This window comes from Podarcis melisellensis (assembly GCF_964234715.1).
Source record: "Podarcis melisellensis genome assembly, chromosome: 8".
Taxonomy (NCBI): Eukaryota; Metazoa; Chordata; class Lepidosauria; order Squamata; family Lacertidae; genus Podarcis; species Podarcis melisellensis.
Window position 1 is genome coordinate 7,070,491 of NC_138540.1, and position 285,997 is coordinate 7,356,487.

The following is a 285,997-nucleotide window of genomic DNA, read 5'->3' on the forward strand; positions in this document are numbered from 1 at the left end:
AGATGTTGCTTCTTTGATGCATGTAGTCAAAGAGAGAGAGATGGCTGCCCTGCCCTGTACTTTTGTCATTACCTGCACAGGTGAGGCCACGCCCACCTCTAGTCACATGCACAGGAAGTCTGTCCCAGCCCAGAAGAAAACAGGAAGTTTACCTACTGGCTGGACAAACATTCCTCCCCATGTGTAAACATGTTCACTCTAGGAATGTTGTACTTGACTGCTCTTGTGTTTCACATCCCACAGATGCAAGCTGCTCAAAAAAGCAGCGCGGAACTTGCAAGAATTCCGCCCACCGCCAGTGTGGCTCAGGCACACTGCAGGCCCTGCGCTGTGGCACCCAGTGCCCCCCGCCTCACCTAGCTACCAGTGGAGTAGGAAGGGGGTGCGGTGGGTACAGGAGTTCTTTCCCCCCAAAAAAGTGTCGTGAAGAATAAGAATAAGAGTAAGAAGAGTTTGGATTTGATATCCCGCCTTTCACTCCCCTTCAGGAGTCTCAAAGCGGCTAACATTCTCCTTTCCCTTCCTCCCCCACAACAAACACTCTGTGAGGTGAGTGAGGCTGAGAGACTTCAAAGAAGTGTGACCGACCCAAGGTCACCCAGCAGCTGCATGTGGAGGAGCGGAGACGCGAACCCGGTTCCCCAGATTATGAGACTACTGCTCTTAACCACTACACCACACTGGCTCTCTGAGCCCAATTGTTTGTTTGTTTGTTTGTTTGTTTTAAAAACACATATTTTTGGCATTTTGTCACCACCCTCAGCTATGACACCCAGGGCAGCCTGCACCCACCACACCCCTCTTCCTGCGCCACTGCCTTAAGGTCCTAGGTCGGCAGAGTCGCTGTTGAGTATGCAGGCTGATGGCCCAACAGGTACAGTTGCCTCAGACAGTCTCTTACCCACATTGTGATCCCGACAGTTGCTTTCTGTTTTCCTGGTTCTGCTTTCCCAACCTTACAACCCCTCGATGTGGTTCTATTTCCTGCAGCGGTTATTTTTAAACCCATACTGGATTTGCTTCTGTGTTAGTTTTCATGCTTTTGTGATCTTGTTTCTTGTTTGAATTTTTATCGGAAGCCGTCCAGACAATTTCAGTTATTGAGCAGCCTATGAATATAGCAAATAAAATACAGTGGTACCTCGGGTTACATACGCTTCAGGTTACAGACGCTTCAGGTTACAGAATCCGCTAACCCAGAAATATTACCTCTGGTTAATAACTTTGCTTCAGGATAAAAACAGAAATCGTGCTCCAGCGGTGTGGCAGCAGCGGGAGGCCCCATTAGCTAAAGTGGTGCTTCAGGTTAAGAACAGTTTCAGGTTAAGAACAGACCTCCCGAACGAATAAGTACTGAACCCAAGGTACCACTGTACCCGAGGTACCACTGGGAATATTTGAGTTGCAATTTGCGAGACTCGCAAGAGGGTTTGGTATTTTCTTTGGGTGCTCCTGCGTGCTCTCACATTTTGCAAAACTGAGCTAATATTATTGCCCGCGGGGTGGGAGGGAGTGCTTGTGAAAGGGCCCTCCGGAGAGAGCAGGAATTTTGTTCTTAAGCGGATTTGATTAAATTAGGATTACGATTAGACAAGCTTGACATCGCGTGGGCGTAAACCTGCCCCTGCATCTCTCTCCGCGGCATGTGCCAAGTCCAGGCCCCACTTTGAGAGGGAGGTTTTACGTTGCCACTGCTGCTGTGCTGTGTGCCACCTTGTTTATCAGCTGGGGGCATCGGCGTGCCCAGGTGCCAGGACCATGTGCCTGTGCCACCCTGATTAAGCAGCTAAGCCCCAGCCGCAGCAGCTGCTAATCCTGACTATTAATTAGAAGATTTGGGGTAAGTCCTCCAGCATGTGAGCTCAGTCACCAGAACATTTCCTGCATTTTTCAGAATCGACTACAAATCTTCTACTGCAAAGGGGAGGGACAATGCTGATCAAGGGGCTGTGTGTGTGTGTGTGTGTGTGTGTGTGTGTGTGTTGGGGGTGGGGTACCCTACAGGATAGCAAGGAAAACACAAAGTCCCCAATGCCCTGAGGCCCTCCATTCAGTCACACAACTTGCGGCTTTGGTGTTGCCTCTCACCACCACAACCCCACACTCACACAGGCTGAAATATACTCGGAGTCGAGTGTGAATTTCATGCTCTTTATTCAGCTCATAGTAGCAATGAATGAAACTTTCCCCAAAACGTCTAGCTATATATACATTATTTACACAATGGGCCCCGCGTGATTGGCTAATTCCGGGCTGCTCTTGTAGGCCAATCAGATTGCAGTTTCACCTCCTGCAGAAGCCTGATTGGCTGCTCCTGCAGACCAATCAGGTTGCTGATTCACTTTATCCAGGAGCCTGATTGGTTGCTCCTGCAAGCCAATCAGGTTGCTGATTCACTTCCCCTTGGGGCTGGATTGGGCGGCTCCTGTGGACCAGCCAGACTGCAGCATTCTGGATCCTATTGTTCTAGGATTCAGCTCAGTACATAACACCAGCCATATTCACTGTTAGCATTGGTAGGGATGCAATAATGAAGGCCAGGGAGTGGTTGATGGCCAAGGAGAGCTACCTTTGCAGTGCCAACTTCTGGGATCATGCTTGTTTTTTTCAATGGTTATATCCTTGAACAGTAAGGGACGCGGGTAGCGCTGTGGGTAAAAGCCTCAGCGCCTAGGACTTCCTGATCAAAAGGTCGGCGGTTCGAATCCCCGCGGCGGGGTGCGCTCCCGTCGCTTGGTCCCAGTGCCTGCCAACCTAGCAGTTCAAAAGCACCCCCGGGTGCAAGTAGATAAATAGGGACCGCTTACCAGCGGGAAGGTAAAACAGCGTTCCGTGTGCTGCGCTGGCTCGCCAGATGCAGCTTGTCACGCTGGCCACGTGACCCGGAAGTGTCTGCGAACAGCGCTGGCTTCCGGCCTCTAGAGTGAGATGAGCGCACAACCCTAGAGTCTGTCAAGACTGGCCCGTACGGGCAGGGGTACCTTTACCTTATCCTTGAACAGTATGGGACGTGGGTGGCGCTGTGGGTAAAACCTCAGTGCCTAGGACTTGCCGATCGTATACTTGGCGGTTCGAATCCCCGCGGCGGGGTGAGCTCCCGTCTTTCGGTCCCAGCTCCTGCCCACCTAGCAGTTCGAAAGCACACCTAAGTGCAAATAGATAAATAGGTACCGCTTTATAGCGGGAAGGTAAACGGCGTTTCCGTGTACTGCGCTGGTGCTGGCTCGCCAGAGCAGCTTTGTCACGCTGGCCACATGACCCGGAAGTGTCTTTTGACAGCGCTGGCTCCTGGCCTCTTAAGCGAGATGAGCACGCAACCCCAGAGTCGGTCACGACTGGCCCGTACGGGCAGGGGTACCTTTACCTTTACCCTTGAACAGGATATAGAATCGTAACTTCTAAGGGCCAATGATCATCCTGGTCACATATTCCAGCTCATCATCCTACCTCCTTCCCAAACCCCTAAGATTTGAGCTTCCAACATGGCTACATCTACTTTGGCAACACAAAGGAGAAGATGGGCCTGCCTTTCATGCTATGAATAACAGCACGAGGCAGAAAAGGAAGAGATGCCTTGTACCAGTTTTGTATTTGAAACTGGGTGTGTATTTCTGCTTTAATAAATCAACATGAAATCAGTCCAATGTGTTAGTGAGACCATGTTTTAAAATATTCTAAGTAGATCATCTGTGCGTCATCTACTCCTCCCCTCTAAATGATATTTAAGCCAGTCTCTTCAGAGTGCAGCAAGACCAGTGCCAGAAGCATTATTGTTGGTTGACTCTTGTTTTGCTTTCTATTTATGTACTTAAACATGGATTTGGCAGGGTTTGGGGGGAGGTTTTTTATTGGCAATACTGATGTATTCTGAAATTGTTGAATTGTTCATTTTTGTCATTTGAATTTACTCACATGTTCTGTATTTCATATGTTTGCATTTTCAATGTTTTGGTGTTTGTGAATGGCTGCTGTGAGCTGCGTTGGGAAAGCGGCATATAAGTAAACTCTATCATCAATCAATCATCTTCCATTGAACCCATTTAAGATCTCGCAAGGGCTGTAGGAATGGGGTCTTGTGAACTTGATTGGCACAGCTAAGGCACTGGGCAGCTTGATAGCAGTGTGCGTGTGCGTGTAATGAAGACAAAAAGGGACGCGGGTGGCGCTGTGGGTTAAACCACAGAGCCTAGGACTTGCCAATCAGAAGGTCAGCGATTTGAATCCCCGCAATGGGGTGAGATCCCATTGCTTGGTACCTGCTCCTGCCAACCTAGCAGTTCGAAGTGCAAGTCAAAGTGCAAGTAGATAAATAGGTACCGCTCTGGCGGGAAGGTAAATGGCATTTCCATATGCTGCTCTGGTTTGTCAGAAGCGGCTTAGTCATGCTGGCCACATGACCCGGAAGCTGTACACCGGCTCCCTCGGTCAATAAAGCGAGATGAGCGCCGCAACCCCAGAGTTGGCCATGACTGGACCTAATGGTCAAGGGTCCCTTTACCTTTAATGAAGACAAAAGATGTGCACTCCTTACACACACACACACCAGCTGTTGGCCTAGGCTACTCTTCCCCTGTTTGCCACCTGCCCACCTTCAGCCACCCACCAACCAATAGAAAACTTTTAATTGCAAAAGCATCCTCTTGTTGGAACCCCACAGCCAGGCCAGGTGGGTGCAGCGTAGTGCTTGCTAGAACGGAGGAAATCTCTCCGGAAGGAGCTCTTGGCAAATTAGGAACATCCTCACAATTACTCGACAATTAGGAAATGCAAGCAATTAGGCTAGTGCAAGTGAAGTGGAAAATTGCTGGGCCCCGGGCGAAGGATGCTAGCATCAGAGGCTCCAGCGGGCAGCTTTTGCCGTGCGTCCTGCGTGCTGCAAAGAGGCTGCAGTCTGTGCCAGGGGTTATAATTGAGGCCTGATTGCTGCTGCTTCATTGTCATCCGTCTGGCGGCGGCTAAAAGAGCAATGAGAATCTTTCTCCTCTGCAGAAGACTCACCGGGAATAAGAGCGACAAGCAGCCATGTGGGTCACCTAGAGGAAGTGAAGCTGGTGGGGGAGAAGAGGGCCCCCTTCTTGCACAACTTGCAAGGTGCTTCCACCTGAAACTCAGCCCAATTCTTCCTGCTCCCCTCCATCCCTTATCGTTTGGATTGTTGCACCATAACACAGCTGAGCTGATTGCTTGCAGGTGACAGGGAGGTAGGTTTGGAAACACATTTTTGCCCGGGCTGTTAAAAAAAGAAAAACTACCCCCTAGAGGCCCTTGCAGGCTGATGATGGAGGGAAATAAGTGGGGGAGAAGGGCAGAGGGTGGATGCAGAAGGTCCCAGGTTCCATCCTTGATGGCATCTCTAGGTGGAGTTGGAAAGGTCCCCTGCCAAGAGGCATTGCTGCCAGCCAGTGGTGTGGGAATGTTCAGGGTGGCAGGAGAGGATATATTGTTTATTAATATCCTTCCTAACTAACGGGACATGGGTGGCGCTGTGGGTTAAACCACAGAGCCTAGGACTTGCCGATCAGAAGGTCGGCGATTCGAATCCCCGCGACGGGGTGAGCTCCCGTTGCTCGGTCCCTGCTCCTGCCAACCTAGCAGTTTGAAAGCACGTCAAAGTGCAAGTAGCTAAATAGGTACCGCTCTGGCGGGAAGGTAAACGGCGTTTCCGTGCACTGCTCTGGTTCGCCAGAAGCGACTTAGTCCTGCTGGCCGCATGACCTGGAAGCTGTACGCCGGCTCCCTCGGCCAATAAAGTGAGATGAGCGCCGCAACACCAGAGTCGTCCGCGACTGGACCTAATGGTCATGGGTCACTTTACCTTTACCTTTAACTTGCACTAGGAAGTTCCTTTACTTAGCAGACTACATTCCCCTTTACACAGCAGAAAACTACAGTGGTACCTCTGGATCCTAATGGGATCCGTTCCGGAGCCCCATTCGCATCCTGAAGCAAACACAACCCACGTCCACACATCTGTGCGGGTCACGATTTGCCACTTCCGCGCATGTGCATGACATCATTTTGAGCACCTGCGCATGCGTGAGTGGCAAAACCTGGAAGTAACGCACTCCGTTACTTCCAGGTTGCCGCAGAGCACAACCCAAAAATGCTTAACCCGAAGCTACTTCAACCCAAGGTATGACTGTATGACAAGGTATGACTTGTGTGAGTTTCTTAAGACAATAAGCAATTCAATCTGGCTTGTCCAGATTGAAATGTGTTCTAATATTTTCCTGGTAAGACTCGACTCCCTCCTAAAAGAATAAAGACACCACAGTCTTATTCATAAGCAATAAAAAGACAGTTTACTCACGGTCAGGCAGAGCACAGTGTGATCCCTGAAGGCAGGCTCGAGGCTTAAAGTTACGAATGTATAAAAACAGGTTTACTCCATAAGGGAGATGACCTGGGGGACTGCTTGGCTGGCAGCCAGCAGTTCAGTCCAGGACATTCGCAGGATAAAAGAGGGAGAGTGACAGCATGCCTTGGCCTTTTACCAGGTCTGGAAAGGTCACGCCCCCCTCTAGTCACATACAAGGAAGGATGCTCCAGGCCAGGAGGAACAGGAAGTTTGACTGGCTGGACCAACATCGCTTTGCACGTCCACTCTAGGAAAACAAGGAATGTTGTACTTGACTGCTCCCAGTGGATTACATCCCACAAGTGGTTGAGGGTGAACAATACTAAGGGGGCAGCTAAGACTGAACAGTTTAGGATTTTTCAAGGAGAAAACTCGCTACATGGCGAGCGCCCCCTCTCCCTTTAGAAGCAGCTGATCCACCTGGTTCCCTTGCAGACACAGAGGAACTTTTGCTCCAGCATATTAACCTTTGCAACCTATGGAGGTAGCTACGTTCAGGGTGTTTCTCCAGTGCTGCAAAAGATGGGCAGGTTGTTGCATGTAAGAAACATAAGAAGAGCCTGCTGGATCAGGCCAATGGCCCATCTAAGCCAGCCTCCTGTTGCGTGTCGAGACCCTGCAGCCACCCCCTCATTGGAAATAACTCACACAACGACACGGATATTAGGTTTATGTTACTGGGCAAATTTTGGCCACAACTTTATTGCAATTACAGAATGTGAGCGGTATTGGCTTAGGCATTGATTGGACCCTCCTATATCTGACTCCTGCCCATTATGCAGGAAGTCCCAGTAAGGGTAAGCCACTGGTAGGGGGAGCCCTGTCGATGCGAACCAACTCAAGCTCCCTCTGGTGCTCCCATCGGGGTTGTGTCAAGGCCTTAGCCCCCCGGCCGGGCTTCAGACTAGATCAACACCCCCGGATTCTTTAACAGAATACCCTTAAGCATGGAGGGGCAGGTGGTGGCACACCTCTCCTCCCCCACACAAGGTATGGCCAGTGCCAGTTTGCCAGGTTGAAAAATTCCTACCAGGCCCCTCGGACAACCAAGGCGACCAACCGAAGTCCATAGCAAGGCCATTGCCTAACCTGCAAAATAGGGAGGGGGCACGGGTGATTGAGGAAGTGAGCCAAAGAGGAAGTCCTCTGGCTCGCTCCTCCGTTTAAACAGCCCTGGCCGCGCACCCCCAGCCAGCGGGTTGGTTGGCCAGGGTCTGACGTGGCCGGGATCCCACAGGCAACGGGGGACAAAGTCCCCAGCCCTCGGTGGGGAGTGGGTGGCCACGCAGTCCACTGCAACTCCTCCCCACTGGGAAGTGGAGCAGATTTCTCACAGAAGCCAACCAGCCTGTGGAAAACCCACAAGCAGGACGTGAGCACCAGAACACTCTGCCCTCCTGCAGTTTCCAGCAACTGATATTCAGAGGCATAGCTTCTTCCAGCTATGGGGGCAGAGCCAAATAGTTGTGGCTAGTAGGGAATAGCTAGCAGAGTTATCTGGTGGTACACGACTTTATTTTCTCATCTGCAAATAGTCGGAGTATATATCTCCATAAATTGCTTTCCCATACGTAACCACCAGTACTGAGAAGACCAAATGCAGACTCATGTATTTGCATAATATTATTGGAGAGATTAGTCTGGAGTCAGGAATGTCCCCGTCTGATCCCCCCAGAAAATTAAAGTACCAGCATGCACATAAAACTGTTTTCTCTTCCTTGTAATTTACTCTCTGAGCAGGAGCCGGCAGTTTTGTATTCTGGCAGCCAGACCCACCTTGCTTGTATTGAATTCCTGAGCGCTGAGCCTCATAGATTTATCAATGCATGAATAGCAGCAAAGTTGACCAACAGAAAATGCTCCCCTGCCTCTTTTTCCTCCTGGCTCACTTTAAACCTAAAACCTATTTGGTGCTCAATTAGAGGGAACTCATAGCTCACTGCCAGAGCACATGCTCTGGATACAGAATGCCTCACATCCAGCTGCTGAAAACTCCAGCTCAAAGAACTAGCAAGGCTAAGGAAGACCTTCTGGGACAGAAGCCCAACTGACCTAGGTGGGCCAATGGACCAGAATGCAGTGAGGGTTTCTTCTGCATCTTGCAACTGTTCTTATGCTGTTATACTTAACCAATTACTGCAAAATTATGTGCTATGAAATTAAATGCTATAAAATTAGTCAAGGCATAGAGCAGAGCTTTCCAAACCGTGTGTCACGACACATTAAGTGTGTTGGCTGCAGTGTGTAGGTCAGGCTTCCTCAACCTCAGCTGTCCAGATGTTTTTGGCCTACAACTCCCATGATCCCTAGCTAGCAGGACCAGTGGTCAGGGATGCTGGGAATTGTAGTATCAAAACACCTGGAGGTTGAGGTAGCCTGGTGTAGGTGTGTCACACAAACACTCCCTATGCTCCTCCTGGGGCTGAAAAGGGGTTGGTTTGGCAAGAGTATTGTTAGCCCAGAAATGGAAGCAAGAAGAAATTCCAATGAAAGAAGAATGGCAGACAAAATTAATGGACTATGCAGAATTGGACAAAATGACAGGAAGGATTTGAAAGCTGCAGGACCAGAGATTTACAGAAGATTGGAAGTATATGAACTATTTGAAAAGCAATTGTAACCAACAAATTACGCTAGTAGGACTATAAGAAGTTTTGTAAGGAGAAATATACGAAGTGTTACAAAGTAGAAAAAGATAGAGATATTGGTTATGAGTTTCAAATGTAATAGGGAAAGTAAGAAATGCATACTAAGAGATTAGATTGGAAAATTTTCAGACAGGACTAATGGAAGTCAAAAAATTTAATAAGATGTCAAAGCATGTTTAATTACTGTTGAAAATTGTATGTTAAAAAACATATATATATATATATATATATATATATATATATATATATATATATGCAGGTTTTGGTGTCCTCGGGTGTCTTCCCGTGTAAAAGTTGGGGTGTCTAGGCGACGTTTCGACGAGGTCTCACTCGTCATCTTCAGGCTGGTGCTTTCGGCTTCTTGTTACTGGAACAGAGCAGGATCTCAGTGTTTGAGTTCCTATAAATACTGTTGAGGGGGTGTGGTGTATAGCCTCCAATGTTCTGGGCAGAGGGGAAGTTCCCAGGCTAGTGTGCCTTTTCTTCTTTTGTTCCTTAATTACTTGAGGGATATCTTGAGTGATTTCTTGAGTGATATCCTGAGTACCACTTAGGTGGGTCATTAGGTGTGGATTAGTTGCTAAAGTCTTTGTGTCTTGACCTCTTGAACTTTGTGAAGAGTTTTTCTGAGAAGATGGCTGTACTGCACTTAGTTGTGCTCTGGCTTGGCTTCGTGTATAGGGGCGAGCTGTGGTTTTGTGGCCTGTGTCAGCCAGATCTGTGTAGGGATTGCAGGGGGGTGCAGCATCCGGAGGTGCCACCATGGTTTGGCTACTGGATGGTGTCTGTAATTTATCTGTGGAGAGGGTCTGGGTTTGGGTCTGGTGTGGTTGATTGGTGATGGCGTTCTGTGTGCCTCTGGATCTGGTGTCAGTTTTTGTGGGGAGGGCTAATTTCCAGATGTCTGGCAAGCGGGATGTGTCGTCACGCTTGTTCATGTTGTGAGGGTGTTTCTCTATCTCGATGGCTTCCATGATTATTCTCTTGTGGTGATGTTCCATGTTAAAGAGCAATTTGGAATCTGCAAAATTAATTTCGTGTCCTGTTTCTTTCATGTGTTGGAAAAGAGAGGAAGTTTTTTCTTCTTTTTTGACGGCATTCTTGTGTTCTGCGATACGTGCATTTATTCGTCTGTTTGTTTGTCCAATGTACGTGGCTGGGCAGACTTTGCAGGGTATTTCATAGACCCCTTGGTTTTCCAACTGGATTTTATCCTTGGGGTTTCTGAGGATATTGGCTATTTTTTGGTTGGTGCAAAAGGCTGTTTTGATATTGTGTTTATGGAGGATTTTGCTAATTTTATCTGTAGTGCCCTTGATATAAGGAAGGAGGGCCATGCCATTGTTTTCTTCTGTGTCTTGGTTTTTGGGGGGTGTTTCTTTTTGGATTAGCTTCGTAACCCTGTTTTGCTGGTATCCATTGGCAATTAACACATTTGAGAGATTCTGTAACTCAGTTGTCAAGTGGTCTTTGTCAGCCAGGCGTTTGGTTCTGGAGATGAGAGTCTTGGCTACGGAGTTTATTTGTGCAGGGTGGTGGTGTGATTGTGCATGTAAGTAGCGGTTGGTGTGTGTTTTTTTCCGGTAGATAGTGTGTCCTAGGGAGCCATCAGGTTTTTTGTAGATTAGGACGTCAAGGAAGGGAAGTTGGTTGTTGGCTTCTATTTCCATAGTGAATTGTATTTTGGGGTGTAGGCTGTTGAGATGTGTGAGGAAGCTATCCAGTTTTTCCTTCCCGTGTGGCCAAATTACAAAGGTGTCGTCAACATATCTGAGCCAAAGTTTGGGTTTGTGTTCTGACTTGTCTAAAGCATTGGTTTCAAAGTGTTCCATGTACAGGTTTGCGATGACCGGTGAGAGGGGTGATCCCATAGGTGCTCCTTCTATCTGTTTGTATCTTTGTCCATTGTGGATGAAGTACGTGTTGGTTAGGCAGTGGTTGGTCAGGTCCAAGATGTATTCGGGGGGATTGTATTTGTTTTGAATGGCTGTCAAGGCTTCATTAATGGGCACTTGTGTGAAGAGAGATACAACATCGAAGCTCACAAGTAGGTCATTAGGATGTAGGTTTTGCTTCTTTATTGTTTCTATGAACTGGAAGGAGTTTGGAACGTGTGAAGAGATGGATTCTGCATAGGGCTGAAGTTGCTTGGCGAGAAATTTAGCGAGATTTTGTAGAGGTGAGCCTATGGAGCTGACTATTGGTCTGAGTGGTGTTCCTTCTTTGTGTATCTTGGGGAGGCCGTAGAGTTTGGGGCATCTGGATGATTTTTCTCTGGGGATGATTCTTAGCTGGATTTCTTCACTGATAGGAGAGGCTTTTATTTTGGATTTGGTGGTTTTTTCCAGATAGGTGGTGGGATCTGTTTTTATAGGTTGGTAGGTAGGATCTTGGAGTAGATTTGATAGTTTTGCTTGGTAGTCCGATGTGTTCATCACAACAGTGGCATTACCTTTGTCTGCTGGGAGAATGATTATGTTGTTGTCTTTCCTCAGGTTGGTGAGTGCTTTCTGTTCTTCTTTGTGTAAATTGCTTCTGGGTGGTTTGCTGGAGCAGAGGATGTTGGTGACTTCAAGTCTGATTTTATTGGCTTCATCTGGGTTGATTTTGGTTAGGCTAGCTTCAACTCCGCATATGATGTTTTCCGTGGGGATGCGTCTCGGGGCGACTGCAAAGTTGAAACCTTTGGAGAGTACTTTGGTTTCAGTTGTGGTGAGGATCCTGTCTGATATGTTATGTACTGTTTGTTTCATGGGTTGTTGTGGAGGGTGGCTGGGCTTCTGGCGTTTCTCTAGTTTGTGGAGTTTGTTGGTGTGTGTGTCTGTCTTATGTGAGGTCTCCGTTTCAGCTCTCCAGACGGCTAGTTGTTTGCATTTGTCCCAGAGTGCAGGGTGGATTTTGTTACAGAGTTTGAGGTGAAGAGTGAGCAGATCTTTGTTGGTTTGGTTTAGTAGGTATCTTTTCTTGTGTAGTTCGTTTCTGATTAGGGATAGTTCAGTTCGTTTCAGGATCCTCAAGTAATTAAGGAACAAAAGAAGAAAAGGCACACTAGCCTGGGAACTTCCCCTCTGCCCAGAACATTGGAGGCTATACACCACACCCCCTCAACAGTATTTATAGGAACTCAAACACTGAGATCCTGCTCTGTTCCAGTAACAAGAAGCCGAAAGCACCAGCCTGAAGATGACGAGTGAGACCTCGTCGAAACGTCGCCTAGACACCCCAACTTTTACACGGGAAGACACCCGAGGACACCAAAACCTGCATTCCTGTACCCGTGAAAATCTACGAAAGCAAATATATATATATATATATATATATATATATATATATATATATATGGGGGTTAGTTTAACCTCTGGTTAAAACTGAATTACTGTGTCACGAAATGGTGCAAAACTGAATTAGTGTCACGAAATGGTGCATGTCCCAAAAAGTTTGGAAAGCTCTGGCATGGAGAAAGTGGGCAGATGACAGTTTTCCTCCCTCTCTCTTAACACTAGAACTTGGGGGCATCCTGTGAATCTGAGCGTGGGGAGATGCATGACAGATGAAAGAAAGCCCCTCTTCACGCAGCCACCAGCCCATATGTGTGGGAATGTTCAGGGATGCAGGAGAGAATATATTGTTTGATTATATCCTTTCCAACTTGTGTTAACAAGTTCTACAATTTAGCAGAGTAACATTCCCCTTTTTAAACTTGCACAGCAGATGGGTTTGCTCAGGCTCGCTAAAGCCTCTAAAATAAGTTTCTTTGGTAATTTCCCCCTTTAGTCCCTCATAAAAGAAATAAACACGACACAGTCTTCTATAAAGGTATAAAAGAGTTTACTCACTCACATTCTGTTCACAAATGCATCCCAGAAGGCAGACTTAAGTTACAAAAGTAATATACCCCTGGAAACTATCCCATAAGGAGATAGCTGCTTTGTCCTATTAGGCTAAGCAGATATTGCTTCTTCGACGAATGTAGTCAGAGAAAGAGATGGTGGCCTCTGCTTAGGTATTTTGTTACCTACACAGGTGAGGCCACGCCCACCTCTGGCTACATTTAGAGGAAGTCTATCCCAGCCTAGGAGGAAACAGGAAGTTCCGACTGGCTGGTCCCGACATCCCCTTTTTATGTCCACTCTAGGGATGTTGTACTTGACTGCTCTGTGTTCCACATCCCACACTATGGCATTAAAAAAGGATGAGACCAATTCATGGAGGAGGCTAGGGCTCTTGGAGGCTGTTAGCCATGCTGCCTCTTCTCTTCCTCTAGTGTCAAGTGGCAGCAATGCTTCTGAATACCAGTCGCTGGGAATTGCAGGAGGGGAGACGGCTGCTCTTGTGCTCAAATCCTGCTCATATAGGACCTGGCTGGCCTCTATGAGAATAGGATGCTGGACCAGATGGTCCCCATTTGGCTGATCCAGCAGAGCTCTCTTCTGTTGCTATGTTCTTAACCTGCATCTCAACAAAATAACGCTTCACTGTGAAAACTTCAGTCCCACAGAGCAATAATAGAGCAGCTTCAATAACTTCTTTCCACCTCCCTCTCATGTATACAGCATGAGAAATTTGCCAGAAACACCATCCAGTGAGATTTTCCAGGGAGGATTTTGGTAACCTCAGAGGCCCAAGCACAGGAGGCCCTTTATTAATAAATTCACAGAACTGAAAATGTGTCTCCAGGAAGTCATCAGTTCATGTAATCGCTGTGTGTGTGTTGTGTGTGTTAACCTCTCAGGTTATAAACTTCTATCATGCCACCTGTTGATAGCCTTTCCCTCAGCAGCACAGGGAAGAACAAGGTGGGGAACATCCCTCCAATATCTGGCCAGATGTGGCCGTGAGTTCACTGCCATTTTGCAGTCCTACGTTTTGCCTGACTTTGAGAAATCAGCTATTGATGATGCTAAATGAATCACTGTTATGGAATATATTTTGGAAGATCATGTTTAAAGATCCAGTGCAAATGTCCCAAGCAAGGTTTCAGAGTTATTGCATTTTGTTTTTTTAATTATGTATGTCTTCTGCTTCCACCCTCCTGCCCCCTGACATTGATCTGAAGCTTTCAGAAGAACATTAATCTCCCTGACTCCATCAAAACCCTTAATTATTAATGTTTCACCATACATCCTACTTCGCAGAAATCCCCAGCGGACTCGAGATCACTCAGAGATGCACCTGAAACGGGGTTCACCTTTTGACTCCTTTCTCATCTTTACACTGACTGGTAAATAACACAGCTGTGACTTGCAGGGAAATTGGTCTCCTCATGCTGATGCCTCATGCTGCAAGGTTGACAGCCCCCCACCCCCCCACCCCCTTCTCCTCAGCAGCCTGTTTTGCATCAGGGAAAAGCTCCCATTCACACTGCTAGACTCAGCTTCGCAGCAGGAGTAGCGATTCTTTTTGCAGTTGGCAGTGGAGTGGGGCAAGGGAAGAGAGAGAGAGGAAGTGACAGGATAGATCAGGGGTAGGCAACCTAAGGCCCGGGGGCCTGATCCGGCCCAATCACCTTCTCAATCCAGCCCACAGATGGTCTGGGAATCAGCATGTTTTTACGTGAGTAGAATGTGTCCTTTTATTTAAAATGCATCTCTGGGTTATTTGTGAGGCATAGGAATTTGTTCATTCTCCCCCCCCCCACCCAAATATATATATATAGTCCGGCCCACCACATGGTCTGAGGGACAGTGGACCGGCCCTCTGCTGAAAAAGTTTGCTCACCCCTGGCTTAGGGCATGGGTAGGCAAACTAAGGGACTGGGGCTGGACCTGGCCCAATCGCCTTCTAAATCCGGCCCGCGGACAGTCTGGGAATCAGCGTGTTTTTACATGAGGAGAATGTGTGTTTTTATTTAAAAAATGCATCTCTGGGTTATTTGTGGGGAATTCATTCATTTTCCATATATATATATATATAGTCCAGCCCACCACATGGTCTGAGGGACGGTGGACCGGCCCACGGCTGAAAAAGGTTGCTGGCCCCTGTGATAGATGTTGATAAAATAACGTATGTATGACATGGAGGAAGTGAACAAAGAAAAGTCCCCACCCCCCACCCTCGTGCACATCCACTGAAGCTGAAAGTAGGAAGATTCAAAACAGATAAAAGAAAGTCATTCTTTATGCAGCTCATAGTTAAACTATGGAACTCCCTCCCACAGGAGGCAGCGATGACCACCAGCCTGGATGGCTTTAAAAGAAGATTAGACAAATTCATGAAGGAGAGGGCTATTGGTGGCTCCTAGCCATGATGACTCTGCTCTGCCTTCATGGCTGGATACATCAATGCTACTGAATACCAGTTGTTGGATGCGCCGTTTACCTTCCCACTGGAGTGGTACCTATTTATCTACTTGCACTTTCACGTGCTTTCGAACTGCTAGGTTGGCAGGAGCAGAGACTGAGCAATGGGAACTCACCCCATCACAGGGATTGGTCTCACAATCAGTGGCGTAGCGTGGGGGGGTGCAGGGGGGGCCGGCCGCACCGGGCGCGACATCTGGGGGTTAGGGTTAGGGGGCGCAAATCCACGGGTTAGGGGGCGCGAATTACTTGCCTTGCCCCGGGTGCTGACAACCCACGCTACGCCACTCCTCACAATAGCAAATGTGAGTCCACTGCACCAGGACCTGTCCCAGAGGAATGCTGTGCTCTGCTATTCCTGCATTCCTGTGATCAGAGGGTCAGTGAAGGTGCTCCTGACACCCAGCCCATGCAGGCGCTGAAGACGTGGGCTTTAAACAGGTGTACGGACACAGAGCACTTCTGGTTTTCTTAACTTCATGCACTGATCACTCACACCTGGCTTGTAGGCTACTGTCTACACACAGAGCAGCAGAAGTCAATCCAAACATGCATTTGATTGTTCCACTTGGAGAAGACCCTTCAGATTCATCCATTCTGCTCCTCCTGCTGTTGTTCATTTGTTGTGGGCTCCCGCAAGTCCAGCCACCGGATCTGCTCAGATGCCTTGTCCACCTCCTCTCCATGGAGGCTGCACATCTTATCGATGGCTATTTCTGGACTGGCTGAAGCTCGCGGAGGACGCAGCCTTGATGATGATTGCACACGATGGCTGCTCCTCCAGCTCGTCCTCTCTGTGGATCACGGGACTGAAATGGCTCCACCGCCCGCCGCAAGGGCTGCTCTGGCAAGACACAACGGGCTTCACTCTTCTGAAGGCAGGGGCACTTGGGCCCACAGAACAGTCATTGGTATGCTGCCCCACCTTTGCAGCAGGAGAGAGGAGACAGGCTGCCGTCTCCTGTGGGGCTGCCTGGCAAAAAATGTGACCAATGCAGTTGACAGCATGGATTAAGCAGCCTAGCCAAATCCCAGCTGAGGCTGTGTCCTGCTGTGCCAACAGCTGCATGGGCAATCTGCTCAAGGTGGCTGCCACCCTGTCAGGTCTACCCTGGAAACAGGCACATCAAAATCCTGCAGATGTGTCTAGGGAGGAGGAAACAGAAGCTTCTTTGCCTTCGAAATTGTGATCAATTTATTAGAGGCTGGTTAGGGAAAGCAAGGCATGCTTCCATTGGGCTTTTCCCACACAGAATGGCAAATGGGTTTTGAACCCAGTTCTTGGATTTCAGAGCTGTTGAAAAGGGGTGCATGAGTAAGGAAAGTCCCAAGTTCAGTCCCCACTGGCACCTCCAGGTTAGGGCTGGATGAGCCTGCCTGCCTGAAACCCCAGAGAGCAGCTGCCAGTCAGAGTAGACAGTATTGAGCTATCTGGACCAATGGGCCTAACTCAGCATAAGAGAGCTTCTTATGAGCATGTTCTCCCAAATAGAGCAGGACCAAATATCCTCCAGTTTGGGTTTAGGAGCAGTGGGGCAGAGATCCCCATTCAGAAAACACTTGGATTGTGTAGAGCTTCACTCTCTGTTTCTGTGTCTTTTAAAAAGCTCTATGCTTAAAAAGCCCTAGGAACGCGGGTGGCGCTGTGGGTTCCCGTTGCTCGGTCCCTGCTCCTGCCAACCTAACAGTTTGAAAGCACGTCAAAGTGCAAGTAGATCAATAGGTACCGCTCCAGCGGGAAGGTAAACGGTGTTTCCGTGCGCTGCTCTGGTTCGCCAGAAGCGGCTTAGTCATGCTGACCACATGACCCGGAAGCTGTACGCCGGCTCCCTAAAAAGAGATGAATGAGATGAGTGCCGCAACCCCAGAGTTGGCCAAGACTGGACCTAGTGGTCAGGGGTCCCTTTACCTTTAGCTTTATGCATCTCCCTACTCCCTGCCCCAATGCTGCTTCTCTGGAACGATCTCCCCTGCCCCCATGCAGAGGTGGGGCTGGCTGGGTACATTTGCCATGGGTCTCGGAGGGCTAAGCCAGCTAGGGGGCCCTGCTAGGGACTAGCTGCTTTTTTGAGTTTGTAACTTTATTCTAACAGGACTCCCACCCGAGGGGCCTCAGACAAGCTCTGCATGGGCCTGACTCCCTTGATTGTTTCTTCTTCTTCCTGGCTTTACTCACATAGAGGACCACCTACAAGGAGGCAAGTGGGAAGATGTCATCTCATAGAATTTCAGAAGTGTAGAGTTGGAAGGGACCTGTAGGTCATCTAGTGCAACTCCCTGCAAGGCAGGAACCACAGCTAAAGAATCCCGGACACATGGCCACCGAACCTCTGTTTAAAATGAAGGAGAGTCCACCACCTTCCGAGGGAGTCTGCTCTACTATTGAACAACCTACTGTGCCACAGAACCAATCAGAGTTGGGTGCATGAGGACATCACTGGTGCCAAGTGAGGGAAATTGAGAAGGACAATCATTGGCCACCTCATGAGAAGAGAAGACTCCCTGGAAAAGACCCTGATGCTGGGAAAGATGGAGGGCACAAGGAGAAGGGGACGACAGAGGACGAGATGGCTGGACAGTGTTCTCAAAGCTACCAGCATGAGTTTGACTGAACTGCGGGAGGCAGTGGAAGACAGGAGTGCCTGGCATGCTCTGGTCCAGGGGGTCACGAAGAGGCGGACACGACTAAACGACTAAACAACAACAACATGTATAAGCAATTTCTGCAAGGAGGATGAGATACTGGCCAAAAGGGGAGACGATAAAAACAATGTTTACAAGTTTTGTCCTGAAAACAAAGTTCTGTGGAACAAAACATCCTAAGAATGTAAGAAGAGCCTGCTGGGTGAGGTCAGTGGTCCATCTACTTCAGCATCTACTGCAGGGATAGCTCAGTCAGTAGAGCATGAGAGTCTTAATATCAGGGGTTCAAGCCCCACATTGGGCAAAACATTCCTGCATTGGAGGGGGTTGCACTCGATGGCCCTTGTGGTCCCCTCCAGATCTACAGTTCTATGATTCAACGGTCCTCTTCTTACAGTGTCCAGCCAGATGCCCCAACAGGAAGTCTCCAAACAGGACCTGAGAAAAGGGTACTCTCACCTTCTGTGGCTACAGCAACTGGTGTTTGGAAGTATTGTTGCTTCCCACTGTGGCAGAAGAGCAGAGCCATCGTGGCTACGAGCCATTGAGAGCCCTTTCATTTGTGAATTGGGCTCATCCTCTTTCAAAGCCATCTAGGTGGGTGGCCATCACTGCCTCCTGTGAAAGTGAGTTCCATAGTTGAACTGTGCGCTGCAAGTGGACCTCATGGGAACCCTATGGGTGATGCTTGCTGCCAGTCTGCAGTTCCATGAAGCTTCCTCCTGGGTGTGTTTTCAGGAGGGAGAGGATGGACTGAAGGGGAAGAGGCCACAATTGGAAGGGGTTCCAATTATGGGAGGAGGAAGGTGTGGTGCCAAACAGGGCCCCACCTAAGGCCTGAGATCTTCCAGGAACCAGCCCTTCTTCACAGGGCAGATAGAGGCATCATGTGCTGTAGCAAATGGCCCAGCTGGGATTGTGTCCTCTTCTGACCACCAGAAGACCCAGAACGGAGGGAGTCTACTGCTGTGCTTCATCCACAGCACAGCTCCTGGCCTGGAGGCTGTTAGCCCTGGGTGAACGTCCTCATGGCTCGCTGGGCCTGCAGGAAGCTTCAGAGATACATCTCAGGATGTTTACTGGAAGCTGGGCGGTGGGGCCTCGGCCTCCAGAAAATCACAGGCTGTTGGTGCTGAATCTCTGACAGTCTCAGCCTCCGAAATCCAGAAGATGACTCTTTCCCTCAGTATGAAATTCTGTATTAGCAGTGCCAGAGATCGCAGCAGATTGAAGTGTGAGAGGTTTGCCCCCCTGTGGAAAAAGGAGACATCTCATGGGGAGGCCTGCAGAGAAGCAGAGAACAGTAGAGTTGGAAGGGAGCTCAAATGTCATCTGGTTCAACCCCCTGCAATGCAAGAATCAAGAGGCAGTAGCTGGTTTGATTTGGGCCTGGCACTGATGGTGATGATGATGAGCCCAAGGCTGCTCTCTGCTTGGCTTATATTCTTGTCCTTCCAATCTTGGTGAGCAGACACCAAGCTGGGCAGCTGGGAAGGCAATGTCCCTTTCACAGAAGAAGGGAATTTCACACCACAACATCTCAACCTGGGGAGAACCCTGGTAATATGGCGCCCTGTATGAGGCCAAATTTTGATGCCCATGCCCATAGCTGGGTAAGGGAGCCTTCCCAAAGCTGGGTAAGGGAGCCACCAGGCTTTGGGAAGGAGGAGCGAGGCTCTGGCAGGGTCCTAGAGCTCTCCTACCTCCTTCCCAAAGCTGGGAAAGCATTAACTAGACTTTGGGAAGGAGATAGGAGGACTCTAGGACCCTAATCAGAGCCTTCACGCCTCCTACCCAAAGCCCAGCGCTAACTAGTGATGAGCTGTTCTTGGCATATACAGGGTCTGTTCAGAACCTTGAAGGAGCTGTCAGTGGGATCATCTGTTCCTCAGAATGGAGGCCAGTCACACAAAAAGGAGGAGGACTCAGGGTGTGTTTTCATTCTGTCTTCTCCTGACCTTCATCTCTCTGACTATAGATTTTTGGTCTCTGCAGGATTAGCACATTTCTCAGAATCAGTGACACAGGCCTTGCAGTGTACCCGTCCACTGGAGAAAGGTGATGGAGGAGGACACTCTCTTGATGGATAACCCTTCTTTCCTGGAACAGCGGCTTGGAAACTTTGAGCAGGAAATACCAGCAGATGCTGGAGATGCCCATTTACAACAATGAATGCCAGGAAGGTTTAATAGTGGTCACACACCACCCCAGTGTCTGAGCAGTGAGAGAATCCAGGGGTCCAGGCACTTGCTAGGGTTCACTTTCCTTGGAATGAAGGTCAGTGGAGACCCTGGTTTCTTTAGGATACATGGTTTTATTTACACATTTATACAACCTGCGCATAAGATGGAGGGGCTCATAGCACCAACACACCGAAAGATCTTGCTTCCCCATTGGTCGCAGCCTTGAATCCAGCACAGAGCAAGCTGGTCTCTGTGTCTCCAGCTTCCTTTTTAAAAATAAAATAAAAAATATTAACAATTTCAACATAACAAATCATGAATACAAATCATCTTCATTATCCCCCCCCTTTTTCCCCCTCCCACCTCCCCAACAAACCCTCCCCCCTCACTCCCTCCTTCCCCCCGGACTTCCCTCAGCTTCTCTCTCTGATTTCTCAACTCCTATTGTTCTCTGCATATTGTAAAATTGTATACATCCTTATATTATCTATCCACTATATTAACCCAATAAATTTGTGTTTGTTTCTTCAACTGTGTCTCCAGCTTCCAGTATGCTTCCATCTTGGCTCATACAAAATTATTGGAGATAATGAAAACTTATTGTTAATTGTAATAATTGTATTTATTTTGATGATTCTGGAGTACCGCTTGCATGTACTTTATGCCTCGTAATAACGGGTGCATTGTGACAAATACATTAGCTTGCCATGTATTGTGTCTTTGTATGCTGGCCTGAACCCCTGGTTTTTCCCCCCTATTTGTGTATGTTCCTATACAGCAGGTTCCATCTTGGCTCACACACGCGACACTGGCCATTGTTCTCCTAAATAGCAGCCAGGTGAGGGTGGAAAGGAAAGGCCCACCCATTTGTTCTATGGCAGTGTTTCCCAACCGGTGTTCCGCGGCACACTAGTGTGCCGCGAGACGTTGCCTGGTGTGCCGCGGGGAAAATTCGAAAGATTTTTTTTTTTTTTGGTAAAAGTCAAATTAGGTCCTAATCTATCCCTCGAGCGCCTCTTGTCCGTTATTGTGACGCATGAAGCGTGTTCCCGCCCACTCCCCACCCTCCCTTGCTTCTCTCTCTCTGTGGCGTTCTCCGCCGCTTCCTGCTGGGCATGCGCAGCTCGCCTTGCGCTTCCATTCCGGCCCCTCCTTCCCCCGACTACCCTGCCGCTCCGTTCCTTTCTCTTTCTCACGTGTCAGAGAGCGGCGGCGCGAGCGCGGCGGTTCCCTCGGGGCTGACGGAGGGCTCGAGGAGGAGGAGGCAGGACGTGGAGGCGGAGAAAGCGGTGGCGGCCACCCCCCACCTCCGGCTCGAGGCCCGCGTAGAAAGCTGAGGGGGAGAGATAGATAGAGGTGGGCGGCGGCGGCAGCGGCGACGACCACGACCAACCGCCACAGTAGTTGTAGCGGTGGCGACGGCGAGCAGGGACTCCCGCTCTCTCTCCGTCGTGTGTCTCTCTCTGTCTCTCTCTCTCTCCCGGGCCCGTCCGTTGAGTCTCCCACGCGCCTCGGCTACAAGATGAGCATCGAGATCCCGCCAGGTCTGACTGAGCTGCTGCAGGACTACACGGTGGAGGTGCTGCGGCACCGGCCACCGGACCTGCTGGCCTTCGCCGCCGAGTACTTCGCCAAGCCGCGCTCTCCTTCCTGCCTCGCTTTGCTACCTCCTCCCCCCCACCCCCAAAGCTTGGAGGTTCCCCGGCGCCGACCCGCAGGTTTGACCCCCTTCTCACACCTGTTCGCGCTCCTTGCACGGAATGGGGCGGATGGGGAGGAACGGGGCTCGCCGCTGCCTCCGCTCGCCCTCCCCCCCTCCGCCGGCGGTCCCGCGATTCTTGGCTTTTTGGCGGTTGGCACAGAAGGAAGGCAAGGGGGAGGGGGAAAAATTGAATCTTACACTTTCCTGCGTCCCTCCCGGTGTGACGCTGCGCGCTGACGTCACGGGGCTGTAATGGTGGTGTGCCTCGAGATTTTTTTCATGAAACAAGTGTGCCTTTGCCCAAAAAAGGTTGGGAAACACTGTTCTATGGCACAGAGCAACTTCTTTGGTCATGCTAATTTTGGTGCTTGATTGCCGAACAATGGATGCTTTTGAATTCTGGTGCTAGAGGAGACTCTTTGAGAGTCCCATGGACTGCAAGAAGATCAAACCTCTCCATTCTGAAGGAAATCAGCCCTGAGTGCTCACTAGAAGGACAGATCGTGAAGCTGAGGCTCCAATACTTTGGCCACCTCATGAAAAGAGAAGACTCCCTGGAAAAGACCCTGGTGTTGGGAAAGATGGAGGGCACAGGGAGAAGGGGACAACAGAGGATGAGATGGTTGGACGGTGTTCTCAAGGCTACCAGCATGAGTTTGACCAAACTGCGGGAGGCAGTGGAAGACAGAAGTGCCTGGTGTGCTCTGGTCCATGGGGTCACAAAGAGGCGGACATGACTAAACGACTAAACAACAACAACAATTGTGGTGCTGAACTAGTCAGCCAAAGCCATCATCTGGAGAAAGTGCCTGGTATGGCCAAACATGCTGTCATATCTTCCCACAGATAAAAGATCCCAAGAAATGAAAAGGACTCAAGAACCCATTTGTGAGGGTACTGGAGTTTCCTGGGTGTCACCTAAAGAGCAAAGCTGGGGAAGGAGCTGAATGCAAACTTAGCAGGAAGTTCACAGACACACACCACAGCGAGCTCAGAAGAAGGCAAATTCCTCCCTCCCCTCTATTTGTTGCATGGTGTGCTGTTGTCATGTGGGTTGGACAGCCTTGGTGCTGCCAACAGATGTTTTCTCTCTGCTCAAGCCTCCTCAAAAGAGATGGGAAAGCTGAAAGGAGCTCAAGATAGGAAGGTTGAAAGGTGGAGGAGCCCCATTCAAGTGAAGAGAGGTGTTGTAGCAGCAGCTGTGTGCCTAGGAGGACTTTTAGGCTTTGTGTGAGATGAAGAAAAGAGAGAAAGTGAAACAGGAGATGGGAGGGGGCTCCAAAACACAATGACTGAGGACCCAAATGGCAAATTCAGAAACAAGTGCTTGTCAGGAGGTAAAGCAGATGGATAAACAGCCCTCCTGCTTTCTAAAATTCCTCCTCCTGCAGAGAACAGAAAATGAGTAGAATTATCCAAGGAATGGAAATAAAAATATTGTACCAACCCTAACTATACAAACAGGGGGAAAGCCCGGCCATTCTTTTGGGATGGTGAATACTTTAATTCTTGAATCCAGGTCACAGGCTCACCCTATTCATAAACAAAGATGCCCTAAAGACAGGTAACCAAAAGACAATGGAGAGGCTTTCCATTTCCTTCCTCCTTGCAGAGAAACATGTGAGGTCAAATTGGGAGAGTCAAAATGGTTTCAGGATTGCTCTCCTGTACAGTGGTACCTCTGGATGCGAACGGGATCCGTTCTGGAGCCCCGTTCACATCATGAGCAGAACGCAACCCGCGTCTGTGGGTCGCGATTCGCCGCGTCTGTGCATGCGTGTGACATCATTCTGAGCATCTGCGCTTGCACGAGCAGCGGAACCCAAAAGTAACCCGTTTCATTACTTCCAGGTCGCCGCGGGACGCAACCTGAAAAGATTTAACCTGAAGCATCTTTAACCCAAGGTATGACTATGGGACGCAGGTGGCGCTGTGGGTTAAAGCCTCAGCGCCTAGGGCTTGCCGATCGAAAGGTCGGCGGTTCGAATCCCTGCGGCGGAGTGCGCTCCCGCTGCTCGGTCCCAGCGCCTGCCAACCTAGCAGTTCGAAAGCACCTCCGGGTGCAAGTAGATAAATAGGGACCGCTTACCAGCGGGAAGGTAAACGGCGTTTCCGTGTGCAGCTCTGGCTCGCCAGAGCAGCGATGTCACACTGGCCATGTGACCCGGAAGTGTCTCCGGACAGCGCTGGCCCCTGGCCTCTTAAGTGAGATGGGCGCACAACCCCAGAGTCTGTCAAGACTGGCCCGTACGGGCAGGGGTACCTTTACCTTTACCTTTATGACTGTACTATTTCAGACAGGTGGTTTATATACTTATATATGTGTTTGCCTTGTAAATTTATGAACATTTAATTTATATATTTGAGACCTTAAATTCTTATAACACTTATGAACATTTATTTTATATTTGAGACCTTAGAATTCTTATAACATGCTGATCTGAGCTGTATCCATTCTCAAGTCACAGCAGGCAAGGCAGAGAGAGGCGGGTCCCCTGCAGTCTCACGACTGCATAAAAGACCCTCGCTGTCTCACACCAAAGCAAACTGTGACAAAATCTTGGTGGGTGGTGGTGGGGAGAGAACCGTGATAATCAGGCAGGGATCTGGGTCTGTTTCTCCCCACCCCATCCTCCTGTTTCTTCTGCGTATTCTACTCAGCAGACCTGGAAAAAACTATTGAAGAAACATTTTTCCTGAATATACTCCAAGTCTAAATCATTAAACCTGGCTCCCCTAAAAATCAGAAAAAGGACAGGAGTCCTGAAGGAAGGGGGAGAGAGCAAGGCTTGGAATCATAGAATCATAGAGTTGGAAGAGACCACAAGGGCCATCGAGTCCAACCGCCTGCCAAGCAGGAAACACCATCAGAGCACTCCTTACATGGTTGTCAAGCCTCTGCTTAAAGACCTCCAAAGAAGGAGACTCCACCACACTCCTTGGCAGCAAATTCCACTGTCGAACAGCTCTTACTGTCAGGAAGTTCTTCCTAATGTTTAGGTGGAATCTTCTTTCTTGTAGTTTGGATCCATTGCTCCATGTCCGCTTCTCTGGAGCAGCAGAAAACAATCTTTCTCCCTCCTCTATGTGACATCCTTTTATATATTTGAACATGGCTATCATATCACCCCTTAACCTCCTCTTCTCCAGGCTAAACATGCCCAGCTCCCTTAGCCGTTCCTCATAAGGCATCGTTTCCAGGCCTTTGACCATTTTGGTTGCCCTCCTCTGGACATGTTCCAGTTTGTCAGTGTCCTCCTTGAACTGTGGTGCCCAGAACTGGACACAGTACTCCAGGTGAGGTCTGACCAGAGCAGAATACAGTGGCACTATTACTTCCCTTGATGTAGATGCTATACTCCGATTGATGCAGCCCAGAATTGCTGCATCAAGGCTTAGGAACTGAGGACTGGGGGGATTGGAGGTGCCTCTTCCAGTCTTTGCCATCCTGGTGCCCTCCAGATGTTAGGGCTACAGAAATTGCATCTGGAAATTTAAAAAGGCAAGAGAGAAATTTGGTGAAATTTCCATGGGTAAGATGCTTGCTTTACTTCTGAGGTGGTGTGATAGGAATTTTGAGGTCTTAGATATATGTTAAATGTTCATAAGTGTACCAACCAAGCACGTACATAGATCAGCACAGGAAGACCGACCTGAAACCATTTTTGATTCCCAAACTGACCAAATGTTTTCTCTGCAAGGGCAAAGGAAAATGGAAAAGCCTCCCCATTGTCTTTTCCTTCACAAATCCCATCTTAAGGGCACATTTAATATATGAATAGGGTGTGAGCCTGTGACCTGGTTCAGGAACTAAGTATTTATCATTAAAAAGACTGGCCAGGCTTCCCCGGCAATCCAATCAAGTGACCATTAAACAGGTAACCTGGCAGACAGGAGGTAAACAAAGCACTCAGATTTCTGCTGTAGACCGCCCTTTCTGTGATGTAGGTATGATGTATCTGGGGGTGGTCTTGGACTCCAGGGAGGGAATTTTAAATGTCTATATAAGGGCAGGCACACTTTTGTTCTGGGTTCCTCCTCCCTCCTATGTGTGGTGAGTGAGGACCCTGTTGCAACAGATCAATAAAGATCAAGCTTACTAGCTGCTTTGCTTCTCAATATTCTCTGGTTGGCCTCTGTTATTTTCTCCTACCAATAGGGAACCAACATAAGGACTATATGGGCTCTTGGATACCCCATAAAGGAAAAAAGGGCAGATTTTTGTTTATAACAGAGGCCAGGGGGTATTTATATAATAAGTGAATGGGGGGAAATATGTCACAGCAGCAATTCCCGCTACCCCCATACAACTTCCCAGGAAGAAATGACATATTATGACCATACGGTCACTTCCTAGAAGCATTTTAAACAGATGTTGTTGTTGTTGTGGCTTACTGCGCAGCCCCAGAGCTGCTCCGAGCAACTGGAAAATGTCCAAGGCAGTACCTACAAGGAAGTACAGTTCAATCACATCTCATGCAGGGCTTCCGTTCCACGGCTTCTGTGCTTACAAGAAAATCATGTCTACACAAACCTTTGGAGACGCACCTGTGGCTAGCAGGTGAGTGGGGGGAGAGAAAATCCCCCTGTTATGTACTGAGTTGAATAGGATCCAAAATGCAGCAGTCTGGTTGGTCCTAGAACAATAGGATTCAGAATGCAGCAGTCTGATTGGTCCTAGAACAATAGGATTCAGAATGCAGCAGTCTGATTGGTCCTAGAACAATAGGATTCAGAATGCAGCAGTCTGATTGGTCCTAGAACAATAGGATTCAGAATGCAGCAGTCTGATTGGTCCTGGAACAATGCAGCAGTGTGATTGGTCCGCAGGAGCCACCCAATCCAGCTTCAGGTGGAAGTGAATCCACAACCTGATTGGCCTTCAGGAGAAACCCGGAATTAGCCAATCACATGCAGCCCATTATGTAAATAATGCATATAAAGCAGTGGGGAAATTTCATTCCTCCTCACCACTATGAGTTGAATAAAGAGCAAGAAATCCACTCTTGACTCCGAGTATATTTCACCCCCATACTTCCAGAGCCCACAAGCTGAGCAGCTCTTGCCTGCTAAGCAAGGCACAGAGCTTAAAAGCTCTTTTGTGCTGGATAACGCAAGCCATGAAGAGAGCTTTTAAGCCCTCTGCCTTGCTTAGCAGGCAAGGCCCACTGAGTGGGTGGGTTCTGGGCGGCTAGGGATGTTCACTGCAAGATCTTGCCGGGCCACCTGACTTCCCTGATTTTGTCCCAGGACCAGAGCACTAAGTGAGCCTTGCACTCCAAGCAAGACGGAGAGCTTAAAAGCTTTCTTCTCTTTCCAAGCACAGTCAGCACAGAAAGAGCTCCTCAGCTCTCCTCCTTACTTGGATTCAACTCACGCAAGTTCAGCCCACACAGAGGCACATGATAGGAGCTGAAGTTCACAGAGTTTGCATGTAAATTTGGTAGAGAGAACACCGAGAGACACTTCCACTGTGCCCTGACAGGGGGAGAGCATTGCAATATATATATTCCCCTAACCTGTGTGAGCACATCATCTTTTTTGCCTCTCTTCACTCTTCACTCTATCTCATCAGCAATCTGCGTGTCTGAGCTCCATTGCTCAGACACCGTCTTAAGCCAGACTTTGTAATTGAATTACCATTTTAAGCCTGCCTGAACAGAACTGCCATATCTGTTATTCTGCAACAGAACCCCTGAGTAAATTTTTTTTTACCTTTTACAAGACTGTTTGTGTTAAGTTGTGGGTGAACATATCAGATGACACAGCGATTCTTCAAACAGCTCTTGTTCACAGGCTAGAACAGAGCTGAACTGAAGGGTTCAGCCAGCCTGCTTATATAGAGCTCGAGTACAACATAACTGTAACAACTTTCTGAAACTATCCAATCACTGAACATCACTTTCAATCCCTTATTTGCATATGTGGACCTGAGTGAAAACTATCTACAGTATCCCCCTGCTGCAGGGCGAGAACTTCAGTACATAACAGTTTGTGTGATTATTGTTTCAATGAGGAGAAAAGGGGGAAATATACCAGGAGAACCCACTCTGCTGTAAAGCATCCTGGATTACTTAAACTAAAAGCTTAAAACTAGCCTATCTAAACTTTCCTTTTAAGCTGCAAAGGGATGCACTCTGATGAACTCACAAACATGAAGAAAGAAGGATAATATCTAATAAATATATCCTCTCCTAGCATCTATTCATTGTGGGATGTAATCCACTGGAGCAGTCAAGTACAACACTTCCTGTTTGCCTAGAGTGGACATGCAGGGGAATGTTGGTCCAGCCAGTTGAACTTCCTGTTATACCTGGTCTGGAGCATCCTTCCTTTGCATGTGACCCTTGCAGACCTGGTAAAAGGCCAAGTCACGTAGCCACCTCCTTTTTCCCCCGTCCCGCCTGCTTCCTGCTTCACCTGGACTGCACTGCAATCCGTAGGTCAGGGGTAGGCAACCTAGGGCCAGATCAGGCCCAATCGCCTTCTCAATCCAGCCCATGGATGGTCCAGAAATCAGCGTGTTTTTACATGAGTAGAATGTGTCCTTTTATTTAAAATGCATCTCTGGGTTATTTGTGGAGCATAGGAATCCGTTCATATTTTTTTCCCCAAAATATAGTCCGGCCCCCCACAGGGTCTGAAGGATGGTGGACCGGCCCATGGCTGAAAAAGGTTGCTGACTCCTGCCCTACCCCCCACAGGGGGTAAACCTGTTTGTACATATTTGTAACTTTAAGCCTAAAACCTGCCTTCAGGGATCACACTGTTCTCTGCCTGAACGTGAGTAAAACTTCTTTTTGTTACTTATGAATAAGACTGTTGGGTCCCCAGGACACTCTGAGGAGGGCATTTCACAAGGGAAGGCACCACCTATCTTTGGCCACCACCTGCCTCACCTCACTAGGTAGGTGTACAGGTGAGAAGGATGGAAAGAGAGGGCAATATCCATTCCTCTCCATTTCTCATCCCCTCCCTCCACTTTTTCCAATCTGAAGATCAGTTCCCCGAATGACCACACCTGTTTGAGAACACAAACACAAATATAAGTCCTCATGAAGATTCATCAGCCTTTCTCCTAACATACCCATTTCTAATGCGCTGCTCCCTAATAGAATGCATTTTATACACCATTTTCACTAATATATGAATACTGTATTTTCGTGCACACTCTACACGAATATATGCATTTCTGTATCCATTCATTAGCTGGAGAACGGCACTGCGAAATTGGGAAAACAGTGACTCTTTCAGTTTTTTTGTGCTTCCAGGAGGAAGCCGGAAAGAGGCAGTCGTGGGGAGTGCAGAGAGATACTGGTTAACATCAGCCCCCCTGCCCTCAGTCCTTGTAAAAGCAGCTGCCTCTAAGAGGATGTCGTCTCTGGGAAGTTATTTTCATCAGGACTAGGCCCTGCTGAGACCATCAGCCTGAGTGGCTGCAGCTGTTCAGGGCAGTCTCCAAGGCAGCCCACCTGCGTTGGGGCTGGAGAAGGGAGGATCAAAGCCATATTTCCCATAGGGCTTAGTGGTGCATCACGCCAGGGCGCCGGCCTCTCAGGGATGCCCCAGCAAGTGAGGGAGCTTTGCCAGCGGCCTCCCCTTTCCCTGCATGTCTGCCAGCTGTGCCCCACCAACCATAAGGCTGGCAGGCACGCAGCTTCCCTTCCAAGCCTCTGCGGGGATCACAGCAACATGGGGGAGAGTTGCCCCCCCCCCCGCACATGGCTGGCAGTGCACAGCTTTGCCCACCCCCCACTATCCGTAGTAATTTGGGGGCGCTGGGCGGATATTTGCACCCCAGCGCCACATCTGCTAAAGATGGCCCTGGGGAGGACATCAGGATGATAACACCAGAACTCATGGACCTCCAATGAAAATGAATATTGAAAGATTCAGGACCAGAAAAATGAAGATCTTCTTCATGCAGCACATAGTTAAACTTTGGAACTCACTCCTGCAGGAGGTATTGATGATGGCCACCAGCTTGTTGTTGTTTAGTCGTTTAGTCGTGTCCAACTCTTCGTGACCCCATGGACCAGAGCACGACAGGCACTCCTGTCTTCCACTGCCTCCCGCAGTTTGGACAGACTCATGCTGGTAGCTTCGAGAACACTGTCCAACCATCTGGTCTTCTGTCGTCCCCTTCTCCTTGTGCCCTCCATCTTTCCCAACATCAGGGTCTTTTCCAGGAAGTCTTCTCTTCTCATGAGGTGGCCAAAGTATTGGAGCCTCAGCCTCAGGATCTGTCCTTCCAGTGAGCACTCGGGGCTGATTTCCTTCAGAATGGAGAGGTTTGATCTTCTTGCAGTCCATGGGACTCTCAAGAGTCTCCTCCAGCACCAGAATTCAAAAGCATCACCTTCATGGATCACTGCCTTGCCGTGGAGAAGGGGCTTGAATAACTCAGAGAACCTATGAACTATGCCGAGCAGGGCCACCAGCTTAGAGGGCTTTAAAAGTGGGTTGGGCAAATTCATGGAGGAGAGGGCTATCAATGGCTACTAGCCAGGATGGCTGGGCTCTGCCTCCACAGCTGGAGGCAACAGAGCTTCTGAATACCAGTTTCTGGAAACTGCAGCTGCTAGGTTTTCCTGGAAATCTGAAACAATTTTCAAAAATTGAGCCGGGGCAGTTTTCGGAGGACGAATCCAGGCTATGTCCGGGAAATTCCAGACACAGGGCAGCTCTAGCAGGTGCTTCAGGTATTCCCATTGGAGCATCTGATTGGCCACGATGCCGGACAGGATGCACCACTGACCTGATCCAGCAGGCTATTCTCACATTTTTATCTTCAATTGCCTCTAGACCATATTCCATCTTCCTCAGCTTCTGACTTCTTCCCTCATTGCGTACTTCTCAGTCTCCGCACATCTATGGTGGCAGAGCTGGCCTCCATGTTCCAGCCAGCCTATTCCTCAACCAATCAGATGTGGGTGGCATGGAATTTCCTGCCCCACATCAGACCACTTCTTCTATCCAATGAGGGACCCAGCTAGCCAATCAGAAGTGAATTTCACAATCCGCTAGTACAGGATGTAAGGAAACTTTCTTCTCCCCCAAAACAGTCTCACTGAATACTGCTGGCCACCAACTGGAGACTTGTAATTTCAAACGCAACCCAACATTTACATAATGCATTCTTACAGGTTGTGTCTAAAAAAAGCGAATGGAAAGGGTAACTTCTCCCCATCAGGAGTTCAGATTTGCCATCCATGAGGACTTTTCAATCATTGCTTAAAAGTGAGAGTCATGCAGTAGTGGGTCATGGGAAAGGGTAAAGGTAAAGGGGCCCCTGACCATTAGGTCCAGTCGTGGCCGACTCTGGGGTTGTGGCACTCATCTCGCTTTATTGGCCGAGGGAGCCGGCGTACAGCTTCCGGATCATGTGGCCAGCAGGACTAAGCCACTTCTGGCAAACCAGAGCAGCGCACGGAAACACCGTTTACCTTCCCGCTGGAGTGGTACCTATTGTATCTACTTGCACTCCATGCTTTCGAACTGCTAGGCTGGCAGGAGCAGGGACCGAGCAACGGGAGCTCACCCCGTCGCAGGGATTCAAACTGCTGACTTTCTGATCGGCAAGTCCTAGGCTCTGTGATTTAACCCACAGCGCCACCTGCGTCCCTAATGGGAAAGGGACACCCATGCAAAAGGTTGTGTGTTGTATAGTGAGATGATTTTGGGGTCCCTTTCCAACTCTACAATTCTGTGACTCCAAGGGTCATCTAGTCCAACTTCCTACATTGCAGGAATTGCAACTAAAGAATCCCTGACAGGTGGCCATACAAGCTCCTCCATCATCTTCAAAGGTTGTCTCTTCCACTGTCTAATGGACCTCTTCCCGTCAGAAAATTCTTCCTCATGTTTAGTTGGAATCTCCTTCCTTGTCATTTGAATACGTTGGTTTGAGTCCTCCCCCCTGAAGAAGCAGAAAACAAATTTGCTCTGTCTTCCATGAGACAGCCCTTCTGATATTTGAAGATGGGTATCAAATCACCTCTTCTCTTCTCCAGACTGAACAATTCCCATCCACAACCCATCCTCAACCATTTGTCATAAGGCTCAGATTCCAGGCCCTTGATCCTCTTGGTTGCCCTCCTCTTCACACCTTCCAACTTGACAATATCCTTCTTTAACTGTGGTGCCCAATACCGGATATAGAATTCCAGGTGGGGTCTGGCCCAATCTTAATAGAACGGTGCTATGTCTGGAAGTGAGAGCTGGACCATAAAGAAGGCTGATTGCTGAAGAATTGATGCTTTTGAATTATGGTGCTGGAGGAGACTCCTGAGAGTCCCATGGACTGCAAGAAGAACAAACCTATCCATTCTTAAGGAAATCAGCCCTGAGTGCTCACTGGAAGGACAGATCCTGAAGCTGAGGCTCCAATACTTTGGCCACCTCATGAGAAGAGAAGACTCCCTGGAAAAGACCCTGATGTTGGGAAAGATGGAGGGCACAAGGAGAAGGGGACGACAGAGGACGAGATGGTTGGATAGTGTTCGCGAAGCCACCAGCATGAGTTTGACCAAACTGCGGGAGGCAGTGGAAGACAGGAGGGCCTGGCGTGCTCTGGTCCATGGGGTCACGAAGAGTCGGACACGACTAAACGACTAAACAACAACAACAAATGTCTTCCCTTGATCTGGACACTAGATGTTCATTGATGCAGCCTAGAATTGCATGAGCTTTGTTTTGCTGCTGCATCACACTGTTGATTCATGTTAACCTCACTTATCTTCATGCCTGCTGGGGCGACCCCTCTCCTCTCCCTGTTCCCTGATACCAAGAGGTTGCCTTGTGCAGGATGTCAGGTTTACAAGAGAAATTGCTCAGGCGGATACAGAGCCCTCCACCTCGCTGATTCGTGTCAAGAGATGCAACAAAATGATTCCCTGCTACTCAGGCAGTTTCCTAATCCTCTCAATTATGCATCTGGGGGTCTTATCAGGACCACGTCCTTCTTTGCTGCCCCATGAAGTAGACCAGGCTCATTTGTCTACGCACATCCCAATCAGTCAAAGATGAATGCGTTCCCCTCCCTAGGAGAAATTGCTCGCCGGCTTTTATGCTGAGAGGAGAGGCTCCAGGGATTCTGAAATAAATATTTGATCTTGAAAGATCATTTTGCTGCTTGTAGCCATCAGCACAGACAGATTTTTTAGTGTTTGTTTATCATTTACACCACATGAAGCCTAGTTGAAAAATACATGCATAATTAACCTTAAAAGCCAGACCCTTCTAGTCCCAACCTAGAGTTAGAAGCATAGAACTGTAGAGCTGGAAGGGACCCAAGGGTCATCTAGTCCAACCCCCTGCAATGCAGGAATCACAGCTAAGAAATCCCTGACTGATGGTCTTCCAACCTCTGTTTAAAAACCTCCAATGGAAGTGGGGTCCCCCAAGGACTGGTATTGAGACCGGTGCTTTTCAGCTTGTTTGTAAGTGACCTGGTAGAAAGGACATGACTGTCATGGTCCGGTTCACGGGCGATCGAAGTCCCAGCTGGGGATGTTGGGCCCGGGGGCAAAATGGTGGGGTGGGAGCAGGAACGGGAGTCCAGAAGCCAGGAGTCGGGAAGCCAAGAGTCCGAGGGTCAGAGAGCTGGGAGTCAAGAAGCCAAGGGTCCGAGGGTCAGGAAGCAAGGAGTCACGAAGTCAAGGGTCCGAGGATCAAGAAGCAAGAAGTCACGAAGGGAGCAAGGAGTCAAGGAACCAAGCGCAGCAAGGCAGGGAACGTGTTGCTGTGGCAAAGAGTCTAAGGGAAATGCTGACTTTATATCCCTTCCAGCTCTTGCCACCAGGTGCTGTGAGTTACCAATCGGCCTCACCTGTGAGGCCATGCCTTGCCTCTTCAGAACAAACTTAGGAAGGCCCCAGTCCTTCAAAGTCCTATTGGTCACAGGGCCTGGATCCTGCACGCACACCTGACAATGACAGATGAATATATAATTTTGCATGGTGTAGCAAAAGTGGATAGAGAGAAGAGTTCCTCCTCTTTTCTTTCCAGGACCCAAAGCCACCCACCGAAGCTGTGGGAATGTTGCAGATACTAGGACAGGATATATTGATTTAACAGTATCCTTCCTTACTCATGTTTGTGAGTCAGCAGCAGAGTGCATTCCCAAATATACCGTATTTTTTGCATATAGCACTCACTTTTTTTATTCCTAAAAAGTAAGGGGAAATGTCTGTGCGTGTTATGGAGGGAATGCCTGCGGGTGGCATGCCTACGGATTTTCCTCCTCTAAAAACTACGTGTGTGTTATGGTCGGGTGCGTGTTATAGAGCGAAAAATACGGTATAGCAGGAAACTATTTGGTAAATTCGTTTGAATCTCTTTACTTAAGCAATCCAATCTGGCTTTGTTCAGATTGGGTTCAGTTCCTGGAGAGACCCCTTTTATCCCTCCTAAAAAGAATAAAGACACAAGAAGCTTCTTTTAAAAGTATAACAAGAAGTTTACTCACATTCAGTTCACAGTTGGATCCCTGAAGGCAGACTTTAGCTTAGAGTTACAGAAGAGGGTTTGAGTTCATTCCATATGGGAATGAGCCCGTGTGCTGGTGGCTGAGAGCCAGCAGACAGCAAAATACATCAGTATCGGGAGAGCATGGCATGAAGAGGAAGGGGGGATGGCTGTGTGACCAGCCCCTTTTATGGGGTCTCCCAGGGTCACGCCCATTTACCTGGTCACATGCAGGGGGAGAATGCTCCAGACCAGGTGTGACAGGGAGTTCAACTGGCTGGAGTAACACCCCACTCTGGGGAAAACAGGAAGAACTATGGCAAGAGAAAGTGATGGACTACGCAGAATTGGCAAAATTGACACATAAACTACAGGACAAGGATAACAGTGACTTTAAAGATGAATGGGAACCTTTTACAAAGTACTTAAAGAAACAGCAAAGTGAACTGGACTCCTTGGCAGGCTTTGAATAAACACTCACAAACTTTCTATGGACAATAGCTATACAGACAAATTAAGGATCTACACAATTTTGTAACAGAGAATAACATTTGTTGATAAACCAGAGAGAGCAGTTGAGGGAAGTCGGTGGGGAGGGGAGGGTGGGTTACTTCATGGGGAGGGGGAAATAGGGGGGGTAATTAAGGATTCCCGGACAATGCCCGGACACTGAGGTCCAGCGCCGAGAGCCTTCTGGCGGTTCCCTCGCTACGAGAAGCCAAGTTACAGGAAACCAGGCAGAGGGCCTTCTCGGTAGTGGCACCTGACCTGTGGAACGCCCTCTCATCAGATGTCAAAGAGAAAAATAACTACCAAACCTTTAGAAGACATCTGAAGGCAGCCCTGTTTAGGGAAGCTTTTAATGTTTAATAGGTTATTGTATTTTAGTGTTTTGTTGGAAGCCGCCCAAAATGGCTGGGGAAACCCAGCCAGGTGGGCGGGGTATAAATAATAAATTATTATTATTATTATAAGGATGATGTGTTTTTTGATAAAACGTCTTGATGAAATTCCTAATAAAAAATATTTTAAAAACAAACAAACAGGAAGTGTTGTACTTGACTGCTTATGTTACATCCTACAAGGACTGGCCAAAGGGCGTCCTTCTTCCCACAGAGCTGATGGAATTGGATGGCTTTAAAGGGGTCTGAAGACAAATTCATGTAGGATTCATGTGTTCTCTCCCCCATTCCAAGTCAGAGGCAAACTATACCTCTGAACATCAGTTACTAGAGACCATGAGTTGGGGGGAGTTGCTGTGGCACCCAGATCCTGTTTGTGGGCTTCACCCTGGGGCATGTGATTAGCCATTGTGAGAACAGGATGCTGGACTAGGTGGGCCACAGGCCTAATCCTGCAGAGTTTTCTTATGTTCTTACGCAGCCACTAGTAAAGGTAAAGGGACCCCTGACCATTAGGTCCAGTCGTGGCCGACTCTGGGGTTGCGACGCTCATCTCGCTTTATTGGCCGAGGGAGCCGGCGTACAGTTTCTGGGTCATGTGGCCAGCATGACTAAGCCGCTTCTGGCGAACCAGAGCAGCGCACGAAAACGCCGTTTACCTTCCCACCAGGGCAGTACCTATTTATCCACTTGCACTTTGACGTGCTTTCGAACTGCTAGGTTGGCAGGAGCACGGACCAAGCAACAGGAGCTCACCCCGTCCCGGGGATTCGAACTGCTGACCTTCTGATCGGCAAGTCCTAGGCTCTGTGGTTTAACCCACAGCGCCACCCGCGTCCCTACGTAGCCACTAGGGCAGGGCAAAATATAGCTGGGAAGACAGCATTGTATCGCTGATTTTTTCCCCTCCTGCCTCGTTTCAGCCGAGGCTGCTGAGAATATTTCTGCCTGCTCTTGCCTAGGAATGCGTTGAACCGTGCTTATGATTAAAAATGACTTATTTCATTTCATAGTTTAACTAGTATGACTCAATCTAACCTGTGACATTGATGGTAGGAAATGATTTTTGTGTACGGTAATTTTCACGGATTGAATTTCTAACTCCCTCATAAACGTCTATGGGATCATTTCGTGACTCCGAGCATTCATTTCCAACTGCCTTGAGCAATTGGGTGCCAAGGAATGACTTTCGGTGGGGGGATTCTCTCTCTCCCCCCCCCTGCTCCCGTGTCAAGGTTGGCTTGAAGTCTGGCTATCCCTCTAGCAGGCAGGGACAAGCAAGTGACCAAGTTTGCTGATGGCACAAAATTGTTCAGAATCATTAAAAGAAAAAGTGCCTCTCCAAACCGAGTAAAGGGGTCGTAAAATGGCAAAGGCAGTTCCATGGAAACAAGTGTAAAGTGATGCTTGTTAGGGCAAAAATAAATAAATCTTAATTTCACATATATGGAGTATGAATTGGCAGAGACAGAGATCAGAAATGAAGAGTCGTTCCATTGTCTTGAGAAGAGTTTGGATTTGATATCCTGCTTTATCACTACCCTAAGGAGTCTCAAAGCGGCTAACATTCTCCTTTCCCTTCCTCCCCCACAACAAGACTCTGTGAGGTGAGTGGGGCTGAGAGACTTCAGAGAAGTGTGACTAGCCCAAGGTCACCCAGCAGCTGCATGTGGAGGAGCGGGGAATCGAACCCGGTTCACCAGATTACGAGTCCACTGCTCTTAACCACTACACCATGCCGGCTCTCTTGAGAGGTCTCGTCCTGGTTCACCATTTTCAACGGAGCCCAGCAACGGAAGCATACAGCTGTATTGAGGCAGCACCAGGTGTTGAAATTTTGCACCTGGGGAAACCGCCCCTGTGTCCTGTCCCGTCTCCCCCATGCCCATGCTACCAATCACTGGGTTCAAAATCCTCTTCCCCTGCATCTTCCCTGAGGGGTCCTTGGTTGGGTAGATTCTGCTACTCTTCCTCATCCAGCCAGTCGTGGCACCATCCATGATTTTGCAAACTCTGATCCTGTCACCTCTTACTCAACCCTTTTCTAAATTAAAAAGTCTCAAACGCTGCAACCGTTCTTCATAGGGGAGTTGCTCCATTCGGGTGAGCGTTTGGGTTGCCCTTGTCTGAACCTTTTTCAACTCTACAATACTGACGTTTTTTGGCTATGATGGCAGTGGATATTAACGTTTGGATCAGGCTTCCTCAACCTCAGCCCTCCAGATGTTTTTGGCCTACAACTCCCATGATCCCTAGCTAGCAGGACCAATGGTCATGGATGATGGGAATTGTAGTCTCAAAACATCTGGAGGGCTGAGGTTGAGGAAGCCTGGTTTGGAGGCTTGTTTTGTTCCAGATATTGCTGGCTTTAATTTTGTTCTTGCTGTTTGGACAGTTTAAGCCCCCTTCCTAAAAAAGAGCCTTAATATATTTTGAATTCCTGTTGTGGAGAAATAAACACACTATATAGAATCATAGAATCATAGAGTTGGAAGAGACCACAAGGGCCATCGTGTCCAACCCCCTGCCAAGCAGGAAACACCATCAGAGCACTCCTGACATATGGTTGTCAAGCCTCTGCTTAAAGACCTCCAAAGAAGGAGACTCCACCACACTCCTTGGCAGCAAATTCCACTGTCAAACAGCTCTTACTGTCAGGAAGTTCTTCCTAATGTTTAGGTGGAATCTTCTTTCTTGTAGTTTGGATCCATTGCTCCGTGTCCGCTTCTCTGGAGCAGCAGAAAACAACATTTCTCCCTCCTCTATGTGACTTCCTTTTATATATTTGAACATGGCTATCATATCACCTCTTAACCTCCTCTTCTCCAGGCTAAACATGCCCAGCTCCCTTAGCCGTTCCTCATAAGGCAACGTTTCCAGGCCTTTGACCATTTTGGTTGCCCTCCTCTGGACACGTTCCAGTTTGTCAGTGTCCTTCTTGAACTGTGGTGCCCAGAACTGGACACAGTACTCCAGGTGAGGTCTGACCAGAGCAGAATACAGTGGCACTATTACTTCCCTTGATCTAGATGCTATACTCCTATTGACGCAGCCCAGAATTGCACTGGCTTTTTTAGCTGCCGCATCACACTGTTGGCTCATGTCAAGTTTGTGGTCCACCAAGACTCCTAGATCCTTTTCACATGTACTGCTCTCAAGCCAGGTGTCACCCATCTTGTATTTGTGCCTCTCATTTTTTTTGCCCAAGTGCAATACTTTACATTTCTCCCTGTTAAAATTCATCTTGTTTGTTTTGGCCCAGTTCTCTAATCTGTCAAGGTCGTTTTGAAGTGTGATCCTGTCCTCTGGGGTGTTAGCCACCCCTCCCAGTTTGGTGTCATCTGCAAATTTGATCAGGATGCCCTTGAGTCCATCATCCAAGTCGTTGATAAAGATGTTGAATAAGACCGCGCCCAAGACAGAACCCTGTGGCACCCCACTAGTCATTCTTCTCTAGGATGAAGAGGAACCATTGATGAGCACCCTTTGGGTTCGGTCAGGCAGCCAGTTACAAATCCACTGAGTGGTAGTATAGTCAAGACCGCATTTTACCAGCTTCTTTACAAGAATATCATGGGGCACCTTGTCAAATGCCTTGCTGAAATCAAGGTAGGCTACATCCACTGCGTTCCCTTCATCTACCAGGCTTGTAATTCTGTCAAAAAATGAGATCAGGTTCGTCTGACATGACTTATTTTTCAGAAATCCATGCTGACTGTTGGTAATCACAGCATTCCTTTCTAGGTGCTCACAGACTGTTTGCTTAATGATCTGCTCCAGAATCTTCCCTAAGATATAAGCTGAGAAGGCAAGCAGGCTAGGAATGGGCTCAATCACAGGGGCAAGCTCCACTCAAGAGAAAGATCAACCACCTGTGCCCCTGCCTGTTGCTTCCCTACAAGGTGCCATCTCTACACACCACATTGCAGACAAAAAAAAATACCCGAACAGCCAGGACTTGCAGGGGGTTGGTTTGGATGACCCTTGGGCTCCCTTCCAGCTCAACAGATCTATGATTCTTTGACTTCCCAGGTTAACCACACATGCCTTGCAATTGAGACTAGGAGGGAGAGGAGAGGCCTCTCTAGGTGAGACTGTATGCCAGGGTCTCTCTTCCATGTGGAGCGATAAACTGCCCAAAATCTGGCCTTGTCCCCCTTGGCTTTCAACATAAATGATCACCCAGGAGGAGAGCAAGATTAGATGCAATTTTTATGGGGGAAACAAAGCCTGTCAGAGTATATGAATTATTCAGTCCCCAAGCTGCCAAATGAACATTATCAGGTAATGATCTATAATTATTAATAAATAATGTAGGCTTTAATAGCTAGGAAATTAAATGCTTAATTGTACCCTAACATAATTAATGCAAAATTAGCTGCTTTGCATATAATGGAGATTCAAATTATTCACTTCTTTCCCCTTAAATCTGTTCTCTGGTGGTGATGACAGTGAAAGAATGAGAATTCCCCGTCCCCATTGCATCCTCAGAATGCCATGCGGCAGAGCGGAGCTGTGTAGATCGGGGCCTGTTTCAGTTTGGCCCAGAAACAGACTGAGAATGTTTGTTAAACACTTCGAGGATGAAAATGCTCACATTCCCCATGCCTTAGACACTGCTGTTATTCGTGAATCAAAGAATTTTATTTTTATTTTTTTAATGATATTTTATTAAGTTTTAAGAATACCAACAAACGGAAAAGGGAAAAAACACATACACAAAAATATAAAGTTATAAAATACAAAAAATACAAAAGTTTAACTTAGAAAAAAAGAAAAAAGAAAAAGAAAAAAGAAAAGAAAAAGCACATTAAAGAAAACACAAAAAATCCCTCTTTTTAATTTCTCATCTTTGATTCACTTGTTTTCCTGACTTTCTCACATCTCCCTTTTTTGTATCCCTTTTGAAAATTAGTTCAGCAAATTCATATCCAATTAATTTATCTATTATCAATCCAATCTTATTTTTTACCTTGTTGCTAGAACCCCTTCAGTTCATTTCAATGTCATTAACATTCAAAAAATTTTACAATGTTTCTGTAGATAAATTTTAAATTTCCTTCAATCTTCTTTCACCAACTTTTCTCCCTGGTCTCGGATTCTGCCAGTCATTTCCGCCATTTCCATGTAGTCCATTACTTGCATCTGCCATTCTTCCCTGGTGGGTAGATCTTGTGTCTTCCAATACTTCGCAATCAGTATTCTTGCTGCTGTTGTAGCATGCATAAAAAAAGTTCTATCCTTCTTTAGTACCAATTGACCGACCATGGTCAGGAGAAAGGCCTCTTATTTCTTCATGAAGGTATATTTAAATGCATTTTTCATTTCATTATAGATCATCTCCCAGAAAGCCTTGATCCTTGGGCACGTCCACCAAAGGTGAAAGAATTTACCTTCAGTTTCTTTACATTTCCAACATTTATTGTCGGGCAAATGGTTTTGGAAAGTACCTCACAAGGGTTGTCTAGTCCAACCCTCGGCAATGCAGGAACCACCGCCAAAGAATCTTGGACAGCTGGCCATCGAACCACTGTTTAAACATGTCCAATGAAGTCCACCACCTTCTGAGGAGTTAGATCCACAGTCAAACTTGTAATCTGGTGAACCGGGTTCGATTCCCTGCTCCTCCACATGCAGCTGCTGGGTGACCTTGGGCCAGTCACACTTCTCTGAAGTCTCTCAGCCCCACTCACCTCACAGAGTGTTTGTTGTGGAGGAGGAAGGGAAAGGAGAATGTTAGCCGCTTTGAGACTCCTTCGGGTAGTGATAAAGCGGGATATCAAATCCAAACTCTTCTTCAAACAGCTCTTACCTTCAGAGAGTTCTTCCTAATGTTTGTTTAGAATTTCCTTTCTTGTGATCAGAAGCCATTGGTTCAGCTCCTTCCCTTTGGAGCAGCAGAAAGCAAGCTTGCTCCATCTTTCATATCCTTCAGATATTTGAAGATGGATTTCACATCTCTCTGTCTCACCAGGCCAAACATCCCCAACTCCCTCAACCGTTCCTCACAAGGCTTGATTTCCAAACCCTTGGTCCACAATCTCACCTGGGTGAAACTCAGCTGCAGTAGACATTTACATGAAATTCCCAATCCTTCTAGTCAATTGGGCCAAAGCACGGACCTTTAATACAAGGGTCAGGCTGCAAATTACATCCCAATCAAAATTTGGGTCCTTCACACATAACCGACCTGGTCAAAAGTCTGGCTGCTGAATTTTGAGCTGGCTGTTTTTCCTGAGCACTCTTCAAAGCAGACACATACGGAGCAGGTTATAATAGTCCAACCGCAATGTAATTAAGCTTTCCACTTGAAGGGAGATATTTATGCAAGGGGATGTTAGACAGGTCACCCTTCACTGACAGCTCAGCAGCAGCTACACAGCCCAGGCAGCCACCTCTGAACTATGTGGCTTTGGGGTAAGGAACCAAAACACTTTAGCCTGGTATGCAGAACAGCCAGAGATGCCTTTTTGAGGTCTAAGGCTGCAAGTGCTGGGATATGGCATATATGTCAGCATCGCCCTTGAGCCAGTGCACCAACTGGACTCATGCACCTCAACCCCGACTGGGCTAGGCGAGCTGGGTAGCACTGCCAGAGACCACCTTTCTCACAGGAACAGGTCACAGTGCTGTGGACTCACAGCTTAGAGCTGAGAGCACCGGATTCACTGTCTCAATAATACAGTCGTTGCGCAGCAGAGTTTTGCAGAGTCTTGCAGAGTATAAACCACTCGGAGAGCAGCTCTGTAGAATATCTTCCTTTTATTCTGTAACTACAACTATGATACAAAACTATATACAGAGCTGAATATTCTAAGCATAAATCAATGCTACACTGAGAGTCTGCAGCTGCTCTTAGCAGCAACCTTATCTCTAGACACGATCTCTAACTCACTCCGATACACGATCTCTCTCTCTCTCTCTCCGATACACTGACTGACTGACTCTCACACTCACACAAACAGATGTGGTGCTGGGGCAGAATAAGTAGACAGCAGGACACGCCTCCTCCTCTCTGGAGAGTCAGCAGAGATCATCAGGAGATTCTTGGGTATGGGAGGGGTGAAATCTCCTCAATATATTCTAGACATGCCCAACGGGAAGATATAGCAATGAGCATTGAAGTAATAACTGAGTACGTTCTACTCCTGGATCCTCTAATTTTACTATTCCAATTGATTAAAGAAACTGGACTAATAGAGTCAATATATATATTATTATTTTTTTTAAAAAAAAATGTGCAGTAGCACCTTAGAGACCAACTAAGTTTGTTCTTGGTATAAGCTTTCGTGTGCATGCACACTTCTTCAGATACACTGAAACAGAAGTCACCAGACCCTTATATATAGTGGGAGGGTGGGGTGGGGTTTTTCTCAGGAGGGTAGTAGGAGATGGGTGATTGACTCAATGGGTATGGTAAACCTGTTGACAACTGTTAACGACTGCAATTAGTCCTACAGAAAAAAGCAAAGGATACTATGCAGATGATTAGCATATGTAATGAGAACAGAACATAATATCTCTATTAAGACCAGGTCTCTCCATAGTTGCTGAAAGAGAAGTTGCTGAATTACTTATCATTAAACTTAATTACTGAATTACTTATCATTAAACCACAGAGCCTTGGGCTTGCCGATCAGAAGGTCGGCGGTTCGAATCCCCGCGATGGGGTGAGCTCCCGCTGCTTGGTCCCTGCTCCTGTCAAGCTGTCTGCAGAAAAATGCCAGCTCCCTTGGCCTATAGAGCAAGATAGCAAGATGAACGCCGCATACCCAGAGTTGTCTGCGACTGGACCTAATGGTCAGGAGTACCTTTACCTTTAAGGTGCTACTGGACATTATATATATATATATTGACTGCGTCAGACCAGCACAGCTACCCACCTGAACCTGGACTAATAGAGGACAGGGAATTAATGCAACATCTCCTAACTGCTGCCAGAATTATTATTTGTGAAAACTGGATGGAGGTATTGAGGGGGTTCTTATACAATCTGCACATGACACCAAACTGGGAGGGGTAGCTGATGCTGCTGAAGACTTGAATCGGGATTCAAGATTGGAGAACTGGAGATTCCTGTATTGCAGGAGGTTGGAATAGATGAATGCATGGATGTAATACTGATGTGATTGGTATGGGATATATTATATGTGGGTGGTCTATAAATATTGTTTATACATAATAAATAACTCACTGGTACACTTATGCTCATTTGAACCTAGCATATCTTTCAAGAGAACTATAATTGCTGAATTGATAATGCTGCATTATAATGCATTATATATACAGTACTGGGTTGAACATGCTGTACAGTGGTACCTCTGGTTACGTACTTAATTCATTCGGGAGGTCCGTTCTTAACCTGAAACTGTTCTTAACCTGAAGCACCACTTTAGCTAATGGGGCCTCCCACTGCTGCTGCTGTGCCGCCGGAGCACAATTCCTGTTCTCATCCTGAAGCAAAGTTCTTAACCTGAGGTACTATTTCTGGGTTAGTGGAGTCTGTAACCTGAAGCATATGTAACCCGAGGTACCACTGTATCTGTAAAAAATAAATAACTGCAATGTGCAAATAAACAGACTCAATGACTGTGGTTTCCCTGGGTTTCAAATTCTTCTTGGTGTGACAAATGTCAGTTTTAAGTTATCCTCAGCATAGTAACCATTTTCACCTGAAAACCGAGGTTCCTGAGTTTCATTCCAACCGCCTGGCCTTGTTTACTTGTTTACTCTGAACAAGGCAAACCTTCTCTCCAAAGCTATCCCAGGTGTGATGAAGGGTTGTCTCCCCACCTTCGCCTGCCAAAGGAGCTGTTGAATTTATATTCTTTGCAACAGGAGGAAGGGTAGCTTGCGAAAGAGGGAGGAGGCTCAACTTACGGGGCGGTGGGGGGGGCTTGGAAAGGAAGCGAGCATCTGCCTGCTGGTTTGGAAGTGATAAAGACATGCGAGGGGTGCTTCTGTCATGTTGGTTTCATGGTCCAGAAGCCACAAGGATTTGCAAGTCGTTTCGCTGCCAGGTGTCACAGCCGCCAAAGACCCCCTAATACCCTTCGCCATGCTTGCTTCTCTCATCTGTGAATATCCTGTGGTTTCGTTTGGGGACGTGGTTTCCAAATATGTCCGCTAGCCTTGGCTGACTGGCATGCCAGCCAGAGAACATAACCTAACTACAGAAGGTGAGCCTGTCCATTCCTCCAGAATCCTGTTCTCACAGTGGCCAGCCGGAGGCTCCATGGGAGAGCCCGAAAGCAGGACATGAGCCCATGAGCCTCCTCACCTCCTGTGGCTTCCAGCAACTGGTATTCATAGAATTATAGAAGATGTGGAAGGGGACCCTGAGGACCTTCTCGGTAGTGGTGCCCGCCCTGTGGAACGCCCTCCCATCAGATGTCAAAGAAATAAACAACTATCTGACTTTTAGAAGACATCTGAAGGCAGCCCTGTTTAGGGAAGTTTTTCATATAATCATAGAATCATAGAGTTGGAAGAGACCACAAGGGCCACCGAGTCCAACCCCCTGCCAAGCAGGAAACACCATGTTTCCTTTTAATGTTTGGTGTTTTATTGTGGTTTTAATATTCTGCTGGGAGCTGCCCAGAGTGGCAGGGGAAACCCAGCCAGATGGGCAGGGTATAAATAATAAAAAATTATTTATCCATGAATATATATAATATACAGTGGTACCTCGGGTTGCATACGCTTCAGGTTAAATGCGCTTCAGGTTACACACTCTGCTAACCCAGAAATAGTACCTCGGGTTAAGAACTTTGCTTCAGGATGAGAACAGAAATCGTGTGGCGGCAGCAGGAGGCCCCATTAGCTAAAGTGGTGCTTCAGGTTAAGAACAGTTTCAGGTTAAGAACGGCCCTCCCGAACGAATTAAGTACTTAACCTGAGGTACCATTGTAAAATCCATCTCTCTCTCTCTCTCTTAAATTTTATCCACACAGCCCAAATAGCAGAACAGAACTTCCTGAAACTAACACATAAAAACAAAGCCAAGGCTGGCACTGAATGTTACATTCACAAGAAAAAAAATGACTGACTGGTTATCTGTATGTGTGCAATAAGATACAGACAGGTAAGTAGAGAGTACCATCATAAGAAATGAGAGAACAAGAAGTACTCCCTGTTGTGTGTTCTGAAGCGCTACCAGCTAGGCAAAGCTCAGGGGGAAATTTGGGAGGAACTCCTTGTTTTCAAGACCACAGATGTGATGGAGGCTTGCTCCACTGCATTCATTGCAAGCTAAGGCAGGTGTGGAGGACTCCCTGGTCCTGAATGGGGTAACTGTGCCCCTGAAGGACCAGGTGCGCAGCCTGGGAGTCATTTTGGACTTACAGCTGTCCATGGAGGCACAGGTCAAATCTGTGTCCAGGGCAGCTGTTTACCAGCTCCATCTGGTACGCAGGCTGAGACCCTATCTGCCTGCGGACTGCCTCGCTAGAGTGGTGCATGCTCTGGTTATCTCTCGCTTGGACTACTGCAATGCGCTCTACTTGGGGCTACCTTTGAAGGTGACCCAGAAACTACAACTAATCCAGAACGCAGCAGCTAGACTGGTGACTGGGAGCGGCCGCCAAGACCACATAACACCAGTCTTGAAATACCTACATTGAATCTCAGTACGTTTCCGAGCACAATTCAAAGTGTTGGTGCTGACCTTTAAAGCCCTAAACAGCCTTGGTGCAGTATATCTGAAGGAGCATCTCCACCCCCATCGTTCTACCCAGACACTGAGGTCCAGCTCCGAGGGCCTTCTGGCGGTTCCCTCACTGCGAGAAGCCAAGTTACAGGGAACCAGGCAGAGGGCCTTCTCGGTAGTGGCGCCCGCCCCGTGGAACGCCCTCCCACCAGATGTCAAAGAGAACAACTACTACCAGACTTTCAGAAGACATCTGAAGGCAGCCCTGGTTAGGGAAGCTTTTAATGTTTGATGTATTACAGTATTTTATTGTTTTTTGGAAGCCGCCCAGAGTGGCTGGGGAAGCCCAGCCAGATGGGTGGGGTATAAATAAATTATTATTATTATTATTATTATTATTATTATTATTATTATTATTATGCACTTTGGCCTGCAAACCTTTAGCACGGAGCCACTCTGGGTTGTCTCTTAGCATCTGTCTGAGAAGTCTTGCACTTCCACCCACCCAACCTGGTTCAGGGCATCAGGGCACAGTGTGCCATAATAAACTGCTGGCTCCAAGGGCAGTTGATGGGTGGAGGCTGGGGGCCCCATAGGCACCTCCTGGACCTGCCCATCTGTTTACTGACACATCCTCTGACCACACAAAATGCATGGGGAACCCGGGAGGCAGGGAGGCGTTGGGGGTCTTGAATCTGACGTGCATGTGATGTGTGCATGCATCATCACCACACTCACTTTTGGGGCCCACCCACAGCTGTCATGCAGCCCCTGGGTTGGTTGTAAGGAGGCAATGCACCCCACAGGCTTTTAAAAGGGGTTTTTCCACCCCTTTGTTAAATTGACTGCTCTGCAATTTCCCTAATCTTTTTTAAAAAACGGGTGTCATGTTGGTCCCTTTCCAGATCTCTGGTACAGGGCCACGTTACCTATTTTTGTTAGAAGGTCAGCAACTTCCCATTTGACTTCTTTAATAACTCTTGGAAAGATACCATTTGAACCCGGGTCAATTAGCTCTGGCTTGGCCTCACGTCGCTCTTCATTTACGAAGGTGCTCCACCTTCTCTGAGCCTTAACGGAACTCCCTCTATCCTCAGCCGATTTACCATATATTTCGCTTTATAAGACGCATTTTTCCCCTCCTAAAAAGTAAGGGGGAATGTGTGTGCGTCTTATGGAGTGAAAGCAGGCTGCGCGGCTAAGCCAGAAGCCAGAACAGCGAGAGGGAGCACTCCCTCTCGCTGTTCTAGCTTCTGGCTTAGCCGCACGAAGGCCCGTCAGCCCCTTCTCCCTCCTCAGGGAAAAGCCCCCAAGAGCAACAAACACACTCCCCGCGCTCTTTAAAGGGAGCACAGCTCTTGCAGGCTTTTCCCCGAGGAAAGGACAGGCTGTCCTTCTCCCACTTCGTAGAAAAGCCCATAAGAGCCACGCTCCCTTTAAAGAGTGCGTGGCTCTTGGCTGGCTTTTGCAGGAGGTGGTGGAAGGGACAGAGGGCAGCTTAGCCGTGCACAGCCTCTTCCGGGCAGGGGGAGCCTTCATCCCGCTGCCTGGGAGCAGCTTCGCGTGGCTATTCCAGAAGGCAGAACAGCAAGAGGCTATCCCAGAAGCCAGATCCCTCTTGCTGTTCTGGCTTCTGGGGTTCAGAATATTTTTTTTCTTGTTTACCTCCTCCAAAAACTAGGTGCGTCTTATAGAGCGAAAAATACGGTGCTTGCTCCTTGCCCTTTTTGAGGCTAGAAATAATGTCCAGCAGTTTCCTTTCGACTGTATATGGCTGTGTTTCATAGAATCATAGAATTGCAGAGCTGGAAGGAACCACACTGCATTCCTGCAATGCAGGAATCACAACTAAAGAATCCCTGACAGGTGACCATCCAACGTCTACTAAAAACCTCCGAGGAAAGAGAATCTGCCACCCTCCAAATGAGTTCATTCCACTGTCAAACAGCTCTTGCTGCCAGGCAGTTATCCCTACTGCTTACTCGTAATCTACTTTCTTGCCACCTGAATCCATTGGTTTGGGTCCTGCCTTCAGAAGCAACAGAAAACAAGCTTGCTCCAGCTTCTGTGCGATCTTTCCTTTCTTCCTTGACATTTATCTCCCACCTTTCCAGGAGAAAATCAACCCCAAGGTGACTTACAAATAAAAATGTAAATTGCAGCCACATTTTTTAAGCGTTGCAGAGGCCTGACAGATGCGGCTGCGGTTGGGTTTGGCAGGGAGAAGCTGGCCAGAGGAAGTGAGACCTACCGAAAGAGTAATGGACCAGCTGGGGAAGATGGCTGCTCACCTCCCTTCCTTGTTTCCGAAATGGCATTAGCCAGCACACTGCATTCGAACTTCATATATGTATATTCCCTGATATATCACTTAATAAAACTTTATGGACCTGAGATAAGGAATCTACATTGAACAGATATACTCGGGTTGAAATATGGCCCAATTAAGTCTGTAACAGGGCTGCCTTTACTTTGAACCTCCTCCAAGTGAAATGAAACCTTTGCCTGGGAGATAAATCAGGCAGGCAGGCAGGAAGGGAACCCAATGTGCAAGGAGCAGGGCTGCAGAATGAGTGAAGACGTCTGCCTGCAGGTAAGTGGGAAGGGAAGAGCCTTCAGGAAAAGGCAAATGAACTGGGAGAGAATCTGCCCTCTTTCTAAAACAGGACAAATGAGCATGTATTATTTAGCCATTTCCATTAAGGGAGCCTTAATCAATCAATAAGGGGCACGGGTGGCGGTGTGGGTTAAACCACAGAGCCTAGGGCTTGCCGATCAGAAGGTCGGTGGTTCGAATCCCCGCAACGGGGTGAGCTCCCGTTGCTCGGTCCCTGCTCCTGCCAACCTAGCAGTTGGAAACCACATCAAAGTGCAAGTAGATAAATAGGGACCACTCCAGCGGGAAGGTAAACGGCGTTTCCGTACGCTGCTCTGGTTCGCCAGAAGCGGCTTAGTCATGCTGGCCACATGACCCGGAAGCTGTACGCTGGCTCCCTCGGCCAATAAAGCGAGATGAGCGCCACAACCCCTGAGTCGGCCACGACTGGACCTAATGGTCAGGGGTACCTTTACCTTTACCTTTACCTTTAATCAATCAATGTTCCTGAGTGTGTGCTAAACCTGCAGGGGTTTTGGGTCACAGGCAGTCATGTGTACAAAAACGGCCCTCATGGCACCTATGTTAGAAGGAAGGGTCCTACAGTAAGCCCACCCCCCAACACCCACCCCTCAATTATCTCACTTCATGGGGTCGGGTGCTATCAAAAATGGATTACAATCAAAGGAAACATGGCATAACTGGCTATGTTCTTCCAACACACAGCTGGAGGCAGTGATGCTGTTGGAAACCACAAGAGGGTAGAGGGCTCTTGTCTGCGAATACTGCTCATGGCTTTTCCACTGGGGCATCTGTGAGGACAGCATGCTGGATTAAAAGGGCCATTGGTTTATGGTTACCAGACGTCCCCGTTTCCCAGGGCCAGTCTCCAGATTTACACATCTGTCCCCGGACAAAATCCGTCCCCGGATTTCATTTAATGTCCCCGGATGTATATTTTAAGTGTATTTATTAGTAGGGAATGAATGTTGCGTGATTGGTTCAACAGCACAAGACACATCATATGGGGACTAATGGTGAGGCAAAATGGCGGATGCCCTGGCAGCGAGCAGCTCCTGAAGCCAGCCAGAGCCAACTGCACTACCAGGCTGGCTCCAGGCTGCTGAGACTGCTGCTGCCACCGCCACTGCCAAGGGGGAATTGGGGACATCTGCCACGTCAACTGGGGGAACAGCTCCCCCCCCCCCCCCGTGACCCAAATTGAGCCAGGAGCGAGAGCACCCGGCCACCCAGCCGACTGCCCAGCGGCACTCTGGGGCCGACGTAGTGAGAAGGAGGATAGGAGAGGGGGGAGAGAGAGAGAGAGAGAGAGAGAGAGAGAGAGAGAGAGAGAGAGAGAGAGAGAGAGGAAGGAGGAAAAAGAGGGGAGCCCCGACCTTGCCACGCCACTGAGGACGAGAGGTAGGAGAGCACCGGGAGAGCAAGGACGCATGCCTGAGCCCAGGCCCAACCCGAGTCTACTCCATGGTGGCTAGCGCGCCAAGAGAGCAGGCCAAGGCCCAGAGGAAGGCCGTGCGACAGAGAAGACCACAAAAGAGAATATATTACTTCTTAATTTTTAAAAAAATAACAGGTTTTTTTTTCTCTTTTCGAAAACAAAAAAAAGTGTCCCCGGATTCTTTGGGAAAAAATCTGGTAACCATACATGATTGGCTAGATCCAGCAGGTTGTTCTTATTACCCTATGGCTCTTATTAAAGGTAAAGGTAAAGGAACCCCTGACCATTAGGTCCAGTCGTGGCCGACTCCGGGGTTGCGGCACTCATCTCGCTTTACTGGCCGAGGGAGCCGGCGTACAGCTTCCAGGTCATGTGGTCAGCATGACTAAGCCACTTCTGGTGAACCAGAGCAACGTGCAGAAACGCCATTTACCTTCCCGCTGGAATGATACCTATTTATCTACTTGCACTTTGATGTGCTTTCGAACTGCTAGGTTGGCAGGAGCAGGGACCGAGCAATGGGTGCTCACCCCATCGCGGGGATTCAAACCGCCAACCTACTGATCGGCAAGTCCTAGGCTCTGTGGTTTAACCCACAGCGCCACCCACTGCTCTTATTAGGGACAATCTAATTGCGTTCCAGAAAGATCTAGGTCTCTTCCACGGGAGGCTTCTCAGGCTCTGCGATGCAAGGCAAGAGTCCCAAGCAGCCTTCTCGCTGGCTGGCGGCTGCACTGCTATCCAGAGGCCTGCTGATCTGATCTCGCCTGGCTGCCAGATGGAGCCTTTCCCTGCTTCTCCTGCAGTGGAGAGGGGCTGGCATCAGGTGGCTTCTGGCTCCCTGCTCTTCCTTTGAAAAGACAAGCAATTACTGGCTCTGCATCCGTTCCTTCGCATGTTGAAAGCAGGCTGATGTGGAGTGCGGTAGCAGGTGACTGGATAATGGGACACATTTAAGCTGATTGCCTCTGGAGATAAATGCTGTCACTGCTTAGACTGCTCCTTAGTTAAGCCCCTAATGGAAGAAGTGGGAAGAGGCAGCATCTACCCCCTTCCACCTCCAAGCATCCTTTTGAAAAGGATCTACTTCCCTCAAGATTCTCATTTCAGATTAGCGGTGCGGTTGTTCAGCAAGGAAGCTCTAATTCCCGGCCTTTCAGAACCACCGTTTGATATTCAAACCTCACTTTTGATTGTGCCTCAATAGCTGCTGCTGCCTCCGTGTCCTTGAGGACGGCTCTATTAAACGGAGGAGCTGTTTCTCCTGATCCCGCGATGAGTCCTCGGCACCCAAGCGACAGTGACTCACGGGTGTCAGGCACCCGAGGAAGCTGCAAAGGTGCCTCTTCCTCTGAGCCCATGGGAGAAGGACTGGGTCAAAAAGATGGAATGTAGGCCAGTCTAATACAGTTATACCTCTTGTTACGTTAGCTTCAGGTTACATCTTTTCAGGTTGCGTCCTGCGGCGACCCGGAAGTGCCAGAAAGGATTACTTCCGGGTTTCGTCGCTTGCGCGTGTGCAGATGCGCAAAATGACGTCACGCGCATGCACAGAAACGGTGATGTGCAACCTGCACGTGCGCAGACATGCAGATGCAGGTTGCGTTCTTTTCAGGTTGCGAATGGGGCTCCGGAACGCAACCAGAGGTACAACTGAACTGAATACCAACACTGACAGCAGTCTGAGGCTGCTGGGCTGTCATTGTGGAGGAAAGTTGGGGACAAAGCACAGAAGCAGAAAGGGAGCCTCTAAAATGGAACCAAACTAACAAAATATACTTCAATAGGGACAACACGTAGGCAGCAATAAGCAGCTGCACCAATATAAGATGGGAGGCACCTGGCTTGCCAGCAGTGTATGTGAGAAGGACAGGGCTGAATTTAGGTTTGATGAGGCCCTAAGCTACTGAAGGTAATGGGGCCCTTTATATGTCCAGCTGTCCTTTGTCAACAACAAATTGTTGCTGGTTTTTTGTGTTGAATATATGCTATATGGTAATTTATGGACCTAATAGGTATCTAAAGCCATTTGCACATGTTGCCATGCAGAATATAGGCACCCTATATATAGAAAGGAGCAAACCAGTGATATTTTAGGGAGCAGGCTAGCAGGTGGGGCCCATAACTTACATCATAGGAGCCTACACAACACAAAGTTGCTGTATGTAGGTTTTATTTTATTTGTTTTTAATCTTATATTTTGGAAATGTACATCCAGTTATTTTCCCTTTAATTTTGTTGGGGGTCCCACAAAAGAGTGGGCCCTAAGCTATAGCTTGTTTAGCTTATACATAAATCCAGCACTGGAGAAGGATCTAGCGATCTTAGCCGACCACAAGCTTAACTTGAGTCAACAGGGTGATGCAGCAGTGAAGAAAGCTAAAGCAATTCTAGGTTGCATCAAAAGAAATCTGGTGTCCAGATCCATGGAAGTTATCGCACTGTTTTATTCTGCCTTGGTCAGATGCCACCTTTGTGTCCAGTTCTGGGCGCCACAATTTAAGAAGCGTGTTGACAAGCTGGAGGGAGCCAGCTTGTTTTCTGCTGTTCCAGAAAGAAACAAGTTATGGACAATTAGAGGGGGGGGTGTTACACCCAGGCCTCCTCCTGACAATCTCATAAACTGAGCATTCATCTGTTCTGCTTGCACAGAGCTGACAAGGAGGTGAGGCAATAATAAAATCATAGAATTGTAGAGTTGGAAGGGACCTTTAGCATGGTGTAGTGGTTAAGAGCAGTAGGCCCACAATCTGGTGAGCCGGGTTCGCTTCTCCGCTCCTCCACATGCAACTGGTGGGTGACCTTGGTCCAGTCACACTTCTCTGAAGTCTCTCAGCCCCACTCACCTCACAGAGTGTTTGTTGTGGGGGAGGAAGGGAAAGGAGAATGTTAGCCGCTTTAAGACTCCTTAGGGCAGTGATAAAGTGGGATATCTAATCCAAACTCTCCTTCTTCTTCATCATCTAGTCCAACACTGTGCAATAGGAATCACAGCTTAAGAAAACAAGCTTGCTCCATCTGTCAAGGGTGCAGCCCTTCAGATATTTGAAAATGGCGATCCTTTCACCTCTCAATCTTTTCCTCTCCAGACTAAACATACTCAGCTCATTCAACCATTCATCAGAATTCTTAGTTTCCAGACCCTTGATCATCTTGGCTGCCCTCCTTTGCACACCTTCCAGCTTGTCAATATCCTTCTTAAACTGTGGTGCCCAGAACTGGACACGGGATTCCAGGGACTCAGTTACATTGGCACAGAAAAACCGCTTTACAGTATATGTGTTGTATATGCATTATAACACTGTGACACCAGATGGCACTGTAGAGTTTGGTTTTGCCAACCCGGTTTCTCATACAAAGTTTGCAAGGCATTTAACTGAAACACTTCTTTGATGTAGCTAGATCCGGCCCAGGTGTGGTGTGACCAAGGCAGAATAGGGTGGTGCTGATCAGAAGGTCGGTGGTTCGAATACCTGCGACGGGGTGAGCTCCCGTTGCTCGGTCCCTGCTCCTGCCAACCTAGCAGTTCAAAAGCACGTCAAAGTGCAAGTAGATAAATAGGTTCCACTCCGGCGGGAAGGTAAACGGTGTTTCTGTGCACTGCTCTGGTTTGCCAGAAGTGGCTTAGTCATGCTGGCCACATGACCCAGAAGCTGTACACCGGCTCCCTTGGCCAATAAAGCAAGATGAGCGCCGCAACCCCAGAGTCGGTCACTACTGGACCTAATGGTCAGGGGTCCCTTTACCTTTATGACTTCCCTTAATCTAGACACTGTTGTTGTTGTTTAGCCGTTTAGTCATGTCCAACTCTTCATGACCCCATGGACCAGAACATGCCGGGCACTCCTGTCTTCCACTGTCTAGACACCAGGTAAAGGTAAAGGGACCCCTGACCATTAGGTCCAGTCGTGGCCGACTCTGGGGTTGTGGCGCTCATCTCGCTTTACTGGCAGCGTTCAGCTTCTGGGTCATGTGGCCAGCTTGACTACGCCGCTTCTGGGAAACCAGAGCAGCCCACGGAAACGCTGTTTACCTTCCCACCAGAGGTACCTATTTATCTACTTGCATTTTGACGTGCTTTTGAACTGCTACGCACTAGACTTCTGTTAATGCTGTCCAGAATTGTATTTGCCTTTTTTTCATTTTGATTTGTTTGCGGGGAAGTTATACAGCAATGAGCCTCCGTCCTGCATTCATCCTGATTTCCTCGTCTCTTACCGTTCATCAGTTGTTTATCCCACATTTATGAGTGCATTGCAATGCATTTTCCCAGCAGCAAAAAGTCTCTTTTTTTAAAGTGGATTTGCCGTGCCAGAGTGCCGTGATCTGCTTTCATTGTGCAAGCCTAAATGTTGGGATGGGATTGAATCCCTCCTGCCAAACCTGGAGACTCTGAAGGCAGCCCCATAACAGCCCAGAGGCATCCCTCTCTCTTTGGCCATTTGCTGCTGCAGCAGCTGATAGTTTCCTTCTCTTGGGACTCCTCACATCTCTCTGCCAGGACATCGGAGGGCTGGCCAGGCTTCCCCTGCTATGAGGCTCTTGGGTTGGAAAGCTGCAGGCAGGCATTCTCCACTCAGACTCCCATGGAAGGAAGAGATGCTCATCCTGGTTGTCTCTTCTAGCTGAGCTGCAGCTACCAGGAGTGTTAAGAACATAAGAACCTAAGGTTGGTGGTCATCACTGCCTCCTATGGGAGGGTAAGGTCAAGGTAAAGGGACCCCTGACCATTAGGTCCAATTGCAGACAACTCTAGGATTGCGGCGCTCATCTTGCTTTACTGGCCGAGGGAGCCGGCGTTAGTCTGCTTCTGCAGACAGTTTTTCCAAGTCATGTGGCCAGACTAAGCCACATCTGGCGAACCAGAGCAGCGCACGGAAATGCCGTTTACCTTCCCGCCAGAGTGTTACCTATTTATCTACTTGCACTTTTTGATGTGCTTTCGAACTGCTAGGTTGGCAGGAGCAGGGACCGAGCAACGGGAGCTCACCCCATTGCAGGGATTCGAACCGCCGACCTTCCGATCAGCAAGTCCTAGGCTCTGTGGTTTAACCCACAGCGCCACCCTATGGGAGGGTAGTTCCACAGTTTAAGCTACACAAAGTGTGTGTTTTGGCTGCAGTAAACCCTCCAACATTCAGCTTCCTTCCATGAGTGTTGTAAGAGAGAGAGAAAACATTTTCTTTCTCTGCACCAGGCATAATTCTATCAACTTCTATCGTGCCGCCTCCTCCTCACCTTTTCTCGCAACTAAAAAGTCTCAAACACCACAGCCTTTCATCCTAGGGGAGTCGCTGCATTCCCTCGATCATTTTGGGCACTGCCACCAACATCCTGATTGGCTATTCCAGCCCAGCAACATCTATCAGGAGTCTTGCTTCAAAAGTCACCTTAATGGCTCCCACATTGCTTAAACAATTACCTTATCGTAACATTTCCCCCTACTGCTTCGCGGCATATTAATGATGACGACAATGGTGTGGCTTTCACAATTGAATTCAGAGCCTTTAATGGGTCCGTTCCCTCCACAGGCAGATGGGAGTTGGTGCCATTTACGGCTGCACTTTTGTTGGAAATGCTTCATTTTTGCAGAAAGAAAAAAAGAGGGGGGGATTGAAAGAAAATGGCCCATGTCATCTAGAAATGTTAGTGGAGTAATCACAAAGCACAGCAAAATGAAACACTAAACCACCCCATAAAATGTTAGGGCTTCATCACCATAACTAATGAAAATATATGATTGACTCATAAAAAGCTCTTGGAAAGGGCCTTGTGCAATGACCGTTGTTTTATTAACGCTTATTAAATGGCTGTAATTGTTGGAAATGGCAGTTTTCCTGCTTTCCTCCTGGCTCCCTCTGAGCGGCTGTGCTCCTGTTGGGAATTTGTGCAGAAGGTGATTCTGGCAGATGCCAAACAGCTGAGGATGCTCTGCTCACATGCAGTTATTGATTGGTGCCTGCCTCTGTTTCCCCAACGCACCAAATTACATGGACAAAAGGCAGGATGAGGCAGCAGAATTATTATTTTATAACAACAACAACTACAACATACATTTATTTCCAACATAACAAGTATAATAAAAGATGCCAAATAAAATAAAAGTTGAAAGGGATATCTAGAACTAAACAGATAGGAACAAATTTCCATACCAAAACCAAACAAATTAATTACTCTCACAAGGTTCCAAATAACACCTTGGTTCCTGTGATGGGTTAAGGGGCTGCTTGTGCGTAAATGGCTGAGTTCTTAACTCCTGCAATCAGTTTCTAAACTCTCCCCGTCCGCGGAGCCATGGGCGCATGGCTACCTCAATCGCTGGCAGAATCCGTCAGTGGGCACTTCCGGAATTTGCGCCAACATAGGAGTTCCTTAACGGAAACTCTCCTTTTGGAATCTCTGCGTGACAGTTTCCTGCGCGGAGTGGGCGTCCCCAGCGGAGGTCCTGAAACCTCTCCGCTGTTCTCACTGGAAGTATCTTGGAGCCATCCCTCCGACTGAGTTTCTGCGGGAACTCTCTCTCTCCCCCTGCTGGTTCCTTCCTCGGCATCCGAGGGTCTCCTAACCTCCTTGAGCCCTTCCACCACCTGACTCTCCGATGGCAGTTCCCTGACAGTTCCCAAATAGGTTAGTTGTCAAACAAATCGACTCCTGAATGCCACAAACTGGAAGTAAGTGTTCTGGTTTGCGAATGTTTTTTGGAAGCCAAACGTCCAATGCGACTTACGCAGCTTCCGATTGAGTGCAGGAAGCTCCTGCAGCCAATCGGAAGCCGTGCCTTGGTTTTCAAACGGTTTCGGGAGTCGAAGGGACTTCTGGAATGGATTAAGTTTGAGAACCAAGGTACATTATACCGTATTTTTCGCTCTATAAGACGCACCTAGTTTTTGGAGGAGGAAAACAAGAAAAAAAATATTCTGAATCGCAGAAGCCAGAACAGCAAGAGGGATCGCTGCACAACGAAATCAGCAATCCCTCTTGCTGTTCTGGCTTCTGGGATAGCTGCGCAGCCTGCATTCGCTCCATAAGGCGCGCACACATTTTCCCTTACTTTTTAGGAGAGAAAAGGTGAGTCTTATAAAGCAAAAAATACGGTAATATTGATGGAGATATTATTCTGTTGTTTGCTTTCTCTGGTTCTCACCACATATGTAAGCTCAACCATGCAGAAGGTGTCCCAGATGTTAATTATCCCTTTTCTCATGGATTGTGCTCTCATTCCCCCGCCCACATAGAATCTTAGAGTTGGAAGGGACCCCAAGGATCATCTAGTCAACCCCCTTGCAATGCAGGATTCACAGCTAAAGAATCCCAGGCAGGTGGCTGCCTGACCTCTGTTTGAAAACCTCCAAGGAAAGAGAGTCCACCACCTCTTGCGGGAGTCAAACAGCTCTTACTTCTTTTCCTGATGTTTAGTCGGAATCTCGAACCAATGGCTTCAAGTTACAAGGAAGGAGATTCCGACTAAACATCAGGGAGAACTTTCTGAGGGTTGGAGCTGCCTGACAGTGGGATGTACTCCTTCGGTTAATGGTGGACTCTCCTTCCTTGGAGCTTTTTAAGCTATGGTTACCAGACGTCCCCGTTTCCCGGGGACAGTCCCCGGATTTACAAATCTGTCCCCGGAATGTCCCCGGATTTCATTTAATATCCCCGGATTTATATTTTAAGTGTTGTAGATTTATTAGTAGGGAATGAATGTTGTGTGACTGGTTCAACGGCACAAGATGGGGACTTCCGGTGAGGCAAAATGGCGGGCGCCATGGCAGCGAGCAGCTCCTGAAGCCAGCCAGAGCCAACTGCGCTACCAGGCTGGCTCTGGGCCGCTGAGACTGCCGCTGCCACCACCACTGCCGAGGGGGAACCGGGGACGCCTGCCACGTCAACTGGGGGAACCGCTGACCCCCCCTCCCACAACCCATATCGAGCTGGGAGCAAGAGCGCCTGGCTACCCAGCCAACTGCCCAGTGGTGCTCTGGGGCCAGTAAAACCCCTGGAGCTGCCGCAGTGAGAAGGAGGAGAGGAGAAGGAGAAGGAAGAGAGAGGAAGAGGAAGGAGAAAAAAGAGGGGAGCCCTGATCTTGCTGTGCCGCTGCCGCTGAGGAGGAGAGGTAGGAGAGCACCGGGAGGGCAAGGACATGTGGCCGTGCCCAGGACCGACCCAAGCCTACTCCACGGCAGCTAGTACTGCAAAAGAGCAGGCTGAGGCCCAGAGGAAGGCCGTGCGACAGAGAAGACCACAAAAGAGAAGATATTACATCTTTATTTTTTAAAAAAATTAAAAATTCTCTTTTTAAAAAAAAAAGTGTCCCCAGATTCTTTGAAAAAAAATCTTATTTTAAGCAAAGGTCAGATTCTTTACCTGTGAATCCTGCAATGCAGGGGGCTGGGCCTGATGACTCTTGGACTCCCTTCCAACTCTACAATTCTATGATTCTATGTATGCTGCTGTTGTACCGAGTCAGGGGATTAAACTAGATGACTTTCAAGTCCTGCGCAGCTCCATGTTCCTATCATTCTCATAGAATCATAGAGTTGGAAGAGACCACAAGGGCCATCGAGTCCAACCCCCTGCCAAGCAGGAAACACCATCAGAGCACTCCTGACATATGGTTGTCCAGCCTCTGCTTAAAGACCTCCAAAGAAGGAGACTCCACCACACTCCTTGGCAGCAAATTCCACTGTCGAACAGCTCTTACTGTCAGGAAGTTCTTCCTAATGTTTAGGTGGAATCTTCTTTCTTGTAGTTTGGATCCATTGCTCTGTGTCTGCTTCTCTGGAGCAGCAGAAAACAACCTTTCTCCCTCCTCTATGTGACATCCTTTTATATATTTGAACATGGCTATCATATCACCCCTTAAACTCCTCTTCTCCAGGCTAAACATGCCCAGCTCCCTTAGCCATTCCTCATAAGGCATCGTTTCCAGGCCTTTGACTATTTGGTTGCCCTCCTCTGGACACGTTCCAGTTTGTCAGTGTCCTTCTTGAACTGTGGTGCCCAGAACTGGACACAGTACTCCAGGTGAGGTCTGACCAGAGCAGAATTCAGTGGCACTATTACTTCCCTTGATCTAGATGCTATACTCCTATTGACGCAGCCCAGAATTGACTGGCTTTTTTAGCTGCCGCATCACACTGTTGGCTCATGTCAAGTTTGTGGTCCACCAAGACTCCTAGATCCTTTTCACATGTACTGCTCTCAAGCCAGGTGTCACCCATCTTGTATTTGTGCCTCTCATTTTTTTTTTTTTTGCCCAAGTGCAATACTTTAATTCTAAAGCAGAGCATCTCAAGGCTCAAAGCTGGTTCTTCTGGTAGAGTATTTGATGGACTTAGGAGGAGGCGGAGGAGAACCACAGCAGCGTCCACCTGGTGCTGCTGTGATGGCAGCCTCCCACCAGTCTCTTTGTCCTACTTGCACGTTCGTGGGCATCTGAGCCCCGTATTTTCATGCTGCTTTGTGGCTTGTTTCCCTTCCATCTGTGGCGCACCAAAAATAATAGGGCTCCCACAATGCACCAGGACACGGAGGCAGGTGACAGGCTGCATGTCATTTGACGTTCACTTTCATTATTTTAATTGCTGCTGTACAAATTTTTCCATTCAGCCGGGCCTGATTACACAGGGGGAGCAATCATCAACTTCGAAATTCGGTGTTATTGAACATGTTGTTTCGGTGACACACAAAGGCATGGCAGAGATGTGATTAAGACAAGCATTAGTTACTTCTGAAAAGCGAGCAGTAGATTTAGGAGCAATGAGGATTAATTTGGGATAATTTGCAACTTCTGAGTCATGGCAGAAGCAACGACCGATTTGTCTTGGGGCTTTTAAAATTAGCCTTTCAGACCAAGTAAGAAACCTCTTCTGTGGCAGGCAGGAGGGCGGGCGGGCACGTGTTTGTGTGTGTGTGTGTGTGTGTGTGTGTGTGTGTGTGTGTGTGTCCTTCACAAATGGCAGAGTTCGCTTGGGAATATTTTGAGAAGCAACAACTGAAAGGAAAAAACGAGGGGGAGAGCAATGGTTCTCTAGACTTCTGTTGCAGTCACTGAGTTCTCCCTCCCCTCCACCCCCTCTCAGGCTCCCAGGGAGACTTTTTCAACACATTGTCCCATAACGGCATTTTGGCTTGCAATATCCTTTCTGGCGGGGACATGAGTGGCGCTGTGGGTTAAACCCACAGAGCCTAGGACTTGCCAATCAGAAGGTTGGTGGTTCGAATCCCTGCGACAGGGTGAGCTCCCATTGCTCGGTCCCTGCTCCTGCCAACCTAGCAGTTCGAGAGCATATCAAAGTAGATAGATAGGTACCATTCTGGCGGGAAGGTAAACGGCGTTTCCATGCGCTGCTCTGGTTCGCCAGAAGCGGCTTAGTCATGCTGGCCACATGACCCGGAAGCTGTACGCCAGCTCCCTCAGCCAATAAAGCGAGATGAGCACTACAACCCCAGAGTCAGTCACAACTGGACATAACGGTCAGGGGTCCCTTTACCTTTTTATCCAGTGTGTTGTAGTGGTTAAGAGCAGCATACTCACAATCTGGTGAACCAGGTTCGCGTCTCCGCTCCTCCACATGCAGCTGCTGGGTGACCTTGGGCCAGTCACACTTCTCTGAAGTCTCTCAGCCCCACTCACCTCACAGAGTGTTTGTTGTGGGGGAGGAAGGGAAAGGAGAATGTTAGCCGCTTTGAGACTCCTTCCGGTAGTGATAAAGCGGGATATCAAATCCAAACTACTACTACTCTTCTTCTTCTCCTTCTTCTTCTTCTCCTTCTTCTTCTTCTTCTTCTTCTTCTTCTTCTTCTTCTTCTTCTTCTTCTTCTTCTTCTTCTTCTTCTTCTTCTTCTTCTTTCTGGCAGGCTTTGGTCAGCTGCATGTTTGAGCTGATTTAATGGCCTTTGCCTGGATCCTTCCTCTCTTGCTGTTCCTTGACTGTATTATCTGCTGCTTTCTGTCTGCATTTGCCTGTGGGATTTCAATCTCAGCCAACACCTCAGATTCTACCCAGGCGCAGTACAGACTTCATCCTGTTGGACAGCTCCCTGCATTGGCCCAGTGCCTGAAGAGCTGTCCAGAATTTGAGGATCTCCACTCAAGGCTGGTGCTGCTGTCCTCTGAGATCTCTCCCCGCCCCCTTGCTCCCCACTGAACCCCATAAAAAGAACCTGTTAGATCAGACCGATGACCCATCAAGTCTAGCATCCTCTCAGCGGCCAACCACATGCCCAACTGGGAAACTTCTCTCTAAACTAAGGACACCCCAAATGCTGCAACTGTTTTTTGACTTTTCCCATCTCTCCCAGCAACTTTATGCTGTTCCAGAGGGTAGGACTGAACCAATGGATTCAAATGACAAGGAAGGAGATTCGGACTAAACATTACAAGGAACTTTCTGAGGGTTGGACCTGCTCAACCGTGGAAGCGACTCCCTTGGAAAGGAGTGGCCTCTCCTTCATAGCAGGTTTTAAACAGAGGCTGAATGGCCATCTGCCAGGAATTCTTTAGCTGTGATTCCCATATTGCAGTGGTTGGGCGAGATGACCCTCTGATTCTGTGCTGGTCCGGTGGGTTACCTGAGAGGCGAGGTCCAAGTCCGGTCTGTGGTCAAAGGTGCAACCTGGAGGCAGTCCGTAGTAGCTGAAGCTGGGTGCAGGGCAGGGAGTCGGGTGAAGTCAGGAACAGGCTTGCAAGCAGGGAGCCAGGGCGGATCAGGAGCTCAGGCAGGAAAGCAGGACAGGGTTCAGGCAGGAACTAGCAACCAACAATGCTGCTCCTGCAACTTGGGACTGGGGCTGGCCGGCTTTTATCTGCCCTGAGGCATAGGGCGGCCCCTGGCCTGGAGGCGAGCCCTCCTCCTGCGGGAACTTAGTTCCCTCCGCCTCTCCGCCCTGAGCCTCTGCAGCTCAGGAGAGGCTGAAGGGTCACCGGACCCAGAGGCAACCTCAGCTTCCTCTGATGGGGCTGAGAGTGGAGCACCTGCAGGCAATGGGTCCTCCATCACATCAGGAGCCAGAGCAGACTCAGCTGATGCCTGCACTTGAGGACCCAGCACAGGTGAGGACCCTTCAGGCTCATGCCCCAGCCCCAGCTCAGCTGGTTCTGGAGGCAGGGAATCCTGTGCAGGCTGGGATCTCTTAGGTTCAGCATCTGAGTCCAAATCCCAGGCCATCACAGAGTCCCTCCCAACTCAGCAACACCATAATTCAACAGCCCTGCTGTTGGCAACTCAAGCCTTTTCTTGCTGGTGCTCCACTCTTCGACTACTTTCCTAGACAGTTGGGGGATGAGTCCTTGAGGGAACAGAGCAGTTTCTCTTGGCAAACTGCCCAGACCTACCCAAACAGCAGGCTGCTGGCTGGAGGCAGCTCAACACATTGATGTATGGCTGTGTCTTCTTAAACAGAGGATCCATATTCTTAAACTTAAGTTGCCATGACGCTGGGACATTATGAACGCTCCAAACCAATTAAATCTTACAAACAAACCAATCTTTGGTGGTGCAGCACATCAGGCTTGGTGTGCCTGTGAAATTAGACACCCATTGTTGTCCGCCTGGATTCTGCAGGCTGCTTTGCATGCATTGTAATTCACCCTGTCTCGTTACCCGCCGGGCCCTTTTCCTCCTGGATGCTCAAGGACAAAGCACACATGCAGTGCTGTACCCTAAGCAGACCCCTGGCTTGCCCAGGGAACTCCAGCTGGAGACGTGCTGTTTTCATAATAGGCTGTTGTCATGAATAGTATGAATGTTAGGCCCAAAAGAAGATGGAGAATTCGCAAGGCATGATATGCTGGCAAGCAAAGCGAGAAACTGGTTTTATCAAAGAGGCATGTATGACTGTGGTGTTGTCTTAGGCTGTTGTTTTGTTGTTTAGTCGTGTCCAACTCTTCGTGACCCCCTGGACCAGAGCACGCCAGGCACTCCTGTTTTCTACTGCCTCCCGCAGTTTGGTCAAACTCATGCTGGTAGCTTCGAGAATACTGTCCAACCATCTCATCCTCTGTCGTCCCCTTCTTCTTGTACCCTCCATCTTTCCCAACATCAGGGTCTTTTCCAGGGAGTCTTCTCTTCTCATGAGGTGGCCAAAGTATTGGAGCCTCAGCTTCAGGATCTGTCCTTCCAGTGAGCACTCAGGGCTGATTTCCTTCAGAATGGAGAGGTTTGATCTTCTTGCAGTCCATGGGACTCTCAAGAGTCTCCTCCAGCACCAGAATTCAAAAGCATCAATTCTTCAGCAATCAGCCTTCTCTGTGGTCCAGCTCTCACTTCCATATATCACTACTGGGAAAACCATAGCTTTAACTATACAAACCATTTTGGCAATGTGATGTCTCTGCTTTCTAAGATGCTGTCTAGGTTTGTCATTGCTTTTCTCCCAAGAAGCAAGTGTCCTTTAATTTTTACGGAAAACAAAAAAACCCCGGACGAAAACAGGAAGGAACTGGCAATGGGCCACGGACATGAGATAAAGGTCTGGAACATACTGTCCGCCTGCTCTGAGGTACGACTGGAAAGGGTTTTCTTGATGATGGTCCAAGAGGAGGTCAGGAGAAGAGCGGTGGAGACAGCCGTTCTGCAGACAGCCCATGGATGGCAATGGGAAAAAGTAAAGGTAAAGGTACCCCTGCCCGTAGGGGCCAGTCGTGTCCGACTCTAGGGTTGTGTGCCCATCTCACTTAAGGGGCCGGGGGCCAGTGCTGTCCACAGACACGGGTCACGTGGCCAGCGTGACGAAGCTGCTCTGGCGAGCCAGCACCAGTGCAGCGCATGGAAACGCCGTTTACCTTCCCGCCGGAGTGGTACCTATTTATCTACTTGCACTTTGACGTGCTTTCGAACTGCTAGGTGGGCAGGAGCAGGGACTGAGCAATGGGAGCTCACCCCGTCGTGGGGATTCGAACTGCCGACCTTCTGATTGGCAAGTCCTAGGCTCTGTGGTTAACCCACAGCACCACCCACGTCCCAAACCTCTTGGTGCCAATGTATTAATGTATACTTGGCTATATGAAATAAATGTTACATGAAAGGTGTAAACCCAGATATGGTCTCCAATGTGTCTTATTGAAAGTCCTACAGGATACGGGATATAACTTGTCTCTCCAGAACCAGGTTACCATGGTTTGGTGACATAAATGGCCATGGGGGGGGTCTGTCTCTTGAGAGCAATTAGGCACAGTCGATAGAACAGCACATGGCCATGTCTGAGTGCTGGCTGTAAGGTCCCAAGGTCTGTATTCCCTTGTGGGTAATCTTTTGGTGAACATATGTGCCCAGCTATGGGCAAATCAGTTTAAGAAGGATATTTGCCACCTGGCAGGTGTGCAGAGGAGGGCGAGCAAGAAGATCAAGGGTCCGGGAACCAACAGTTGAGGACACTGGGAATGTTTAGCCTGGGAAAGAAGAGACCAGAAGGAGATATGGCCATCTGGCATGAATGCTTTAGGGACGTTTTTAAGGTTTGCAGTTTTATTCTGCTTTTAGTGTTCTGTTGGGAGCTGCCCAGAGTGGCTGGGGAAACCCAGCCAGATGGACGGTGTATAAATAATAAAATTATTATTATTATTATTATTATTATTATTATTATTATTACAGTGGTACATCAGGTTACATACGCTTCAGGTTACATGCGCTTCAGGTTACAGACTCCGCTAACCCAGAAATAGTGCTTCAGGATGAGAACAGAATTTGTGCAGCAGCAGCAGTGGGAGGCCCCATTAGCTAAAGTGGTACTTCAGGTTAAGAACCGTTTCAGGTTAAGAACAGACCTCCAGAACGAATTAAGTTCTTAACCCGAGGTACAGTAAAGGTAAAGGGATCCCTGACCATTAGGTCGAGTCGTAACCGACTCTGAGGTTGCAGCTCTCATCTCACTTTACTGGCCAAGGGAGCCGGCGTACAGCTTCCGGGTCATGTGGCCAGCAGGACTAAGCCGCTTCCGGCGAACCAGAACAGTGCACGGAAACGGCGTTTACCTTCCTGCTGGAGCAGTACCTATTTATCTACTTGCACTTTGGCATGCTTTCGAACTGCTAGGTTGACAGGAGCAGGGACCGAGCAATGGGAGCTCACCCCGTCGCGGGGATTCGAACCGCCGACCTTCTGATCCGCAAGTCCTAGGCTCTGTGGTTTAACCCACAGAACCACCCGCGTCTCTAACCCGAGGTAGCACTGTATTATTATGCTTTAGTTGTGGTTCCTGCATTGCAAGGGGTTGGACTAGATGGCTCTTGCGGTCCCCTCAAACTCTACAGTGCTGTAATCCTATGAAGCACAACACAGCTGCTCTCAAAGTGAATTTGCTGAGTTCTCTCTCTCTCTCTCTTCAGAAGGAGATGGTTCTGTTTTCAGAGCCTGAGGTTGCTATTAGGGCCCCAAACACTCGACCCCCTCATGATATAGAGCTGGAATAATTGTTCAGCAAAGTGGCTCCCTCTGGGTGGTGGCAGGAGGGACTGTGGGGAAAACGAGGCCTCCCTAGTATTTGGCTGCAATTTATTTGTAGCTGGGAACCAGAGAGTGATATGAGCAACAAGGCAATTAGATTAAATTAAACCTGACAAGATTACAACTGCATTCTCAGGTAAACTCTCCCCTGTGAAGCCAGAAGTGGAAGATCAAAGCCGCCGCCCCCCAACAAAATGGAAATTCAAGGAACACATTTATAGAAATGGAAAAGACGGTGAAAGGGATGGGGCCAAACGCAGGTAGGAACCTGGAGAGAGACTCACGGGCTTGGAAGAGCCATCCAAGGGCGTAATTGCAGCTTGTATATTGATTTTACATAGATAAGAAAGCAAATTTTTTCTCGCAGCAAAGCTGGGTTTATTGCATTTATTTCCCCACAGAGCCAATGTTTCTCATTAGAAAAAGAAGAAAAGAAAGCGTGTTCGTAACTGCATTGTTTTTTGGAAAGCGTTATTAACTGGAATGCTGGTCCCCACTGATTTCTGTCATCTTGTAAATTGGCTTGTTAGGGAGGTTTCTTTGAATCAGAGAATCGTAGAGGTGGAAGGGAATCCCAGTGGTCATCTAGTCTAACCTCTAGCTGCTAAAAAAAAATCCCTGGTAGCTGGCCATCCAACCTCTGTTTAAAAACCTCCAATGAAAGAGAGTCCACCACCTTCTGATGGAGTCCATTCCACTGTTGCCATCAGAAAGTCCTTCTGAATGTTTAGTTGGAACCACCTGTCTTGTTATCTGAATCCATTGATTCAGGTCCCACCCCTCTGGAGCATCAGAAAGTTTGCTCCATCTTCCATGGGACAGCCCTGTAGCGAGGTGACTATCCTGTCACCTCTCAGTCTCCTCTTCTCCAGGCGAAAACCCACTCTTTAAAGGTGAATCAGAGCAAACGGCAATCAGTATAAAACTCCAATTGCCGTTTGCTCCGATTCAGCAGTAAAGATCAGGTTTTCCTGGTGAAAGTGGGGGGGTGTGGCACACAAACACAGATTGGGAAAGCTCAGACATGTGCTTAGAAAGGACAGGGCAAAAGGTAAGCAAAGATGAGCCCTACCTTGGTAAAGGTAAAGGGACCCCTGACCGTTTGGTCCAGACGCGGATGACTCTGGGGTTGCGGCACTCATCTCGCTTTATTGGCCAAGGGAGCCGGCGTACAGCTTACAGGTCATGTGGCCAGCATGACTAAGCCGCTTCTGGCGAACCAGAGCAGCGCACGGAAACGCCATTTACCTTCCCGCCGGAGCGGTACCTATTTATCTACTTGCACTTTGACGTGCTTTCAAACTGCTAGGTTGGCAGAAGCAGAGACCGAGCAATGGGAGCTCACCCCGTCGCGGGGTTTCAAACCGCCAGCCTTCTGATTGGTAAGCCCTAGGCTCTGTGGTTTAGACCACAGCGCCACCCACAGACCCTCATAAAAAGATACACACAACACAGTCTTCTATAAAAATATAAAAAGAGTTTACTCACTCACATTCTGTTCACAAATGGATCCCAGAAGGCAGACTTAAGTTACAAAAGTAATATACACATGGAAACTATCCCATAAGGAGACAGCTCCTTTGTCCTCTCTTGGCTGCAAGCTAAAAGTGCATTTTAGGCTAAGCAAATGTTGTTTCTCCGACAAATGTAGTCACAGAGAGAGAGAGAGAGATGGCGGCCAGTCCTATGCTTTTGTTACCTGCACAGGTGAGGCCATGCCCACCTCTGGTCACATGCAGAGGAAGTCTATCCCAGCCTAGGAGGAAACAGGAAGTTCCAACTGGCTGGTCCAGACATCCCCTTTTATGTCCACTCTAGGAATGTTGTCCTTGACTGCTCTTGTGTTTCACATTCCATACAAGCTGGTGCCAAATATATTGATCTGCATTCCTTTGGACCACAATAGCGAGGCCGAGAGGGGGGTCTTGTCATCTGGTCAGCCCAAGACCTCCATTCACACTGTCCAGACTTGTGCTGCGGAGAGGTCACTTCGGTTCTGCTAATGCAGCAAAAACAACACAGGAAGCAGCAGATACGAGTTCCGCTTCCTGCAGCTACAGCAGGCGCTGTGATTCTCCAGAGGTCTGACTTCACCCTTGGAGGTGCACTCCATTGTTCCATCAGGTGGAAGCCAACAACAACAAAGGCAGTCTATATATATACAGGGTTAATGGTTCCCCGGTCATTGCGACACAGGAACCTTTCCTCCTGCCCATGCTGGAAACTTGAAACGCAACACTCAGAGGCTTCTGATCTCCCCCGTTTTATGCATCCCTGCCCACTGTGAGGTCCTCTGAGGCTTGACCCAGTTCCACTTGAATTGGCATTGCTGACAAAATGTGGGTTTGTGGCCTCTGTGAGGCTTCTATTGAAGTTTCCAGAGAAGCAGAACCACAGCAGACCGCCAAAGCTGAAGCCTCCCAGATTAAAAAGCACAAAACTTACTCTTTTTCTGACTTTATGCTACCCTATAAAATTTTGTAAGTTATTTGGAGACTGGCTAAGAAATCAAAATAATAATAATAATTTATTTTCTTTCCACTTTTAATTTGTATACAACCTTTCTGTATTACTATAGACAACAAATGTAAAACTAAGATCACACACCTTGTAATAATCTGATCCAGTAAAAAAAAAAAGCTATAATAAAAACATTATTTTAAAGTAACTTTATTTGATATAAGTTGTTTTGATATGTTATATTCAATAACCCATTAGAATATAAGTGTGTGCAATAAAACTGACTCTGAAAATTAACTCTTATCTAACCGCAAATAATAATTAAACAGAAATTCACTCTTAACAATTGCAACAAATAATTACTAAACAATAATCAATAAAAAAACAACAGCAAGTGACAATTCATGCATTTGTTTCTGGATGGGTTTTTTGCCACTTTGTTTCAGCGCTATTCTTTTTTTCCCCCTAAATTGATTTTTGTTGAGACTTTCTCAGACAAATAAGAAATAGATCATAGCAAACACAACATACATAACAAATCTTGACTGCGAACTTAGTCCTGGTGCTGTTTTCCTGATACACCGAAGAGAGGAGGGAATTGAAGCAACCAGAGGACACAGAAGGAGGTGAGATGTAGAATCAGCAATCTGGAAGACCAAAGGAGGTGACTTATAATTTTTTAAGTTAAGGCCAAAAGTGTTTAGGTATAATAAAGGTAAAGGTTCCCCCTCCCTAGATCCAGTCATGGCCGACTCTGGGGTTGCGGCGCTCATCTCACTTTACTGGCCGAGGGAGCCGGCGTACAGCTTCTGGGTCATGTGGCCAGCATGACTAAGCCGCTTCTGGCGAACCAGAGCAGTGCACAGAAACGCCATTTACCTTCCCGCCGGAGCGGTACCTATTTATCTACTTGCACTTTGATGTGCTTTTGAACTGCTAGGTGGGCAGGAGCTGGGACCGAGCAACGGGAGCTCACGCCGTCGCCGGGATTCGAACCACCGACCTTCTGATCGGCAAGCCGTAGGCTCTGTGGTTTAGACCACAGCGCCACTCGTGTCACTTTAGGTATAATACCAGCCCCTAATAGATGGTGGAGATCTGAATGGGGGCGAGGGAGGACTGTTCCCTGTGGTTGCAAAAGAAAATTTGACAAATTCAGCTCTTCTGATATTTCCTCATCATCCCACATCTATAGATGCAGGGGGCGCTCCCTGCCAGGACACCCACCAAATATGTTGGGTGGACAAAGAGGTGCAGCTGCCAGAAATTGAAAAGGGAGCCATTCAAAAGGCAACCTGAACGAAACAAGGTATAGAATCCTAGAACTGTACAGTTGGAAGGGACCCCATGAGGTCCTCTAGTCCAACCCCCTGCAGCTCAGGGAATCGCAGCTAAAGAATCCTGATAGGCTGCTGCAGCTGGGCTGAGGGACTCTTCCCCCTTCTCTGTTCCCAGAGGCAAGGATGCACGCCGCTGACCCCTTGGATCCCTCCTCTTTTCTGTTCCCCCTCTCCATCCTTTCATACCCAGTCATCACCAGCCTAAGCTGGAGCCTCCTGAAGTCTTCCACTCTGTGCAAGGATGTGGTGAAGGGAGCAAGAGGAAGGAGTTTGAAAGGGAGTTTGGATTTGATATCCCGCCTTTCACTCCCTTTAAGGAGTCTCAAAGCGGCTAACATTCTCCTTTCCCTTCCTCCCCCACAACAAACACTCTGTGAGGTGAGTGGGGCTGAGAGACTTCAGAGAAGTGTGACTGGCCCAAGGTCACCCAGCAGCTGCATGTGGAGGAGCGGAGACGCGAACCCGGTTCCCCAGATTACAAGACTACTGCTCTTAACCACTACACCACACTGGCTCTCAGATGGGGGCAGATGGGGAGCCAGTGGGGTGGAGTGGTTAGAGTGCCAGACTCAGACCTGGAGACACCACTCAGCAATGAAGATTCTCAGTAGGTGAGCTTGGGCCAGTCACCACTTCTCAGCCTAACCTAGCTCACAGGGCTGTTGTGGGGTTAAAATGAGGAGTAGGAAGAACTTCTTCTTTGGCACTCACTCGTAAGCCGAATAAGATTGTCTTCAATAAACACGGTTTTAACAATGAGTCCGTAAGTGACTGTGGAGGCCAATTCTGGACCCACACGTCCTTCCACAGTGGGGACATTGGTTTCCAGGTAGGAGTTGAGCACAGTAAGGGTTTGCCAAACATGCCTTCCTCTTAGCACGTATCTCCCTTGCGTCCTGAGTTCGAGTGTCTTCAAAGCCCACGACACCTTTGGTAAAGGCTGTTCTCCAACTGGAGCACTCGCAGGCCAGTGTTCCCCAGTTGTCGGTGTTTATACTACATTTTTTGAGATTTGCCTTGAGAGAGTCTTTCACCCTCTTTTGTTGACCACCAGTATTACGCTTTCCATTTTTAAGTTCGGAATAGAGTACAGTGATACCTTGGGTTAAGAACTTAATTTGATCTGGAGGTCCATTCTTAACCTGAAACTGTTCTTAACCTGAGGTACCACTTTAGCTAATGGGGCCTCCCGCTGCTGCCATGCCACCACCGTGCAATTTCTGTTCTCATCCTGAAGCAAAGTTCTTAACCCGAGGTACTCTGGGTTAGCAGAGTCTGTAACCTGAAGCGTCTGTAACCTAAGGTACCACTGTAGTTGCTTTGGAAGACGATAATCAGGCACCCACACAACATGACCAGTCCAACAAAGTTGATGTTGAAGCATCATTGCTTCAACACTGGTGATCTTTGCTTCATCCAGTACACTGATATTAGTTATTACAGTGGTACCTCGGGTTAAGTACGTAATTTGTTCTGGAGGTCCGTACTTAACCTGAAACTGTTCTTAACCTGAAGCACCAGTTTAGCTAATGGGGCCTCCTGCTGCTGCCGCGCCACCGGAGCACAATTTCTGTTCTCATCCTGAAGCAAAGTTCTTAACCTGAAACACTATTTCTGGGTTATTTCTGGGTCTGTAACCTGAAGCATATGTAACCCGAGGTACCACTGTATTGTGAAACAGTAGGAAGAACACCACATCGAGCATCTTGGGGAAAAGTGGGAGAGAGATACATTAAACAAATACTCAGTAAGAAGGAAGACTCCCAAACTCATAGCTCTCCCTTTTCTCCCTTCCACCAACCCCATCATTTACTTGCAGCCCATATCTCCCTGCATCTCCCTCTCTCCCCCCTCCCTATTTCCTTAATCACAGCAGGCCCCATAGATAAGCTTCTTAGCGCCTTGAGTCGCCATGACAACCCTGTTAACCAGCCTGTCCAAGGCGGTTTTGCTGCTGGAGACCAGCTTTCTCTGGCATGGAGCTGTTTTTCCTGCTCCTCTCTTTCCAAAGGGGGACCTCCAGGGGGCGTAACTGGTCCCAGGTCTGAACCTTCACAGGTGGCGGGACTGATGGAAATTTGCTATATAACTTTGTTGTTTAGTCGTTTAGTCATGTCCAACTCTTTGTGACCCCCTGGACCAGAGAACGCCAGGCACCTCTGTCCTCCACTGCCTCCTGCAGTTTGGTCAAACTCATGCTGGTAGCTTTGAGAACACTGTCCCACCACCTCGTCCTCTGTCGCCCCCTTCTCCTTGTGCCCTCCATCTTTCCCAACATCAGGGTCTTTTCCAGGGAGTCTTCTCTTCTCATGAGGTGGCCAAAGTATTGGAGCCTCAGCTTCACAATCTGTCCTTCCAGTGAGCACTCAGGGCTGATTTCCTTCAGAATGGATAGGTTTGATCTTCTTGCAGTCCATGGGCCTCTCAAGAGTCTCCTCCAGCACCATAACTCAAAACCATCAATTCTTCGGCGATCAGCCTTCTTTATGGTCCAGCTCTCACTTATATACCTATATACCTAGCAGCATTTTAAGCATGCAATAATACCTTTCTTTTTCCTCAGGCAGTTTTAATGAAGTCTTACAAGGAGCATGGGGGTGTTGCTTCACTAGTTATGACTACCCCATGGTGGTGATGCCTCACAGTGATTTTAGGAGGAGGAATCTCTTTGGGGTGGCGCTGTGGTGTAAACCACAGAGCCTAGGGCTTGCAGATCTGAAGGTCGGCGGTTCAAATCCCCGCGGCGGGGTGAGCTCCCGTTGCTCGGTCTCTGCTCCTGCCCACCTAGCAGTTCGAAAGCCCGTCAAAGTGCAAGTAGATAAATAGGTACCACTCCAGCAGGAAGGTAAACGGCGTTTCCGTGCACTGCTCTGGTTCGCCAGAAGCGGCTTAGTCATGCTGGCCACATGACCCGGAAGCTATACGTTGGCTCCCTCGGCCACTAAAGCGAGATGAGCGCCGCAACCCCAGAATTGGCCACAACTGGACCTAATGGTCAGGGGTCCCTTTACCTTTATATAAGATCATAGGAAAAGCCTGCTGGACCCATGAATTTGTCTTGTCCCTTTTAAAAGCCATCTATGCTGGTGTCGATCACTTCCTCCTGTGATAAGTTCCGTGGTTTAACTCCGTTCTGCATACAGAAGGACTTCCTTTTATGTGTCCTGAATCTCCATTGGGTGCCCATTAGTTCTAGTGTTCTGGGAGAGGGAGGAAAACTTTATCCACAAAGGTCGGATGGCCATCTGTCAGATACTCTTTAGCTGTGATTCCTGCGTTCCTGTGATTCCCATCCTCCTGATGGGAGTTAGAGTAGATGATTTTTGAGGTCCCTTTCCAACACTTCAATTCTAATACAGTGGTACCTCGGGTTACAGGCGCTTCAGGTTACAGATGCTTCAGGTTACAGACTCTGCTAACCCAGAAATAGTACCTCGGGTTAAGAACTTTGCTTCAGGATGAGAACAGAAATCGTGCCCTGGTGGCGCGGCGGCAGCAGGAGGCCCCATAAGAACAGACCTCCGGAATGAATTAAGTTCTTAACCCGAGGTACCACTGTATTATGTTATCTCCTCCAGCAGGGGTGCAAAATATTGGTGTGGGCGGGGGAGGGATAAGCCCTGCCCCACATAACCAGTTGCATGATGCAGCGCACACATTTGAATGGCAATGCCCATCAACTTTGGGGTGGCTGGCCCCCTTTAATATTGTATTGGGGGTTGAAGGGACCTCAGCCCCAAGGAGTTGGCTCCTATGTCCTTGAGTGAAAATCACCCAAATTTCATGGTTGCCGAAGGGTGATGCTGTCAGATTCCTGACAGAGATGAGAAGGGCACATTGATGCTTTTAATGACAGCATGGTGAGGTGGGGGTGGGGTGTTAAGAGCTTGGCGCTCGTTGTTAACCAGGAGCATCTTGCACCCAGGTGTGCATAATTATTATTATTGCACACATTACAGTGTGACATTCAACTACAGGAGGAAGATGTGGCTTACTGCCTTTCCTATTCCCACACTGAGCATGCACCTGTCGGAACCAGGCAGCTAGCAGCAAATAACACCCCTCACCTTCCCGCAAGCTGATTTTTTAATTTTCTCTATTTAAATAACTAAAGCGCTGCAAGCTGGTTCCCTTTGAAGCAAGGCGCCCTTACAGCCTGCTTGGCGTTGTTTAGCCTCCCCGGATTCTCACGAGACGGAGATTCAAGACGCGTCTCCTAATGGAGGTCAGCCACCGTTTAACATTCTTCACGCCTGTTTTCATCGCTGCCACAAAAGGATCTGTCGGTGAGTGGCAATGCTGATCCTAGCAGGCGTCCCCATGTCCCTGTGTTTACGCATGGAAATGGACTCACAGGTTGCGCGTGGGAAGCTGCAGAGAAAGACCGAAGCCGCTCAGTGGTGGAAGCCGAGGGTGCGCCCCGGATCGTCAGAAACCCGTTACAGACGCCCCTACGTGGCCACCTGCTCTTCGGAATAGCGTTCCGCTGCCCCCACCAGTTTGGCTGGAGGAATTTCCACGCGCTCAAACTGGTTGCTGCCACCTGCTGGAAAGTTTGGGTTGAAAGGCTCTCAAGTCGTTTGCATCTCCGTGGAACACACCGAAGATCGACCTCACTGGCTTCACTGCTCATTTTGTTATATTTGTATACCGCGTGTCGTTTAAAAAATAAAAATCAAAGCCGTTTACAACAATAAAAACATAAAGCCATCCCATAAAAAATCATTAGAAAGTTCAAAAAGCAGACATCAGTTGTGGAAGAAGGTGGAATAGATGATGGTTCAGGTCCCTTCCAATTCTATGATTTTATGTATTTTTTTTCCCAATGCAAAATTACAACATAAATTATACATATAAAACCAAAAAAACAAAACAAAGCAAAAGCAAAGCATTCACAGTACAGTGGTACCTCGGGTTAAGCACTTAATTCGTTCTGGAGGTCCGCTCTTAACCTGAAACTGTTCTTAACCTGAAGCACCACTTTAGCTAATGGGGCCTCCGGCTGCCGCTGCACAATTTCTGTTCTCATCCTGAAGCAAAGTTCTTTTTTTAAAAAATAATAATATTTTATTAAATTTTAGGAATAGGAGATTAGAAAAATACAAAAAATACAAAAATACAAAAATACAAAATCACAAAATACAGAAATACAAACATTAAAGCATGAAAAAGAAGAAATAAAAACTTAAAAAGAAGAAAGGAAAAGAAAAAACAAAAATCCCTCTTCCCCCCCCCCCACATTTTTGGTTAACTTATTTTCCTGACTTCCTCACATCTCCCTTTTTTGCATCCCTTTTAAAATTTATTTCAGCAAATTAATTAGATTTAATTATTTAGTTTATCTATTTATCTGTTATAAGTCTGTTACTTGTTACTAGAACCCCTTCAATTCAAATCAATACCATCAACATTCAAAACTTTTACAGTGCTTCTGTAAATAAATTTTAAATTTCCTCCAATCTTCTTCCACCAACTCTTCTCCCTGGTCTCGGATTCTGCCAGTCATCTCCGCCAGTTCCATATAGTCCATCAATTGCATCTGCCATTCTTCCAGTGTGGGTAGATCTTGTGTCTTCCAATGCTTCACAATGAGAATTCTTGCTGCTGCTGTGGCATACATAAAAAAAGTTCTATCCTTCTTTGACACCGTTTGGTCGACTATGCCCAGGAGGAAGGCCTCTGGTTTCTTCAGAAAGGTGTATTTAAACACCTTTTTTATTTCATTATAGATCATCTCCCAGAAAGCCTTAATCCTTGGGCACGTCCACCAAAGGTGAAAGAATGTACCTTCAGTTTCTTTGCATTTCCTGAAACTGTTCTTAACCTGAAGCACCACTTTAGCTAATGGGGCCTCCGGCTGCCGCTGCACAATTTCTGTTCTCATCCTGAAGCAAAGTTCTTAACCCGAGGTACTATTTCTGGGTTAGCGGAGTCTGTAACCTGAAGCGTCTGTAACCCGAGGTACCACTGTAATAGTGAAAAGCCCTGAAGAATGTGGGATGACATTTGCTGAACACCCCCACCCCTTTCTTCTTCCTCTTCTGAATACACGTATTGGGGATTGGGCCATGTTAGCTCAGCTCATTTCCTTGGCATGCAGGATGTCCCACATTCATTCCCCAATGCAGAGCCATAACTATGGTGGGGCTTGTGGGATGTAAGAATCAGGTGCAGTCAAACACAACATGGCTAGAGTAGACGTGAAGGTTGTCTCAGTCCTCCAGAGGGAACTTCCTGCTTTCCAGCTCTGAGACGAAACTTCCTATGTGTAACTTGAGAGGGCCGTGGCCTCTCCTGAAGTGAAAAAGAACCACAGGCTGGCGACCTTGTCTCTTGTCTCTATCAATGCCATCTTAACAACAGCACTACTAAGATGTGCCCTTGTCTCCAGGCCAAGAGAAGAAAAGGGGTGCTTTCTCCCATAAGGAGATGTTGTTGTTTAGTCGTGTCTGACTCGTCGTGACCCCCTGGACCAGAGCACGCCAGGCACTCCTGTCTTCCACTGCCTCCCGCAGTTTGGTCAAACTCATGCTGGTAGCTTCGAGAACACTATCCAACCATCTCGTCCTCTGTCGTCCCCTTCTCCTTGTGCCCTCCATCTTTCCCAACATCAGGGTCTTTTCCAGGGAGTCTTCTCTTCTCATGAGGTGGCCAAAGTATTGGAGCCTCAGCTTCAGGATCTGTCCTTCCAGTGAGCACTCAGGTCTGATTTCCTTCAGAATGGATAGGTTTGATCTTCTTGCAGTCCATGGGACTCTCAAGAGTCTCCTCCAGCACCAGAATTCAAAAGCATCAATTCTTCGGCGATCAGACTTCTTGATGGTCCAGCTCTCACTTCCATACATCACTAGTGGGAAAACTATAGCTTTTACTATATGGACCTTTGTTGGCAAGGTGATGTCTCTACTTTTTAAGATGCTGTCTAGCATAAGGAGATAGTCACCACATTTAAACCATGTTCTAACCTTTTAAGACTGCCTTCTGGGAACCTTTGTGTGAACAGATGATTACTTGTGAGCAAACGTTTTATACTTTACAGAAGACTGCGTAGCATCTTATTTTAGGAGGGATTAAACGGGGAAAGTACCAGGAAATATTTACAGAGACTCTAACGAGTCTGAGCAAGCTATCTGCTGTGCGTGTGTTTAAAGGGGCGGGGGAATGTTAACTCTGCTGATTTTGTTGAACTTGTAAAGACAAGTTGGGATAGGATATCTTAGACAATATATCCTGCCCCGCAGCCCTAAACATTCCCACAGGGCTAGCCAGGATTTTGGCCCTGGGTGAATCTTCCAGACAGAGCCGTCTTTCCCATTGGGTTTACTGGTGCATTGCGCCAGGGTGCCAGCCTCTCAGGGGCACCCCAGCGAGTGGGGGAGCTGCGTGGCTTTGCCGGCAGCCTCCCCTTTCCAGCCAGCACACCTGCCAGCTGCACCCCATCAACCATATGACTGGTGGGCACGCAGCTTCATTCCCAAGCTCCCGCAGGAGGAGAGCAATCCCCGCAGAGGCTTGGGAAAAGGTCGACAACTCTGGGAAATGGGGAGTGGGGCGCTGGAGGGATCTTTGCACCATGGCACCAGATATGCTTAAGACGGCCCTGCTTCCAGAATAATAATAATAATAATAATAATAATAATAATAATAATAATAATAATTTATTTATACCCCACCCATCTGGCTGGGCTTCCCCAGCCACTCTGGGTGGCTTCCAAAAAAATATTAAAATACTATAATACCTCAAACATTAAAAGCTTCCCTAAACAGGGCTGCCTTCAGATGTCTTCTAAAAGTCTGGTAGTTGTTGTTCTCTTTGACATCTTTTGGGAGGGTGTTCCACAGGGCGGGCGCCACTACCAAGGAGGCCCTCTGCCTGGTTCCCTGTAACTTGGCTTCTCGCAGTGAGGGAATTGCCAGAAGGCCCTCGGAGCTGGACCTCAGTGTCCGGGTAGAATGATGGAGGTGGAGATGCTCCATTGAGACTTTGTGCTTGGGAGAAGTGGCAAATAGGGTCTTTGACCCGGGGAAAATAAAGCCTGGTTTTGCCCCCTGGCCAATGGCATCTCCTGAGATGGCTGGGAGAGACTTCTGGCTGAAACCCTGGAGGGCAGCTGCCAGTCAGTGTAGACAACACTAAGCTAGAATGGCCAGTGGTCTGACTCTATAACCCTATAACCTGTACAGGCTGAACCTCTAAATAAACAGAGAGAGAAGTTGCAGGGTGCAGGGTTATGCATGCACCCCCATTGCACAGCTTCTTATATTAGGGCAAGGGCTGTAGCTCAGTGGTAGAGCACCTGCTTGGCATGCAGAAGGATCCCAGGTTCAGTCCCCAATGGACTCCCCTCCAGGGAGGGCTGGCAAAGAACCCTGTCCAAAATCCTGGAGAGCTGCTGCCAGTCAGTGTAGACATTACTGACCTAGATGAACCCAACGGTCTGGTTCAGGATAAGGCAGCTGCCTGTGTTCCTGGTGTCATCACAACCATTGGCACCGACTGGGATGCAAGTTTTTATTAAAGACTGCAGAGTGAACAATCCCACATGAACTGAGTCCCATGTGCTGTGGCTTCTGCTCCTATTATACCCCTGAAAGCATCTGTGCTGGTCCCGTGGGTTACCAGAGAGGCGAAGTCCAAGTCCGGTCCGTGGTCAAAGGTGCAACATGGAGGCAGTCCGTAATAGCTGAAGCTGGGTGCAGGGCAGGGAGTCGGGTGAAGTCAGGAACAGGCTTGCAAGCAGGGAGCCAGGGCGGGTCAGGAGCTCTGGCAGAAAGCAGGACAGGGTTCAGGCAGGAACTAGCAACCAACAATGTTGCTCCCGCAACTTGGGACTGGGGCTGGCCGGCTTTTATCTGCCCCGAGGCATAGGGCGGCCCTGATCCTCTGGTGACTTGCCTCTCCTGGCCTGGAGGCGAGCCCTCCTCCTGCAGGAACTTAGTTCCCTCCGCCTCTCTGCCCTGAGCCTCTGCAGCTCAGGAGAGGCTGGAGGGTTACCGGACCCAGAGGCAACCTCACCTTCCCCTGACGGGGCTGAGAGTGGAGCACCTGCAGGCAATGGGTCCTCCATCACTTCAGGAGCCAGAGCAGGCTCAGCTGATGCCTGCACCTGAGGACTCAGCACAGGTGAGGACCCTTCAGGCTCAGGCCCCAGCCCCGGCTCAGCTAGTTCTGGAGGCTGTGAATCCTGTGCAGGCTGGGATCCCTCAGGTTCAGTATCCGAGTCCGAATCCCAGGCCATCACACCATCCTAGACAATGAAGGCTGCTGGGGGGGGGAGCAGAGGGGGTGGCAACGGAAGGAGTGGGACTTGCTGTTCCTCCACCTAATTCCTCATCCTCTTGTTTCCAATCTCACGGTGAGCCCCACCGCAACTTAAAAAGCTGCTGTCACTTTCCATGGAAAAGCCTCGAGAGAATCGCACTTTGTGTCAAGATAAGTCTGCTTATATAACACATTCCTGGCTTTATTTTCAACGGGATTTTGGCATGAAGATAAATTTGCATGAGAAGAGGCCCTTTTGTTGCAGAGGGAATGTATCTCTTCCCTCTCTGCATTACTGCTGCTGCTGCCGACACCGGCGATGGTGACCCCATTCTGCAGCAGCCTCATGGAACTGGCAAATGGGCTCTGAACCAGTGGGCAACTCTTGTTACCTGTGGGGCATCTGCATGACCTAATACCAGCCTCATGGAATTCTGGGCATTAGCGGTGCAGTAATAAAAATTTGAAGTGATGGAGCTCATCCTGATAGCTCCCACTGCCAGGCCCCCAAGGAGAATCCAAAACTGCAGGCAGCTGAGTTGACCCATTATATATAAAATCATAGAATTGTAGATTTGTAAAACTAAATTAAAAGACGCCTGCTTCTTGGGAGAAAAGCAATGACAAACCTAGACATCATCTTAAAAAGCAGAGACATCACCTTGCCAACAAAGGTCCGTATAGTTAAAGCTATCGTTTTCCCAGTAGTGATGTATGGAAGTGAGAGCTGGACCATAAAGAAGGCTGACCGCCAAAGAATTGGTGCTGGAGGAAACCCTTGAGAGTCCCATGGACTGCAAGAAGATCAAACCTCTCCATTCTGAAGGAAATCAGCCCTGAGTGCTCACAGGAAGGACAGATCCTGGAGCTGAAGCTCCAATACTTTGGCCACCTCATGAGAAAAGAAGACTCCCTGGAAAAGACCCAGGTTTTGAGAAAGATGGAGGGCACAAGGAGAAGGGGATGACAGAGGACAAGATAGTTGGGTAGTGTTCTCGAAGCTACCAGCATGAGTTTGACCAAACTGCGGGAGGCAGTGGAAGACAGGAGTGCCTGGCGTGCTCTGGTCCATGGGGTCACGAAGAGTTGGACACGACTAAACGACTAAACAACAACAACAACAACAGAACTATATCATTGAAAGAGATCGATCATCCAGTCCTACAGGTGAAGAATCACAGCTAAGGAATCCCTGGCAAATGAGCATCCCTCATCTGTTTAAAAACCTCCAAGGAAGAAGAGTCCACAAGCTCCTAAGGGAGTCCGTTGTACTGTTGAACAGCTCTTACACTCAGAAAGTTCTTTCTAACGTTGAATTGGAATCTTATTTCCATTACAGTGGTACCTCGGGTTAAGAACTTAATTCGTTCTGGAGGTCCGTTCTTAACCTGAAACTGTTCTTAACCTAAGGTAACCTAATGGGGCCTCCCGCTGTCGCCGCACGATTTTTGTTCTCATCCTGAAGGAAAGTTCTTAACCTGAGGTACTATTTCTAGATTAGCAGAGTCTGTAACCTGAAGCGTCTGTAACCCGAGATACCACTGTACGTTGAATCCATTGGTTTGGGGTCGTCCTGTTACCGCCCCCCCCCCCCAGCAGGAGAAAGCAAGCTTGTTCTGTCTTCCACATGACAGCAATTAAGATATTTGAAGATAAGATATTTAAAGAAGTCTCCTGTTTTCCAGGCTCAACATACCCAGCTCCCTCAACTGTTCCTCATAAGGCTTGGTTTGCAGGCCCTTGATCCTCTTGGTCACCCTCCAGCCAGTGTGGTGTAATGGTTCAGAGCGGTGGACTCATAATCTGGTGAACCGGGTTCGATTCCCCGCTCCTCCAGATGCAGCTGCTGGGTGACCTTGGGCTAGTCACATGTCTTTGAAGTCTCTCAGCCTCACTCACCTCACAGAGTGTTTGTTGTGGGGGAGGAAGGGAAAGGAGAATGTTAGCCGCTTTGAGACTCCTTCGAGTAGTGATAAAGTGGGATATCAAATCCAAACTACTACTACTACTACTACTACTACTCTTCTTCTTCTTCTTCTTCTTCTTCTTCTTCTTCTTCTTCTTCTTCTTCTTCTTCTTCTTCTTCTTCTTCTTCTTCTTCTTCTTCTTCTTCTTCTTCTCTGCACGCTTTCCAGCTTGTCTGTGGAGTTATGGGTGATGGCTGAGCTCTGTATTCAGGAGAGGATGGTGTTGCGTATTCTACGCGAAGCTTTCAGCAGAGACGCTAAGAGTTCCAGGGTTTTCCAGTGCAGTCTTTTTTAATGTGAGCTATTTACACAGGCATATACAAAAGAAACAGTCCATACAGAGTACTTACAAACAAATACTCTCCTCCACCACAGCTCTACAGCACAACCACCATACAGGACAACCACCACACCAACCACACCCACTGTTACACAGGCTTCCCTTTTAAAGCAGGTGATAGCCAATTACACTCCTGCTGAGTCACTCTGACCCAGCAGAGTATTGCATCATCCTGAAGCCTGCAGGCTTATCCAGTATCCTGCAAATCCCAACACTCCTCCTTAAGTCAAAGGCTTGAGACCTAATAATTCTCTTAAGTCTCAAAATTTAGGAGCATCCAAACATTTTGTATACAAATCTGCCACATTACATTTTGTGTTACAGTGCTGTACCTTTAACACATTTCTTTCCAAAGCATTTTTCACATTTCCGTATCTTATAGCTATATGTTTGCTCTTGCTTTTAAAGTTCTGTTGGTTAGCAAGCTGTTGTGCAGCCATGTTGTCACTTAGCACAGTGATTGGCATTTCAGAAGGTATTCCAAGCTCTTTTGTTAGGCAAGCAAACCATTCTATTTGTGATACACATTCGCTTATGGCTGAGTACTCTGCTTCACAAGTACTTGTGGCAACAAATGTTTGTTTCTGGGATTTCCACTGAACCAGGGCATTTCCAATATAGATGGCATAGCCAGTGGTAGACTTTCCATTTTCTCTGTCCCCCCAGCTGGCATCAGCGTATGCATACACTTGCTGATCATATCCTGTATCCAGCACCAGTTTGTAATCTTTTGTGCCTTTCAGATACCTTAGGATTCTTTTAAGTGCTAGCCAATCTCTCTGAGCCGGGTCTGCACTTCTTTGGCTTAACATGTGCACTGCCAATGTTATGTCAGGTCTTGTCCAACAACTTAAATATAACAGAGAACCCAACAGAGAATGAAACGCTGTTGCATTCTCACATTTTTGCCCTTCTGGTTCATTTTTGTACTGGGTAGTTATGGGAGTATCAACCTCATTTGCCCTCTCCATTCCATATGTCTTTAGTAATTTTTCGATTTTTTCCTTCTGACTCAGAGAGTAGATGCCCTTTTCATTTCTCTGAACTTCTACTCCTAAGTAATTCTGAATCTCTCCCAAATACTTCAGTTTGTATTTGTTACCTAGGCTGTTTATAAACCAAGACACTTGCTTTTGTGCAGTTGTTATCAGACAGATATCGTCAACATACAAAAGTAAATAACAAACACTTCCTTGCACCACTGCTGAATATAAACAGGAATCAGCCAGGCTTTGTTTGAATCCCATCTTTTTCAAAGTTGTGTCTATGCATTCATGCCATAGACGTGCACTTTGGTGCAACCCGTATAGTGCCCTTTGCAGCTTTAACACCATGCTGTCTTTTTCCAGCTCATAACCTGGTATTTGCTGTAAATACACCTCGGCGTCTATAGGAGCATTTAAATATGCTGAGGCAACATCAAAATGATTAACTTTTAACCCTCTTAGACTTGCCATTGCTAAAACTGATTTTACTGTTTCAGCCTTTGCTGTTGGGGCAAACACTTCATCATAATGTATCATTTTCCTTTGTGTAAAGCCCCTTGCCACCAACCTGGCTTTCCTCTGACAACTACCATCAGCCAGCTTTTTCACTTTGAAAACCCACTTACAGCTTATGGGCTTTTTACCTTCAGGCAATTCTGTAGGGACAAACACATTGTTGTTTAGCAGAGAGTTATACTCTGCCTGCATTGCCTTTAACCACGCCTCTTTCTCTAGAGTAGGTAACTCTTGCACTTCTTCAAAGTTTTCTGGCTCAGTTACACAAACCTGGTTTATGGTGGCTGGGAACCCATAACGGTCTGGAGGCTGACCTTTATTACTTCTTGCAGACCTCCCTTGGTTCATTAATCTCATCCCTTGGGCTACCTTCAGGACTGCTTTTGGGGTGGATTGACTCTGTAGATCTACCTCCTCCTGTCCCTGTTGCACTTTCTTTTCTCCCCTGCTCCATACTAGCAGCTGGAGAAAAATGCTCAACCTTTACCTCCTCCCTTTCAGTTTCTCTGGGAGAGTTGCCAATTCTCAGCTTTGTTTCAACTGCCTTATCAGGTATGCTCGGCAGTAAAACTTTTTCTGGCAGCAGGTTTGCATGTATCTTGGGCCAATTTCTTTGCTCATTAAAGCTGGCTGATCGACTATAACTCAAAAGATTTTTATCATCTTCAAACCTGTAAGCTTTCGTACCACTTTCATACCCAAGAAATAGCAACTGCTGTGCCCTTTTCCCACCTTTTCTTCGGTTCTTTACAGGTATGTCAACCCATGCCTTTGTCCCAAAGATTCTCAAATGATGCAAACTGGGACTTTTGTTATAGAGAATTTTATAGGGTATGTCATCTAGTACCCTTGACCACAAGCGATTCCCAATATAATTTGCGGTCTTAATACTCTCAGCCCAGTACCTAATTGGGAGATTTGCATCTGCTAGCAATGCTTTCATTTGTGTCTGCAAGACACCTCCCCTACGTTCTGCTACCCCGTTCTCCTGAGGCGTCGCCACATTGGTAAGCCTATGTTTGATCCCTTGGGAACGCAACCAGTTTCTTAGGGAGCTTGCCATAAACTCTCCTCCCCTGTCTGACTGAATAGAGCACACCTTTTCGCCAAGTTGCCGTTCTACCCTTCTTACCCAGAACTTCAAAGTTTGGGCAACGTCAGACTTTTGCTTCAATGGATAGACCCAGCCAAATCTAGAATAGTCATCCACTAGGATCAAACAGTACTTGTTATGGGAGACACTTGGTGGAAAAGGACCAGTTACATCAGCATGAATCAACTCCAGTGGTTTTTTGGTTTCTCTCTGGCTTGCTCTTGCTACTGGGCAAGCCCTGCTTTTAACCTCCTTGCAGATATTACAGTCTAAGTAATTATCACAACTTTTTATGTTTTTCATCCCCCCACACAACTCCAATGTTTTGTTTAGCACCTTATAGCTAGCATGAGCCAGACGCCTGTGCAGGAGATGAATACACATATCATGGGTTGGGACATTTTGCACATTAGCAACCTTAGACTCACACTGCAGTACATACATATTAGCTCTAAGGTTAGCATTTGCCAACACTGCCCCATTTTGCTTTATCTGGCACTGGTCTCCCACAAAGTTTACTTCAAAGCCTGCTTTTGCCAAGTCAGGAATGCTTAGGAGATTGCTTTGCAAACTAGGCACACACAACACATTCCTGAATGTGTGTCCCAGTTGTGGGAACACAACCTCCCCCTCACAAACCACATTAGCTTTCTGGCCCGTAGCAAGACTTACATGTTTTTTGTTTGAAGCCCTAGCATCAGTTAGCAGTCCTTTTCTTTTACAAAAGGTTTGAGAAGCTCCACTGTCCAGAACCCACAGCTCTTCATTTTCTTGACCATCTGCAGACACCCAAGCGGTAGACTCTCTCTGCTGCCTCTTGTGCTTCTGCTGTTTTTGTTGTTTTCTCGGGCAGTCCCGCAGCAGATGTCCACTGGAGTTGCAGCAAAAACACCTTTTTACTTTGTTGACCACCGGCTGGTCTGCAGCAGCTCCTCCTGGCTGTTTCTCCGGCTCCCGACACCTCTGCTCTTCCCGGCTGTTGTTCCCTCTGGGATGCTCCAACAGCTGGGCTGAGGTCATCTTTCGCTCTGCACGCCTGTCCTCCTCTGCATACAACCGTCCGGTAACGTATTCCAGAGTCAGCTTATCAGTCTCTACAGACTCGAGGGAGTTGACTAGCATATCATAGCTGTCATCAAGGGAACTCAGGACTATAAAGACTTTGTCCTCTTCCCCCACAGGCCTCCCTCTTAAGGCTAGCTCCTGGAAACAGCCTGTTAGGAATTTTAGGTGGTTTACCAGGGAGTCCCCCGGTTTCTTCCGACACCGGTACAGTCTCCTGGTCAGTGTTATCAGTGAGCCAGCTGTCTCTCGCACATGGACAGCCTTGAGCGCATTCCATGCCTCACTTGCCGTCACCTTATCAGCTACGTAGACTAGCTGGCTGTCGTCCACTCCAAGGATGATTGTAGCCAAAGCTTTCTCATCCTTTTCTAGCTGGGCCTCTGCTAGTGCCAGCTTTTCGTCGTCGTCCTCATCTTCCTCAGGGGGCTGCGGTGGAGTTTCCACCACCTTCCACAGTCCCTCACGCTTGAGGAAGTGTTGCATGCGGACCGACCAGATGCTGTAGTTAGTGGCCGTCAGCTTCTCCAGCAACACGCCAGTTCTGGACTGCTCCATCCCTGCAGCTCACCTCCAGCACCCACGGCTAGATACCTGCCACCTGTACTCTTGCGCAGCGGAAGCGTGCTGGGCCCATAATCCTGTTGCGTATTCTACGCGAAGCTTTCAGCAGAGACGCTAAGAGTTCCAGGGTTTTCCAGTGCAGTCTTTTTTAATGTGAGCTATTTACACAGGCATATACAAAAGAAACAGTCCATACAGAGTACTTACAAACAAATACTCTCCTCCACCACAGCTCTACAGCACAACCACCATACAGGACAACCACCACACCAACCACACCCACTGTTACACAGGCTTCCCTTTTAAAGCAGGTGATAGCCAATTACACTCCTGCTGAGTCACTCTGACCCAGCAGAGTATTGCATCATCCTGAAGCCTGCAGGCTTATCCAGTATCCTGCAAATCCCAACAGATGGAGCAAATGGGGGGAGACAAAAGGAAGGGAAAACAAAGAAAGGATAGAGGAAAGAGGTGGGGAGGGAGAGGGGAGAGGACCCCAGCCAGCCCCCCAAAACAGCAAGAGGCCTCCCGTCACTGTGGTTGGCCCGTGATGCCCACAGCTGCTGCCTGGCATTACATGATGCACGTCAGTCAGAGGCGGGGGCACGGAAAGGAGGCGAATCTTCCAGCCAGGTCTCTTTCCACTGAGATGAAAGAGCATCGCCAAGCCACCTTTGATGAAAAATGCAAGGCTCTAGGCATGCTTCATTCACCTCTCTCCATTTTGTTGCCAAAGAAGTTCATCTCCTCTCAGACTTGAACTCTGGAGTCTCTCACCGCTTGGAGACGGGGGTGGCATGGCACAATATAAAGGCAAGCATATTGTGGGTGGGGATACTACCAGAGGAAGGCAGTCTCCTTCACCTGGGACTGGTTTCAGATGAAGATTCTTCCATGCTAGCAGTGTAGATGCAAGAGAGGTGTACTATTCCACCTAGTCGTTGGTGTGAATGTTAACAGAAATACCTGAAGGGAGAGCCAGTGGCAGTGTAGGGGCTAGAGTGTCAGACTAGGACATGGGAGCGACCAGGGTTCAAATCCTCCCCCTACATGGCCATGAAGTTCACTGACTGGTGACCTTGGGCCAGTTAGCCTATTAGCCTAAACAGCCTCACAGGGTTGTTGTTATAGGTATTAAATGAGGAAGTGGAGAACTATGTGCTCCACCTTCAGCTCCTTGAGGAAAAGGTGGGTGTTATGTACTGAGTTGAACAGGATCCAAAAGGCAGCAGTCTGATTGGTCCTAGAACAATAGGGTCCAGAATGCAGCAGTCTGATTGGTCCTAGAACAATAGGACCCAGAATGCAGCAGTCTGATTGGTCCACTGGAGCCACCCAATCCAGCTCCAGGTGGAAGTGAATCCGCAACCTGATTGGCCTACAGGAGAATCCCGGAATTAGCCAATCACGTGGGGCCCATTGTGTAAATAATGTATATAAAGCAGACATTCTGGGGGAAACTTCCATTCTTCCTCACTACTATGAGCTGAATAAAGAGCATGAAATCCACACTCGACTCCGAGTATATTTCAGTGGGGCAATCAGCCAAACTGTGCTGGGCCTGGGGGTAACCCGGGCAACGCGGTCCAGGACCAGTCCAGTATCCAAAGGTTCCGCTAGGAGTCAGTCTGACAGGGCCAAGGCAGGACATGAGGCAGGAAACCAGGCAAGGACAGGTACAGAATCTCAGGCAGGTTCTGGCAAACAGCAACATTGCTCCTGCAACCTGGGGCGGGGTCCAGCAGCCTTATATCTCTGTCGGGGTAACAGCCGGTCCTGATCCCCCAGTGACTCAACTCCCTGTTTTGCCTGAAGGCGAGCACTCCTCCTGCAAGTACTCAGGTCTCTCCTTCTCTCAGACCTTAGTCTCTGCAGCTCGGGAGACATTGGTGGGTTACTAGACCCAGAGGCCGCCTCAGCCTCCCTCTGACCCAACCGGTAGTGGAGCAGCTGTAAGTGATGGCCCAGCTGAAGGCAATGAGGTAATCCCCACATCTGGAGCCAGGGCAGGCTCAGGCCCCTGACTCGGCCCAGCTGGTGCTTGTTGCAGGGGAACCTGTACAGACTGGGACTCTTCAGGATCAGGCCCCAGCCTTGGTTCAGGTGATGCCTGAGGCAAATGATCCGGTGCAGACTGTGTCTCCTCTGGTTCCGAGACTGAGCCCAAGTCCCGGGCCATCACACAATCAACCAATCAATAAAATGTGTTGAGCCATATTTCCCATTCTGTTGCCATGTGATTGCTCCTCATCTTCTTTGCTGCATCATTCTTAGGTGCTGGGTTGGGTGACCACCTTCCAAGGGTGAGAAGCACCCTCTTCTCACCCTGGTGCTCCCTTCCTTTCAATCCCCCAGCCAGCCAAGGCTTCAGGGTGACAGAGCGGTCTTTGGTCAACTGCCAAGGATTCCCCAAGATTGATTTAGCCTGGTGGGCCTCTAAGAGCTTGTCCCACAATTAATCTTGAGTCTCCCTGACACGTTTGATCTGTCTCCTTTACAGCCTCTCCTGTACCCTCTAATCAGCCATCCATTACTTTTACGGGGAACAAAGATGCCATCCATCTCTCATGGAGCATACCTTTCAAGGTAACAGAGTTTCTCTGCTGGGGCAGAGCTGAGAGGTGCCAACTTGACAAGTCCCATCCAGCTGACATCAGTATTTTAGCCAGAGGTGGAGTGGATTAGGTGGGATGACTTTCAGGGCGTTCCGATCCCTAGGAACCTCACTCCAGAAATCTCCAGGTTGTCCAGGAAAGTGTGCAGAGCCGATACAGGGTTGAAGGAGCCAGCTGAAGGAGGAGCCAGAGGATAGAGATCACCTTCACTGGACTGATTCCTTTTCCAGACATGGAACGAATTAGCAAACTCTGGCAAATTCCCCTCCCTCTTCTGTTTTCACTTCCCTAATGGGAAGACCCTTCCCTGAATGCTAGCAGGTTCTAGGCAGAGAAAACCAAGTTGGTGCCCTCCAGATATAAAGGTAAAGGTAAAGGGACCCCTGACCATTAGGTCCAGTTGTGACCGACTCTGGGGTTGTGCGCTCATCTCGCTCTATAGGCCGAGGGAGCCAGCGTACAGCATGATTAAGCCACTTCTGGCAAACCAGAGCAGCACACGGAAACGCCGTTTACCTTCCTGCCGGAGCAGTACCTACTTATCTACATGCACTTTGACGTGCTTTTGAACTGCTAGGTTGGCAGGAACTGGGACTGAACAATGGGAGCTCACCCCGTCGCAGGGATTCAAACCGCCGACCTTCTGATCGGCAAGTCCTAGGCTCTGTGGTTTAACCCACAGCGCAACCCGCGTCCCCTCCAGATAGGGTGGACTACAAATCCCATCAGCCACAGCAAACACAGCCAACAATGGGGGGGGGGTCGAAGGTGTACTCCATGACTACATTGGTTACTCCTGTTCTAGGTTGTAAGACCATAAGAACATGGACGCTTTAGTTGAGATTCCTGCATTGCAGGGAGTTGGACAAGATGACCCTCTAAATCCCTTCCAACTCTACAGTGCTATGATTAGCAAAAGAAGAGCCTTCTGGATCAGGTGAATGGCCCATCCTGTTCTCACAGTGGCCACCCAGTTGTCCTAAAGGGTAGCTCACAAGCAGATCCTGAGCACAAGAGCCAGTGATCTCCTGCAACTAATAATATTATTTATTTATATCCCGCCCTCCCCAGCCAAAGCCGGGCTCAGAGCGGCTAACAACAATAAAAGTAACACAGCATTCTAAAATCAATTCATTCTAAAATCAATTCAAAATCAAATTAATGGCAACCATTGGGCTAGAGTTCTATGAGGATTACCAAAGGAGCGGGTCAGGCTGTGCCTTAGCCAAAGGCCTGGTGGAACAGCTCTGTCTTGCAGGGCCTGCAGAAAGATGTCAGATCCTGCAGGGCCCTAGTCTCTTGTGACAGAGCATTCCACCAGATCGGGGCCACAGCCGAAAAAGCCCTGGCTCTGGTTGAGGCCAGCCTAACCTCCCTGTGGCCCGGGACCTCCAAGATGTTTTTGTTTGAAGACCATATGGTCCTCCATGGGACATACCAGGAGACGCAGTCCTGTAGGTCCAAGGGTCCAAGGCTGTATAGAGCTTTAAAGGTTAAAACTAGCACCTTAAACCTAATCCTGTACTCCACCGGGAGCCAGTGCAGCTGGTATAGCACTGGGTGAATGTGATCCCGCGGCGAGGACCCCGTAAGGAGTCTCGCCGCAGCATTCTGCACCCGCTGGAGTTTCTGGGTCAATCTCAAGGGCAGCCCCATGTAGAGCGAGTTACAATAATCATAGAAGAAGGAGAAGGAGAAGGAGAAGGAGAAGGAGAAGGAGAAGGAGAAGGAGAAGGAGAAGGAGAAGGAGAAGGAGAAGGAGAAGGAGGAGAAGAAGAAGAAGAAGAAGAAGAAGAAGAAGAAGAAGAAGAAGAAGAAGAAGAAGAAGAAGAAGAAGAAGAAGAAGAAGAAGAAGAAGAAGAAGAAGAAGAGTAGTAGTAGTAGTAGTAGTAGTAGTAGTAGTTTGGATTTGATATCCCGCCTTTCACTCCCCTTCAGGAGTCTCAAAGCGGCTAACATTCTCCTTTCCCTTCCTCCCCCACAACAAACACTCTGTGAGGTGAGTGGGGCTGAGAGACTTCAGAGAAGTGTGACTGGCCCAAGGTCACCCAGCAGCTGCATGTGGAGGAGCGGAGACGCGAACCCGGTTCCCCAGATTACGAGACTACGAGACTAACCACTACACCACACTGGCTCTCATAGAATCATAGCTGCCTCCAACAGTGGAAGAAGAGCATAGCCATTGTGGCTAGTTAGCCACTGATAATCCTCTCCTCCATGAGCTCCAAGGGAAGGCTAGTTTTCTCCTCCCTCCAAGGACTGCGGCCACCTCGTGGGAGATGGTTGTGCCAACCGGAGATGGGCATTTCTGAATCTGCTCCACTCCTGATGCCGGGATTCAGTCTTCACGATGGCCCCTCCTTCCAGTCATGGCTCCATGCCTGAATTCAGAGCGATGGCCACCGTGGGGATCGGTCCTTGATGCCTCCCTCCAGTGCCTCCTCATGCCTTTTCTACATCTTTCAGGACATTACGCTAATTGTGATGGATGTTTCCTTTGTGCTTGTGCAGCGAGATGATGAATCCCAAATGGAAGGTAATGTGTCTGTTAAAGATTTAAAATAGCCCAGGCGCCTGGCAATCCTCTCGTTAATGACAACTCGGTTTATTGTGTGTCTACAATGGCGGGGGGGTGCAGAGAATACCCTTTGGGGAGGCGTTAGAGCTGCAGCTGACTCGGTGCGAGAACCAGCCATCCGTGTGATGGATTTGTGCTTATTATAACAACAGACCCAAGACCCCCAGGCGGATCCCCCATAAGGTAAAGGGACCCCTGACCGTTAGGTCCAGTTGTGACCGACTCTGGGGTTGTGGCGTTCATCTCGCTTTATTGGCCGAGGGAGCCGGCGTACAGCTTCCGGGTCATGTGGCTAGCATAACTAAGCTGCTTCTGGCGAACCAGAGCAGTGCCCGGAAATGCCGTTTACTTTCCCGCCAGAGTGGTACCTATTTATCTACTTGCACTTTGACGTGCTTTCAAACTGCTAGGTTGGAAGGAGCAGGGACTGAGCGACGGGAGCTCACCCCGTCGCGGGGATTCGAACCACCGACCTTCTGATTGGCAAGTCCTAGGCTCTGTGGTTTAACCCACAGTGCCACCCCATATACCCACCTTAACCCCTTCCCAGTTGAGCCACCCTAACTGGCTCCAACCCCAGCGCAGCTTAAGAAGGGGGCTGAACCCTTTTTTTTAACCACCCTGAAACTTACAGGAAAATCATGGCAGCTCTCCTTCTACAGTTTAGAACAGTTCATCTCCTTGGGAGGGGCTCCTGTGCCTGCAAATTCCACACAATTCTGCAAAAAAATGAAAGTTGTTACCTTTCTCTTTTTGAAATAAATTAAACTTTAAACATGCCTAGCGCTGAAAAGCCTGCTTTGTATCTTGCTGGGTTTCATCCAATCAGGAGGGGCTACTGTGCCTGTAAATTTCACCCAATTCTGTCAAAAAGGGAACAGGGGAGTTAAGACTAATTTTTGATTTTCATGAGTAGAAGGCCTGCTGCTTGCTTTTTCCAAATCAATGAACTGCTTTGGACCCTGTGCTGGACCAGATAACCTCCCAAATGGATTGGATGTCTTCCAAAATACTGGAGGTGGGGTCTGAACAAATATTGTGGTTAGTGCACACCTCCAATGGCTCATCATGTTGCTAATGTAATTAAGTGAATCTCAAAGTAGGAGGGTGGCAGTGGGATTCCCTGGGGGGGGGAGAGTACTAGGAGGCAAGCGGGTGGGAGGAATATTGGAGGTGTAAATCAGGGCTCAGCAAACTTTTTCGGCCTCGGTCCAGTATATCTGAAGGAGCGTCTCCTCCCCCATCGTTCTGCCCGGACACTGAGGTCCAGCGCCGAGGGCCTTCTGGCGGTTCCCTCACTGCGAGAGGCCAAGTTACAGGGAACCAGGCAGAGGGCCTTCTCGGTAGTGGCGCCCGCCCTGTGGAACGCCCTCCCATCAGATGTCAAAGCGATAAACATCTACCTGACATTCAGAAGACATCTGAAGGCAGCCCTGTTCGGGGAAGTTTTTAATATGTGACATTTTAGTGTATCTTTCATCTTTGTTGGAAGCCGCCCAGAGTGGCTGGGGAAACCCAGCCAGATGGGCGGGGTACAAATAAATTATTATTATTATTATTATTATTATTATTATTATTATTATTATTATTATTATTATTTTCAGCAGGGGGCTGGTCCACTGTTCCTCAGACCTTGTGGAGGGCCGGACTATATATTTGGGGGGGGGGCAAATTCCTATGCCCCACAAATACCAGAGATGCATTTTAAATAAAAGGACACATTCTACTCTTTTCAAAACACGCTGATTCCCGGACAGTCCACGGGCTGGATTTAGAAGGTGATTGGGCTGGATCCGGCCCCTGGGCCTTAGTTTGCGTACCTATGGTGTAAATGACTATCAGACTTTGAAAAGCTGGTATCACTGGACCAAGTTCATCACTTTTGCTGAATTAATTAAACTAAATAGTTTTTATTATATTTTGAAAAATGTGCAATTAATTGTTACTTTTTAGATTTTTACTGTGTTGTTATCTTCCTCTGTGGGTCATGCAAACCACTGTTCTGAATAATACTTTCTATAGGGTCGGGTAGGGTGCACTGGGGGTGAATTTATGGAACCAGCGGGGCAGTGGCTCAAAAAAGTTTGGGACCCACTGGTGTAATGTGTTAGGCCCTTATTATGTATTTTGTCTTTTTTGAACCACCCTGTGATCTTTGGATGAATGGCAGTACAGTGGTACCTCGGGTTACAGACCCTTCAGGTTACAGACGCTTCAGGTTACAGACTCCACTAACCCAGAAATAGTACCTCGGATTAAGAAATTTCCTTCAGGATGAGAACAGAAATCACGAGGCCGCCACCGCGGCAGCAAGAAGCCCCATTAGCTAAAGTGGCGCTTCAGGTTAAGAGCAGTTTCAGGTTAAGAATGGACCTCCAGAACGAATTAAGTTCTTAACCCGAGGTACCACTGGATACAAATTTAAACAACAACAACAGAGCCCAGAATCACCCACCTTTCCAGAGCCCAGAATCATCCTCTCCCTCTCTAGGTCTGAGGGAACTCAAGATGCAGAATAAGGGTTTGTCCACAATTCTGCTTATCTCGTAGAAAGCATGAGCCCAAGCAGTTTGCCACTTTCCCCCAGAAAACCCACTTTTTTAATGCTAGATCAGAGCGAACATCAATCCAGAGAAAACCCGATGGACGTTTGCTCCAATTCAGTGGTAAAGATTGGATTTTCCTGAGGGCTAGTGGAAAGGCAAGAAAAGTGTGGATTACCTCACTTCTCCAACACTTTTCTCAGGCTGTCCATTGGGGGGGGGTGCCCTCAGCCCATGGAGTTGTACCCCCAGTGGGAATAATCCGGTGTCAATATATCTCAGAGTACCCCTGACATTCCATCACTTGGGGGGGGGGGTTTTCCCCTGGCAAGGCTACATATCCAAAAAGTTTCCTGAACATCCAAACAGAGTCATGAGGATAGAGATAGAATTCTTCAAGGTGGATTCATGAGGATCAATATGGTGGTTCCAAATATATTAGATCCCTGTAGAACTTTAATCCTGTCCCTACGAACATTCATATTGTTCTCCCTTCTTGTCATTTAAAATGTATATAGCAGACACATGACTGAGAGATGTACCCATACAAGTTTGGGTTTTGCTTGCTTGCTTCTGTACTTCTGTCAAATCATTAATAAAAAAGAATTAGGGTTGCCTTCTTGAAAGACCAGCCTCCTGGGCAAAACGTCCCATTGTGAAAGGACAGGCAGCTCTTTGTGAAGGGAGATTGAGGCAGTACAGAGGGTGGGATAATGAAAATGCAGGCAGTTTCCGTTCCTTACTTCTCGATGCTCTTGTGTCCTTAATTATTAATTTATTCATCTAAAATTATTCTATTTATTCCATTTATAAATGGAAACCCCGGGCGGCTTGCCAGCAAACAGCGACAAAAAATGCCATTTATAATAATTAAAAACAAAAAAAGGACAATAAAAAGGCAGCAAGGAAGGTTTGTTACAACAGAAAACAGCCCATACTTAAAACTCAGCAAAAAAAAAACAAAAAGAAAAACTCAGCTCGGGTGAGTCACTGATGCTGGTCTCCCCCCACTCATTATAGCTTAGTCAGGCTCTCTCAGGGGATGAAGTCGGTTCCTTGATAGGTCTAAACCTGACCTGCCTTCAAATTCCCTGTGATTAATAGCTCATTCTATTGACCAATGTTTATTTAGTGCCTCTTTCTATTTAAATCCTTCCTCCCCCCCAATTTCTTCTTAATGCAGCCCTGACTCTTTGAAATCGGCACCTGCCTCTTGCACGATTTCCTAAATAGCACCACTCACTTTGCTGCCATGCTATAAATATCCAGCAGGAGGAGCAACGAGGCAGGGGCTGATCTGCAAAACAGGAAACAATAAAGAGCCAAGGGTTCTTCAAAGATCATCTAGACCACCAGACCTTCCACCATGGCAGGGAATCTGCAGGCAACAGCATCCCTGATCAATGGGTTAACCAGCCTCGAATGAAGACTCCTGGGGTGGGGTCTTGTTTAGGGTTTTTTTTGCAGGGGGTCAAGATTTAATTTTGGAAATGCTAAATTTCGCTGTGATCAATATTAATTTCTGTCTCTTTAATTTTAGATGTTTTATGACATATGCAAGGATTGTTTAATTTTGTTGTGCTTGTATTGATATGTTTTTATTTATTGCTTGCTACTACTTTTGTTATATGGGACGCAGGTGGCGCTGTGGGTTAAAGCCTCAGCGCCTAGGACTTGCCGATCGAAAGGTCAGCGGTTCGAATCCCTGTGGCGGGGTGCGCTCCCGCTGCTCGGTCCCAGCGCCTGCCAACCTAGCAGTTCGAAAGCACCTCCGGGTGCAAGTAGATAAATAGGGACCGCTTACCAGCGGGAAGGTAAACGGCATTTCTGTGTGCGGCTCTGGCTCGCCAGAGCAGCGATGTCACGCTGGCCACGTGACCCGGAAGTGTCTCCGGACAGCGCTGGCCCCTGGCCTCTTAAGTGAGATGGGCGCACAACCCCAGAGTCTGTCAAGACTGGCCCGTACGGGCAGGGGGACCTTTACCTTTACCTTTACCTACTACTTTTGTTAGAGGACACGGGTGGCACTGTGGGTTAAACCACAGAGCCTAGGACTTGCTGATCAGAAGGTTGGTGGTTTGAATCCCCGTGACGGGGTGAGCTCCCATTGCTCGGTCCCTGCTCCTGCCAACCTAGCAGTTCGAAAGCACGTCAAAGTGCAAGTAGATAAATAGGTACTGCTCTGGCTGGAAGGTAAACGGCGTTTCCGTGCGCTGCTCTGGTTCGCCAGAAGCAGCTTAGTCATGCTGGCCACATGACCCAGAAACTGTACGCCGGCTCCCTTGGCCAATAAAGCGAGATGAGCGCCGCAACCCCAGAGTCGGCCATGACTGGACCTAATGGTCAGGGGTCCCCTTACCTTTAACTTTACCTTTACTTTTGTTATGGGACGCGAGTGGCGGTGTGGTCTAAACCACAGAGCCTAGGGCTTGCCGATCAGAAGGTCGGCGGTTCGAATCCCCATGATGGGGTGAGCGCCTGTTGCTCTGTCCCAGCTCCTGCCCACCTAGCTGTTCGAAAGCATGTCAAAGTGCAAGTAGATAAATAGGTACCGCTCTGGTGGGAAGGTAAACAGCGTTTCCATGTGCTGTTCTGGTTCGCTAGAAGTGGCTTAGTCATGCTGGCCACAAGACACAGAAAAACTGTCTGCGGACAAACGCCGGCTCCCTCAGCCAGTAAAGCGAGATGAGTGCCACAACCCCAGTCGGCCACGACTGGACCTAAAGGTCAGGGGTCCCTTTACCCTTTACCTTTACTTTTGTTATATCTTTGTCATTGTGTAAATATTTTCATGCTGTGAGTTGCCTTAAGCAAGGTTTGGACTATGGAAAGATAGCGTACAAATAAACCATGAGGGTGATAATGAACACTTGGGGCCACACGGGGCTTGTAGAGGGGGCTGCTCTGGGTGCTATAACATGAAGCTTTTTGCCGGCTTCCTAAAGCACAGAGAATAAAAGTAGAGAAGCATCTTCTTCTGCAATCAGACAGATGGCTTTGAAATTGCTGCACAAGAGATTTGGACAAGTGGGTTGGACAACCCATAATATGCCACAATGATGGCATGTAATGGGTTGGCCCTTCCACCTGTTAGAGTTGGTCCACGCAGGTGGAGCTAGCTAAAAATCCCCACCCATAGATTAAAACCAAAATGTCAAATAAACTGCAGCAGATGCGGCCTGAGAAGAAGAAAGACATAGAACAAAGTTACATGGTGGAACTCGCTCCCACAGAAGGCAGTGATGGCCAGAATCCTGGATGGCTTTAAAAGAGGATCAGGAAAAATTAGCGGAGGAGGATTAGGCTATTGGTGGCTACTAGCCAGGAGGACTATACTCTGTTTTTTTGTTTGTTTTTTTAAAAAAGATTTTTATTAAAGTTTCAAAAATTATATAAAAACAAAACAAAACAATAATACAAACAGACAAAAGTAAAAACAAGTATAATTTCAATCCCTTATTTTCTTATAACTTACTTCCCCGACTTCCTCATCCCTTCCCTTTCTGTATTCCAGTTTCTAATTTATTAATTCAGCAAATCCTTTCCCTTAATTTTCATTTAATTTTTGGCTTTTTTTTCTTTTTACTTATCCATTACAGCTGGAAACCACGTAATTTCTAAACCAACGTCATACTAACATTCATTAATTTTGCAATGTTTCTTAAGATAGTCCTTAAATTTCTTCCAATCTTCTTCCACTGTCTCTCTCCCCTGGTCTCGGATTCTGTCAGTCATTTCGGCCAGTCCCATATAGTCTATCATCTTCATTTGCCATTCTTCCAAGGTGGGTAGATCTTGTGTCTTCCAATACTTTGCGATGAGTATTCTTGCTGCTGTTGTAGCGTACATAAAGAATGTTCTATACTCTGCCTCCAGTTGGGAAAAGGTCTCTTGCGCTCAAATCCTGTCTGCAGGTCTCCCAACAAAGACATCTGGCTGTCCACTGTGAAAACAGGATGCTGGAGTAGTCAGGCCCTTGGCCTGATCCAGCAGGCCCTTATTGCATTGCTATTATCTTCCGCTTGGATCCTGCTCTTATGTTAAGGGCCTCCCCACTCCATCATAATCATCAGGCAGGCTGGCCACCTGGCCCCGACCCAGTTGGATTGTTAAAACAGAAGAGCTTGTTTGAGCCAAGGAGCGCAGAAGGGGGGAAGCAGAGAGATGGTCCTTGCATGCTTCATATCTGAGTAGGGATTTGAAGCCAGCTGTCCGCCGTCAAAGCCAAGGCGCCTTCACCACCCCATGGCTCTCCTTCCCCGCTCTTGTTTCTACAGAGCAGACCTGGGCTGTGCCTTGTGCAAAAGTGAAATAAGGATTGCGTTGGCCGCAAGAGTTCTAATAGCACAAGGATGGAAGACTGAAGAAACCCCAACTAAAGAATCATGGCAAGAAAAATGGATGGACTATGCAGAACTAGCAAAACTGACATACAAGCTACGGGACAAGGATAACTGTGACTTTAAAGATTACAGTGGTACCTCGGGTTAAGTACTTAATTCGTTCCGGAGGTCTGTACTTAACCTGAAACTGTTCTTAACCTGAAGCACTATTTCTGGGTTAGCGGAGTATGTAACCTGAAGCATATGTAACCCGAGGTACCACTTTAATGGGAACCCTTTACAAAGTATTTGAAGACACAACAAAGCGAACTGGACTCCTTGGCTGGCTTTGAATAAACATTCACAAACTTCTTATTGATAATAATCAGCTAAATAGTTTGAGGATCTATACAACTGTGTAACATAGAAAACAGCATTCTCAGAGAAACCAAAGACTGAAACTGAGGGAAGCTGGGGGGTGGGTGGGTTTTGTGTGGGAGGGGTGGGGGAGGGAGGAAAAAGGGGGGAAATAAGGATGATATGTTTTTGGATAATATGTTCTGTTTTAATTTTGAATTAAAAAATTTTTTTTAAAAAAGAAATAAGGATTGTGTTAGGTCACCTGGTCATGTGGTATAGTGGTTAAGAGCAGTAGACTCGTAATCTGGTGAACCGGGTTCGCGTCTCCACTCCTCCACATGCAGCTGCTGGGTGACCTTGGGCCAGTCACACTTCTCTGAAGTCTCTCAGCCCCACTCACCTCACAGAGTGTTTGTTATGGAGGAGGAAGGGAAAGGAGATTGTTAGCCGCTTTGAGACTCCTTCGGGTAGTGATAAAGTGGGATATCAAATCCAAACTCTTCTTCTTCGTGGCAATAGTAGGGAAAGTGTGTGGTGAAGCAACCTATAGCAAATACAGCTATTAATTCAGGACCCTGGACAGAGCACAAAGTAGGAGGGCAGACGGAAACTCAGGCCCACTCTCTCTCTCCTTCCAGGAGCTGAGTGTGTCCACCGTAAGAACATCAAAAGAGGCTACTGGATCAGGCCAGGGGCCGTTCTAGTCCAGCATCCTTTTCTCGCAGTGGCCAACAGATGCCCCAAAGGGAAGTGCGCAAGCCCAAAGGTTTCCTCCTGTGGTTCCCAGCTACAGTGGTACCTCGAGTTAAGTACTTAATTTGTTCCGGAGGTCCGTTCTTAACCTGAGACTGTTCTTAACCTGAAGCACCACTTTAGCTAATGGGGCCTCCTGCTGCCGCCGCGCCGCTGGAACACGATTTCTGTTCTCATCCTGAAGCAAAGTTCTTAACCTGAGGTAATATTTCTGAGTTAGCGGAGTCTGTAACCTGAAGTGTATGTAACCTGAGGTACCACTGCACTGGTATTCAGAAGGATTACAGCCTCCATAGGCATCCTGGCTAGTAGGTCCTCCAAGAATTTGTCTAATCCTCTGCTAATGGCTGGTGGCCATTAAATCCTCCTGTGGGAACAAATTCCATAAATGACATCTTCCCTGCTGGTTCTTTCTCCAAATATGCAACCATTTATTTATGCATTTGTTAAATGTCCTTACCGCCCTCCATCTGAAGATCACGGAGCAGTTTACAATATAGAAACACAAAACTGCATATTAACAAACAATAACAATAACCCCCGTGGTTTAAAAGGCCTTTTTAATCAGCCAAAGGCCTTGAAGATGAGGAATATTTTTACCTGGCACCTGATGATAAGTAGGGACACGGGTGGCACTGTGGGTTAAACCACAGTGCCTAGGACTTGTTGATCAGAAGGTCGGTGGTTCAAATCCCCGCGATGGGGTGAGCACCCATTGCTCGGTTCCTGCTCCTGCCCACCTAGCAGTTCAAAGTGCAAGTAAATAAACAGGTACCGCTCCGGTGGGAGGGTAAGCGGCGTTTCCGTGCACTGCTCTGGTTCTCCAGAAGCGGCTTAGTCATGCTGGCCACATGACCCGGAAGCTGTAGGCCGGCTCCCTCGGCCAATAAAGCAAGATGAGTGCCGCAACCCCAGAGTCAGCCACGACTGGTCCTAATGGTCAGGGGTCCCTTTACCTTTTTCTTTAATGATAAGTAACACAGGTGCCAGGCGAACCTCCCTGGGCAAAGGACTCTGCAAGTGAGGATCCACTGCAGAAAAGGCCTGTTCTTGTGTTGCCACCCTCTGGACCTCTCACAGAGGAGGCACACAAAGAAGGGCCCCAGAGGAGGATCACAGGGTCTGGGGATCTTCATATGGGGAGAGGTGGTCCTTGAGGTATTGAGGTCCTGGTGCAGAAAAAGAAAGCTCAGCCAATGCTGTTTGCACGGTGAAATCGTATGAGCAAAATTTGTCCCTGCTGAAGAGCAATGACACCTGTCCAGCAGCATATCAAAACACCAGTTGACTAGGTGGAGCCAAACTTGTTGTGTTAAATAGGTGTATGTTGTGTTAAATAGGTGTAGACCAGAGCGCTCCAAACTTTCCATGTTGGTGACACACTTTTGAGAAATGCATCGTTTCATGACACAGTAATTCAGTTTGACTAGCAAACCAATTTGACTAGCAAACCAGCCCAAGGAGGAGCACAGGGAGCGTTCTCGCAACACACCTGCACACTGCAGCCGGCACACTAATGTGTCGTGACACAGTTTGGGAAGCTCTCCTGTAGACCATGGAAGAGGACAAGACTCGCTTTGCTTCTTGTAGGCCCCACTGTCTGAAAGGTTCAGAGGACAAACTTTCCACCATCAAAGCTCAGAAAGTGGGGGTTATTACACACACACACACACACACACACACACACACACACCAAGGATCAAAGCATTCCTCTGAACTGGGACACCATCTGGCTCCACAGGATTGACATTGATTGATGGCTCCAGGCTGCCTTCTGATGCCACACTCAGCCCATGCCCACCTGTGGCTTGCAATCAATAAGACAAGAGTTGTCCGCTAAAGCAAACAGTGGAAAATGGTTCGGAGGCAAAGGCTGTGTTTGATGTTGCAACAAGTCAGGATTGTCAACAAAGCTGAGCGCAGGCAGGGCTGCCGCCCCCACTCTTGCTCTTGAGCCCTCAAGCGTCCATTAAACTCATCTCTCCTCATCTGCAAAAAGAACAGCATTTAACCCTGGCTTTATTTTGGGCCAAGTTAATGCCCAGTGCCCTTTTTCCTTCACCTCTTCTCAGCCTGAGTTTCATGGGTGGTGGTTGTTGCTGCTGCTGCTATTATAATAATAGTTTGCCTTTCACCCTAAGTTCCCAGGGTGGGCTACAGCCTTAAAATACAAAATATCGAAAACACCTTACAATTCCACAGATAAGGTGGGTCCCAAGAACATACACCAGAAGTGTGTCTTCAGCATCCTTCATCAGCTGTGTCATGAAGGTGCCAGACATATTTCTTGCGGGATGTGAAACACAAGAGCAGTCAAGTACAACATTCCTAGAGTGAACATGGGGAGGAATGTTTGTCCAGCCAGCAGGTAAACTTCCTTTTTCCTTCTGGGCTGGGACAGACTTCCTCTGCATGTGACTAGAGGTGGGCATGGCCTCACCTGCGCAGGTAATGACAAAAGCACAGGGTAGGGCAGCCATCTCCCTCTTTTTGACTACATGCATTGAAGAAGCAACATCTGCTTAGCCAAAGATACTCTCTTAGCCTCCAGCCAAGAGAGGACAAAGGGACTGTCTTCTTATGAGATAGTTTCCGGGTATATGTTACTTTTCTAAGCCAAGTCCGCCTTCTGGGATCCTATTGTGAACAGAATGATATGTGAGTAAACTCTTTTTATACTTTTATAGAAGACTGTGTCATGTCTTATCTTTTATGAGGGAATTAGGGGGAAATACCAGAGCAGTTGAGGGACGCGAGGGGTGCTGTGGGTTAAACCACAGAGCCTAGGACTTGCCGATCAGAAGGTCGGCGGTTCGAATCCCCGCGACGGGGTGAGCTCCCGTTGCTCGGTCCCTGCTCCTGCCAACCTAGCAGTTCGAAAGCACATCAAAAGTGCAAGTAGATAAATAGGTGGGACTCCGGTGGAAAGGGAAATGGCATTTCCATGCGCTGCTCTGCATCGCAACTCCAGAGTCGGTCATGACTGGACCTAACGGTCAGGGTTCCCTTTACCCTTTACCTTTTTACCAGAGCAGTTATTATAGAGGCTTTAGCGAGCCTGAGCAAACACATCTGCTGCAAGTTTAAAAAGGGGAATGTTACTCTGCTAAATTGAGGAACTTGTTAACACAAGTTGGAAAAGGATATAATCAAAAAAAAATATCCCCTCCTGCATCCCTGAACATCCCAACATTTCTGTGGGGAGGGAGCTCCACCGCTCAGGGGCGACCACAGAGAAGACCATCTCCTGGGTCATGCCACCCCCTGAACCTAGTGGGCACAGTTGGGGGGAAATGGTCCTGCAGGCCAACTCTGACCCCCTGGCAGACCAAGCTTGCCCCAAGGGCTGGAGACAGCTAACCACTCTGCTTGCTGGCCAAAGGCAAAGGTGGATTCGTGGACCCATGGCAGCTGCCATTGTTTCAGGTGCCTGTGAGCAACCCTGACCCTTTTGACTTCATCTCCAGAGTGTTTTCAGTAGGTATCACAGGAGAAACACCAGGCAAGGCAAGAGGATTAGACAAACTCGTGGAAGAGAGGGCTATCGATGGCTCCTAGCCAGGATGTCTTCCACAGTTGGAAACAGCAATCCTTCTAGATACTGGTTTCTGGAAACCACAAGAGGGGAGATGCTCTGATGCTCAAATCCTGCTTGCAGCTTTCCCTTTGAGGCATGTGGTTGGCTGCTGTGAGAACAGGATGCCGGATTGGACAAGGCACTGGTCTGATCCAACAGAGCTCTTCTTAGGTTTTATGAAAGGCAGCAAAGCAACAAAGCTCTGGGAGACGGTGTGCTGCTGAGCTTTACAGCTCCCAACTTCCCTGGAAGAGGCAAACACATTATTTTGACATGCTTTGGCCCTGCCCATAAGTGAAGGACCGGCCAAAGCAGCGTGTGTGCACTCAGCCTACAAATTGGCTTCATAAACCACCCACTCCTGCCACGACGCAGACCCTGAGATATTGTTCTCCAGTTGCTGGAGCAACTTGAACCAATTCTCAGGTGGGAAATGGAAGCAATTTTCTAAATGGAAAGTTGCGCACACCAACATTTCTCTGCAAGGATGCAAGGTGGGGGGAAGAATCTGCAGTTTGGTTAAAGGTAAAAGAGAAGAGAGACCCCAAGAAAAGAAATAAAGGTGTCAGTAATTAGCTGTTTGGGTAATGTGATACATGGACATATCGGCATACAGTGGTACCTTGGTTCTCAAACTTAATCCATTCTGGAAGTCTGTTCCAAAACCAAAGCGTTCCAAAACCAAGGCACACTTTCCCATACAAAGTAATGCAAAATGGATTCATCCGTTCCAGACTTTTAAAAAGAACCTCTAAAACAGCAATTTAACATGAACTTTACTATCTAACGAGACAATTGATCCATAAAATGACAGCAATAAACAATGTACTGCAATCATACAATCAATCCATCAGTAGCTGAACTGGGTTCCACTAAGTCACAAAAACCAAACAAAAAAGCTGCAAAAACAAAAACGCAAAATAAATCACCTTCCCGCCGGAGTGGTACCTATTTATCTACTTGCACTTTGACATGCTTTCGAACTGCTAGGTTGGCAGGAGCAGGGACCGAGCAACGGGAGCTCACCCCGTTGCAGGGATTCAAACCGCCGATCAGGTAGGGGGAAATGAATCCATGACTGTAGAGGAACAGTTGGAAGGGCTATTCCTTGGCCAGTGGGGCTCCCTGTCAGTGGATCAGTGAAATTCCACTTGGATCGGCTCCATCTGGAACGCCTTACATCGTTCCAGCTACTGTGTGATTGGCGCTGGCGGCTGACCTTCCATGGGACTCAGACTGAAAGCCTCTATCAAGTCATCAAATATATCATAAGCTCATAGTTGACCCTCGGGGGCCACCACTGGTCAGGTCTCACCCACAAAAGCCAACTGGCCATTGAGAAGGTCACATTGGGTTTTTATTTATATTTTGCCATATTGTGGTTTTATGTTTGCAGCTGGTTGTTGTTGTTTTTTAACACCTGGACTTTTACACAGGAAAACGTGGGAGAGTGGGAGAGAGCAATTAGCAGCAAAATTGTATAAAATAGCAATTCCCACCTTTATTAATGGCATCACCTTGTAGTAAAGAAATGAAGGGATCCACCTTGTACGGCTGGTATCTAGGGGCTGTTGTTTACGCAACACCTTGGCAATGCAGATTTATGCAAATTGGATCCCAGCTGCTTTGCACTTCATTAAATAGCATCTCGTTCCAAACATGTGAGCCAAGCCCTGAAAAGCTCTCTAATTTGATCAACAGCCTGTTTGATCCCCCCACCCACCCACCCACCCGCTCCCTGGAAGGAATGCAGCTCACAAGCCTTTAGCAAAGTCTCTGGATGGAATATAAACAAGGAGACTTGGGTGGGTGGGATCCTGCATGACAGGAAGGGGGGTGCTGGGCACACCACACTTGGATCCAAGTCAACAGAAGGGAAGGTGTGTTTTCATTAGGAATGGAATTGAAAATAATAATACTGCCACTATCATAATATAAATCGCCGATGCAATGGCATTTGGGAATACTGTGGCCAGCCTGGTCACCTCTCCGCAAAGGTTCAGAAAAGGGCAACCAAAATCAGAAAGAAAGGTAGGTTGCAGCATTTTATTTTATTTTTAGTTTAGAGGAAGGAAAGGAGAAGAAGAGGCAACACAACAGAAGTTTATTAAATCAAGCATAGCATGGAGAAATTGGAAAGCAAAAAGCATTGCCCCCCCCCCCAACATCAGAACTGCTGGGCATCGAACAAAGCTGAAGGTAGGAATAATAATAATAATAATAATAATAATAATAATAATAATAATAATATATTTATACCCCGCCCATCTGGCTGCGTTTCCCCAGCCACTCTGGGCAGCTTCCAACAAAACACTAAAATACAATAACCTATTAAACATTGAGAGGTATGCGGGTGGTGCTGTGGGTTAAACCACAGAGCCTAGGGCTTGCTGATCGGAAGGTCGGCGGTTCGAATCCCCGTGATGGGGTGAGCTCCCGTTGCTCAGTCCCTGCTCCTGCCAAACTAGCAGTTCAAAAGCACGTCAAAGTGCAAGTAGATAAATAGGTACCGCTCTGGCGGGAAGGTAAACGGCATTTCTGTGCGCTGCTCTGGTTTGCCAGGAGCGGCTTAGTCATGCTGGCCACATGACCCAGAAGCTGTATGCCGGCTCCCTCGGCCAGTAAAGCGAGATGAGTGCCGCAACCCCAGAGTCGGCCATGACTGGACCTAATGGTCAGGGGTCCCTTTACCTTTCTATTAAACATTAAAAGCTTCCCTAAACGAGGCTGCCTTCAGATGTCTTCTAAAAGTTTGGTAGTTATTTTTCTCTTTGACATCTGGTGGGAGGGGGTTCCACAGGGCGGGTGCCACTACCGAGAAGGCCCTCTGCCTGCTTCCCTGTAACTTGGCTTCTTGCAGCGAGGGAACTGCCAGAAGGGCCTCAGCGCTGGATCTCCGTGTCCGGGCAGAATGATGGGGGTGGAGACGCTCCTTCAGGTATACTGGGCCGAGGTTGTTTAGAGCTTTAAAGGTCCGCACCAACACTCAGGACAGATGAAAGAATGGATTTCTTCAAGCACTGCTTAGTTAATCTGTGGAACTCGCTCCTGCAGGAAGCAGTGAGGGCCTCAAACTTAGATGGCTTTGAAAGAGGATTAGACAAAGTCTCTTATTCGCCTTTTCTCTAAACTAAAAAGCCCCAAATGCAGCAATCTTTCTTTGTGGCGGAGTCGCTCCATCCTCTTGATCATCGGGGTTGCCCCTTTTCTGAACCCTTTGTGAGGTTAACATGGGATTGACGTTCTTCAAGCCAATGGAGAGAGAGAGAGAGAGACAGCAGAGAGGGAGAATTGCATCTGCCTTTCTGATTCCTTAAGAGGCCATTTCTCTCTCTCTCTCTCTCTCTCTCTCTCTCTCTCTCTCTCTCTCTCTCTCTCTCTCTCCCCCCCCCCCTCAATTTGGACGTTTGTATACAAATGCCATAATGATCAGGGAGCCAGAGGAAACAGCAGCCAGTTCCTGAGACTGGCCTCTTCTCCCTCTATGATTTTGGTGCGCGATAATGACAAATGGGTTTAAGCACAGCAATTTTCCAACCATTTCCTTCAAATTGACAGCAATTTCCACCTGGCCTCAGCACAAAATTGTGAGGGAAAACTTAGGTTGTAATGTGGTTCGGTTGGGCAGGCAGGAGACGGTGAGAAGGGAGCAGACCAGGCAAAGCTCTGGGTGTCTGTGTTCGATACGATAATCTTTATTGTCATCGTCCCATACAGAACAACGAAATTGAAAAGTCTACATAAAACATTCAGTACCCAACAAGCCCGCTATCCCAGCTATCCCAACCTGGTTAGCCCCCTAAAAACTCTGATACCCCATTTTAAAATACAATATACTCCCTTTTGTTGTTGTTGTTTAGTCGTTTAGTCGTGTCCGACTCTTCGTGAGCCCATGGACCAGAGCACGCCAGGCACTTCTGTCTTCCACTGCCTCCCGCAGTTTGGTCAGATTCATGCTGGTAGCTTCAAGAACACTATCCAACCATCTCGTCCTCTGTCGTCCCCTTCTCCTTGTGCCCTCCATCTTTCCCAACATCAGGGTCTTTTCCAGGGAGTCTTTTCTTCTCATGATGTGGCCAAAGTATTGGAGCCTCAGCTTCAGGATCTGTCCTTCCAGTGAGCACTCAAGGCTGATTTCCTTACAGACTCCTTAAAGGTAAAGGTATAGGTACCCCTGACCGTTAGGTCCAGTCGTGGCTGACTCTGGGGTTGCAGCGCTCATCTCGCTTTACTGGCCGAGGGAGCCAGCGTTTGTCCGCAAACAGCTTCTGGGCCATGTGGCCAGCATGTCTAAGCCGCTTCTGGCGAACCAGAGAAGTGCACAGAAATGTCGTTTACCTTCCCACCGGAGCGGTACCTATTTATCTACTTGCACTTGACATACTTTCGAATTGCTAGGTTGGCAGGAGCAGGGACCGAACAACGGGAGCTCACCCCATCACGGGGATTCGAACCGCCCACCTTCTGATCAGCAAGCCCTAGGCTCTGTGGTTTAGACCACAGCACCACCAATGTCCCAACTCCTTACACTGTGTTTAAAACCAAAATCGCATTTGGGAAGAAACTGTTTCTCAGGCAGCTAGTCCTAGTTTTTATAACCCTGTACCTTCTTCCAGTGTTCATGTGTGAGTTACAGTCCACTCCCTTCCCAGAAGGAAAGATAAGGGCTGGGAGGGATCTGAATTTCAGATCTCAAATTCTTCAACCTCCAGCAGCCTGGAGAGGGCAAACACCCTCCTGGAGATCACAGGAATGGGGAGGGAAGTTCAGGTGGGAGGGGAAGGAAGCGGAGATGCAGTTTCTCTTTGGTGTGGTGGACAGGTGACTCCCTTGTGAAAAAGACTTGCCATGTGCAGGGCTTTTCAGTCCCAAGATGACTAAGAGGAGACACAATAGGAGTTTATAAAATTATTCATGACGTGGAGATAGGCTTCAGAGATCCAGACCGTGGGGAGCTCCAAGAAATTAATAAATATAATTTGGACTATAATTTGATCTTTTTTATTTTGTTTTTTTATTTTAATTGAAGTATTATGATTGGGTATTTAATTGGATGTTTTTTATTGGAAAATCAATAAAAATGATTTAAAAAGAAATTATTCATGACGTAGAGAAAGTGGACTACAGAGGGAAGTATTTCTCCTTCTCTAACACCAAAACTTGCAGACAGCCGATGAAGATGACTGCTGGAGGATTCAAGGCAGATGAAAGAAAGGATTTCTGCATGCAGTGCAGAGAATAATAATAATAATAATTGTCAGGGTTTCAGGGAGAGAAGAGCAGATGGGGGAGGAGACAGAGAGCGAGGGGGAAGAATCCCAGAGAGATGAGGAGGAGGATGACGATGACCAAAGGTCGTCCATGAGTCTGTCCAGTGAGTCAGAGGACTCCCAAAAGGGGGCCCCCCTGGTCAGACCAAAGGGAGGCCAAGGGGGAAGCAGTGAGGAGCAGGGGAGCGAAGGGAGAAGCCCCAGTGGGAGTTGGACACCGGAGCCGGCTTCTCAGCCGGAACGGAGTGAAGGGGGTGGAGTTACCAGTGTGTCAGAGGGAGCAGAGCAAGAAGGAGACAGGGGAAGGAGATCGGAGCAGGACGCTCAGCCGGAGGGGGTGGAGAGCAGCACCGGGAGCAGTGTAGCGGTCGAGAGAAAGGTCAGAAGCAACGTACGCGCGCCAAGTTCAAATGTAGAGGCGCGCGGAAGTGAGGAGAGCCCTGGGGAGGAGCCCGGCCCCAAAGCGAGAAGGAGGGGGGCAGAGGCGTCAGAGGATTCAGCCTCGGGCGAGTCCCGGCAAGGGGGAACCCAGGGGGGCAGAAAGACCCTGCGGAAAAGGAAGGAGAGGAAGAGGTGGTCCAGCACAAGCCTCTTAAATTGGTGTAGAGGCGGTACGGATTCAGAGGGTACTTCAGCGGTCTAACGTTACAGACGTAGAGTCACAGAGATGGAATGTAAATGGAGCAATGATCTTCAATAAAGACTTTTTGTAAATAAACTGGATCGGATTTGGGTCTCTTGTGAGCTGGGACCAGACGGGTGGCTCTGACAATAATAATAATAATAATAATAATAATAATAATATATTACTTTTACCCCCACCCATCTGGCCGTCCCTTCTCAGCCACTTTGGGCAGCTTCCAACAGAATATTAAAAACACAAAACATCAAACATTAAAAACTTCCCTAAACAGGGCTACCTTCAGATGTCTTCTAAACGTCAGATTGTTGTTTGTTTCCTTGACATCTGATGGTAGGGCGTTCCACAGGGCGGGTGCCACTACCGAGAAGGCCCTCTGCCTGGTTTCCTCACTTCTCGCAGGGAGGAAACTGCCAGAAGGCTCTCTGCGCTGGACCTCAATGTCCGGGCTGAACAATGGGGGGTGGAGACGCTCCTTCAGGTATATTGGGCCAAGGCCATTTAGGGCTTTAAAGGTCCGCACAACACTTTGGGTGGTTTTGACCTTTAAAGCCCTATGTGGCCTAGGACCCACGTACCTACGGGACCACCTCTCCTGGTATGCCCCACGCAGGACCTTAAGGTCCACAAATGGACAACACTTTGGAGGTCCCGAGCCTCAAGGAGGTTAGATTGGTCTCAACTAGGGCCAGGGCCTTTTCAGTACTGGCCCCAACTTGGTGGAACGCTCTGTCACAAGAGACTAGGGCCCTGCGGGACTTGAGATCTTTTTGCAGGGCCTGCAAGACAGAGCTGTTCCGCCTGGCCTTTGGTTTGGACTCAGTCTGACCTTTATGTTTCCTTCCCCTTATGGTCTTGATTTATCAGCTACTTTAAAACGAGGCTGCATTTTAAACTGCATTTTAACCTGTATTTTAAATTGGGCTTCCCCCCCCTCTCTTTTCCCCCTATTATGTTTTTACTGTGATTTTATTGGTGTTCGCTGCCCTCAGCCCGGCTCTGGCTGGGGAGGGCGGGGTATAAATAAAAATTATTATTATTATTATTATTATTATTATTATTATTATTATTATTATTATTATTATATTATTATTATTATATTATTATTATTATTATTTTAAAAGAGGATTACAGATTCATGGGCTATTGGTGGCTACTAGCCAGGACGACTCTGCTCTGTCTCCACAGTGATGCTTCTGAGAATCAGTTGCTGGAAGCCAAAAGAAGGGGAGAGGGCTGCTCTCACACTCGGCTCCTGCCAGTGGGTTTCCCCACTGGAGCACCTTGTTGGACACTGTGGGAACAGGATGCTGGACCAGATGGGTCAATGGCCTTATCCAGCAGGCTCATTCTTATTCTCTCATGAGAAGCACAGACAGGGTTTGTGGGTCTGCTTTTCCTCCCAGCCCATCCAACTTGCATTATTCCCTAATAAATTTCCCCGTTGACGCAGCCATCATGTAGCTCATTACGGCTGCTCCAGCACATGAATTATGTGGCTCAGTTTCCTACAACTACAGGGATATTTATGGCAAGTCCATACTGTTTCTTAGGGAGATATTGATTTGTTAACAACTGAATGGCTATAGGGCCATTAAATCAGAGCAGTTGATCATAAACTCCTTGCATTAACCAAAGAATAGGTTTACTTTTATGTTTTTATGATGCTTATTTATTGATGAATTCGGGGAGAGTGGAGCCCAGACAGAGAGGGAAGGGGAGGGAAGGAGGGAGGGAGGGAGAACTGACTGATCTATGGGGGGAAAGGGGTCCCCACTGCTGCACATCTGCTCCTTGGCTGTGCCTTTGGGCTTTTCTGTGCTTTTGTCTCTGCTCTGCTTTGTGCTTTTCAAGACTTTTCTTGCCCACCTCCTGGGAGGGGCATAAACAGACCAGGGCACCATTTGCTCTTGAAACATCATAGAAGCTACATTTTCAAGTCAGAGAACAGAGATGATCAGATGCTGAGAGGCAGAAGAGATAGGAATCTCCGGGCACACAGCAGGGTTCCAAGTTATCCCCTGAAAAGGTGTTAGGACAGGGGTCAGCAAACTTTTTCAGCAGGGGGCCGGTCCACTGCCCCTCAGACCTTGGGGGGGCAGACTGTATTTTGGAGGAAAAATGAACGAATTCCTATGCCCCACAAATAACCCAGAGATGCATTTTAAATAAAAGCAGAAACATCACCTTGCCAACAAAGGTCCATATAGTTAAAGCTATGGTTTACCTATTAGTGATGTATTAAAGTGAGAGCTGGACCATAAAGAAGGCTGATCGCCAAAGAATTGATGCTTTTGAATTCTGGTGCTGGAAGAGACTCTTGAGAGTCCCACGGACTGCAAGAAGATCAAACCTATTCAATTGCCTTCTCAATCCAACCCACGGACGGTCCAGGAATCAGTGTCTTTTTACATGAATAGAATGTGTTCTTTTATTTAAAATGCATCTCTGGGTTATTTGTGGGGCCTGCTTGGTGTCTTTTACATGAGTAGATTGTGTCCTTTTATTTAAAATGCATCTCTGGGTTATTTGTGGGGCATAGGAATTCGTCCTTTTTTTTTCTTTTCAAAATATAGTCCGGCCCTTCACAAGGTCTGAGGGACAGTGGACCGGCCCCGGCTGAAAACATTTGCTGACCCCTGGCCTACACCGTCAGAGGTAGCAATGCTTCTGAATGCCACAGGAGGGGAGAGGGCTCTTGGGTTGGGTCTTAAAGAACTAAAGGAGCATGGGAAATTCTAAAAATGCACCTAAAAATGGCCGTTTCATTCTGTGGAAAAGAGTGCTCGTGTCTGTGTGTTTGCAGCAATTAATCAATTATGTTACTGAGGCATAAATCCTGCCAGGCCACACTCAATTCAGTTACGAGCATAGATGAATCCATCATCTTGACAGTTTATGTTCTCCAACATATAAAAAAAATGGGAGAGGCAGACTGAGCCACACACCAGCAGCGTCCAGAGTCTCCACTCTTTATTCCTCCAATCAGCGCAAGCGAAAGCAAGGAAATTGGATAGCCAAATATCAATATTATAATTCATTCTATTACCATTGTTCACTCTTCGCAAAGACTTGGGCTTAACCTAAGCCTTCTTCCTCAAGCCAAAAGAAAATATTATTACATGCCAGCCCGATCTCTAGTTAGTGAGAGAATCCAGGCGTTCTAGGCAGTTATTCGGGTTTGTTTTCCTTGGAATGAGGGTGAGTGGAGACTGCGGCATCTTTAGGATATATGGTTTTATTTACAACCTGGAGGGGCTCACAGGATCAACACCCCAACAGATCTTGCTTCTCCATTAGTCACAGCCTTGGATCCAGCACAGAGCAAGCAGGTCTCTGTGTCTCCAGCTCAGCCCCCACACTCTGCACACTATATTGTTCTCCTAGCTAGCAGCTAGGTGATGGGCGTGGAAGAAAAGCCCACCATTAGCTTAGAGGGCCCCATGCCTTAGCTGTAGCCTTTGCAACCTGGCTTATATTTTGGGATGCCAATAAGGACACGGTTACGTAAGCTGTTCTGTACTAAGTAGCTGTTATGTGTTAAGTAGCTGTTATGTACTAAGCTGTTCTGTACTAGCAGTTTGAAAGCACGTCAAAATGCAAGTAGATAATTAGGTACCACTCCAGCAGGAAGGTAAACGGTGTTTCCGTGCGCTGCTCTGGTTTGCCAGAAGTGCCTTAGTCATGCTGGCCACATCACCCGGAAGCTGTACGCCGGCTCCCTCGGCCAATAAAGTGAGATGAGCGCCGCAACGCCAGAGTTGGCCACGACTGGACCTAATGGTCAGGGCTCCCTTTACCTTTATGTACTAAGCTTGGATCCTAGAACAATAGGCAAGTAGGATCCTAGAATGCAACAACTGATTGGCTTGAAGGAAAAGAGCAATCAGGCTCCAGGAGGAAGTTAATCAGCCTATTAGGGTGGTAGGATCGTAGAATGCAACACCTGATTGGCCTGCAGGAAAAGACCAATCAGGCTCCAGAAGGGAAGCAGAATCAGCCAATCAGATGGGACTTGTTGTGTAAATAATGTATATTAAAGCCTGAGGTTTGGGGGGCAATTCAATCACTGTTTTACAAGCTGCAATAAAGAGCATGAAATGACTACAGTATATTTCAGTAGCCAACAAAGGTCACTGTTTTACAAAGAAACTTGTCAGCAACAGACTCCTCTGTTAGATTCTAACCCTCATTGACTACAGGACCCCAGGAATTGGAAGGGACTCGGGGTATCACCCAGACTGACCCCCCCCCAAACCCACATCATTTATTCCTTCTGCTATCATCTCCTTATGATGGTTACAGAATCAAAGGGGTCTCTACAATATTTCTTTTCTTCATTTATTTGGGACATTTCTTATCCTGACGGTTGTTAGTGACTGGGAGCGGCCGCTGAGACCACATAGCCCTGGTCCTGAAAGACCTACATCGGCTCCTCATATGTTTCCGAGCACAATTCAAAGTGTTGGTGTTGACCTTCAAAGCCCTAAACGGCCTCGGCCCAGTATACCTGAAGGAGAGTCTCCACCTCCATCGTTCTGCCCGGACACTGAGGTCTAGCGCCGAGGGCTTTCTGGCGGTTCCCTCATTGAGAGAAGCAAGGTTATGGGGAACCAGGCAGAGGGCCTTCTCGGTGGTGACACCCGCCCTGTGGAATGCCCTCCCAGCAGATGTCAAGGAAATAAACAACTATCTGACTTTTAGGAGACATCTGAAGGCAGCCCAGTTTAGGGAAGTTTTTAATGTTTGATGTTTTATTGCGTTTTTAATATTCTGTTGGGAACCGCCCAGAGTGGCTGGGGAAACCCAGCCAGATGGGCGGAGTATAAATAATAAATTATTATTTTTATTATTAGAATTGTTAACAAATATTTAAAATGGCTTCGGCCCGGACTATCAGAAGGGCAGTATTCTCCCATACAGACATGCCCTGGCTCCAAAATCTTTGGGGATTAGCTTTTCGGATTTTATCTGTGCTTTGTACTTTTATCCGCAATCCACCTTGAGTCCCAGCCTGGAAAAATGTTAGGATCGACATCACCATTTCAAAGTACAATTAAAAATTGAGCAGCCAGAATATGTAAGTGTTTCAGTCTATGTACGTGTCAATGAAAAGACAGCCCTTCTTTCCCCTCTTCGCAGATGAACTTGGAGTTTATGTAAACCCCTTCATGGCTGCTGCCACCACACACAAACCCTGCCCCATTGAGGGTTATTAATTGATCTATTATTATCTGTGCGGTTTGGTTTTCCCTTATTATTACCGTTTTGGCATCATGTCAGGAGCGGCTTCGTTCCTTTCAGGGGAGGAGAGAGATCGTAGCTGATTGTTGTTTGCTGTCTAAAGGTGGGGGGGGGGATTCTCCCAGGAAGCCAGCTGATAATTGATTTGTAGTTATTAAGGAGACAATTTACTTCACTCCAATAACAGGCCCCTGCTGAGCCCAGCGCCAGCTAATGCTGTTTCTTAGATTAACAGAAACAAACAAACAAGATGGATTAGGACCCACCAAGCCCTCCAGTGCCCTCCTTCACAACTGGTGGCCGGCAGAAGGGGCTGGGAATGTGGGGAGAGGGGACCAGTCACCCTGGAGGGTTCTTATCTCCCGCTTGGACTACTGCAATGCGCTCCACGTGGGGCTACCATTGAAGGTGACCCAGAAACTACAACTAATCCAGAATGCGGCAGCTAGACTGGTTACTGGGAGCGGCCGCTGAGACCACATAACACCAGTCTTGAAAGACCTACGTTGGCTCCCAGTCAGTTTCTGAGCACAATTCAAAGTGTTGGTGCTGACCTTTAAAGCCCTAAACGGCCTCGGTCCAGTATATCTGAAGGAGCGTCTCCACTCCATTGTTCTGCCCAGACACTGAGGTCCAGCACCGAGGGCCTTCTGGCGGTTCCCTCACTGCGAGAAGCAAAGCTACAGGGAACCAGGCAGAGGGCCTTCTCGGTGGTGGCGCCTGCCTTGTGGAATGCCCTCCCATCAGATGTCAAAGAGATAAACAACTACCTAACATTTAGAAAACATCTGTGTGACATTTTGATGTATTTTTAATCTTTGTTGGAAGCCGCACAGAGTGGCTCGGTGGGACCCGGGGAGCCAGATGGGTGGGGTACAAATAATAAATTATTATTATATTATATTATTATTCTTGCAGAGGCAGATTTAAGGGAGCGTTGCCATATCGGTTGCAGTGGCTATAGAGCCTGGGGCACCTAGGACACTGCAACTATGATCTAGAACAGGGGCCAGCAAACCTTTTCAGCAGGGGGCCGGTCCACTGTCCCTCAGACCTTGTGGGGGTCCGGACTATATTTTGGAGAGAAGAAAATGAACGAATTCCTATGCCCCACAAATAACCCAGAGATGCATTTTAAATAAAAGCATGCATTCTACTCATGTAAAAACACGCTGATTCCCAGACCATCCACAGGCCGGATTGAGAAGGCCATTGGGCCGGATCTGGCCCCCAGGCCTTAGTTTGCCTACTCATTATCTAGAATGGAGCGTGAGAAGCAGAGAGGCACTGAATTTTGACTTCGCATAGGGTGGCTGCTGAAATTTGAGACTGGGAAGCCAACACACACACACCCCTTGGTTTTGGTTATCCAGGAAACAGTTGCAAGGCAGAGAAAGCCAATCTAAGTTTCTCTCCCTCTCTCCTAACACGATAGCTATCAAGCGTCCCTTATTTGGAGGGACAGTCCCTTATCCCAGCGCCATGTCCCGCTGCTGTCCCTTATTGATGATGCCCCTTAAATAAGCTACTGAAGGTAACGGGGCCCTTTCTATGTCCAGCTGTCCTTTGTCAATAACAAATGGTTGCTGTTTTTTTGTGTTGAATATGTGCTACATGGTAATTTATGGACCTAATAGGTATCTAAAGCCATTTGCACGCAACAAAATATGTATTTTATCAAAGTAATTGTTGATCCCTTATTTTGGCTGCTGATCCCTTATTGTCGAGGCTGCTGGTCCCTTATTTTCAAATCTGTAAGTTGACAGCTATGCCTAACACTAGAGCTTGGGAGCATCCAATGAAATTGAGTGTTGGGAGATTCAGGACAAATAAAAGGAAGTCCTCCTTCATGCAACACAGAGTTAAACTGTGGAACTCCCTCCCACAGGAGGCAGTTATGGGCACCAACTTGGATGGCTTTCAAAGAGGATTAGACAGATTCCTGGAGGAGAGGGTCATCAATGGCTCCTAGCCAGGACGGCTGTGCTCTGCCTCCACAGTTTGAGGCAGCAATGTTTCTGAATACCAGTTGCTATAAACCGCAGGAGGGGAGAGACTCCATCAAGCAAGGCCTCTTTCCACCTGCCTTGCCCCACCCTCTTGTCTCTGCTTCTCAGTTTGTATTGTATCTCCCTGAAGCCTGGAGAGCGAGAGGGGTTGGTGCGCCCCAATCCCTCTCGCTCTCCAGGCTTCAGTGAAGGCAACCCGAAGCCTCCGGACTGTGGCGGGAGCGCTCCCTCTGCGCTTCGGAGGCTTTGCGTTGCTATCGCTGAAGCCAAGGAGCCTGCATTCGCTCCATACGACGCACCAACATTTCCCCTTAATTTTTGGAGGGGAAAAAGTGTGTCCTATAGACCGAAAAATAGGGTATTTATTGTAACTCTTGAGTGGATTTCTGTTTAACTTTTATATGTTGTTCTTATTATTTAATACTATTCTAATGATTATTTTTTTGATGCAGGTTGCCTATTTTAAAGTTATGTTTTATTATCACATTTTTGCATTGCATTAGATTGTTATAAGATGTGCATTGTTTGTTTCTTCAGCTTGTAAACCGCCTTGAGTATTGTAAGATAGCAGGCGGTATGCAAATTAAAACTGATGATGATGATGATGCTCAAATCTTGCTTGCAGGTTTCCACAGGTATCTGGTTGGCCACAATGAGAACAGATGCTGGACTAGATGGGTCCACTGATTTGAGGAATAAACCAGCAGCAGCAGTAGCTTCATAGAAAATCCCACATGCACTGAGTGTATCCCTAGGCAACCCTCAAGAGGGACATTCAAGAGGCTTATTAAGAACATAAGAATAGCAACAACAACAACAAAAACCCTCAAGAATCTGCAAACAACCTCAAGTCCTTCCACCATATTTATGGGAGATTACAGAGAAGGATCTAAACAGGTGGAGTAAACTGAATTTAACACTTTTAATCCTGTTAAATCAAAATAGCACTTATACCCAAATCTACTCATCTTTTTTTTTATTTTCTACCCACTGAAAGCCCAACAAAGGGGCTGAAATTTGTCAACACAAGACGGGAAAGTTTGTTTTTGATAGCAGGAGACCAAGAACACTTAAAAAACACTGAGGTGCTGGCAGCTCTGGGAATGTGGGTGGGGAGGAAGGGTCCAGCAACCGGAATTGTATTATGAACTTGTTTTTATTTTTAGTAATATCCTGCCTTTTCCCCAGGCAGGGACTCAAGGCGGTATACAGATAAAATAGGTAAAGGTACCCCTGCCCGTAGGGGCCAGTCTTGCCAGACTCTAGGGTTGTGCGCTCATCTCACTCTAGAGGCCGGGAGCCAGCGCTGTCCGCAGACACTTCCGGGTCACGTGGCCAGCGTGACGAAGCTGCATCTGGCGAGCCAGCACAGCGCACGGAAACGCCGTTTACCTTCCCACTATAAAGCGGTCTCTATTTATCTACTTGCACCCGAAGGTGCTTTTGAACTGCTAGGTGGGCAGGAGCTGGGACCGAACGAGGGGAGCGCACCCCACCGCGGGGATTCGAACCGCCGACCTTTCGATCGGCAAGTCCTAGGCACTGAGGTTTTACCCACAGCGCCACCCGCATCCCACAGATAAAATAGAAACAGCTAAAAAGCATTGCAAAAAAATTATTAAAAAGCAATGAAACATTAACTCTCTCTGTGTGTGTGTGTGTGATCAATTAAACTTAGAAACTTGCCCTCTGTATCACCTGACCCGATATATTCCCCCACACAATGGCTTTGATCTGCAGAACCTTCATTGTTGAAGCTGCCCCATAATACCTGTTCTGCATTTCCAGCTCTGCAATTCTATGATTCTATGGTTATCATCCTCATGGGGAGGCCGAGAGCAGAAAAGGGCCCGATCCAAGCAGCGGGAGCTCCTCCTTTGAGGAAAAGCTGCTCAGGACGGACTTGAAGGTCCAGGCGCATCTCACAAAGGCGGTCCTGTCCTCCCTTGCGCAGCTGGCTGCTGCCATCTGGTGGCTGAGTTCGGGAAAGTGCCCTCCTCCCCTCCCGGTCGAGACTGATGCGGGTCAGCCTGAGACAGCATCTCTTCCTCATCTTTCGTGGTCCTGTTTCTACACCTCGGGAAGATCTGCACAAAGCGCAGCAAAGAAAGAGTGTGTGGCCCCCTGAGAGGCGGCAGACCCTGTCAGCAAGCGACGCTCCTGCTCAGAGATCTGCACTGGCTGCCGATCTGGTATCAAGCCGAATTCAAGGTGTTGCGATTAGTATAAAAAGGTAAAGGGACCCCTGACCGTTAGGTCCAGTCGTGGCCGACTCTGGAGTTGCGGCACTCATCTCGCTTTATTGGCCAAGGGAGCCGGCGTACAGCTTCCGGGTCATGTGGCCAGCATGACTAAGCCACTTCTGGTGAACCAGAGCAGCGCACGGAAACGCCGTTTACCTTCCCGCTGGAGGGGTACCTATTTATCTACTTGCACTGGTGTGCTTTCAAACTGCTAGGTTGGCAGGAGCAGGGACTGAGCAACAGGAGCTCACCCCGTCGCAGGGATTCGAACCACCGACCTTCCAATCAGCAAGCCCTAGGCTCTGTGGTTTAGACCACAGTGCATATTGAGGTTTTATTACAATTTAACCGGAATACTGAGGTTTTCTTTTAGAAAAAGAAAACTTGGACATTAACATATTTTGCCTGAAAAGAAAAGCACAATGACAGATCTTTTCATGATGCAAACCACTTTTTATTGAAAGATAAAAGTTTGCATTTGGCACGCTTTGGAACAATTAATGTGATTTTTGCTGCTGATAATTTGTCTAAGCTTGGCTCATACTTGGTAAGCTCTTCTAGAAAGAGAGTTGTAAAAGCGATCATACTGGGAATGATAGTTCCTCAATTTCTATTCGAGAAACTCTTTTCTTTCCGTTTCACCAAGTTGGGCAACGCTTTTGTGGTTGGTGTCAAAGTGCCGCCTGACACTTGATGTGCGACACACAACACTTTCGTTACACAGAAGACATAACGCTTTCCCATTGCGTTCAATGATCTTCCACTCTCTGTTCTTGAACTTTTTTTTGTCCTATATTCCTTTTTGTCCTGTATTTCCTCTACAAAAACACAAAATTTATAAAATAATAATGAAGCACCCAGTACAAAACTATCCCTGTGTCTGCCATAGGTTCACCACCACTGCTCTAAGCTAAAGCCTGCCTTCAGGGATCCAAATGTGAACTGAATGTGAGTAAACTTCTTGTTATACTTTTAAAAGAAGCTTCTTCTTTTTAGTATATCTTTATTGATTTAAAATAAATACATTTATGGGAGACGGACAAACAAACATACAATCAAACAAACAAATAATAGAAAAGTCAAACAAACAACCACAAAATAAGAAACAACAAAATTAATATAACTAACATCATTTATACTCCCGATACCGAATGCAATTATAAAACTTATAGAGAAAGAAATTAAAAATGACTTCCAATTAATCTCACTGTACTTTATCTATCAATTATCTTATACCGCACAGTTGCCTATTTCTTATATAATTTCTTTTTACCTCCCTATGAATTTATATTTATACAATACAAGGATCAGCCTAATTCTGCCAAGATGTTTCCTTTTATACATAGTTTTTTAAGTATTCTTTAAAGGTTCTCCAAGCCTTATAGACTTTCTGTTTTGGTTGGCCTCTTATCCCTCCTGTCGCCTTCACTAGCTGCAGATATTCTGCCATTAGGATTTGCCAATCTGCCGTGTTGGGTATTGTTGTGTTTTTCCAATTTCTTGCTACTAAAATTCTAGCCACCATTATCCCGTACATGCACAATGTTCTTTTCGATTTCCCTATTTCTTTTGGCAGGATGCTTAATAAGAATATTTCTTGCCTTTTTTAATGTAAATTTAAATAATTTTTAAAGTTCTTCATATATATTACAGTGGTACCTCGGGTTAAGTACTTAATTCGTTCCGGAGGTCCGTTCTTAACCTGAAACTGTTCTTAACCTGAAGCACCACTTTAGCTAATGGGGCCTCCCACTGCCGCCGCACGATTTCTGTTCTCATCCTGAAGCAAAGTTCTTAACCCGAGGTACTATTTCTGGGTTAGTGGAGTCTGTAACCTGAAGCGTATGTAACCCGATGTACCACTGTATTACAAAATACACAAATATCTGTACACTTCCACCACATATGCAAACAAGACCCAATTTCTCTGTTACATTTCCAACATGTAGCTGATCTGTCCTTATCCATTTTAGCAATTTTTTCTGGAGTTTGGTGCAATGTACATCATCTTCATTGCATTTTCCCTGAGGTTATGACAGGCCGTGAATTTTATATCTTCCCTCCACAATTTTTCCCATTGTTCCATGTAAATATTATAACCCAGATCTTGCGCCCATCTCACCATTACGGCTTTCACATTAAAAGAAGCTTCTTGTGTCTTTATTCTTTTTTAGGAGGGATAAAGGGGGACTTGCCAGGAACCGAACCCAATCTGAACAAAGCCAGATTGGATTGTTTAAGTAAAGAGATTAAAACAAATCTACCAACTAGCTTCCTGCTATACCTATATTGGGGAATGCACTCTGCTGCTGACTCACAAGTGTGAGTAAGAAGGATACTGTTAAATCAATATTATCCTCTCCTAGTATCTGCAACATGGGTAGGCAAACTAAGGCCCGGGGGCCGAATCTGGCCCAATCACCTTCTAAATCCGGCCCCCGGACAGTCCGGGAATCAGTGTGTTTTTCCATGAGTAGAATGTGTCCTTTTATTTAAAATGCATCTCTGGGTTATTTGTGGGGCATTGGAATTCATTCATATATATTTTTCCAAAATACAGTCCGGCCCCCCACTCGGTCTGGGGGACAGTGGACCGGCCCCCTGCTGAAAAAGTTTGCTGACCCCTGATCTATAACATTCCCACAGTCAGGTGTATCTCAGTCATTGTGAATGAGGGGCAGTCCAACATTACAGCAGCCCCCAAACACACAGCTTCCAGGTACAGCTTTTATTTTTTTAAAAAAAACCATGTGTGTTAGTTGTGATTCCTGCATTTGCAGGGGGTGGACTAGATGACCCCTGGGGGTACCTTCCAACTCTACAGCCATATGATTCTCTGCGGGGTGGTTGAGCTGCTGCGTTTGACGCCAACACAAATGTCGCAGGAACCGCTCCATCAGTCTCGTTAAACTGACAGCCACGTTCCACACGCTGCTTGAATCCACAAGGAGTGGGATAACTGGCAGAAGGCAACATTTTAAAGAACAAAATGTTGCTGTTGGAAAAGTGGGAAGTGGCAAGGACCTTGGCTACAACCGTGACAGAAGTTTGGGAGGGTTTTTCTTACGTTCCACCACTTTCCCTGGGAAAACCCGCCGTTCACTGCCGAATTAGAACAAACGTCAATCAGGTTTTCTGCAGATTGACGTTCGTTCCGAATCAGCGGCAAACAGCGAGTTTTCCTGAGCCATGCCTAGACATCATGGGACAAACAGAACAAATCCAGGGACAGACAGAAGTGCAGATCATTGAGCCCTTCCATAGCTGTCAACCGTCCCTTATTTGGCGGGAAAGTCCCTTATCCCAGCGCCGTGTCCCGCTGCTGTCCCGAATTGATGATGTCCCTTAAATTTCCCAGGTTTCATGCTCGCCCGGCTCGGGAGGGAAGCAGTGGCTCAGGGTCCTCTGCCTCAAGAGAGCGAGAGAGAGCGCACGCACGAGCTGCCGCGTCTCTGTCTCTCCCTTTTCCCCCTCAGGGGTGCGTTGTGAAAGACGGGTAGTGGTGGATGGGCAGGCAGCCCCTCTCTTGCGAGACTTCCACCACGCTGCCGGGGGAAGCCAGAGACAGCGGCGGCAGCGGCGGCTGAGGAGGCGGCCTGAGGGAGGAGGAAGAGGAGGGGACGGGGAGGGACGCAGAAGGGTGGCGCTTCAGCGGCCGCGGCGCAACCACCACATGCCGGGTTCACGGGCAGCGTGGGCGAGAATCTCTTTCCCTCTTGGGTGGGGAAGGGCCGATGGAACTCATAAACTAAGCAAAATCCCTTATTTTGGCTGCTGATCCCTTATTTTCGAGGCTGCTGGTCCCTTATTTTCAAATCTGGAAGTTGACAGCTATGAGCCCTTCACAGGTTATGCTGTCAGCAAAACTTGCTTTCAAAGGAGCCGGCAGACATTGTTCAGCTGGGAGGTGACACTGAGGGTGGGCTGCTGCCTTAGAGACCCTCTGCTTGGGTGAGAAATTGCAGTCAAATATAATGGGCCAGCTTAGTGCTAGGTAATGCACGAAGGGGTTAAGGCCACAGAACTGTATTCCTAGGCTGTTAGGTGACACCCCCTCACCTCCAGTGAAGAAGGAAGTGAAAGTGTCAAGGAGCCATCAAGAAGCCAGGTTATCCACAGGGCAGGCACACACACAGCGGCAGAGGAAGCCGCCCGGGCGCCTGGGGTGGTGCGCCCAGGGGCAGGGCGAGCCGCCCATAGGGGCAGGGCAAGGGCGGGGCATCCAGAGTCTGCCTGCCTCCTCCCACTCAGCTGCCCTATAGCTGGGGGGGGGGAGGCAGTGGGCGGACTGTTTGGGCAGTGTGGAGCCTGTGTGCGCCCATGCCCACACGTCTCTCCCAGCGCTCGGGCATACTGCAGGCCCCACGGTGAGTGCCGCCCGGCATTTTGTCACCCACCCGAGGCAGACCGCACCCACTGCACCCCCCTTCCTCCACCCCTGGGCACACACAAACACACACACGGAAGGCACAGAAGACAATTAGCTTTTTAATAGCAGAAAGCAACAACCCAGCAATGTCCCTGGTTTGTCTTAACTCAAGAGAGGCCTTGCTGAAACTAAGCCCTTCTGCCTCTAGCCATAGCTGTCAACTTACAGATTTGAAAATAAGGGACCAGCAGCCTTGAAAATAAGGGATCAGCAGCCAAAATAAAGGATTTTGCTTAGCTTATGCACGTCGGGGCTGCCGTCGTCCTGGCGCGAGGAGTTCCATCGGCCCTTCCCCGCCCGAGGGAGAGGGAGGGAGGAAGAGAGACTCTCATCCGCGAGCCCGGCATGAGGCGGTTGTGGCGCCAATGCAGCCGCTGAAGCGCTGCCCTTCTGCGTCCCTCCCCACCCCCTCCTCTTCCTCCTCCCTCAGGCCGCCTCCGGCTTCCCCTGGCAGCGCAGCAGAAGTCTCGCAAGAGAGGGGCTGCCTGCCTGCCCACCCGCCGCAACCCATCTCCTCACGATGCGCCCCTGAGGAGGAAAAGGGAGAGACAAAGGCGCGGCAGCTCATGCGCGTGCTCTCTCTCGCAGCGGAGGACCCCGAGCCACCGCTTCCCTCCCAAGCCGGGCATGCATGAAACCCGGGAAATTTAAGGGACATCATCAATCCAGAACAGCAGCGAGAAACAGCGCTGGGATAAGGGAGTTTCCCGCCAAATAAGGGACGGTTGGCAGCTATGCCTCTAGCTTTTCAGTCTGAATCCCTCCCAAGGTGTCATCTCCAGAGCTCTTGGGAGGCTGGTTCCCACGATAATTCTTCATCCAGCCAGTCCAAGCCCTCCCTGCAGGGCTCTTGGGCTGGTGGCCCCCAGCTCTCCAACCAGGCCCTGACAGAAAGCTTCTTTCTTCAATCTCCTCCACCCTGTGAAGCCAACCAGGCAACACGTCTGGCCTCGACCACCTCAAGCCCAGATTATGTATTCAGAAGTATTTTCCCGCCTGTATTTTGTAGCTCAATAATATTCTATTTGTGTTCTTCCTGCTGCTACATGGAATAACACATGAATCTGACCTTTGGCATTTGTAAGTAAAGCATTTAAATTTACTGATAGTGTGGTCTGTTCATTGTGATTAGGGGTAGAGAGGGGAAGCACTGCAAGCCAACAAAATGGGATATTTAAAGCATCTACCGTATCTTTCGCTCTATAAGATGCATCAGACCACAAGACGCACCTAATTTTTGGAGGAGGAAAGCAAGAAAAAAAATATTCTGAGTCTCAGAAGGCAGAACAGCAAGAGGAATTGGTGTGCAGTGAAAGCAGCAATCCCTCTTGCTGTTCTGGCTTCTGTGATAGCTGCACAGCCTGCATTCGCTCCACAAGGCGCACATACATTTCCCCTTACTTTTTAGGAGGGGAAAAATGAGTCTTATAGAGCAAAAAATACAGTAACATATTCCTCACTCTTTACTGTGAATCACATGAGTCTATGATTTTAATATTCTGCTGTGGGCTCTCTCTTGCCGGAGAGCGTGTTTTACCTCTGTGCTTTGGATTTAGGGATCTAGCCTAATTCTTTTATTAACTAACCTGACACTGGTTATACACTACCCCACACTTTGAAAGCAACTGTTTCTCTATTGTGGGGGAAAGGATGTTCGTCTCTTCTCCTCAAACTTGAACCTGAGCCATACAGTGAAATTTCCCTTATTGGCCACTAGGTGGGGGTCATCAGCCAAGGCCAGAAGCACAAAAACAGATGCACATGAAAATGCTGGGTGCTTTGAAAGGAGCCAAGTTTGGGGCAGGCAGGGAGCATTACAATCCAGCAGGGAGCATTAAGACCCAGCATGAAGAACTGGGGACTTTCCTCCACTCCCATGAGGCCCACCCCAGGAAGCTTGATTGTTATTTCTTTAATTGTAGCCCTCCTTTTTCCCAGACCAGGACTCAAGGGGGCTTACACAAACTGAAACAACACAGACAAATTGCAGAAAGCTAAAAAAAAGATAATAGTCTAAAAGCAATTAAACTCTGATAGAATTAAAACAGTACAGTGGTATCTCTGGTTGCAAACGTAATCTGTTCTGGAGGCCCATTTGCAACATGGAAAGAGCGCAACCCTCAATGGCACATCTACACATGCATGGGTTGCGATTCGCCACTTCTGTGCATGCGCATGATGTCATTTTGCACTTTTGCCCATGTGTGAGTGACAAAACCTGGAAGTAACCCTTTCCGGTACTTCTGGGTCGCCGCAGGATGTAACCTGAAAGAACATAACATGAAGCGGACGTAACATGAGGTATGACTGTATGGAGGAAAAACCCCAAATCTATTAAAAAGACAGATAACAAAAACAGCACAGCACTATTGAAAAGCCCTACTAGTTCTCAAAGAGATGAGGGTGGCACTGTGGGTTAAACCGCAGAGCCTAGGGCTTGCTGATCGGAAGGTCAGTGGTTCGAATCCCCGTGACGGGGTGAGCTCCCGTTGCTCGGTCCCTGCTCCTGCCAACGTAGCAGTTCGAAAGCACATCAAAGTGCAAGTAGATAAATAGGTACCGCTCTGGCGGAAAGGTAAACAGTGTTTCCGTGCGCTGCTCTGGTTACTCATGCTGGCCACATGACCTGGAAGCTGTCCGCAGACAAACGTTGGCTCCCTCGGCCAGTAAAGTGAGATGAGCGCCACAACCCCAGAGTTGTTTGTTACTAGACTTAATGGTCAGGAGTCCTTTACTAGTTCCCAAAGACTTGCTGGAAATGAAATGTACTCACCTTCTGGCAGAAAGGCAGCAAAGAGGGAGCCCATCTAGGTTCTCTAGGAGAAGAAAGGAAAAGGGTTGTGCCTGTGCCCTGAGGTCACTTTCTCTTGCACCACACCTGCAGTCAGTCATCTGTGGGGGGGGAACCAGTCTTGGGAAAGAGCTGCCTTAACCTCCTATCCAACACAGCCTGCTGGCGGCGCTAGTCCTCAGTGTGCCTGTATGCCATGCAGTGGGAAGCCCTGAAGAGCAAGGGGCTCTCACCATGGCAGCCTCCTTTGCCGTGCCCGCTTCTAAAGCCACACAAAGAAAAATGAATTCTTGGCCTGTGTGGACACACGGCAGCTTCAACACCAGGCAGATTCTTTCTTCCACTCCCCTTTGCTTAACAAGTTCTGATGACTCAGAATTAACAGGGCATAATTCAGGGACATTGGGCATTTTCAAAATAAAAGTGGCAGCTGAACACTTATGCTAACTGAACTCTTCTGGTCCCTTCCAGCCAAGGTTTTTATGGCTGTGAAATGTTTTGATATATATTTCAACGACACAGTGGTATACAAATTTTAGAGACAGATATAACGGGGGCAGAAGGCTGATCGCCGAAGAATTGATGCTTTTGAATTATGGTGCTGAAGGAGACTCTTGAGAGTCCCACGGACTGCAAGAAGATCAAACCTCTCCATTCTGAAGGAAATCAGCCCTGAGTGCTCACTGGAAGGACAGATCCTGAAGCTGAGGCTCCAATACTTTGGCCACCTCATGAGAAGAGAAGACTCCCTGGAAAAGACCCTGATGTTGGGAAAAATGGAGGGCACAAGGAGAAGGGGACGACAGAGGATGAGATGGTGGGGCAGTGTTCTCGAAGGTACCAGCATGAGTTTGACCAAACTGCGCGAGGCAGTGGAAGACAGGAGTGCCTGGCGTACTCTGGTCCATGGGGTCACGAAGAGTCAGACACGACTAAACGACTAAACAACAACAAATAACAGGGGGCACTCAGAGCTCCTCCAGCCTCCATCTTCCCTGGCATCTGCTTGACCTCCTCGTGCAAACGGCAGCGCAAGGGCAACCTTTTACGCTACCGAATCCATGTTTCTCCAATCAGCAGAGAAGAGGGGGAGCAGGGGGAGCTCTCTAGTCAATAGTGCCCTGGGCAAGGAGGAGAGCCTTTGGTCACACACACCCAGGGTCAGTTTTTCAGGGGGGCCCAGAAGGTTTATGCGCCCTGGCGCAGGTGTGATGCTAAAGAAGAAGAAGAGTTTGGATTTGATATCCCGCTTTATCACTACCCTAAGGAGTCTCAAAGCGGCTAACATTCTCCTTTCCCTTCCTCCCCCACAACAAACACTCTGTGAGGTGAGTGAGGCTGAGAGACTTCAGAGAAGTGTGACTGGCCCAAGGTCACCCAGCAGCTGCAGGTGGAGGAGAGGGGAATCGAACCCGGTTCACCAGATTACGAGTCCACAGCTCTTAACCACTACACCACACTGGCTCTCCCTACCAAGACCCATGCAAGTGTGTGGCTTATTCGCAAGCGACCAGAGCCTCGAGCGAAACGCCCTCCTTCACTTCCTATTTAAGAGTTTTCCTCCTCTTATCGGTTTCATATATATATATATATATATATATATATATATATATATATATATATATAATATTTTTTATTAATTTTAATGTATAAATTATAAAATGCCCCACAAAACTTATCACTTATACAATCTTCTTGAACTTCCATCAGCCCCTCTGATGATCCACCATTTTAACCACTTCTTATGCATTTCTTAACTTTATATTGCCTTTACATCTCTTAACAAATCATCCTCCCCCTTGTCCATTTTTACAATACTTCTAATAATACTCCTCACAGAACTTCTTGCAACCCTACAAACGTCGTCTGTTCTTCAGAATTACTTTTCTAATAGTCCATAAATTTACTCCAGTCTTCCGTCAATTTCTGGTCTCGCTGGTTTTGAATCCTTCCTGTTAGTTTATCTAATTCTGCATAGTCCATTAACTTCATCCTCCATTCTTCAATCGTCGGTAACTCTTCTTGCTTCCATTTCTGGGCCAATAATATTCTTGCTGCTGTTATTGCATATAAAAAGAGCTTACATTCCTTTCTATTTATATCACTCCCCACAATGCCCAATAGAAATGCTTCTGGTTTCTTTATAAATGTATATTTCAACATTTTTTTCAACTCATTATATATCATCTCCCAGAAGCATTTCACCTTTTTACATTCCCACCACATGTGATAAAATGTTCCCTCTTTTTCTTTACATTTCCAACATTTATTACTAACGTTATACATTTTCGCTAACTTAACAGGTGTAATATACCATCTATACATCATTTTCATCACATTTTCTTTTAGGGCATTGCATGCAGTAAATTTTAAACCTTCCTTTCACAATTTCTCCCAATCACTCAGCTGTATATTATACCCAAAATCTTTGGCCCAGTGTCTCCTCTTATCGGTTTCAAAGCCATTTCTTGGGGACACGTTTGTCTGTATTTATGATGCTGAGTTCCCACAAGTCACAAGATAGGCAATTATTGGAAATAGCTATTGATTTCCTTAGAAATTAGTTACCGTACATCTACGGCAGCTGAAGGTTTGTGCATATTTGGTAAGTGGTTGCATATAAATATTTTATGCTATAAATTTCCTTCGCCCTTAACTTTTCGTTAGTAAGTTTGCATAAGAATACCTCTCAGGCAATATTTCGTTCTTCTTTTTTTAGCCGAAAGATTAGTTTGGAGCATATATGTATTTTATGTATTTATTTTGAATAGATGCACAATTCATCATTACTGTCTTGAATTTTACTGTGTCATTATCTTCCTTAGTGGGCCATGCAAACTGCTATTCTGCAAAACACCTTTTACAGAGTAGGGAGCACATTCTCTCCAACATTCCTCAGATGGAAATAGGGACATTTCGCACTCCCCACAACTGACCCTCCTCAACACCCCATTTTGCCCCCCACCCCACAGAGCAAGTGCCACTACCACGACACCAACTGCACCTCCAACGTCCAGAAAAAAAAACCATTAATCCCTATTTTATTTTATTCTTAGGTAGATTTACAAAAAGAAAACCACACACCAGTAAATAAATTTTAGGAAAGGGAAAAGTGAATTAATGTGTGAATGATTGTAACCATCGGGTTAGTTTTTTACTGCTCCCCCCCCCAAAAAAACCCTCAATAACTTTTGTCAACCCCGCCCCCCAAAAAGTTCAAGAACTCTCAGAAACCCTCCGTAAAAAAGCTGAACAACTTCATGCCATTCTTCCTCAACAACTTTGGGCCGTCCTCTCCCCCAAAAAGCGCAACAATTCTGGGCCATTTTCTTAAATTGGAGTCCTCCAAAATAGGGGGCATCTTATACAAGGGGGTGCCTTATACACAGAAAAGTAAGGTAAAGGTAAAGGGGACCCTGACCATTAGGTCCAGTCGTGGCTGACTCTGGGGTTGCGGCGCTCATCTCGCTTTATTGGCTGACCTAATGGTCAGGGGTCCCTTTGCCTTTATTTATACCTAAAGGGACGTGGTTGGTGTCGTGGTCTAAACCACAGAGCCTAGGGCTTGCTGATTGGAAGGTGGGCAGTCCGAATCTGGGGTGAGCTCCTGTTGCTGAGTCCCAGCTCCTGCCCACCTAGCAGTTCCAAAGCACGTCAAAGTGCAAGTAGATAAATAGGTACTGCTCTGGCGGGAAGGTAAATGGTGTTTCCGTGCGCAGCTCTGGTTTCGCCAAAAGCAGCTTACTCATGCTGGCCACATGACCCGGAAGCTGTACACTGGCTCCCTCAGCCAATAAAGCGAGATGAGCGCCGCAACCCCAGAGTCATTCACAACTGGCCTTAACTGTCAGGGGTCCTTTACCTTTCTTTATTCAGCAGATGCACAAAACGGCTCTCGCTGCAAATTCTGCTCCCTGAGCTCCAACACACAGCTACGATAAGGAGACCCCCAAGTGCCCCCAAACCTTCCCTTCCATTACACCCCGTCCGCTGGGCATGGGGATCGGGTTTTCCCAACGCAGGAGCCAGCCTGGAAACCCACCTGAGTCACCATTCCTGCTCTCCTACTGGGTCAGCAGGGGAAAGAGGGGGACTTGTCACAATTTCACAAATCCCCACATATGTAAATTAAGAGGCTTGCCAGCCCTAGTCAAACCCCACGTAGGGCAATGCAGCCCAGCCAATGAGAGAAACAGGAAGCGGGTTGCGGTGATGCAAAGGAGGAAGTTTGGTTCCGGTCGTGACCACAGCCGCGCAGCGACCGCGCACCCAGGAGTGCCCAGCAATGCGCTCAGACAGAGCATCTGTGACGTCCGACTTTTGCTCAAGGGGTACTTGGAATCCTGACCAGGCTGTGGCTTTTGGGATTCAGGCCAGGCCGTCGCCAGCGGGACTGTGGGGTGAGATGGGTGAATCTCTGAGTCACCCTAATTGCTGGAGCACAATAGAACATAAGAAGCTGCCTAATGTTGAGTCAGACCCTTGGGGTCCCTCTAGCTCAGTATTGTCTACACGGATTGGCAGCAGCCACTCTCTAGGACAGGGTTAGGCAACCTAAGGCCCAGGGGCCGGATCTGGACCAATCACCTTCTAAATCCGACACACGGACGGTCCGGGAATCAGTGTGTTTTTACTTGAGTAGAATGTGTCCTTTTATTTAAAATGCATCTCTGGGTTATTCGTGGGGCATAGGAATCCGTTCATTTCCCCCCAAAAAAATACTGGCCACATGACCCAGGAGCTGTACGCCGGCTCCCTCGGCCCAGTGGCGTAGCGTGGGGAGTGCAGGAGGGGCCGGCCGCACCAGGCGCAACATCTGGGGGTTAGGGTTAGGGGGCGCAAATCCACGGGTTAGGGGGCGCAAATCCACGGGTTAGGGGGCGCAAATCCACGGGTTAGGGGGCGCAAATCCACGGGTTAGGGGGTGCAAATTACTTGCCTTGCCCCGGGTGCTGACAACCCACGCTACGCCACTGCCTTGGCCAGTAAAGCGAGACGAGCGCCGCAACCCCAGAGTCGGCCACAACTAGACCTAATGGTCAGGGGTCTCTTTACCTTTACTCTCTCTGCCCTACATGGAGCTGCTGGGGATTGAACTTGGGAACTTCCGCATGCAAGGCGGCTGCTGTACCACTGAGCTACCACGGAAACCCATGGGCAGGAATGCTCATACAGTGCTGTTGTTCATTGTGTCTCGTTTGGACACACATCCCCCTTGAGAATGCACGAGCCACGCTGGCATTTCAGCAAGCAGCGCATGCCCATCCACTGAGCCGCCAGTCATAGCAAACCTAGGTGTGCTGCATTAACAAGGCCGTGGGTTGGGGGCTCAGTCTGGGTGATGCCCTGAGACCCTCCCCATTCTCAGGAGCCTGTATCGGTGGGGGTAGAAGGTATGAGACCAAGCTTGCCAAACCAGCCCCTTTGTCTAGGACGGTAATGGTTTTTAGCTGACTGGTTAAGCACCACAATGAGCATAATCAAAGGAGCTGCTCTGCGCCATCAAACAAATGGGTGGGCCAGCTAATGGCGCCTTCCCATTTGGGGGATGCTCCCATGCTCTTGAATTCTGATGCTGGAGGAGACTCTTGAGAGTCCCATGGACTGCAAGAAGATCAAACCTCTCCATTCTTAGGGAAATCAGCCCTGAGTGCTCACTGACAATTAAACCACTTCGAAACCAGTTTGTTATATTATAGAGGTTTAATGTGGGGTGCCTCTTGCTCACAGCAAGGAATTCTGGAGGGATAAGACCTGAGAAACCTCTGAGGCCCCCTCAGCTTACATATTGTTAGTTCTGAGTAGACATTTTTTGAAAGAAAATATCAGAGTAGATCTGTGCATGGTTTGAAGCTCAACATAAAAAAAACGAAGATCGTGGCCACTGGTCCCATCACCTCCTGGCAAATAGAAGGGGGAGAAATGGAGGCAGTGAGAGATTTTACTTTCTTGGGCTCCATGATCACTGCAAATGGTGACAGCAGTCACGAAATTAAAAGACGCCTGCTTCTTGGGAGAAAAGCAATGACAAACCTAGACAGCATCTTAAAAAGCAGAGACATCACCTTGCCAACAAAGGTCCGTCTAGTTAAAGCTCTGGTTTTCCCAGTAGTGATGTTTGGAAGTGAGAGCTGGACCATAAAGAAGGCTGATTGCAGAAGAATTGATGCTTTTGAATTATGGTGCTGGAGGAGACTCTTGAGAGTCCCACGGACTGCAAGATCAAACCTCTCCAATCTGAAGGAAATCAGCCCTGAGTGCTCACTGGAAGGACAGATCCTGAAGCTGAGGCTCCAAGACTTTGGCCACCTCATGAGAAGAGAAGACTCCCTGATGTTGGGAAAGATGGAGGGCACAAGGAGAAGGGGACGACAGAGGACAAGATGGTTGGACAGTGTTCTTGAAGCTACCAGCATGAGTCTGACCAAACTGTGGGAGGCAATGGAAGGCAGGAGTGCCTGGCATGCTCTGGTCCATGGGGTCACGAAGAGGCGGACACGACTAAACGACTAAGCAACAACTCCCAATGCTCTCCTTCATTTTAGAAGACATCTGAAGGCCGCCCTGTTTAGGGAAGCTTTTAGTGTTTGATGTATTGCAGTATTTTAGTATTTTTTTGGAAGCCGCCCAGAGTGACTGGGGAAGTCCAGCCAGATGGGTGGGGTATAAATAAATTATTATTATTATTATTATTTAGATTACTGGGTGGGAAGCCACATGAAAGAAGTGGGGGTGCAGGAATACTACTTGACCTAACCCCCCAACCTAGCCATTGGTTCCTCACCAGCTAGGCCCCCTGGGATGCCGGAAAAATCCCAAAACAGCCTGATTACATCACACAGCAGAACCAAAGTTCTTAAAAGCCTCCAGGATGTCACTTCTTGTGGTATTCTTGTTATTTGCCTCTACTGAGCACAGCAAATCCCCACAAAATTCTGCGCTTTCACAATTTGTGTTGTTGTGCTCATTTTGCAACGCAACCGCTTCCTGTTCATGGAAGCAGGAAGGAAAGGACTTCCTTTTCGCCGCTTTCGAAACGCCCAGGTACGAGAGGGAAGTTTGTTTGCATGAGCACGTCTTCTTCCGTTGCCGAGAAACAGATAAGAGGAGCATCCCTGCTGTAGCAGAGACCACTTCACAGCAAGAGGAGCAGCTTAGAAGGCCAGAAATCCTCTGTTCTGGAAAAAGACCGGCGTGGCCTCCTTGGACAGGTAAAACGTCTACATTGCTTTGCAGGGAGGTCGTCTTGAGGAATATGTCTGCCTCATTAAATGTCAGCCAAGAGGTTCTGCATGGATTAAACGGACCCCCAGGCAGACATCTGGCTTAGGGGTCCATGTGAAAATGGGATGGTTTAGGAGTCAGAACTCTAAGAAGCTGTAGTTAAGTGGTAGAGGATTTTGCCTTGCCAGCAAGCATCTTCTTGCAAGTGTGGGAGAGACTCCTACCTCAAACTCCACAGAGCCACTGCCAGTCAGATATTATGGAGCCAGGTAGACCCAGTTCTCTGACTCTGTGAAAGGCAGGTTCCTATGAAGCAGAGAAGGAGGAACCGGTTTGCAGTGGCGTAGCGTGGGTTGCCAGCACCCGGGGCAAGGCAAGTAATTTGCGCCCCCTAACCCATGGATTTGCGCCCCCTAACCCTACCCCCCAGATGTTGTGCCCGGTGCGGCCGGCCCCCCCTGCACCCCCCACGCTACGCCACTGCCGGTTTGAGGGGGGAAGCTGGCCCAGCCTGAGCCAGATCATCTCATGAATGGCAGGGCAGAGAGGACCCTGCCAACCCTGACTTTGGGAAAAGATACCCCACAGCAACTGCCTTGAGAAGACTGGAGGGGTCTAATGATGATGATGATGATGATGATGATGATGATGATGATGATGATGATTATTCTTATTATTATTATTATTATTATTATTATTATTATTTTATACCCCACCCATCTGGTTGGGTTTCCCCAGCCACTCTGGACTGCTTCCGACCTAATATTAAAAACAATACAGCATCAAACATTAAAAACTTCCCTAAACAGGGCCACCTTCAGTTGTCTTTTAAAAATAAAATAGAAGAAGAAGAGTTTGGATTTGATATCCCGCCTTTCACTCCCTTTAAGGAGTCTCAAAGCGGCTAACATTCTCCTTTCCCTTCCTCCCCCACAACAAACACTCTTGCCTTGACATCTGGTGGGAGGGAGTTCCACAGGGCAGGCGCCACTACCGAGAAGGCCCTCTGCCTGGTTCCCTGTAACCTCACTTCTCGCAGCGAGGGAACTGCCAGAAGGCCTTCGGAGCTGGACCTCAGTGTCCGGGCTGAACGATGGGAGTGGAGACTCTCCTTCAGGTATACAGGGCTGAGGCTGTTTAGGGCTTTAAAGGTCAGCACTTTGAATTGTGCTCGGAGCCAATGTAGGTCTTTCAGGACCGGTGTTATGTGGTCTCGGCGGCCGCTCCCAGTCACCTGTCTAGCTGCCACATTCTGGATTAATTGCAGTTTCCAAGTCACCTTCAAAGGCAGCCCCACGTAGAGCGCATTGCAGTAGTCCAAGCGGGAGGTAACCAGAGCATGCCCCACTCTGGCAAGACAGTCTGCGGTCAAAGGGGAGACTTGCAGGTTTCATGAAGAGACCTCAACCTTCTTTAGCTGTGATTCCTGCATGGGGTTGGGCTCGATGACCCACTGGATCCCTTCCCAGTCTACAGTTCTTGATTCATCCCCAAATGGTCAGCCCTGCTTTGCCTGACCCTTCAGAATGCAAGGCTGCCTTCAACCACTCGGCTAGTACTATGGCTTGCAGTATATCTCAGGCCCACGGAGATATGGTAATTTATTTGCATGGTCATTGGTTGGGTGTTATTGGAGAAGAGAGAGCAACATGCCCATGGCCACCTGACAGTCTGCCTTGATGCTCCAGCCCAAAGGAATGTAAGAAACTGGGCCATTGACTGGCAGCTGCCCTCCAAGATTTCAGGCAGGGGTCTCTTCCAACCCTACCTGGAGATGCTAGCAGGGAGTGAATCTGGGACCTTCTGCTTGCCTGGCAAGTGCTCTAACCACTAGGTTATCTTCCCGGGTCTGTCCTTCTCTGCAGAAGCTCTGCAGCTCCTCGCAGAAGACTCTGGGAAGTCTGCAAGCTGAAATTCCTCGTGCAAACTAAAGTTATTTGAAGGCACTTCTGCTCTTGACCTGCCTGCTTTCCTTTTTCTTGCATGCTCAAGAGTTCTCTTCACTCCCCAAAATTCTCTCTTTCCCTCTGCAGGCTGGAGATGAACGTTTGTGGGAATTAGAGGAGGGTGCTAAGTAAGAGTCAGGAGACTGGGCAACTGTCCTCAGCAAAGGCTCTGACTTAAATCACATCGAAATTCTCTTGAGTTTCTCCGTGGTTAAGGGAATTGCTTGTTTTCAGACAACAAAGATCATAAACTCCACCTTTGTTTAAGTAATTTGCTTGAGCTGCTCATGTTTGCTGCCCTGCTTTGTATTCTGTGGGACCACAACAGCCGTACGAACACCTTTCCTGCGGCTCCTCGTCATCTGTCCACACAGTGTGCCCATAGTTTCAATCGCAATCTTGTTCGTCTGGTTACAAAACAGCGGCTTCGCTTCTCCTTCCTCTGAAGGTGCTCCAGTGTGAGACTCTTTTGCTAACTTCCGTAAATTTCTTTCTTCTCCCTAGATCAAAAGCCCCCATGTCTAGAGTGCCTGAGTGCGAAGAGGAGGCGATGGACTTCTGCAGGTAACCACCACTGATGGCCGCAGGCTGTGAAGCTGTGCTGGGTGCTCAGGAACAGACAGACAGACAGACAGACAGACAGACAGACAGACAGACAGACAGACAGACAGACGCATACATACACACGATATAGTATTATTGACTTATAGGCCAAAAATGACACCCCAAGGCAGCTCACAAACAATGCAAATGCAAACATGCCAGTGCAAACAAAATAATTCAATAAAAATCAGACTAAATCTGAATATTCCAAACAGCAAATACAACATCCAGAAAGGCAACAAATTATTCCCTGTGAAATTAGCAATTAGAAATTAGCACTTAAGCAGCAGCTCCCCCTTATCTAGGTCCAAGGCAGGTGGAACAACTGGTGCCCCCGATGTTTCCCGCAGAGATTAATCACGCCACTATGACTGCCACCTGCTTCTCAGGTCCAGATATTGATTGATTGTGTGGATTCCTTAGCCCAATGGTTCCCAACATAAACTCACCCCCAGTGCTCCCCCCCCCTATAAAAAGCGTTGTTCATAATAGTGGTTTGCATGACCCAGAAAGGAAGATAATAGCACAATTAGCATTCAAAACAGTAAGAAATTGTTTACACGTTTGTTCAGCATCCAATTCAAACTATTCTGTTTAATTGATTCGACAAAACTGGTGAACGATCCAGTGACGCCAGCTTGCATAGACGGATTGTCATTTATACCTCAGGTGCCTCCCTGCCCCTCTTGACTCTTAGTGTGCACACACACACACACACACACACACCACCACCACCCGCTTTGAGAACCACTGAGCTAGACCCATTTTAATCCAGCTTTTGGTCTGGACATGGGCCAGAAGTTGTCAGTGTTGTTTTTTGCTGGATATAGACACATAAAAAAAAAACATTTCAGGAAAATGTGTTGTAAAGCTCATAATGTGAAATCATATTGCGAAAAGATCGAACTCTATAGCGCCATCTGGTGTCACAGCATTATAACGCATTTAAAACGCTTTAAAAAAACAAAAACTAATGTAGCTGAGTCCCTGGTAGAAGATCTACTATAGGAACTGGACAGGGGGATTCTGTGTGTGTGTGTATCTCTATTGATCCCGCTGGACATGATATTCTTCTGGACAACCAGGGTGGGCGAGATCTGGTGCGAAAATGGCCTTTGCCTTTCCTAAAGAGGCTGTTCCAGAAGGTGTCGCCCGGGGTTTGTTTGCCCAACACCTTGGCTCCCCTTACAATGCCAGCAAATACCCCAAGAAATGTGCCGTGCGTGATGCTCGTATCCAGACTAGTTCCAGTGATGATGCCTGGGAGTCTCTGACCTCCTTCTCTTCCTTTCTGCTTGCAGTGTGGACGAGATGCAGTTCTACGAAGAGGACCGGCCTTCGCTGGCCAAGGTAAGGAATTTCTCCAGGCTACTTCTGTTCAAGAAAACTACTCTGTCCCTTCCTGATCATGAGCAGAAATGAACATCTGAAAAGGGCTTAGTCAGCCAGATGGCTGGATCTGCAGAACAACCTCCAAGCAAGAAGGCCATTTGCCTTTCAAGGAGGCTGGACACCCCATGGTGGTTATCACCATTAGAAGAATTACCAGTGGAAAAAATAAGTATGGAAAAAGAATGGCCAACATATAGGGAACTGTTAATCGAGGAGGGAAATCAATTGAGAGTAAAAAAATAAACTAAAATGAGGATATGGCATTTCTTAACTAATTGGCTCCAATATTATCAATTAAATGGCATTTTTAGATTGAACAAAGGAGTCAGCTTTTTCAACTGAACATAGTGCAGAAAGAACTGTTAGATAATAATGGATAAGTTCTGCCAAAAATGTATAAATTGTTTCTGGAACGGGAAGCAAAAGATTAGAAAGTCTGTGTAATAATACACTGGGCAAAAGATGTGGGATAGAATATACAATTTGCTTCATGGGGGAAGTTACGGAATAAGGACTTAAAATTTACAGCTCGCTGTACGTTAAAAGAGAATTATATAAAGATGATGTGTAGTTGGTATTTGACTCCTATAAGACTAGCGAAAATGTATAAGAACACAACATGTTGGAGGTGTTGGACTTGCAAAATAGCTAGACAACTCCTCCCTGAAGAGCAATGAGTGTTGCCTGGTGCCCTCAGCACTTTGCCTTATTTATTTAATATCATAAAATTTCAGGCACCGGAAAGAGTACTGCCTGGTGTCAATAAGCAGGGAGTTCCAGAGTTCAGGGGCCACCACAGGGAAATAATCAAGTCCTTACAATTGCGGTATGAGACTTCTTGTCCCCAGGTGGACAGGAGGGCACTTTGCTGCTGATGGTTTGACTTCAGCTGAGGTCTGCTTTGCTCCCCCACCCCAGGAGGCCTTCCCAGGGCTGAACCATCCTGCCTGCAAAGTGGGCATTCAGGTGAAGATCGCCAATAGCCCTTCATCTCTGGGCTTCCAGAAGGCAGCGATCATTATGGTGGCGATTGAGAGGATGAAGAAGAAGAAGACCTCCAAAGCCAGGGCGCTTTTCACAGATGACGACCTGATGGACATCATCAATTCCGTCTTAGGTACAGTATGGAACACCAGCTGGCTGCCATATTGGGTGTGATCCTGATGGGAATCCCCAGCAAGGAGCCTACCTAGAGCCACTTACTGTAGCAGGAGGTGGTTGAAGGACAAAGCACTTTATTCCATTTGTTGGCCAAGCAGACCCAACTGGAAGCTGCTGTCGTGTCGCTGTTCTTTTCCGCCATCCCTCTGGCTTTAGAGGGAAGCAACAGCCTTTGGACTGCAGGACCCTTCAAAATAATAATAATAATTTATTATTCATACCCCGCCCATCTGGCTGGGTTTCCCCAGCCACGCTAGGCGGCTTCCAACTGAATATTAAAAACAAGAGAGCATCAGACATTAAAAACTTCCCTAAACAGTTTACTTTGAGGCGGATCAGGGACACACAGAGGCCATGATCTCTTCCTGCTTGCCTAAACACTTTTGGGAGTTAGCACTGAATAAGATGTGGGCAAGGGACACAGGCAACGCTGTGGGTTAAACCACAGAGCCTAGGGCTTGCCGAGCAAAAGGCCAGTGGTTCGAATCCCTGCCACGGGGTGAGCTCCCATTGCTTATTCCCTGCTCCTTCCAACCTAGCAGTTCAAAAGCACGTCAGAGTGCAAGTAGATAAATAGGTACCACTATGGTGGGAAGGTAAACGGCGTTTTCGTGCACTGCTCTGGTACGCCAGAAGCGGCTTAGTCATGCTGGCCACATGACCCGGAAGCTGTACGCCGGCTCCCTCAGCCAGTAAAGCACCGCAACCCCAGAGTTGGCCATGACTGGACCTAATGGTCAGGGGTCCCTTTAAGATGTGGGCAGAGGTAGAGGAAGGGGGCGGGGGGCGGGCCACCCCGGGTGTCACCATTGAGGAGGTGACAAAATGCCGGGTGGCACTCACCACGGGCCTGCAGTGTGCCCGAGCCACGCGTCTCTCCTGGGTGTGACACAGTGGCTTGGGTGTCCGCAGGCTCTGCGCTGCCCCAAATGGTCCACCCACCGCCTCCCCCTCAGCTATAGGGCAACTGAGTGGGACTCCTCAGAGGCCCCATGGAGCGTCCTGCCCTGGCTTGCCCAGCCCCACAGGTGGTTGGCCGCACTCCTGGGCGCAGGGCACGCACGCCACCCCAGGCGCCCAATCGGCTTGTTCCACCGCTGGATGTGGGGGCAAAAAAAGAGAACAGCTCTGGCTTGGTAAGGGTGGGGGCAGCGGCAGGTGGGGTGTCACTGCTAAAGAATCATTGCAACCCAGCTTTTGTTTAAAAGCCTTTGATGGAGAGAGCTGACCACCTTCTGAGATCATACGTTCCACCGAAGAACAGCTCTTACTGTTGCGTTGCAAGTCTTGACCCAGAGTGTCTTTTCCTCTTCAGAACCAGTTGACTTTGACACCTGCGAATGCACCTATGCCACAGATCCCATCTACCACCTCAGCAGGAGCATCTCCTGCAACATCCGAGACGTCAACCAGAAGTCCCTTGTCCTGAACGGGACAACCCAGCTGTTGGCCTTGGAGCTCCAACAGGCGGACATCAGCAAAGAAGGTAGGAACCCCCATCCTTGATGTTCCTCACCAGCCATCTCCTACGGGTGGCCAGTCCTAGCCGGGCTGAAACGTTTCTTGCTATTAATCCTGTGTCTTCACATTTTCCAGCGAGGGTGAAAATGTACGTCTATCGGCCGAAAATCGAGGAAGGCGTAGCGAAGATCCCCATCGCCCTGAAAATCAAAGGGAAGGAGCTGTACCTGTCTTGCGTGCAGAGCGGAGACCAACCAGCGCTTCAGCTGGAGGTGAGAGGTTCCTTCACAGCTTATGTTTCCGGTTACTGAAAATCCCAAAAGGAGGAAGGGCTCTTGTGCTTGGATCCTGCTAGCTGGTTGCCCACAGTGAGAACAGGATACTGAACCATTGGCCTGATCCAGCAGGTTCTTCTTTCGTTGTTGCAATGGTCAGAGTAAACAGCTCAGGACCGCAGTACCTAAAGGACCACCTCTCTCCATATGAACCCACCCAGACCCTGAGTTCATCTTCCGAGGCCCTTCTACACATGCTTCCTCCTTGAGAAGTCCAGGGGGAAGCAATGCAAGAACAGGGCCTTTTCCGCAGTGGCTCCCCATTTGTGGAATGCTCTCCCCAGGGAGGTTCACCAGGCACTTTCATTATCCACCTTTAGGCACCAGGCAAAAACATTCCTATTTAACTAGGACTTTGGCCAATTGACATCCCTTTAAAAATGTGTTGAGGAGGGGGCGGTTATTGGGTTTTCTTGTTTTTACTATGTATTTTGTGGGGTTTTTTGTTGTGGTTTTATGTTGTTAACCACCCTGAAACCTAGTGGTGATGTGGAGCTAGTGTAGGCGCCTTGGAAAGTGGATTTCCTTAGATGTAATCTCATCTTTTCCACCCGCAGGAGGCCAGCATCGAAGGGGACCTCGACAAATCCGACAAAGGGCGCTTCCTCTTCTACAGAGTTGCAGTTGGGGACTACACCAGATTCGAGTCAGCTGCCTTTCCTCAGTGGTACATCTGCACATCTGCCCAGGTCAACAAAGCTGTCAGCGTGACAAACCGGATCGGGGAGGTCTCCATCGTGGATTATATTGTCACATAAAACGCGCAAGACGCGCAGAACCCTTACATGCGCCTTTGGACAAATTTCAGCCTCCTGACTCTGTGACAAGGAAAGTCCCGTCACTGAGACAACACAACACCTGCCTCCTTTCTCTGGAAGGACTTGGCAGTTGCCAAGAAAGCAGTGGATAATGAGGACCACAGTGGGCTGGACTAAATGGCCCTTCCAGGTCTCTTTCGACTCTGCCGTTCTCTGTTGTATATTTATTGAAAGTATTTAATAATAATTTAATAAATCTTAATAAATTATCTGGTATGTAAGGTTGGCTTCTAACTGCTGTTTGTAAATTGTACCTCCGACACCCAACTGAAGGAGCCAGACGGGAAGAGAAGGGCCTTCTGAAAGAGGGTGGGGGTGTCCCTTTAGCCAGACCCCCCAAGAGGGAGAGGCTGGCCTGGAGCCAAGGCAGCCCAAGAGTGCTGGGATTCACAGGAATGCTGTGTAAGTAAGTCTGCAGGCTTCAGTTTTCAACAGGCTGATGCAATACTCTCTGTGGAATGTGATTGGCTGTCACCGGTTTAAAAGAAAAGCCTGTTCAACAGTAAGAGTGGTGCTGTGGTGCTGTGGTGTAGATGAGTGTGGAGTCTACTTTTGCCTCAAGGTGCAGGTACTCTGTCTGAACTGCTTCTGTAGACATTTGTATATATATTTGTTGTTGTTTAGTCATTCAGTCATGTCCGACTCTTCGTGACCCCCTGGACCAGAGCACGCCAGGCACTCCTGTCTTCCACTGCCTCCCGCAGTTTGGTCAAACTCATGTTCGTAGCTTTGAGAACACTGTCCAACCGTCTCGTCCTCCATCGTCCCCTTCTCCTTGTGCCCTCCATCTTTCCCAACATCAGGGTCTTTTCCAGGGAGTCTTCTCTTCTCATGAGGTGGCCAAAGTATTGGAGCCTCAGCTTCACGATCTGTCCTTCCAGGGAGCCCTCAGGGCTGATTTCCTTCAGAATGGAGAGGTTTGATCTTCTTGCAGTCCATCGGCCTCTCAAGAGTCTCCTCCAGCACCAGAATTCAAAAGCATCCATTCTTCGGCGATCAGCTTTCTTTATGGTCCAGCTCTCACTTCCATATATATATATATCACATTACTAAATACTGCACTAAAGAACCTGGGACTCTGAGCATTCTGCTAAAAGCGCCACAAGGAATTCGCAACAGGGTTATGGGCCCAGCACGCTTCCGCTGCGCAAGAGTCCAGGTAGCAGTTATCTAGCCGTGGGTGCTGGAGGTGAGCTGCAGGGATGGAGCAGTCCAGAGCTGGCGTGTTGCTGGAGAAGCTGACAGCCACAAACTACAGCATCTGGTCGGTCCGCATGCAACACTTCCTCAAGCGTGAGGGCCTGTGGAAAGTGGTGGAAGATCCACCGCAGCCGCCTGAGGAGGAGGAGGAGGAGGAGGAGGAGGAGGAGGACGATGATGAAAAGCTGGCACTAGTGGAGGCCCAGCTAGAAAAGTATGAGAAAGCTTTGGCTATGGTCATCCTTGGAGTGGACGACAGCCAGCTAGTTTACGTAGCTGACAAGGTGGCGGCAAGTGAGGCGTGGAATGCGCCCAAGGCTGTCCATGTGTGAGAGACAGCTGGCTCACTGATAACACTGAAACCAGGAGAATGTACCGGTGTCAGAAGAAACCGGGGGACTCCCTGGTGAACCACCTAAAATTCCTAACAGGCTGTTTCCAGGAGCTAGCCTTAAGAGGGGGAAGAGGACAAAGTCTTTATAGTCCTGAGTTCCCTTGATGACAGCTATGATATGCTGGTCAATTCCCTCGAGTCGGTAGAAACTGATAAGCTGACTCTGGAATACGTTACCAGACAGTTGTATGCCGAGGAGGACAGGCACGCAGAGCGAAAGATGACCTCAGCCCAGCTGTTGGAGCATCCCAGAGGGAACAACAGCCAGGAAAAGCAGAGGAGTCGGGAGCTGGGAAACAGTCAGGAGGAACTGCTGCAGAGTCCTTGTTTGCCCCCCTGATTCACTCCTATGTGCCCGGATTTGAGGCTGCCTGTTAACCCAGTGTCTGGTCTGGAGGTGATGGTGCTAGGTACCATATCTGCCCACAATTAAACATCTGCCTCACACAATTTGCTCTCAGGTGCCAGGGCCCAGCCTGCCGTGTATAGCAAAGGCCTGGTTGGGTAAGCTGGGTGGCCCAATGTACCCTGTGCATGTACTATGGAACTCTCTGCCACAGGAGGCTTTCCTCTTCTCTCCTCCTGCCCCCCCCCCATAGCAATATACCACAGCTTCTATAGCCTACATAAAGGTAAAGGGACCCCTGACCATTAGGTCCAGTCATGGCCGATTCTGGGGTTGCGGCGCTCATCTCGCTTTACTGGCCGAGGGAGCCGGCGTACAGCTTCCGGGTCATGTGGCCAGCATGACTAAGCCACTTCTGGCGAACCAGAGCACGGAAACGCCGTTTACCTTCCCACCGGAGTGGTACCTATTTATCTACTTACACTTTGATGTGCTTTTGAACTGCTAGGTTGGCAGGAGCAGGGACCAAGCAACGGGAGCTCACCCTGTCGCAGGGATCTGAACTGCCGACCTTCTGATCGGCAAGTCCTAGGCTCTGTGAGTTTAACCCACAGCGCCACCCGCGTCCCTTGGACACCAAGCTAAACGGCTTTAACAGATGATCAGGAAAATTCATGGAGGAGGAGAGGACTCTTGATGGCTACAAGCCACAATGCCTATGCTGTGCCTCCGCAATCAGAGGTACCAATGCTTCTGAACAGCAGTTGCTGGAAACCACAGGAGGGGAGAGTGTTGGCCACTGTGAGAACAGGATGCTGGACTGATCCAGCAAGCTCTTCTCGGGGTCGTAGGGTCTTAACACCTTTGCAGGTCAGAGGAGCAGTGTCTCATGGTGAAAGGCAGGTTAAAAAAACAAACCCATCCATTTATCTCCCCTGCTAGGAAGCCAACCTGCACTGGGTCTGGGTTAAAGGGGATGGGGATGTTGTTAGTGAACCATCCCAGCAGGCCGCCTCAGAACTTCCTGGTGTCCTGGTCAACCCTGGGCTGTCTCCGTACATCACCCACCTGGCCATAGCTGTCAACTTACAGATTTGAAAATAAGAGACCAGCAGCCTCGAAAATAAGGGATCAGCAGCCAAAATAAGGGATTTTGCTATTGTAAAGAGTTACATACACTGGTAGGATTGACAGATGCTGTCAATCAGGCATGAGGCGGTTGCGGCGCCGCGTCAGCCGCTGAAGCACCGCCCTTCTGCATCCCTCCCCATCCCATCCTCTTCCTCCTCCCTCAGGCCGCCTCCTCAGCTGCCACCACCGCTGCCGCCTCCAGCCTCGTGGGCGGCGTGGGCAAGAGTCTCTCTCCCTCCCCCCTCTCTCAGGCGGGGAAGGGCCGATGGAAATCCTCGCGCCAGGATGACGGTGCCAGTGCGCGCTCTCTCGCGCGCGGCGAAGGACACCATGCCGCTGCCTCCCTCCTGAGCCAGGCAAGCATTAAACCCAGGAAATTTAAGGGGCATCATCAATAAGGGACAGCAGCGGGACACGGAGCTGGGATAAGGGAGTTTCCTGCCAAATAAGGGACGCTTGACAGCTATGCACCTGGCCCTTGTGGAGAGACATCACCTCAACCTGGTCTTTGCCACAGAGTGGATCAGTGGCACGATGCTGACTGGAGGGGGAGTTCATGGTCAGTTCTTTTTTTTGTCCAAATTTTTTTTATTCATTTTATCACACAGATAAAAAAACACAAACAGAAAAGACAAACAATACAAACAAATTCTTGTCATATTCTTATTTTTCTAAACATTAAATGGGCTTCCCCAAATCCCACCTATCTGATTTTCATTTTACTTCATCTTTAGCAGTTTACATATATTATAATTTCTAACCATCTTTTTTTCTCTCCACACTTACTTTAACCACAAAGAAACTTCACATTTTATCACTTATAAAATACACTATCTTCTACTTCTAACCCTACCGCCTATATCCACTTCCAAAGCTATTCTAAGATTTAAATATTAACATATTTTTTCAAATATTCCTTAAACTTCTTCCAATCTTCTTCCACCGCCTCATCTCTCTGGTCTCCCAGTCAGTTCGGCAAGTTCCATATAGTCCATCATCTTCATCTGCCATTCTTCAATAGTTGTTAAATCTTGTTTCTTCCAATTCTTCGCTAGCAATATTCTCGCAGCTGTTGTGGCATACAGAAAAAAGTAACATCCTTTTTGAAGATTTCACCCCCCCATTATACTAAGTAAAAAGGCTTCTGGTTTTTAAATAAATGTGTTTTTCAACACTTTTTTCAATTCATTACACGGTTAGTTCTTTTCATGGACGGGTCACAACCTGGTAAGGTTTGGACTGTGCATGGCTCCTCCGCTCTGCCAGGGGTAGGGGATCCACTGAGATGATCTGCCCCTGGAGACTTATGGGGCCTGGTAGGTTCCTGAGTGATCCCAGGAGTTCCTGGTCCACATGACCAGAACACCCTTTCAAGGCTCTTGTCTCTGCAATGGAGAGGGGGGGGCATTGGCAGTGCCCTCGCCATGCTTTGGGATGAAGTCAGGGCTGAGCCAGGAAGTTTGCTGCTTGCCTGACAAAAACCAGAAAATGCAACACACACACCACTGCTGCCTCCTCCACAGCCCCCCCCCCCAATTACTGCCTCCTCTGCAACCCCCCCGGCACTACTTCCATCTCTGCAATCCCCGTGGGCACAGCACACAAACACAGAAGCAAAGCCTCCTCCACTGGGCTGAGATGCTGGAGTGTATTGCTACCACACCAACAGTATGGCATAGTGGTTAGAGTGTTGGACTAGGACCTGAGAGACTTGGGCTCGAATCCCCACTCAGCCACGAAGCTCGGTGGGGGCCAGTCGCTGCCTCTCGGACTAGCCTACCTCACAGGGTTGTTGTTGTGGGTGTTAAATAAGGAGAGGGGGAACCACATATGCCACCGTTTGTTTGTTTGTTTGTTTGATTGATTGATTGATTGATTGGTTGGTTGGTTATTGTTTAAAGCATTTGTACCCCAATCTTCAGCTGAAAAGGGTCCAAGAGCAGCTCCTGGGAGAAAAGGATGGGATAGAAATGCAATAAAGTTAATTAATTAAATCAGAATGCATGTAATCCTGTCTCAATTTAGCGTGCGTTCTCTCTCTCTCTCTCTCTCTCTCTATATATATATATATATATTAGCATGGGTAAGTTTCAGGCTAATCTGTATGTGCCTACTCAGCAATCCTGCCAGACTTTCGCCCCAGACTTCCTTATTTGCAGAGCTTCTATGTTTAAATAGTTGTATTTCTGAGTCTCACAGACTTGGGTTTTTCCTTCCGCTCCACTCGGTCTTCATTTCTCATGGGGGGGGGGAGTATGTGTGTGTGTGTGTGTGCATGCACGCAACAGCACGTCAGGGGGGAGTCCGTGCAGCCGTGTATCCGTGAAAGATAGATGGAAGGCATCTGGAGTGCATCTTTGCACGCACTCAGTTCACCACTGGCAAGGGACACGCTGGGATTACGTGCCTGACTGTTTAGCACAACAAATTTCCCAGTTGTGTCATCAATGAAACATTGGGGCTTAAATTTAAAAAAAATCCCTGTTCTTTTCCTTTCCCTGAATCAAAGCCTGTCCCTGCCTCCCTCATGCTAATCCAGGGTTTTTCCTGGAGAACCTGCCTGCAGCTGAAGATCCAGCTTCCATTGACCATCTCTCTGGTGAAAGCATCACACTCTAATGAAAGCATCACTCCTTCAGCTCTTCTGATCCCTGCCTGGTGTGCATGGCCATCTGGGCACTTCGACAAGCCTTAAATCCCATCAGCTTCTTGGTGCATGGAATGGGCATAGGGGTGCAGGTACCGTGTTGGCCTCGGGCAGCAAAATGTCTTGGACTGGCCCTGCTGGTTTCACAGCCCTGGTACCTTTCCAGGCCTTGCCTTGTCCCCTGGGAGCAACAGGGAGGGAAAGGTATCAGAGTTCTGCTCCTAGAATCATAGGAGAGTTGGAAGGAAATCCCAAGAGTCTACTCCAGGGGTTGTCAACCTGGTCCCTACTGGCCACTAGTGGACGTTTCGGGATTCTAAGTGGGCTGCAGGGGGTTCTACGGTGCAAGCTGAATCCTCCATCCATTGAGCACTGGTGGGCATTAAGGAAATTTTACCATCAAGAAAGATGCATTAGTGGGAGGTAGGTATAAAAAGGTTGACTACCCCTGGTCTAGTCCAGGGGTCAGCAAACTTTTTCAGCAGGGGGCCGGTCCACTGTCCCTCAGACCTTGTTGGGGGCCGGACTATATTTTGGGGAAAAACATGTACAAATTCCTATGCCCCACAAATAACCCAGAGATGCATTTTAAATAAAAGGACACATTCGACTAATGTAAAAACAAGCTGATTCCTGGACCGTCCACGGGCCGGATTCAGAAGGCGATTGGGCCGGATCCAGCCCCCAGGCCTTAGTTTGCCTACCCATGGTCTAGTCCAACCCTCTGCAATCACAGCTAATTGATGCTAGGGATGTGGTGAAAAAGGAAGCTTTTTGCTCTTTTAAGTTATTTATTTCATAAAATTTGCTTGTGGGGGACGGGACCCTCCAAGCGGTTTGCAAAGAAGATAAAATAGAATTATCACCAAAAAAAAATTACATATCAGAGCCAGCCACTGTCTGAAAATAACTCCGGCCTCCAGGATTGCGATGATCTGGCAAGGTTTACTGGCCCTCCAAATTGATGAATAACCTTCACTGAATGGATTGGCCATTAAATCGTACTCACTGCTTGCTCTAAATCACTGCTCTCTAGCAGCCCTGAGGCCATCTGCTTAAAAAGGAGCCGCATTAAGCCGCTGTCACATTTCGAATTACCGGAAATTTTGCGGTTTGGAAATATCACTTCCTGGCTGATCATCGTGCTTTTGTCAGCAGGCAATGACATAATCTTCGCTCAACAATAGCACTGAGAATCATTTATACTTCCTAGTAAAGAGCCTGGAGAATGTCTGCTCTGTGTATGTGTAGGTGGGGTGTGTGTGGACGTTTCCCCCCTTGCAATTTGCATAGAAGGAAAAGATTATTAGTAAGCATGCTTCTGGCTTTGCGGAGGAGTCTGCCCTTTGTGGGATTTCTAGCTTGTTGGAAAATGCCCTTCTTGACACACAGAGAGCAAAACTACCTCATAGAAAGAATTAGAAGGATCCCTAGGGACCACCTTGTCCAACCCCCTGCAAAGCAGAAATCACAGCTATGAATCCCAGTCCAACAGCCCAGTGGCGTAGCGTGGGGGGTGCAGGGGGGGCCGGCCGCACCAGGTGCAACAGCTGGGGGTTAGGGTTAGGGGGCGCAAATCCACGGGTTAGGGGGCGCAAATCCACGGGTTAGGGGGTGCAAATTACTTGCCTTGCCCCGGGTGCTGACAACCCATGCTACACCACTGCAACAGCCACCCAACCTCTGCTTAAAAACCTCCAGAGAAGGAGAATTCACCTCTTTCTGAGACAGTCCGTTCCGCTGTCAAACATGACTTTGTACTGTCAGAAAGGAACTTTTTATCACATGTGGTGGGAACGTAAAAAAGTGAAAAGCTTCTGGGAAAAGATATATAATGAGATGAAAAAGATGTTGAAATATACATTTATTAAGAAACCACAAGCATTTTTACTTGGCATTGTAGGAGATGATATTAACAGACAGGATTGTAGGTTGTTTCTATATGCAATGACAGCAGCAAGAATATTATTGGCACAAAAATGGAAGCAAGAAGAATTACCGACGAAAGAAGAATGGCTGATGAAGTTGATGGACTATGCAGAATTAGACAAATTAACAGGAAGGATTCAAAACCTGCAGGATCAGAGATTCTTAGAGGACTGGAGTAAATATATGAACTATTTGAAAAGTAATTGTGATGAACAGAGTACGCTAGTAGGATTGCAAGAAGTTTAGTAAGGTGGGTTATCTGAAATATTACAAGAAAGACTATGATAAGAGTTATTAGTTAAGGATAATTAAATGCAATATAGAAATTAAGAAATGCAGAATAAGTGATAAAGAACGGAAAATCATCAGAGGTGTTGACGGAAGTCTAAAATATTGTATAAAAAGAGAAGAAGAAGAAGAAGAGTTTGGATTTGATATCCCGCCTTTCACTCCCTTTAAGGAGTCTCAAAGCGGCTAACATTCTCCTTTCCCTTCCTCCCCCATAACAAACACTCTGTGAGGTGAGTGGGGCTGAGAGACTTCAGAGAAGTGTGACTGGCCCAAGGTCACCCAGCAGCTGCATGTGGAGGAGCAGGGAAGCGAACCCGGTTCACCAGATTACGAGGCCACCGCTCTTAACCACTGCACCACACTGGCTCATAAGATGAGAAGATATGTTGTATGACTGTTGGAACTGATATGTTTAAAAGAAAGGTATAAAAAGAAAGTTCTTCCTTAAAGTCAAACAGCTCTTCCCATAAGGAAGTTCTTCCTGATGTTTAGTCAGAATCTTTTTTCTTGCCATTTGAGTCCTCCCCTCTGGAGCAGCAGAAAACCAGCTTGCTCTGTCTTCCACCTGACAGCTCTTGAGGTCTGAATCACCTCTCCGGTTTCGCATATCCAAGGCAGTGAGTCTTGCAAGACCTACTCCCTGTCTTGCTAACCTCATTCCACCTGACTGGGCAGGGAAGGGCCTTGATTGATTGACTTCAGCTATTGAACAGTGAGTGCCAGAACAGAGAGTCCTTCAAGACCTGCTTCTCAAGATGTCTGCAGTCTCTTGGGGTGGGGTATGGTTTAAAGCTTTCTGTTGGGGTCAAGATTTAAATCTGGAGATGTGAATTTGGCTGATCATTGATTTGAATTCTTTGTATCTGTATTTTGAGACCTTATTGTGACTTAGATGGGAATTGCAATAACCCTATCGTGTACATTTTGGGGTTGTTGTTTTTTAATCTGTTGCTTGGGACTTTGTTGTTTAGTCGTTTAGTCGTGTCCGACTCTTCGTGACCCATGTACCAGAGCACGCCAGGCACTCCTGTCTTCCACTGTCTCCCGCAGTTTGGTCAGACTCATGTTTGTAGCTTTGAAGACACTATCCAACCATCTCGTCCTCTGTCGTCCCCTTCTCCTTGTGCCCTCCATCTTTCCCAACACCAGGGTCTTTTCCAGGGAGTCTTCTCTTCTCATGAGGTGGCCAAAGTAGTGGAGCCTCAGCTTCAGGATCTGTCCTTCCAGTGAGCACTCAGGGCTGATTTCCTTCAGAATGGATCGGTTTGATCTTCTTGCAGTCCATGGGACTCTCAAGAGTCTCCTCCAGCACCATAATTCAAAAGCATCAATTCTTCGGCGATCAGCCTTCTTTATGGTCCAGCTCTCACTTCCATACATCACTACTGGGAAAACCATAGCTTTTACTATACGGACCTTTGTTGGCAAGGTGATGTCTCTACTTTTTAAGATGCTGTGCTTGGGACTACTTTTGTTATATATTTCTAATTGTGCAAATCTTGTATATTGTAAACTGCCTTTAGCATGGTTTTAACTATGGAAAGGCAGCATACAAATAAATGAGACTGATTTTTCTCCAAATGTCTGTGGTGTGTTTACTTTGCCCTCTTCGAATGGTTGTCATGCTCCTTTGCATTCCAATTTCCTTCTCCTCTGCCCTCATTTGGACTATTAAGAGATGATTTTGCCCTAATTCCTTGGGGTGAATCATCCCAAGCCTGGTGTACCCAGCTCCTCTCGGAATTCCCCTAGAGGTCAGTTTAAAAGCTGCTCTGCAACAGTTTTTATATTAAGTGCCAGCCATCTAGTTCCATTTGGGTTTAAGTAAAAAGGTAAAGGGACCCCTGACCATTAGGTCCAGTCGCGGATGACTCTGGGGTTGCAGCACTCATCTCGCTTTACTGGCCGAGGGAGCTGGCATACGGCTTCCGGGTCATGTGGCCAGCATGACTAAGCCGCTTCTGGCGAACCAGAGCAGCGCACGGAAACGCTGTTTACCTTCCTGCCGGAGTGGTACCTATTTATCTACTTCCACTTTGAGGTGCTTTCAAACTGCTAGGTGGGCAGGAGCTGGGACTGAACAACGGGAACTCACCCCATCGTGGGGTTTCAAACCACCGACCTTCTGATCGGCAAGTCCTAGGCTCTGTGGTTTAACCCACAGCACCACCCGCGTCCCTCTGGGATTAAGTTGTTGTTGTTGTTGCTTAGTCGTTTAGTCGTGTCTGACTCTTCGTGACCCCATGGACCAGAACACGCCAGGCACTTTTGTCTTCCACTGCCTCCCACAGTTTGGTCAAACTCATGCTGGTAGCTTCGAGAACACTGTCCAACCATCTCGTCCTCTGTCGTCCCCTTCTCCTTGTGCCCTCCAGTCTTCTCTTCTCATGAGGTGGCCAAAGTATTGGAGCCTCAGCTTCAGGATCTGTCCTTCCAGTGAGCACTCAGGGCTGATTTCCTTCAGAATGGAGAGGTCTGATCTTCTTGCAGTCCATGGGACTCTCAAGAGTCTCCTCCAGCACCAGAATTCAAAAGCATCAATTCTTCAGCGAACAGCCTTCTTGATGGTCCAGCTCTCACTTCCATACATCACTACTGGGAAAACCATAGCTTTAACTATACGGACCTTAAGTAGCTCCCATTAATTTTGCTGGTTTGTCCCAAAACCTTCTCCAGTTGTATTGTATACAGTACCTGATTTCCAAAGTGTCAGCTGTTCTTCCCCGCTTTGTGTTGTCTGAAAATCTGAAAATCTGATAGGGATTCTCTGTACCCATTCAGGGTTGGTTGGTCAATTGGGCAGGTGGCTGGGACCAATCACCTGTCAGTCATAATGATGTCAGGTGATTGACTCCAGTCAAAGTTCAAAGAAGGTTGCTGCAACTGTCAATCAGCTGATCAGTGATTGCAGTAACCTCCTTTGAAGAAACATGGTCGGCAGCGATCAGCTGATTGCTGCAGGGAGCGCAACTGAGCCTTTGGCCTGATCCAGTAGGCGTACACTCTGGCTAAAATAAAATAATCATTGTTTGTCTGTAGGTTGGAATCCTTTTAATTTCAAGGGAAAGGTTAAATTAATTTTTGGAGGGAAGAAAACTGCATGCAAATGGAATTAAGTGTCCTGCACATTAGAAAAGCTTTGGTGTTTTAGGGGTTTTTTTGGCAATGGATGTGTAGATGTAATAAATACATAAATTCATAAACTTATGCAGTATGGCTTAATTTCTAAATAAGAGATATAGAGTTATTTTTATCTCAAAATCATATTTTGACGCTCTCACATGGAAGCTCTTTCCCTGTCAAAAGAAGTGCAGATAATTTTAGTAGCAAAAAACTAAAAATTCCTACAAAGACTCAATTCCTACAAAGCTTGACTGGCAGATGAAGATGATGGAATACTTGGAACTTGTGAAAATGACTGGGAGAATAAGAGGAAACTCAAACCAGAAGGTGTGTAAAGAATGGATAACATTTAAAGAATATCTAAAACAATATTGTGAAAATGCAAATCTCCTGACAGGTCTAGACTGAATCTTGAATATTAAGGGAAACTATAAATGTAGAAAATTTTCTGGATATGTAACAGATAGAACAGGAAATGCATAAAGGTTAAGAATATGTAGAAAGCAGAATGAGGTGAATCGGAAGTCAAACGTGTGTGTGATGTTAGACAATGTGCTGTTAGTTAATGTTTAGTTGTCATTAAGGTATTGTCTTTGTGTTGTTATATGTAAATTGTTTTGCAATAAAGTTTTTTTAAAAATCCACAAAGTGGCAGAGCTATGAGCCTAATTGGGGTGATATACAGAAGCACCCAGGATGTCTAATAAATCTAGACGGTTATAACTAGTTTGGTTATTCCTCGCAGTGGAAATTGTGGTTTTCAGTTTCCTGATGATGACATAAGATATGGAAGTTCCCCAGAGGGAAGGCCTGCGCAGGGAGCCACATGCCATTGGGCGGAGCCTTGGGGATTTATTTGCAATTCAAATGAAGGAACCACGGAGTTGCAGAGTTGAAAGGGAACCCAAGGGATCATCTAGTCCAACCCCCTTCAATGCAGGAATCGCAGCTGAAGAATCCCTGACCACCGAGGTCCCGAAAACCTCCGATTACAAACCTGCAATGAAGGAGAGTCCACCACATTTTGAGGTTGTTGAACATCTCTTGCCGCCAGAATGTTCTTTCTAATGGTTTGGTTGCAATCTCATTTCTTGTCATTTGAATCCATTGGGTTTGGGTTCTAACCTCTGGAGCAGCAGAAAACAATACAGTGATACCTCAGGTTAAGAACTTAATTCATTCTGGAGGTCCGTTCTTAACCTGAAACCGTTCTTAACCTGAAGCACCACTTTAGCTAATGAGGCCTCCCGCTGCCGCTGTGCCACCGGAGCACGATTTCTGTTCTCATCCTGAAGCAAAGTTCTTAACCCGAAGTACTATTTCTGGGTTAGCGGAGTCTGTAACCTGAAGCGTATGTAACCCGAAGTACCACTGTATTGCCCCATCTTCCATGTGACAGCCCTTCAGTTATTGAAGATGGCTAACGTGTCACCTCTGTCTTCTCATCTCCAGGCTAAAAGTACCCAACTGCCTCTAGGGTTTCCAGACCCTTGACCATCCTGGTTGTCGTCCTCTGCACAGTTTATCAAGATCCTTGTGGGTGTGAGTTGGCCGTCACAGCAGACTGAAAACATCCTCTGGAAAACTAAGATATTGTTACATGCCACCACCCCACTTTCTGAGCGGTGCAAGTTTCCAGGAATCCAGGGTCTAGGTTTCCTTTGGAAATGAGGCACAGCTGGGGATTGTGGTGTCTTTATGATAGATGGTTTATTTACACATATATGCAACCTGAGCCTGCCGTGGAGGGGGTTCAAGGCATTGTGGTCTAGTGGTTAAGAGCGGTAGATTCGTAATCTGGGGAACCGGGTTCGCGTCTCCGCTCCTCCACATGCAGCTGCTGGGTGACCTTGGGCCAGTCACACTTCTCTGAAGTCTCTCAGCCTCACTCACCTCACAGAGTGTTTGTTGTGGGGGAGGAAGGGAAAGGAGAATGTTAGCCGCTTTGAGACTCCTTCGGGTAGTGATAAAGCGGGATATCAAATCCAAACTCCTCTTCTTCTTCTACACTCCAAGAGGGTCCCATTTTTCCCATTGGATTCAAACTGTCAGCCCACACTGACCTTTCACCACCACTCCTCCAGTTTGCTGCATTTGACAGACTGACACCTCTTTTCCTTGATCAGGCCACAGCCAACCGAAATCCTAAAACTTCCTCCTAACAAAAACTCTGAGCTCAGGGAGGGGCTCTCTCCCCCCACCCACACTGTTTGCAGTTTGGCAGACAGAGTCTTTGATTTGCTGATAGCCCAACTTTCAGTCTTTCCCCCCTAATGGCCCATCTTTCAAGCGATCTTCTGAACACAGGGAGATGAAAGTCTGACTTCCAGTTTAACTCTCCAAGCACTGATTAAATTCTAACAAGTCCAGGAATGATGGGTGTCTTGCACCCACAAACGCTGGCACCCAGTGGCGTAGCGTGGGGGTGCAGGGGGGCCCGGCCACACCGGGTCCAACATCTGGGGATTAGGGTTAGGGGGCGCAAATTACTTGCCTTGCCCCGGGTGCTGACAACCCACGCTACGCCACTGCTGGCACCCACAAACTCATAACAATATTAAACCTGGACACAAGAATTTTGATCATTTAGAATCAAAACTTACTAAGAATCCCTGAGTTTCTTTCATAATGAAAAATATTTTTGTAGGCTTTCAATTCTAACCTTGGAGCAATATGTTCTCTTTCTTGCTTTTTAAATAATTGCTTTTTCCATGAGTTCCCCCCGCCTTTTTCCAAACAAGGAACTAAACTACTGTTTTCTTAGATAGATCTAAAAGATAGAAAAACCCAATGGGGTGTCCAAGGGAGCTTCTGACAACACAAAATAACAAGGAAGTGAGTCACAGGAAGTGCTAGATGCTTATGCTGGAATTTTGCTTCGTAGGACCAAAATAAGAACATAAAAAAAGGCTTGGCGCATCTAGTCCAGGTTCCTGTATCCACAGTGGCCAATCAGATGGCCCTGAAGAAGGAAGCATGGCAGCCGTTGGGATGTCGTCATCTGCTCAGTCCTGCAGCTCTTCCCTTGCCCTTGAACCTTGGAAGGATCCTGACCTCAGACTCTGTGCTTGCATCTAGCACTTCCTGCTATTAGCCCAAATACAGAGCTTATTCATTTCTTCATTGCACTTATATCCCACTTTTGTTCTCCTCCTCACGCAGAAACCCTGTGAGGTAGGCTAGGCTGAGAGACTGTGGCTGGTCCAAGGTCACCCAGTGGCTGAGTGGGGACTCGAATCCTGGTCTCCCAGGTCCTAATCTGACACTTTAACCCAGGAGTCAGCAACCTTTTTCAGCAGGGGGCCGGTCCACCGTCCCTCAGACCATGTGGTGGGCCGGTCTATATTGGGGGGGGGGATGAATGACTTCCTGTGTCCTGCAAATAACCCAGAGATGCATTTTAAATAAAAGGACACATTCCACTCATGTAAAAACACGCTGATTCCTGGACTGTCCACAAGCCGGATTGAGAAGGAGATTGGGCCGTATCTGGCCCCCGGGCCTTAGGTTGCCTACCCCTGCTTTTAACCACTGCACTGGCTTTCCCTTGTGCCCAAATATGTAAGAGCTGTTGAGCTGTGTCATCCTGTGACTATTCACTCAGAAGTGAACTATGTTCCGTGATAAATAGTAAGGAAAGCCCCCGGCCTCAGTTCTCCAAGCTGTGAAATGGGAGGCATGAAGGAGATGCCCTTTCAATGACGCAAAAGTAGAAGGGGATATCTAGAACCAAAAAATTTCCACACCAATGTCAAACTTAATTAATTAATTCATATCACAAGGCTGAAAGTATCACAAATGTGTTTACATTATCCTATACCTTATCATTTCAGTAAATTATTAAAAGACCTATTTCTCAATAAGGGCATTATCTCGTTGCCTGCCCTCTGATTCTCACCATATATGCAAGCTTAACCGTGCATACAGAGTCCCACATTTTTGTTCTCCATTCTTTCGTGGACAGTGTCCTCATTACCGCTCCCCAGTTTTGACAAATAATAACTCTGGCAGCAGTTAAGAGTTCATAGAATAATGGGGTCAAAGATGTTGCATTAATTCCCTGTCCTCTATTAGCACAGTTTCTTTAACATATCCAAACTGTAAAATTAGAAGATACACAGGTATAGCCAGTTATTCCTTCAATTTCCACTGCAATATCTTCCCAGAATTTTCTGATTTGGGGACATCTCCAGAATATCTGCTCTGTCCCAGCATTTGCAGCCTTGATACCTATGGAGCTAAAAACTGAAAGCATACATTTGGCATAAAGTGTTTGCGGGGGGGGAAACAGAATAATAATTCTGGGCTTGTGCTCTTGAGAAGCAGAGAAAAGCTTGGCTTGGGGGACAGATTCTGCATCTTGGATCAAACGTTCAGCCAGATGGTTTGTATTTTAGAGAAACCAGGCCAGAGGCCACGAACTCTCCAAGATCTGATCCCTGGAAGGAGCTGGTCTTTCTCATGGGTGGAGCTAAGATAGTTCTCCACCCCACGCAAAAGACTTTCCGGCCTTGCAGGCAAGCAAAAGTAGATTGCACAATCCGAGCTTGACAGCAGGTTCGTAGAAAAGGCAGTGGTGGAAATTCCAGGCTCAGGCCCCACCTTCTCCATGCTATAAATTTGGACAGAGGCTTCTGGAGTGAGAACCAAAGCAGAGGAGCATCAAGCAGCCTTGGATCGAGAACCACAGGTAAGGATGCCTGCATAGATTCCCCTCCCACCTGGCTCCTGGTCACAGGCATCCTCCTCTCTTGGTGGCCTGCTGAGGAGATGATGGATGGGGAGACTGCCTTTGGAGAGGATACCCAAGCTCACCTTTGCAGCCAAATCCTGAAGCTCCGTCCTCTCCACCCTGCCTGGGGCAATGGCAGCAGCCCCTTGCACCCAGATTGCCAGAGCTTGCCCCCTGCCAATTGGGGTTGCCAAGAGAAGCTTCCAGGGAATGGTCATGTCTTTCAGATACTGGCAGGTTGCCGCTCAAGAGGCAATGTGGCGTAGTGGTTAGAGCAGAGCTTTCCAAACTGTGTGTTGGCGTGTCGCGCAAACACTCCGTGTGCTCCTGCCAGGGCTGGAAAGGGGGTTGTTTAACCTCTGGTTTGCTAGGAAAACTTAATTACTGTGTCGCGAAATGATGCATGTCTAAAAGGTGCGTCACCAATATGAAAAGTTGGCAAAGGTCTGGGTTAGTGTGACGGAATAGGAGCTGGGTTCAAATCCTTCCACTCGGCTTGCTGGGCCAGCCGCTACCTCTCAACCCAACCTACCTAACAAGATTGTTGTTGTGGGGATTAAATGAGGAGGGGGGTGAACCATGTACGCCACCTTGAGCACCTTGAGTCTAAGGCAGGGGTAGGCAATCTAAGGCCCGTGGGCCGGATGCGGCCCAATCACCTTCTCAACCTGGCCCACGGATGGTGCGGGAATCAGCGTGTTTTTACATGAGTAGAACTGTGCTTTTATTTAAAATTCATCTCTGAGTTATTTGTGGGGCATAGGAATTCGTTCATTTATTTTTTTTCAAAATATAGTCCAGCCCCCCACAAGTTCTGAGGGACAGTGGACCGGCCCCCTGCTGAAAAAGTTTGCTGACCCCTGACCTAGAATATAGGATCTATGTTTACCAATAAATCATTGGAAATACTTACTAGATTTTTGGTTTTATTAATCTTTCTAAGGATTTGTTTTTCACTGGGTAGTGAACAACAACTTCCAGCAACAAAACAATTGTTCCGGCCCTGAGCTTTGGTACGTCCAAGGCCCAGCTGGCATGAGTTGCCATATTTTGAAGAGCAAAAAGGAGGACGCTATGATGACTCTCATTTTAAATACCCCTACTCTATGTAGGCTATAAAAGGGATGCGGGTGGCGCTGTGGTCTAAACCACAGAGCCTAGGACTTGCCGATCAGAAGGTCGGCGGTTCGAATCCCCGCAACAGGGTGAGTTCCCGTTGCTCGGTCCCTGCTCCTGCCCACTTAGCAGTTCGAAAGCACGTCAAAGTGCAAGTAGATAAATAGGTACCACTCCAGCGGGAAGGTAAATGGCGTTTCCGTGCGCTGCTGTGGTTCGCCAGAAGCGGCTTAGTCATGCTGACCACATGACCTGGAAGCTGTACGCTGGCTCCCTCGGCCAACAAAGCAAGATGAGCGCTGCAACCCCAGAGTTGTCCGCGACTGGACCTAAGGGTCAGGGGTCCCTTTACCTTTATGTAGGCTATAGAAGCTGTGGTATATTGCTTGGGGGGGCAGGAGGAGAGAAGAGGAAAGCAAGCCTTCAACCACCAGTTATGTTTATGTCTCAACCAGAAAGTACCGTATTTTTCACTCTATAGGACGCACCGGACCATAGAAGGGGGAGAACGGGAAAAAAAAATTTCCCTTGTTCTCCCCCTCTAAAACAAGGTGCGTTCAAGGTGCATTCACCCAAAGCCTCTGGAGCACAGCGGGAGTTCCCGCTGCACTCTGGAGGCTTCAGGCGGCTACCTTGGAAGCCTGGAGAGCGAGAGGGGTCGGTGCACACTGACCCCTCTTGCTCTCCAGGCTTCAGTGAAGGCAACGCGAAGCCTCTGGAGCATGCGGGGAGTTCCCGCTGGGCTCCAGAGGCTTGGCTTCAGGTTCCTTTCGACCTGCTCTTTGGGACTGGCGGGGGGAAGCGCTGCTTTCCCCCACCGCCAGCCCCAAAGAGCAGGTCGGGGAACAGCGAAAAGGCTGTGCACAGCCTTGCTGCTGCCCCCTGAGCTTGTGGGGCTGGCGGTGTGGGGAAGCGCTACTTTTCCCCACCGCCAGCCTCAAAGTTCCCTGAAGCGTTTGGAGCGCAGCGCGAGGTCCCGCTGTGCTCCAAAGGCTTCAGGGATAGCTTTGCGCAGCCATCCCCAAGCTAGAAGAGCGAGACGGAGCGCTCCGTCTTGCTGTTCTGGCTTGGGAACAGCCTTTCTAGCCTCTGCAGAACAGCGGGGTGAAGGCACCCCGCTGCCCTGCAGAGGCTTTGCACGCAGCCATCCCCAAGCTAGAACAGCGAGACGGAGCGCTCCGCAGTGAGACGGAGCGCTCCGCAGCGCTCCGTCTCCCTGTTCTGGCTCTGGGCTTAGCCGCGCAGCCTGCATTCGCTCTATAGGACACACACACATTTCCCCTTAATTTTTGGAAGGGGAAAAGTGAGTCCTATAGAGCGAAAAATACGTTATAACCAGAGACATTTCAGCAAATTTAAAAAATCTGGACAGAAATTTTACCCCTGAAAAAGAGGACGTGTCCTGGAAAAAGTGGGCACTTGGGAAACCCTATTCACTGTATTTTTGGTATCTATGGAAGCCACCCAGAGTGGCTGGGGAGGCCCAGCCAGATGGGCGGGGTATAAATAATAAATTATTATTATTATTATTATTATTATTATTATTATTATTATTATTATTATTATTATTCGGGGGGGGTCTGTGACCGGTGGGGCTCACCCTCGCACTTTTCCCTTTCCAGACACAACCATGGCCAGAGTCCCGGACGTGTTGCTGAGAGACATCAGGTGAGAATCTTCCGCGCTTTCCTTGCTGGGTCATCTGTACTCCTGATACCTGCGTATGCAGAGGCAGAAGGAGGGTTTTCTGTGGTGGGGTGTGATGGGTGGCCCCCTAGGAAGTCATGGAGCGCCCCACACACATCATTGCTCCTCAGCAGAGCCCTTCTCAGGGCTGACCCACTTGCTGCCTGGAACAGAGGACAAGATGCTCACAAACATCACGGCTCTGCACACAACTTGGGTGGCTGTAAAAGAGGAGTAGGGTTGTCGAGGGCTACTAGCCGTTGTCAGAGGCTGCGCTCTGCCTTCCCAGTTGGAGGTAGCAATGCTCCTGGATGCCAGTCGCTGGCAAACTGCGGGACCGCAGAGGGCTCTTGCGCTCCAAACCTGCTTGCAGGTTTCCCATAATGGGAACTACAACTAATCCAGAATGCAGCAGCTAGACTGGTTACTGGGAGCTGCCACCAAGACCACATAATACTGGTCTTGAAAGACCTACCATGGCTCCCAGTACGTTTCTGAGCACAATTCCAAGTGTTAGTGCTGACCTTTAAAGCCCTAAACGGCCTTGGTCCTGTATACCTGAAGGAGCGTCTCCACCCCCATCATTCTGCCCGGACACTGAGGTCCAGCGCCGAGGGCCTTCTGGCGGTTCCCTCACTGCGAGAAGCCAAATTACAGGGAACCAGGCAGAGGGCCTTCTCGGTAGTGGCACCCGCCCTGTGGAACGCCCTCCCACCAGATGTCAAAGAAAAGAACAATTACCAGACTTTTAGAAGACATCAGGGAAGCTTTTAATGTTTTATGCATTACTGTATTTTAATATTTTGCTGAAAGCTGCCCAGAGTGGCTGGGGAAGCCCAGCCAGATGAGCGGGGTATTAAATGATAAATTATTATTATTATTATTATTGGCATCTGGTTGGCCACTGTAAGAACAGAGTGCTGGACCAGATGGACCATTGGCCTGATCCGGCAGAATCTTCTGATGTTCTTACACAGAAGCCAAATCTACCAGCAGCTGAATCTTGCCTCCGTGCCAGCAATGGGATCGCATCCTGCACCAACCTTGAAGGCCAGGGGCTTGTGACAGAGACTCAGTCCAGGCACCCATAGCTCAGACCCCCAAGGAAACAGTGCGGAGCAGAGGCAGAGCAAGACGTTGCCTCAGGCGGAAGATGCTGGAGGGCCGAGCAGCTATGAATGCCATGCAGATGCCAGCTTGCTGCCCTCAGGGATAGGGGAGGACTGTGCCCCATCACTATCATTTGAGGTTCAGCTGTAGCTCCAGGCGGTTTCCATATTGTCCGTTGCCTTAAGCAACTAAATCTCGCGGCCCGGCCCTGACCTTGGGAGGAACAGCCTTCCTTGCCGCCTGAGACAGTTCCCTCCTCCCTCTGCCAAATTTCATGTGTACATTGCTTTGAGGGTTGTTGTTTTTTAACGATCAAGCATTGTATAAATGTTATGAAACAGGAAGGCCTTTCTTGACCTCTTCACTGCCATCTATTTTTCTGCCCCAACCCCAAGTCCGTTCTCCCATTGCGGGATTCCTGGGTACCCCTCTGAGGAGTGCCACCGTCTCTGGCATCTCCCCACCCCAACCGGTGCTGCAAGGCCCCAAGGCAGCCCTCTAGCCTTCCTAGCCCTGTTGCCACCTGGATGGGAAGAGTCACCAGCTGGCCAGGGCAGTGGTGGGCATTACCACCACTTTTTTTTCTTTAACTCCCCCTCTTTCCTTTTTCCTTTCTCCTCCTGTGATGGAACTCCTATTTGGGGACTTCCCTGGCTTTTTTCTGGCCTATGTAGGACCAGTCTGGAAAGTTAGCCTTGGTGAAGACCTGACATTTTCATCCCCCCAAAAGTTTTTGATTTGAGTTTCCATTGAAATGAGGCTGTATTTTAATTTTAATGTTTTGATGTTTTAATGTTGTATTTTAATCTTGTTTTTAAGTTGTATTTCAATCAATTTGTTTTTATACTGGGTGTTAGCAGCCCTGAGCCTGGTCTTGGCTGGGGAGGGCAGGGTATTAATAATAATAATAATAATAATAATAATAATAATAATAATAATAGTTATTATTACTGAGTCCTATCCTTAAGGGTCTGATATCTCAGAATCCAAACTCTCTTCTTCACCTCCTTCCCTGTCCCCCTTCCCTTCTAGTGAGGAAGAGATGGAGATAGAGTTCTCATTCGGCAACGAGGTAAGAAACCTTCAGCATTTTGGGGGTGGGAGGGGAAACCCCATAACACGGTGCACCCCCTTATTCGGCTCCCACTTGAGAATGGGGGTGGCTTGCAAGTCTATCAGAGTGGCTTCAATGGTACCCAGAGGGCAGGGAAGGCTTGGGGCTCAGCCCAGGAATTCGCCCTTCCAGACAGAGAGCTGTAGGCTGGCATTTTCACCTGGCATTTAAGCAGAGTGCCATAGTTAATGGCATTTAAGCTGAGTGCCATAGTCAGGCTCAGGGCCACTGTTGGGGAGGGACACAGCCCCAGATCTTTTCCGCCAGGCCCCTAGACCTCCTGCCCTCCCTCCCTCTACCCTCCCCTATGAAAAACCTTGTTCAGAATAGCGGCGTGAATGAGCTGTCGATGAAGATAACACAATGAAATTATCTTTTCTTTTCATTATAATTTTTATTGAATTTTACACAATTTTTCCAACACAATATAACAAATCCTTGGCTGTCATAGCCTCGGACTTCCATCAACCTCTTCTAATGGTTTTCTGAATTCCTTTCTAATTACCGAATTTTTCGCTCCATAAGACGCACCTGACCATGACACACCTAGTTTTTAGAAGAGGAAAACAAGAGAAAAAATATTCTGAACGAAACAGTGGATGTATGATTTTTGTGGTCCATGCTGTGGCCACAGACATGTGATCTGAAGCTGAATTTGGGGTGACCCAATGCAAAAATCCTGAGGATCCATGTGGATTCGTGCTTTGTAGGGGACCACGCATTCGCTCCATAAGACGCACAGACATTTCCTCTTACTTTTTAGGAAGAAAAAGGTGCATCTTATGGAGCGGAAAAATACGGTATGCATTTTACAACTATGCTTATTGTTTTAAATCCAACCGTATGCCAGCTAATCTTAATACTTCTCACAATAATTTGGATAGTCCTCCTTACAAAACTTCTTGCAATCCTACAAGCGATGTTAAGTAGTTACACTTGTCTTTCAAATGCAACATAAATTTCTTCCAGTCCTTTAGGAAAGGCTGGTCCCGCTGGTTTCGAATTTTCCCTGTAAGTCTTGCCAGCTCGGCGGAGTCCATCAATTTTATTTGCCACTCTTCTTTTGTTCGCATTTCTTCTTGCTTCCATCTTTGGGCTAATAGTATTCTTGCTGCAGTGGTCGCATATAAAAACAGTTTTTTATCATTTTTATGAATTTCTATACCTACCATACCCAATAAAAGAGCTTCTGGGTTTTTTTGGAAATGTCTATTTCAACATTTTTTTGATTTCGTTGTAAATCATTTCCCAGAAGTCTTTCGCTTTTTTACATTCCCACCACATGCTGTAAAACGTGCCCTCTTTTTCTTTACATTTCCAACATGTATTATTCGTTTTATACATTTTGGCTTGTTTCACCCATGTTATATACCATCTGTACATCATTTTCATTATATTTTATTTTAATGCACTGCAGGCAGTAAAGTTTATTCCTTCTCTCCATAACCTCCCCCAATCGTCTATTGGTATAGGTAAAGGTAACTGACCATTAGGTCCAGTCGTGGCCGACTCTGGGGTTGCCGCACTCATCTCGCTTTATTGGCCAAGGGAGCCGGCGTACAGCTTCCGGGTCATGTGGCCAGCATGACTAAGCCGCTTCCGGCAAACCAGAGCAGCGCACGGAAACGCCGTTTACCTTCCCGCCGGAGTGGTACCTATTTATCTACTTGCACTTTGACGTGCTTTTGAACTGCTAGGTTGGCAGGAGCAGGGACCGAGCAACGGGAGCTCACCCCATCGTGGGGATTCGAAACGCCAACCTTCTGATCGGCAAGTCTGTGGTTTAACCCACAGCGCCACCTGCATTTATTGGTATATTATGCCCTATATCTTTAGCCCAATGTCTCATTACTACAATGAAAATTTCTAAACAGCAACAATTAATAACTGCACCTTTATTCAAACCCCAGTTGGAACAGTTCAGCTGAATTAATTCAACAGAACTGATGAACTTGATCTGATGATACCAGCTTTACAGAGACTGATATACCTCCAGTGCCCCCTGCTGCCTGCTTGCCTTTTAGCATTCCGGCCCCCCAGGGAATCCCACTGTCCCACACTGTTCTGAGGGAACAAATAAAGAGGGGCGGTCCACATCTGTGGTGACCTGCTGTTGCTGCAGTGCTTACAAAAAGACAAACCTGGATATTCTGCAATCTGAAGAAAGGCTAACAATAGAATAAATAATAATAATAATAATAATAATACATATTTATTTATACCCCACCCTTCCCGGTTCAAAAACCGGGCTCAGGGCAGCTAACAACAAATTTAAAACACTTAATTGTAAAAGCAGCATAAAATACAGTATAAAAACATTAACAATAAAATTCAAAATTCAGAAATCAATTTAGGGGAAATAAGCATTAGATAATCCCTAGGGCTAGCTGGCTGAATTAGTCCAACTTGGGCCAGCGAGGAGGCTAGGGGAGAATTAGTTGTGGGGTCTCAGAGCGGGTGATCTTCATAAAAGGGGAGTGGGAGAAAAGAGAAAGGAAATAAAATATCAGGCTGAATTCAAATTAAATGCCAGACGGAATAGCTCTGCCTTACAGACCTGACGGAAGGAGGTTAAATCCTGAAGGGCCCTAGTCTCATGGGACAGAGCATTCCACCAGGTCGGAGCCATCACTGTAAAGACCCTGCCCCTCACTCCCCGTGACGGGGTGAGCTCCCATTGCTCGGTCCCTGCTCCTGCCAACCTAGCAGTTCGAAAACACGTCAAAGTGCAAGTAGATAAATAGGTACCACTCTGGCGGGAAGGTAAACGGTGTTTCCGTGCGCTTCTCTGGTTCGCCAGAAGCGGCTTAGTCATGCTGGCCACATGACCCGGAAGCTGTACGCCGGCTCCCTTGGCCAATAAAGCGAGATGAGTGCCGCAACCCCAGAGTCGGCCACGACTGGACCTAATGGTCAGGGGTCCCTTTACCTTTTTATCATATCTCCTCTTAGCCATCTTCTCCCCAAGCTTAAACATATTCAACTCCCTCAAGAGTTCCTCATAAGGAAGGAAGAGGGATTGACCTGGTTTCTTCTGAAGTTCTGGCCTAGGATGTTACTTCTGCTCCTCTGATAAGGCTGTAGCTTAGTTATCTGGTTGTAACTGCTCTTTACGTACTTAATTTCTACACATGTGTAAAGCAAAGGCTGAGAGATGCCTCTCTATATGCTTGTATAAAGTAAATGCCTTGCGGACTCCACCTTTGTGTGTTTCCCAGCGGCGGCTGTAGTTCCGGCCGCGCAAAGCTGTCTCAAACGTCACAGCTGGGTCTGGTTAGAATTACAGAGTTGGAAGGGGCACTGCAGTGGTCATCCAGCCATTCCTGTTAGATGGCTGCCCAACCTCTGTTCAAAAACCTCCAATGAAGGAAGGTCCACCACCTTCCACTGTGGAACAGCTCTTGCCACCAGAAAGTTATTCTGAATGTTTAGTTGGAATCTCTTTTCTTGTAATGGAGAGACAGTGTGGTGCAATGGTTAGGACCCTCGTACCTTCAGCACCGCCTCTCCCAGTATGCCCCGCGGAGGACCTTAAGGTCCATAAATAGCAACACCCTAGAGGTCCCTAAGGAAGTTAGATTAGCCTCAACCAGAGCCAGGGCCTTCTCAACAGTGGCTCCAGCCTGGTGGAACGCTCTGCCTCATGAGACCAGGGCCCTGCGGGATCTGATTTCTTTCCGCAGGGCCTGTAAGACAGAGTTGTTCCGCCTGGCCTCAACTTGATCCCCTTCCCCTCTTTCCTTTTTCCTTTCTCCTTCTGTGATGGAACTCCTATTTGGGGACTTCCCTAGCTTTTTTCTGGCCCAGTCTGGATAGTTGGCCTCGGTGAAGATTTGACATTTTCATCCCCAAAAAGTTTTTGATTGGAGTTTCTACTGAAATGAGGCTGCATTTTGATGTTGTATTTTAATATTGATTTTAAGTTGTATTTCAATCAATTGTTTTTATACCTGGTGTTAGCCGCCCTGAGCCCGATCTTGGCTGGGGAGGGTGGGGTATAAGTATTATTATTATTATTATTATTATTATTGTGTTTGATCTGAAAAAGGAGGGTTCCCACTTGGCCATGAACCTCTCGAGGTAACCTTGGGCCAGTCACCGTCTCTCAGCCTACGTCACAGAGTTGTTGCAGAGATTAAATAAGGAAAAAAGAGATATAAATGCAGTAAACAACAACAGCATTAGTCAGTTGAAGAAAATCCACTCCCCAACCCCCCGTGAGCCAGTAAAAGGGCCTGAGCATTCTTTTTAAAAAAAGCAAAAAAATATTGATTGTCCCCAAAAAATTTAAACAAACATAAATGTCAACCGTATTTAAACCAATTTCAGTGTATATCATTTTAACAGTTTTCCAAAACCCAATGTTCTCATACAATTAACTTAATCACTTAACATCTTTCTTTCTTTCTATTTTAGCATTAAACATATTAATTCCTAACATTACATATTTAAATCCTAAGCCTATCTGATATTTTCAAGCTTTTCCAATTAAATTAACTTAACATCTTTAAAGTTTGACCAAACTGCGGGAGGCAGTGGAAGACAGGAGTGCCTGGCGTGCTCTGGTCCAGGGGGTCACGAAGAGTCGGACACGACTAAACAACAACAACAACAACATATTTAACTAAATAGTCTTTGCATTTCATCCATTCCTCCTGGTACTCCTTCTGGCCACGGACTCTTCCAGTCAGGTCAGTTAGCTCTGAAAAATCCATCATCTTCATCTGCCATTCCTCCACTGTTGGAACTTTTTGTGTTTTCCAGTTCTTAGCTAACCAAATTCTTGCTGCAGTTGTGGCATACAAAAACAAATTTGACATCTTTCTTGAGCAATTCCAAACCTGTTGCCGTATTTTTCGCTCTATAAGATGCACCAGACCACAAGACGCACCTAGTTTTTGGAGGAGAAAAACAATATATATATATATATATATATATATATATTCTGAATCGCAAAAGCCAGAACAGCAAGAGGGATCGCTGTGCAGTGAAAGCAGCAATCCCTCTTGCTGTTCTGGCTTCTGTGATAGCTGCGCAGCCTGCATTTGCTCCATAAGATGCACACACATTTCCCCTTACTTTTTAGGAGGGAAAAAGTGAGTCTTATAGAGCAAAAAATATGGTATTCCAAGAAGGGCCTGAGCGTTCTTATCAGCAGCAGACAACAGCAGCAACCACTTCCTTCCCTCGGATGCCTGAGAGCCAAGCCCTTGGCTGGGTGTAATGGGAGCAGGCAGGAGAGAAGGGGCGAAAGCAGGGTGCTTTTGGAGGGAGCGGCAGGAGGTCTCCTCAGAATGAGAAAGGGGCTGCTCCCTTGAGCTCTTTCCATAAGGGGACATCTTGTGCTGTTTGTTCCAGGGCCCCTTTCTGACTATTCCAGCTCATTTCCCCCCTATAGATCTCCTTCTATCAGTCTGTCCAGCACGCAGCTATCCTTTCCGTTCTAGAAGATGCCGCAACCAAGCCCAGCACGCAGCCACCGAGACGGAGAAGGCCCAGCCGCAGCAGGCTGTTCACAGATGCCGACTTGAGCGAGATGCTGACCAGCAACTTGGTGGAAGGTACTGAGCTCCCTCTATTCAGCCAGTCCCAGTTTTGAGTGGCAAGGAGTTCCAAAGGATAGCAGTGCTCTAAAAGGGGATTGGATGTCCTCATGGAGGAGGAGGAAGCCATTGACAGCTACTAGCCACTACGGCCAGACTCTGGCTCCACAGTTGGAGGCAGCAGTGCTTCTGAATGTCCGTTGCTGGAAACCACAGGAGGGGAGAGGATCCTAGTGGTTAAATCCTGCTTGCTGGTTTCCTACAGGGATTTGGGTGGCCCCTGTGGGAACAGGAAGCTGGACTTAGACGGTCCATTGGGCTGATCCAGCAGGCTCTGCTTATGTTCATATATATATATATATATATATATATATATATATATATATATATATGCAGGTTTTGGTGTCCTCGGGTGTCTTCCCGTGTAAAAGTTGGGGTGTCTAGGCGACGTTTCGACGAGGTCTCACTCGTCATCTTCAGGCTGGTGCTTTCGGCTTCTTGTTACTGGAACAGAGCAGGATCTCAGTGTTTGAGTTCCTATAAATACTGTTGAGGGGGTGTGGTGTATAGCCTCCAATGTTCTGGGCAGAGAGGAAGTTCCCAGGCTAGTGTGCCTTTTCTTCTTTTGTTCCTTAATTACTTGAGGGATATCTTGAGTGATTTCTTGAGTGATATCCTGAGTACCACTTAGGTGGGTCATTAGGTGTGGATTAGTTGCTAAAGTCTTTGTGTCTTGACCTCTTGAACTTTGTGAAGAGTTTTTCTGAGAAGATGGCTGTACTGCACTTAGTTGTGCTCTGGCTTGGCTTCGTGTATAGGGGCGAGCTGTGGTTTTGTGGCCTGTGTCAGCCAGATCTGTGTAGGGATTGCAGGGGGGTGCAGCATCCGGAGGTGCCACCATGGTTTGGCTACTGGATGGTGTCTGTAATTTATCTGTGGAGAGGGTCTGGGTTTGGGTCTGGTGTGGTTGATTGGTGATAGCGTTCTGTGTGCCTCTGGATCTGGTGTCAGTTTTTGTGGGGAACAAAAGAAGAAAAGGCACACTAGCCTGGGAACTTCCTCTCTGCCCAGAACATTGGAGGCTATACACCACACCCCCTCAACAGTATTTATAGGAACTCAAACACTGAGATCCTGCTCTGTTCCAGTAACAAGAAGCCGAAAGCACCAGCCTGAAGATGACGAGTGAGACCTCGTCGAAACGTCGCCTAGACACCCCAACTTTTACACGGGAAGACACCCGAGGACACCAAAACCTGCATTCCTGTACCCGTGAAAATCTACGAAAGCATATATATATATATATATATATATATATATATGCAGGTTTTGGTGTCCTCGGGTGTCTTCCCGTGTAAAAGTTGGGGTGTCTAGGCGACGTTTCGACGAGGTCTCACTCGTCATCTTCAGGCTGGTGCTTTCGGCTTCTTGTTACTGGAACAGAGCAGGATCTCAGTGTTTGAGTTCCTATAAATACTGTTGAGGGGGTGTGGTGTATAGCCTCCAATGTTCTGGGCAGAGAGGAAGTTCCCAGGCTAGTGTGCCTTTTCTTCTTTTGTTCCTTAATTACTTGAGGGATATCCTGAGTGATTTCTTGAGTGATATCCTGAGTACCACTTAGGTGGGTCATTAGGTGTGGATTAGTTGCTAAAGTCTTTGTGTCTTGACCTCTTGAACTTTGTGAAGAGTTTTTCTGAGAAGATGGCTGTACTGCACTTAGTTGTGCTCTGGCTTGGCTTCGTGTATAGGGGCGAGCTGTGGTTTTGTGGCTTGTGTCAGCCAGATCTGTGTAGGGATTGCAGGGGGGTGCAGCATCCGGAGGTGCCTCCATGGTTTGGCTACTGGATGGTGTCTGTAATTTATCTGTGGAGAGATAAATTCCTTATATCAAGGGCACTACAGATAAAATTAGCAAAATCCTCCATAAACACAATATCAAAACAGCCTTTTGCACCAACCAAAAAATAGCCAATATCCTCAGAAACCCCAAGGATAAAATCCAGTTGGAAAACCAAGGGGTCTATGAAATACCCTGCAAAGTCTGCCCAGCCACGTACATTGGACAAACAAACAGACGAATAAATGCACGTATCGCAGAACACAAGAATGCCGTCAAAAAAGAAGAAAAAACTTCCTCTCTTTTCCAACACATGAAAGAAACAGGACACGAAATTAATTTTGCAGATTCCAAATTGCTCTTTAACATGGAACATCACCACAAGAGAATAATCATGGAAGCCATCGAGATAGAGAAACACCCTCACAACATGAACAAGCGTGACGACACATCCCGCTTGCCAGACATCTGGAAATTAGCCCTCCCCACAAAAACTGACACCAGATCCAGAGGCACACAGAACGCCATCACCAATCAACCACACCAGACCCAAACCCAGACCCTCTCCACAGATAAATTACAGACACCATCCAGTAGCCAAACCATGGAGGCACCTCCGGATGCTGCACCCCCCTGCAATCCCTACACAGATCTGGCTGACACAAGCCACAAAACCACAGCTCGCCCCTATACACGAAGCCAAGCCAGAGCACAACTAAGTGCAGTACAGCCATCTTCTCAGAAAAACTCTTCACAAAGTTCAAGAGGTCAAGACACAAAGACTTTAGCAACTAATCCACACCTAATGACCCACCTAAGTGGTACTCAGGATATCACTCAAGAAATCACTCAGGATATCCCTCAAGTAATTAAGGAACAAAAGAAGAAAAGGCACACTAGCCTGGGAACTTCCTCTCTGCCCAGAACATTGGAGGCTATACACCACACCCCCTCAACAGTATTTATAGGAACTCAAACACTGAGATCCTGCTCTGTTCCAGTAACAAGAAGCCGAAAGCACCAGCCTGAAGATGACGAGTGAGACCTCGTCGAAACGTCGCCTAGACACCCCAACTTTTACACGGGAAGACACCCGAGGACACCAAAACCTGCATTCCTGTACCCGTGAAAATCTACGAAAGCAAATATATATATATATATATATATATATAATTATTAGTTTTTTAACATACCATTTTCAACAGTAATTACACATACTTTTACATCTTATACAATTTTTTGACTTCCATCAATCCTGTCTGAAAATTTTCCAATCTAATCTCTTAGTATACATTTCTTACTTTCCCTATTACATTTAATACGCATAACCAATATCTAAATTCATTATCTAATTTGTAACATTTCATATATTTCTCCTTACAAAACTTCTTGTAATCCTACTAGTGTAATTTGTTGATTACAATTGCTTTTCAAATAGTTCGTATACTTCTTCCAATCTTCTGTAAATCTCTGTTCCCACAGGTTTCGAATCCTTCCTGTCATTTTGTCCAGTTCTGCATAGTCCATTAATTTTGCCTGCCATTCTTCTTTCATCGGAATTTCTTCTTGCTTTCTGGGCTAACAATACTCTTGCTGCTGTTGTTGCATATAAAAACAGTTTAACATCTTGTCTATTAATATCCTGACCTATAATACCAAGTAAAAATGCTTCTGGTTTTTTTTAAAAAAAACATATATTTCAAGATCTTTTTCATCTCGTTGTATATCATTTCCCAGAAGTTCTTTACTTTCTTACACTCCCACCACATATGATAAAATGTTCCTTCTGGCTCTGCTTATGTTCTTATGCAAGTTCCCACACGGCCATAGGTGACATTAGCCCCACCTAATGCGGGTGGCGCTGTGGGTTAAACTACAGAGCCTAGGACATGCCAATCAGAAGGTCGGCAGTTCAAATCCCCACGACAGGGTGAGCTCCCGTTGCTCGGTCCCAGCTCCTGCCCAGCTAGCAGTTTGAAAGCACATCAAAGTGCAAGTAGATAAATAGGTACCTCTCTGGTGGGAAGGTAAACGGCGTTTCCGTGCGCTGCTCTGGTTTGCCATAAGCGGCTTAGTCATGCTGGCCACATGACCCGGAAGCTGTACGCCGGCTCCCTCGGCCAATAAAGTGAGATGAGCGCCACAACCCCAGAGTCAGTCACGACTGGACCTAATGGTCAGGGGTCCCTTTACCTTTACCTAACCTACCTCACAGGTAAACATGAGCTGGCAGAGAACCATGTGTACCAATCCGAGGTCTTTAGAGGATAAAGATGTGTTAAGATTGGGAGAATATCGCTTCCACCAGAAGGAGCGTCAAGAGGATTGTTCTGGAAGGGTTGTGACAAGAGCTTCCAAGTCTTGCTGGCCTCTCCCTTGTGCTGACCATAATGCTCCCTGTTCCCTCTTGCATGTCCAGGTCCATCTTCCTTTGCTGAAGCCAGACTTGTGTCTTCAGGGCTTCCGTCTGCTTACACCTATGCCAAGGTGGAAAGGTGGACCATCCAAGACTTTGACAACAAGTGCTTTTTCCTGGACGGGACCCCAGGGCAGCCCAAGCTCCTTGCCTTGCATTTACAAGCCAGCGAAAAGCCAGGTAAGGAACCATGTAAGCGTAGAGCTGGAAGGGACCCACCAGGGTCATCTAGTCCAACCCCCTGCAAAGCTAAATACAGTGGTGCCTCGCAAGACGAAAAGAATCCGTTCCGTGAGTCTCTTCGTCTTGCGGTTTTTTCGTCTTGCGAAGCAAGCCCATTAGCGGATTAGCGCTATTAGCGGATTAGCGGGCTTAGCGGATCAGCTGGTAAGCAGCTTAGCGGGCTTAGCGGATCAGCTGGTAAGCAGCTTAGCGGATGAGCTGTTAAGCGGCTTAGCGGATCAGCTGTTAAGCGGCTTAGCAGATCAGCTGTTAAGTGGCTTAGCGGCTTAGCTGATAAGCGGCTTAGCGGATCAGCTGATAAGCGGCTTAGTGGCTTGGGGAAAAGGGGGAAGGGGGGGAACCCGCAGGAACTCGCAAGACATTTTCGTCTTGCGAAGCAAGCCCATAGGAAATTCGTTTTGCGAAGCACCTCCAAGACGGAAAACCCTTTCGTCTAGCGAGTTTTCCGTCTTGCGAGGCATTCGTTTTGCGGGGCACCACTGTAATCTCTCACTGATGGCCATCCAACCTCTGCTTTAAAATCTCCAATGAAGGAGAATCTGCCACCTTCCAAGGGAGTCCAGTTGCACTGTGCAATGGCTCTTACCGGCAGAACGTTCTTCCTAACATCTACTCAGAATCTCCTTCCTCGACATTTCAACCCATTGGTCTGGGTTCTGCCTTCTGGAGCAGCAGAAGACAAGCTGGCTCCATCTTCTGTGAGACAGCCCTTCAGATATTTCAAAGTGCCAGCACGCCACCTCTCCATCTTCCCTCATACACCAGCCTCCCTCCTTTGTCCAGCCAAGCACCACTGTAGGGCGAGTTATAGACGCTCCAAGGCATCTGGAGGGTGCCAGGGTGTGGCAGGCTGGCCAATGTCCATGCTGGGTCTGTCTCCAATGGTCTCCAACAGTTTGGTCAATGAAAGATAGGGAAACAATAAGAGGATCTTCTCTGTGCTAGCTCCCAGTTTGTGGCATGCCCAGCCTCCTTATGGCATATATTTCGATGTCATGGCAAGGTACATCTTTTTGCAGGCGGAGGGCGAGATCAGAACATCCCTGGCATCTAATGCTTACGTATCAGGTCTGGGGTCAGCAAACTTTTTCAGCAGGGGGCTGGTCCACTGTCCTTCAGACCTTGTGGAAATGAACAAATTCCTATGCCCCACAAATAAGCCAGAGATGCATTTTAAATACAGTGGTACCTCGGGTTACATATGGTTCAGGTTACATACACTTCAGGTTACAGACTCCGCTAACCCAGAAATAGTACCTCGGGTTAAGAACTTTGCTTCAGGATGAAAACAGAAATTGTGCTCCAGCGGCGTGGCAGCAGCAGGAGGCCCCATTAGCTAAAGTGGTGCTTCAGGTTAAGAACAGTTTCAAGTTAAGAACGGACCTCCGGAACGAATTAAGTACTTAACCCAAGGTACCACTGTACAGTCATACCTCGGGATGAATACGCGTCCGCTTAAATATTTTCGGGTTGCGTTCCGTGGCAACCCGGAAGTAATGGAGCTCATTACTTCTGGGTTTTGCCGCATGTGCAGAGGCTCAAAATGAAGTCATGCGCATGCGCATAAGTGGCGAAATGCGACCCGCGCAGACGCACAGTCGCATCTTACGGTCGCTTCAGGATGCGAATGGGGCTCCGGGACGGATCCTGTTTGCATCCAGTGGTAACACTGTAAAAGCACACATTCTACTCATGTAAAAACACCAGGCAGGCCCCACAAATAACCCAGAGATGCATTTTAAATAAAAGAACACATTCTACTCATGTAAAAACATGCTGATTCCCAGACCGTCCACGGGCCGGATTTAGAAGGCAATTGGGCCTTATCCAGGCCCCGGGCCTTAGTTTGCCTACCCATGCATTAGGTGGTTCAAATGTACCAAGTTGCATGGGACCCACTAAGCGATTTATAAATGTTCATAAATATAATGAAACAGGGGAAATCTAGTAGGACCTCTTTCTTGAGCTGTGAAAGTCTGCTGACCTGGGTCACATGAAAAAGTATCCCAATAGAGCGATACGGCCTGCTTGTCATTTTAAGGGGTGCATTTCAAGTCACCCCTCTAGACGTTTCAGCAGGGAATCGGTGAGGACATCAGCTAGGGGGAGAGGCAGACCAGAAACCCACCCTGTGCCTGATCTATGATTCTGTGTCCTGGAAGCGCACACCCAGGAACAGGGGGCTTGGGGAGACATAGCCAAAGCTCAAGCCCCCTCCCTCTGCAAGAGTTCTGGCCTTGAGCTCATCAGAACTGAGGCAGAATTTGCCCTTTGGTTTCTTCCCAGTGAAACTGGACCTGCGTTTCTATCGCTCACCGCTGGGCAGCGATGCCAACTCTGGGCAGCTGGTCGCTCTGGACATTGTCGACAGCAAGCTGTACTTGACGTGCGTCAAGGAGGGAGATGGCTGCCGCCTACAGCTGGAGGTGAGTAGATTAGTGAGTAGGAGGTGAGCAGTAGGGCTCCAGAGCCTCCCACAAAATGCATGGGGCTCCTCAGCATAGCTGTCAACCGTCCCTTATTTGGTGGGAAACTCCCTTATCCCAGTGCTGTGTCCCGCTGCTGTCCCTTATTGATGATGTCCCTTAAATTTCCCAGGTTTCAAAGGAAGCAGCTCCTCTCCCTCCCTCCCTCCCTGCCGGCCAGGAGGAGGGAGGCTCCAACTGTGTTGCTTGGCTGTGTTGCTCACCCAATAAGGAGTCAAAGAACGACTTGGGGGTGGAGCTGGCATGCCTTGTGCCGATCAAATCGGCCGCATTGCCTGGGGACTCACCTTTGCTCAGCGCTTCCCAGCGGAGAGGTGACGGTGGTTTTCCTTGCTGCATCCCCTTTGCCGGGTTGCTGCACTGTGGGAACCACCGCTTGAGGCTTTGTTTGGCTGCTGGCTGGGCTTTCTGCCTTTGGCTTGGAGGGGCTCAGAAGCTGAACATACCTGTGCCTGGAAAATCCCTTATTTTGGCTGCTGATCCCTTATTTTCGAGGCTGCTGGTCCCTTGTTTTCAAATCTGTAAGTTGACAGCTATGCTCCTCAGGCAGCTCTGTGTGGCCCCCAAGACTCTGGCTGTGTTTGCTGGGGAGTGTGGCAGCCCCCTGACCGCTCTCTCTTTCCTCTAGGAAGCGGAGAAGCCCCTGAAGGAAATCTCTGGAGACAACCAGAAGTACCTTTTTTATTACAAGCCCACCAGCCCAGCGAGCGAAACCTTTACTTTCCAGTCCCTGGTCTGTCCCGGGTGGTACATGGCCACCCCAAACGATAACGGCTACGTACAGATGCACAACGCCATCGGAGAACGCTTCTACACAGACTTTCATTTATTTTAACAACCATTAATGTTTGCAGCCACAGTGGTATGTTGGTTGGTTGCTTGGTTATCTTTTTAGGCTGCCTGAATTTCTCAGGGGCCACGTATGTACCACGTACAGAAATCCCAATTCCTGTTATATGTTATACTATTGTTAAATGTTATACTATTTATTTATTTATTTATTTGTCTATTTAGTTATTTATTTATTTGTTTATTTCATAAAATTTATACACTGCTTGATTGTAAAAAAAAAACAACTCTCGGAGCAGTTTTTGTCAACGTGATTTTTATCATGTATATACTGTACAGTGGTGCCCCGCAAGACGAACGCCTCGCAAGACGAAAAACCCACTAGACGAAAGGGTTTTCCGTTTTGGAGGCGCTTCGTAAAACGAATTCCCCTATGGGGTTGCTTCGCAAGACGAAAAAAATCTTGCATCCCCCCGCGGTTTTGTTCCGCTTTTTCCGCCCTTTTCTTAAGCCGCTAAGCCGCTTATCAGCTGTTCCGCTGATAAGCCGCTTAACAGCTGATCGCTGGAAGCCGCTTGACAGGTGTAGCGCTAATCCGCTAAGCTGTCAATGGGCTTGCTTCGCAAGACGAAAAAACCGCTATACGAAGAGCCTCACGGAACGGATTAATTTCGTCTTGCGAGGCACCACTGTATATGGAAATGTTGCATTTATTTATTTGTTTATTCATTCACTTGCTTATTTATTTATTTATTAGCATTGACCTACTTGAACATTTTGATGCTTACTGGAAGGAATTTTTTTTTTATTTTGTTTCGACTACAGCAGACCAACACGGCTACACAACATTCACCTACACAGTTTCCAAATTCCAAAAGGATATCATAGATGACAATTCTAAATTGTTAAAGAAGGCATATAATATCCTGTTGGAATGGGAAACAAAAGATGGGGAAGTTAAAGCGGTGATGATTAAGTGGGCACAAGATATAGGTCACAACATACAATTGGACGACTGGATAAGGCTTTGGAAAGTGAACTTGAAGTTTACAGATTATATACAGTGGTACCTCAGGTTACATACGCTTCAGGTTACAGACTCCGCTAATCCAGAAATAGTGCTTCAGGTTAAGAACTTTGCTTCAGGATAAGAACAGAAATCGGGTTCCGACAGCATGGCGGCAGAAGGAGGCCCCATTAGCTAAAGTGGTGCTTCAGGTTAATAACAGTTTCAGGTTAAGAACAGACCTCCGGAACAAATTAAGTACTTAACCTGAGGTACCACTGTATTGCTGAAAGAGAACTATATAAAAATGATGTATAGGTGGTAAAGGTAAAGGTACCCCTGACTGTTAGGTCCAGTCGCGTACGACTCTGGGGTTGCAGTGCTCATCTCGCTTTATTGGCTGAGGGAACTGGCATACAGCTTCCGGGTCATGTGGCCAGCATGACTAAGCCGCTTCTGGCAAACCGGAGCAGCGCACGGAAACGCCGTTTACCTTCCCGCCCAAGTGGTACCTATTTATCTACTTGCACTTTGACATACTTTCAAACTGCTAGCTGTGCAGGAGCTGGGACTGAACAACGGGACCTTCTGATTGGCAAGCCCAAGGCTCAGTGGTTTAGACCACTGCTCCACCCGCATTCCTTGTACAGTTGGTACATTACACCATTAAAACTTGCCAAAATATACAAAACAGAACAAAAGAACTGTTGGAGATGTAAAGAAGGTACATTTTATCATACGTGCTGGGATTGTAAGATTATTAAAAAGTTTTGTGAAATGATATATAACAATTTGAAAAAAAAAAAATGTTTAAAATAACTTTTGTGAAGAAACCAGAAGCCTTTCTGTTACGTATTCTAGGACAAGAAATGCCAATGGAAAATCAGACATTATTTATGTATGCTACTACAGCAGCAAGAATTTTAACAGCACAAAACTGGAAGACTGGAGATATACTATCTAAAGAACAGTAAGAAACATTTATGAGATAGGCAGAACTGGCAAAGTTAACGGACAAACTGCATGAAAAGGACAATAGTGACTTTGGAAAAGAATGAGAACCTTTTACAACATACTTGCAGACACAACAAAAAAACATGGACTCGTTGGCAGGATTTAAATAAACATTTACAATTTTCTTTACAGTCAACAAGAAATACAATTAGTGATAATAGAACGTTATGTATAAACAGCAGAATGTAACATTTGGTTTAATAAACCAGAAATGGAAGGTGGGGGAAGTCAACCAGGAGGGGGAAACTAGAAAATGGATGTTAAATGATGATGTTGAATATTTGTTTGAAAAAAGAAAATCAATAAAAATTGTTTTTTTAAAAAACAAAAAAAACACGGCCACCTACCTGTAACTTGAAGGTACAGTTAAGCCCGGAAGGGAGGGCTGCCAGATCTCTACCTAGGGCCCAACTTCGATAGGTGTGCGGGGACACCCATCACTGAATCATAGACTGGGAAGGGACCACCCAGGGTCATCTAGTCTGTTGTTGTTTAGTCGTGTCCGATTCTTCGTAACCCCATGGACCAGAGCATACCAGGCACTCCTGTCTTCCACTGCCTCCCGCAGTTTGGTCAAACTCATGCTGGTAGCTTCGAGAACACCATCCAACCATCTCGTCCTCTGTCGTCCCCTTCTCCTTGTGCCCTCCATCTTTCCCAACACCAGGGTCTTTTCCAGGGAGTCTTCTCTTCTCATGAGGTGGCCAAAGTATTGGAGCCTTAGCTTCATGATCTGTCCTTCCAATGAGCACTCAGGGCTGATGTCCTTAAGAATGGATAGGTTTGATCTTCTTGCAGTCCATGGGACTCTCAAGAGTCTCCTCCAGCACCAGAATTCAAAAGCATCAATTCTTCGGCGATCAGCCTTCTTGATGGTCCAGCTCTCACTTCCATACATCACTACTGGGGAAACCAGAGCTTTAACTATACAGATCTTTGTTGGCAAGGTGATGTCTCTGCTTTTTAAGATGCTGTCTAGGTTTGTCATTGCTTTTCTCCCAAGAAGCAGGCGTCTTTTAATTTCGTGACTGCTGTCACCATCTGCAGTGATCATGGAGCCCAAGAAAGTAAAATCTCTCACTGCCTCCATTTCTTCCCCTTCTATTTGCCAGGAGGTGATGGGACCAGTGGCCATGATCTTCGTTTTTTTGATGTTGAGCTTCAGACCATATTTTGCTCTCTCCTCCTTCATCCTCATTAAAAGGCTCTTTAATTCCTCCTCACTTTCTGCCATCAAGGTTGTGTCATCTGCATATCGGAGGTTGTTGATATTTCTTCCGGCAATCTTAATTGCGGTTTGGGATTCATCCAGCCCAGCCTTTTGCATGAAAGTAGGGTTCCATTGACTGGATAGTGTGAGGTGGCTGCCAGATCTCTACCTAGGGCCCAACTTTGATAGGTGTGCGGGGACACCCGTCACTGAATCATAGACTGAGAAGGGACCACTCAGGGTCATCTAGTCTAACCCCCCTGCAGTGCAGGAATCACGTGATCCCATGATTGACAAGGGGCTGCCTTCACCCCACCACCACCCAGGACAAAACCCCTTGCAGTCCCGGCGCTCCTGTTTGAGCACAGGATTTGCGGGGGGGGGGGCGGGGAGGGGCTGGACACCCTTTAAAAGGGGGGTGTGGGGAGCCCTGCGCAGCCCCGCCCCCGCCACCGAGGCGGGGCTTTTTGCACGTGGGAAAACTTCGGCAGGCGAGCTGAGAAGGGGGCGTGGCAAGAGGGAGTTGGCCCTGGGCGTGGCTAAGGCGCGAGGGGCGCGGCCGGGGGAGTGGCCTTTCCCTTTCTGAAAGAACATCGCCGGCTCCGCCCACTCCGCTCTCCCCGGCCAATTGGATAGGCTCCTCCCCGCCCCTCGCAGCCCATTGGTCCCTTTGAACGGGAGCTGCGGGAAGCGGCCGCCCGAAGGCGATGCCGCCGCCGCCGCCGCAGCTGGCTGTCATGGAGGCGCCTCGGAGCTCGGGAGGGCCGGGGCTGCGGCGCGGAGGAGGAAGGAGAGAGGAGATCGGTGAGGGTGCAGGGGTCCCCGGAGCATGTGCAGAGTGCAGGCGCCAACGGGGAAGGGGGTCCAGGAGGAAAGGAAGCTCTGGAAGCGGCCCTTTGGGGGGACTTCTCTGCTGACTCTCCAGAAGCAGTGGCGTAGCGTGGGGGGTGCAGGGGGGCCGGCAGCACCGGGTGCAACATCTGGGGGTTAAGGTTAGGGGGCGCAAATCCACGGGTTAGGGGGCGCAAATTACTTGCCTTGCCCCGGGTGCTGACAACCCACGCTACGCCACTGTCCAGAAGGGCTGGTGTGGGGGGTCTCCAGGGAATTGGGGGCGCCCGTTTGACTGCGACCCTCTGAGGACTTTTCCTGTTTCTGTCTCTCGCAGCAGCAGCAGTGGAGGAGCGGCGGCAGAAGCTGCAAGAATATTTAGCTGCCAAAGGAAAGCTGAGACCGGCCAGCACCAAGTGAGTCTTTGCTTTGCTCTTCGGAGTTGCTTAAAGGTAAAGGTATCCCTGACCATTAGGTCCAGTCATGGCCGACTCTGGGGTTGCGGTGCTCATCTTGCTTTATTGGCCGAAGGAGCCGGCATACAGCTTCCGGGTCATGCAGCCAGCATGACTAGGCCGCTTCTGGCGAACCAGAGCAGCGCGCGGAAACGCCGTTTACCTTCCCGCCGGAGCGGTACCTATTTATCTACTTGCACTTTGCCGTGCTTTCAAACTGCTAGGTTGGCAGGAGCAGGGACTGAACAACGGGAGCTCAACCCGTCGCGGGGATTTGAACCGCCGACCTTCTGATCGGCAAGTCCTAGGCTCTGTGGTTTGACCCACAGCGCCACCCGCGTCCCTTTTGGAGTTGCCTACATAGCATCGAAACAAGGAAGTCCCTCTTCTACCTTACAGTCAATCATCATCATCGCATGGCATGCAAGGGGAAAGGGACAAGGAGGGAAGAGGAAAACTCAGAATGCAGACGCCAAGGTGGCACAGTTTAGGTTGGCAGGATCAGGCCCTCCTGTAAACCTAGTGCAATAAGAGAACCTCCTGCTCGTAGCTGTCAACTTTCAGATTTGAAAATAAGGGATCAACAGGTGAGCAGCCTCACCTGTCCCGGGAACTGTCTATGGGATATCTAACAATCCGGAATAGCAGTGGGAAATGGCGGTGGAATAAGGGAATTTCTCTCAAAAAAGGGAAGGTTGACAGCTATGCTCCTGCTTCCTCTTGGCTCTCCATTGAGGCAGCCTGGGGTAGCAGTTGGAGGAGGAAGGAGCTCTGATGGGGCTGGGAACCCCTGCCTGCCTCAATGGGCCAGCTGGAAACATGCAAGTGGGGTGCAGGCTTCTGTTTTTTTAAAAGAAATATTTATTAAAGTTTTACAAAAACAAGAGTACAAAAATACATGAAAAAAGAAAAGAAAAAAAGAAAAAAACAACATACAAAGGACAAAAAGAAAATAAGAAAAAATTAAAAACAAATCCGTTTTTCATAACTTTAAACTCATTTGCTTGTTTCTTTGACCTCCTCACACCTCCCCTTCTTGTGTTCCCATTTACATAATCAAATCAGCAAATCCTTACCCTCTTTCATTTATCTTAACTCTATATCTTAACATTTTATAACATTTTATATCTTAACATTTTATATTTTCATCCATTATCAATTCATTTTTGCATATTCTTATTAACTTTGTTTCTAATGCCACTTATTTTCAATCCAACATCATTTTAACATTCATTAATTTTACAGTGTTTCTGCAGATAGTCTTTAAATTTCTTCCAATCTTCTTCCACCAACTCTTCTCCCTGGTCTCGGATTCTGCCAGTCATTTCTGCCAATTCCATATAGTCCATCACCTTCATCTGCCACTCTTCCAGGGTGGGTAGATCTTGTGTCTTCCAATACTTTGCAATAAGTATTCTTGCTGCTGTTGTTGCATATCTGCTGTTGTTGCATACAGGCTTCTGTCAAAGATTCTCATTCTTCTCCCTTGCAACCAAACAGCCTTTCAATGCCACTCTGTCCTTTGGGCACTCTGCACCTGCCACACCCAAATCAGCCCCTGGGGTCGACCCCAGAAACAGACCAGGACCCTTTGAGGATGGTGAAGGCCTGCTGGCATGAGAAGAGGGGTGGGCTTCAACCTGGGCTCACAACCCTCATTCATTTGTTGCATTTATATCCTACCTTTCTCTCCAAGGAGTTCAAGGTGGTGTACATAAGTTTTTGGGACGCGGGTGGCGCTGTGGTCTAAACCACAGAGCCTAGGGCTTGCCGATCAGAAGGTTGGCGGTTCGAATCCTCGCGACGGAGTAAGCTCCTGTTGCTCAGTCCCAGCTGCTGCCCACCTAGCAGTTCGAAAGCACCTCAAAGTGCAAGTAGATAAAAAGGTACCACTCTGGCGGGAAGGTAAATGGCGTTTCCGTGTGCTGCTCTGGTTCACCAGAAGCGGCTTAGTCATGCTGGCCACATGACCTGGAAGCTGTGCATCGGCTCCCTCGGCCAGTAAAGCGAGATGAGTGCCGCAACCCCAGAGTCGGCCACAACTGGACCTAATCGTCAGGGGTCCATTTACCTTTACCTTTATATAAGTTTTCTTCCTCCCTGTTTTTATCCTGTTAGGCTGAGAAATAAATGCGCACTTCTGCAGTCTGATCCTGTGCAAGATTCTTCAGGTGTAAATTGTATGGGATTTGGTGGGACTGCAGATCCATAGTATCATAGAGATGGAAGGGAATCTGTGGATCATCTCACCCCCCCCCCACCCCTGCAATGCAGGGGTTTACAACTGTCTCACACGAGGATCGAACCTGTAACCTTGGCATTATCGCCACACTTTAGACAACTGGGCTATCCTGTGTGTGCATGAATTGCAATCTTGGTCACATTTTTTATCCCTTGAAAGTACAGTGGAACCTTGGGTTACATACGCTTCGGGTTACAGACTCCGCTAACTCAGAAATAGTGCTTCAGGTTAAGAACTTTGCTTCAGGATAAGAACAGAAATTGGGCTCCTGTGGCACGGCGGCAGCGGAAGGCCCCATTAGCTAAAGTGGTGCTTCAGGTTAAGAACAGTTTCAGGTTAAGAACGGACCTCCGGAACGAATTAAGTACTTAACCTGAGGTACCACTGTAGAGGGAAGATAGAGGGAATGTTCATCCGTATGTCGTGTAAAAGGGTAAAAGAGTATTGGGAAATGATCCATGATGAATTGGGAAATTGTTTACTTTCCCCAAAAAACCAAAGTCCTTTCTGTTGGGGAGAATTCAGACTGAAATTCCCAGGTTTCAGAAAAGGTTATTTATGTAATAAATATTTATGGCCGCCTGTGTTTTGTTAGCCCCAAAATGGAAAACGAGCGAGGTCTCAACCAAAGAAGAATGGCAACTTAAGTTGACAGAATATGCGCAGCTTGCAGACTTAACAAATAGAATAAGAGAACCAGAAGAACATATGTTTAGAGAAGATTGGAAAACGTTTATTGAATATGTGGGAAATAACTGTACAGCTGAAAACACTGGCAGCATTAAGATAAATTCAACAGTGTAAATAAGTTTTGATGGATGTAATAATGGAATACTGACTGGCATAGTTTTTGTAAAATATGCAGGGATTTATTATATGTAAAATGAACCATGGAAAGAGAAGAAGGGAAGTCACTGATATATTAAGGATGCAAAAATGAGTCCTTTAAATTGTAAAACGGGGGGTTAAGAAAGTAATTTATTTTCAAACTTTTCCTTATGCCGCACAGACCCTACTTGAAGGACAACAGCAGGCAGAAGAATCCAGCTCCCTCCAAAGCACAACCTGTAAGTAGACAAGATCCAGTGAGCCTCTGTATTGTGATCTAGAGAGCCAGAGTGGTGTAGTGGTTAGATTGCTGGACTGGGATCCAGGAGACTGGGGTTCAAATCAGTTGGCCATCAAGCTCCCTGGGTGACCCAGAGCGGTCACTGCCTCTCAGGTTAATTGAAGGAGAACCATGTACAGTGGTACCTCGCAAGACAAATGCCTCACAAGACGGAAAACTCGCAAGAAGAAAGAGTTTTCCGTTTTTCGAGGTGCTTCGCCAGACGAATTTCCCTATGGGCTTGCTTGCGTCCTGGACCTCTTCTGAAGGCCGGCGGGGGGCAAAAGTCTTTGTCTCCCCCCCCCCCGCCTTCCCAGGACAGCAGAGACTTCTCCGCTGTCCCAGGGCGATCTTAAAATGCTGGCGGGCGGCAGCGAAGCCTTCGCTGCCCACCCCCAGCATTTTAAAATCGCCCCGGAACAGCGGAGGCTTCGCTGCCGCCCGCCAGCATTTTAAGATCGCCCCGGGACAGCAGAGAAGTCTCCGCTGTCCCGGGGGCTTTTAAAATGCTGGCGGTCGGCAGCAAAGCCCTCCTGTCCCTGGAGCTTGCGGGGTGGGAGGTGGGGAGAAGGGCTTTTCTTCCCACCGCCAGCCTTCAGAACAGCCTTCTGAAGGCTGGGGGTGGGAAGAAAAGCCCTTGTCCCCCCCCCCCAGCCTTCAGAAGAGGTCGGGGGACAGACTGTCCCCGGACCTGGTCTGAAGGCGGTTTCCATAGGAATGCATTGATTGATTTTCAATGCATTCCTATGGGAAACCTTGGAGGAAAAAGTGGAATATAAGTGCATTAAATGAATAATAAATGTATATTCTGACCAATGGCATGCAGAGTGTCTGAGACTCTGGATCCTTCTGGAGGCCACCCTTGCTTGGGATTTAGATCCAGCCCCTTTTACCAGGATAATCTCTCTTTTCCTCACAATAGCTGGTGTGAGCTGGCAAGCTCTCTTGGCAGTGGAGCCCAAGGCCACTCAGAAGGTGGCAACTTGTGTTGGAGGAAAACCTTGCTGTTCAAACCTCCTGTCACAGGAAGAAGGGAGGCATCCTCTGGTCTCCGGTTCTGACAAATATATAGCGTGTCATCCTCATTCTTTCTCTCCTCTGGAGCTGTACAAATTTGGTGACCGTTACTGAATTATCACTATATTTGTTTATATCACACTGTTTCCCCAGAATGGCACTCAAGGTGGCTTGCACAAATTGAAACAACACAGACAAAATACAGGATGCTAAAAACATTTTTTTAAAAGTAGGTAAATTCAACTGGATCTGTTCTTTATATTACAGTCATACCTCAGATTGAATGTGCGCTTTCAGGTTGCGCTCCGCGGCAACCCAGAAGTAACGAAGTGCGTTATTTCCGGGTTTCACCGCTTGCGCATGCGCAGACGCTCAAAATGACATCACACACATTCTATTCAGGATGCGAACGGGGCTCTGGACGGATCCCGTTCACATCCCGAGGTACCACTGTATTTTAATTCTATTAAAATACAAATACTGTAATAAAAACAGCACAACCCTATTTAAAGCTCTTTCTTTTTTAAAAAACAAACAAACCAGTCAGGTCCTACAGGCCTGTCAGAATAAAACAGTCTTCACCTGCTGGCAGAAGGAAAGCAAGGAGGAAGGTAATCTAGGGTCATTAGGGAGGGAGTTCCATTGGCCCTCTCCCACATCCTGAAGCATGCCCGTGAGGGTGGTGGGGTGGAAAAAAGCCTCTCCCAAAGATCTCATGCACTTAATGCATTCTCAGACCATGTTTTCTGCAAGGCACTCTGCACATGCTATTGTTGTTGTTGTTGTTTAGTCATTTAGTCGTGTCCAACTCTTCGTGACCCCCTGGACCAGAGCACGCCAGGCACTCCTGTCTTCCACTGCCTCCCGCAGTTTGGTCATACTCATGTTTGTAGCTTCGAGAACACTGCCCAACCACCTCGTCCTCTGTCGTCCCCTTCTCCTTGTGCCCTCCATCTTTCCCAACATCAGGGTCTTTTCCAGGGAGTCTTCTCTTCTCATGAGGTGGCCAAAGTCTTTGAGCCTCAGCTTCAGGATCTGTCCTTCCAGTGAGCACTCAGGGCTGATTTCCTTCAGAATGGAGAGGTTTGATCTTCTTGCAGTCCATGGGACTCTCAAGAGTCTCCTCCAGCACCATAATTCAAAAGCATCCATTCTTCGGCGATCAGCCTTCTTTATGGTCCAGCTCTCACTTCCATACATCACTACTGGGAAAACCATAGCTTTAACTATACCGGCAAGCCACTCCAGTATCCCTGCCAAGAAAACACCATGGACAAAGACAACAGGCACCTGCTTTTAGTTTCCCCAAATTCAAACAAGTAACATGTCAGATTCACTGTTGTTTTTATGTGAAAGTGCAATATTTCTCATCCTTCCTTCCCTCCCCCCGTTTTCTCTGCTGTCTAAAAACTCTTTTCCCAAATGCTCCTGTCTTTCTATACATTGACTTACTCAACTTAAAGGTATTTCTCTAAGATTCCTCACTAAAATTGTCCTCGTGCGATGATTGCGTGGGCATTAAGTTATCCCTTGAGTATGTCAAAATGTTCTGTTAAAGCAAATCTGTCCATAGGGCTCGTTTTATATATATATATATATATATATATATATATTAAAACTCCTTCAAAATAACTGAACAGACATGGCACTTTTCAAGCTAAGTTGAGATCTGAATAGTGGCAGGAAAGGCTGCCTAATTTTCTGGGTTCACAGGACCAGATTAAGAGGCACTTGCAGAGCATCAGATGAAATTGTCCAAGGTCTCCATGCTATTATTATTTTTATTTCTCTATAAAAATAGATGTATACTGCTAAATCATAAATATATACAGTGGTACCTTGGTTCTCGAACGTAATCCATTCTGGAAGACCGTTCGAATTCCGAAACGTTCAAAAACTGAGATGCAAAGGGATAGGTGCAAATGCAATTAAGAAAATTGAAAAACACAGAGCAGAAGCCGTTTGACTTCTGAGGTGCATTCAAAAACAGAAGCGTTTACTTCTGGGTTTTCGGTGTTCGGGTTCCGAAATGTTCGACAACGGAGACTTTCGAGAACCGAGGTACCACGGTATACTCTCTGTGTGTGCTTTGCAGCAATAAAAACAATTAAAGGATAACAAAGTTAAAATCAGACATCAGTTAACCATTGTGGAAGAATTCGTTCTTAGTTGCCTGCATAGGTCTGATGGAATAGAATGCTTTTCAGCAGGTGCTGAATCTAGTGGCAGAGAGTTCCACAGGATGGGAACAATGGCACTAAAGGCAATTGAATATTTTTGTTTGTTCAAAGGCTTTTACTATTTTTTCTAATTCTGTTTTACATAAAATGCCCTGAAAGCTCTATTTGGTGAAAAATTGATTTAAAGAGTTTCTCAAATAATTTCAAAAAATTATTTTCTCCATTTCCAGACTGTCGGATCCCGGAAAACCGTTGCCCCAAGCACAGCCAAAAGTGCATCGACCAGGGAGGCAAAGGGGCTGGGACCTGCTAGCAAAGTCCTTCCAGATAAGCCTTCCAGGGCTCTTGTGCATCGGGAGCCAAAAAATGCACCCACACAACTTCCAAGGAAGCAGGGGCCCGTACTTCCTCTCCCCTCAAAGCCCCCTGCTAGAAAACACCCTGAGAAGCTGGTCAGCGGGAGCTCATCCGCTGGACATCGCAGGACGAGAGAACTTGGAAAGCGGGAATTGGCCACAGCATCCGGGACGTCAAAAGTCCTTTCAGACTCGAGCAATTTAGAGGGGGATAAAGAGAACTCTGGCCTGAAGCATGTTGGGCAGCCTCGGAAGAGAGAGACGTCTCGCTTCAGCCTCCAAACCAAATCCCAAACTGGCTCCAAACCGCCCGTGAAGAACGGCAAGCAAGCTGTGGGGAACGGCACCCTTTCGAAAAACCACAGGGCTGCTGCGGCACAGGTTAAGCCCAGAGCACCCTTAGGGGGTCCTCAGAGGCAAGTCAACAGCATCTCAGTGGTGCGGACTTCACCGCCCCGTGGACGGCCCTCAGCTGTTTCTAGGCAAGGAGTCCGAAGCCATAATCCCAGATTAATAAAGCGGCCTGCTGTGATTCCACAGGCCGCTGGTCCGCCTGTCCCTGGAGGGTCTCTGGCTGGGAGGGAAGGAACAGCGTCATCCTCATACCTGGGCATTCTTCAGAGGGGTCGGTCCAGGCCGCAGGCTGGTGCTCTGCAGGAGAGACCGCTGCCCGGTCGCCACGGGGCCTTGCAGAGGAAACGGAAGGCCACTCCAGAGAGATGTCGTTCAGCGGCGCCTGGTGGCGCCAAGCAGAACAGAAGCCCAGCAGGGAGGGACCCGGGCAGCAAGAAGTTCAAGCAAGCGCCCAGGACTCCCGAGCCAAAATCCAGGCACAGACTCTCGGAGCAGGGGTCTGGAGGACGCGGGAGAGGCGCACCCAGAGAAAAGCAGCTGGCGAGGGAGGCAGGCCAAGAGCCCAAGAGCCCAGGCACTCTGGATCGGAGGCAAGTTGCATTCACTCATTCCATCTGGGCTGAGGCTGCTCTGAGCAGCGACTAGCGAGGGTGCATTGTGGGGGTCTGGGCTGATAAAGTGCCCCTTCTTTGGTTTGCCCCTGGAATGTTTGGGCTCTTGTTCACAACAGATCAGAGAAGTAGGTGCCCGTGTGGCTCTTGCACCCACTTCAATTATCCGTTTATAAAAATAAATAATAATAATTTTTATTTATACCCCGCCCTCCCCAGCCAAGGCCGGGCTCAGGGCGGCTAACAAGCAATAATAAAAACAAGTCGAATGAATACAACTTAAAAACAAGATTAAAATACAGCATTAAAATATTGAAACATTAAAATGCAGCCTCATTACAGGAGGAGGAAGGAAAAAGAAAAACATCAGAGCAGCTTACAGCAATAAATGCATAAAACCTTGCCATAAAACTATACAGTCGTACCTTGGATCCCAAAGGCCCTGGAACTTGGATGTTTCGGTTCCTGAACGCCGCAAACCCGGAAGTGATTGTTCCGGTTTGCAAACGTTATTACAGAACCCGAACATCTGACGGGGCTTCCGCGGCTTCCGGTTGGCTGCAGGAACTTCCTGCAGCCAATCAGAAGCCGCAATTTGGTTTTGGAAGTCGAATAGACTTCCAGAACAGATTCTGTGTCAATTTCCAAGGTACAACTGTATAAAGAAGTTTAGAACACACATCGATTAACCATTGTGGGATGATGTATCCTTAACTGTCTGCACAGGCAGGCATTTAAAGTTTGGCACAGAGGTTGCCCGCTGAATCTCTAGTGGCAGAGAGTTCCATAGGACTGGACTGATGCCACTATCTTGTTCCATCTGTCCGTCTTTCCTGTGTGGGGAATGGGGTCTAGGCGTGTCCCTTAAAGGTGGGCCAGCGCACGGCCAAACTGTTGCCTCAATCCCTCATGCACCTGTGTGTTGTAATGTGCAGAGGAACCCCTAGATCTTTATTCAGCCGAGGTGTTCAGTATCTCCACCAGGTTCTGCTGATGGACTAATAGGAGATTCAAGATTACAGTGCAGAAAAGGCACATTAAAGTGCCTCCTTGTGAGTGAATCTGCTTGCAAATAGACCTTCCACACTTGACCGGGGACATGGTGTCCATGTGTTACTTTGTGTGCATGAGGAGCCACCCTCTGGTTGAAGGGCAAGAGACACATCTTTGGAATGATGAGCCGTGATTCCTGCATTGCAGTGGGTCAGGCTAGATGGCCCTTTGTGTCCCTTCCAGCTCTGCAATTCTAGGAATACTGAAGGCATGCAGAAAGCAGCTCCAAACAAAGGAGGGACAAGGAAGAAGAAAAGTGATAGGCCTTCAGGGGGTCATAGATGACCCCAATTTTGCTCTGGCTTCTAACTATTAATTAGACCTCCTTGGCCATGGGTAGGCAACCTAAGGCCCGGGGGCCAGATCCGGCCCAATCGCCTTCTAAATCCAGCCTGCGGACAGTGCAGGAATCGGCGTGTATTTACATGAGTAGAATGTGTGCTTTTATTTAAAAGGCATCTCTGGGTTGTTTGTGGGGCATAGGAATTCGTTCATTATTATTTTTCAAAATAGAGTCCGGCCCACCACAAGGTCTGAGGGACAGTGGACCGGCCCCCTGCTGAAAAAGATTGCTGACCCCTGTTCTTGGCCATGGGTAGGCAAACTAAGGCCCGGGGGCTGGATCCGGCTCAATCACCTTCTTATTCCAGCCTGCGGACAGTCCAGGAATCAGCATATTTTTACATGAGTAGAATGTGTCCTTTTATTTAAAATGCATCTCTAGGTTATTTGTGGGGCCTGCCTGGTGTTTTTACATGAGTAGAATGTGTGCTTTGATTGAAAATGCATCTCTGGGTTATTTGTGGGGCATAGGAATTGGTTCATTTTTTCCCCCTTCAATATATAGTCTGGCCCCCCACAAGGTCGGAGGGACAGTGGACTGGCCCCCTGCTGAAAAAGTTTCCTGACCCCTGTCCTGGGCCACCCTATTGCCCACAGAGGCTCTGATCAAGACCAAGCTTCTCACTGTGGCCTGGGAGATGCGTCAAGAGTGGCAGTGAGAGCCACAACTCAGACGGCTTTGAGAGAGGATTAGACAAATTCATGGAGGAGGACAGGCCTTTTCCCACCTGAGGAGATTTCACCCCTCCCATATCCAAGAATCTCCTGATGATCTCTGCTGACTCTCCAGAGAGGAGGAGGCGTGTTCTGCTATCTACTTATTCTACTCCAGCACCAAGTCAGTCAGTCAGTCAGTGTGTCGGAGAGAGAGAGAGAGACTGAGTGTTATAGATTGTGTCTAGAGATAAGGTTGCTGCTAAGAGCAGCTGCAGACACTCAGTGTAGTGTAGCATTCTTTATGCTTAGAGAACCTATTAAGCTCTGTATATAGTTGTATAGTAGTTGTAGACAGAATAAAGAAGATATTCTACAGAGCTGCTCTCCGAGTTGTTTATATACTCTGCTAGACTCTGCTACACTCTGCTGTGCGACGACTGTCTTCTTGTGGAAGTGAATCCGGTGCTCACAACTCGAAGCTGTGAGTCCACAGCACTTTGACCTGTTCCTGTGCAGAAGGTGGTCTCTGGAAGTGCTACTAGCCCAATCGGGGCTGAAGTGGATGAGTCCAGGAAGACACAAGATTTGCCCACCTTGGAAGAATGGCAGATGCAATTGATAGACTATATGGAATTGGCAGAAATGACTGGCAGAATCCGAGACATGGGAGAAGAACAAACAGAAGAAGAATGGAAGAAATTTAAAGATTATCTGCAAAAACATTGTAAATTATTTGAATGTTAAAGTGATGCAGGATAGTGAGACAATGTGGCATTAGTGACAAAGCTGAAAGGAATGTGCAAAGATGTTTTATGAGTAACAAGTAAAGAAACATAGTTAAATTAATCAAATGATGGGGGACTAGAAGATAAGTGGACAGCAGTGGGAATGGTTAATTTAAAAGAAATTAAGAAATATTAAAATTAGTCAAAATAGAGGAAGAATTTGCTGAAACTAAATTGGAAATTTGAATACAGATAAGGGAGATGTGAGGAAGTCAGGAAAGTAAGTTATATGAGTTGAACTTATATATTTTTGTTTGGTTTTTGTGTTTTTTATCTTTTACTGTTTGTTGTGTTATTTTGTCTGGTTTGTTATTATAAATTTGTTGAAATCTTAATAAAAATCTTTTTTTTAAAAAAAATGAAGTGGATGAGTCCAGTTGGTGGCACTGGCTCAAGGGCGATGCTGACACCACCTGCCTTACCCCACCCTTCAGCTCTAGGAGTCTTTCCCAGACCATGACTTTAAGAACAGAAGATGCCGATGGGAAGAGAGAAGGGATCATTTTTTATATAAAACAATTCATAATTTGTGTGTCCTTGTTTCTCAATTTGATCCTTTTACGTGGTTTGGTATGTTTTGTGGTATTTTATGCATTGTAAACTGCTGACGTTTTTACTGATTATACATTTGCAGTTCTTTATTGTTAAGTGTGAACCATTTAATTATTATGTGCTGGCATTAAAGTTTACTGTTTACAGTGGTACCTCAGGTTACATACGCTTCAGGTCACAGACTCCACTAACCCAGAAATAGTGCTTCAGGTTAAGAACTTTGCTTCAGGATGAGAACAAAAATCACGCAGCTGCAGTGGGAGGCCCCATTAGCTAAAGTGGTGCTTCAGGTTAAGAACAGTTTCAGGTTAAGAACGGACCTCCGGAACGAATTAAGTACTTAACCCGAGCTACCACTGTACTGTTATATTTTAATGCCTTATTGAATATGTCTTCATTAGATATGTTCTGGCATTTTTGTATTGGATCAGATTGTGATTAGGCGTGTGATCTCTGCTGTCTGTCTTGTTGCTCCCTCAGCTTGCAAACCGCCTCGTTTGTAGCAATATAGAAAGGCGGTAGACAAATTAAAAGTGAAATGAAAGTGGCGGCTGATCCGGCCGGTCGGTCTTTGGTTCTGACGTCGTCTGACCTCTCCTTGCTCTCCCTTAGGAAGCAGCTAGAGGAGTGGTTGGCATCCAAAGGGAAACAATACAAGCGGCCCCCGATGACCTTCCCCGTTAAAAGGCGGCCCCCGCCCACGGAGAAGGAGGCCCTGGACCGTTCCTTCTGGGACTGCATGGAGGAAGAGATGGAGCGGCAAAAGGTGGCACAGCAAATCGCCAGCACCTTGGCAGACTGCATGAAGCTGGCAGACGAGGTGAGCTTTGGGTCTTCCATCTAGTCTGGAAAGTTGCCCACGAGCTTCATCCTTCGATGGGGCAGAAAATGCAGGCCTGGTTGGTTAGACTGATAAGCGCCACCCATCAATAAATATTCACTTTTCTTTCCGCTCAAGAAACAAACTGGGCAGTTGAAACAGAGACGTTTTCAGAAATGCCCGTTGTCCAACATCAAAGTGAAAGTTCCCTAAATCATTTATATGGCGGGGTCTGCATTGCACCTGTGGAACTCCCTGCCCCTTTGCAGACCAAAGCGGAGAATGTCAGGCCTGACGGGCAGCGAGTTCAAGCCCATTTTCTATGAGGAAGTCAGAACACAGGACCCATGTGCATTTATTATTATTAGAGCTGGTTGACAGTGGAACAGACCACATTGGAAAGTAGGTGACTCCTTCGTTGGAGGTGTTTAAAGGGAGGTTGGGTGACTTAAGGTTCAGGGGGCGGGTAACAATTAAAACACAAAATTACACCGAAAGCAAAACAAAAACAATTTAAAACAACTCAAAATTACAGAAATAAGGAGGGTCCTAAAATATACATCTCCAGGGTCAAGAGGGACTGGGTTTTTTACGCCTCATTTTCTTGGCAGGCTCTGTAATGTCTGGAGGTACAGGAATGCCCACCCAGTTTTCTGTCTTCAATGCCAGCGGCTTTGCCCTCTGCTGGTTCTATCCTCAAGCACTGGGGCAAAAGGAAAACAAAAACTGATTTTGCACAAACGCACCCTTAAGGTTGGGCTAGCACTGCCCAGTGGAAACAGTCTGCCTACAGAGCGAGCCCAAAATGTCTCTCATCTGCCGGCCTCCTTCTGACTCCTTTCTGTTTCCCTCCAGGGGGTTCCTTCGGAAGAGCTCCTGGCCATGCTGTCCCGCATCCCAGAGGCAGAGAAGTTTGCACAGTTCTGGGCCTGCAAGGCGAAGCTGTTGGCCCGCCAAGGCCCGTTAGATGCAGCCGGGCTGTACCGTGCTGCTGCTTGCGCTGGAGCTGTGGTGGGTGGAATCCCCTCACTCTTGGCCTCTCGTCCGCTGTGTCTGCGGCAGAGAGGCAGTGTGGTGTAGTGGTTAGAGTGGCAGGCCAGGACCTGGGAGGCCAGGGTTCAAAATCAAGACAGAGCCACGGAGGCCCAAAGGAGTTTTTCCCCTTGCAAGGACATGCCAAGAGGTGTGGGAAGGTGCAGGGCTCCCAGGCAAAGGCGGAGCCCTACGCCGGCCTCCGGCCTCCCTAACCGTCTGGGCTTGAGCTTCCTGAACCCCTAAAAGGGGTGCCTTTGCCCATCCTACCTGCACTGAGAATGCTCGAAGCATCTGCTTGACTGGGATTTGCAAAAGAGGTGCCCCCAGAACATGGGGCGCACCCCCAGTAAGGAGCCATTTCTTGCTATGGGCTCTTGTTCTCATCAGATCACAGGGGCTGGGCTTTCCTAGATGAGCCTTGGGAGTCCCTACAAGTCTATGATTCTCTGGGGGCTGCTGGAAGACCTGTGTGCCCACAGGCAGAGGAGGGGGTTGCAATTGGCTGTGGTCCCCCCCACCTCTGCTATAAAGGCCCATCCATCCTGGGGTGGAGCTGTTAAGCAGCCAGTCCTGTGTAATCTCCCTTGCAGGGGCCGCCAGCTCTGTGCCCCCACCATGTGTGTCTCTCCCCCTGCCCCCCAAACAGCTGTAGCAAAAGGATGTTTGTGCATGAAACCTGCTCCCTCGAAAGCTGGTGGACTTGCCTTCAGTGGATATTTTTTAAGCGGCTGTCGAGGATTCTTTAGCTGGGATTCGTGCACTGCAGGGGGTTAGACTAGATGACTCCTGGGGGGCCCTTCCAACTCTATGATTCTGTGAAATCCTGCAGGCAGCTCTCTGAGGCCTGCTCTGGTTGCTCAGTTGTGGCCTTTTTGTTCTCATTCCAGCCGCTACGAGAGTTGAGAGATGCCCTTGTTGACACTCTGAAGCGTTCCAGTCAAGCCTGGGGTAAGCAATGGATCAGGCCAAGGGCCCATCTGGTCCAGGATCCTGTTCTCACAGGGGCCAGCCACATGCCTTTGGGAACCCGCAAGCAGGATAATATGATGATGATGATGATGATTTATTTATACCCCGCCCATCTGGCTGAGTTTTCCCAGCCACTCTGGGCGGCTCCCAATTGAGTGTTAAAAACAATACAGCATTAAATATTAAAAACTTCCCTAAACAGGGCTGCCTTCAGATGTCTTTTAAAGAGAAGATACAGTGGTGCCCTGCAAGACGAATGCCTCGCAAGACGGAAAACCCGCTAGACGAAAGGGTTTTCTGTTTTGGAGGTGCTTCGCAAAACGAATTTCCTATGGGCTTGCTTCGCAAGACGAAAATATCTTGCAACTTCGCTGATAAGCCACTTAACAGCTGATCGCTAGAAGCCGCTAGACAGCTGTAGCGCTAACCCACTAAGCTGTCAATGGGCCTGCTTCGCAAGACGAAAAAACCGCTAGACGAAGAGAATCGCGGATTCTTTTCGTCTAGCGAGGCACCACTGTAATTTATGTATACCCCGCCCATCTGGCTGAGTTTTCCCAGTACTCTGGGCAGCTCCCAATTGAGTGTTAAAGACAATACAGCATTAAATATTAAAAACTTCCCTAAACAGGGCTGCCTTCAGATGTCTTTTAAAGAGAAGATAGCTGCTTACTTCCTTCACATCTGAAGGGAGGGTGTTCCACAGGGCGGGTGCCACTACCGAGAAGGCCCTCTGCCTGGTTCCCTCTAACCTCACTTCTCGCAATGAGGGAACCGCCAGAAGGCCCTCGGCGCTGGACCTCAGTGTCCGGGTAGAACGATGGGGGTGGAGACGCTCCTTCAGGTATACAGGATCCGAGCCCAAGAGCCCTCTCCCCTCCTGTGGTTTCCAGCTGCTGAGATTCAGAAACACTGCTGCCTCCAATTGTGGAGGGCAGAGCATAGCCATCATCACTGCCTGGTCTGGGCTTTTGGCCTGCCAGCCAAACTGTGCCCCTGCCCCCCCCCCCCCGGAAAAAAACACACACGAAAGAGTGAAGAGAGTGCAGCTTCTCTCTCCCCCCCCCCATGTAGAATACCTTACTGGTGGTTTAAGGCCAGTGCCTAGCAAAGGAATTGTAAACAAAATGATTTTTCAGTTTCCTCACTGAAAGTTAATGTTGTATCTCTGCATCTGGGAATATACGCAGGCGGCCTTTTTCAGGCAATGCCCAAAGCCAGCCCTGCATCCCTCTGTCAGTTCTGCAGGCAATGCTCCTGGTTTTTCCAGATGGGATTGGGCTAAGGATTCCTGGGTCCCAGTCAAAGCTTCCATTTTCTGGCCCCCTTGTGTCAAAACCTTCCTGCGAGGGAGCGATGTTCCTTTGCTTCTTGCCAAAGCTTCCTTAGAGCTCAGGGCCATTCCCTTAAGGTGTCCCAGGTTGCAAGGAACCGTGCACCTCCAAATCCAAATCTCGTGACCCCGTCCTCGATCCCCAAAATGACCATGGACTGTTTGATTCATGCCCTGCTTTCCTTCAGCAGAGGCGGCTCCCTGTTCTTCATAGTTTTTCAAGCATTGCACATTGAGAAGGCTGTGTGCGTGTTTCTTTTTACCCAATTGCAATATCTGCATTTATAGGTCTACGTTCAGTTTATATTTTGTTACTCTTGTGTCTTAATGCACCGTAGCTCGCTCTGCATGTCCTAATGCAGCCCTGCAGGGAGAGAGCTTTGGACCTGGACGGATGAGGGCAGGCAGGGAGGGGTAACGCTGGAGAATCTCAGCACCGTTTGAACCTTGTTGGGCCTGAGAGCGCTGGAGTTGCCTCCATGGCAGCATGGCTGGGTAGGCAGCAGGCGGGAGCAGGGCAGGACCATAGCTGTCAACTTACAGATTTGAAAATAAGGGGCCAGCAGCCTCGAAAATAAGGGGTTTTCCAAGCACAGGTATATTCAACTTCTGAGCCCCTCCGAGCCAAAGGCAGAAAGCCCAGCCAGCAGCCAAACAAAGCCCCAAGCGGTGGTTCCCACAGCGCAGCAACCCGGCAAAGGGGATGCAGCAAGGAAAACCATCGGCACCTCTCTGCTGGGAAGCGCTGAGCAAAGGCGAGTTCCCAGGCAACATGGCCGATTTGATCAGCACAAAGCATGCAAGCTCCAGCCCCCAGTCGTTCTTAGACTCCTTATTGGGTGAGCAACGCAGCCAAGCAACACAGTTGGAGCCTCCCTCCTCCCTGGCTGGCTGGCAGGGAGGGAGACGAGCTGCTTCCTTTGTAACCTGGGAAGTTTAAGGGACATCAACAATAAGGGACAGCAGCGGGACATGGCGCTGGGATAAGGGACTGTCCCACCAAATAAGGGACGCTTGACAGCTATGGGCAGGACCCTCTGGAGCCAGCTTGAAAGAAAGATGCCCTGCTTGCTGTCGGTTGCCAACTGTGGCAATGGGCTCTCTGGGCGACTGCCTGCCCCTGGTAGAAGGATGGTCCTCTGCATGGGGACATGGAGCAGTTTCTGCAAAACCAAAGCGGGTTTGCCCTTCTTGCCCTTGCCAGCAAGGCCCCTCCAGGCTGCTCTGGGCAAAGGCAGGCCCAGCGCAGGGCTGTTCCTCTTCAGCCACTGCCTCTCCTTCAATAATGGCTTCTCTCACTCTCTTCTCCCCCAACAGCAACCCCTGCTGAACTCCGACTTCCCGGCAGGGAGCAGGCGCAGAGCAGCGGGCAAAGACCGGCTTGCCAACCTCTTTCGGCAATCAAGCTTCAAGTGGCATCGCTGCCCAGGTAAGGGGTGGGCCTTAGCTCTGTCTTTTTCAACTCTACCTTATCCTTTCTGAGGTGAGGCAACCAGGAAAGTAAGGACAAGATGGCAGAGCAGGCCGGAGCAACCGGCCGCCTTATGGTTCTGGGGGCGGCTTTGTGATTCCATGCCCTCTGTGCCTTTCCAGAGCCAAGGAGCCGAGAGCGAGGCCAAGCCTGAAGCTCTTGACCCCCGTGCGGAGGTCCCTGCGGATCGAGCGGGCGTCTGCTCGCTACCCACAGATGCTGAGGGACCACGACCCCGTCGTGTCCTGCCTGGACGAAATCATGGACGCGGAGGACGGCTGTCGCTTCATCTTCCGCAAGAACGAAGCTTTGCCAGAGACGGTGGAGGTGGAGGGCTTTCTGCCACGGACCTCGGCGCCAACCTCCCCAGACCCACCCCTGCGCAGACCCCTGTTCTGTTAGAGCTGCATCGGCGGACTGGAAATATGGGGGTCATAGCATGGGACCCTTTTCAGAATATATATATATATGCATCTTTATTCTTGAAATGATTAAAAAGAAAAAGAAAACAACCTTTTTGACAACATGGGTGGCTTTAGGAAGCACCAAGAATTTTTTTGGGGGGGGGTCCCTCATCTCTCCCAGCTGGATTTCTCTCTGAGCAAAAGGAATTGGGGGGGGGGAGCCTCTGCCTGCCATTTTGTGGGCACAGGCAGAGAAGGGTCCTCCCCATATTCTGGGTGTGGAATGGGTTTTTCAGAGTGGGGTGGGGGCCTGGCGTCCTGGGCTTGGCACCGCCAGGCCTCACCCTAGACCCCCAACGAAGTCCATGTCTTGACTGCCAGGTGCCCGCGAACGGGGAGCCCCTTGGATTTTCTGGGAGCTGCGAGTGGATTGTTAGCTCTTCCGCGTTTCTCGCAAGAGAGGAACATTGTGGCAAAGGGGGTCTCCCCTTGGACCTGGCATGGGGATGTTTCTAAACTCCTTTCTGGGGCTGCTTCTGGCTTCTCTGCAAGTCAATTCAGGCTCGAATCCACTCCGTTGCAAGCCCATCCTCAGTGGGCGGCCACCATGCCCCCAAATGCTGCCCCTCTTCTCCCTCGGACATTCTCTTCCTTCAGGAGGTCCTTGTGCTCGAGGGACAGCTGAGGGCCTTGTCTGGGTTGCCAGTGCTCAAGCGACGAGGCCACAGCTGTTCCTGTCAAAGCACAGAGCCACAGCCCCCTACATTTGTGGCAACTGCATTGACCTCCCTCAGTGCCCAGGCAGAAAAGGGGCTTGGGTTTTCTCCAACCCCACCAGAGAGCCTCTCCTTTGCTGTAAGCACCTCCCAATTTCTTCCCAGGACTTCTTGAGTCTTTGGAAGAGCAGGACGGCCTAGTGGCTGGAGCCTTGAGGGAAGGGGCTTCCCTCCAGCACAGCGGCAGGGGGTCACGCTGGATTGCTCCCTTAAATCCTTGGCCCCACAACTGCAGGGGACACAATCCTTTGGGGAGGTGGGAAGCCAGCAGACACAAAGAGCTCAGCTGGGACTGCTCCCCAGAAAGCTCCCACTTTGGAAAGCAGCCGTGGGGTAAGCCTCCGGGAAAGACCTCTCAGAGCCACCCCCTGGGAAGCTGAGAAGAAGCCCTTTGGCTCTCTTTGGAATCAGGAGCGTGACAGGGAAGGGTCTGGGGCGGACCTCTCCTCCCCCCCACCCCTTCCTTAGCAGCTTAAGGCGTTCGTTCCACTCAAGATTTTCCTTCCGCATCCTCCGTTGGGGTCTGGCTCAGTCGTGCTCATCGTCAGTGTCTTCCTGGGAAGCACTGTACAGCTTCTACAGGACAGGGAAAAAGTGGTACAGCGTTCAGAGGCGCCCCTAAGCTGCTCTTTTGCAGCAGTTAAAGTGTTGCTTGCTAAACACTTAAGCAGTTTATTTCCTGGACTCAAATCCAGTTGCATAAAATGTAACCCTAAGGCAGTGGGGGGAGAATAATAAATAATAATAATAATAATAATAATAATAATAATAATAATAATAATAATTTATTGATACCTATCTGGTGGAACCCAGTTCAGGTACTGATTGACTGCGTGCCTTGGTTTTGGAACGGACATCCGGAACTGATTAAGTTTAAGAACCACTGTATTGGCAATGACTAACTGAAACCTAAAGCCATTTTCAGTGTGCCAGCGTGTCAGTAGAGGGCAGCCAAAAACCACGGGAGGGAAAGGAGGAGGAAAGCAGGGGTGTGTTGGGACAGCAGAGCAGAGAGAGAGACTCACCTGCAGCGGCCTGTGTTGGGGCATCACATGCCCTGCCAGGAGACCCATCTCGCTGAACTCCACCCGGGTGTGCTCCACGGTAGATTCATGGGGCATCTGGAGGGGCAAAAATTGTCACACAACTGTCAGGGTTGGGGGTGGGCATCGGGAGGCAGACCCAGCCTCCCAGAGGAGAAAAAAGCGAAGCTGGCCAAAAGCTGCAAGCCTGTGCAGGAAGGCTAGATGGTTGCCCCTCTCGTCCCGTCCCCCTGCCAGCTTAGAAGACTGGTCTCTTCCATAGAAAAAGCCTGTGATGTAAGAACACTGGAGGAGCCCTGATGGAGCAGGCTGAAAGGGCCCCATCTATTATGGGATCCTGTTCTCACGTGGCCAACCAGATGCCCCAGTGGGAATCCCTCTCCCCGACCGCCATGTGGTTTCCACGGGCATTCAGAAGCATTGTTGGCCCCAACTGTGAAGGCAGAATACAGTGGTACCTCAGGTTACATATGCTTCAGGTTACCGTATTTTTCGCTTAATAAGACACACTTTAAACCCTGCTAAAAAGGAAGGGGAAATGCGTGTGCATCTTATGGAGCGAATGCAGGCTGCGCAGCTAGAACAGCAAGAGGGAGCGCGATGCAGTGCTCCCTCTAGCTATTCTGGCTTCTGGGATAGCCCACGAAGCCTCCGCAGGGCAGTGGGATTAAGGCTTCCCGCTGCCCTGCAGAGGCTTCGAGCAGCTATCCCTGGCTTTCGCGGGCAGCTCTGTCCCTTCTCCCACCTCCCGTAAAAGCTAGGGATAGCTGCGCTCCCTTTAAAGAGCGAATGGCACGTGACTGTCCCTTCCCCCACGTCCCGCAAAAGCCAGGGATAGCCATGCTCCCTTTAAGGAGCCGTGCGGAGCGTGTGTGCAGCTCTTGGGGCCTTTTCCCCGAGGAGGGAGAAGGGCAGCCCATCAGAGCCTGGGATACATACAGGCTCTGCTCAGAACTCCCTTTAAATAATATTTTTTGCTTGCATTCCCCCTCTAAAAGCTAGGTGCGTCTTATGGAGCGAAAAATACGGTACATACGCTTCAGGTTGCAGACTCCGCTAACCCAGAAATAGTACCTCGGGTTAAGAACTTTGCTTCAGGATGAGAACAGAAATCGCATGGTGGCACAGCGGCAGCGGGAGGCCCTATTAGCTAAAGTAGTTCTTCAGGTTCAGAACAGTTTCAGGTTAAGAACGGACCTCCGGAACGAATTAAGTACTTAACCCGAGGTACCACTGTACAGCCAGCAGGGCTGGCAGCCATCGATAGCCCTCTGCTCCCTGAATTTGTGTAATCCTCAGCCCTTTCTCTGGGCCAAGAGGCAGGTCCACACACACACACACCCATCTCCTGCCCCAGGATGCCCTACCCACATACCAGGGTGGGTGGTGCCCGGAAAAGGTAGCTGAAAGGGTAATAGAGGAAGTTGATGAAGGAGGCAGCATAAAGGTCTGCGTAGCGCATCAGCTGGTTGGCGAAGAGGGTCTGGCGGGACCCACAGCGGAAGAGGCTCCCCATCTTCCCGTAGCACATGTCCATCTCGTGGGTGACTTTCTGGAAGAGAAGAAGAGTCCCTGCTCAGTCAGGTGGCAAGGGTAGAAGCGCAGAAACCTAGGCTTGGGAGGTGGGGTCCTGGCAACCAGGTACCCCTTTTTGGTTTTATGTCCTTTGTCAAGGGAGAGGAGACACACGCACTCCCATCTCTCTGTGGTGGTAACACAAATGCTTTGTGCGAGATGCGGCCACAATTTCCAAGTCTACTATCTGTATATTGAGGAGGAGTTTGGGGTTTGGATTTGATATCCTACTTTATCACTACCCGAAGGAGTCTCAAAGTGGCTAACATTCTCATTTTTCTTCCTCCCCCACAACAAACACTCTGTGAGGTGAGTGGGGCTGAGAGACTTCAGAGAAGAGTGACTAGCCCAAGGCATAGCTGTCAACTTACAGATTTGAAAATAAGGGACTAGCAGCCTCAAAAATAAGGGATCAGCAGCCAAAATAAGGGATTTTGGTCAACCAGCAGCCAAACGAAGCCTCAAGCAGTGGTTCCCACAGCGCAGCAACTCAGCAAAGGGGATGCAGCAAGGAAAACCACCAGTCCCCAGGCAACGCGGCCGATTTGATCAGCACAAGGCATGCAAGCTCCACCCCCCCAGTCGTTCTTAGACTCCTTATTGGGTGAGCAATGCAGCCAATCAACACAGTTGGAGCCTCCCTCCTCCCTGGCCGGCAGGAAGGGAGGGAAAGGAGCTGCTTCCTTTGAAACCTGGGAAATTTAAGGGACATCAACAATAAGGGACAGCAGCAGGACACGGCGCTGGGATAAGGGACAGTTGACAGCTATGGCCCAAGGTCACCCAGCAGCTGCATGTGGAGGAGGAGGGAAGCGAACCCAGTTCACCAGATTACAAGACCACCGCTCTTAACCACTACACCACACTGGCTCTCAGGACTTTTGCAAATGAAAGCCTAAGTGAATATTAGAATTGTAGAGTTGCAAGGGACGCCAAAAGTCATCTGGTTCCTGAAATGCAGGAATCCCTGACCGATGGCCGTCCAAAACCTCCAATGAAGGAGATTCCACCACCTTCCAAGGTCATCCGTTCCACTGGCAAACAGCTCTTGCCATCAAAAAGTTCTTCCTAACGTTGAGTCAGAATCGCCTTTCATGCAATTTGAATCCATCAGTTCGGGTCCTCCCCTCTGAAACAATACAAATCAAGCTCGCTCTGTCTTCCAGGTATTTGTCACCTCTCCGTCTTCACCAGGCTAATCATCCCCAACTCCCTCAACTGGGAAGCGTCCCTGAAGAAGTGAGCAGATCCTGTAAGCAAGTAAGCTCGCTGATGGTGGCAGCTTCTTGGCAAATGACCAGTCATGCTGGCCTTGTTCCACGTGTGAGGTAGCTTTTTCTAGTTTGCAAGTTTTACCATATTATTATTAGTATTATTATTGAAATTTGTATACCACCCTATACAGTGGTACCTCAGGTTACATACACTCAGGTTACATACGTTTCAGGTTACAGACTCAGCTAACCCAGAAATAGTGCTTCAGGTTAAGAACTTTGCTTCAGGATGAGAACAGAAATCATGCTCTGGCGGTGTGGCGGCAGCAGGAGGCCCCATTAGCTAAAGTGGTGCTTCAGGTTAAGAACAGTTTCAGGTTAAGTACGGGCCTCCGGAATGAATTAAGTACTTAAGCTGGGATCTCAGTCTTAACAGCAGTCCAAGTGACCTGTGGCCGCTCCAACTAATATTTTAAGTTTTTGCGTTGAACCCTTAATTGTGTCTTCTTCCTCATTTTCTTCCATGACTTTCACAACAGGAAAACATTTAATGCTCCCCCAACCCAGCCAACAATGTCCAGGTGCCAGGGGTATTTTAAGTACAATGGTACCTTGGTTTCTGAACAGCTTAGGTGACGAACAATTCAGCTCCCGAATGCCGCAAACCCGGAGTAAGTGTTCTGGTTTACGGATGTTTTTTGGAAGCTGAACGTCCATTTCAGCTGTCGGCATGGTTTCCGGGGCCTTGGTTTTCAAACGTTTTCGAAGTCAAATGGACTTCCAGAAAGGATTGAGTTCAAGAACCAATATGCAGGACTCCCTAACAGTGAGTTCCCAACTTGAGTTGTAGCAGCCACTGGGATCATAGGATGACCAAGGGGGCGGGTGGGGGGCGCTGGAGGTATAAATGACTATCCTATTTCAAAAAGCTGGTATCACTTGATCAAGTGAATCACTTTTGTTGACTTCCTTAAACAAAAACTGTTCTAATTGGGTTTTGAACAAATGTGCAATTCATCCTTACTGTTCTGAATTGTATTGTGTTATTATCTTCCATAATAGGGTGTGCAAAATGCCGAATAATATGGAACCAAGAAGACTTTGGCCCAAAAACTTTTAGGAACTACTTCTCTATAACAGAACACTTGGAGAGAGAGAAAAAACCCAGGATTGGTTAACTTTTAACACAGGAAACAGAGAGAGGCGTAATTAAAGTTGGAGTAACCCCCTCAGGATGTTGCAAAACCAGCTGCGGTCAGCTGGATTGCATCGCTCAAGGGCCTGAGAAAAAAACAAATTTTCCTCTGTGGCAAGCTTATGTCGCAATGTTCTGAATCTGGCGCTTCTAGCCCCTGTTTCCTGACTGCCTGAATAATCTGTGCTGCGTGAGCAGACCTCTCTGTGGCCTCCTAAAACCAGGGCGGGGGTGGATTACCGTTTTTGGGCCTGTGGGGGGAAGAGCATGGGGAAAAGTGGACATGGGGAGAGCTACAGCTCTCGAGGGTGCCTTCCAAAAGGCTGGCCCACCAGATATTCTGCACTACTTTTAATCTTTTTTAAAAAAATACTCCATTCTTTCATTTGATTTTCAAATCGAGCTAAAAACAAACTTGGTGGGCTCTGAGGGAACCGCTTTTGGTATCACAATGCAGAGCCTCTAGGTAAAATAAAAATAAAAATTTATGTAATAAAAAAATTAAGGTCTTATATATATAATAAAGGTAAAGGGACCCCTGACCGTTAAGTCCAGCCACGGACGACTCTGGGGTTGCAGCACTCATCTCGCTTTAATGGCTTCTGGGTCATGTGGCCAGCATGACTAAGCCGCTTCTGGTGAACCAGAGCAGCGCACGGAAACGCCGTTTACCTTCCTGCCAGAGCGGTACCTATTTATCTACTTGAACTTTGACATGCTGTCGAACTGCTAGGTGGGCAGGAGCAGGGACCGAGCAACGGGAGCTCACCCCGTCAAGGGGATTCGAACTGCCAACCTTCTGATCGGCAAGTCCTAGGCTCTGTGGTTTAACCCACAGCGCCACCCACGTCCCATTATACGGGCTCTAGATAACCCCATAAGGGAATCAGAGGTGTTTCTCTTATAACAGGTGTCACCCCCACCTCTGCCTTGCCCACGGACTTTCTCCCCACTGCTGGACCTGCCCATCATCTAGTTTACCAACCGATAAAGAGGAGCTTTTGTGCAACGTGCTGCTTGGCTTAAATAAGTTCCTGCCCTCATGCGGGTTTGGGGATTTTGCCTCAGACCAGCAAGACGACCTTTGCTTTGTGGGAGAAAACAGGCTCTGTCTTCTTCATGCAGCACATTGTTAAACTATGGAACTCACTCCTGCAGGAGGCAGTGACGGCTTTAAAAAAGAACTGGATAAATTCATGGAGGAGAAGGCTATTCTCTGTCTCCACAGCCAGAGTCATAAATGCTTCTGAACACCAGCTGCTGGAAACCACAGGTGGAGGGTGAGGGCTCTTGCGCTCAAATCCTGCTTGCAGATTTCCCCATTGGGGCTTCTGGTTGTCACCTGCGGCCTGTCATAGCCCCCCAGGTAGGAACCAAGAGGACAACGCTGCTGGGCATCTGGACCATAAGACAGCAGAGCCTTAAAGAAGGCTCCATTCTTTAGCCAGCTCTGCTGCCTACTAAGGTAAAGGGGTAAAGGGGACCCCTGACCATTAGATCCAGTAGTGGCCGACTCTGGGGTTGCGGCGCTCATCTCGCTTTATTGGCCGAGGGAGCCGGCGTACAGCTTCCGGGTCATGTGGCCAGCATGACTAAGCCGCTTCTGGCAAACCAGAGTAGCACATGTAAACGCCATTTACCTTCCCGCCGGAGCGGTACCTATTTATCTACTTGCACTTTGACGTGCTTTCGAACTGCTAGGTTGGCAGGAGCAGGGACCGAGCAACGGGAGCTCACCCCGTCACGGGGATTCAAACCGCCGACCTTCTGATCAGCAAGTCCTAGGCCCTGTGGTTTAACCCACAGCGCCACCCGCTTCCCTTGCTGCCTACTAAGCAAGCCCTAGATGGATTTATGTCTGAGTGAGGCTGAGCTCTGGCCCCTGAAGCCTTGGCTAGCAACCCAAAGGCTTGAGTGATGGGCTCAGGAAGGCCATAGGCCAAGATGCTGCTTGGGAACTGGGGGGGGGGTACCTGAATCCGCTTCTTGATGGAGCTGATGTCCGGCCGTTCGTTGCTCCCACTGTCCAGGTGCCTGCGGGGGGAAAAAGGACACCTGTGCTCAAAATCCCACCTGAATCCCTTCTGAATCTCTTCTGGAGGTCACACTGCCTGCCTAAAGATTTGCTGGGAGCCCAGTTCCACCCGGCACTTCCTTGCCCCTGAACTGTACAAGCTGGAGATTATAGCTGGAGATTAACAGCTGTTTTGAAGTTGGTGCCTGAATTTGGATGCTGATTTTCCTATTCCCTCTCTGTTGTTTTTCCCTTGTTTGTCATAGGACCTTTTTTTAAATTGTAAGCCTGCAAGTGTGGACTGTCTTGTTTTTACTGTGTGTGTGTGGTTTGGGAGCTGCACGGTCAGGGGAAAAACAATGCTGTCCAGGGTTGTAAAGACTGCGGAGAGAATAATTGGGTGCACTCTTCCCACCTTGGATCAAATCTATGCTTCCAGGTGTCATAAGAAAGCTGCAGAGATAGCGCAGGATAGTGCGCACCCCAGAAATGAACTCTTTCAGCTTCTGCCTTCTGGAAGAAGGTCCAGGGTTATAAAGACTAGGACTAGCCGCCTGAGAAACAGTTTCTGGGGTTGTGGCGCTCATCTCGCTTTATTGGCCGAGGGAGCCGGCACACAGCTTCCGGGTCATGTGGCCAGCATGACTACGCCGCTTCTGGCAAACCAGAGCAGCGCACGGAAACGCCCTTTACCTTCCCGCCAGAGTGGTATCTATTTATCTACTTGCACTTTGACATGCTTTTGAACTGCTAGGTTGGCAGGAGCAGGGACCGATCAACGGGAGCTCACCCCGTCATGGGGATTTGAACTGCCAACCTTCTGATTGGCAAACCCTAGACTCTGTGGTTTAACCCACAGCGCCACCCGTGTCCCTGAAGGACAACATACAGATGCTCTAAATACATAAACAAAGAGGATCTGATTGCCATCTTTAAGCATCTTCAGGGCTGTCCCATGGAAGATGGAGTCAGCTTGTTTTCTGCTGTCCCAGAGGGTAAGTCCTGAATCAATGGATTCAAATGACAAGGAAGGAGATTACAACTAATTATCAGGAAGAATTTTCTGAGGGTGGGAGCTGTTTGTCCATAGAATGGACTCCTTTGGAAGGTAGTGGACTCTCCTTCGCTGGAAGTTTTTAAGCAGAGGCTGCATGGCCTTCGGTCAGGGCTTCTTTAACTGTGGTTCCTGCATTAAAGGGGGATGAATTTGATAACCCTTCGGTGGTCCCAACCAACTCTATAATTCTGTGATTCTATAATTGCCATAAACAGGGCAGGGGGCACCGCAAGACACTTCCAGTCCAGTTCCAGCCATGGCAACGCCTCCAACAGAGGCAGCTCTCCCTGGCAACGACTCCACATTCAGAAACTTTGTCCGTCTTTCTAAAAACAAAGTTTCTCTTCTAGTAATACGAAACATGGGCTCCTTGCAAATTTCTCATTTTCACACAACAGGCAGGACCCAGGCAAAGTCTAATGGGCAGGAATCCCGACTTACTGGTACAGCTCAGCCAAGAAGATGTCCAGGCTCCTCAGCTCTTCAAAAAGTTCTGTGGAGGGGGAAAAGGACATTCTTAAGTGTGGCTTCTGAAAAGGAGGTGCAGAAGACCTGCCAGCACAACCTCTTAGGACTGGGGGTGAGCTGGGTCTTTAGATTCTTGTATCTGCAAGTAGCAAAACTCTCTGATACACATCTAGGAAATAAGACCTGGTTTGGGGCACCAGTAAAAGGATCGGAGCCAAGATCTGGAGGTAGGGTGGGCTGGGACATCCCCTTATCCACGGGAGGGCAGAGAACATAAGAAGAGACTGCTGGATCAGGCCAATAGCCCATCTAATCCAGCACCCTCATCTCACAGTGGCCAAGCAGATGAAGACCACCAGCAGGATTCTCCCCTCCTGTGGTTTCCAGCAACTGGAATTCAGAAACATTGCTGCCTCTGACTGTGGTTGCTTGACCAGTAAGACTCTGGGAGGAAGTGCCAATAATAATCCTGTCCACCCCTTGGCCCAGGTCGTTTTATTCACAAAAGAACTTTTTACACAGTGTTCGTAAGAACCAATCAGATTTCCTCTGAGCATTTCAAAAAATCCCACGTGGGACAAAGTCAGATCAGAAGAAATCCTTTTAACTACAAAAGACTACTTTGAGCATGCATACATATCTGAGAGTACTGTAAATAAAGGAGGAATGCTTTTAGCAAAACCCCAGAGGTCAGAAACAAGCAGGAAAGGAAGGAAGGATGGCAAGGAAAGAGTATTCACCATCTCCTTATGAACTCTCTTCCTGGCCCTTAAGATCTGCCAAAAGATTAACAAACTACATCAAAGCTACCTTCTATTCTTTATGACCCAGGATGCCTGCTGGAGCAACTGTCCTGTGTATTTAGAATGCTTATATGTGCCTGTCAGGTGTAGAGAAAGCAAATGGCAGAGGTGCAGAGGCTTGTGGGATTTGATCAGAAATTATTGTCAATGAATCAAGCCAGGTCAAAGCAATACTTTCATCGCTGACACAATGGTGTGTTCCATTTTCCATAATTCCTCATAGCAATCCCACCTGACCCCCACAGACTGTGGAGGCAGAGCATCCGGTCTAGGAGCCATCAACAGCCCTATCTTCCTCCATGAATTTGTCTGATCCTCTTTGAAAGCCATTTAAGTTGCTAGCCAGCATTGACTCATGTGGCAAGGAGTTCCGGAGATTAACAAGGCACTGTGCAAAGAATCTGGCTGGTGGTCTCTCTGGGTCATTGCCAAGGGGTGAGAGGAGCCTGCCTCCACCCACTGAAACCTTCATCCCCCTCCTCCTTCTCCTTACCACTTTTCTCTGTCCAGACTTGCAGCTCCTTGGCCAACTCGGGTACCACCAGGAAGGTCCTCCATCCCTGCCTCTTCTTGGATTTGAGAATGTCCCCAAATATGTGGTCTCCGATGTACAAGATGTCCTTGCCCTTCACTCCCAAAAGGTCACACACCAGGTCTGAAGAGCCTGGAAAGAGAAGAGGTGCGATAGGAATTTTGAGGTCTTAAAGGTAAAGGTAAAGGGACCCCTGACCATTAGGTCCAGTCGTGGCCAACTCTGGGGTTGTGGCGCTCATCTCGCTTTATTGGCAGAGGGAGCCGGCATACAGCTTCCAGGTCATGTGGCCAGCATGACTAAACTGCCTCTGGCGAACCAGAGCAGCGCACGGAAACGCCGTTTACCTTTCCGCTGGAGCGGTACCTATTTATCTACTGCACTTTGACGTGCTTTCGAACTGCTAGGTTGGCAGGATTTGAGCTCTTAGATATATGTTAAATGTTCATAAGTGTACCAACCAAGCACGTACATATATCAGCACAGGAAGACCGACCTGAAACCATTTTGATTCCCAAACTGACCAAATGTTTTCCCTGCAAGGAGGGAGGTGGGTCAGGGAGCCTTCCCATTGTCTCAGGAATTGAGTAATCAGCATTTTAATGGGTGACAGACAGACAGGAAAGGCAATCAGATAACCTGGCAAACAGGAAAAACAACATTCAAATTTCTGTTGTAGACCACCTTTTCTGTGATGGAGGTATGTGGGGGGTGGTCTTGGGTTACACCCCTTCTGTGATGTATGTATGATGTTTCTGGGGGTGGTCTTGATCTACAGGGTGGCAATTTCAAAAGTCTTTATAAGGCCTTGCGTGCCATTTTTCTGGGTTCCTCCTCTCTCCTGCGGGTGAGGGGAGCACCCTGTTGCAACAGATCAATAAAGATCAGGCTTACTAGCTACTTTGCTTCTCAATATTCTCTGGTTGGCCTCTGTTGTTTTCTCCTACCAATAGGGAACCTACGTAAGGACTCTATATGGGCTCTTGGATAAGGGAGAAAGGGCAGATTTTGTTAACAACAGAGGCAACAGATTCCAGACCTGATGGATTCAGGCCACTCCTTGTGGCTCAGTTTCCCTTCTGCAGCAACTGACGTCTGGCTAATATTGGGAGTTCTCCATTATAGAAGCTCCATAATAGAAATATGGGATAGGTACAAAAATATATTGGAACCCAAAGTTCCACACTGGTTGTCACCACTAGAGGTAGTGAGTGTAAAGAAAATCAATATGAGAGGAAATTGGATAACTTATGGAGAGTTAGTAATTAAAGAGGGGGGGAAATGGAAAATGAAGCCAAATGAACAAGTTAAAGAGCATGTCTATGATTGGTTACATTATCTTCAGGTAAATGAAAGGTTCAAAAAGGACCTTAAAGAGAGGGGATATATAGAGAAAGAATCGAAATTTCAAATAGAGATAATTGACAATGATGTTAAGACAATGTCAAAAATGTACAAAATACTTTTGGAATGGCAAACAAAAGATGAGGAGATAAAGTCGGTTATGATACATTGGGCCAGAGATTTTGGATATAATATACAATTGGCTGATTGGGAAAAAGTATGGAATGAAAATATGAAATTTACTGCATGTACGGCATTAAAGGAGAACATTATGAAAATGGTATACAGATGGTATATTACACCAGTAAAGTTAGCAAAAATGTACAAAACATGTAATAAGTGCTGGAAATGTAAAGAAAAAGAAGGATCATTTTTTCATATGTGGTGGGATTGTAAGAAGGTAAAGGGTTTCTGGGAAATGATATATAATGAGTTGAAAAAGATGCTTAAATACACGTTTGTAAAAAAACCAGAAGCCTTTTTGTTAGGAATAACTGGAAGAGAGATAAATAGAAGTGATTATAAACTTTTTCAGTACGCCGTAACAGCGGCAAGAATATTAATGGCCCAAAAATGGAAACAAGAGGAACTACCGACCTTGAATGAGTGGAGAATGAAACTTACGGACTATGCAGAACTCGATAAAATGACTGGAAAAATCAGATACCAGAAAGATCACAAATTCATCGAGGACTGGGGAAAGTTCACGGATTATCTGAAAACTATATGTGATGAACAGACAACGCTAGTGGGTTTTAAGGAGGCTTTGTGATAGTACAAGGTATATTGTAAAAAAGAAACAGAGATGGAAGGTTAATATTAAATTGGCAATATCATATAGAAAATGCGTGAAGATAAGAAAAATGGATGATTGAGGGAGGTGCTGGTGGAAGTTCAAAAAGTAGCAAATTTGTAAACATGGTTGTATGGATTTATTTGTAAAGGAAAAATTCAATAAAAACTTATATATATATATAAAAAATAATAATATTGGGGCTTCTTTTAAAGGCCAGGCAGTTTTCCCAACATGGCCTATAGCTTTGGTGCAGGCTTTACCTCCCGAGTAGACAGCGCAGTGTTGAAGGGGTCCTGTGTAGGTACCGATCCGCAGCTTCCCTGTGTCCTGAGAAAAAAAGACAGGGAGTTATATCAGGCAGGGGAGGAACAAGGTAAGCTGGAAGGCAGGGTGACTGGCTTTCCAGCTGCTCAGCATGGAATCACATAATTGTAGAGTTGAGAAGGGGACCTCAGCGGTCATCTAGTCCAACCCCCTTCAATGAAGGAACCCAAGCTAAAGGAATTGCCTTTGTCCATGTGTTCTGCTCTAGAAAATTCTCTAAGAGGGGCTTTCCCAGCCAGACTCAGAGATCCTGGCCCATCCCAGCAGGCAGGACTTCTGTTCAGGTCAGGGCCCTCCAGTGGCCATCTAGTCCAACCCCCTGCAATGCCTCTACCCCCATCCAGCCTCCCAACTGGCACCAAAAGGGCACTTACCGTGTTGACTTGCCGAAGGACAGTGCCCTCCGCGAAGAACAGAGGCTTGCGAGTGTCCACCACAATCAGGTCAAAGTAGGAGCGCCAAGGCCGGCTCTGGGGTGCTTCCTGCCAGGGGACAGGAAAAATCAGGGCAGCTTAGAGCTGGGTAGGAGGGGGTCTTTGTTGGGAAGAGGCTGACCTCTGAGTCTGGAAGCTTATTGGTTTATTTATTACGTTTGTATTCCAGGGTAGCTGTCTACCAGCTCCATCTGGTACGCAGGCTGAGACCCTACCTGCCCGCAGACTGTCTTGCCAGAGTGGTGCATGCTCTGGTTATCTCCCGCTTGGACTACTGCAATGCACTCTACGTGGGGCTACCTTTGAAGGTGACTCAGAAACTGCAATTAATCCAGAATGTGGCAGCTAGACTGGTGACTAGGAGTGGCCGCCAAGACAATATAACACTGGTCTTCATTGGCTCCTAGTATGTTTCCAAGCACAATTCAAAGTGTTGGTGCTGACCTTTAAAGCCCTAAACGGCCTCGGTCCTGTATACCTAAAGGAGCATCTCCACCCCCATCATTTCGCCTGGACACTGAGGTCCAGCACCAAGGGCCTTCTGGTGGTTCCCTCGCTGCAAGAAGTGAGGTTACAGGGAACCAGGCAGAGGGCCTTCTCGGTAGTGGCGCCTGCCCTGTGGAACACCCTCCCACCAGATGTCAAGGTGATAAACAACTATTTTACTTTTAAAAGACACCTGAAGGCGGCCCTGTTTAGGGAAGTTTTTAATGTCTGACACTGTATTGTTTTTGATATTTGGTTGGAAACCGCTCAGAGTGGCTGGGGAATAAATAATAAATTATTATAATTATAATTATTATTCCACCTTTCCTCTGAAAGGTGGCGTGCGGGGGTTCTCCTCCCCATTTTGTCCTCAAAACAACCCTGTGAGGTAGGTCATGCTGAGATGGAATATCACACCCAGTGACAGATTCATTCAAGGCCAAACAGGGGACTCAAACCCTGGTGTCTCCCAGGTCCTGGTCCAACACTCTAACCCAGAATTGGCCCATCTGTGAGGCGGCACCCCACCAAGGGGAATCTCCCCCATTCCTGTCACCCAGCAGGAGACAAGAAGCTCTCCTCACATGAGGCCCACTCATGGAGTTTTCCAACTGGTCCTTGATGTAGGGGTGCAAATATCCAGAGTGTGGGGGTCAGGTGGGATTGCTATGAGGAAATATGGAGCAAGCCATTGTGTCCGCGATGAAAGCGTTGCATTGACTGGGTTTGATTCATTGACAATAATTTCTGATCGAATCCCACAAGCCTCTGCACCTCTGCCATTTGCTTTCTCTACGCCTGACAGGCAAATATATGGATCCTGTATATCTGAAGGAGCGTCTCCACCCCCATCGTTCAGCCCGGACACTGAGATCCAGCGCCGAGGGCCTTCTGTGGTTCCCTCATTGCAAGAAGTGAGGTTACAGGGAACCAGGCAGAGGGCCTTCTCGGTAGTGGCGCCTGCCCTTCAGATGTGAAGGAAATAAGCAGCTATCCTATCTTTAAAAGACATCTGAAGGCAGCTCTGTTTAGGGAAGTTTTTAATATTTAATGCTGTACTGTTTTTAACATTTGATTGGGAGCCGCCCAGAGTGGCTGGGGAAACTCAGCCAGATGGGTAGGGTATAAATAATAAATTATTATTATTATTATTATTATTATTATTATTATTATTATTATTATTATTATTATTCTAAATACACAAGCCAGTTGTTCATCAGGCATCCTAGGTCATAAAGATAGTAGGTAGTTTCTTTGATGTACCTTTCTTTAGTTTTGTTAATCTAAGGGCCAGGAAGAGGGTTCACAAGGAGATGTTAAATACTGACATCCTTCCTCTCCCGTTTACTGCTGTTTATGACCTCCGGGATTTCCTAAAAGCATTCCTCCTTGATTCCTATTTTATTTACTCCGAACTATGTATGCATGCTCAAGTAGGAAATAGTTTCTTTGTAGTTTTAACTTTAACTTTGTCCCCACGTGGGTTTAAGTAGGAAATAGTTTCTTTGTAGTTTTAACTTTAACTTTGTCCCCACGTGGGTTGTTTTTTTAAAAATGTTCAGAGGAAATCTGATTGGTTCTTACGAACACTGTGTAAAAAGTTCTTTTGTGAATAAAACGACCTGGGCCAAGAGGTGGACAGGATTATTATTGGCACCCCTCCCAGAGTCTTGCTGGTCAATCCTCGTGTGTATATTATTAATCAGAGTCCAATCTTTCCTTGCTTTGGGAATGCTATACTTGCTTTGGGAATGCAAGAGAAAGAGCGAGAGCTAGCAATCGGGGGAAAAGCGGCGACTCACCACATCGTCTTCTCCAAAGTCAAACAGGTACGTCATGATCGCCTGCAAAAGGGCAGACCCACGTGTCACTGGAGCTTCCTTCAGGAACCTGAACCCAAGACAGGCTCACCTTCCTTGTTTCCAAAGGAGCCACCCTGGCTGCCATCACTTCTCTGACCCTGTGGCTCCCCCTCCTGACCCCTGCCAGCCAACAACGTCCCCCTGCCTGCTATGGCATTGTGTGGGGCAGTGGCACTCGGCGGATAGCTCAGTGGGGAAGACCCACAGAAGTGGGGGGCCGAGCGTTGCACGCGTCTGGCAGCCGACCACGTCTTCTCCCCATAGGTGGAGCCAGACACCAAGTGGGGAGAACGGAGGTGCACCCATCCACTCTCGGTGAGCCGTGGGGTGGGGTGGGGCTTGCTTACATCTGTGTAGTTGTAGTCGCTGTTGGTGGCCAAAAAGACCTTCCCGTGGTCCTTCATGCGGCTGAGCAGGAGAGGCACCCGTGGCTGTGGAAGAAAGGCAGGAGGAAATGGAGAAGGCAGGCGTCAAGACCTCAGAGGGGAACAGACCAATTGGCTCGTAAAACCTTTTATATGACAGACTGCTCTGCCTCCTTTCTTTTAGCAAATGTTTTGTGCCACTGGGGAAGTGGTAATTCTGTACTGATTTGTTTTGTTTTGGATGTTGTAAAGGTAAAGGGACCCCTGAACATTAGGTCCAGTCGCGAACGACTCTGGGGTTGCAGCGCTCATCTCGCTTTATTGGCCGAGGGAGCCAGTTTACAGCTTCCAGGTCATGTGGCCAGCATGACTAAGCCGCTTCTGGTGAACCAGAGCAGCGCACGGAAACGCCGTTTACCTTCCCGCCAGAGTGGTACCTATTTATCTACTTGCACTTTGACGTGCTTTCGAACTGCTAGGTTGGCAGGAGCAGGGACCAAGCAACGAGAGCTCACCCCGTCATGGGGATTCGAACTGCTGACCTTCCGATCGGCAAGTTCTAGGCTTTGTGGTTTAACCCACAGCGCCACCCACGTCCCTTTTTTTGAATGTTGTATGTGACGCCAATAAAAGGTTTTACGAACTGACCAAGTCATGGAGGAAAGGGCTATTGATGGCTACTAGCCACAACAGCTATGTTCTGCCTCCACAATCAGAGGCGGTAAATGTTTCTGGGTACCAGTTCCTGGAAACCACAGGAGGGGAGAGGGCCTGCTTGTGGGCTTCTCATTTGGGGCATCTGGGTTGCCATGGTGAGAGCAGGAGGCTGGACAAGTTGAGCCATTGGCCGGGTCCAGCGGGCCTGTCCTTATGTTCTTAATGCAGTGGTACCTTGGTTCTCAAACTTAATCCATTCCAGGAGTCCGTTCGACTCCCAAAACTGTTCAAAAACCAAGGAGCAGCTTCCGATTGGCTGCAGGAGCTTCCTGCTCTCAGGCAGAAGCCACATCTGACATTCAGCTTCCGAAAAACGTTCGCAAACCGGAACACTTACTTCCAGATTTGTGGCATTCAGGAGCCAATTTGTTCGGGGACTTTATGGTGAGAAGTAGGTAATAAACTGAATAATTAAAATACAGTGGTACCTTGGGTTAAGAACTTAATTCGTTCTGTAGGTCTGTTCTTATCCTGAAACTGTTCTTAACCTGAAGCACCACTTTAGCTAATGGGGCCTCCTGCTGCCGCTGCACGATTTCTGTTCTCGTCCTGAAGCAAAGTTCTTAACCTGAGGTAATATTTCTGGGTTAGCGGAGTCTGTAACCTGAAGCGTATGTAACCTAAAACGTATGTAACCCGAGGTACCACTGTAAAAAAATAGGGTCCTGAGGGAGAAAAACTTTCCTCAATTCACTTTCTCCCTGCCATGCACCATTTTATAAACTTCTGTTCTGCAACCTCCTCCTTGCCCTTTCTCTGGAAGTATTTTTATCATTGCATTTTATTATCATTGTAAATCACATTGGGATTTTCCCCTGTGGGAGTTTATGCAGGCAACCCCCCCATTTACACACGTTCAATATGTGTGTGAACATGTATATGCACATTGTGCTGAACCCCAGAGAACATCCTAAAGGCGTCACTGAAACGTCACTAAAAGGATGGTAAAAACAAAAAAAATTCCTTCCAGTAGCACCTTAAAGACCAACTAAGTTAGTTCTTGGTATGAGCTTTCGTGTGCATGCACACTTCTTCAGATACACAGTTGTGTATCTGAAGAAGTGTGCATGCACATGAAAGCTCATACCAAGAACTAACTTAGTTGGTCTTTAAGGTGCTACTGGAAGGATTTTGTTTTGTTTTTACTATGGCAGACCAACACGGCTACCTATCTGTAACTAAAAGGATGGAACAGTGGCAAAAAGGGGTATTTTTCAGGCTTTCTCAATGGGTTTCAATTCTACAGTGGTGCCTCACAAGACAAAAATAATCCGTTCCGCGAGTCTCTTCGTCTAGCGGTTTTTTGTCTTGCGAAGCAAGCCCATTGACGGCTTAGCGGATTAGCGCTATTAGCGGCTTTTAGCAGCTTTTAGCGGCTTATCGGATAAGCGGATAAGCGGATAAGCGGCTTAGCAGCTTAGAAAAGGGGGGGAGGGGGGAAAACCCGCAGGAACTCGCAAGACATTTTCGTCTTGCGAAGCAAGCCCAAAGGAAATTCGTTTTGCGAAGCACCTCCAAAACGGAAAACTCTTTCGTCTAGCGAGTTTTCCGTCTTGCGAGGCATTCGTCTTGCGGGGCACCACTGTACAGGATTTCACCGATGCCTTCGGTGCCTTGGAATGTAGCCCCGGCGTCAATGGAGCCTGTACATCAGTTCAAGAAACCTAACCTTTGTTCTTTTTTGGGACAATCCTGAGAGCGCCAAGTGATGCCCAAGCAGCTTCACCCACCCAGGCACCTTTGGGTGACCTAAGGATGGATAAGGGAGCTTCAGAGCCCAGCCAGGAAGAATCCAAGCACCTCCTACTTTGGCGTGATCAAAGGGCTTTACGTTCAATGGATTGATGTAATCAATGCACAGCAGGGTGGGTCGGATTACCCCATATTGCAGAGGGGAAGGTTGAGGTTGGGTGGGAGGGGCTTGTCTAAGCTCCACCTCCTTTTAGTGAAGGCAGGGCAGAGACGAGATTCAAATTAGGGACTTCTGGACTTGTCGCTCAGCCCCCTGGTTCCTCTGGGCAAAATGACCTTGGGGAAGGATCTGCGCTCCCCAGATTCTTTGTCAACAGCTGTTGAAGTACGACTGAGCACAGGAAATTTGAAAAATGGAATTGCACGACAGCTGCAGAGCCGGAAGCTGCCTCACACTTCCTGGCCCTCTGGCACCTGCCTCAGCAGGCTTGGTGGAACGGAGGCAAGGTGAGCTCAAGGTGGACAGGCCTGCCTGTCAAGGGCCAAAGGGGCCAGCGCTGGACTCTTTGTGACCTCTGGGGGGGAGAAGGTTGCATGCTGAGCAAGCCAAAGGCAGTAGCAGCCTGCAAATGCTTCCTGGAGCTCCCTTGGTGAAGGGAAGAAGAAGAGATTTGATACCCCGCTTTCTCACTACCCGAAGGAGTCTCAAAGCGGCTAACATTCTCCTTTCCCTTCCTCCCCCACAACAAACACTCTGTGAGGTGAGTGGGGCTGAGAGACTTCAGAGAAGTGTGACTGGCCCAAGGTCACCCAGCAGTTGCATGTGGAGGAGCAGGGAATCGAACCCAGTTCACCAGATTACGAGTCTATCGCTCTGAACCACTACACCACACTGGCTGTAGGCTTGTGGGGTGGGGCACCCAGGACCACTGGGAGCAGTGAAAACAAGCTGTGCAGGGGTCCCTTGTAAGTCTTCTGTAAATAATAAACACCTATAAGTAACCAAGTTACTGTTAGCAGTGTCTTGTTCCTGCTTCATCCTGCCTGCCTGCAACTGGAAGTCTGCGTATGCTCTGCTATGTTCAGCTGGGTCTGGCTAAGATCCTGCAACAGGTTAAGGTTTGTGAAACATCAATATGGTCAGGGATGACGGGAGTTGTAGTCCCAAAATATCTGGAGGGCCACGTTTGCCTATGCCTGTCTTACACACACACAAACACCGGTCCTGAGGGGCCCTCAGCCCCAAAGAAATCTTCCTGTCTTGACAGCAATTCTGCACCTAGGCCTGGGCAACACTCACGTCTTTGACCACATATTTCTCCAGATTCTCCAGCGTCTTCTCCTTGAGGGAGCCCTAGAAGATGAAGACACAAAGAGGTCATTGGAGTCCCCCCACTCTGCCCAGCAGAAAGGCAAGGCTTTGGGGGCTGCCAGCAGGGCCTCCTTGGGGCTTCCCCAGACACGTCCCCCCCCCCAGCACAGATCCCAGCATGACATAAAAGCACCAGCCATCAATCAACACCTCTTGCATTTGCTTTGATGAGATCTTGAGAGGATTTGGGCTGGTGGAAGCCAAGGTCTAAAACATCTGGCGGACGTCAGATTGGGGAAGGTTGGCAGAGGGCAAGGTTTCTAAAGGTGGGTGGTGCTCCCTTGTCGTTCTCCATGCCCACCCCCCACTGCCCACCCTGCGGTGCTCACTGAAAGATGAACATAGTCCATGGCGTCTCGGACATCTTGGAACATGCTTCGGAAGGACATGAAGAGGTTCCCGTGTTTATAGCCGGTGTCACAGCTGGGGAAAGAGGAACAGACACCACAAACAGATGTTTGGATTTCCGGACCATTCCAGGCTCCTTCCTCCCCCCCGGCACTGTTCAGCACCTCGTGTCCCCTCAACACAGGCCACCCAGGCAAAACAATCCATGGCACTCACTTCACGTATCTGGAGCAGTTGGTGAAAAAGTCCACCAGGCAGGCAAACAGGTAGGTCTCTGCAGGAAAAGAGGGGGGAGAGGTCAGTGGGGCACCTCAAAGGAAGAGGTCAGTTGCAGGGATCCCTTCCCAGAGCTACCCAGAGGCCTCCATGGGCAGCTGCGAGTCCAAAATTACTCCTAGACTGCACGCCTGGTCCTTTATGGGCACAGATACTCCATTCAAGACCAGGGAGTACCTCACACCTGCCGTTCCAGAGCCCCGTTCGCATCCTGAGCAGAACGCAACCTGCATCTGAACGTGCGCGGGTCGCAATTCGCCGCTTCTGCGCATGCACGTGACGTCATTTTGAGCATCTACGCATGCACGAGCAGCAAAACCCGGAAGTAACCCGTTCCATTACTTCCGGGTCACCGCGGAACACAACCTGAAAATGCTCAAATGGAAGCTACTTTAACCCGAGGTATGACTGTACTTCTGTCTTGTCCAGATTCAACCTCAATTTCATAGAATCATAGAATCATAGAGTTGGAAGAGACCACAAGGGCCATCGAGTCCAACCCCCTGCCAAGCAGGAAACACCATCAGAGCACTCCTGACATATGGTTGTCAAACCTCTGCTTAAAGACCTCCAAAGAAGGAGACTCCACCACACTCCTTGGCAGCAAATTCCACTGTCAAACAGCTCTTACTGTCAGGAAGTTCTTCCTAATGTTTAGGTGGAATCTTCTTTCTTGTAGTTTGGATCCATTGCTCCGTGTCCGCTTCTCTGGAGCAGCAGAAAACAACCTTTCTCCCTCCTCTATGTGACATCCTTTTATATATTTGAACATGGCTATCATATCACCCCTTAACCTCCTCTTCTCCAGGCTAAACATGCCCAGCTCCCTTAGCCGTTCCTCATAAGGCATCGTTTCCAGGCCTTTGACCATTTTGGTTGCCCTCCTCTGGACACGTTCCAATTTGTCAGTGTCCTTCTTGAACTGTGGTGCCCAGAACTGGACACAGTACTCCAGGTGAGGTCTGACTAGAGCAGAATACAGTGGCACTATTACTTCCCTTGATCTAGATGCTATACTCCTAGTTTGTTAGCCTCCATCCACCCCCACTGCCTCCAGACACTCACACAGGATATTCACTGGTTCCGATTTAAAGGAGGGGTAGAGCTGGGTATCATCCACATACAGTGGTACCTCGGGTTACATACGCTTCAGGTTACAGACTCCGCTAACCCAGAAATAGTACTTCGGGTTAAGAACTTTGCTTCAGGATGAGAACAGAAATCATGCTCCAGCAGCACGAGGCTCCATTAGCTAAAGTGGTGCTTCAGGTTAAGAACAGTTTCAGGTTAAGAACGGAGCTCCGGAACGAATTAAGTACTTAACCCGAGGTACCACTGTACTGATGAACACCCAGCCCAAACCCTGTGATGATCTCTCCCAGCAGCTTCATGTAGATGTTAAAAAGCATGGGGGAGAGGACGGAACCCTGAGGCACCCCAAAAGTGAGAGCCCGGGGGTCTGAACACTCATCTTCCATCACCACTTTCTGGACACGGTCCAGGAGGAAGGAGAGGAACCACTGTATAACAGTGCCCCCAGCTCCTCTAATGGAGGAAGGATGTTATGGTCGATGGTATCAAAGGCCGCTGAGAGATCCAGCAGAACCAGGAAACAGCTCACACCTCTGTCCCTAGCCTGCCGGAGATCACTTGACCAGCCTGACCAAGGTGGTTTCAGTCCCATGGTGGCCCCCACGTCTCCCCCCAGTGGCTAACCAGTTGCCTCTTCTGGGAAACCAGCAAACAGAATGCGAGTGCAAGAGCAACTCTCCCCTCCTGTGGCTTCCAGAAACTTCCAGCATTTCTGCCTCTAATTGTGGAGGAAGATCAGAACTATTGGGACACGGGTGGTGCTGTGGGTTAAACCACAGAGCCTAGGACTTGCTGATCAGAAGGTCAGCGGTTCAAATCCCCGCAACGGGGTGAGCTCCCGTTGCTCAGTCCCTGCTCCTGCCAACCTAGCAGTTCGAAAGCACATCAAAGTGCAAGTAGATAAATAGGTACCACTCCGGCGGGAAGGTAAACGGCATTTCTGTGCGCTGCTCTGGTTCGCCAGAAGCGGCTTAGTCATGCCGGCCACATGACCCGGAAGCTGTACGCCGGCTCCCTCGGCCAGTAAAGCGAGATGAGCACGGTAACCCCAAGAGTCGGCCACGACTGGACCTAATGGTCAGGGGTCCCTATCAGAGCTATTGTGGCAAGGAGCCATCAGTCGCTGTCTCCCCCATATGCACTCACCTGTCAAATTGAATAATGTGTTCAGGATGTGGAACCTCTTCATGTCATCCCTCTGGATGAACTTGTTGGGGTAATAATTCCAGATCTCAGCCCTAAAAGCAGGAAGGGGAAAGGGACAGCACATAGGCATGAGGTGGGGGTGTGTATAATGGGGAAGCAGGTGAGGGGGGGCTGGAAGGAACTGGCAGACTGGGAACCCCAAACCTCCCCCTCCGTTCAGAGGTTTTGAGAGTAAGGCTGTGCACAAGGGGAGCGGTGAATCGGGGCCCCATCGCTCACCGCTCCCCCCTGGCTGGCTGCTGGATTGGACCAGAGGGGACCCAGTAAATCCAGCATCCCACAAGTTGCCTTGATGAGAAACCCTCAAACTGGGCGGGGGAACAAAGGCAGACTCTCCCCAGCAAGAGAGATTACACAGAGAGAGAGATACATACACACTCCATTGTGACTGTCTTGCTGTTCTGGGCTCCTTTGGGATGGGGCAGTATATAAAATAAAATTTGAGGTTCATCCCCGACCCCTCCAAACTGATGGACAGACTACTCAGGGGATTCAGGCAGCATGTAATTTAATTTTCCACCACGGGGTTTAGATTAATTCATGGAGGAGAAGAATATCATCAAATATAAAAGGTAAAGGGACCCCTGACCGTTTGGTCCAGTCGTGGCCGACTCTGGGGTTGCGATGCTTATCTCGCTTTATTGGCCGAGGGAGCCGGCGTACAGCTTCCAGGTCATGTGGCCAGCATGACTAAGCCGCTTCTGGCAAACCAGAGCAGCGCGCGGAAACGCCATTTACCTTCCCGCCGGAGCGATCCCTATTTATCTACTTGCACTTTGACGTGCTTTCGAACTGCTAGGTTGGCAGGAGCAGGGACAGAGCAACAGGAACTCACCCCATTGCGGGGATTCAAACCACCGACCTTCTGATCGGCAAGTCCTAGGCTCTGTGGTTTAACCCACAGTGCCACCCGCGTCCCTTATCATCATATATAATCACAGATAATAATGTAACATAATAACATTCTCCTCCATGAATTTTTCTAAACCCCGCGACGGAAAATTAAATTATGTGTTGTGCGAACCGCCTGAATAGCCTGTCCGTCATTTGGCAGTGATGTACCTTAAGGTTCCGGTTAATCACTGATCTATGGGTCACTTGTCAACCACTTGGCATCAGGTGGACATTCTGCTCCCTGCTGAAAGCCGTGAAGGGGACCGGGGGGGGGGGAGCCCAGATGGTTCCCTGGCAGCTGTGCCTTACCTGCCCTGCACCTGATGTCACCTGATGCCAGGTGAGTGACAAGCTGGCTCTGGACCCACCGAAACCCTGTTCTGCTCTTAGAAGAGAAAGAGAGGAAAGTCTTCCCGGCCACTCTGTCCATACCAGGCCCCCCTCTTGGATGGCAAGGGTGGACAGCAGAAAGCCCTCCACTTTGGCTGCCATTGTCTTTCTAAGTTTATTTATTTCCATCCCACCTTTTTCCCTGTAGCACCGAGGGGCAGGGACTGACCCCCAAGATCACGCCCAGCGAACTTTGTGACTCAGTGGGGAACTGAACCCTGGTCCCCCAGGTCACAATCCGACACTTTAACCACTGCACCACGCTGTCTCTTCCTGTTTCCCAGTGATCAGCTGGGCCTCCTTGCAGCCCAGCTTTCCCCAACTGATGGAGGCTCTGCCTGCATTCGGACCAGCGTCTAATTTGGGGCCTCCCCATTTCTCTGCCAATTCCTTGCACCCCCAGCTGCCCAACCCTGTCCTAGTTTCAGGCAAGAGGGATCTGTGCCCCGTGGCATCAGGAGGGACGCCAGACCTGGTGCGATCCGGGGACAATAAGCCTGGCACTTAGGGAAGTATCTGCACTATAGGAAAGGGAAAGTCATCTGGGCAGGATTTAGCATCATGACAGCAGCTGGGAACTATCCCCCCTCCCAACTGCAGCCTCCCCCTCCTGCAGGCTGGACTGCCTGCAAAAGCTATTCTCAGCCTGTTCCAGGGACAAAAACAGAGGGGGGGCATCTCTGTGGGGAAAAGGAGAGCAGGGGCATCTTGCTAGCAGGGAGGGCAAAGAGGGCGCTGGTTCTGCTCTCAGAATGGCAGAGACCTTGAAATTAGCAGGGAAGGGGGCAAACTTAAAGGCAAAGCGACGCCAATTATCTGAACTGGCCGACCCAAGGAGAGGGGAGGTATGGGGCCTTGATTGGGCAAATTCATGGCAGAGAGGGCTACTGGCAGCCACCAGAGCTGTGTTCTGCCTCCTCCTGAATACCAGCAACACAGGAGTGGGGAGAGTTGCTCCTGCGTTCGAATCCTGCTTGCAGAATTCCGACTCCCTGGCTGGCCACTGTGAGAGCATGGTCCCTTTAGACACACCTCAAAGGGTTCTTGGTTCAGAGCAAGCAAATGCCAGGCTGGTGATTTGAATGCCCAGAGCTTGGAAAGCTCTGGGGAGACATGAGGGCAGGGAGTGACCTTGCCGTGGGTCCCTTCTCCTTCCCACCTGGCCCTGTGTGCACTAGAGGCCAAAGAACCATCCCAAATATCAGAACAATGCAAAGCAGGAATGTGCTGGGGAGGGGGGGAGAGAGGGGGAGGTGAAACAGCTTTCCAAGAGGCAGGATGAAGCCACCACCAAGGTCAGACCAGCTGCTCCCACCTGAGAAGGTGACTGCCAGCTCTGGCCCTGTAGGATAGGGTTACCAGACGTCCCCGTTTCCCGGGGACAGTCCCCGGATTTGTGAATAAGTCCCCGGACAAATTGCGTCCCCGGATTTCATCTAATGTCCCCGGGAAACACAGCAGCGGCCGTCTCAGCAGCCCAGAGCAGTTGGCTCTGGCTGGCTTCAGGAGCTGCTCGGAAGTCCCCATATGATGGTGGTGCAGGGGCTCTAAGATGCAGCTTCTGGGCTGCCTCCACCTTCCCTGACCCCAGCAACTAAGCTGTGAAGGGAGGATTCATGCTGCCTATCGGAGCAGCCTCCCAATTCCTGCTTGTGTGCAAGCAGGAGGGGGCAGGGATCTCTCAGTTAGGCAACAGGAAGCCTCCCTTCCCAGCTGAGGGATCCCTCCCCCTTCCTGCTTGCACGCAAGTAAGAATGGGATTGGGGCTGCTTCAATGAGAAGGGAGATCCCTTCCCCCTCCTGCTTGCATGCAAGTAGGAATGGGATTGGGGCTGCTCCAATGAGAAGGGAGATCCCTTTCCCCTCCTGCTTGCACGCAAGTAAGAATGGGATTGGGGCTGCTCCAATGGGAAGGGAGATCCCTTTCCCCTCCTGCTTGCACACAAGTAGGAATGGGATTGGGGCTGCTCCAATGGGAAGGGAGATCCCTTTCCCCTCCTGCTTGCATGCAAGTAGGAATGGGATTGGGGCTGCTCCAATGGGAAGGGAGATCCCTTTCCCCTCCTGCTTGCACACAAGTAGGAATGGGATTGGGGCTGCTCCAATGGGAAGGGAGATCCCTTTCCCCTCCTGCTTGCACGCAAGTAGGAATGGGATTGGGGCTGCTCCAATGGGAAGGGAGATCCCTTTCCCCTCCTGCTTGCACGCAAGTAGGAATGGGATTGGGGCTGCTCCAATGGGAAGGGAGATCCCTTTCCCCTCCTGCTTGCACGCAAGTAGGAATGGGATTGGGGCTGCTCCAATGGGAAGGGAGATCCCTTTCCCCTCCTGCTTGCATGCAAGTAGGAATGGGATTGGGGCTGCTCCAATGGGAAGGGAGATCCCTTTCCCCTCCTGCTTGCATGCAAGTAGGAGTTGGGATGGGGCTGCTCCGAAAGGCAGTGTGAAGCCACCCTTCCCAGCTGAGGGATCCCTGCCCCTTCTGCTTGCACGCAAGTAGGAATGGGATTGGGCCTGCTACGATGATAAGGGAGAGCCTTGCCGCCACTCTCAGCCCTCCTTCTCCGCCTTCCATGCCTGACCCACCACACGCTTCATCACCACCACCAAAGAACCAACAACTCAGGGGCTGCCCAGGCTCATGGAGAAAGGAGATAGAAGCCTCGGAGGAAGGGGAAACATGGTGGTTGAGGTCAAGGCGGAGGCGGCCCCTCTGCCACCGCCATCGCTGCAGCATCAATGTCCCAAATGTGTAGTAATTAATTAAATAAATAAAGAATTAAAGTGTCCCAGGATTCATTGGAAAAAATCTGGTGACCTTACTGTAGGAAAACCCACAGAGAGAAGGTTAAAGACATGTACAATCTGCTCTTGGAGTGGGACACCAAAGAGGAGCAGGTCAAATGCATTACGATAAAATGGGCGAAAGACGTGGGACCATAATATATTAATGACGGGTTGGGAAAGGCTTTGGAAGACAGATATGAAATTCTCTACCGAAAGGAAGACCAAATCAGGAAGACCAAGTATTTCTTAAAAGACTGGAAGAAATTTGTAATATACTTAAAAGACCACTGTAAACAATGGACACCTGTAAAGCGAAATGAACTTTGGTTAATATGATATAATAGATTGATAAGAACCATTAATTTAGATATTCCCACCTTCCTACCCACAATTTTAATGGTTCTTATTAGTCTGAGAAGCACCGAGTTAAAAACAAAAGAGGAATGTAAATGGGTAAAATGGATGGCAACTGCAGCCAGACAGGTTATAGTGAGTAATTGGAAAAATGCAAAAGTTAGGGGTGAACCAATGGAGGAAAAAACTAAATAATATTATAATTTTAGAATATCTAACTGTGAAGATACACAGAATGAAAGGGTTTCAGGTCAGTGAGAAAGAGGAGGGTTGGTTTGAGAAGATATTGAATTATTTGGGTAGGTTTGAACAATTTGGGGCAATTAAAATGTTAAAAGTTAAATAAACCTTGGGGATGGAGGAGTGTTAACGTATATAAAATTGTACATGTGGTTGATTTGAATATGTTATTATTGATTATGTATACCCAATGTATCAGACACCTGGTGGGGGTTCACTGTTTGTGGTTTGGTTGTTGGTAAAAAATAAAAAAAATTAACATTAACATTATATATAATAGATTGGTAAGAGATGCAGGAGAAAAGTTTACATTTTTGGAAATGGAACCCATGGAGGGAGGGAAGGAGGTCCGAAGGTTCGTAAGGACCTTCTTTATTTTTATGTTTTGGAATCACAGAATCAGAAGGGACCCACAAAGGTCATCCAGTCTAACCCCTGCAGTGCAGGAACCACAGCTAAAGAATCCCTGCAGATGGTCTTCTTAAAAACCTCCGAGGAAGGAAAGTCTATCTGTCCGTGTGTTCCCCCCCCCATCCCAGGAGACGTAAGAGGACCTTCTCCTTGGGGCTTCCCAGGGCTGACTGCTTTCCTTGGGGGAGCAGCAGAAGCCCACAGCTGGTGGGGACTGGAGAGAGTAAATATAATAATAATAATTTATTATTTATACCCTGCCCATCTGGCTGAGTTTCCCCAGCCACTCTGGGCGGCTCCCAATCGAGTCTTAAAAACAATACAGCATTAAATATTAAGAACATCCCTAAACAGGGCTGCCGTCAGATGCCTTTTAAAGATAAGATAGCTGCTTATTTCCTTCACATCTGAAGGGAGGGCGTTCCACAGGGAGGGTGCCACTACCGAGAAGGCCCTCTTCCTGGTTCCCTGTAACCTCACATCTCGCAATGAGGGAACCGCCAGAAGACCCTCGGCGATGGACCTCAGTGTCGGGGCTGAACGATGGAGGTGGAGACGCTCCTTCCGGTATACAGGACCGAGGCTTTAGGGCTTTAAAAATCAGCACCAACACTTTGAATTGTGCTTGGAAACGTACTGGGAGCCAATGCAGGTCTCTCAGGACAAGTGTTATGTGGTCCCTGGTGTTATGTGGTCCTGCTTGTGTTGGAGAACATCACCTACCCTTTGAGGAAGCGGAAGCCGTGGGCACAGACCAGCAGGTTCCCGTGGGAGTCCACCTTCAGCAGATTCCCGTACATGGCGTCAAATACGAGGCCCCTGAGGAAGAGGAGAGGGTGGGTGAGGAGGGTGGGTCCTTTTCCCCTGGCCACCTCTGGGCTGCCAAGGCATCGCTGCTCCCTTACCTGGTGGGGAAAGTGGGGTCGTATCTATACTCCAGGATCTCGTGGGGGTAGCCAATGGACACCAAGCGCTCCAGCAGCAGCTCAAAAGCCAGCTCCTCGTAGTCTGGAGATTTGTACACTGCAGAGGAAAAAGGCAGTTTGGGGAGCAGTGCAGGATTTACAGATAAGCTAAACAAACTATAGCTTAGGGCCCCACGCTCTTGGGGCCCTCCAAAAAAAATTATCCCCAAAAATGGATGTACATTTCCAAAATATAAGATAAAAAACAAATAAAATAAAACCTACATAGAGCAACAGTGTGTATTTCACTATTAATATACTTCTTGATTGTATTTCAGTTCAACAATTACTTTGATAAAATACATATTTTGTTATGTCCAAATGGCTTGAGATACCTATTAGGTCCATAAATTACCATATAGCATATATATTCAACACACAAAAAACAGCGACAATTTGTTGTTGACAAAGGACAGCTGGACATATAAAGGGCCCCATTACCTTCAGTAGCTGAGGGCCTCATCAAACCTAAATCCGGCCCTTTGGAGGAGGCATTTCCTGGGTTTAGCTTTGCAGGCTGGTCTGACTGCCCCCCCCCCAAAAAAAAATCTTGGGCCCCATCTATCAAATACAGTCCGGTGGTCTTTTTCCCCCTTTGCAATGATTACTCCAATGGCTCTAGAATATCCAAAGTAAGATGTTGAAAAAGAATTTGAGGATATTGACAAATACAGAAGTGCAATTGGAAGTTTGCTTTATTTAGCAAACATATCCAGGCCAGACATATCAAATGCAACTAACGTACTTAGCAGAAAAATGTCCACGCCAATACAACAAGATTGGAATGCAATGAAACGTGTTTTAGGATACTTTAAAGGAACCATTCGTTATAAGCTTGGACCTTTTTCTGCTAAGTATGTTAGTTGCTTTTGTTATGTCAGGCCTGGATATGTTTGCTAAATAAAGCAAACTTCCATTTGCACTTCTGTATTTGTCAATATCCTCACACTCTTTTTCATCATCTTGCTTTGCATATTCTAGAGTCACTGGAGTAGCAACTGGATTCTACTTTTATTCTGTGTCGTGGAATTATGAAGAAGCCTAAACAATTATTTTTGAGTCTATCACTATTTTAACTTAATTTCTTCAATTAGTGTTAATTTTCTTATTGTTGTGTTTTGTGTGTGTGTGTTTTGTTTATTTGAGGGCTTCTTTGGAAACTGCTTCGATGTTTTCTACAGTCAAGCGGTGCAAAATTTTTATCAAATAATAAATAAACAAACAAGCAAATTTTAGAAAGCAATCAAAATGAAGTATTTATGCAATGTGGACAAGAACTGTAGCCAGGTGTGCTTGGGAGAACCCAAGCCGGGCTAACTTTCCCCTGTTGCTTGTATACTCAAAGGTAGACTGCCCCTGAACAGGGAGGAACCATTTAGTATTAGTATTTGCTATAAGGGAAAAAAATGGGGGGTTGGCTGTGACAACCCAACTCCCCCAAGGACTCGGTATATCCCCTTTATTAGTTGCTTTTTCACAAAAATAGCTCAAAGTGATTCAGAAAGGAAGCATTAAAATAAAGTATAAAAACAAGAGTTTTTAGCCATCATGAGGCACAACTTTTATCACCTGGTTCCCTAGCTTAAAATGCACAGGGGTCTGTTCCCCGTCTCCTTTGTGTCACATGGAAGATGGAGGAAGCTTGTTTTCTGGCGGCCTCTTACTTACTTGCGAGAGTGTAGTCCATGTCAAAGCCGAAACATTTTATCTTTTCCAGCGCCAGACTCCGGTTCACAAAGATCCTGAAAAGGAGAGGCCGTGTCATGAGGTTCCCAAGAGCCACAATCTGCCCCCTGACTTGCCGGCAATTTGGGTGTCCCATCTAATCGGCTGTGCTTTGTCTGAAAAGGACCTAGGAAACTGCGATGCAGTGTCATGGAAGGTTTTCTGCCCAAACCCTCTTTCGAAAGGTACACACACTCCACTCTCTGCCTTCACTGGTGCAGAGTCCTTTCGAGATTGAGCAAGCCCACCCATCTTCCTGTTACTCCAAGTCACACTTGGAGGTCATTTGGCTACGGAGAGCCCTGAGTTCTGAGTGCGAATTGTAGATCAGGGGGTTGGACTAGATGGCCCAATCTTCCTGGAAGACCCCCATGCATCCCATTTCTTCAGGTTTCCATTTTTCCCACTGCACCTGTTGCACACCCAGGGACGCGGGTGGCGCTGTGGGTTAAACCACAGAGCCTCGGACTTGCCGATCAGAAGGTCAGCGGTTCGAATCCCGGCGACGGGGTGAGCTGTCATTGCTCAGTCCCTGCTCCTGCCAACCTAGCAGTTCGAAAGCACCTCAAAGTGCAAGTAGATAGTTAGGTACCACTCCGGCGGGAAGGTAAACGGCGTTTCCGTGCGCTTCTCTGGTTCGCCAGAAGCGGCTTAGTCATGCTGGCCACATGACCCGGAAGCTGTACGCCAGCTCCCTCGGCCAGTAAAGCGAGATGAGCGCCGCAACCCCAGAGTCGGTCACGACTGGACCTATTGGTCAGGGGTCCCTTTACCCTTACCTTATTGCACACCCAGGCCTGACTCGTGGCTGCTGGTCCTGGGTGGCTCTGTGTGATGAGCCTCACAGCATCGCTGATGCACAGAGAGGGAGGGAGCTGGCCTGGAGGGCACTAAGCGTAGCTGTGTAACATTAGCAGGGCTCCTGGGCAGGCTGTGTCAACAGGTTTCCCATTACAGGGATTTATGAGCTATGAAACTCAGCCTTCCCTGTTTAACGCACACCCACCCCACGTGAACCTAACATTCATCGAAAGATTCCTCAATGCAAGATCTCGATACCCAGACCAGCTCGCAAAGGAGTTTTTAATCTATCCGCCAGCCCTTATACACACACAGCCTTCCAGAAAAGGCGAGCTCCTCTTTCCCCCCCACATTCCCTGACACTGAGCGAGGATTCTGCCACAGGCATCCCAGGCATTTTCTAATTATGTTTTATGATACTGAGAATCATTACTGGGGCTCTGCAATTGCCCAACTGTTGCTTCCAAAGGCACCTAGGCAAAACGTTACTCTTCTGTTTTCTCCCCCCAGGGGTCTCTCCACTGCGTGGAAGGCATAGCTGTCAACTTACAGATTTGAAAATAAGGGACCAGCAACCTTGGAATTAAGGGATCAGCAGCCAAAATAAGGGATTTTCCTAGCACAGGTATGTTCAACTTCTGAGGCCCTCCGAGCCAAAGGCAGAAAGCCCAGCCAGCAGCCAAACGAAGCCTCAAGCGGTGGTTCCCACAGCGCAGCAACCCAGCAAAGGGGGTGCAGCAAGGAAAACCACCGTCACTTCTCCGCTGGGAAGCGCTGAGCAAAGGCGAGTCCCCAGGCAATGCGGCCGATTTGATCAGCACAAGGCATGCAAGCTCCACTCCCCCCCAGTCGTTCTTAGACTCCTTATTGGGGGAGCAACACATCCAAGCAACACAGCTGGAGCCTCCCTCCTCCCTGGCCGGCAGGGAGGGAGGGAGAGGAGCTGCTTCCTTTGAAACCCGGGAAATTTAAGGGACATCATCAATAAGGGACAGCAGCAGGACACGGCGCTGGGATAAGGGACTTTCCCGCCAAATATGGTACAATTGACAGCTATGGTGGAAGGAGTAGACAACATACATCAGAGGCTCTAGAGTTCAGGAAGAGGCCCACAGGGATGGGTGAAGCGGCAGTTATCTTTTCACTCTGCCAGGTGAATCTCCAGGACCACCAGGGCAGAGTCCCACACCCTGCACTGACTGGCCAGGAGGAGCCGCAAACTTGCCCAGTGCTTGCAATCCAAGTGGCAAACTCCCTCTTGGAGTTGGCAAGTTAAAGTACCAAGAGCAGAAGACAGGCCTCTGTTGGATCAGGTTTGTGAGTTTCCCACAATGGGCAACTGGCTGGCCACCATGAGAGCAGGATGCTGGCCTGATCCAGCATATGCTCCTCTTCTTCTTCTTCTTCTTCTTCTTATTATTATTATTATTATTATTATTATTATTATTATTTCGCTCGGTGTTTCAGCTCAGTGATTCAGCTCAGCTCAGAGGGTGGCCGCATCTGGCTGTGCTCTGATGTCCATCGATCCCATCTTCGTCACCAGTGTTAAGTTGTGGGTGAACATATCAGACGACACAGCGATTCTTCTTCTTTTTTTTTTTTTAAATATTTTTTATTGAGTTTTCACATTTTATAGACATACACACACACAAACACAAAACACAAAACAAAACATATATAATGTTCATTACCCTCTTTCCTTGACTTCCCCACATCTCTCCTTCCCCCATTCCAATTTCAATAGTTAATTCAGCAAGTTATTTCCTCTTCTCTCTATTATATTTTTGTCCTCTGTTCTTAATATTTAACATCTCTTGTTGGGCTCCAGTTTACTTATCCTATTTTTACACATTAGCTCCTTTCTCTAAGGTCGTCCTACCCTCTCTCCCACGAAATCCTCCCTTTTTATTAAACAATCCATATCAAAATTAAAAAGAACAAAAATCATAATTTTTTACTATTCTACTCTCCCCCTCCCTCCCTGGCCCGGTTTCTGTCCCTTCCCATATCACTATTCTAAAAGAACAGTTTCAGCCCGGATTTCTCACGTCCAAGGCTCTCAAGCCCCAGTTAGTCTTTCTCCATCTGTTTTGTTGCTTATTGGCCTTCAGTTCTCGAAGGAGTTGTGTCCCAAGTTCCATCTTCTTTCCTTCCACCAAAGTCAGTAGCAATTGCTGCCAAGGATCTGCCAATCTCCCATGTTCAATCTTAAAGAAAAGGTCCCAATCATGCTTGTTCTTTCCTTCCACCGAATCAGTCAATAGCAATTGCTGCCATGGATCTGCCAGTCTCCCATATTTGAACTTGAGGAAGAAGTCCCAATCATGTTTATTTGTTTTTTTGTATTCCAGTATTCCAGATATTCCAGGGGCTTCTTCCTTTGTCCTTCTCTCCTTTTGCAGATTTACGGTCCACTGGTCCTCTTCTTCAGTTCCTTTGTTTCCTAAAGCTGCAGACTTTTGGTTGGTGCTTTCCATCTGAACATCCTCTCCTTCTTCTTCTTCTTCTTTTCCCCCCATTTCCAAAGCTGTCTCTTCTTTTCCGGCTGCCAGGTTTTTTTCCAACTTTGTATCGTCAGCAGAGTTGCTCGATTTCAGATTCAAGGTCACAAGTTGTTTGCTCATATCTGCAGTCTGCTCTTGTAAAGTTCCCACGAGAAAAAACATCCTTTCTATCTCTGCCCATAATTTTCCTTCTGCAGCCATTGCAGTATCCTTTGTTCCCTCCAGGGGGATTGCCAGTCTAATAGTTCTTTTCCAGCAATTCGTTACTTTGTTGTTCAAAATACTTTGTTTCCAATCAGTTCAGATACAATATGTCACCTTTAATCCAAAGAGAAATTTCTAAATATCACAGTTCCAGCCTCTAATCGTCCGTTTAACAGCTTTTTTGACAGCTGTCAAACTTTCTCTTTTTTTTTTCTCAGGCTCACACGCAGGACACTCCCGGGTCCAGAATGGGGGGGGGGAGGATTACACAAAAGCTTCTAATATTCCTCTTTCCTCTCCAGCACAATAACTTTTAATCCATTTCGTGCAAGTTGTTTTTCTAAACACAAAAGTCTTTCCACCTTAGTGCTCCTCTCCTTGCTTGAATCTTTTTGTGGGGGGGGGGAGTGTGGACTTCCTTTTAGCACATCCCCCGGTCGTACTCCAATCAAAGGTAAAATTTTAGTGTCGAATTTTCATTTTACTCACGGGTTCTTTGTTTCAGTCCAAATTTCAGGAAGGAAGACAGCGCTCTCCGGCCATGGTTCGCGGCTTCGCTCCGCCGAGGTAGCGATGGACTCTCAGCACCGCGCCGCACCCTAGTCCACTCCGCAGCCTTTAAAAAGGCTCTTCGCGGGTCGGGGAGGGCGTTTAAGGTGCCCACCGAGTCACCAAGTCCGCAGGCTTCAGCGCCTGCGGTTTTTGAGGGTCCCCGTGTCGCCGGCACGGCAAGACCCGTCCTCTGCGGAGCCGATTCCCTCCGGAGCTCGGAGGGAATCCGCCATTACCGGATCGCGCTATCCCGGAAGTCGACACAGCGATTCTTCAAACAGCTCTTGTTTATTCACAGGCCAGAACAGAACTGAACTGAAGGGTTTAGTCAGCCTGCTTATATAGAGCTCCACTAGAACGCAACAGTAACCATTTTCTGTAACTATCCAATCACTGAACATCACTTTTGATCCCTTATTTACATATGTGGACCTGAGTGAAAACTATCTACTGTATCCCCCTGCTGGCCCAGGGTGAGAACTTCAGTACATAACTATTATTATTATTATTATTATTATTATTATTATTATTATTATTATTATTATTTGAATTTATATACTGCCCTATACTGTACCTGGGGGTCTCAGGGCAGTTCAGAGAACAAAATCAAAATATAAAACCACAAAATGCATAATTGAAATAAAAACAGCAACCCAATAACACCCCCCCAAAAAAAAAACATATTAAAAGGGCATAGGATGTCAATCAAATCAACCTAATTAAAAAGGAATGTTTCTGCCTGGTACCTAAAGGTGTATCATGAAGGTGCCAGGCGAACTTCCCTGGGGAGAGCATTCCACAGACGGGGAGCCACTGCAGAGAAGGCCCTGTTCTCATGTTGCCACCCTCCGGACCTCTCAAGGAGGCACATAAAGGAGGGTTTCAGAAGATGATCTCAGGGGGACCGGGTAGGTTCATTTGGGAAGAGGTTTCCTTAATCAGGATGAGTGCCCAATAATCACTGCATCTGGAAGTGCCTGTAGCTTGTTTGGGGCCCAGGTTGCTGCAGCTGGCTGGGTCAATATTCCGGGGTGGCAAAGGTCATTTTCTTGAAAGGGAAAAGGCCATCCACTCATCTGCATCCCTCTTGGTGAGATCACCCCTTCCCACACCACTCTGATGTGGGCTTCTGGTCCTGCCAACTACCTCCTGGGTTCCTTGAGGAAACGAACAGCCTGCTAGATCAAGCCAAGGACCCATCTATTCTAGCATCCTGTTCTCTCAGTGGCCAACCTGTGGGAAACCAGCTTGCAGGATTCAAGCACAATAACACTTAATGACTACTAGGCCTAGAACTTGACCTCTCCTCACTACTGTCTTTCCAGGACTCACCTTCTGCAAAAGTTAGTTCAGGCCCTGGGGTGTGTCCAACATCTTGCATTATGAAGACTGATGCAAGTAACTCATTCAGCGTCTCTGCAATTTCCTTATCCTCCTTTGACTCCCTTGTCATCCAACTGCCTCCTTAGATGGTTTCCTGCTGCTAATATATTTGAAGAGCTTCTGGTCGGTGGTCTTAATGTTTTCAGCAATGTGTTCCCTGAAGTCTTTTTTGAGCATCCCTAACTGCTGTGGGACGCAGGTGGCGCTGTGGGTTAAACCACAGAGCCTAGGGCTTGCTGATCAGAAGGTCAGCGGTTCGAATCCCCATGACAGGGTGAGCTCCCGTTGCTCGGTCCCTGCTCCTGCCCACCTAGCAGTTCAAAAGCGCGTCAAAAGTGCAAGTAGATAAATAGGTATTGCTCCAGCGGGAAGGTAAACGGCATTTCCGTGCACTGCTCTGGTTCGCCAGAAGTGGCATAGTCATGCTGGCCACATGACCCGGAAGCTGTACGCCAGCTCCCTCGGCCAATAAAGCGAGTTGAGCGCAGCAACCCCAGAGTCGGTCACGACTGGACCTAATGGTCAGGGGTCCCTTTACCTTTAACTGCTGTGGGACACAGGTGGTGCTGTGGTCTAAACCACAGAGCCTAGGGCGTGCCGATCAGAAGGTCAGTGGTTTGAATCCCCGCAACGGGGTGAGCTCAAGTTGCTCAGTCCTTGCTCCTGCCAACCTAGCAGTTCGAAAGCACGCCAAGTGCAAGTAGATAAATAGGTACCGCTCCAGTTGGAAGGTAAACAGCATTTCTGTGCGCTGCTCTGGTTCACCTGCTGGCTTAGTCCTGCAGGCCACATGACCCGGAAGCTGTACGCCGGCTCCCTTGGCCAATAAAGCGAGATGAGCGCTGCAACCCCAGAGTCGTCCACGACTGGACCTAACGGTCAGGGGTCCCTTTACCTAACTGCTTAAATTCCCACACCACCCCTTCACAAGCTGAAACCAACCTTGCCTTCCCACCCTCACCATGAGGTCTAGAAACTAATCCTCCTTGCTAACAAAACGCCCAAGCAGATCTCACACTCACATTCTTCCAAAGGAGCTTCCAAGTTCTACATTAAATGCAATGTGGCCTAGTTGGAAGACTTCAAGCAGATTCCTTGAATGAGCAAGGGAAGGAGGGAGGGAGCTGACCGCTTTGTAGGGAAGGAGTCCGTGCCTGCCAGAGGCTTTTTGCCAGCTCCTTAACTGGGGAGACGCAGCCATGTCCAAGGCACAAAGCCTGCCATTAAGGCCCCATGGCCAGCCACAAAATGCTAGTAGTGAAGAATCGTAGAATCGTAGCATTGGAAAGAAGTGCAATAAAAAAAATTAGGTCTTATATATATAATAAATGTTCATAAATGTATCAACCAAGCACGTACATAGATATCATAGCTGTCCCTTTTCTTGCGAGGAATCTTATATTCGGAATAAGGGAATTTCCCTTAAAAATAGGGAAACGTTGACAGCTATGATAGCTATGTGGACCACATGTGTGGAGCAGCACAGGAAGACCGCCCTGAAACCATTTTGACTCCCAAACTGACCAAATGTTTTCTCTGCAAGGAGGGAGGGGGTGAGCGAACCTTCCCATTGTCTCAGGAACTGGGTAATCACCATCTCAAAGGAATGGCCAGACTACCAGGAAAGGCAATCAGATATGGCATTATCAGATAACCTGGCAGACAGGGAAAACAACAACATTCAAATTTCTGTTGTAGACCGACTGTGATGTAGGGATGATGTTTGTGGGGGGTGGTCTTGGGTTACACCCCTTCTGTGATGTAGGTATGATGCATGGAGGGGTGGTCTTGAGCTCCAGGGCAGGGAATTTAAAATGTCTATATAAGGACAGGCACACCTTGGTTCTGGCTCCTCCTCCATTTTCCTGCATGTGAGAGGAGCACCCTGTTGCAACAGATCAATAAAGATCAGGCTTACTAGCTGCTTTGCTTCTCAATAGTCTCTGGTTGGCCTGTGTTATTTTCTCCTACCGATAGGGAACCCACTTAAGGACTCTATATGGGCTCTTGGGTACCCCATAATGGAAGAAGGGCAGATATTGTTTACAACAAGAAGTCATCTGGTCTAACCCCTGGGAATGCAGCAATTCGCCCTGTCCACCCTGTCCCAAGGAGGTGTTAGCGGCTTACTCTGGAGAAGCCCAGCAGGACCCTGTAGAAAGGCCTTGAGCGGCCAAGGGAGGGCCCTGACCTCAGCGCGTGCGTCAGAGCCTTGCATCATAAGTGGTGACTTTAGCTTCCCTATCAGAGTTTGGAAAGGGTCCCCTGGTCCCCTGCACCGACTGATGTAATGGCCTCAGGCAGTGCCCACACAGGAGGGCGACCTTTCCTCCCTTGGGGACGGATCCCTCTCTTGCCAAAGCAAGGTCCGCCAGGAGAGGCCAGGAAGGAGGTGTGTAGCCAGAGCCCATCCTGGTAGGATGAACGGAGTCCCCGGTCAAAGGTGAGAGACCCTCCTGTTTGCTTTGAGCCAGTGCAAATAATCCTGACTCTGGCAGGACACCACTTTGCCTACGGCTCCCAGAGCTGACCCTGCAATTTCCATGGCTCACGCTTACATAAGAGCATCAGAAGATACTGATAGTGGGATTCTGGGATGGTGGGATTCTGGGAAAATATCTATAACGAACTGAAAAAGATGTTTAGATTTTCATTTGGGGGGAAAATCCAGAATCCTTTCTCCTAGGTATCATGTCAGAGGAAATAAAAAGAATAGTCAGACCAATATTTATGTATGCAACTGCAGCTGCAAGGTTATTGATTGCCAAAAATTGGAAAAGCAGCAGCGTCCCAACCAAAACAGACTGGTTATCTAAAATGATGGAATACTTCCATATTGCCGAACTAACAGAGAGGATAAGAGGAGATATGGTACAAAAAGTGAATAAGGAGTGGGCTATCTTTAAGGAATACATCAAAATTTATGTGGAAAAAGTAGAATTTCTGACAGATATTGAGTGAATCCAGAAAATGATTAGACCGAAAGGAGAGTAAAGTCAAGATAGAAGAAGAGATTAAAGAAATAATGAAATGCATTTAAGCCAGTTGGAAAAATAAAGTAGCGTAACAAGAACGGCTGGAAGTCAAGTCACTTGGTGGGTGTCCGTATGGGGTAGGTATATAGGTATGTTGATATGTATAGTATAGGTAGGTATTATAAAATGTAGGTATGTTTTATGTTATGAAAATAAGGTAGCGTGTTGTGTATGTGTATTGTGTAAATGTATATGTTTGTGTTTTATATGTTAATAATATTTTTTTAAAAAGAACATCAGAAGAGGTTGCTGGATCAGACCAAAGCTCAGCATCCTGTTCCCACAGTGGCCACCCAGTGGGAAACCTGCATGCAGGATTCGAATACAAGAGTCCTCTCCCCTCCTGTGGTTTGCAACAACTGGCTTTCAGAAGCATTGCTGCCTCTGACTGTCTTACCTCCTTTTAAAGCCACAAGAAGTTGCTTTATACCGAATTAGACCTTTGGTCCATATAGCTCAATACTGTCTACACTGACGGGCAGCCTCTCTCCAGGGTTTCAGAAAGGGGCCTCTCCCAGTCCGACCTGCAGATTGCGGGGACTGAACCTGCGCAGGTGCCAAGAGGATGCTCTTGTCACTGAGCTGTGGCCCTCCCAAATTTCACAGCTTCCTTGCTATGTATCATTTTAAGTTCAATAGGTTCCTGCTCCAAAAAGTGGCCATTTGTTCAACAATGCTTCATGGACTAGAATATTGTCATCAGATCCTGTTTTGATAACACTGTGTTTGGCATAATTTTGTATGTCCTTCCTTGACAATTAATAAAAATTACCAACTGAAATGGGACACGGGTGGCGCTGTGGGTGGCGCTATGCACAGAGCCTAGGGCTTGCTGATCAGAAGGTCAGCGGTTCAAATCCCTGCGACCGGGTGAGCTCCCATTGCTCGGTCCCAGCTCCTGCCAACCTAGCAGTTCGAAAGCACGTCAAAGTGCAAGTAGATAAATAGGTACCACTCCAGCGGGAAGGTAAATGACATTTTCGTGCACTGCTCTGGTTTGCCAGAAGCGGCTTAGTCATGCTGGCCACATGACCTGGAAGCTGTACGCTGGCTCCCTCAGCCTATAGAGCGAGATGAGCGCCGCAACCCCAGAGTCGGCCACGACTGGACCTAATGGCCAAGGGTCCCTTTACCTAGAGTTGGAAGGGACCCCCAGGGTCACCTGGTCAAAGGTAGGAAGCTGGCAGTGCCCCATTTTGCCCTGACGGACCAGGCCCCCCGCAGGCAGCCACTGGTGCAACAGGGAAGCAGGAAAAGCCATGAGGGCAGGGTCTCACCCACCCTCCACGCCAACAGAAGGTGAGCGGAATCTGAAGGAAGCGAGGAAAGTGCCGTCAAGTACCCAAGCTTCCCTGACCCAGATCTGAACCAAACCCCTCTTGGAATGCAGATGAGGCTGATCTGGGTTCCTTACTGGCGGTTGAAAGGAGATGTCACATGGCAGATAAAGATGATGGATTTTTCCGGAGCTGGCCGACCTGACTGGAAGAGTCCGCGACCAGAAGGAGGAGGAGTACCAGGAAGAATGGAAGAAATTTAAAGACTATTTAGCTAAATATGTCAAGATAACTTAATTGGAAAAGCTTGCAAATATTAGATAGGCTTAGGATTGAAATATGTAACGATAAGATTTAAGATGTTTAAAGCTAAATTAGAAAGAACGAAAGATGTTAAGTGATCAAGTGAATTTTTTGAGAAAATTGATTTTGGAAAACTGTTAAAATGATATACAGTGGTACCTCAGGTTAAGTACTTAATTCGTTCCGGAGGTCCGTACTTAACCTGAAACTGTTCTTAACCTGAAGACCACTTTAGCTAATGGGGCCTCCTGCTGCTGCCGCGCTGCTGGAGCACGATTTCTGTTCTCATCCTGAAGGAAAGTTCTTAACCTGATGCACTATTTCTGGGTTAGCAGAGTCTGTAACCTGAAGCGTATGTAACCCAAGGTACTACTGTATAATGAAATTCAATCAAGGGGATTTGAGGAAGTCACTTAATAATGTTACTAAGATTGAAACAGGATGTCTGTATGTTTGTTTGTATGTCTGTTTGTTTGTTTTTGAATTTTTGGAAAATTAATTTAATTTTTTTTAAAAAAGAATAAAGAAAGGAGATGTCACAAGGGCCCAGTAATACCTTTGCCACAGAAGGGCCTCAGGAGGGATCTTTTGACACCCCCAACTAGGCTGCATATTCAGCCGCCAGTGCCGGGAGGAGGGACCCTTGTTGTTGAGAGACAGCGTGGCATAGTGGTTAGAGTGTTGGACTAGGACCCAGGGGACCAGGGTGCAACTCCCCACTCAGCCACAGAGCCCACTGGATGTGACCTGGGGCCAGTCCCTTACTGCCTCTCAGCCTAGCCCACCTCACAGGGTTGTTGTGGGGGATTAAACGCCCCCTTGAGGAAACAAGAAGAAATTCTGACGAAAGAAGAATGGCGGACGAAAATAGTGGACTGTGCAGAATTGGACAAAATGACAGGAAGGATTCGAAACCTGCGGGACCAGAGATTTACAGAAGATTGGAAGAAGTATATGAGCTATTTGAAGAGCGATTGTAACCAACAAATTACGCTAGTAGGACTACAAGAAGTTTTGTAAGGAGGAATATATGAAGTGCTGCAAAGTAGATAAAGAATAGAGATATTGGTTAGGAATTTTAAATGTAACAGGGGAAATAAGAAATGTATACTAAGAGATTAGATTGGAACATTTTCAGACAGGACTGATGGAAGTGGAAAAAAAGCGGAATAAGATGTAAAAATATGTTTAATTACTGTTGAAAAATGGTATGTTAAAAAGAAACTAATAAAAAATTATATAAAAAAATAAATAAATGCCCCCTTGAGCTCTGTGGAGAAAAAGGTGGGATATAAATAAAATAACAAAAATTGAAATAAACAACAACAACAATACAGGAGCACCCCAAAGGAAAAGTCTTTTCCCTCCTATCTCCCCCAGCTTGAGATTCTGGGCCTGCAATGCTGTTTGACAGTTCAGGACTGACCGCCCTCCAGGGACACCCCATTCCCCCCCCCCCCAGCCTTCCTGTACTTTTGGGTCCTGGTTTCAGGGCAGCTTTCCTGCTGACATTGTCCTTGGGGAGGGGGGAGCGTGCAGTCCTGGCCCCAAAGAGCCAGCAGGAGGGGAAAGCAGGGAAAGGCCTTGCCAGGAGAGGAGGAGGAGGAGGGGGGAGAGAGAGAGAATACAAGTTATTAGAGCAGAAAGCGCTTTTGAGATGGAAATGAGCCCTGAAGTGGAAGAGAGGCCAATTTGGATACAGCAAAGCTTCGTTCTCTGATCACGAAGGGCCTTGCTCCTCACCCGTCTTCAGTAACACTCATTTATTTCATTTTTACCCTACTGGATTGTAAAGGAGAAACCTCCATGCGGTTCACGAAAGAGATAAAACAATAAAATTATCGCCAAGAAAAATTAGCAATCATAATCGAAGACATCCGTAACATTAAAATGGCAATGGGCTAAAAACCGATTAAGACTAGCATCCGCTTTCTGAACACCTGGGTAGTCTTTGCCCTAATAAAAATGATTTTAGCAGGCAACCGAGAGAGCACAGTGAAGACACGTGTCTGATGTCAAGAGGCAGGGAGTTCCAAAGTGAGTGTGCTGTCACCCTAAAATCTAGAGTATTTAGGTCTAATGTGGCAGAGTCCGTTCCGCTGATGGAAGCAGTCGAATTAGGCGTTTATGGGGCGAGCTGATCTTGCAGGTAAACTGGTTAAGTAACAGGTAACAAGGCTGTTAAATAACAGCTTGAATTTGGCCAGGGATTATATCACCAACCATTGCAAACCCACCAGCGCGGGTGGAGGAGGCGGGAGCTGCGCTGCTCCCCTCAATAATCCACTTTCTTCATTGCCCCCCCACGCACCATATTCAGCTGAAGAGAGACGTATCCCCCCACCCCTGCCCAACAGGCCCCCACATCCTCAAAGGGGACCAGAGGAACTCCCTGCCACTGGATAAACAAACATGACAGCCGCTGCCAAGTGATCGCACTCGAAAACACTCCCTTGCCCCATACGCTCAGAGGGGGAGCTCGCTGCCCCCTTTTCCAGCCCCCCAACTCCGCAGAGCAGCTAGCAGCAGCCTCTTGGCCCTGGGCTTCCTAAGAAGGTGGCGGACTCTCCTTCCTTGGCTGGCCATCTGCCCGAGAGTCTTGAGCTGTGATTGCTGCCTTGCAAGGGGGTCGGAATGGATGACCTTTGGGGTCCCCCTTCCAGCTCGACGGATGCCGCCCGGCATGCTCTCCCTGGGTCTGGAGGTAGCAGCGCCTCCCCACGCCCCGATGGCCCGGCTGCCCGCTTACCGGTGATGGTAGTCCCGCTTGACGGGGGCGCGCGTCTCGGGGGCGCTCAGCTCGGCGCGGGGCTCCATGGCTCCGTCGGCGGGCTCCCTGGCGATGCTGCCCATCATCTGAGAGCGGCTGGCGCGGAGGAGGAGGCGCGGAGGCGGCCTGCTCCCTTTTACCCGGGAGATAGGAGGCTATCAGCCCGGCCCAGCTGATGGCCCTCCTCCTCCCGCCCCCCGCCAGCCCATAGCCTCCCGGCCCCCCTTGCTGTGCCTGGGCTTGGAGGGCTGCCCCGCTCGCTCAGGCTGGCCAGCGCCCCCGCCTCCCCGCCACGACTGCGCTCCCCTGCCGGGGACTTTGCTCCTCCTGCCGGTGCGTATTTTTAGCCTCTCCCCCCACCAAACACAAACACCACCTCCCCGTCCTCTTCTTGCTCCCAGGCAGCCATCCCAGCTGCAGGCGGACGGACCCCTCCCGGACCTGATTGGGGTGGAGAGAGTGGTGGGGCAGGAGGTGGGGGAGAGAAGGGGTGGGATCCTGCAAAGGGCTCTCTGCAAGATGCGCGCATTTGCAGCTCGCCGGAGACGCTTTCCAGAAGCGCGCCAGGCGCTCTCGAACACACACACACACACCGGACCTCTCGTTCCTCGCAATTTCATGCCAGCGATCCTGGGATCAAAAGCGATCTATACACCATAAACCTATGGCGCGACCGTATTGGGAAGGCTGCACGCGGTTCTCGCGGCCAAAGGGATGTGACAGAGTTGGGACAGGCTCGGAAAAGGGCAACCAAAACGGTCAAGGGACTCTCCTGAAAGGTTGCAGCGTTTGGGGCATTTTAGGTTAGAGAAAAGGAGAGGCATTCCTGCATTGCAGGGGGTTAGACTTCCAGCTCTACAACTCTTCTATGCCATGGCTAGGCAAGCTAAGGCCTGGGGGCCAGATATGGCCCAATTGCCTTCTCAATCTGGCCTGTGGACAGTTCGGGAATCAGCGTGTTTTTACATGCGTAGAATGTGTGCTTTTATTTAAAATGCATTGCTGGGTTATTTGTGGGGCATAGGAATTCATTTTTTTCCTCCAAAATATAATCCGGCCCACCACAAAGACTGAGGGACAGTGGACCGGCCCCCTGCTGGAAAAGTTTGCTGACCCCTGTTCTATGCAGTTACAGTGGTACCTCGGGTTACATACGCTTCAGGTTACATACGCTTCAGGTTACAGACCCAGAAATAGTACCTTGGGTTAAGAACTTTGCTTCAGGATGAGAACAGAAATTGTGCTCCAGCAGCGCGGCGGCAGCAGGAGGGCCCATTAGCTAAAGTGGTGCTTCAGGTTAAGAACAGTTTCAGGTTAAGTACGGACCTCCGGAATGAATTAAGTACTTAACCCGATGTACCACTGTACATGATAAAAAGGTAAAAGGACCCCTGACCATTAGGTCCAGTCGTGGACGATTCTGGGGTTGCGGCGCTCATCTCGCTTTATTGGCCGAGGGAGCCAGCGTACAGCTTCCGGGTCATGTGGCCAGCAGGACTAAGCCGCTTCTGGCGAACCAGAGCAGCGCACGGAAACGCCGTTTACCTTCCCGTCGGAGCGGTACCTATTTATCTACTTGCACTTTGACGTGCTTTCGAACTGCTAGGTGGGCAGAAGCTGGGACCATGCAACGGGAGCTCACCCCGTCGCAGGGATTTGAACCACCGACCTTCTGACTGGCAAGTCCTAGGCTCTGTGGTTTAACCCACAGCACCACCCACGTCCCAAGTGACATGATAGACATTAATAAAATCGTGCAGGACATGGCGAGAGTGGAGAGAATGGACATAAGATTTTGGGAATTATATCTGTTTTGTTTTGTTGTTAAATGTATATTTATCTTTTCTGTTTTCTGTTATGTTTATGTTTTTCTGTTGTGTTAATTGGATTATATTTTTTTTTTTGGTTTATAAAATTGAAAAACTTTTAATAAATATTTATATATATATATAAAAAGAGAGAGTGGAGACAGTTTTTCCCCCTCTCTCAAAACACTAGAACTCCTAGACATCCAGTGAAGCTGAAGGTTCAGGACAGATAGAAGAGACTTTTTCATGCAGCACAAAATTCAACTGCGGAACTCCCTCCCTCAGTAAGCAACGAGGACCTTGGATGGCTTTAAAAGAGGGTTAGACAAGTTCATGGCGAGGCCTCGCCTCTGCCTTCACAGCTGGAGGTAGCAAGGCTTCTGGACACCAGCTGCTGGAAACCACAGAAGGGGAGAAGGTTGGCCACTGTGAGAACAGGATGCTGGACTAGGCTGGCCTGATCAGGAGGCTCTTCCTATGTCACTTAAGCCAGTGACCAGGCTTAAGATATCCCTGGAATCTACCAGGAACGAACCCTGTTGCAGATACACAAACAAATCAGCCATTTATTTCCTCTAAGTTTCATTATATTGCTGGTTAGTGTTTTGTGGGGATTTACGCGGGTGGCGCTGTGGGTTAAACCACAGAGCCTAGGATTTGCCGATCAGAAGGTCGGCGGTTTGAATCCCCGCGACGGGGTGAGCTCCCATTGCTCGGTCCCTGCTCCTGCCAATCTAGCAGTTCGAAAGCACATAAAAGTGCAAGTAGATAAATAGATACCGCTCCAGCAGGAAGGTAAACAGCGTTTCTGTGCGCTGCTCTGGTTCACCAGAAGCGGCTTAGTCATGCTGGCCACATGACCCGGAAGCTGTCTGCGGACAAATGCCTTCTCCCTCGGCCAATAAAGCGAGATGAGCGCTGCAACCCCAGAATCAGCCACGACTGGACCTAATGGTCAGGGGTCGCTTTACCTTACTATTCTGTTGTAGATATTTAATTCTTACGTAGATATTTAATTCTTACTGTCAGTCTCAGAACTGTCCTGCCCACAGACTGTCTTGCCAGAGTGGTGAATGCTCTGGTTATCTCCCGCTTGGACTACTGCAATGCGCTCTACGTGGGGCTACCTTTGAAGGTGACCCAGAAACTGCAATTAATCCAGAATGCGGCAGCTAGATTGGTGACTGGGAGTGGCCGCCGGGACCATATAACACTGGTCTTGAAAGACCTACATTGGCTCCCAGTACATTTCTGAGCACAATTCAAAGTGTTGGTGTTGACCTTTAAAGCCCTAAACGGCCTCAGCTCAGTATCCTGAAGGAGCGTCTCCACCCCAATCATTCTGCCCAGACGCTGAGGTCCAGCGCTGAGGGCCTTCTGGCGGTTCCCTCCCTGCAAGAAGCAAAGCTACAGGGAACCAAGCAGAGGGCCTTCTCGGTGGTGGCACCCGCCCTGTGGAACGCCCTCCCACCAGATGTCAAAGAGATAAACAACTACCTGACATTTAGAAGACATCTGAAGGCAGCCCTGTTCAGGGAAGTTTTTAATGTGTGACATTTTAATGTATTTTTAATCTTTGTTGGAAGCCGCCCAGAGTGGTTGGGGAAACCCAGTCGGATGGGCGGGGTACAAATAATAAATTATTATTATTATTATTATTATTATTATTATTATTATTATTATTATTGAGTTCACCATCAGAGATGAAGTCAAACTGTTGGAAGTGTTACAGCACCTGTTGTGGCTATAGAGACCGATGGAGGAGAGACATGTTTTGTTGCAGCTGGGCGCCCGGTTGTGCTGCTGTAGATGTACCAAAATGCTGTTCTCTCTGCACTCTTTCCAGTGGTCGTGCCTCCTTTGGTCACTTGCTATGGTTGCACAAAGATGATTGTGTCCCTTCCACGAGAGCATGCATGGCACTGTCCAGTACAGCAGCTCATCCTCAAATGCCTTCCCTATAAAGATCAGTGTGAAACAGGGTTGCTTTCTCGCCCCAACTCTATTCGGCAAGTTGTTCTCCAAGTTGCTTTCCTCTGCCTTCAATTCTTAGGCATGCCACCATGAAATCCAGCTCTGGGGAAGCTGGACTGCTCCACTCGGTGCTCATGCTGGGGCTGTTCTAGGAACCAGGGGGCAACGAGAGAGAGCGTGGAGACGGATGTGTCATTTGAATGATGAGCAATGGGGAGAGGTAATCAAAACACTACATAGCTTAAGACCAGGCGCCATTGTGTGGATCTTCCAGCAGAGGGCGCCCCTTGTCCACCAGAAGCATGGATGATCTTCACAATAAATAAATAGATAGATGATGATGATAGATAGATGATAGATAGATGATAGATGATAGATAGATAGATAGATAGATAGATAGATAGATAGATAGATAGATAGATAGATAGATGATAGCTTTATTGTCAATACACCACCTGTGTGCAGTGAAATTAAACGAGCCCCTTCCCCCCCCCCATACATTCAGTCTTGTTCGCACTCTGTGTGCTTATTGGAAGTCAATTGCACCGCTATTTATTTTTTTTCATTCATTTTTTCTTCATTTTTTCAAATGAGAAAGCTTAGACCTTTTTTTGGAAGGAGACCTGGTGGGACCTGGAAGACCACCAGATACATTATTAAAGCAGAACTTCCACAAACTGTTTTGCCCCCACAACCCACAACAGTCTTACTGATTATTCCCCTTTTCCAGTACAGTGGTACCTCGGGTTAAGTACTTAATTCGTTCCGGAGGTCCGTTCTTAACCTGAAACTGTTCTTAACCTGAGGTACCACTTTAGCTAAGGGCCTCCTGTTGCTGCCGCACCACCAGAGCATGATTTCTGTTCTCATCCTGAAGCAAAGTTCTTAACCCAAGGTACAGTTTCTAGATTAGCGGAGTCTGTAACCTGAAGCGTCAGTAACCAGAGGTACCACTGTATTCATACATCAGCATACAGTTAAATTTCTTTTGATTTCTTTTCCTGAAAGTTGCATGTTATCAATTGCATTCTCACAATGAAAGCCAGTTTGGTGGCACTTGGAGGCCATCCTTTATTCAGCTGGCCATGTCTCATCCAGACTTTGGCTTGTGCTCTTTAGCTCTTTGGTGCTGAATCGGAACAAACGTCCATCGGATTTGCTGAAATTCCGTGTTAAAGAATGGGTTTCCCCGGGCAGTGCAAACAGAAAAGTGCTCGGACCCTTGCTTAGAAAGCCTGTCATCAAGATGACCAAAGGGGCCAACCTTTGTTGGCCGAAGCCATCGGTTGTGTTCCTGCTTTCACAGGAAGGTACCCCCATCTAGTCCAACCCCCGCAGGAAAGTTGCAGGCAGGGCAGTCCCACCCGAGCTTCTGGCCTTCCAAATTTCGGACAGATGAGGGGAAAGGGGTTCCCAGGCCTGAGACTGGGGGAAATGCAAAGTGCCTACAAATGTCATGCCACTTGCAGAAAAGTGTGACCTTGCCAATGACAGCGCCCCACAAATCAGCCTCTAATCCACAAGGGTCTCTCTCTCCAGCCACAGTAAGGCTGCATTCCTAAAATCACTTAGTAAACTTAATGGGGTTTATTCCTGAGCAAATATATGTCGGATTGTGTTGGCAAACCTTGTCCTTCAAAGAGGCCAGCTCTGTCCCCATGTTCCCCCCCACACACACCTCACTTGTGCCATTAATTATACACCATAATATCCAGATAATCTCTGGTGTGGCCATCAGGAACCTTTGAAGGCCAAGTTCAGGGGGGGGGGCAGTCCCATCTCAAGACTTCACAGACCTGCATTTCACACACACACACACACACACACACACACACACACACAGACAACCTTTCACTGGCTGGTGGCTGCAATTGGGCGAAGCAAATCCAATCTACCCCATTCAAAGGTCCCGCTGTGCAAATTTATTCAGGCTGGGTGGCAACTGAGACTTGAAGGAGATTTGGAAGAGCTTAAGAGCTTCAGCTGATTTGTGCAACAGCGAATTCAAACAGAATACAAAAGAGAGAGCATGACGCTGAAGTGTAAAATGGGCTTTCAGGATGAAATGCAGATATAAATAATATCACTCTGGTGCCCCGGACTCTGAAAGACACATCACAAGGCAGGGAGTGCTAAGAATACTCATCACACCAGGCGAATTTGGCCACAGAACAACTTCCTCAGCTGATTATAAAGAAATCACATGGACAAGGCCCTTTCTCGCTTCATGGGGAGCAGGGGGGGCCCGATCCCACAAACCAGCAGCCTGAGTTTCCATGGCACAGAGGCAGTGTGGCTACAGCATCAGTGGCAATGGGGCAGCGGGCTTCGTCATTTGCGCTATTCCACACCCCAGGCAGGACAAGCCTCTGGAAAGACAAGAAATGCATCGTTGGTGACAAGTCTCCCGCTTCCCAAGAGATTTCATGCTGGGAACATTCTAGTCCTTCATAGCAAACAGCAGCTACGAACCTCAGGCACCCGGGTATGGGCAATGCCTAGCTGCTTCCATGCTCCTGCCCATCACAGAGAAGACGGACAGTGCAGCAAACACATTATCTCTGTAGCCTTCACAACAACCTTGCCAGGGAGGTGTCAGGTACTGGTGTGATTGCTCGAGAGTAACCAGGCAGGACTCCGACCTGTCTTTTCCAGGCTCTATTCCTGGTGCAAACTATTTACAGTGAAGAGCGCCGTAAGTTCATGTCTGGCTCAATCGCTAGCAGAATCCGGGCGTGGTCGGTTTTTGTACCTCCCTCAGCATAAAAGTCGCGTCACCCCCAGCCTTTTCAGGGCCCCCCCCCGCACGAAGCATACTGCGCAGAATGCGCGCTGGCAGGGGCGTACTTTCTGCCATGCGATATTATCCAAAACTGCAGCTGCGTTGCCATGGGTGGAATGTGTGCTAAAGCTGATGGCAGCTTCCCCAAAAAACACTCAAGGATCTGAGTGTGATAGGCCTCCTGAACATATGAACATAAAAACAGCCTGCAGGATCAGGCCAATGGGGACCCATCTGGCCCAGCATCCTGTTCTCACAGTGGCTCACATGGTGGGAGCAGAGCCATAGTTTCATAGTTTAACTATGCGCTGCATAAACACTTTATTTTCTCTGTCCAAAATCTTCCAACCTTCAGGTTCATTGGATATCCACTAGTTCCAGAGTTTGGACGCAGGTGGTTATGTGGGTTAAACCACAGAGCCTAGGACTTGCCAATCGGAAGATTGGCAGTTCGAATCCCCACGACGGGGTGAGCTCCCGTTGCTCGGTCCCTGCTCCTGCCAACCTAGCAGTTCGAAAGTACGTCAACGTGCAAGTAGATAAATAGGTACCGCTCCAGCGGGAAGGTAAAGGCATTTCCGTGCGCTGCTCTGGTTCGCCAGAAGCGGCTTAGTCATGCTGGCCACATGACCCGGAAGCTGTACACCAGCTCCCTCGGCCAATAAAGCGAGATGAGCACCACAACCCCAGAGTCATTCACGACTGGACCTAATGGTCAGGGGTCCCTTTACCTTTAGTTCCAGAGTTAGGAAGGAGGAAAAAACACATTTCTCTCTCCATGCCAAATGCTACAACTTTTCTTCACAGGGGAGTCTCTCTACTCCCCCTGGATCATTCTGCTTGCTTTTTTCTGAACCTTTTCCAACTCTACAATATCCTTTTTCAAGTGACGCAACTAAAACTGCACGTGGCATTTCAAATGCAGTTGCAACACGAATTTGTTGTATGATGACATTGTGATGTCAGCAGTTTTATCTTCAATGATCCCTAGCATGCAATTTGCCTTTTTCACGGCCGCCACACACTGGGTCAACATCTTCCTTGAGCTGCCTGCTACGACCCCAAGGTCTCGTTCCTGCTCCGTCACCCCCGGTTCAAGCCCCATGAGCGCATATGTGAATTTGAGAAACAGAAACTGCCCAAACTTGTATCGCTTGAAACACACAGAATTGCATTTGCCATTTTCTACTTCTTTGGCGATCCCTCGTAGTTGAGTAAGATTGTCTCAACCGGGAGTCCATAAATGACTGTGGAGACCAATTCTGGATCCACATGTCCTTCCACAGTGGGGACATAAGTTTCTGGGTGGAAGTTAATCATGATGAGGGTTTACTAAACATGCCTTCCTCTTAGCGCATTTCTCCCTTTCATCCTGAGTTTGAGCGTCTTCAAAGCCCACGACTGTTCTCAGGCCAGTGTTTTCCAGTTGCCTGTGTTTATACTACATTTTTTTAGATTTGCATTGAGAGAGTCTTTGAACCTCTTTTGTTGACCACCAGCATTCCGCTTTCCATTTTTAAGTTCAGAATACAGCAGTTGCTTTGGAAGATGAAAATCAGGCATTCAAACAACATGACCAGTCCAACAAAGTTGATGTTGAAGAATCGTTGCTTTGACACTGGTGATCTTTGCTTCTTCCAGTACACTGGCATTCGTTTGCCTGTTTTCCCAAGTGATGTGTAAACTTTTTCAGAGCTGGAAATGGCGTTTATAAGTGGTCCATGTTTCACAACTTGAAGCTACAAACATGAGTTTGACCAAACTGCGGGAGGCAGTGGAAGACAGGAGTGCCTGGCGTGCTCTGGTCCATGGGGTCACAAAGAGTCGGACACGACTAAACAACTAAACAACAACAATAGTAAGGTTGGTAAACTATTGTAAACTAGCATTTTGGTTTCCCTGCGAATTTCCCGGTCCTCAAACACTCTGCACTTCAATTGGGAGAAAGCTGCAGTCGCAGAGCTCAGGCGATGCTGGATTTCGGCATCCACAAATTGCCATGTTACCATCCGTGGGGAAACTGCAGCTCCCAGAACCCCAAAACAGCAAGAGAAACAGGATCTGAGCTCGCCCACCCTGCAATCGCCCGCGCCTCTTGCAACAGCCAGCTCATCCACCTGCTGCTGTTTGGCACCGTCCAAGTGTCCAGGCCTTGACCGCCAGAGGTTGTCCTAACCAAGCAGTGCAGATGGGCCATCCAGGCCTCACTTCGAAAAGGGGGCAAAGGGCAGGGGAGGAGGCTGGCAATAAGCCCCTCTGTACACACAGCACAGCCAGAGAGCTGCCTCAGCAGCAGCATAGCCTTGGGCAGGTTGGGAACTCTGTGGTCTCCCTTGCGCAACGACCCCCTGCAGCCCAACTAACTGCCCAGCGGCAGCAGGAGCATCCAGCATTCTCCTAGACCCCAGGCCCACAGCCTCGGTTCAAAGTACAAAGCCAGGCGTGCATACCAAAAAATAAATAAATCCAAGACCATTATAGGCAACGCCCATGCCCACACCAGTCCCATCTTATGCCAGCGTAATAAACACAAGATCTGGAAACAATTTAATATTAGCAATGGAACAGCCTGGTGCAGGAATCTCGTGTCCTCTGTGTGCCTTCCAAGATACAGTGGCACCTCGGGTTAAGAACTTAATTCGTTCTGGAGGTCTGTTCTTAACCTGAAGCACCACTTTAGCTAATGGGGCCTCCTGCTGCCGCCGCACTGCCAGAGCACAATTTCTGTTCTCATCCTGAAGCAAAGTTCTTAACCCGAGGTACTATTTCTGGGTTAGCGGAGGCTGTAACCTGAAGCGTCTGTAACCTGAAGCATCTGTAACCCGAGGTACCACTGTATTGTTGCACGTCACCTCAATCTCTCGGCAGCGAGGATTCCAGTAGCTTACCCAGAGTTCCTGTTTCCTTTTGGAAATGAGGCACAACGGAGACTGTGGTGTCTTTGTGATATATGGTTTATATACACATATATACAACCTGAGCCCATGATGGACGGGCTCACAGCATTAACACCCCAAGAGGGTCCCATTTCTTCCATAGCCTTGGATTCAAGCAGAAATCAAACACCGTGCTCTGCCTTTTCCAACCTTTTCCCCTCTAGGTCATCTCATAGACAACTTTTTCAACCCAAAACTCTGGCTTTTATCCTTCTCACTGTCTAAGAGCTGGAGAGGTCCCACCCATTTGCCCATCACTGTTCCTTTGTTCTCTCAATGGCCCATCGCCACAGGCGATTACTTCACGAGGAAGCTCACCTGGCTTATATATTAATCCTTGCTGGGTGCATGAATTTAGATGGGTCTGACACCCATAGTTATTGCAGTTCTATCCCACCTTTTCTTCCAAGGACCTTGGAGGCGCAGGTTAATTCTGTGTCCAGGGCAGCTGTCTACCAGCTCCACCTGGTATGCAGGCTGAGACCCTACCTGCCCGCAGACTGTCTCACCAGAGTGGTGCATGCTCTAGTTATCTCCCGCTTGGACTACTGCAATGCGCTCTACGTGGGGCTGCCTTTGAAGGTGACCCGGAAACTGCAATTAATCCAGAATGCGGCAGCTAGACTGGTGACTGGGAGTGGCCACTGGGACCACATAACACTGGTCCTGAGAGATCTGCATTGGCTCCCAGTACGTTTCAGAGCACAATTCAAAGTGTTGGTGCTGACCTTGAAAGCCCTAAACGGCCTCGGTCCTGTATACCTGAAGGAGCATCTCCACCCCCATTGTTCAGCCTGGACACTGAGGTCCAGCACCAAGGGCCTTCTGCTGGTTCCCTCATTGCAAGAAGCAAAGCTACAGGGAACCAGACAGAGGGCCTTCTCAGTAGTGGTGTTCGCCCTATGGAACACCCTCCCTTCAGATGTGAAGGAAATAAGCAGCTATCTTATCTTTAAAAGACATCTGAAGGCAGCCCTGCTTAGGGAAGTTTTTAATATTTAATGCTGTATTGTTTTTAACACTCGACTGGGAGCAGCCCAGAGTGGCTGGGGAAACTCAGACAGATGGGCGGGCTCTAAATAATAAATTTTGTTGTTGTTGTTGTTGTTGTTGTTGTTGTTGTTGTTGTTGTTCTTGTTCTTGTTCTTGTTGTTCTTGTTGTTTATACCTGGTCCTCCCCTCCTCCTCCTTTAATCCTCACAGCAACCCTGCAAGGTAGGCTGGACTACAAGTGGGAGACTGGCCTGAGGTCACCCAGGGAGAGCTTCACAGCTGAGTAAGGGATTCAAACGCAGATCACCCAGGTCGTACTCCAACACTTAACCACAACACCACGCTAGCTAAAAGGCCTGTGAAAGGGCTATGTCCCTTGAGACTTGAGACCCCTGCCCACCTATGTGCAATGCTCTCCCACACAGTGGGGGAGCAGGGAGGACTTTCTGGGGTGCCCCAACAGACAAGGCCGTCTGGGTGACAGAATAGGGCACAGGTGGAGAGGAAGAGGCCCTTCAGTTGGAGCTAGCAGAGCCTGAGCTCTCCCTGCCTCCTCCCGCCTGCCTCTGCTTCCTTCCTGCCCGCCCCCCAGTCCTGGGTTCCCACCAGCTCCAGAGCTGATAATGGCAGGGAAGGACATGGAGTGACTTGCGCTCAGCTGTCTCCGGCAGCCACTCCCAAACCTGCGCAGCCTTTGATCTCCAGAGCCAGGCTAAGCTGGGCCACCCACTGTGGCTGAGAGATTGCCAGGGTGGAGAGAGAGGAGCCCTTTCGGCTCCCTTTCTGCTGGAGAAGGGAGTTTGTGGAGGGCTACCCCCCACCCCACCTGTGTCTGGAGAACAACTGCAATTGCACAGCTGCGAGGGACACCAAGGGTCATGCAGCCCAACCCTGGCAGTTTAAAAATTCCAATGAATTGGAGGATTTAAAATCAACAGTATGCTGTACAATGAAGGAGAACTATGTGAAAATGAGGTATTGGTGGTATTTAGGTAAAGGTAAAGGTAAAGGGACCCTTGACCATTAGGTCCAGTCGTGGCCAACTCTGGGGTTGCAGCACTCATCTCGCTTTATTGGCCAAGGGAGCCGGCGTACAGCTTCCAGGTCATGTGGCCAGCATGACTAAGCCGCTGCTGGCAAACCAGAGCAGCGCACAGAAACGCCGTTTACCTTCCCGCCAGAACGGTACCTAACTATCTATTTGCACTTGACGTGCTTTCGAACTGCTAGGTGGGCAGGAGCAGGGACCGAGCAACGGGAGCTCACCCCATCGCGGGGATTCAAACCACCAACCTTCTGGCAAGCCCTAGGCTCAGTGGTTTAACCCGCAGCACCACCCACGTCCCATCGGTGGTATTTAACACCTGTTAAATTAGCAAAGAGGGAGGCAGGTGGTGCTGTGGTCTAAACCACAGAACCTAGGACTTGCTGATCAGAAGGTCGGCGGTTCGAATCCCCGCAACGGGGTGAGCTGCCATTGCTCAGTCGCAGCTCCTACCAACCTAACAGTTTGAAAGCCCGTCAAGTGCAAGTAGATAAATGGGTACCACTCCACCGGGAAGGTAAACGGTATTTCTGTGCGCTGCTCTGGTTTGTCAGAAGCAGCTTAGTCATGCTGGCCACATGACCTGGAAGCTGTCTGCGGACAAACGCCGGCTCCCTCGGCCTATAGAGTGAGATGAGCGCCGCAACCCCAGAGTCGTCTGCAACTGGACCTAGCAGTCAGGGGTACCTTTACCTTTAAATTAGCAAAGATGTACTGAACTGCTTCAAATGTTTGTTGGAAATGTAAGCAGAAGGAAGGCATGTTCACATGCGGTGGCCGTGCAAGATAATAAAAGCATTCTGGAAAATGATTTATAATGAGTTGAGAAAAAATGTTTAAAATAATGTTTGTGGAAAAAACAAAGGCTTTTTCGCTAGGTATTTTAGGTGCAGAGATACCAAAGGAGCCGATACAATTATTTATGTATGCAACGAAAGCTACTGACCCAGAGATGGAAAGAAGATAAAGTCCTGACCAGAGACAATGGTTGATAAAGATTATGGACTAGCCAAAATGGTGAAACTGACTGGGAAAATCAGAAACCAGGGAGAGAAGAACTTTAAGAAGGAATGGGAGAATTTTACAAGGTATTTAAGAGAACACTGTAAACAACTAAAAACTTTGGCAGGGTTTGAGTAATGCTTGCAATGTATGAAAACCTATGGTAAAAATGGATTCTTTTTAAAATAGAGAAAATTAATGGATGCGGCCCAATTGCCTTCTCAATCCGGCCTGCAGATGGTCCGGGAATCAGCATGTTTTTACATGAGTAGAAAGTGTCCTTTTATTTAATATGCATCTCTGGGTTATTTATGGGGCCTGCCTGGTGTTTTTACATGAGTAGAATGTGTGCTTTTATTTAAAATGCATCTCTGGGTTATTTAAGGGGCATAGGAACTCGTTCATTTCCTCTCAAAAAATATAGTCTGGCCCCCCACAAGGTCTGAGGGACAGTGGACCGGCCCACGGCTGAATAAGGTTGCTGACCCCTGATCTACTCTCTAGAAACTTGCTATAACATGAAATAATAATAGGTGTAAATATATGATAATAATTATGGGACACGGGTGGCGCTGTGGGTTAAAACACAGAGCCTAGGACTTGCCAATCAGAAGGTCGGTGGTTTGAATCCCTGCAATGGGGTGAGCTCCCATGGCTCGGTCCCTGGTCCTGCCAACCTAGCAGTTCAAAAGCAGTCAAAGTGCAATAAATAGGTACCGCTCCAGCGGGAAGGTAAACAGCGTTTCCGTGCGCTGCTCTGGTTCCCCAGAAGCGGCTTAGTCATGCTGGCCACATGACCCGGAAGCTGTACGCCAGCTCCCTCGGCCAATAAAGCGAGATGAGAGCCGCAACCCCAGAGTCAGCTACGACTGGACCTAATGGTCAGGGGTCCCTTTACTTTTATCTTTTACTAATAATTATAAATAGCAGAATGTAGGCACCCTATATATAGAAATGAGCAAACCTGTGATATTTGAGGGAGTAGGCTAGCAGGCTCACATCATAGGAGCCTACACAACACAAAACACTATTGGGGTATTTAGGTTTTATTTTATTTGTTTTTTATCTTATATTTTGGAAATGCACATCCAGGGTTGTTTTTTCCCTTTAATTTTTTTTTGGGGGGGGGGCCAAGAGAGAGGGACCCTAAGCTAAAACTTGTCGTCTCCTTCACTTTCCTCTGGGATTCATCTCCGCTTAATATTATTTTGGAATCTAACAGCTAAATCGGTCCTTGTCATTTCACCGTCGTCTCTGTGCAGATGCAGTTCAGCTGTAATTTCCTCTGTAACAGTTGCACATATTTTGCCACTACGTAAATCCGGCACTGCTTCCAGCTAAGACAAGACTGGCCTTGGGCTTCCTCTGCAAAGACTCTTAGAGGGTTCCTGAGGTCCTTCTCCCACCTTCCAAAACAAGCTGCAGCGATCACATGAGGCTGCCCCAGAGTCCCTGATAGTTTTATCATCTCATAGGCAGGGCTGGTGGCCTCACAGCGGAGGCAAATCTCGTGACCCCACCTAAGCCTCAGTTTCCCAGTAAAAAGAAGATAAAATGTACCTAAAGCTTCTGGGACTCGGCAATAATTCCAGATAAGCTGAAATTGTAGTCTTTTTGGCGCCTGCTAAAAATATTCCTGTTTAGGCAAGCTTAGAAAGTTGAGCTCATTTTGATCTGTTTTATTATTTCGACTTTTGTATGTTTCAAAGTACGGCTGTGAATTTTTTTCGATTGTATTATCTTTTTTTAAAAAAAGAAAGTTTTTATTTATACTTTTCAAGTTGATACATTTCATTAGTTTTACAATCAATTTAACATTTCAAAGTCTGACTTCCTTCCCCCCCCCCTTTCTGCGGTTCATTAAATTTATTTTTTTAATATCTTCTGCATATCCAAATTCATTTAATTTGCTCATTTAATTATCTACTTTAAATATATATAATCCCGCTAATGTTTTTAACTGTTTGCAATTTATCTGTAAATATTCAATAAACCATTTCCATTCTTTTATAAAAAGTTTGTTATCTTGGTTTCTTATTCTTCCGGTAAGTTTCGCCATTTCTGCAGAGTCCGTAAGTTTTTGTATCCATTCTTCCTTTGCTGAGACAATTTCTTCTTTCCATTTTTGGGCAAGTAACATTCTTGCACGAATAAGTTTCTATATAATTTAGGTAGTTCTGTTCCTATAATTCCCAAGAGGAAGGCTTCTGGGGTTTTTTACAAACGTTATTTTGAGCATCTTTTTCATTTCAGTGTAAATCATTTCCCAGTAAGCCTTAACCTTACTGCAAGACCACCACATATGATAAAGGGAACCTTCTTTCTCTTCACATTTCCAACACTTATTTGATCTGTACATTTGAACATTTCCCCCAGTTTACTCAGTGTTATTATCTTTTTTAAACCGCTTCGAGGGATTTTGTTTTACAATGTAGCAGTGTATAAATTTTATTACATTAAATAAATAAATAAATAAATAAATGTGAGATTACAGAGACATGTTCTAATACCCAGTCTACCAGAGAGTACTGAATATACAGCTTGTTATAAATTATTTTAATTTTTTGTTCATTTCCCTTCTTTGCATATACAGTGGTACCTCAGGTTAATAACTTAATTCGTTCCGGAGGTCCGTACTTAACCTGAAACTGTTCTTAACCTGAAGCACCACTTTAGCTAATGGGGCCTCCCACTGCTGCCGCGCTGCCAGAGCACAATTTCTATTCTCATCCTGAAGCAAAGTTCTTAACCTGAAGCACTATTTCTGGGTTAGCGGAGTTTGTAACCTGAAGCGTATGTAACCCGAGGTACCACTGTATGTTTACTGCAATCAGAAAGTCAGCATCCCCGCAGCAGCATTTTGTAACTATTATTTTCTGTTTTTGTCGCATCGTTAATTCTATGTATGTTTACTGAGAAACACTTCGTTTCCATCTCACAGATCTTTTCCCCAAAAAGGGCTGCTTCCTTGTTGCGTCTCTCCTCTGAATTTCTCCACCCTTGTTGGGCAAGTTATTGTTCCTTGCAATTGTCTCTTCTTCAGCATTTTGAACCACAGTTTGTTCCTCCTTATCAGTGCACATCTAGACCGAATCTTTCTTTCATTTAAACACTTTGTAAAAAAACCCCACAGGTTCCCTTTGCCTCAGAACATCAGGTTGGTTGTACATCACCTAATATTTCTATGTCTCTTCAGATTATGACATTTCACTCTTATATATTTAATGTGAATATCCCTGTCAAGTTTATTTTTAACTGCAGATCTCAGGTTAATCCTATAAGCTCTTTCTGTGACTCCCACTCTCGTCCTAGACTCTGTACCTTAAAGGTACTCTGACTGGTCGTCTCCTTCACCTTCCTCTGTGATTCATCTCCGCTTAATATTACTTCGGAATCTAACAGCTAAATCTGTCCTTGTCATTTCACTGTCGTCTCTGTGCAGATGCAGTTCAGCTGTAATTTCTTCTGTAACAGTTGCACATATTTAGCCACTATTTAGCCATTTTAGCCACTAGTTATGTGTCTTTTTGTGTTTCCATCTCAGCTTTTACATGTATTGTCCACAACCTTTAATAGCACCTGAGAGAGGTCCCATTTGTTCTGGAACTTTTTGGTCTCCCCCTTGTACGAATTTCATCTTTCTTCACTTTCTTTCAGTCTATCATCTCTCCTCTGGGTTTCTTTCCCTCTCCTTGCGGTCCTATTTCTTAAGTTCTGTTGCAAATATTTCTCCAACATCACGAACTGTTAACTGTGATATCTCCTCCTCCTCTGTTTCCTGAGTGAGGTTCCTAAGTCATGAAATAAGAGGCAAGAGCCTCTTGTGGATCATCATGAACTGGTTAGATAACAGGAAGAGGTAAAGAGAAGGAATAAAGGGGCAGTTATCCTGATGGAGGGATGCGGGTGGCGCTGTGGGTTAAACCACAGAGCCTAGAACTTGCCGATCAGAAGGTCGGCGGTTCGAATCCCAGTGACAGGGTGAGCTCCCGTTGCTCGGTCCCTGCTCCTGCCAACCTAGCAGTTCGAAAGCATGTCAAAGTGCAAGTAGATAAATAGGTACCACTCCGGCGGGAAGGTAAACAGCGTTTCCTGTGCTGCTCTGGTTCACCAGAAGCGGCTTAGTCATGCTGGCCACATGACCCAGAAGCTGTACGCCGGCTCCCTCGGCCAATAAAGCGAGATGAGCGCCACAACCCCAGAGTCAGCCACGACTGGACCTAATGGTCAGGGGTCCCTTTACCTTTACCTATCCTGATGGAGGGATGAAGGAAGTAGAGTCCACCCAGAACCAGCACTGGGACCTATGTTTCTTAACTGGCTCATAAATGACCTGGAGATGGAGGCAAACAGTGAGATTGCCAGAGTCACTGAAGATACTAATTCTATTGGGGTATAAAAAGAGGCTGTGAAGAGCACAAAGAGGATTTATCCAGATTGGGGAAACAGGCAGCAAGATGGCAAATGCAACTTGGACTAGATGGGACACTGGTCTGAGCCAACAGAACTCTTCATAATTGGTTAAATTTTAAATGATAAACAATTTATTCAATGAACTACATTTTAAAGTAAGTTCACTCCAGCCCTAAAATTGCACATGGGTGAATTCCGTGGAGCCCATTGTTTCAGAGAAAACAATTTCAGGAATGCAGATCGATTTGAAATGAGCACAGGTGCCTTGGTGCTCAGCCATATAGCTGGATTGGGTGTGTTTATTTATCCGAGCATTCGCTAGATTAACCCACTCTAATCTTACAAAGGAAAGAATGGGGTGGTATCCCACACTTCTGGGATGTGGGTGGCGCTGTGGGTTAAACCACAGAGCCTAGGACTTGCCGATCAGGAGGTCGGCGGTTCGAATCCCCGCGACGGGGTGAGCTCCCGTTGCTCGGTCCCTGCTCCTGCCCACCTAGCAGTTCGAAAGCATGTCAAAGTGCAAGTAGATAAATAGGTACCGCTCCGGCAGGAAGGTAAACGGCGTTTCTGTGCACTGCTCTGGTTTGCCAGAAGCGGCTTAGTCATTCTGGCCACATGACCCGGAAGCTGAACGCCAGCTCCCTCGGCCAGTAAAGCGAGATGAGCGCTGCAACCCCAGATTTGGCCATGACTGGACCTAATGTTCAGGGGTCCCTTTACCTTTACCCCACACGTCTGCTTCACGAGTGCAAGTAACACCCACTTGCAGCGTGTAATGTTCCCTTCCTTGCCCTGAAGCCCACCCCACCCCCCAATGCACACCCTCAAAATCAGCTCCAGATCATATGTGGCTGGGGGGCAGGTAGGGGAGGAAACTGAACGCTACTAGTTCCGCTTTGGAACGGGCTGGAGGAAAGCAAAGGGAGAATTGCCTCTTGCCAGCAAGGAAGGGAAGCAAACAAGGGGACTCTGGCCTTCTCCTCATCCTGCTGCCTGGGTCACTCACTGGCCCACTAGGGCTTGTTGTGTTCCTTCCCCCCCCCCCTCCATCCCTTCTGCTTGGTAAACATGGGCTTTGATTGTTATTTTGCTCAGCTGTTTTGGCATCCAAACTCACAGAATCATAGAATGGTAGAGTCGGAAGGGGACCCCAGCGGTCATCTAGTCCAACCCCCTGCAACACAGGAATCACAGCTGGAGAATCCCTGACAGATGGGCACACAACCTCTGCCTTTAAAACCTCCAGTGAAGGAGATTTTGAGGGACTCCAGGTCCACTGTCAATTGGCTCTTGCCATCAGAAAGTTCTTCCTAAGGCTTAGTGAGAATCTCCTTTTGGGTCATTTGAATCCATTGGTTTGGGTCCTCTACTACTGAGCAGCAGAAAGCAAGCTTCCCCAGAAGATTGGAAGAAATTTAAAGACTATTTGAATAGATATTGTAAGACTGAAAATTAGAAGTTACCTGAAAGTATCAATTAGGCCTAGGATTAAATCAGGATTTAATTATTAAATGAGATTTAGAAGGTTAAGAAAAGTTAAGAAACTTGACAATAGTTGGAATATTGTTTTTGAATAATGATATTGGAAAACTGCTACATTTAGTTACAAGGAAATTCAGATGGGAGGGACTGGAGGAAGTCAAGTAATATGTTTATGAGGTTGGAAGTTTAATCAATTAATTTGTATTGTATTTGTGTAATTGTTATTTATTTTATTTGTTTTATTTTTCTTTCTATTTTTTCTTTATTGGTTTTTTAGTATGTTATATTTGTAAGAAACCTAATAAACATCATTGGGGGCGGGGGGAGAGAAAGCAAGCTTCTCCATCTTCCGTGGGACAGCTCTTCCGCTATTTGAACTAAGCAACCTTTTGGCTGCCTCTACAGAGAAGGTTATTTTCACTCACCCCAGGGCCTCCTGAGATGAACACAGCTGTGGATATATAGTTTTCCCACTTACCCCTGACTTCTGCAATGTCAAAGGAGCTGGAACTAGAAGCAGAGAAGTAAAGACCAGCTGGGCTGGACAGGCTGAGCAAACATCCCAGCGGCACTTCAGCCTGGACTTCCTCCCCACTGCAGGGTCAACCTGACCTGGCTGGCCACTGCCCATTCAGGAGCCTCTCCTCCAGATTTGCCCAAGTGCATGCGGGCAGCCGGATCCAGAAGGCCTTCACCAGTTTTGGAACTCCTCCTTGGGCTTTTTGGAATCTCCTAACAGACTCAAATTACTGGCCAGCCAATGGCTTCTCCCAGTGGTGATGTTCATGATTATTATTATGTGCACTTATATCCCACCTTTTTCTCCAAGGTGATCATAGAATCATAGAGTTGGAAGAGACCACAAGGGCCATCGAGTCCAACCCCCTGCCAAGCAGGAAACACCATCAGAGCACTCCTGACATATGGTTGTCAAGCCTCTGCTTAAAGACCTCCAAAGAAGGAGACTCCACCACACTCCTTGGCAGCAAATTCAACTGTAGAACAGCTCTTACTGTCAGGAAGCTCTTCCTAATGTTTAGGTGGAATCTTCTTTCTTGTAGTTTGGAACCATTGCTCCGTGTCCGCTTCTCTGGAGCAGCACAAAACAACCTTTCTCCCTCCTCTATGTGACATCCTTTTATATATTTGAACATGGCTATCATATCACCCCTTAACCTCCTCTTCTCCAGGCTAAACATGCCCAGCTCCCTTAGCCGTTCCTCATAAGGCATCGTTTCCAGGCCTTTGACCATTTTGGTTGCCCTCCTCTGGACATGTTCCAGTTTGTCAGTGTCCTTCTTGAACTGTGGTTCCCAGAACTGGACACAGTACTCCAGGTGAGGGCTACACAGCTCTTTCCCCATCCTCATTTAATTCCCCACAACCACCCTGTGAGGTAGGTCAGGCTGAGAGGCAGTAAATGGCCCAAGGTCACCCAGGGAGCTTCACAGCCAATTGGGGATTTGAACTCTGGTTTCTTCCCAGGTCCTAGTCCACAGGTAAGCAAACTAAGGCCTGGAGGCCGGATCCAGCCCAATCGGTCCAGGAATCAGCATGTTTTTACATGAGTAGAATGTGTCCTTTGATTTAAATGCACCTCTGGGTTATTTGTGGGGCCTGCCTAGTATTTTTACGTGAGTAGAATGTGTCCTTTTACAGTGGTACCTCTGGTTACGTACTTAATTCATTCCAGAGGTCCGTTCTTAACCTGAAACTGTTCTTAACCTGAAGCACCACTTTAGCTAATGGGGCCTCCTGCTGCCGCTGTGCTACCGCTGCCATGCGATTTCTGTTCTCATCCTGAAGCAAAGTTCTTAATCTGAGGTACAATTTCTGGGTTAGTGGAGTCTGTAACCTGAAGTGTATGTAACCTGAGGTACCACTGTATTTAAAATGCATCTCTGGGTTATTTGTGGGGCCTGCCTGGTGTTTTTACATGAGTAGAATGTGTCCTTTTACAGTGGTATCTCTGGTTACATACTTAATTCGTTCCAGAGGTCTGTTTTGTGTTTTTTGGTTTTTTTATTAAATTTTTCTTTACAAATTAATCCACACAACCATGTTTTCAAATTTCCAGTTTTTGTACTTCCACCAGCTCCTCCACCAATCATCCATTTTTCCTATCTTCACGCATTTTCTATATATATCTCTGGGTTATTTGTGGGGCCTGCCTGGTGTTTTTACATGAGTAGAATGTGTCCTTTTATTTAAAATGCATCTCTGGGTTGTTTGTAGGGCATAGGAATTCATTCATTTTCCCCCTAAAAAAATAAAGTCCGCCCCCCCCCAAGGTCTGAGGGACAGTTGACTGGCCCCTGCTGAGAAAGTTTGCTGACCCCTATCCTAGTCCAACTAGGGACGCGGGTGGTGGCGCTGTGGGTAAAACCTCAGCGCCTAGGACTTGCCGATCGCATGGTCAGCGGTTCGAATCCCCGCAGCGGGGTGAGCTCCCATCGTTCGGTCCCAGCTCCTGCCCACCTAGCAGTTCGAAAGCACCCTTAAGTGCAAGTAGATAAATAGGGACTGCTTTATAGCGGGAAGGTAAACGGTGTTCCGTGTGCTGCGCTGGCTCGCCAGATGCAGCTTCTTCACGCTGGCCACGTGACCCGGAAGTGTCTGTGGACAGCGCTGGCTCCCGGCCTCTAGAGTGAGATGAGCGCACAACCCTAGAGTCTGTCAAGACTGGCCCGTACAGGCAGGGGTACCTTTACCTTTATCCTAGTCCGACACTCTACCCGCTATGCAACACTGCCTTCTTCTTCTTCTTCTTCTTCTTCTTCTTCTTCTTCTTCTTCTTCTTCTTCTTCTCCACCCACTCAGTGAGTCTGCCTATGAGGCATCACACACCCCTCTGGGATTTCACAGGTACAAATGGGAAATTTGACACAAAATCAGATGGCCGAATCACGGGGAGTCCTGGGAGCATCATTTGCCTTGTGAAAAACCGAAACAAATCCCAGGCCCCCAAGGTGGCAGTTGTGTGATGCTCCAGCACTCTGGAAAGACAGCTTCTGCTTTCGCACGCCCTCCCCCTGCGTTTTCTCACCCCCACCACCCGGCTCCTTTTTTCATCTGCCACATTTAAATCTTCCACCTAAACAGAAATTAAATTTAAAAAAACAACAATAAAGCAAGCCCCCTCTAATTTTGGAAAACATTCACAGGAAGTTGAGAATGAAAGTGTGAAGCCCAAGATCATGAATCATCATTAAATGTGGATTAAGGGAGCCAGACCACCCACAAGGAAGACGCAGAGATTCCTTCAGCTGCTGCCACGGAGTTGAGATCCAAAAGTTCCAGGAAACCCCACCCCTCTCTCTCTGGCTTTGAACACTGCTGCCTTCCCAAAACCAGCACCCAGGCACCTAACTTCTACCATCAACAGCCTTGGCTCCTGCACCCAAAGGACCTTGGCCAAGGTTGCAAAGGCCCTCTTCCCCCATCCCAGGCCAGGTGTGGTTCCTATATTGCCAAGGGTAAAACTGTCAAAGGCACAAATTGTCTGGGAGTGGTTAGGGAGCAGGTAAGCAGAGCAGATCCGTCCCCACCCCCTCTAGCTCTTGGCTTCTCCTAAGGTAATAGCAGCAGCAGCAGCAAAACCGCAGTCAACAGGGAATCATAGAATTGCAGAGTTGAAAGGGACCCCAAGGGCCATCTTGCCAGCCCAACCCCTTGCAATAAGAATAAGAATAAAAATAAGAATAAGAATAAATTTATTATTTATACCCCACCTGTCTGGCTGGGCTTCCCCAGCCACACTGGGCGGCTTCCAAAAAACATTAAAACACCGTAATACATCAAACATTAAAAGCTTCCCTAAACAGGGGCTTCCTTCAGATGTCTTCTAAAAGTCTGGTAGTTGTTTTTCTCTTTGACATCTGGTGGGAGGGTGTTCCACAGGGCGGGCGCCACCACCGAGAAGGCCCTCTGCCTGGTTCCCTGTAACTTGGCTTCTCGCAGGGAGGGAACCGCCAGAAGGCCCTCAGTGCTGGACCTCCGTGTCCTGGTAGAACAATGGGGGTGGAGACGCTCCTTCAGATATACTGGACCGAGGCCGTTTAGGGCTTTCAAGGTCAGCACCAACACTTTGAATTGTGCTCGGAAACACAGCGGGAACCAATGTAGGTCTTTCAAGACCGGTGTTATGTGGTCTCAGCGGCTGCCCCCAATCACCAGTCTAGCTGCCGCATTCTGGATTAGTTGTAGTTTCTGGGTCACCTTCAAAGGTAGCCCCACTGCAGGAATTGCAGCTGAAGAATCCCTGGCAAATGACCAACCTTCAGGCCAACCTTCTCCCCTCCCTCACACTCAACGCAGCACAGGGAATGGGCCATTATCCTACTAGAAATTGTTTCTAATGCCATTTGCTGCTTGCTGCATTTCAGGGTTATCCCCTCACCTTTGTCCCCTCACCCACATGCAAGCAGGAACAACGCCTCCCACCTGCCCTGTCCTGCCTGGGCCCATCACTGCCCCCCACCCCCCTAGAATCAAGGGCAGGTCCCTGTCCCCAATGCTCCAGGCCCAGAACAGCTCTTCTCTGCCCAGCTCCAGTCGAGCCAATTGCTAGCGAAATTATTTCGGCACCTTTCGCAAGCTAAATACGGCAGGTTTTGCAACAGGCGAGGGGAGACCTTTAGCCATGGCGAAATATGCATGAGCACGTATTGACCCTTGCTAACGAAACCTGACACAGCCCACCCACCCTTATCACCAGGCCAAAGCCCCGCCATTGCACCCGAAATCACCTTGGCTACACCCCCCGCCCACCTCCACGCAGGGCAGAATGTCCTCTTCAAAGCTTCCCCCTTCAGGTACTGCATTGAGCTGGCATTTGGGAGAGGCAGTTAGCTATTAAGTGGATTGCACTGGCATAGTCAGCCTCTGACGTCCTTACAAGAACAGAAGCAGCTGCTGTGACCTTGCAGGCTCACAACCGCAGCAGCAGCAGCCATTGCCAAAGAGAGAGAGGGCTCCTCCTCCTCCTCTGGCAGGCGGGCTCCCCTGGAGAAGGGGCCAGCCAATCAGAGCACCTGCCTGCCAGCCCCCCAACATCCTTCCAACAGGCAGCATCAACAATGCAGCTCAGGGGCATTCAGGGTGAGTGGGGGATGGGGAATCAAGAGGATCATTGGGGGGGGGGGAGTGTGTTTCTCAAGCACAAAGGGGACCTCGGATTTAGACACTTCTTAATTTGCAGAAGGACGGCACCTTGTCCTTATGCGCATTGGACCAAAGTGTAACGCGCTCTCTCATCTTAAGAGCTGCAAAGAAAACCAATTAGAGGTGGCAGCATAGTTTTGCTAACCGATATTGCATTAGAGTTTTAAATGTTCTGGACCTCAGAGAACGGTTCGGCATCCCATTCCAGAGCAACGCAAGATGGATAGCCGTAGAATCATAGCGTCAGAAGGAATCCTTGAGGGTTAATTCAGTCCAGCCTCTCTGCCATTCAGGAATCACAGCTAATTAACTCCTGATAGATGACTGCCCAACCTGTTTAAAAACCTCCAGTGAAGGAGACGTTCTGAGGGAGTCTCAAGCCTCAATGTTCTGCAGACCATCAGAATTGGATTTTCTTCTGTTCTTCCTCTGAACAGCTCTGTGTTCCCTTCACCCCTTTCAACCTCTCAACCACTCTGTGAGGCAGGTTAGGCTGAAAATGGCTGTGGAGAGCAGCTGGCAAAGAACATAGTGTGTGCTGCAATTATCCAATCTGGAAGTTACCGCGTGCAGAGTACAGCAGCCAAGTCATCTCAATCCAAACGGTGTTAAAGCTGGCAAATCAGCCAGAGCTGAAATAAGGCAGCTAAGGTCAGCTGAGAGTCCAGTGACCGCGCTGAACCCAGGAGCAAACGCCAAAGCTGCGCCTTCCAAGGGAGCGCAACCCATCAAGGGCAAGTCAGCTCCCCATCTGTTGGGCCTGAGAATCTGGGGCCCGTCACACCTCCGTCTTTTCAGCACTCAGGTTCTGTTTATTGACCCACACCCAACCCATCACTGCCTCCAAGCGCTGGTCTAACACCTCAACCACCTCTCCTGATTCAGGTGGAACAGAGAGATGGAGCTGGGCATCATCTGCATATTGGGCTCAGCCCCTAGGAGATGGCGCACCTGTCCGGAAGGATACTGGGGCCAACACTATCCTAAGCGGCAGATTGAGGAGAATGAGCCAAGATTGCACAACACTCTCATCTCTCTCCTAATAAATGTCATCAGTCAAGGTCAACCAAGTCAGTTTGGATGCCATCACGAGGCCTGAAGCCAGATTGAAACAGATCTAAGTAATTCACTTTCTCCAAACATGCCTGAAGTTGGACCGTCAACCTTCTCAAGCACCTTGTCCAGAAAGTGGGTATCTGCCACTGGGCAATAGTTGTTAACACTTATGGGGCCAGGGCAGGGGTATTCTTAAGGAGCGGGGCGCAGCACTGACTCCTTCAAGGCAAATTGTACCTCCCCACTTTCCAATGAAGCATTGATTTTTGGATTGGGAAAGCCTTGCCACAGTAGAATCATAGGATGGTCGAGTTGGAAGGGACCCCAAAGCTCATCTAGTCCAACATCCTCCAATGCAGAACTCTCAACTAAAGTTCATGCACTGGTTACTTCAAGAAGGGATTACTGCAGTGTGCTATCTGTGGGGCTTCCTGAGGAGGATCAAACCTGGGAGGCCATCTGCCCAGGCCATGCATGGGAGCTACCAGAACATCTGGCTGGCTACCAGAAACGGTGGACTAGATCACCCCAGCCCCCCTGAGACACTCCAACTGGAGCTGAATACCAATTGTAGGGCGGAGGAACACTCAGGAAGGCACTGCAGCTGGCTGGCCATATAACTAGATGCAGGCCAGGCTCTGCTTACATTAGGACCATCTCTACAGTTCCCCAACTGCCTCTCACCACTTTCCCAAGAGCAGGACTTGACAGCCATGGAATATTCTTCAGAGCAGATTACGAGATGAGATAAAATGCCAGGAAGGGGAGAGTTGCCTGGGAAAGAACGATCTGCAGTAGTGGCTACAGGGCAGGAAGTCCTCAGGGCCAGCACAGATCCTTGCAGGACTCCCTTCTGCCCCCACCCCTGCTCACAACTCCACGGAGCCAGGAGTGGGGGAAAGAGTAATTATATAATTACAGGGTGCAGCTTGAAGATTAGAGCATGCTATATAGAGGCAACAAGAGGCTGCACGAAATAAGACTGGCTTCTCAACATTGCAGTTTAACTGCTCATCCACATGGCTGCTGAAGCGCCCACTTACCAGTGTGCCAGATGCTCCTCAGAGCATTTGGCTATGATCTTCCAGGACTGACGGCATGCCAGAAAATATGCTCTAATCTTCAAGGGGGATGAAAGATGTTCTAGGTCTCCCCACCCCCCAAGTGTGCCTTAAGGGATGAGGGGATTGAGGCAAGGTAGACAGGACAGCATGGAAGTGGAGGGCTCCCCTGGGTAGCTCGACTTCGACCTCAGCAAAGCTCAGACCCATTCTTTGGAATGGAATGCCTTCACTCCTAGCTTCCATGATAAAGCAGGTGCTCCATGCTCCAGTAACCTGCAGGTCAGGCTCATTACATGGGGCTGTCTCCGTAAACTGCCCTCAGGACAGAATGTGTCTGCCAGATGACTAGTTAGGACTGGCTGGTATCATGTGACACCTGTGGTGTATCAATCCCCTCAGGCACCCAGTCTGTTTGCTGGGACCCAGAAAAGCTTTTCACGGCTGAGGGCCAGAGCACTTAAGGGCTGCTTCTGCCCCCCCCCCGGGTACCCACCTATAAACAAATATAAGGGACTGCTTTGAAGGTGGTGCCTCACAGGATCTCCCCAGGCGCCTGCCTTTCTGCAAAGTCCTTTTGATCTTCCTGAGCTTTTTGGCAATGGTTCAAATATTTGATATTTTCATGCTGGTTCTTTGATTTTGTGGCCTGTTAGTTAACGTTTTAATGTTTATCTTTGTAAGTGCATTTGACATTAAGGAACAAATTTGGATCATTCAGGGGAAAAAGAACCTGCAGGATCGGGCCAATGGCCCATCTAGTCCAGTAACCTGTTCTCACAGTGGCCAACCAGGTGCCCCAGTGGGAGACCCTCAAGTAGATTCACTCCCAAGAGCCTTCTCCCCTCCTGTGGTTACCAGAAACTGGCATTCAGAAGCATTGCTGCCTCCAGCTGTGCAGGCAGAGCAGACATCAATAGCCCCTTCATTCATAAAGGAGAGGACTATCTCCAGGAATCCTTCAGAAGGTAATGGATTCCCCTTCATTGTGAGGCTGGCCATCTGCCAGAGATTCTTTAGCTGTGATTCCTGCATTGCAGGAAGTTGGACTAGATGGCCCTTGGGGTCACCTTTCAACTCTACAGGTGCTGCCATTTCCAAATCATGCAGTGAAGCCGCTTGCACAGGCAGACGTTCTTGGCTCACTGAACCAAACTGGATTGGTGCTTATTTAACAAGAGAGTTTGGGCTGATGGCTGTCTTGGGCTGATGGCTGTCTTGGGCTGATGGCTGTCTTGGGCTGATGGCTGTCTTGGGCCCCAGTACCATGTACTTCCAAGCAAAGATTCAGCGCTGCCCCCCCCACCAAAACACACCCCAGCCTACTTTATTTTAAAAAGTTTTTTTTATTTATAAAAGTGGCCCCTCATCACATACATTTCTGCTAAGCTACTCCCTCCTCCTCATTGTGCTCGCCAGGTTCAAGGCTCAGCTCAGAGAACAAGAATGATAGGTCTAACAACATTAATTATGAAGTTAAAGCTCAATACAAAACAGTATAGAAATGTAGACACAATTATTCACAGCCCAGCAGAAGTGGGACTTCTCTAGTTCCAAGACAAGAGATTTACGCGTAAAAGCAGGTACAGCATCAAGAAGACAACCGGCCCCTCTTGCACATGGTGGAGTCACCCTAACACTGTTTCAGCCACAAGGATATGCAGACAGGCGCTTGTGGGCAGCAAAGCAACGGGGGTTGCGGGCACATCTGTTTCATCGCCCTAGGATGGGGTACTTGAACAGTGCCATGATGGCAGCACTGATGAGACCAGAAATTGGGACTGTGACGAACCAGGCCATGAAGATGTTGCGAAACAGGCGCCAGTCCACGGCTTTCTTGGAGCGCAGCCATCCCACAGAGACCACAGAACCCACCTGCAGCAAGGGACAAAGCACAGGTCTTGCACAAGCACTCCTGACAAGGGATAAGATCTGAAGATCCCAGGCACCAAGGCAGGCGGGCCAACAAAGGCTAGTCAGAACAGTCCAGAATTCATTCAGTTCACAAAACGGTAAAGCGTGTGCAGAACTCTCCATTACCTTAGAGCTCAAATGAATCTTAAAAGCAAGCTTAATCCAGTTCTCAAACTGAGACAGAGGCAAAAGGGAAAGTGTGCTAGGACTTGGATCTGCAAGATCAGGAATCAGATCCCTGCTCAGCCATGAAGCCGAGGTGGCCTTGAGCAAACAACTCTCTCCCAGCAATACCCCACCCCGGTTCTTGAGCCAACCAAAATCTGCCACTCTATAGACCCACTTTCTTCCCAAAATGCTTGTGTAGAGCCCCTGAACCTCAACTGGACTGCCCTTGACAGTGACACAGATCCAAGTGTTACGCAAAGAAGCTCTTCCACTTACCTTGCAGTGAGTCGTGCTGATAGGCAAGCCAACATTTGAAGCAATTACTACGGTCAAAGCAGACGCCAGCTCAATGCTGAAGCCACTGTGGACAAAGAGCTGGTGTTAGGCTGAGCCACGGGGCAGCTTCAATATATTAGGGTTCCCAAAGTGGAGCCCAAGGTTGTCACAATCCCCACCCCTTCCATTTAAAGTTGGTTTTCCCTTTTGCTGGGGCTGGGAAGCGAACTGCAGCCTCCAACTGCCCTGACATTTCTCCTTCCTTTACCCTACATGGGCTCATAGCTCTTGCTCATAGGAAAGGCAGGCGGAAGCTGACGCTCTGCCCTCCAGCTGCAGCTAAAAGAAAAGATAAGGGATCCTGCAGTTACTGCTAACCATTTGGCTGCCCCACTCTACATTATTCCGTTTTGAAGTCTAGCTGTAAGCCTGAATCGACATCCCAGGATGACACACCCACACTCTTCAAGGCCTCACTCAGGGCTGGCAACAGAGTCAAGGACACAATATTAAGTTATGTATGTCTGGCAGTATCACAATTTATGCTCAGCACCCTCTGGCAAAGGAGCACCCAGGCTTCCTCTTCCTCCTGGAGCTTCCAAAGGGGGCTGCAATTATCCTGTTACCCCTCCCTCTGCTCTAAGGTCGGAGGGAAGGGTGAGCGCCTTTGGCTGCTGCACTGCTGAGTGATTCAGAACACCTTGGCATCTGCAGAGCCAAACACACACCTTTATGATAGGTGAGGGCCCTGAAGAGATAAAGAGTCCTAGCAGTCACATTTTTTTTGCTCTGCTGCCAAGACTGAAACAGCAAACCTTTACACATCAAGGAGGCTAGAGGAAAAAGCCCCCAGGGGAGGCTGGCGCAGATGAAAGGCTTGCCCGCTGCGCACAAGGCACAACTACCCAGTTCAAAGGCTGAAGGCTACAAAGCGCTAAGCAAACTCAAGAAGGGCGTGAAGCAAAGCTGAAGAAACTGAGCAGGTATGAAGAGGAAAACATGCGGCACTGTCAGAAAGAGAACTAGCTCCAAGGGTGAAAGGAATAAGGCAGAAAGTTGAAGGGTTGTGGAAACAGAGTTGAACCCCCAAAGCTCATCTAGTCCAACCCCGTGCCATGCAGGAACCACAGCTCAAGAATCCCTGACAGATGGCCTGCCAACTTCTGCTTAAAAGCCTCCAATGAAGGAGTGTCCACCACCTTCAGAGGGTCAAGAGCATTCACTAAAGAAAACTGCTTCAGAAGAAGGCATGGCTGAAGCTTTGCTGGAGGTTATTTTTCTTGTTAGAGACAGTAAGCTTGCATCAGGAATACTTTAGGTGTGATGACAAACCTTCACGCTGATGCTTACATAACCGAGTTCTAAACACCTTCAAAGCAAGCGGACAAACCCAAGACCTTTTCAGCTAATAGGGTCCTTACATCTGCCAGCTCCATTCCAGCCCAGCCCTCCAAACCACACAGTTAATTTCCCTCCTCAGCATGCTCAGTATAAAGCAAAAAAGCTCTCCATTTTACCTAGATGGTGTGATGGGAGTGAGATCCTTCCCCATGGTCTGAATGACCCTCCTCCCCCAGATCCACAGGCCAGTGCAGATCCCGACACCACCGTACAGCAGGAGCCAAATCGGTGTCGCCACCTTTGAAGACACGTCGCCTGTTTTGTAGACCAAGTACAGGGCAACCAGAGGACCAATCGCGTTGCTGCCAAAAGGGAACACACAGGGATCAATTAAGTGGAAAGACAAAGAAGGGAAAACCCCAGCAGGGAGCCATTTTGCCAAAGGCTCCACTTACAGGCAGGGCCTTATGGGAAAACAGAACTTTCTAAACCACTCAAGCTGCCCAGCCACTGACCTCACATCATTTCCCCCGTGGGCGAAGGACCCAAAGCAGGCCGTCAGGATCTGCAGGAATTGAAAGAGGAGGGACACCTCCGGCTTGTCCTGGTCGTGCCACTCATCCAGGGAGCCGCTGCTGCCACCCTTCTCTGCCTGGCTCAAGTCCACGTCGGCTGGGTGGGGGTCGGCCACAGCGTTGCAGTAGCTGGTGTAGCTGTCCATCCGGATCCTCTTCTTGGAATCTGATCCAGACCATGCCAGCCTCTCCGCCTCATCTGCTCCCTTTGGCTCAGGCTCCTTCACCCGGAACGAGTCCAGGGGCATTCCGCAAATGGCCATGGTGTATGAGGTGTAGCTGTTGTTGCGCCGCAGGGGCTTGCTGTCCGCCGAGGAGTCGCCCATGCAGTCCCCCACCTTGGCCAGGTGGAGCTTGTGCAGCAGCTCCTTGTAGAGGCCAGAGTCCTTGTGCACCGTGTGATAATGCCCGCTGGAACTCATCTGGCTGCTGACAGCCTGGTTGAATTGGGCAAGGCTACCGTTTGGAAAGGACATAGCTCCTGCAAGAAGAAAGTCCGGGTTGGCACAAGAAGGGAAACTGCCCTGGCATCACAGCTCACACTTGCTTGAGCTGCCCCACCCCTCATGCCCCACTTCAGAGCCAACTCACCGCTGTCAATGCTAGTCTCCTTCATCTCCACCCTGGGCAGCCGCTCCCGCTCTGGAATCTCCTCCAGCTCTCCCAGGTTGAAGGAGACCATCCTTTCCTCCACAGCTGCTCTGTGGGGCACAGAAGATGGCTCCCCTTCGGTAGGGGAATTCCTCTGGTCATCATCAGCAATCTTATTATCCACCTTGGCCTCTTCCTGCTCTTTCAGGCTGCTCTTCTTCTTCATTAAGGGACTTTCAGAGGGACTTGATTTGATCTCTTCTGCAGAAGGAAGTGAAGTTGCAGGAGGACAAGAGAGAAAGCCTTCATAATGTGCATAAAGAGATGCCTGAAACCTCGCCTCGCCTCTCTGTTAAAGCAGCAGCCCTGAGCTAGCAGGTTTTGAATCCTGTTTATAGCATCTGTGAAAACACTGGGCAAAAAAGGCTGAGGATGTGCACAGGGGTCTGCATCCAGGGCTTTAGATGTGATAGACATGCCTCTCTTGGGTATCCCTTTCCTACCACCTATGTGCACAGAGTTTATGTCTGCCTTTTGTCACTTGGCCTGACTCAGGGAACAGATACAAGCGCACACAGAAAAGGCTCTCAAGTTCTCAGCTGCACAAAATCCAGAAGACATCCATTTGTGCCAGTCAAGTGCCTTGTGGGAAGACGCATGAAGGGCGCTTCATGTTTAGATTACGCTTGAAAGCAAACAGCCAGCCTCTCACTGCATTCAGATATACATTTGCAAGATTACATTATGTACAATTCTAAATGTACTTACGTGCAATTTTCTTCTTCATTCTTGGACAGACAAAGAACCAGACGATGAGAGCACACACAACAGCGCTCCCCGCCGATATGAGGACGATGCCCCAGACGGGAAGTTTGTCAAAGCCCAGCACTAGGAAATAAAACAATGCATCTTGAAAACCCCAAGGCCGGCGGGGCCCTTCCCAGCACAAAAGAGCTCTTCCCCAGCTGAATAGAAGGTTTAGTGACCAGGGTTTCTTGCTCTTCTGAGATCTGCAACATCTATGTCTTCCATATCAACAGGCCATGAAGTCTAGCACTCAAAGTTACAACTGCAGCTTAACAGAAGTAAAAGGTACAACCTGCCAGGTTACATTCTTTCCATCCAACATCCACATGCTCTAAAAGCCTCCCTCCGTTAACAGTGTTTGTGAAGCCTGGAAACAGCTCCACTCACATCATCAGGCTTCCCAAACCTGTCTCAGACTCACAAGAGTCTTTTTACAGAGTTAGCCCGAGAGCGCTTCAATTGGCCCAGCTACAGAAACTTCAGGGTCCCTCACAGCATAAGGCCTCGTTTACAGAAAAGGATTTGCCCAGCTGGAATTAGGTAGTTCCAATTAGGTCTTAGCCTCCAACCATAACACACCTGGATGCAAGTTGCTTCTCCCTGCCCACCTCCACCCCTCGCTTCCATGGTTAGCTGCACTTTTTGTTAACTTGGCCCCCCTAAAGGCATGAGGCTAGAGTGTCAATAGCAACAAAAGGCTCCGAGGCAAAACCAGGAGGGAGCCCGCAGATTTGTGATTGACATTTACCTGACCCCCAAGTACCACAGAGCAACTGTGGCGCAAACCATCCCCCATTCCAAGTGGGACATGGCACCATAGCCTACCCTTGCCCCATATTCTTTGTGTCAGAGCTGCCACCGTCTCTCACCAATATTCAAATCTAAGCTTTTGACCTTCATTAGACAACCTGAAACTTAGAATTGCTGGCACCCATCTGCTTTCCACCAGTCACAACCTAATCCTACATCTTATTTATTGAACTAGAAGGCAGCTTCTTTCTCCTACTCTTAGTAACAGACAGTTTAAGATTTCAACTGAGAGACCTCAGAAAGCCACAAGAAAGGACCATGGAATTCCTCTTCAAAGTACTTGGTTGCCAGCAGCTCTTCTTGGGGGCAGGAGGATAACAGGATGAATTATTTGGGATCAAACGCAATCAAGGCATCATCGGAAAAAAACACCACAGGGCCTCTTGCCCTGCCGTGAGCCTGAATTCATTAAGCAGAATGTTGAGAAGGCCCCCTTCTTTCTCAGCAGCTAGCATCCCAGGTCTCAGGAAAAAAGGCAAAGGGGGAGGGGAAGAGGAGAGTGTCAGGATTTGCAGGTAATTAAAGGAGGGAGCCTGTGGCACCCCAGTATCAGCAGCTAAGCTGTCAGAATCTGCAGCTTGTGTGAGGACTAAGGAGAACAGGTCTCTACTAGCCATTTAGATTGTGAGCAGGCAGGCCTCTTGGGTAGGAGGGAGGAAACTATTATCTAGGGTTGAGCCTGCAGCCTTCTGTAACTGGCCCAGGCCAGCTGCCTTCTAGGAGAAGTCATTCCTGTAAAGCAAAAGGGGTAAAATTCTTTGTTTGATTGAGAAGTTAATAAAGGGTTATAAAAATTCAAGCTCTTGTTTCAATGTCTACTTACAAGGCGCACCACTGTACATAATGGAGAAGAGGTTGATCCCGATTGTACAGGCATAGAAGATGGGCAATGCACGCAAACCATTCGGAACGGGATCTACCTACAAGACAAGGAGTTTCGCAATAGGCAAACCCAGGTCCACTCTGCTCACAGCGATACCACATAAGTGAAACATTATTCAAGCCCACATTCCTGTGGGGAATTCCCCACTTTTACAAATGCATTGCTTTGCAACTATCATAGCATGATTTAACACAATACAATTGAAACTGGATCTCTGAAATGAATACAATGCTACTCAAATCTAGAATCAAAGTCGCCAGTGGCAATTCACTGTTGCCCCTCCCATCTAGTCTAGGCCAGACTGTGGACTACAGATCTATTCAGCCATGTGCCTGCATGAAAAGGAACAACCTCTCAACAGAGGACTCTGGACAGCTGTAACACGAGACAATTCATCTTTTAGAGAGGTGTGAGAATCTGCTGCTGGGGAAAACTTAATTACATTTCACATAAGCAATGTTTTAAACTGTGGTTTACACAGCATTTGTTCTGCCTAGAACACTTTTTTTTCTTCTTCAGCATAGTCAGTGCCAAGGAAAGGGAAAATGCCATCAACTTGGAAAGTGTCCAGCCAAGTGGAAGCTGTCCACAGACGGACACAAATTAAAAATTACAGTAGGCTACCTTTCGGGGGGGCACATTTTGCAATCCATTATTAGCATTCCAGCGTCAGTTAATAAAGCTTCTAGACCTCATGGCTCCCAAAGTGGGTTCTGACATACCAGCAGCAGCATGTTTCAGGAGTCCCCACCCACCACATTCATCTCATATGCACATCAGGTTTTATTGGGAGTAAGACCTACCTTGGAAAGAATGAACCTACGGACAACAAAGAACAGGACAGCAGACATGATGCCAGAAAGGAGGGGAGAGATGAACCAGGACAGCACTGGAAAAGAATTAAGGGCACACTAAATATTTGCTACTGCAAGACAATGCTGTTGCCACATTAAAATTACATACTAAAATCAAGGCCTGCATTTATTAAGGAAAAGATGGTCATAAGGTTATTGCTTACCAACTTTAAGCAATTCAGACCACTTGACTCCTTCCTGTCCTTTGGCAACGAGAGAGAAGCCAATTGTCGCCCCGACAATACAATGTGTACCAGAAATGGGAAGCTTCAAAAACGAAGCCACTAGTTGCCAAACAGCTGAGCCTAAGAAAGAAAGGCAAAGTGGTTAAGAGGAGTTTGGGCAACCACTGAGCCACTCAAAGTGTTAATTCACAGCAAGACACCCAGCATGAACAATGTGAGCCACATACAAGTGCTTTTAAGTTTCCAAGCGCAGGCAAGAAGGAATGGATGTTTTCCTCACCGAACATGGCACTGATGGAGCCAGCCATGAGCAGCTCTTGGGTGCTGTTGTACATTTCAACGTCTATCAGCCCCTTCCGGATGGTCTCGCTTACTTTGGCTCCAAGCAACACAGAGCCCACCGTCTCAAAGATAGATGCCAGGATGCAGGCTTGCCGGAGGGTCACCACCCCAGAGCCCACGGCGGTGCCAAAGGAATTTGCTACGTCATTGGCACCCACTGAGAATGCCAGGATGAAGGCAATGATAAAACCTAATATCAGCATCCACAGGAAATCCACCAAGGGGCCTGAGGAGGCCGTGCCGCTCAGGGCGGTGGTGATGTAACTCCTCACAGTGGCGGTGGTTGTCTCCATGATAACTAACTTTGGCGGCTCCCAACAAGCAACTCGTTACTTTGATGTGTAAACAAAAACTGAGGTATGATTAAAAAAATACTGTAATAAATAGTGTTACAAAATTAAATACTGCAGGGCCAGAAAGTCACTGCTATAAGCTGGGTATGCCAGTCTCTGTGGTCAAGTTCCTTTGGCTGAAAGAGATGCTCAGGGGAGCTGCCTGGTCCGCCATCCTGCTGCGAAAGAGGAGGAGGAAGAAGGACGTCTGTGCGAAGAAGGAGGCGGCAACCCGGGGTCTCTCATCCTGGAAGGAGATTGGAGGGGAGGGGAGAGAAAAGAAGAAAAGCCTTGTGTCAGTCAGCCCATGCCGCCCACCACATGGAAGGTCCGTAGACCAGGTAGGAAGAGGAGACTTCCTGCCTCAAGCCCTCAAGAACCACTGCTGAGGCAATACAGTGGTACCTCGGGTTACATACGCTTCAGGTTACAGACTCTGCTAACCCAGAAATAGTACCTCGGGTTAAGAACTTTGCTTCAGGATGAGAACAGAAATCGTGCAGCAGCAGCGGGAGGCTCCATTAGCTAAGGTTAAGAACTGTTTCAGGTTAAGAACGGACCTCCAGAACGAATTAAGTACAGTGGTACCTGGGGTTAAGAACTTAATTCGTTCCGGAGGTCTGTTCTTAACCTGAAACTGTTCTTAACCTGAAGCACCACTTTAGCTAATGGGGCCTCCTGCTGCTGCTGCCGGAGCACGATTTCTGTTCTCATCCTGAAGCAAAGTTCTTAACCTGAAGCACTATTTCTGGGTTAGCGGAGTCTGTAAGCTGAAGCGTCTGTAACCTGAAGCGTCTGTAACCCGAGGTACCACTGTACTGAGCCAGATGGACTAGGCACCCCACAAACATCAGAGGCAGGGCCGCCTCTGCCCCCTGTCCGACTCCAGGGGGAGCCCCTCACCCCGGCCAGGCGCTCAGTGCTTCCTCCCCGCTCCGAGGGCGGCGCTGAGCGGGCTTCCGCGCGGGACAAAGAGGCCGGCCGGCCACACCAGCAGCCATGCCGCCCGCCCGCGCCAAGGTCACCGGCCTGTCCTGACAGGAGTCCGAGGCGGGGGCCCGCTCGCGTCGAGCCCCTGCCCCTCCCCCTCCCCGGGGACCCTCCCCGCCCCTCAGACCCGCGTTTCCCGCCTGCGCGTAACGGCCGCTCCCGCCTGAGGGAAACCCGGAGGAGGAGGAGGAAGCGCTCGCCCTCCCTCCCGCCCGCTCTTTCTCTCCGCCTCACCGAGTTAGGCCCGTAGGAGTGGCGGCGGCGGCGGCGGAGTCCCCTCAGGTGGTCTGACCCGAGCGGCGGCTGCCCGGGAGTGTCGTCGCCGCTGCCTCGCGCCGGCTGCTCCTCTCCCTTCCCTGGCTGGCGTCCGCCCGCCTCGGCCAATCAGCGGCGCCGACAGCGCTGACGCCCGACCTCGTGCGCACACGGCTCTGTCTCGGAAGGCGCGCGGGCCGCGCCTACTTATAGCCTGGGCCCTCGAGGGAGGCGGGGCCGAGGCCGCCCAGTCACTTCCTGCGCGGGACCAGACAAGAGAATGGGCGCGCGCGGAGAGAGAGAGAGAGAGAGAGAGAGAGAGAGAGAGAGAGAGAGAGAGAGAGAGAGAGAGAGAGAGCGCTCTGTGTCCCGCCACACCCACTCGAAGGAAGCCACGCCCCCGCACCGGAGGGGCCTCCCGCGCAGGCGCGACTCCCGGAAAGGTGCAGTGGGTGGGAGCGCCGCCAGGGGGCGCCACGCCCAGCGACTCCCACGCGTGGAAGAGGCGTGGGGGGGGGGAAAGATCCTCCCCACGGGCGAACCCCCACTCGCCGTTTGCTCACAGGTGCCCCCAACCACCAATAGAGAGAGAAGCACGCTATCCCCTCCGGCACACGCAGGGCCCCCCCCCGACCCCGATCCTTCCCTCTCCCCCCCCCCCCATAGCAGTCAACGTTTCCCTTTTTTTAAGTGTTCCCTTATTCCGAGTAGGATTCCACGCAAGAAAAGAGAAAATTATTATTATTATTATTATTAATACCCCGCCCATCCGGCTGCTTTTCCCCAGCCACTCTGGGCGGCTTCCAACAAAACACTAAAATACAATAACCTATTAAACATTTAAAACTTCCCTAAACAGGGCTGCCTTCAGGTGTCTTCTAAAAGTTTGGTAGTTATTTTTCTCTTTGACATCTGGTGGGAGGGCATTCCAAAGGGCGGGTGCCACCACCGAGAAGGTCCTCTGCCTGGTTCCCTGTAACTTGGCTTCTTCCAGCGAGGGAACCACCAGAAGGCCCTCGGCGCTGGACCTCAGTGTCCGGACAGAACGAAAAAGTTGACAGCTATGGCAGGCCTCTAGTTTTCTGTCTCTCATGTGGGAAATGTGTACTTTTTGTGCTTTCTGCAATTTCTCAATACTGGGTGCTTTTTGTAGAATGCCCTCCTGGCACACCAGTGATGAGACACTAGGTTTTATTTCCTTCCTTTCTTTCTTTCTTTCTTTCTTTCTTTCTTTCTTTCTTTCTCTCTCTCTCTCTCTCTCTCTCTCTCTCTCTCTCTCTCTCTCTCTCCTCTTCCTCCCATGAATGTCTTGGAGCCAAGCCTGCCAGAGCCGGTGTCACTGTCATGGTGCCAGGCCAGACCTGTGGGAGGAAAAGGATCCTGTTTTCGTCCCAGCAGGGCCTGCGCCACAGTGGGCTGGCAAGTCATTGTGGCTTTGGGAGGGCAGCCGGAGGGCCAGGAGACGTTGGGGAACAGACTGGCTCTTTTCTTCCGTCCCGTGTGGTGTAATTTCCTACCCCTGTTCAACAGAGCGAGGCCACAGGCACACAGCATGTTTGTTTTGCGCACACACACACCTCCATATATCATGTGCTACAGGAATGCCCAGCAGATGAAACCTTCATTGAAAATAAACACCTGACTTTTCAGTTTCTTTTACCTTTTAATCTGATGCTTTGGAGCAAACATCTTCCTCCTTTGGATAGAGTCTTACAATAACTTTCCACTCTTGCCAAGTGGATTTGCAGACACAGCCGTGTGGATTATGTTGTGGAAGGGAGCCTGAGGGGCGCTGGACCACAAAGCTCCCCCAACTTTTTTGGGGGTGGCTATTTAAAAAGCTACTCATTTGTTGACAAACAAGTACAAACATAACAAAAAAGAAAGAAAACAATCAGAAATTTAAACTGTAAATCTGGAAGGAGAAAAAGCAGCACTTTTTTTTCCTAAAAAAATGTTTAAGGGTACTCTCATTTTGACTCAAGAAAATCACTATTTTATAGTTAAAATTGGGGAAAATAAATACAGTAAATGGACAAAAGTACAAAGATTCAAAAAATGTTTAGGGGTATGCGTACCCCTGTGTACCCCCCAGAAAAAAAATCACTGGAGAAAAATACAGAGATCCACCACAACTCCAAAGGAGCTTTGTTTAATACAGTGTTAAACAAAGGTTCCTTTTACAAATAGTAATGATTTATTAAAAAAATAACAGCATTCTTCACCTGTAAGTTCCATCTTTATTGAGAACAAAGGTTCTATATAGTCTTAAATGAACCAGATATTTGCATGTACTGATGGTACTGAGCAACCCTATGCCTCAATATTTGTATAAGAAATAAAATGCCATATGCAAAACAAAAAAACAAAAAACAATAACCACCCACATTTGAGCTTTGCCCTTCAGGTACTTTGTGAGAGAGCCAGACGGGTAATTTGAACCCTGCTTTTTAAGGCTTTCCATTTCCCTCTCTGGGATATTTGGAAGTCGCAACCTGTCTCTGCCATCCCCTATCCTTCCTCCTCATTGATTGATTCATTTTCTTTCTTGGTCCAGGGAGTAGCTTGGCGCCTCATCAGAACATACATTGCTGTGTAATGCTATGTGTGTCTTAAATGTGAGGTGCCACAGTGGGGATTAAAGGCAATTGTTGCTTCAAAATCCAGACCATAACCAGATATATATCCTGCTTGTCATATTTACCCTCCTTTATGGCGCTGTGGGTTAAAGCCTCAGTGCCTAGGACTTGCCGATCGAAAGGTCGGCGGTTCGAATCCCTGCGGCGGGGTGCGCTCCCGCTGCTCGGTCCCAGCGCCTGCCAACCTAGCAGTTCGAAAGCACCTCCGGGTGCAAGTAGATAAATAGGGACCGCTTACCAGCAGGAAGGTAAACAGCGTTTCCGTGTGCGGCTCTGGCTCGCCAGATGCAGCTTTGTCACGCTGGCCACGTGACCCGGAAGTGTCTCCGGACAGCGCTGGCCCCTGGCCTCTTGAGTGAGATGGGCGCACAACCCCAGAGTCTGTCAAGACTGGCCCGTACGGGCAGGGGTACCTTTACCTTTATTCACTAGAACTCATGGATAGCCGACGAATCTCAAGACAGATAAAGGACTTCTTCACACAGCACACAGTTAAACTATGGTACTTGCTCCCGCGGGACGCGGGTGGTGCTGTGGGTAAACCACAGAGCCTAGGACTTGCCGATCAGATGGTCGGCGGTTTGAATCCCCGCTACGGGGTGAGCTCCCGTTGCTCAGTCCCTGCTCCTGCCAACCTAGCAGTTCGAAAGCACGTCAAAGTGCAAGTAGATAAATAGGTACCACTCCAGCGGGAAGGTAAACAGCGTTTCTGTGCGCTGCTCTGCTCTGCCTGAAGCGGCTTAGTCCTGCTGGCCACATGACCCAGAAGCTGTACGCCAGCTCCTTCGGCCAATAAAGCGAGATGAGTGTTGCAACCCCAGAGTTGGCCACGACTGGACTTAATGCTCAGGAGTCCCTTTACCTTCACTCGCTCCCACAGAAGGCAGGGATGGCCACCGACTTGGATCACTTTAAAAGAGGATTGGACAGATTCTTTTTTTAAAAAAAAATTATTATTTATATTATAAATTTTATTAGTAGTTTCCACACAACAACAACAACACGAAAAATATCGAAAAATAACAATACACAAAAACCAACATTCAGAAAAAAATCTGTATCTTACAAGTTAATAATATAAACACTAAAAAGAAAAACAAACATTGACTTCCACCAATCCCACAGCACCTCCTTTATCTCTCATTGTGTCTTCCTGTCTTCCTGTTTTCCTGATCATCTCTATCCTAGCATCTAGATATAAATCCCTTTCTTATCCTTTCACTTCACAAGGTTATTCCAGGCTCGGCCAGATTTTCTGTCCTCGAACCTTGGCTTTTAAGGTATTCATTTAGACACTCCCATTCCTTTTTCACTTCACTTTTTGGGTTTTGGGTTTTGTCTTATTATATGTGTCAATTGGGCTAATTCTAAATATTCTGAAAGCTTACATAACCAGGATTGGACAGATTCATGGAGGAGAGGGCGATGGATGACTACAAGTCACAATGGTTATATTCTGCCTCCAAAGTTTGAGGCAGCAGTGCTTCTGAATACCAGTTGCTGGAAACTACAGGAGAAGAGATCACTCTTGTGCTCAAATCCTGCTTGCTGGTTTCCCATTAGGGCATCTGTTTGGCCACTGTGAGAACAGGATCCTGCACTAGACGGACTCCCTTGGGCCTGATCCAACAGGCTCATCTTGTTGTTGTTTAGTCGTTTCTGACTCTTCGTGACCCCCTGGACCAGAGCACGCCAGGCCCTCCTGTCTTCCACTGCCTCCCGCAGTTTGGTCAAACTCATGCTGGTAGCTTTGAGAACACTGTCCAACCATCTCATCCTCTGTCATCACCTTCTCCTTGTGCCCTCCATCTTTCCCAACATCAGGGTCTTTTCCAGTGAGTCTTCTCTTCTCATGAGGTGGCCAAAGTCTTGGAGCCTCAGCTTCAGGATCTGTCCTTCCAGTGAGCACTCAGGGCTGATTTCCTTCAGAATGGAACAGTTTGATCTTCTTGGGACTCTCAAGAGTCTCCTCCAGCACCAGAATTCAAAAGCATCTTATTCACGCCAAGTCCTCCCACCTTGAACCCTATATTGTTTGTGCAATTGAAAGTGGAAGGCACCAGACATCTTGAGGGTGATTTCCAAAGGCAGCACAGCTGGAGGCCAGAGCAGAGGTTCCCTCCAGAACAGTGTGGCAGGATCCCAGAGGAGCCATAACTTAGCTGGTCCGCAGCTGACTCTGCCTCATCTGTGCCGGCCTCATTACTCCCACACAGCCAGAAGGAGTCAACCGAATGTGACCCAAACCAAGCTTGGAAAAGCTTCTCCACAGTGACTCATGAAAGGGCCTCTTGTCTGGAAGATGAGGGTAGGTGTTTTGCTCCAGTCTCAAGAGGAAAGGAGTCTGGAAACACGGGTGGGAACAAGAAACAGGCCTTTGCAGGATGGACCTTTTGCATCCTGACCTACAGAATTTTGTTTTGTGGTCTGAAGACATGGGACTTCGATCAGAGACAGCTATATTGCCAACTGAGGGCTTAGGTGGTTGTTGTTACTTTTTAAAGAAATAGGCTACACACCCTAGCCTAGAAACCTGCTTCACTGTAGGGGGAAAATGTTAAGATGCTTATTATTAGCCATTTTTCAGGACTGATCTCAGTTCTGAAAAACAGGTTTCAGGGCTGGGGCCTGATCAGCACCTCTCTGGTTGCTCATAAGGAGGACCTGATGGATCAGAACAATGGTATCCTGTTCTCACAGTGGCTAACCACATGCCCATGGGAGGCCTTCAGGCAGGACTCAAGCATGAGAGAATTCTTTCCACAGCTTGTGGAGTCCAGCAATTGAGCTTGCTAACTTGCAAGGCCTTCTGGGCCAGACACTAGGCACTTCCTGTGTCCTGTTTTTGCTGTGCAGTGGTACCTCGGGTTGCAGATGCTTCAGGTTACAGACGCTTCAGGTTACAGACTCCGCTAACCCATAAATATTACCTCGGGTTAAGAACTTTGCTTCAGGATAAGAACAGAAATTGTGCAGCGGCAGCAGGAGGCCCCGCTAGCTAAAGTGGTACCTCAGGTTAAGAACGGTTTCAGGTTAAGAACAGACCTCCAGAACGAATTAAGTTCTTAACCCCAGGTACCACTGTATTTCCCCTCTGAAAAAGCAGAGCAGCTTTCAACAATTAAACGTAAAACCATACGGTAAAATAGGGTCGCCATATGTCCGTAATTCCCCAGACATACCCGGGAAACGGCAGTCGGAAGCACCGTCTGGGCAGAAATCGCTGGAGTGTCTGGGAAAATCTGGATGTATGGCTAAGGGCTCCACAACTTTTGTGTCCGGATTATAACCTTTTGAAATATAGTAACCCTTCTAGAAACCGTATAAAAATCAGAAATCAGTGAACGATTACGGAACGATGCATTCTAAATTGCCTGCGCAATCCTGATGGAATAGAAAAGTCCGTGGTTGAAACAGAAAGCACGTTCTGAATCTCTCCTGGCAGAGCATTCCACAGGACGGGAGGGATAATGATTTTCCTGGCTCCCATCTCTGCCAGTAGCTTTTTAATCCCCAGAGGTCATCAGAAATTGCCCTGCTGTGATTGTACGTGGCCATCCTTCCTTCAAAGGCGACATGCCTCACATGAGGGGTAACTGGGTACTTAGGTTTCCACCGTTCAGCCTCGAGGAGTTCGCATGTCCCGAGTCACAGGGCTTAATGAGCCTAGTTGCGTAACCCCAGCGCATGTGAGCATGCCCTTCCAAGGTGAGCCTGCCCAGGGGGAAAGGGCTGCAAAGACCTTGTTGCCCTCTTGCAAGCCATAGCCTCCCCACCCAAGATGTACCAACAGCTGCCGGCGAAAAAGTTAAGAATTAACAGAGCCAACCGTTCTACCAGCCCATCTCCAAAGCCCTCCAGAGAGATGATTAAACTTATTCCAGAGTGTGTGCATTCATGTCTCTTGTTCCTTTCCACAATGAGGCAGCATGCAATTTCCCTAGTGGCCCAGGGTATGGTTGATCGCCATTCTGATTCTGTAGATGTTTCCCCCAGGTTCCTGGACATGCCGACATACATTCCTGGTGATCCTATGTGCATTGGTGGAGCTATCTGAGAACAGACTGCCCTGGGCTCTTGCCCCAGGGAGCTGGAGCAGGACCGGCCCAACCATTGGCCTCACGGAGGCAGTCGCCTCAGGCAGCAGGCTGGGGAGGGGTGGCAGATCTGGAAAAAAGGAGCATCCTTATGTGCTTTTAATGCTCCTTTGGCTGCAGATAGTAGTCGCCACCGCCACCCCAGTTATCCCTTGTGGCGGGGAGTTCCCTCTGCCACTTCCTGCTCCACTCCAGTCTCATTTTCCCCCCAAAGCTGCAGCATGCCCCTCAGGCCACCTACAGTCACCTCAGGTGGTGGTAAAAGAGGTGAAATAAAAAAATTTAGGTCATATCTATCTATCTATCTATCATGTATCTATCTATCTAATCTATCTATCTATCTATATCTATCTATCATCTATCTATCTATCATCTATCTATCTATCATCTATCTATCATCTATCTACAGCGGTACCTCGGCTTACATACGCTTCAGGTTACATACGCTTCAGGTTACAGACTCCGCTAACCCAGAAATAGTACCTCGGGTTAAGAACTTTGCTTCAGGATGAGAACAGAAATCGTGCTCCGGCGGCGTGGCAGCAGCAGGAGGCCCCATTAGCTAAAGTGGTGCTTCAGGTTAAGAACAGCTTCAGGTTAAGAACGGACCTCCAGAATGAATTACCGTATTTTTCGCACCATAGGGCGCACCGGACCATAGGGCGCACCCATTTTTTTGGGGGGAAATAAAGGGGAAAAAATTATTTCCCCCCCCCCCCAGGCGCGGGGCTGGGGCGGGGGAAGCTCGAGCTTCCCCCGACCCCAGCCCGCAAACAGGCAGCTCTCTGCAAGCCGTGGGAGCACTCCCGCTGCTTGCGGAGAGGTCCGCGAAGCCTGGGCGCGCTGAGCTCAGCGCGCGCAGGCTTCGGCATGCTGGCAACTCTCCGCAAGGAGCCGGAGTGCTCCCGCTCCTTGCGAAGAGGTCCGCGAAGCCTGGAGAGCGTGAGGGGTCGGTGCGCACCGACCCCTCTCACTCTCCAGGCTTCAGCGAAAGCCTGCATTCGCACCATAGGACGCACACACATTTCCCCTTCATTTTTGGAGGGGAAAAAGTGTGTCCTATGGTGCGAAAAATACGGTAAGTACTTAACCTGAGGTACCACTGTATATGAAATGTTCATAAATGTACCAACCAAGTGCATACATAGATGTGTGGGTCAATGACAAATACCACATTTCTGGAGCAGCACAGGAGGACCTCCCTGAAACCATTTTCACTCCCAAACTGACCACACGTTTTCACTGCAAGGAGGGAGGAGGTGGGGGAGCCTCCCCATTGTCTTTTCATTCACAAATCCTGTCTTAAGGGTCTGTCTGTGTAAGAATAGGGTGAGCCTGTGACCTGGCTCAGGAACTAAGTATTTGTCATTGCAAAACACTGGCCAGGCTCCCCAGGGTATCCAATCAAGTAAGCATTAACAGGTAACCTGCCAGACAGGAGGTAAACAACGCACTCAGATTTCTATTGTAGACCGCCTCTTCTGTGATGTAGGTATGATGTATCTGTGGGGTGGTCTTGAGCTACACCCCTTCTGTGATGTAGGTATGATGTTTCCGTTTAATACAGAGGTGAAATGTATTGGGCCAGGCCTGAGCTGGAGGGAACTGTCCCTGCTGCTGGGCAGCAGGTGAGCATCACCCACCTTCTGCCAGGCTCTTTCCTGACCCGGGGAGGCCTCCTTCGGGAAAGAGGCAGGAGGATCTGTGGAGGAGCCCAGCGCCACTGAAGAAGGACCTGCAAGAGTCCTAAGGCAGCCTGAGGGAGGGCCTCAGTACGGGGCTACCCTCTCCTACGATGCATCCAGCCATGTCCTGAGCCCCACTAACACTCCCACTTCACCCACCAGGCCTCAAGGTCAATAGCCAGAGGCCTCAGAAGCCTGGCGTCAGCTTCTGAGCATTCACTGGGCTGCCCAAAGGCTCTAGCACAGGAGGAAGGGTCTTCTTGGAAGGAGGAAGAAGATCTGGCTGTAAGCAATGACTCTACAGATGACCAGGAAGAGGAGATGAGGCCAAGAGCATGTTGACCTCCTGAGCATCGTAGGGTTCACCTTGCTTGCTCCAGTTCCTCACTTGTGGGGCTACTCATGGGAACCCTCTCACAGCCATGGCAGACTTCTTAGGCCATGTTGTTGTTGTTTAGTCGTGTCCAACTCTTTGTGACCCCCTGGACCAGAGCACGCCAGGCACTCCTGTCTTCCACTGCCTCCCGCAGTTTGGTCAAACTCATGCTGGTAGCTTCGAGAACACTGTCCAACCATCTCGTCCTCTGCCGTCCCCTTCTCCTTGGGCCCTCCATCTTTCCCAACATCAGGGTCTTTTCCAGGGAGTCTTCTCTTCTCATGAGGTGGCCAAAGTCTTGGAGCCTCAGCTTCAGGATCTGTCCTTCTAGTGAGCACTCAGGGCTGATTTCCTTAAGAATGGAGAGGTTTGATCTTGCAGTCCATGGGACTTGACCCTGGTACAAGTCCTTATTCTGAACAGGCTTGCAATGCTTCCTGATCTAAGACACTGCAGTAATCTGGAGTTACCAAAGTTTAATTTGCCCCTCCTGTAAAAGGAGTGGGTTCCACATAGATAATAGTAAAAGCAACTTAGAATTAGTTTTTAATGTGTTTTGTTTATTTTTACGACTATATTTGTAATTATGTAAATCTTTTCTTATTGTAAGCCGCCTTGATCATTGTTTTAACTGTGGAAAGGTAGCATACAAATGAAATGAAGATTTTCAATGGCCGGTCAGCTCTAACAGCTCCCTTTTCACTCTGTGCTCTGAAGGACTGGCCTGACAGCTTTGCTTCAGGTATCCGCTCCCCTCTCCCTCTCTTGCTGTACTTTTAGCATGAGTGTGTCAAACGTCACACATTCTCTGTCTAAGCTTTTGACAAGGAACCTCCTTGTCCTCTTTAGATCATGCTTTGTTTGTAGTGCGCAAGTTGCTGCCTGTTCTACTGTAACGTTGCTCTCTGAAGCAGCATTTATATATGCTGTCAATTTCATCACTACTACTACTATTATTATTATTATTATTATTATTATTATTATTATTATTGCTTTATCTTGCCCAGGGCAATCAAATTTATATGCTTCTGAGGGGACGCGGGTGGCGCTGTGGGTTAAACCACAGAGCCTAGGACTTGCTGATCAGAAGGTCGGCGGTTCGAATCCCCACAACGGGGTGAGCTCCCATTGCTCGGTCCCTGCTCCTGCCAACCTAGCAGTTTGAAAGCACGTCAAAGTGCAAGTAGATAAATAGGTACTGCTCCAGCGGGAAGGTAAGCGGCGTTTCCGTGTTCTCATCTGGTTCGCCAGAAGCAGCTTAGTCATGCTGGTCACATGACCCGGAAGCTGTACGCCGGCTCCCTCGGCCAATAAAGCGAGATGAGTGCCGCAACCCCAGAGTCGGCCACGACTGGACCTAATGGTCAGAGGTCCCTTTACCTTTATGCTTCTGAGAGTACAGTTTCACTTTTTTAAAAAATGTATTTTTATTAAAGATTTTCTTGGTTTACAAAAGTATGTGCAATCTCTCTCTCTTTTTCTCCAAGTGACATTTTTTTACAGATCAGTTTCATTTGTTGAGACATTAGGAAGAAGAGGGGGAAAGGGGGGGCGGAGTACAGTTTCACTTATAGCAATTAACTGCTTAGGAACATTCTCACCAGGGAACTAAGCCAACCTTTCTTTATCCCTTGTGTGAGTGAGCTTTTTTGGGTAAGGTTAAGTGGGAAACACATATTCATAACAAACAGACATTATAACTCTAGCAAAAGGTCCTAAAGGTCTTGGTAGTGTATGTAAGGATATGAGTGCTAGAAATGTACCTTGTAACAAACTTACTTGGGTACAGTGCCCAATCAGGTATATCATTTGAACAGATCCAGAGCTTTTGTCTTGGTTACTTAATGCCGCAGTCTTGGCTATACAATACTATATGGATTGTACATGTTGCTGTGTGTGAGAGAGAGGTGGGGGAATCAAATAATCCTTCTCAGTACCAATTCTGGGACATGGAAGTGCTCATGGATCCCGAAGACTGAATCATAGCCTGGAGGAACCTCATCAGCCCCTCACAGAATGGAAGAGGCCACAGGGGAACCCAGCATGGGTCACCTCGAGGTCTCTGGTGGAAGGGAAGTGAGATGTAAATGTAGCAAATAAATAGAAAGATGTATTAATAGGGGCTCTGAAGGACTTGCCTGAGTGGCCTTTAGCTTCTAAAGCTGAGAGTGAGACAGAGATAAAAGACTTTCAGTGGAGGAACCCAATGGCCCAACTGGGCTGTGTTGACATCCAAAGCTCTAGGGCCCGAGTGGTTGGGTGGGAGGAGCAGGATTGGCAGAAGCTGCTCTGACCTTTGAAAGGTCCTGAGGTGGGACTGTGTGCTCCAGCCAGCTGGCAAGGAGTGTTGAACTTAGTGCATTGTTGGGTTGAGCAACT

General features: G+C 48.2%; 5 protein-coding genes and 1 long non-coding RNA gene across 7 annotated transcripts; 4 read left to right on the top strand and 2 right to left on the bottom strand.

The window, feature by feature from the left end:
- Positions 1-25,397: 25,397 nt before the first annotated feature.
- Positions 25,398-206,764, top strand: LOC309376583. Its single transcript, XR_014171243.1, has 2 exons — positions 25,398-25,788; positions 206,569-206,764. It is a non-coding gene; the product is annotated as an uncharacterized lncRNA (long non-coding RNA).
- IL1B (interleukin 1 beta) lies at positions 131,364-139,447 on the top strand. Its single transcript, XM_081923014.1, has 7 exons — positions 131,364-131,524; positions 133,988-134,047; positions 135,388-135,436; positions 136,397-136,595; positions 137,955-138,125; positions 138,236-138,372; positions 138,993-139,447. The coding sequence occupies exons 2-7, from the start codon at positions 134,001-134,003 to the stop codon at positions 139,191-139,193; spliced, it is 804 nt and encodes a 267-aa protein (XP_081779140.1). The 5' UTR covers positions 131,364-131,524; positions 133,988-134,000; the 3' UTR covers positions 139,194-139,447.
- LOC309376569 (interleukin-1 receptor antagonist protein-like) lies at positions 154,547-173,544 on the top strand. Of its 2 annotated transcripts, none has more exons than XM_081923016.1 (7): positions 154,547-155,004; positions 157,785-157,830; positions 159,991-160,030; positions 165,471-165,633; positions 169,872-170,048; positions 172,398-172,537; positions 173,230-173,375. In XM_081923016.1, the coding sequence occupies exons 2-7, from the start codon at positions 157,793-157,795 to the stop codon at positions 173,242-173,244; spliced, it is 573 nt and encodes a 190-aa protein (XP_081779142.1). In that variant the 5' UTR covers positions 154,547-155,004; positions 157,785-157,792; the 3' UTR covers positions 173,245-173,375. The 2 variants fall into 2 exon arrangements, with proteins under 2 accessions (XP_081779142.1, XP_081779141.1); XM_081923015.1 differs by having other exon boundaries at positions 154,559-155,004; positions 173,226-173,544.
- On the top strand, positions 177,306-195,296 carry CKAP2L (cytoskeleton associated protein 2 like). The gene is made up of 9 exons (XM_081922968.1): positions 177,306-177,420; positions 177,785-177,863; positions 181,154-181,211; positions 184,680-185,753; positions 189,776-189,979; positions 190,835-190,990; positions 191,902-191,962; positions 194,634-194,745; positions 194,910-195,296. The coding sequence occupies exons 1-9, from the start codon at positions 177,324-177,326 to the stop codon at positions 195,187-195,189; spliced, it is 2,121 nt and encodes a 706-aa protein (XP_081779094.1). The 5' UTR covers positions 177,306-177,323; the 3' UTR covers positions 195,190-195,296.
- Positions 195,603-238,945, bottom strand: NT5DC4 (5'-nucleotidase domain containing 4). Its single transcript, XM_081922980.1, has 18 exons — positions 238,760-238,945; positions 225,892-225,965; positions 224,164-224,281; positions 223,982-224,077; positions 218,123-218,214; positions 215,825-215,882; positions 215,590-215,683; positions 215,189-215,242; positions 211,462-211,545; positions 211,055-211,096; positions 208,707-208,814; positions 208,269-208,335; positions 205,830-206,000; positions 204,507-204,558; positions 202,968-203,028; positions 198,386-198,562; positions 196,993-197,088; positions 195,603-196,543 (listed from the first exon to the last, which is right to left on the bottom strand). Exons 1-18 carry the CDS (start codon positions 238,864-238,866, stop codon positions 196,496-196,498), a joined length of 1,599 nt encoding a protein of 532 aa, XP_081779106.1. The 5' UTR covers positions 238,867-238,945; the 3' UTR covers positions 195,603-196,495.
- Positions 238,946-265,824: 26,879 nt separating this feature from the next.
- On the bottom strand, positions 265,825-274,993 carry SLC20A1 (solute carrier family 20 member 1). The gene is made up of 11 exons (XM_081921058.1): positions 274,801-274,993; positions 273,183-273,823; positions 272,882-273,022; positions 272,663-272,752; positions 271,804-271,896; positions 270,132-270,251; positions 269,364-269,624; positions 268,713-269,253; positions 268,374-268,559; positions 266,857-266,941; positions 265,825-266,373 (listed from the first exon to the last, which is right to left on the bottom strand). The coding sequence occupies exons 2-11, from the start codon at positions 273,535-273,537 to the stop codon at positions 266,212-266,214; spliced, it is 2,034 nt and encodes a 677-aa protein (XP_081777184.1). The 5' UTR covers positions 273,538-273,823; positions 274,801-274,993; the 3' UTR covers positions 265,825-266,211.
- Positions 274,994-285,997: the final 11,004 nt, after the last annotated feature.

What these genes read in the sequence shown, in the direction of transcription:
- IL1B (XM_081923014.1), top strand. Translation starts at nt 134,001, where the DNA reads ATGTCTAGAGTGCCTGAGTGCGAAGAGGAGGCGATGGACTTCTGCAG. An exon ending in ACCGGCCTTCGCTGGCCAAG is followed by an intron (nt 135,437 to 136,396) that starts GTAAGGAATTTC and finishes CCCCCACCCCAG; the next exon opens with GAGGCCTTCCCAGGGCTGAA. An exon ending in AACCAGCGCTTCAGCTGGAG is followed by an intron (nt 138,373 to 138,992) that starts GTGAGAGGTTCC and finishes TTCCACCCGCAG; the next exon opens with GAGGCCAGCATCGAAGGGGA.
- LOC309376569 (XM_081923015.1), top strand. Translation starts at nt 157,793, where the DNA reads ATGGCCAGAGTCCCGGACGTGTTGCTGAGAGACATCAG. An exon ending in ACAAGCCAGCGAAAAGCCAG is followed by an intron (nt 170,049 to 172,397) that starts GTAAGGAACCAT and finishes GTTTCTTCCCAG; the next exon opens with TGAAACTGGACCTGCGTTTC. An exon ending in GCTGCCGCCTACAGCTGGAG is followed by an intron (nt 172,538 to 173,225) that starts GTGAGTAGATTA and finishes TCTTTCCTCTAG; the next exon opens with GAAGCGGAGAAGCCCCTGAA.
- CKAP2L (XM_081922968.1), top strand. Translation starts at nt 177,324, where the DNA reads ATGCCGCCGCCGCCGCCGCAGCTGGCTGTCATGGAGGCGCCTCGGAGC. An exon ending in AGGAAGGAGAGAGGAGATCG is followed by an intron (nt 177,421 to 177,784) that starts GTGAGGGTGCAG and finishes TGTCTCTCGCAG; the next exon opens with CAGCAGCAGTGGAGGAGCGG. An exon ending in GCATGAAGCTGGCAGACGAG is followed by an intron (nt 189,980 to 190,834) that starts GTGAGCTTTGGG and finishes GTTTCCCTCCAG; the next exon opens with GGGGTTCCTTCGGAAGAGCT.
- NT5DC4 (XM_081922980.1), bottom strand. Translation starts at nt 238,866, where the DNA reads ATGATGGGCAGCATCGCCAGGGAGCCCGCCGACGGAGCCATGGAGCCC. An exon ending in AAGCGGGACTACCATCACCG is followed by an intron (nt 225,966 to 238,759) that starts GTAAGCGGGCAG and finishes TCTCCTTTTCAG; the next exon opens with GATCTTTGTGAACCGGAGTC. An exon ending in CACATTATTCAATTTGACAG is followed by an intron (nt 215,883 to 218,122) that starts GTGAGTGCATAT and finishes CTTTTCCTGCAG; the next exon opens with AGACCTACCTGTTTGCCTGC.
- SLC20A1 (XM_081921058.1), bottom strand. Translation starts at nt 273,537, where the DNA reads ATGGAGACAACCACCGCCACTGTGAGGAGTTACATCACCACCGCCCTG. An exon ending in CTCCATCAGTGCCATGTTCG is followed by an intron (nt 273,023 to 273,182) that starts GTGAGGAAAACA and finishes TTTCTTTCTTAG; the next exon opens with GCTCAGCTGTTTGGCAACTA. An exon ending in GTCTGAATTGCTTAAAGTTG is followed by an intron (nt 272,753 to 272,881) that starts GTAAGCAATAAC and finishes ATTCTTTTCCAG; the next exon opens with TGCTGTCCTGGTTCATCTCT.